Source organism: Schistocerca americana, chromosome 9 (assembly GCF_021461395.2).
Source record: "Schistocerca americana isolate TAMUIC-IGC-003095 chromosome 9, iqSchAmer2.1, whole genome shotgun sequence".
NCBI classification, from domain to species: Eukaryota; Metazoa; Arthropoda; class Insecta; order Orthoptera; family Acrididae; genus Schistocerca; species Schistocerca americana.
Genome location: NC_060127.1, coordinates 75,903,166 through 76,191,523, shown reverse-complemented (window position 1 = coordinate 76,191,523; position 288,358 = coordinate 75,903,166). Strand labels below are relative to the sequence as shown.

At 41.5% G+C, this 288,358-nt stretch overlaps 2 protein-coding genes across 10 annotated transcripts in view; both read left to right on the top strand.

The window, feature by feature from the left end:
- LOC124550884 (zinc finger and SCAN domain-containing protein 12-like) overlaps positions 1–109,155 on the top strand; it is a 124,132-nt gene extending 14,977 nt beyond the window's left edge. For 6 of the 9 annotated variants that reach the window (XM_047125650.1, XM_047125642.1, XM_047125649.1 and 3 more), the window contains 6 exons: positions 11,315–11,374; positions 18,423–18,482; positions 55,363–55,467; positions 71,294–71,395; positions 91,154–91,203; positions 108,311–109,155. In XM_047125650.1, coding sequence (XP_046981606.1) covers positions 11,324–11,374; positions 18,423–18,482; positions 55,363–55,467; positions 71,294–71,395; positions 91,154–91,203; positions 108,311–108,980 — 1,038 coding nt within the window. In that variant the 5' untranslated portion in view covers positions 11,315–11,323 and the 3' untranslated portion in view covers positions 108,981–109,155. Of the gene's footprint in view, positions 1–11,314; positions 11,375–18,422; positions 18,483–55,362; positions 55,468–71,293; positions 71,396–91,153; positions 91,204–100,053; positions 100,113–108,310 lie in introns of those variants that run through there. The other 3 variants (XM_047125643.1, XM_047125648.1, XM_047125647.1) reach the window with 2 other exon arrangements.
- Positions 109,156–148,496: 39,341 nt separating this feature from the next.
- LOC124550669 (endothelial zinc finger protein induced by tumor necrosis factor alpha-like) lies at positions 148,497–267,650 on the top strand. Its single transcript, XM_047125392.1, has 8 exons — positions 148,497–148,526; positions 155,195–155,230; positions 160,150–160,181; positions 176,589–176,767; positions 199,527–199,721; positions 227,295–227,372; positions 252,760–252,897; positions 267,514–267,650. Exons 1-8 carry the CDS (start codon positions 148,497–148,499, stop codon positions 267,648–267,650), a joined length of 825 nt encoding a protein of 274 aa, XP_046981348.1.
- The last annotated feature ends 20,708 nt before the right edge of the window (positions 267,651–288,358 follow it).

Sequence of the window (288,358 nt, the reverse complement as noted above, 5' to 3'; positions counted from 1 at the left end):
TTGTGGTTGGGACCTCTCTTCATGTCTCCTCGATCTGGGACCCCTTGACCACTCCCCCATGAAAAGAGTGCTCTTTTTTGTCCAGTATTTAGATTTGGTCTCATCTTTTATGCCTTTTGCTGTGTATGTCTTAACTTCATTACTTTATAATTTGACTCCCCTGACTGGATCTGTCCACTTTTAGCGGACCCTCTTTCACCTGTGAGTAACTTCGGAATCGCATGACTGATGACATCACCATTTGATCCCATAAACCTTCTCAATTATCAGTCAATCAATCCAACCTTCGATTGTCTCCCATCTCCTCAGACAGCTGTTGACTCAACCGCATCGTCTGTTACCAGTTCTGCACTCCTTGGTTATGTCTTGTCACCATATGTTGATAGATGACAACTGCACTCTATTGGCACTGTCTGCTGTCACCTCACTGCTATATGGAGCAGCTGTTGCTATCTTCTTTGTGATTACTTCCACTAGAAGACACAGTTCTTTATTTACTGTAGCCTTCAAAGGGAATACTCCCTCATCAAAGATAACATCCCTTCTCAAAATGATTTTTCCTTGTCGAAGACTCCCCAGCCCCCCTGCGGGTTCGGGGGTTAGAATAGGCCCGTGGTATTCCTGCCTGTCGTAAGAGGTGACTAAAAGGAGTCTCAAACGTTTCGGCCTTATGTGATGGTCCCCTGTCGGGTTTGACCTTCATATCTCAACATTTTTCCAAAGAGCGAGCCGATTGGGGAAGGGCGCCTTACTTGGTGCATTGTGTCCATCTTGCGTTGAGAACTTTCGCCAGCTTATTCATCGTTGCATTGCAGTCCTGCCCGCTCTCCATCTCTTGGGCATGGATACGCTCCTACGTGCACTTTCTGCCGAGCAATGTGCAGGGCCATTTTCTGCACTGACGGCGACCATGGACCACATGTCACCTAACATCCAGCACGGTAGCCAGTCCGTTGTGGTGGGGCCACCATGTACCCTGTTGGTTGTAGCCCCCTGACAACACAGGGATTGCTCTACTGATGTCTGCGCCGTTAACTCCCCACATATGCCAAGGAGTAGATGCCCATCTCCCTGGGGCATAGGGACTCCCGGCAATGGCCATCCTGCCAGTTGGCCTTTGCTGTGGCTGGGTGGCACCCGTGGGGAGGGCCCTTGGTCGGAGTAGGTGGCAGGGCGGATGACCCGCAATGAAGCATGGTACATTATCTCTCGCTGGCGGCCAGCCGTCAGCAGTCTCTAAACGTTCCAAAGCTCACTTTAAGGCTAATGTGTATGACCCCAAATCGTTCCCCTCCCTGGCCACACCATGGGAGGAACGAAAGGCTATGAATGAGAGCGAAAGGTATTCGCCCCGGTATCTCGTCTGTACCAGAGCTAACGGGCAATCGTTTGTGTCTGTGAAGCCTCAGTTCTTTGTAGAACATTTAGAGGACAAGTTCGGGGAGGTGGAGGGCTTGTCAAAATGCGGTCAGGGTCAGTCTTAATAAAAACAGCATCCTCTGCCCAATCACGAGCCTTGCTCGTGTTTCTGTTGCTATCACCCCACATAAAAGCTTAAATATGGTCCAGGGAATTATTTTTCACAGAGATCTCCTTTTACAGTCCGATGACGAGATGCGCGCCAACTTAAAGCGACGAGGGGTCCATTTCGCCCGGCGCATCCACCGGGGTCCGAGGGATCACCAAGTTGCCACCGGTGCCTTCATCTTGGCCTTCGAGGGTGACACGTTACCTGAGAAGGTCAAGGTGATGGTATACTGTTGTGATTTCAAGCCCTATATCCCTCCCCCGATGCGGTGCTTCAAGTGTTGGAAGTTCGGCCATATGTCTTCTCGCTGTGCTTCCAGCCTCATATGTCGCGATTGTGGTCGACCGTCCCATCCTGATACTCCATGTGCCCCGCCTCCCATCTGTGTCAACTGCGGGGAGCACCATCCCCCTTGCTCGCCGGACTGCAAGATTCTCCAGAAGGAGTGGAAAATAATGGAATACAAGACCCTGGATAGGCTGACCTACACTGAGGCTAAGCGTAAGTTTGAACGACTGCATCCAGTACGAATGACGTCCACTTGTGCCGCCACTGTCGCTCCTGTTACAGTTCATATAGCTGCACCACACAACGTTAGCTCTCAGAGCCAGAGAACCACACCTGCCTCCTTGATGGTGGGGGGCACTACACTCCCTGTCGCTCCTGCTCCATCTACTTCAGGAGCAACGCCCCCACAACCATCGGGGACATCAGTTCCCCCTTCCCAGCCAGAGAAGTGTAAGACTTCGGCTCCTGTTGCAAGGAAGGGGTCCCTTGGGGACCTCCCTTCGCAAGTTCCGACCGGTACAAAAGCGGACACTCGCAAGTGGCTCAACCAACCACCGGTCCCTGGTCGTAGGGCCTCACGGTGTTCGTCCGTTCCTGAGACTGACCCAGTGAAGCCCTCCCAGCCTAAACCACCGAAGGCAGAGCGAAGTAAGCTGAAAAAGAAAAACGTACCCAAGAATCCCGACATTGCGGTGGCACCTGTCCCACCGCTTCCAACAAGCTCAACGTCTGAGGACGAGGTCGAGATTCTGGCGTCTGCTGAAGACCTGGATCTCGCCGGTCCCTCAGACGCCATGGATGTCACTCGTGCGGGTTCTGAATCGGTGGCAGCGAGTGAACAAGTGGCGTAAATTGCGTTCCTAGTCCCTTCACGCCTTCTCAGCCATGGACAATTTCATACTCCAGTGGAACTGCAGTGGTTTTTTTCCACCATCTAGCTGAGCTCCGAGAACTTATCAGCCTTCACCCTTTCTTCTGCATTGCTCTTCAGGAAACTTAGTTTCCAGCAATGCGAACCCCCGCCCTCCGTGGCTATCGGGGTTATTATAAGAACCGGGCAGCTTATGAAAAGGTGTCTGGTGGCGTCTGCATATATGTCCTTAACTTTCTTCACAGCGAACCTGTCCCTCTACATACAGCTTTAGAGGCTGTCGCTGTTCAGGTGTGGACGCCACAGGCTGTTACTGTCTGCAGTCTTTACCTTCCACCGGATGGTGATGTCGTGCAGCATGTCCTGGCTGCGCTGATAGCCCATTTGCCGCCACCTTTCTTGTTACTGGGCGACTTTAATGCCCATAACCCTCTGTGGGGTGGGTCAGTGGCAACAGGTCGAGGCGCCACCGTTGAGCATTTATTGGCGCAGCTCGATCTCTCGATTTTAAATGATGGTGCCTCCACACACTTCAGTGTGGCGCATGGCACGTACTCCGTCATTGACCTTTCGATCTGCAGCCCTAGCCTCTTACTGTCTGTCCAATGGAGGGTGCATGACGACCTGTGTGGTAGTGACCACTTTCCACTCTTTCTGTCACTGCCACAGCGTCAGTGTTCTGGGCGGCCTTGCAGGTGGGCCATGAATAAGGCTGACTGGGACTTGTTTTCCTCCACTGCCGCTATTGAGCCTCTCTCTAGTGATGACATTGATGCGGTGGTTCAATCGGTCACCACCGGCATCGTTACTGCCGCCGAATATGCCATTCCCCGTTCTTCTGGGTCCCCTCGGCGGCGGACTGTGCCTTGGTGGTCGCCTGAGATCGCTGAAGCGATTAAAGATCGCTGGCTGGCGCTCCAGCATCACAAGCGACATCCCTGCATTGAACACCTCATCACCTTCAAACGGCTGCGTGCGCGGTCCCGCCGCCTTATCCACCGAAGCAAGCAGGTGTGCTGGGAGTGGTATGTGTCCACCATTGGCCTCCATGTCTCTCCATCGCGCCGCCTTATCCACCGAAGCAAGCAGGTGTGCTGGGAGTGGTATGTGTCCACCATTGGCCTCCATGTCTCTCCATCGCAGGTCTGGGCCAAGATCCGACGCCTCTATGGCTTTCGGACCCCTGTCAGTGTCCCTGCGCTCTCACTGAATGGAGCATTTTGTACAGACTCCGACGAAATTGCCAACAGCTTGGCAGAGCATTTTGCTCTTAGTTGCGCTTCTTCCAATTATCCATTGGCCTTCCGCTCCATTAAGGAGTGGATGGAACGTCGGAGCCTTTCTTTCCGCACCCACCATTCTCAATCCTACAATGCTCCATTCAGTGAGTGGGAATTTCACAGTGCCCTTGCCGCTTGCCCTGATACCGTTCCTGGGCCAGATCACATTCACTGTCAGATGCTGAAACAACTTTCAGTGGACTGCAAGCGACACCTCCTCGACCTTTACAACCGTCTCTGGGTCGAGGGTGAGTTTCCGTCGCAATGGCGGGAAAGCATTTTCATCCCCATTTTGAAACCGGGCAAGAGCCCTTTGGAGGTGGACAGCTACCACCCCATTAGCCTCACCAACGTTCTTTGCAAGCTTCTAGAACGGATGGTGAGCCGGCGCTTGAATTGGGTACTGGAGTCTCGGGGCCTTCTGGCTCCGTCTCAGGGTGGGTTCCGTAAAGGCCGCTCTGCCACCGACAATCTGGTGAGTCGGGAGCCGGCCATCCGTACTGCCTTTGCCCGCCGTCAGCACCTGGTCACTGTCTTTTTCGACATGCGGAAGGCCTACGATACGACATGGCATCATCGCATACTTTCTACGCTTCATGGATGTGGTCTTTGGGGCCGTCTGCCGATCTTTATCCAAAATTTTCTGTTGTATCGTACCTTCCGCATGCAAGTCGCGGCCTCTCATAGTTCCTCCCGAGTCCAGGAGAACGGGGTACCACAGGGATCTGTCCTCAATGTCTGCCTGTTTTTAATCGCAATAAACGGGCTCGCTGCAGCGGTGGGAAATTCTGTCTCCGCTTCCCTGTATGCTGACGACTTCTGCCTTTACTACAGCTCTACTGGCATTGCAGCTGTTGAACGTCAGCTACAGGGCGCTATCCGCAAGGCGCAGTCTTGGTCTGTAGCGCATGGTTTTCAGTTTTCGGCTGCCAAGACCCGCGTTATGCATTTCTGCCGGCACCGAACAGTCCATCCTGAGCCGCGGCTTTATCTTGCTGACGAACTCCTTGCTGTGGTGGAGACCCACAGGTTTTTCGGTGTAGTTTTTGATGCCCAGCTGACTTGGCTGCCTCTTATTCGGCAGCTTAAACAGGCGTGTTGGCGGCATCTAAATGCTCTGAGATGCTTGAGCCACACCCGCTGGGGCGCCGACCGATCTACCCTGTTACGGCTCTACCAGGTGTTAATCCAGTCCCGTCTGGATTATGGGAGCCTGGCTTATGGCTCAGCATCCCCATCTGCGTTGCGGGTGCTGGACCCAATACTACACAGCGGGATACGGCTGGCCACTGGTGCCTTCCGGACCAGCCCTGTGGACAGTGTACTTGTGGAGGCTGGTATCCCTCCACTGCGATTGAGGCGCCAACATTTACTGGCCGCTTATGCTGCCCATGTTTTTAGCTTGCCTGGGCATCCAAACTATCATCTTCTGTTCCCGCCATTGGTCGTCCATCTGCCAGAACGTCGGCCCCGGTCAGGTTGTACGATAGCAGTCCGTGTCAAAGAACTTCTCTCCGGGCTTCGGGTTTTCACTGTTCCACCTCCTTTCTGGGCCACTTTGCGTACACCCCCATGGTGTGTTCCCTGCCGCTGCCTTTGGTTTGACTTGGCACAGGGCCCGAAGGACTCAGTCCCTCCAGAGGCCTTCAGCCGCCGCTTTTATTTCATCCTGGCCAAGTATCAGGGCTCTGACGTTGTTTACACTGACGGTTCGATGGTTGCTGGTCATGTTGGTTATGCGCTAACTCTAGGGGACCATTCCGAACAACGTTCCTTGCCGGATGGCTGCAGCGTTTACACTGCTGAGCTGGTCGCCATCTTTCGAGCCCTAGAGTATATCCGCTCCTGCTCAGGTGAGTCCTTAGTGATCTGTAGCGATTCCCTGAGCGGTTTACGAGCTCTCGACCAGTGTTTCTCTCGTTCTCGTCTGGTGATGGCTATCCAGGAGTCCCTGCATACTCTTGCCCATTGTGGCCGCTCTGTGGTCTTTGTGTGGACCCCCGGTCATGTCGGTATCCCAGGCAATGAACATGTTGACTGCCTGGCAAAAGAGGCCACCAGTCAACCATCTCTGGATGTTGGCCTCCCAGAGACTGATTTGAGGGCAGTCTTACGCCGCAAAGTTTTCGATTTATGGGACACTGAATGGCGCAACCTGCCCGTGCCAAACAAACTCCGTCGTATCAAGGAGACGACGACTGTGTGGCGGTCATCTATGCGAGCCAACCGCAGGGACTCAGTCGTCCTTTGTCGGGTCCACATTGGCCACACCCGACTGACGCACAGTTATTTACTGTGTCGTGAGGATCCACCTCTTTGTCGTTGTGGGGTGTCCTTGACGGTGGTCCATATTCTGTTGGAGTGCGCCCTTTTAACTGTGCTCAGGCAGACTTTTGCGCTGCCTGATACGCTCCCTGTGCTTTTAACTGACGACTCTGCCATAGCGGACTTAGTTTTGCGTTTTATTCGGGCAGGGGGATTTTATCGCTTAATGTAAGTGTGTGTGTTTTTGTGTTGATTCTGGCCTATGGCCTACGGTTGTAGTCTGATTTTTTAATGTGTTTCTTGGTGGTTGGCTTTTCCTTTTTTGTTTCTATGGTCAGCCAACCACCGTCACACACTGTGTGATTTTAGTTCGTCTTGTCTGGTCTTTGTCTAAGTTTCTCTTGTTCTGTGGTGTCTGTCTTCTCGTCTGTTGATCGTTTTTATTCTCTGTGGGTGTTTTTAGTATTTGGAAAAAGGGACCGATGACCATAGCAGTCTGGTCCCTTTAATCCCACAAACCAACCAACCAAGACTCCCCAGATTTTTCCTTGTCTAAGGCTCCCCAGATGATCCTGCTTCTAGTCCAAGATAAACACATTCTTCTGATCATTTCATAAGATTGTCAAATGTAAGTGCCCTTGTCCAGATCTGCAGCCAATCACTTTGAGCGTTTTCAAGTCTTTTTTAATAAGTTATTTCTGGCTTCAAGACTTCATATGGGATTTTTCCCAAAGTGATCTTGTTGGGCATCTATTTCGCATATAGTAAGCCGACATCAGAACTTCTCCCAAAACGTTGTTGGGGAAACCACCTTGGAATGGTAGACACCTCACAACGGATGTAAGCATTTTATTTAGGCACTCCGCGTTTTCATTGGATGGGAGAGAGTAAACTGTGCTTTTCCAGTATAATATGCCCTCTTCCTTGAACAATTGTTCAGATTTGCTTTTGATGTACTCAGTCCCATTGTCCAATTGGAAACTTTGTAGTTTTCTCCCTGCCTCACTCTCTGTACATCCCTTAAACTCCACAAATGAGTCAAATGCATCACTTTTCTACTTTAGCACTTTCACTTCCGAAATCTTGAGTGATCATCGAGTAAGTAGCATAGTAACGTGCTCCACATAAGGAGATCAGTGTAATATACCCCACATTGCTTTGTACCAGTTCTAGAACATTTTCAGTAGTAGTTTGGCTTGGTGTGAAATGCTGTCTTTCATTTTTCCTTGCATACACACTTCGCATTTTTCTGTGTACTTAGTGGCTCCACATACTTTGGGTAAAGCTTCTCTGTGTCCAAGTCTTTGGTGCCACAAAATTTCTGCCCATCTGGCTGTTGCTTCATTTTCCCCTTGTTGCTGTGTTTTGTCATTGTGGGCCATCACTTTATTGTTATTCACTTTACAGTATTCACAGTGCACTATGTAGACATCACTGCCTGATGATCTTCCTCTCAACACTTCCTTCTCACCAACAGACACATTAACATCACCATTTTTCAGTGTAATGCACATTCTTTTCTTGTCCACTTGTTTAACAGACAAGAAGTTCCCATCCAGCTCTTCCTCCAGAAGCACTTCTGTTGGTTGGATTGACCTATCCCCACATTACTTTTCTGCTTTCATGACAACAGTTCCGTTACCAGCTGCTTTAGTAACTTTCCTATCAGCCAGTTTCAATTCTCCAAAGTTGCTCATTTCCAAGTTCTATAGTATCTCTTGGTAACTAGTCATAAGATGTGATGCTCCTAAATCTAGAACCCACACCTTTCCATCAGCACCTCCTCCACTTTTGGTCACTATCATAGCCTCAATTTCATCATCTTCCTTTGCACTTGCACTTGAGTCTTCACTGTTTGGGTGATTCTTAACACTGTTGAGCTTACACCCACTTGTCCTGTATGTTGATTGCTCGGAAACATTCTGCTTGCTTGGTGCACCCACTCCTTGGTTTCCATGGAAATGTGGGCACTTCTTGGCAGTGTGATCTGCTTCACCACAGTGGTTTTGTTTATGATGTTTATAGTGGCTCCAGCGAAACTTATGTTCTTTATGACCTCCACTTTGTGCTGCATCTGCTTTGGCTTCTTCTTGGCTCTTAGTAGACTTCAAATCTGGTTCCAGGTGCTTCTCTTCTAATTCTAGTCTGTTGATGACTAGGTCTGTGGTCAATCTGCCTTCATCTCTTTCTAAACTTCTAATGAGGTGAAACTTCCTGGCAGATTAAAACTGTGTGCCCAACCGAGACTCGAACTTGGGACCTTTGCCTTTCGTGGGCAAGTGCTCTCCATCTGAGCTAGCGAAGCACGACTCACGCCCGGTCCTCACAGCTTTACTTCTGCCAGTATCTCGTCTCCTACCTTCCAAACTTTACAGAAGCTCTCCTGCAAACCTAGCAGAACTAGCACTCCTGAAAGAAAGGATATTGCAGAGCATGGCTTAGCCACAGCCTGGGGGATGTTTCCAGAATGAGATTTTCACTCTGCAGCGGAGTGTGCACTGATATGAAACTTCCTGGCAGATTAAAACTGTGTGCCCGAGTTCGAGAGTGAAAATCTCATTCTAATGAGGTATTCATACTTCTCCAGATGCAGTCCTAGAAGTATGCAGCATGCAACTGTTTTTCCATTAAATGTAAAGCCCTCCTGCTTCACTAATTTATTGCCAACTGGTATTCTTCGTTACATAGTCATCCATAGTCATATCATCTTCTTTCTTCATTTTTACTAAGTCCCTCATCTTGGATATAGTGTTAAGTAGGTCATTGTTGCAGTGTATTCTTTCCAGTTTCCCCTATGCTTCCTTCACCAGTTACAGAGTGCCAATTGTCCCTAGGTAGTGGTCTCTCCGCATCTAACTGATTGTAACATATTCCAAATCCAGGTTCTATGACATCCCATGCTTCATGATATTGTATCAGTGAACAACCATGAACTGACCACGTGAAATAGTTATTGCTGCATTGGCGATCAATCTTCACAGATGGTTCGATCATTCCAAATTGTTTCCTTCGTCATTAGCTAAGCTAGAACATCAGATACATCGTCTTCACCAGTTCTTGTGCCTCAAGTTCTTTTTTCATTGAACTCAAAACATACTCACCACACCTGTGCACTGGGCTCATAACCTTTTGTAATTTTTACGTGTACAGCAAGTATTGACGTATGGACGTGGTTGGGCCGATGAATTAACACACACACACACACACACACACACACACACACACACACACACACACACACACACACATTGTCAGAATGACATTTCTACTCTTGGTTTTGAGGAATATTTGGCTGATGTTTTGCAAATATGTAGCAATTTCTGAGAGTACAGTTTCAATTGGGACGTAACAACACAACTTAAATTGCTGGGAGTGAAACAGTGACATTTATATTCTTCATATGTGGCTGTTATTCTCCGAATAGGTAACAATTTGCATAGGTGTGGTTAGGCTGGGATACAAGAGCGCAACTCGAATTGCCACAAAAAACTGTTTGTAATGATAGGCTGATCTTTAGTTGCGGGTTGGAACTGCAGCATACATGAAAGGAAAGAAATCTGGTTGTGGTGGCAGTGTGATCTGTTGCTTAGCCCAAGGTGTAGGTAGGTTGGAAGGTAACTGATTGGTTGTGAGTTGGTGAAGCACATGAATGTGAAAGCAGAACACGTGGTTTTGTTGACAGATGTATCTGCAGCATTCCCTGAGATCTAGGTTAGGTTGGGAGGTAACAGTTTGGTTGAAAGTTGGTGAAGTCAACAAATGTGGAAGAAAAAAAATCTGGCTGTGGTGAGAAATTGATGTGTAACTAGCCCGAAGTGTACAGTGGGTCGGAAGGTGACAGTTTGGTTGTGAGATAGCAAAGCCAACAAATGTTTAATGCTAGAACACAAACATTCTTCAATTATCCAATCTTACAAACGTTCATAATTTTTACAACATTAAAAAAAAGTAAGCAAAATTTGGTAACACATTTTATCAATTATTAATTATCACTAATAAACCACACAGGCCACAGTCTATGATCACAGAAACAATAGTTTTGGACAACAATGGCAACATATATTTTGAACAATTAGTGCATAATTGCACTCGATGCTCTTTGCAAAATGCCTTACAACAAACAGCGCAAAACGTTGTTGTCATTCTTCTCTTTTTTGACGGACAGATGTGGCAGATAGTTCTCCTTGGGGCAGATGTTATTCCAACATTTCCACCAATGTCCTCACGATGGTATTCAATTCCAAGGACAGACAGTATAGTGAGCCGCGTGTCATTTGATATTCTTGGTATGTGTAGCCTGCTTTGTATCCGTGATGAGAGTAGCTCTTCACTCAGTCGTATTAGGAAGGATTTCCTCTTTAGGACATTCTCCTTTTCACGGGTGGTGTTGTGAACATGGATTACCCACATATTAATATACACAATGTTCAGAATCCCATAAAAGACACACAAAGGCCAGATTTTAGTCTTCTGGCTGCAAGAAATGTTGCGAGACATCAGATCTAATGAGTCAACGCCACCTTCTGTGTCATCGTGGCAATGAATCATCTTAGTCCAGCTGTTATTTTTAGTTAACATTGTATGTTCCTTTTCCATTGTTTGAAAACTGTGTCCATATTTGGTCCCTTTGAACCCCAGGAAAGAATCCTGTAGCTTAGAATTGAGCGTACATAGAAATAGAGTACTATGTCACCACAAGACGCTGGCTTTTTCGCACTGTTGATATAGCCCTACGAGCCTAAAATGCTGATGAATTCTTTATGCCAATATTGTTGTGTGTTCATTCCATGTTACCCAAAATATTTTGTTTGTTATGCAGGTTTATCACATGTGCTTATTGCAATAGAGTAGTTTCCCCTCATTACTCTGAAATGCCTCCTTTTGTATGTTTATTATTAAGGTGCGTAACATTAAAACTTAAGTTTGCTTGTCCCTACCCCTACTATTAATTGCAAATGGCACCAAATTATGTAAAGGTGGCTCTGTGTACATTATTTTCTGTTGTTTAGTGGTCATGATACCACTTAAGTGTGTGTATGGACATCACAGTTAATGAGAGTAACTCATTGTACTCCTCTGCAGGACTGGGAGATGCCAGATGGACATGGTAGTATGCAGGATCTACAAAACACTGACACAGAGGTAAGTATGTCTTTACTTTTGTATTCCTCTTATGTTTCTGTGGATAATGGCATTGCATAGTTTAGAATAGTAATTTATTTATTCTCCATAGAAAAATACAAGATTTGTTTCAAATTTCAAACACACGTTACAAATCGTGTCATAAGTTGCTGGAAACAGTTATAAAAACCTAATCTATCTCAATTACATATGGATAGTATGTTAAAAAGAAAGGCAGTCTACTCCTCAGAAAGGCATTATTCTATACTATAAAAAACTTATTAGTAAAATACTGCCTTAGAGCAACTTCGCTTTTGGGTACTTTGGAAGTCTGTTAAGCAATTTAATGCCTATGTCGTAGGGGCTGTTGTCTGTGCCTTTTGTATGATGCTATGCCAGTCTAAAACTTAGTTTAAGATATTGTATTATTGCTTGTATTTTAATATTAGTTGTACAATTTTAACAGTTGGGGTAACTCATCTTTAACGCTCGACCCATCGCACCTTTCTTGTAACATGAGGCATTGCGTGGGGTCATGAGAAGTTAAACAGCATCTTATTGCTGTTATATATTTTGGTATTATTTTATAGGATTTAGTTATGTAATAGGTCCATAATGAAATAAATAAGTAACTGTAAATTAATTATTTATTTACACTATGTAAACATTGTCTCTTTGGAACAAGTTTATCATGATATTTATTTATTTATGAAAATCAAGCAATTTCTTTAAATCTTACAGTTATTTGAGTTCAGCACAGACATGAAACTATAAGAAATAGGGAGTAACATGAACTGATAAAAAATGTATGAACTTTCACATATCTGAGTGTGCCTAGTTTTCATTACGGATACAGCCTGCACATTCTGCTTTGGTATGAGTTGGGCATATATTACCCTTGCAAAAACGACAAATAGATTTTAATTTTCTATCTGCTCATCTTGGACAGTGAATGCAATGTTTTCTTGTTGGTATGGACTCGTTATCGTCAGGTGGTACATCCTGAACAGTAGGCATGAATCACTTTATACACTGTTTCAACTCACGAGACAAAGTCATTATAGTTCCTCATAATTGCAGTTGAGGGTGACACAATTCGAATGCCAATGTTTTCAAGAAAATTTTACATTCCATTTTGTGTGCCTGATTGACTGTGTCCAGTATTATGTGAGCATTCAGTGCACCAATGTCCAGAAAAGTAAAGAGCAGCCACAGTGGCCACCAGTGGCAAACTCGTGCAACTGAGTAGTTGCGGATAAGTTGGTCCACTACATCAATGCCCCCTTTTGTTTTATCGTAAAAGCTTATAATTTCAGGAAGTTTTTTTGTGGGCACTATCATCTATGATGCCAGTGTGATGCATTGTTGAAAGAAGTATTAATGTTTTGTTCTTCTTTGGGCAATAAGACAGCAAAGTGATTGTTGGTTGATAGTCAAAAATTGTTGAACATTCTTGCATTCCCTTCTGCTTGAATTCACTTGGAATTTCAGTTTATTTTTTCGAAGTGTACCCACCACTGTCAGTCTGTGATCTCGCAGCAGTTCCTCAGCCAAAGGAACGCTTGTGAACCAATTGTTCATGGTCATATCTTGTTCAGTACCTGATACGGGAGCAATTAGCTGCGTGACAAGTGCGTTGGTCGAAGTGTCTTGATAAATAGGTCCTTCTGGCCGTTTACCAACGTAAATCTCTAATTTTCTGGTGTAAAATGTAACAGCATCTACTAAAGAAAACACCTTGATTCCGTATTTTGCAGGTTTGCTGGGCACATATTGGCAAAATCAGCATCATCCTCTGAAATTCTCTAGCATCTCAGCCACTGTTACGTACTCATTGTTTCTGTAATTTTTCTCACAATTGTTGACAAAGACATTGTATAATTTCTTGATCGGTGCCAACTTGTCTGTCAGATTTAACTCTTCACATGTGTGAATGTCATCAAATCTAAGAGCTCTAAATAAAAATTGAAATCACATAACAGCATAAAAAAAATCGAGGCCAGTTCAATCAGTAATCCAAATGTCATCAATCGAAGTATATGATGACTTATATAGCCCTGTTATGTACAAGACGCCAAACAAAGCTTTCAACTTAGTCAAATTTGTAAACCCACAGTCTCGTTCTCTGTCATAATTTATCTGCATTGATGTTATTTTTATATTTGTGCAGTCTACTATGCAACACTTCTAAGTCAATAAACTATAACCAAGATTCTAAAGGGTTACTAGTCTCATGTACTGCACCTTGGGGGCCTTGTTGTTCTGTGACATATTATGAAATCATCTTCTAACACCCTGTTGGTAGGGAGTTTTTTTCCTTTTGCAAATAACAGTTTAGGTTCCATCTCTTTATCTTCTTTTGACAGAATAGAAATTATGCGACGATAAATTCGATAATGAAATGTCATCTTCATCACTATTTGAGGATTCTGGCAGTTGAAGAAGTTCTGAGGATTGTCATCTTCACGGTCTTGCTCTGACTCTGTGCCATGATCACCAACTTCCTCTGGAAAATCAACATTCTCTTCTCCATCAGCAATAATTTCATAGTTTTCCTCTTCCAGCCATCTCAGAATTTGTTAGCACTGTTGTTCGTCCATGTTTATTTTATTTGAACTGCTCTACAACAAAACGAATCATTAACATAAACACTGTAACAAAAGAATCATAAAGAAATCAAAAACCAAGTAAAGGAGTCTGTAGAATTTCACTTACGCCAGTCGTCGCGTGGGATCTCTCGAAGTCTCGCGCAGAAACACGTCTGTACCTAATGGCACACGCACAGACTGATTGTTGCCAGCACGGATTGTTGTCCCTTTTAGGAAGCTAAAAGAGTAACAGACCCCTGGAAAAATTTTAAAAGTACGTAATTGGCATTTATGTAGAAGCTAGCTTCTGAAGACCCCACACAGAGGGTTGAGGATTGGGAAAGTCTTCCTTACTCAAAAACATGTTGTAATAATAATGTATGGTGCTCACCCATGATCACCTTGTAGACATCTGTTAGGCATTCTGACTGCTGCTTCACATTTTATTTGTTCCCCCGTGAAGTTAACTATAAATAATCCACTGCAGTTCAAAAAGAACAATGATGTACATAATTACAATAGCAGAAGGAAAATTGAAATTAATTACTCCACATTATGGTTTCCTTTCACACAAAAAGGGCTGTACAATGTTGTGTCTAAAATTTTTGATATTTTACCCATTTACATTTTATTATAAATGTCTGACAGGCAGCAAAGTAAAATTCGAAAACCAACAGAAAAAGTTTCTCCTTGACAACTCCTACTCTGTGTAAGAATTTCTGTTATTGAAATGTGTAAAAGTTGATGGGTAAGAATTACATCTGTGTATTTAATTAAGAAAATACAACGTAATAAATGTTCAGCATGTAGCTATATTTATGAATGATCTGTGAGGTAAATATAAAATGACATGTTTCACCACCATGGCAATTTATCATGCACATGGTCTACGGAACATGAGACTAACTAACTAGTATTTTGTAAGCTGCAAAGCAGCAGTAGTAAACTTTAGAACTCTGTCTCCGGCTTACCTATGTCTTTTGCAAGAAATTGTCAAGTCCAGCATATAATTGTTTCCAGGTTTTAGAGTCTAGATTACGTCCCCACATCTTTCCTTTTCTAGGTTTTGTCTTCTGTTCCACACATATGCTACAAATAGAATGATGTACATATATGTTTGTATCGTTTTGCTCCACTCTGGTTTGTAGTTGAAGGATAAAGAAGTTTGCTACTCACAGTAGCAACTTCTCAGTATTTGGAGACTCAGCTCTTAAATATGTTTCATTTATGGTGCTGAGCTGCTCCATCAGTTCTTACCCTATAGTCAGATGCACTCTCAAATAGCTATTGATTATTGATACTGAGCTGATCATTTCTTTGTATAACTGGTTTTCAACTGTGTTGTGCCATAAAGGGAATAGGGCCAGTGGCATACTTAAGTGTTTCACAGGAATCTTGTGGGAACAAAAGAAGGTGTGTCAACTGTTTGTATTACACAGCCAGTGGGAGAGTAGCAGCTAGACAATGTATTTCGAAGTAATACATTTGGAGGAAGGGGTGAAACATTGCTGCGTGCACACACACACACACACACACACACACACACACACACACACACAAATGCAAACGCAACTGTCACATACACAGTTGCAGTCTCAGGCAAGTGGAACCACACCTGAGACTGCAGTCATGTGTGTGATTTGCGTTTGCGTGAGTGTGTGCATATGTGTGTCTATTGCTGACGAAGGTCTTAATGGCCGAAAGCTTTAATTGTGAGAGTCTTTCTGTTGTGACTATTTGCGACTCAACATCTTCACTATATGGTGAGTAGCAACTTTCCTTCTCTGTATTAATAAACATTTACCTACCTTCCCACATGATTAAGTTTAAAAACACTGATTCACTCACTCAGTGTGCTCGCGCAGATCAATTAAGTAGTCATTTCACCACCATGTTTGATATATTTTCAGGTCTCCGCAATTAATCCTTGAGAAATGCACCAACGGCCAACATCACAATGCCATACTAAATCACCTAAATCACTCCACTTTATAGCACTCGCGGTTGTAATCACAAAATACTTCTCTCGGAACTCATTAATATGCCTGAAAACAGCAAAGGAAACAATTGTTTCAATTTCTGTGCTAGAATTATGAGGGTTGTTCCAAAAGTAATGCCTCTTTTTATTCATGGAAACTACAGGTGATACATAAGTCACAACAGCACAGCTAAATGGAGCAATATTTCAGCTATAGCTGTCATTTTTCCATATGGTCATCACAATTTGTTTTGCACTTTTTCCAACAATGAACCAGAGCTTGCATGCTGCACTTGTAAAAATTGGGACCAGCTGAGGCTAACCATTTCCTTACAGCTTTGACAATAGCATCCGAGTCTTGAAACTGTTTGCTACTTAGTCAATCTTTCAAAGGCCCAAAGAGATGGAAGTCTGAAGGTGCTAAATCGGAACTCTATGGAGGATGTGGTAATTTTGCAATGAGTTGTGCGGTCAAACTGGTGTGGAGCCTGAGTGAAGCATTCCACAACAAAAATTATACAAGTCACAATGAGATAGAACACCATCAGGATTAGAGCAAATCTCAGACACTACGTTTTGAGAAGTCCTCCATTGTGTGGAATTCAGAAGAGTGTAAAACAGTTCAGAAATATACAGTGAAGCACCAAAGAAACTGGTACAGGCATGCATATTCATTACGGTGATATGTAAACAGGCAGAATACGGCACTGTGGTTGGCAGCACCTGTATAAGACAGCAAGTGCCTGACGCAGTTCTTAGATCGGTTACTGCCGCTACAGTGGCAGGTTATCAAGATTTAAGTGAGTTTGAATTTGGTGTTATAGTCGGTGCATGAGCAATGGGACACAGTGTTTCCGAGGTAACGATGAACTGGGGAAATTCCCGTATGACCATTTCATGAGTGTACTGTCAATATGCAGTAAAACATCAAATCTCTGACATCGCTGTGGCCGGAAAAGATCCTACAAGAACGGGACCTACATTGACTGAAGAGAATCGTTCAACATGACAGAAGTGCACCCCCTCCGCAAATTGCTGCAGATTCCAATGCTGTGCCATCAACAAGTATCAGCATGTGAACCATTCAACAAAACATCATCGATATGGGCTTTTGGAGTGGAAGGCCCCCTTGTGTGTGCCCTTGACAAAACAAAGCTTTACGCCTCACCTGGGCCATCAACACCTGTTGATGTCTGGAGACATGTTGCCTGGACATTTCAAATTGTATAGAGTGGCTTGACGTGCACGGATATGGAGACAACCTCATGAATCCATGGACCCTGCATGTCAGCAGAGGACTGTTTAAGTGATGGAAGCTCTGTAATGGTGTGGGGCATGTGCAGTTGGAGTGATATGGGACCTCTGATATGTCTGGATATGACTCTGACGGATGACACATACGTAAGCATCCTCTCTGATCCCCTGCATCCATTCATGTCCACTGTGCATTTTGATGGACTTGGACAATCCCAGCAGGACAATGTGACACCCTACACTTCCAGAAATGCTACGGAGTGGTTGCAGGAACTCTTTTCTGAGTTTAAACACTTCCGCTGGCCACCAAACTTCCCAGACATGAACATTATTGAGCATAACTGGGATGCCTTGCAATGTGCTGTTCAGAAGAGATCTTCACCCCCTCGTACTCTTAAAGATTTATGGACAGCCCTGCAGGATTCATGGTGTGAATTCCCTCTAGCAATACTTCAGACATTAGTAGAGTCCATACCACGTCAGTTGCATCACTTCATTGTGCTTGGTTGGGCCCTACAATACATTAGGCAGGCGTACCAGTTTTTTTGGCTCTTCAGTGTACATTCCTACAGTATGTTGTTAAGATGAACCACTTCTGTTGATTACAGTAATAACTGTTATTATTTGGAAGCATTTGATATACTCTATTTACATTTATAAAGCTACGTGCTTTATTACCACAAATTCTTCTATTTTGGATTATTCAGTTGCTGTTCAACAAATGCTACTTCCTTCATGGTTTCTCTCGAACAGAAGAAGATATTTATAATGCTGTATCATGAAAGGTTATGTCTACTGAACAAGGTCTGCTAACAAAGCTATGCAGATTGGTACTGGAAGTGATGACATAAGTTACAGAATGAGTGGCCAAGAAGACGTTCATTTCATTTAGTTTTATATTTGTGAGATATTTAAATTTCCCTGTCTTAAGTCTAAGGACACTTACAAAAAAACATTTTAGATTCTTGCAAACAGAAAACAATACAAGTCAACTCAAGTTTAGTCCCACTGACCAAATCTATGTATGTATAGCACAAGTAAGCTTTCAAACACTGGCTTAAATGCCAACTTCCATCCAATAATAATAAATTGGTTGAAGCTTAAATGGAACAAAACAAAATGTAAATATACATCATGTAATTCCTAAGTACATAAGTCTAGAACTTTTCACATACTTTTTTATGAGTTATGATTTAATCTCAGACCATTGTTTGTAGTTTGTCTTCACTTATCAGTTTTTCTTTTTCAGAAGACTGCACCAGAAGGTGGAAGTTCTGTTAGCAGTGAGATGATTGTCAAACAAGAACCAGTAAGTAGTATTAACAAGAGCAATCATGTTGTTTATTAAGACTCAGAAGCTCAAGAATAAACCCAGGAATTCTGTTATCAAGAAAGGAAAAACAGAAGACTAAATCCTTCTACAATCATTTATTGTCCAGCACAGTCACATAAAATATAGAATATAACTGACCTGTTTTGGCACCTATGAGGCGTTTACAGTTGGTCTTGCTTTTTGTGAAAATGTGATACATTGGACTGTTTTGTTTGTTTGTGTGCACGTGCACGTGTGCGTGCGTGTGTAATTACTTCCCGTATAAAAACTACAATATGCACCTACCTTTATTGAGAAAGATTCAACAAGGCAACTTACTTCCACCCCACCCTCCCTCTTGGTTGAGAATGCTTTCACCTCAGGTTTTGCAATTTCATTGCCCTCGTGTTTCATTAGTTAGTAACGACAAATGAATTATTAATTTTCTTGGTCAGTTTTCCAACTGGATCTCTCTCAACATGTTTCTTCATAATTTCACAACCCAGAAATCTTTGACAAACAGAAGCATCACAGCTCTCTTTGATTATAGGTGGTGTTATTGAGATGTTTTGCTAGTATCAATGAACTAATATCTCTTATTTAGGGCATATTTGTTTCATACACACATCAAAAAAAGTTTTGCATCACCTCGGTTCCCACAACTCTTGAATATAGACATTGAATGTGGATATTGTGTCACAGACACAGTCCCTTTGACTGTTCAGAGATGTCACTAAACCCGCTCAAAGGTGTAAACAACCATACATGTGCAGTGCCTATTAGACGGAGGGGGTCTGACAGCTGATCAGTTCCAGTCATTCCACCAGGAAGGAGGTACATGGCTCATGTTGTCTGTAGTTCAACCATGCCTTGATGGTCACTACCATGGTTCGATTGTGTCTGCTTTGTTACTTTGTCCAGGCGTCTCAGAGTGAACCAAAGTGATGTTGTTCATACATGGAGGAGATAGAGAGAGAGAGAGACAGGAACTGTCGATGTCATGCCTCACACAGGGGGCCCAAGGGCTACTACTGCAGTGGATGATTGCTACCTATGGATTATGGCTCAGAGGAACCCTGATAGCAATGGCACCATATTGAATAATGCTTTTCATGCAGCCACAGGACTTTGTGTTATGACTCAAACTGTGTGCAGTAGGCTGCATGACACGCAACTTCACTCCCGACATCCATGGCGAGGTGCATCTTTGCAACCACAACACAATGCAGCGCAGTACAGATGGGCCCAACAACATGCCGAATGGATCGCTCAGGACTGGCATCACGTTCTCTTCACTGATGAGTGTCGCATATGCCTGCAACCAGACAATCGTCGGAGATGAGTTTGGAGGCAACCCAATCAGGCTGAATGCCTTAGACATACTGCCCATCGGGTGCAGCGAGGTGGAGGTTCCCTGCTGTTTTGGGGTGGCATTGTGTGGGGCTGACGTACGCCGCTGGTGATCATGGAAGGCTTCGTAATGGCTGTATGGTACGTGGATGGCACCCTCCAACTGCTAGTGCAATCATATCGGCAGCATATTGGTGAGGCATTTGTCTTCATGGACGACAATTCGCACCCACGTCATGCACATCTTGTGAATGACTTCCTTCAGGGTAATGACATTGCTTGACTAGAGCGGCCAGCATGTTCTCCAGACATGAACCCTATCAAACATGTCTGGGATAGATTGAAAGGGGCTGTTTATGGATGATGTGACCCATCAACTAATCTGAGGGATCTAGGCCGAATTGCCATTGAGGAGTAGGACAATCTGGACCTACAGTGCCTCGATGGACTTGTGGATAGTATGCCATGACGAATACAGGCATGCATCAATGCAAGAGGATGTGCTACTGGGTGTTGGAGGTACTGGTGTGTACAGCAATCTGGACAACCAACTCTGAAGGTCTCACTGTATGGTGGTACAGCATGCAATGTGTGGTTTACACGAGCAATAAAAAGGGCAGAAATGATGTTTATGTTGATCTCTGTTTCAGTTTCTGTACAGGTTCCGGAACTCTCGGAACCGAGGTGATGCAAAACTTTTTTTGATGTGTGTAGATTCATATAAGCAGGCAAGTTGCTTGTACGGCAAACAATTTGCTTGTATGGCAAACAAGGAAGTTTGTAACTAGCAAACCTGGCAGTGCTCACAGTTGCTAAAGATGTATGGGAATTTGCTGTATGCCCTAATCTCCCCCCCCCCCACCCTTCTATCTTTTGTCTTGCTTATTATTATTTATTGCCAACAAAACCTTAATTGGAAATTGAAGTTGCTTAAAATGAATGAGTAAATCAGTTGGGATTAGAGTAAATCAGTTGGGATTAGTGGTATACAAGGTATGACAGACCCTCTCAGTGCTGGATCTCTGAGGATACTAACATCAGTAGCAGTATTTTGAATCTGTGATTGGATAGGATTATAGAGTTTCAGAAGATTCAGATTCCATAATAGTTCTCTAATCATGAGAAAAAAAATCATAAATCAGTTTTCCTGTTTTCTGTTAAATTGACAGTGAGAAAGAAAAATTTGTCTAATCATTTGCATGCCATGCTATTTTAGTTAAAAAACTGACTGCAAGAAGAAAAACAAAACCACCTTTTTTTATAACACAGCACAGGATTTTCTTTGTAATATAAAATAAATGAACAATTGACAGGAATGTCAATATAAAGAGTGGGAGGTATGGAACAGTGACCAGACAGCTTGGCAAATGGAAATCAGACCTATCTGCAGAGGGTACAGAGAAGTTTCCATGGAAAGTTTTCAGTTCAGGCACCATCAGTGCAATCGTTGCATGGTCAAGTGCCCTTAAGCTCCTACCCAGTTCTTTGTCACTAAACTTTGAAAAACTAAACTCTGGGGAAAAAACACATTACATGCAGTTCAGAACTTATAACAGGTTTTTCACCTGCATGTGCCTAAAATATATCAGACAGATTATTATTGCTTTATATTGCTTCAAACATGCTGTAAGAATACTCTGTAGTGCTCACTCATGACTGTCTTGTAGGTATCTGTCTAAGGAGTTGGGCTTTCTGACTACTGCTTCACGGTATATTTATTCCGTCATGAAGTTTGTTGTAAATAATCCACTGCAGTTCAAAAGGAACAGTGATGTACATAATTACAATTCCAGAAGAAAAAATGACATTCATTACTCCACATTAAGGTTGTAGTTAGTGCAAAAGAAGGTGCACAGTGCTGCAACTATAATTTTTAGTAGTTTGCTCAGTGATATAAGACATCTGACAGAAAGCAAAGTCAAATTTGAAAAAAAACTGAAGAAGTTTCTCCTTAATAACTCCTATTCTAGAGAAGAATTTCTGTTATTGTAATGTGTAAAAGGTGGTAGGTAAGGATTTACTAAGAATGTACATACCTTGATTAAAAAAGTGAAGCAGCGGGAAGACAAGTACGGATGCCAGTGTGACTTCATGCATATACGCGCTATCAGTATGTATGTAAGTGAATAGTGTGTAAGGTAAGAGTCCGGAAGACTCTTTGTAAAGTTTTACCCATTTGTGTTTATTGTTGTTACCAGCCCCCATAGGATATGTAAGGGGTGGGAACATCATCAGGGGGTTAAGTATCACTGTGAAAAATACGGAGATACCACATGCTCTTGTGAGGCAGCATTATCAGCACCTGACAGAGTTTAACAGCAACCTCATTGTGAGTCTCTATTTGGCTGACTAGTTAATTTGTGCAATATCCAGATTTGTGATGCATTCAGGTGTAACAGTGGCCCAATGTTGGATTGCTTGGGAACGTGAGGCAGGCATACTCATCGTCAAGATTGTAACATGCGATTTCAGTAGTGTGACATATCCACTAAATGTTTTTTCACTATTTTTTCTGATAGAAGTGTTATTGAAAGATGTATGTACTTTACTAAAACATAAGTCTTTATTTAGCTGATTATCTTAAAGTTGGCTCCATTGTCTCTTGTCAGGGGTATAAGTGCGTCCACCAGTTTTGGCAGCACAAAAAGAATATACAGTTGCCAGGACTGTGAGTGTTTGATGAATCACTAGCTGTGAAATAAATAAAACATCTACAGTCTAAACTCTCAATACTTTTTTTTTCTCTTTCAGTCAAATTTGGTTGAAAAAATGCGGAACATGTTGTGGGACATCATGGAATATTATTGCTTCAGCCTCTGTAGTTTCCTGAAGTTTTGTTAAGTGGTGGTACTATACATTGCCTTCAGAATTTCATCTATAATGGAGGTGTGTTCCAAGCAGGAGGTGTCATTGAGTTTCTTTTGGCAGAAAACAACGGTGCTGCAGATATTCATCGGCACTTCCAGAACATGTACAGAGAGCATGCTGAATTGTTGGGTGAGGCATCTGTCACCCTCGGAACAACATTGTGGAAACCTATCTCAACACCAGCATGCCGACTGGCTGTTCACAGCTGTCACTCCTGCAATAATGGAACATGCAGACACTCTCATTCGAGGTGATCAAGGAGTCACAATCAAATACCTCACTGCACGACAGGACGCCTCTGTTGGTAGTGCTGACACTCATCCACTAGTTGGGGTGCTGAGAGGTTTGTGCCCATCTGGGTTCCTCACTGCCTAACACAAAATCATAAAGAGCAACAAATGACTGTCCGTGCAGAATTGCTTGTGCATTATGAGGCTGATAATGACAACTTTTTGTCAAACATTGTCACAAGTGATGAAATGGGTTCATCACTTCAAACGGGAAACAAAATGGCAATCTGTAGACTGACACCACACCATCTCTCCTCTGAAGAAAAAGTTCAAAGCTGCACCCTCAACCAGTAAAGCCATGGTGATCATCTTCTGGGATACTGAAGGGGCTATTCTGTTTAATATCCTCCCTCATGGTGCAGCAATCAGCTGTGAAGTGTGTTGTACTACCCTCAGGAAACTGAAAAAAACAAGTTCAGTTTATTCATCACCACAAAAATGCAAACAAACTTCTCCTTCTCTATGACAATGCAAGGCCTCACACAAGTCTGTGCACCTAAGAGGAGCTCACAGAACTTCATTGGACTGTTCTTCCTGCGGTGCTTCCCTTTCTTGCATACTCGTGTATGTGTGTGTGTGTGTGTGTGTGTGTGTGTGTGTGTGTGTGTGAGTGAGTGGATCTGTCAGTTTGTTGTGGTCTAAGTTACCTTTTATTGTTCCCCAAATACAGCTGTCTTTCTGTTTTGTGCTCATGGGCCAGCTACTCTGTACCATAGCCGTGTATGAACTTATTTGTCTCGACTTTGTCTCCAGGCAGGATGATGCTGTAAGAGCGTGTCTCGCTATTTCCAGCTGCTGAATGTCGAACACGTCTTCAATGATAACATGCTATACTGCTTCAGCTAATTACAACAACTGTGAAGACACATCCAAGTATCAGTAAATCACAATTTCAAATACCTCATTCAATATGTCTGGCCACAGTGAACTCAGCTTAAGATATAAAATTTATGGTTTTCATTTGTCTTGAACATTTACATTGTAATATGTCTGTTTTCTCTGAGATGTTCATGACACCTTCAAGGGGTGTCACCAAGGCATAAATGTCCACTTCCAGCAAGTGCTACTGCACTCACTGAGATGTGCCATGCCTCTGCTGTGTTACATCACTGTGTATGAACAATTTGCACAGATAAGGTTTCCACAGTATATTTTTTGCACTACATAAAATGTTTATAAAAGACACAACCATCTTTCACCAGCATGAGTGTCTTCAATGGAACATAGATCGTCCTCACAAATAATTCATGTTACACTACATTCCTCATCCTCACTACATCCTCACTATGCTGATTAACAAGTCTAACATCTTTTTGACAAAATTGTGTGCAGTACTTCATGTATAACTTCTGCTTCTCTGCCTAGAAATTTGAGAAGTTAAAATGTTCCTGTCTTATTACATTTCATTGATGGAAAAGTGCTTTAATGAATATTACATCTTGAAATTACAATGAAAATCAGCTAAATATACTGCAAAATGTTTGTTCTTTACAGCAACATTGATAATCGACTGTAATAAGTATACACAATGACCAATGTGACTATCGTAATTTACTGTTGATACAGTGCTGATTTATTCTGAATATACATCTACATCTACATTTATACTCCGCAAGCCACCCAACGGTGTGTGGCGGAGGGCAGTTTACGTGCCACTGTCATTACCTCCCTTTCCTGTTCCAGTCGCGTATGGTTCGCGGTAAGAACAACTGTCTGAAAGCCTCCGTGCGCGCTCTAATCTCTCTAATTTTACATTCGTGATCTCCTCGGGACGTATAAGTAGGGGGAAGCAATATATTCGATACCTCATCCAGAAACGCACCCTCTCGAAACCTGGCGAGCAAGCTACACCGCGATGCAGAGCGCCTCTCTTGCAGAGTCTGCCACTTGAGTTTGTTAAACATTTCCGTAACGCTATCACGGTTACCAAATAACCCTGTGACGAAACGCGTCGCTCTTCTTTGGATCTTCTCTATCTTCTCCGTCAACCCGATCTGGTACGGATCCCACACTGATGAGCAATACTCAAGTATAGGTCGAACGAGTGTTTTGTAAGCCACCTCCTTTGTTGATGGACTACATTTTCTAAGGACTCTCCCAATGAATCCCAACCTGGCACTCGCCTTACCAACAATTAATTTTACATGATCATTCCACTTCAAATCGTTCCGTACGCTTACTCCCAGATATTTTACAGAAGTAACTGCTACCAGTGTTTGTTCCGCTATCATATAATCATACAATAAAGGATCCTTCTTTCTATGTATTCGCAATACATTACATTTGTCTATGTTAAGGGTCAGTTGCCACTCCCTGCACCAAGTGCCTATCGGCTGCAGATCTTCCTGCATTTTGCTACAATTTTCTAATGCTGCAACTTCCCTGTATACTACAGCATCATCCGCGAAAAGCCACATGGAACTTCCGACACTATCTACTAGGTCATTTATATATATTGTGAAAAGCAATGGTCCCATAACACTCCCCTGTGGCATGCCAGAAGTTACTTTAACGTCTGTAGACGTCTCTTCATTGAGAACAACATGCTGTGTTCTGTTTGCTAAAAACTCTTCAATCCAGCCACACAGCTGGTCAGATATTCCGTAGGCTCTTACTTTGTTTATCAGGCGACAGTGCAGAACTGTATCGAATGCCTTCCGGAAGTCAAGAAAAATAGCATCTACCTGGGAGCCTGTATCTAATATTTTCTGGGTCTCATGAACAAATAAAGTGAGTTGGGTTTCACACGATCGCTGTTTCCGGAATCCATGTTGATTCCTACAGAGTAGATTCTGGATTTCCAAAAATGACATGATACTCGAGCAAAAAACAAGTTCTAAAATTCTACAACAGATTGATGTCAGAGATATAGGCCTATAGTTTTGCACATCTGCTCGACGACCCTTCTTGAAGACTGGGACTACCTGTGCTCTTTTCCAATCATTTGGAACCTTCCGTTCCTCTAGAGACTTGCGGTACACGGCTGTTAGAAGGGGGGCGAGTTCTTTCGCGTACTCTGTGTAGAATCGAATTGGTATCCCATCAGGTCCAGTGGACTTTCCTCTTTTGAGTGATTCCAGTTGCTTTTCTATTCCTTGGACACTTATTTCGATGTCAGCCATTTTTTCGTTTGTGCAAGGATTTAGAGAAGGAACTGCAGTGCGGTCTTCCTCTGTGAAACAGCTTTGGAAAAAGGTGTTTAGTATTTCAGCTTTATGCATGTCATCCTCTGTTTCAATGCCATCATCATCCCGGAGTGTCTGGATATGCTGTTTCGAGCCACTTACTGATTTAACGTAAGACCAGAACTTCCTAGGATTTTCTGTCAAGTGGGTACATGGAATTTTACTTTTGAATTCACTGAACGCTTCACGCATAGCCCTCCTTACGCTAACTTTGACATCGTTTAGCTTCTGTTTGTCTGAGAGGTTTTGGCTGCGTTTAAACTTGGAGTGAAGCTCTCTTTGCTTTCGCCCCTCTTTCTGCCGTATTACAAGTTCTTACTTTGATTTCAACTGCTTCAGACCTGGCACTCACCTGGAGCCATGCTGTTTCCATATGCTTAGTTGCTCAGTCATTTGTGCTGGTTGAATTTTGTGTTTATTTCTGTGATCATGTCTATGTGGTGTTCATACTCTCTGCTCCCACGTAGATTGACTTCCAAAGTGAGTTTTGCTCCCTCTTCCGGTATTCGGCTACCTGACTTTGTAGTTGAACCACCATTGGGTGGTGTAGTTACATTTGTGCCAACAGCAATGGTTTTGTGGAATTGCCATGCCCTGTGCAGACACAAAACTATAATAAAGTACAACACAGTAAAATCAAAAGTTCATTTTCTAAAGTACAGGTAACAATGTTCTAAATTCTCTGTAGGAGAATTTTTTTTCACCACTGTTGCTTTTCTAACACATACATATCAACTTGTCTGGTGGCTTCTTAAACCTGTTAACTAGTACATTCTTAAACCTTTTAACTAGTACATTCTATGGTGCCATTTCTATCTTAAAGACTACCCCAAACACAATCTTGCTATTACAGAGGGCTGGAATGCTGGAGTACTTAAAAGGGGCTAGTATGAGCCGATGCTGCAAGGCTCCATTAGCAATGACCACATGTGTCCTTATTTTGCTATATTCACTTACAGGCTGTTAACTGCTCTGACATTTCCTTGCTGGAGCTAAAAATAATCTTGTACCACTTCCTTTGGTTTTCAGCACAGTCGTCTTTCTGCTGAGTGTGTATTCTCACTCAGCACATTCTATCGTAATGTGTCCAGGGCCTGACCCACTGTCGGCATACCAGCTCTCATCCTGCTTCTGCCTCTGTGTTTGGCATGACTTGATTTTGCCTGCGGCAGTGCAAATAAGTATTATAAGAATATCGGATTTTGTACCCCTTACTATTTTGTGCTGTAACACTATTATATTTTCCAGGCAGTCTTTCAACTAATCTAACAGCACACCAAAGCTGCGTGATTGTTATTGAGGACAAACATAACCTTACATTTGCATACTTCAGTAACCTTTGCCTTTTGTGCTACTGCAAAGTTCTGATTAGCTATTTTTCCACCAGTGTCAAACGCTTCAAATGAGTCAACATAATTTACTGCATTAAGTTCTTCCTGTTTGACTTTAAACTGTCTTCGAAATACATTCCAGATACTTCACCCACCGGTCAGACTTAAATGTTTTGTAAACTTCTGTAGCAAGTGGACTCGAGTGAGACTGGAGTTCACCAACTGACCGGGCTGATGGCATCAATTGGGCATCAATGGGGAGTCACTGGTACATGCAGACACACACAACAGTGACAGCTGACAACACAGACCACACTTCGAAATACCAAGACCAAAGAGCAAGACCAGATTGGATACCAAGCTGTAGCAACTATCAGCGACCAGAGCAATGATGAATAGATAAATGATCATGAGCACTGTCGGGACACAACTTCAGTCTGAGCCCCTGCACTACTCGCTTTACAGGACCACCGTGAACACTGATAGGCCAGTGGGGTGGGCGTGGTCCATGCATAGCAGTCTGGCAGCGACAGCAGTGCTCGCAGATTATAGGGACGCTGCCTAGCAGCTGTTGTCTACATCCATGCCTTCTGGTAGGCTGCCAAAATCGTGAGGCCGGGATATCAGATTCCCCCCCCCCCCCCCCTGCCCACCCCCTTCCACTCAAAATGGGCATGTAGGGCTGAAGCACCCTGGACAATGTTTTGGGAGGTGAACAGGTGGTGTCCCGTCAGTAGAGGCCGCGAACTGGTAGAAGGTATAGAGGACTTTGGGCACTGCGCTGAGGAACTGCGGTGTGCTGGATGACCGCAGAGCAGTGGGAGGTTGTGGTGATGTCTCAAACTCCATATCCGTGCCCACATGAGCTGCTGACTATGTCCTGGAACGCAAATGGTACTCGTGATGTGGAAGGACATGTGAGGGGGGGGGGGTCTCCAACTAAGAGTGATCCATCACTGGAGGGGTAGGCTGGAGGCGGGGACAGAATTGTTCATGTGCTGGTGCTCCAAACCTCTTCTGGTACCAACCATCATAAGGCACTTCCCGTGAGTGGCCACTACTGTAGCCAGCACCCGTGAGGGTTTTGCTCCATAGAAACTTGCCCAAACTGCCGAACCTGTTGAGTGTGGGGTTTCTTGGGTTGGGTGCCAGGAGATGGGGGAGGATCTGCAGCTGTCAACGATGGAGGAGTTCTGCTGGGCTGTGGTCATGGAGGGGTGGACCTGTAAGTGCTCAGGAACATCTTGAGTGCTGCTGTCATCGTAGATGCACCTTTGGCCTTCCACATTTGTTGTTTAAATGAGCACACCATCCACTCTGCTTCACCATTGGAGGAGTGGTGAAACAGGGCTACACAGGTGTTTGATGCCATTGGCGGTGCAGAACTAGTCAAAGGCCATAGTTGTGAACTGAGGCCCATTGTCAGTTATGATGGTGCAGGGAAAGCCCTTCAATGGCGGGAATCTGCAAAAGGACATTGAGTGTGGCAGCTGTGGTGGTGGATGGCATGCTGACCACATAGGTGCAGTTTGAATAAGCATCCATGACAATGAACCACATTGAGCCGAGGAAGGGGCCAGCAAAGCTGAGATGAATATGATCCCAAAGGCGACAAGGGGTGGGGCTGGGGGAAAAAAGGCTGAGGTGGAGCAACCTGATGGTGAGCACATGCAGAACAGCAGTGCACTATAGCCGCCACATCCTTGTTCAGTTCTGGACAGTAGACATGGGCCTCGCAAGGGCTTTCATGTCTGACATACCCCAAGGCCTGCGATGGGGGAATTCCAAGATGTGAGTGTGTAAGGTAGTCGGGATGTCATCACAGTGGGTACCTGCCTCAACATCCAGCAGGAGGACATTTGAGATGATGAACAAACGATGAGAGGCAAGCCCAGGCCTGGAGCTTGGGATTAGCTGACTTCGAAGAGTAAGTGGACCGCCCAAGAAGTACGCAGCATATGACATGCTGCAAGATAGTTGCAGCACATGTCTGCCACAACATGAGTAGCGGTAATGGGAAACCCATCCAAGGTGTGTTGTCATGCCACGTCGATGTAAAAACAGATCTTCAGTTGATTAAATGCCGGGTCTGGTCCTGAGGGTAAATGTGAGAGGGCATCCCCATTTGAATGTCGTGCAGTAGCACTTGATGGTGTAATTGTAGGAGCTAAGGAAAAGAGCCCAATGGAAGGCTCTGGGGCCATCTTCTGTGGAAGCTGAGTGTGTGGTCCAAAGAGTGCTACTAATGGTTTATACTCTGTAACGAGGGTAAACCGGGTTCCAAAGAGACATACATGGAATTTCTTCACAGCAAAGATGATTTCTAATGCCTCTTCCTTAATGTGGGAGTAATTGTGTTGAGCAGGTGTCAGCATTTTGGGTGTATAGGTGATTGGTTGCTCCATAGAATCATCATTATGGTGTGCCAGCACTGCACCAATACTGTAGGGAAAAACATCTGCAGGCAAAACAAGGGGCATGATGGGGAGAAGGGGGTGAGACTGGCTGCAGAACATACTCTTCAGCTGTGTGAAGGCCTGCTCATAGTCTGCTGACCACTGAAACAGAGTGCCTTTTTTCGACAACTGGCTGGGGGATGCATAATGTGTGCTGCCTGCAGAAGAAACTTAGAATTCACTTTTCTCAGAAAAGCCTACAACTCCTGGAGGTTTTGAGAATGCAGAAAAGAGTTAATAAAAGAAACTTTATGGCCAATGTGCTGAATCCTGTCTTTGGTGTGCAAGTGAGCAAGGTAGTCCACTTGTTCCTAAAAAATTGGCATTTGTGCAGACGACACTTGAGCCCTGTGGCTATGCAGGTGTCTTGGTATGTGGTACCCGTTACAATTAAGTCATCAAGGTAATTGGTACAAGCTGGGATGGACATGGTCAACTGTTCTAGGTATCTCTGAAGATCGTCAGAGCAGAAGAGATCCCAAAAGGCAAACACTGATATCTGCATAAGCCAAAAGGCATATTGATGACAACAGTGTGTTGCGATTCCTCCTGTAGAGGAATTTGTTAATAAGCATCAGCTAGGTCTATTTTAGGAAAAACATGCACCTCCAACAAGCTTTGAGAGCAGATCCTCTTGACATGAAGGGGGGTAGGTTTCCACCAGACCCTGGGCATTGATTGTTGACTTAAAATCTCCACAAAGCCTGACAGAGCCATTTGTATTATAGACCACAACCAGGGGTGTGGCCCAAGCACTAGATTTGGCCGGTTCTATGACCACAGCATCATGACGGCGATCACAGCCACCTGTAAGGAGACTGGACGAGGAGGTGCTCAACAGTAACGAGCACTGTATCTGGACATAAAGAAATGTGTGTCTCAAAATTGGTGGTGCAACCCAGGCCAGGTGCAAACAGACATGAAAGAGGCATAAAGATCATCAAGTCCATGGAAGGGGACTGTGTTTGAGATGACCTGAACTTCATCCATGGTGGAAAACCCAAACAGCAAGAAACCATCCAGGCTGAAAAAGTTTCCAGCTGAATGACTGTTGACAGCATACAGTTAGTGGCCATGTAGCCATCTTATATGTTGCCGTAGTGGTGAATTGACCTCTGAGGGGAATAAAGCTGTCACCATACATAGCCAATGTGCGAGAAGGCGAGCCCAGTGCTGGGTAACCCAGATGAGCATATGCCTGGAAATTGACCAGGGAAACCATTGCTCCCGGGTCAACTTGGAAACAAAAGTCATGACGAGCAGTTGTGACGTCGATAAACAATTTGTGATGCAAGGATTGCCCTGGAAAATGATGGCCTGAAGTTCATACACTGTCCCGTGATGCAACTTAGGAGTGTGGTTTTACTGACCTGACGCTGGATGGCAGACAGTTTGGAGATGTCCATCCTTTCCACAATGGGTGCAATGTGCCCAGCAATCAGGGCAGTTTGAGTGTTGGTGTATCACAAAATGGCAGGACAAGCAAGAAGACCCTGCTGTTTGTGCCATCGCAGCTGGACTGGCTGCTCAGAGGTCATTGACAGTCTGAAAATGATGAGTCATGGCACTGCCGTCAGGAAGAGGGCTTGTAAGAATTCCATCTCCATGGTGATGGTCAAACCACTGCAAGCTGGAGACAGGCCATAAGATGTTCATTTGCTGCCTGCACGATCTCGAGAGAGTGCGCTATCGTCACTATGTCATCCAAGGAAGGACTTTCTAGCTTGAGGGCTGCAGTGTGAACTTCTGGATCAGATCAGGCAATCAGAATATGAGGTTTTACAAGATGGTTTGGCAAAGGTGAAATCACAATGGCAACTCAGACCATGAGTGATAAGATTGCCCCATTTGCTTTTGGCACTGATGGAACTTGAGGCACGATGCGACCATGTGTAACCATTGTGAATAATAGTTCGACAGCAGTAAACACATTTCTGGGTTTGAGAGGGGAATTGACTTCATAAGTAAGAAAAATGGCTCTGGGGAAGTCCATGAAAGGAAGAAAAGACTGTTGAAGAGCGTCATCAAAAACCCTAAAAGTGACAAAGTGCTGCTTCAACCACCGCAAATACGCATTCCAGTCATCCTTGGTATTGTTAAACGGTGGAAATGTGAAAGGGCAAGACTCCGTCTGGGAGGCGACTACAGTCTGTGAACGTGTTGTGAATCTTGTACCTGTAATGGTTCTGACAGAAGCTGAATTTCCTGATACAAAAGGTTTGCTGCTGAACTGCTGTTGGATGTGCTGTTGCTATTGCTGCTGCAGGGGCAGCTGTTGCTGTCGCTGTTCCACGAGCTGTACAAGTTTTGCGTCCATAATGCACTGTTGATCTTTTACCTCATCACCAATTCTAGTAACTGGAATCGAGTGAGACCGAAGCAACCCGGCTGACATGCTGATGATATCAACAAGGAATTTCTGGCACATGCAGACACACACAACAGGGATGGCTGGCAACACAGACCACATGGTGAAATACCAAGACTAGAGAGCAAAGCCAAACTGGATACCAAGACATAGCAACTATCAGTGACCAGAATAATGAAGAATAGATAAACGATCACAAGCCATGTCAGAACATGGCTGCAGTCTGAGCCTTTGCACTCCTGGCTTTGTAGGACCACTGTGAGCGCAGATTACTGGGGTGCCACCTAGAGGCTATCGTGTACGTCCATGCCTTCTGGCAGGCTGTCACATTGGGATACCATAACTTTGAAATTTTTTTCCAAACAGATTTGTTGTTACAGAATTTAGTTTTTCATGACTTTCTGTGTCCAATTCAGAAAACTCAGCTTCTACAAATACAGTGTTATCATTCAAAGCAAGAAAACTGTTTCTCTCTCCATGTACTTCATCTACTGCATTTCCAAGATCACATATAGTGGCTACATTCTCTTATGTTCTAATTACATCTGATACATCAAAGTTTTCAACATTATGTAAATTGAAGGTGGAGTGGGAAGAAAGGGAAGGGAATAGAAGGGAAGGGACTATTGATATCAGTGGCATTGAGACTTTATGCAGAATCGCTCTTGACAAGTGAAAATGTGTGCTGGACCTGGATTCAAACACAGAATCTTCTGCTTGCTCGACAGTTATGTTAACCACTGCACCACCCGGACGTAATGTTTATCGCAATTGTACGGACTATCTCGGAATGCCTCTCGGCCGACCCACATTCCCACCTATCAGTCACAATCCATGTCCTGCATGCTCACTACTTTGATATTCCCACAGGAGATCAGACATAACCGGAGTTGATTCATTCATTGCCAAACAAGGTGAATCAATTATATGAATCTGTGGTGTCTGTTATTTCGAACATGTCCGGATGAACTGACTCCATGCATTCATATAGTTTTCAACATTATCTACAGTTTTAGTTACAGCTCTAAAAAAAGTTACTTTTTTATTAAGTGCTTGAGATCTGTATTTTGTTTTGTTGAATTTGTCATCTAGTTCATTGTGTTTTGAATTTATATTTGCAAATTGATGTTTCAGTTCATCTTCAGATGCAATAATATCACTATTCACTACTTCTTTACATTCCAAAAGTTTATTTCCTAAAACATTTTATATCATTATAGCTTTGTGATATCACATTGATTGTTCCGGAAATTAGATTATTTGTTTCAGAAATTAGATTGTTTTGTGACTCTTAATTTTGTTTCAGAAAGTTGTTTTCCTAGATCATTCTTTAACTTATTATAGCTTTTGACTAACAATTTTTTGATGTCCCTCATACACTGTTCTAACATTATTTTATTTGCTGAACTCCTTTTAATTATTGTGTTGGACATCTTCAAGGGTTACAAGTAATGGAAGTTGAAACAAAAAGTGTTTCACATGCAAAAGGATAGTCACAACTACTAAAATTTATTTCACTGTTCTACTCTGATTAAGTATGGTAATTAAAGAAGCCAACTGAAACTAGGTACTTTACCTTCAGTGTTATCCAGATATGTCCTTTTCATTGTCAGGTATTATTGTTCACAGATTGTAATTACTTTAGAGTTCAGTTTCAACTCCATTTTACGTCCATTTTAAATCTATTTTAGATTATCTGAAACAAAGTACATGAGGGCTTAAGATTTCTTCATACAATATTAGTATCCCAGGACTACATCCCCACATGCAACACACATCTTCAATAATGTCTGTACAGTGGCACACCCATTAAATGGATTTTCATCATTTTTCTGAAAGAAGTGTAAATGAAAGGTGTGTCTACTTTACTAAAATATAAATTTTTACTCAGCCAATTATCTTGAAGTTGGCTTAGATATTTCTTCTCGGGGGTGTGGCAATATCCACAGGTCTCGCTGCTTCAAAGAAAATACTCTGTTTCCAGATTGTGAATGTTGATGAATCACTAACTGTAAAATGTCTCCTGTTTTAACTCTCTGTGTTTTAAACTCTTCAAACTTCTGGTTGACAAAATAAACATCCATTTATTCTAGAGCTCCAAATTCCATCCAAACATTTCTGTCTTCTACAACATCTCAGACTGTTTCACACAAGGCTTCCCACTAAGTGCAAGAAAGGCCAACCATAACATATAAAATAAAAGGTTTTATTAATTTTCATCTCTGACAATGAGATTCTAAATAAACTTTAAAAGAAAAATTTTTTAAGTAATGGTTAATGTATTTTAGTAGAAATATTGCAAATAACTTTCTAAAATTTACAGTTATTGTGTATTTGAAATTAGTTGCAACTTTTTATGGCTCACCAGAGAGTCATGACACTGTTGCCCTGGTAACACCCAAGGTGAGCTGTCTTTCCTACCACGCTGCCAGCAGTGTGGTTGATAAAGCACCCATTTCCACACTGTTGATGAACGGTACCACAATTCTTCATGCATTCAACGCATTTATGTTCATCAGCTCTTGTTACGAACTGGTATTTCTTCTGTTGAAGTGCTCTGCAGTCATCAGGGTGGTGTGATTTTTGTTGCTTTAATAAGAACAGTGCATCATGTGTGAACATGAGATCCACAATAAAAGAGGTTGTCCAAGAAGACATTCACTGGTTGTGACGATATCGAACCTTGGAAGGGGAATTCTGATCCATTGACAAGGTTGCAAATTTGTGTGCTTCATGCACATATATTATGAACTCGGTTGCAGTAGTGGAGGACAAATTTTAGATGTTAAAAGGAATGTCGAAAGCTGCTGCAAATACACAGGAACTGTAAATTTTAGGAAGTTATTTGCAATATTTCTACTAATATACGTTAATGTTTACTTTAAAAATTGTTCAATTGAAGTATATTTACTGCTCTACAATACTGAGAATTGAAAAGGAGAAAGAAAGGAAAGAAGCAACAGCAACATATCCTTTACTAGAAACTCAGGACAAGAAATGAAGTTAAGACGGATGGGTAACCAAGAGGGACATATTCCAGCAGGAAAGCATGTGCAGACGTGTATTCTTATGATCAATGCAAGGAATACTCTACTTTAAATAAACTTCTCTTCAGCTGCAAAAAACTAGAGCTGTTCAGAGTATGTCGTCACTTTGAAATTGTTTTCACAAGCTTGGTTTCTGACATGAAAAGTTTTGTCTCAGACATTTATGATGGAGAGAAGTGACATTGTGGCCTGAAGAAAGCAATATCTGCATGTCGTGAGGACTGTATTCTATGGTTGGATGAGACAAGAGTTAATTTGTGTCACAAACTGACAAAGCTGTGGACAAACCGCAGCACAAGAAAGAAGAAAGCACTGTTAAGTAAGGGTGGGAGAATAATCATCCGTCATGCTGGCTGTACTCGCATCTTCATTCCAGACTGTTTATTGCTGTTCTGTTCCAGCAAGCAAGATGTCTATCACGATGAAATAAATACCAAAGTTTTCATGGAGTGGTTTTCTAATGTTCTGCTGCAAAATATTCCTCCAAATTCAAAAATGGTAAAGGACAATGTACCATATCACTCTGATGTGATGGATTAAATTCCAACAATGCAGTGGAGGAAAGTGGATACTTTGCTCTGGGTACAAAGAAATGTTCCTTCAAGATAAAAGTTGATTCTGACACAAATAAGGTGGATTTAATGGAGCTTGTAGCAATGAAAAAGCCATGGATTTCACACTATCAAGTTAACAAACTGGCTAACACTAAAGGGCATGGTGTAATCAGGCTTCCTCCGTATCATGCTCATTTAAATTCGATTGAGAATATATGGGGCCAGGTGAAAGGTGGTGTAGCAAAAAACAAGTAGTTGTGGTTGAAATGCTGAGAAAGAAGCCATTGCAAATGTTACTGCACAGGATTCACCTCAAATTGTGAGCCATACAAGAAGGTAGTTGAGGAGGTGTGGGTCTGCCAAGGTCTGCTGGAAGAACAGATTGAGGAGATAGTCATTTCAATCAGCTCCAGTACCAGTTCTGGGTCCGAGGAAGAGGGCAGTGACGATTCTTCCTTTCTAGTTGCTCCAGTTACACAAAACTGCGAATAAGTATAAAATATTAATTCATATAACTGTGCTTTTTGTTTTTGTCATTTCTTTACCACCATATAATGTTTTCCTGGTGGCCAGCTGACAATCACGACCTAAGGTGAGCAAGACTTCTCACCACCTGCTAGCATGCTCTCCACATACTGGCGGCTGCACTTTTCTCCACTTGCTCTGTACCAGAAAATGTAATATAATGGGATGAATAAAAAATCTGCTCACTATGCAGCAGCAGAAGTAAACACACACAAAAATTACGGGGATGTGCAGATTTCCTGAGCTGATGGTCCCTTCACCTGGCAGGAGGGTTGCAGGGGAGGGAAGATGGATGAAGGAAAAGCACTGGCGAGGTTAAGGGAATGAGCAGAGTTACAGAAAGGCACCTTGAACCCTAAGTCAATGGAGTTATACTGGATGGTATGAGAAGGAAAGGCTGATTGTTGAGGACTGCACCGGACAAGATTTGAAAACCTGGGAGCTTACAGGTGTATGATAGGGTAATAAGTAAGATAGAGATTACTGACCAAACATCATGTAAGGATTAATAAGAGCAGAAAGCTAAAGTGCCGAAAGAGTTAATATTGGCAACTAGCCTCCCTATCTTCCACCTATAAGCACTCGGGTTTTCAAATCTCATCTGATGCTGTCCCCAACAACTAGTTTTTCCTTCTCATACTGTCTGGTAACTTATCCATGACCTGATTTTCTGGGTGATTTTCCCGTTACACTCCCCATTTCCTTAACCTTGTCTGAGCATTTCCTCCATATGTTTTCCTTTCAACCATTTTGCCAGAAGGGGCCACTGGCTCCGAAAGCTTGCAAATTTCTTAGATGAGTTTCCTCCTCATGCCACTTGGTGAGTAGACTTTTTATGTATCCAATTGCACTATCTGTTTCTGTTTACTTCAAAGGTAACCAGTAATTCATAATTCAGACACATAAGAGATGTATGAAACACTTGACACACAAATGAAATTGTCAATACCTAGCTGTATTCCTAATATGTATTAGGCCTGATTACGTCAGTAGGCTCTGGTTGACGTGTTTAGACCGCCATAAAGGAGGATTACCTGATTGTGCAGCACACACATCATAACCCCTTCACATCTTCATCTGCCATCAGAGAACAAGTGATGACTTCCTGCAACAATCTGTGTCATCCTGCACCACTGGTAGGATCTTAGCAGCAGCCCTCATGTAGGTTGCCATTAACACCATAACACAAACAGCTGTGTAGAGCAGTGCTGTGACTGAGAAGCATGGAATGCAGATAAATGGAGTCACTTTGTGTTCAATTGTGTCGTGATTCTGCAGTAATGCAAATGACCATTGTCGGCAAATATGGCACTGACAGGGGGGGAAGTCCCCGTTCTTCAAACAATTATGAGAGGCACAGCGGCATTCCTCCTGGCATCACAGTGTGGGGAGCTGTCGGGTATGACTTCAGGTCACAACAGGTGTAGTGATTGAGGGAACTCTGATGACACAATGGTATGTCACAAGCATACTGCATCCTCATCTGTTACCTCTCATTTGGTAGTATTGTGGAGCCATTTTGCAGCAATACAATGTTCATCCACATGTGGTGCATGTGTCTATGAACTCTCATGGTCAGCGAGATCCCCAGATTTGTGTCTGATGGAACATGTGTGGGATCAGCTCAGACCAACTCTATCCCAGCGCCGTCCAGGATATCGAGGACCAGTTGCAACAGTTGTAGGTGAGCTCACCTAAGGAGAGGATCAGTGGCTTCATGATGAGATGCTTCTCAATCAATGCATGCATCCAGGACAGAGGGGATGCAACATCATACTGATAATGTAATAAAATGAAACACCTGTAGCCATCGTTTTGGTGTCAGTTAAGCCCTGAAGATGGTGTCCTGAGTCGCCGAAACTAGGTGCAATATACACTCCTGGCCATTAAAATCGCTACACCAAGAAGAAATGCAGGGGATAAATGAGTATTCATTAGACAAATATATTATACTAGGACTGACATGTGATTACATTTTCTCGCAATTTGGGTGCATAGATCCTGAGAAATCAGTACCCAGAACAACCACCTCTGGCCATAGTAACAGCCCTGACACGCCTGGGCATTGAGTCAAACAGAGTTTGTATGGCATGTACAGGTACAGCTGCCCATGCAGCTTCCAACACAATACCACATTTCATCAAGAGTAGTGACTGGCATATCGTGATGAGCCAGTTGCTCGGCCGCCATTGACCAGACGTTTTCAATTGGTGAGAGATCTGGAGGATGTGCTGGCCAGGGCAGTAGTCGAACATTTTCTGTATCCAGAAAGGCCCGTACAGAACCTGCAACATGCGGTCATGCATTATCCTGCTGAAATGTAGGGTTTCGCAGGGATCAAATGAAGCCACGGGTCGCAATACATCTGAGATGTAACGTCCACTGTTCAAAGTGCCGTCAATGCGAACAAGAGGTGACCGGGACGTGTAACCAGTGGTATCCCATACCGTCACGCTGGGTGATGCACCAGTATGGCGATGACGAATACATGCTTCCAGTCTGTGTTCACCGCAATGTCACCAAACATGGATGCGACCATCATGATGCTGTAAACAGAACCTGGATTCATCCGAAAAAATGATGTTTTGTCATTCGTGCACCAATGTTCGTCGTTGAGTACACCATCACAGGCGCTCCTGTCTGTGATGTAGCGTCAAGGGTAATCGCAGCCATGGTCTCAGCTGGTAGTTCGTGCTGCTGCAAACATCGTCAGACTGTTCGTGCAGATGGTTGTTGTTTTGCAAACATCCCCATCTGTTGACTCAGGGATCGAGGCGTGGCTGCACGATCTGTTACAGCCATACGGATAAGATGCCTGTCATCTCGACTGCTAGTGATATGAGGCTGTTGGGATCCAGCACGGCATTCTGTATAACCCTCCTGAACCCACCGATTCCATATTCTGCTAACATTCATTGGATCTCGATCAACGCGAGCAGCAATGTCGCGATACGATAAACTGCAATCGCGATAGGCTCCAATCTGCCCTTTATCAAAGTTGGAAACGTGATGGTACACATTTCTCCTCCTTACACGAGGCATCACAGCAACATTTCACCAGGCAATGCCGGTCAGCTGCTGTTTGTGCATGAGAAATCGGTTGGAAACTTCCCTCATGTCAGCACGTTTTAGGTATCGCCACCGGTGCCAACCTTGTGTGAATGCTCTGAAAAGCTAATCATTTGCATATCACAGCATGTTCTTCCTGTCGGTTAAATTTCACATCTGTAGCACGTCATCTTCATGGTGTAGCAATTTTAATGGCCAGTAGTGTAATAAAATAACATCAAAATGCTGGCTACAGGTGTTTCATGCTATTGTGTAAGTGAATGGCCAAAGTCCTGCAGACCATCTACCAAAAGGGTGGACATACAAAAAAAAAAAATTATAGTATAAGGAGGTTCGCACTGCCAAGATCTTTGTAAATTTGACTCAATATTGTAAGCAATTAAATAACATCACATGTTGTCTCAATCTCCCACTGCGGATGCTTCATTTATTTTGTCAAGCAGTGTTGTTGGTGGCATTGTTGATAATTATTTCTAAGTCTTGCACATCTCTTCAGATGAATCATTAGTACTGGGCCTGCACAAAATAAAACCCGGGTATAAGTGCACTTAAGGTGTACCCAGCTCTTCTATTGTGTGCTGTAGTTGGTAACTGCACAGTGAATGATGGGAAGTGAACATGATGAATTGTGAGTCGGTTGTCGGTAGCCAGACAGAATGCTTGTGCATCAGTTTCCTGCGTTTCATAAATGAAGTTAGCTGATATTCTATTCTGTTACATCAGAATGCAACATCATCTTGAGAATTTTGGGCAAAATCAGAAGTAAGGCATAGAAGTAGGTTACTGCAGTGACAAATATACATCTTGGGCTACAGTACTTATCAATTCATTGCAGCTATCAAGTTTTCATGCTGAAATTCGTTGGCTTCACAAACTCTAAACAAAATGGCACATTCCAAGCTAACCTAGGCCTCTGGTTATGCTTCATGTCAGACTGTTAAGCATATCCAGTTCTCTTCCCACTCCTCATGTTGCAAACAAATGTAATCAATTTGCACCTTCTGCCAAAAGAAATCATTAGATCCAATGATTAAATGAGACAACAAGTTTACTAGTCACTGTTTATTTATCCCAATAACGTGTTTCTAAGGTTTAAATCTTCATCATGAGGTGGAATTACATTCGTTAGTATAATGTTTGTGTTTGTGTGTGTGTGTGTGTGTGTGTGTGTGTTGCGTGTTGCGATTTTTTGGAAGAACTTGAGGCGCTGTCTAGTAGAAAAAACAAAACTCTATTTTAGAACATGGATTTAGATTTCTTTTGCCAAAACTAAATGTGTATCTAACGGTAAAAATAAAATAAGTAAAGTTGTGTACCTCCAGTGGTCACAGGTTCCTTTCACTGTCATAACACATCACATGTATACTGTCATGTTTTGCAAACAAATATGGCACCTGGAAACTATTAGATGCCAAAGACATATAGCAGAATAGAAACATTACTCCAAAGTACAAAGATTATAAATCGTAACAAAATTATTAAAGAATAAATTTTAAAGGATTTTGGAGATCTTCGTGTTGAGGTGTTGAATACATGAATTGCAATAAAAAAATTTCAGGTGTTTGTTGACAACTTGGGGTCTGTGGCTTTGTTGAGTCTGTGCCACACTCAAACTCCACCATCAGCTCGTAGCAACTGAAATCGGGACTCATCTGACCAGGCCACGGTTTTCTAGTGATCTACGGTTCAACCAATATGGTCACAAGCCCAGGAGAGCTGCTGCAGATGATGTGATGCTGTTTTCAGAGGCACCTACATCACTTGTCTGCTGTTTCAGCTCATTAACACCAAAATTCGCTGCACTGTCCTAATGGATATGTTTGTCGTACATCCCACATTGATTTTTGCAGTTATTTCAAACATTGTTGCTTGTCTGTTAGCACTGACAACTCTACGCAAACACTGCTGGCGATATGGATTAGACATTCTTAAGTGATAGGTGTCGGCCACTGCATTGTCTGTAGTGAGAGGTAATGCCTGAAATTTTGTATTCTCGACATGCCTTTGACAGTGGAGATCTCGGAGTATTGAGTTCCCTAACTATTTCTGAAATGGAATGCCCTGTGCTTCCAGCTGTGACTAACATTCTGCATTCAAAGTCTGTTAGTTCCTGTTGTGTGGCCATAATCATATAAAACACCTTTCCACATGAATCACCTGAGTAGAAATGACAGCTCTGCCAAGGCACTGCCCTTTTATATCTTGTCTACACGATACTACACCATCTGTGTATGTGTGTATCACAACCCCATAACTTTTGTCACCTCAGTATAAATTTAAGTGTTAGTAAGTCTATTATGAAATAATATTGATCATGTTGGACACCACAGCTGACACTAATATTAATTATTAATGAAAACCATGTCATCTGTCTTATTACAAATTTATTGTGATACGATCATTTTAATTTGTCACTAAATTTGTGACATAAATGGTCTGTTTGTCATAGGTAACATTAAAGAAAGTATTTGTCTGGAGTGTTGTCTTGTACGGAAGTGAAACATGGATGATAAGCAGTTCAGACAAAAAGAGAAGAAACTTTTAAAATGTGTGCTACAGTAGAAAACTGAGATTAAGTAGGTAGATCAAGTAATTAAAGACAAGGTACTGAATCTAACTAGACAAAAATAAGTTTGACACAACTTGGCTGAAAGCAGAGATTGTTTGGCAGGACACGTACTGAGGCATCGAGGAATAATTATCTGGAGCATTGTAAGAAGTGTGTTTCTGGGGTGGATCAGTTGTGGGAGATGAGCATGGAGAGCTGCATCAAACCATTTTTTGGACTGAAGAAGAAGAAGAAGAAGAAGAAGAAGAAGAAGAAGAAGAAGGAAGAAAGAAGAAAGAAGAAGAATAAGAAGAACAACAACAAGAAAGCTGTAATCCATGAACTGTACAGTATTGCACTTAGACATTGGCAAGATGTGTTGCTTGGTGGGTTAGTGGATAAGTGGTGGACTTGAAATCCAAAGGTCTGGTGTTCGATACCCAGTTGGTCGCAGGTTTTAGATTTGTGGCAATTATTTGTCAATGTTATAAATGCCAAGTTGTATGGAATCCATGTTGATCACGGTAGCCCAGTTCTAAAGCCTGAAGAAGGCGAGGAGGTAACATAGACAACAGAACCTTGCATAGCAAAGTGCTAAAGTCTTCAAACCAACTTTCAAGATGAGGATTGCTTTAGGTCAAACTGGTCAGATATGTAGCAGTTGTTTTAAAACACAGACAAGCAAAAATGATAACTTTGAGTCATTGTATGTTTAACTACAATAAAATGTTTTCTTCTAATATAATGCCAATAATTTTATTATCACATACAAAAAATAGTATTTCATTGTTCTTAATTTATTTTTCCTGCTTTCAGTGCTGTAATTAACACTTTGACTGTTGACCTTGTAAACCATTTAGATGTGTAGTATGCCAGCCACATTCACGTGTTTTCAATATTTATGAGGGTGATTCAAAATGTAACAGCAAACTATTTGTTGCGAAGCATATATTTCACTTCCAGATACAAACAAGATGTCATTTTTCAACATAGCTACCCTCTTTTTTGATACATGTCTCATACTGTTGCACCAACTTTTCTGTTGGTTGGTTGGTTTGGGGAAGGAGACCAGACAGCGTGGTCATCGGTCTCATAGGATTAGGGAAGGATGGGGAAGGACGTCGGCCATGCCCTTTCAGAGGAACCATCCCGGCATTTGCCTGGAGTGATTTAGGGAAATCACGGAAAACCTAAATCAGGATGGCCGGACGCGGGAACTTTTCTGTTCCATTCAAATAGAAGTTGTGCTCACAATCAAGAGTGCACCACTTCTTTAACCTCATCATCACTTTGAAATCGTCATCTTCTGAGAGCATCCTTCAGGGGTCTAAAAATAAATATGGTAATTCAAAGGATCGAGATCAGTACTGTATAGGGGATGCAGTACGATCTGAAATCTCAAGTGGTGGTGTGGGGGCACATGTCTTGAAGTAGAAGAATGCCTCTAGAAAGAAGACCTCTGTGATGGTTCTATATTGTTGGCTTTAGCTCACTCTCCAACATGGCGCTGTGTTTGGCACTCTTCACTGTTTTACTCCTTTGCAGAGAGTGCTCCAAAATTGTCACATTCATATCCCAGAAGAGGGTGAAAAGGACCTTTGCAGCAAAGGGCTGAGACTTGAACTTCTTCTTGTGCGGAGAAGATGGGTGTCACCACTCTGAAGACTGTCTTTTGCTTTGTGTTTCATAGTGACGCATCCAGATATCGTCTCCTGCGGCAACACGTGTTAGAAAGTTGTGTCCTTCAGTGTTATCACACCACAAGTGGTGTGGGAGCCTGACCATGAATCATCTTGTATTCACCATTGAGCATCCTAGGCACTCATTGTGCACACAAAAAATGTTATGTGAGAAACTCACTAATAATGGTATGAGTGGATCCAACACTGATATTGTTCACTGACTAAAGCTTCTATAGAAATATGCCAGTTCTCATCAATCATGGCGTCAGTGCGTCCCACATTCTTGCAGTAATGGCCGTGCAAGGACAATCAGAACATTGCTTAACTGTGGATGACATACATCCACATTCAAAGGCATCTACCCACTTATACACTCTTCTCTCACTAATGCAGCTATCTCCATACCTTTCCAACATCCTCCTCCATACCTTTCCAACATCCTCCTATGAATCTGTCAAAGTTTTACTCCCTCCAATCACACAATTGTGTTACTGCTCGCTGTTCTTCTACGGTGGACACAGCTAGGGATGTGGTTACTATTCAGCTTGTCATGCCATCTGTCAGCATTTGCTAGAACTTTCTGAAAGCATGTGTCTTCACTTAGTCTGGTGAATGAAGTCAGAATGATCGATCAAGTAACACTGGGGACTCATAACGCTGCACCTACGTAGTTGCCGGTGTTGACAACCTCTCCCCATCATAGTTCAGTTGAGCATCTTGTGTGTTCTACCTGTTGGACTAAGTGCTTATTTAGTGTGTTGGTTCTGAACTGAGGACAGGACAATGAACGAGCAAAGGATCAATTTAAAGTTTTGCTTTAAGATTGGCAAGACAGCAAAAGAAACACATGCAATGTTGGTGTGTGTTTATGGGGATCAAGCGCTGTCCATGAAGTGTATGTACGAGTAGTTTTCGAGGAGGCCAGGGAAGTGTTTCTGACAATCCCCATAGTGGACGACCGGCGACCACCATCATTGACAAAAACATTGATAAATTGAGGACATTAATTACGAACAACTGTCGATTAACTGTGTGCATGATAGCGGATGTACTACAGAAGAACCGTGAGTCCGTGTGACAAAACCTTAACCAGGAGTTAGGGAAGAGGAAAATGTGAAACTTCCTGACAGATTAAAACTGTGTGCCGGACTGAGACTCGAACTCAGGACCTTTGCCTTTCGTGGACAAGTGCTCTACTAACTGAGCTACCCAAGCACGACTCACACCCTGTCCTCACAGCTTTACTTCTGCCAGTACCTCGTCTCCTACCTTCGAACTACAAGGTTCGCAGGAGAGCTTCTGTAAAGTTTGGAAGGTAGGAGACGAGGTACTGGCAGAAGTAAAGCTGTGAGGACGGGGTGTGGGTTGTGCTTGGGTAGCTCAGTTGGTAGAGCACTTACCCGCGAAAGGCGAAGGTCCCGAGTTCGAGTCTCGGTCCGGCACACAGTTTTAATCTGCCAGGAAGTTTCATATCAGCGCACACTCTGTTGCAGAGTGAAAATCTCATTCTGAAGAGGAAAATGTGGTGTGTTGTGCCACACCACTTGACTGATGATCAGAAGCAGGCATGTTTAGAGGCTTCACTGGATTTTGTCAAAATGGTGGATGTGACAGCCAATTATTTGAACTGTATTGTCACTGAGGATGGAACCTAGTGTCTCTGGTACAACTCTGAAACGAAACAGCAAAGCATTGAATGGCACTATCCGACATCACTTCATCGAAAAAAGGTCAGAGCCAAAAAATCGCGCATCAAAACGATGCTCATCACCTTTTTCGAAAGTCAAGGCATTATCCACAAGGAATTTCTACCTGAGGGAACGACGTAGAATGCTGCACGGTACATTGGAATTTTGACCCATTTGATTCAATGTCTGTGCAGGTATGCACAACTAGGTTGCTGGTTTTTTGTTCACGACAACGCTCGCCCGCACACAGCCAATATTGTCCAACAGTTCCTGTCAAAAAAGGGGGTGGTGCAACTTGAACATCTGCCATATTCACTGGATCTCAATTGTCCAGACTTCTTCCTATTCCCTTAACTCAAACTCGATTTGAAGGGAAAGAGATTTGATGATATTCCTGACATCCAACATAATGTGATGCAGCTTTTGAACATTATCCAAAAGGAAGACTTCGTGCAAAGTTTCCAGGACATGAATAGCAGAGCTCAGCAGTGCATAGTTATGGGAGGTGACTTATTTTGAAAGACAGTAAGGTAACGGTAGTTCATAGGTCATCATCGTTAATGTTACAGGACTATTCACTGAACTTTCTTGTGAGAGGTTGTAGTTATGCCTGTTTTTTGTCAAGATATGATCTGTGATAGTGTTCTTTGCAGTTAGTGATTTTGCACTATCTGCACTGGTATGTAGTGTCTTTTCTTGCAGCTGTTGCTGTTTGCTTATTGTTTTACCTGGTAGAAGTGGAGCTTTATCCAGGAAATACTTCCTTGTAGATAACCTTACATTTGGCACCTAGCAGAACTCGGTGTGGAAATGTCATCGCTTAATGATAATTTTCCACACAATACCTCTATAAATGTAGGCAGAGGCATCGTCTTATTTTTTACTTTACTGTGGTGACTGTATTCATTTACCAGACACATAAAGAAATAATGAAATGCATGTTTCCTCCAACGTCTCACTGTTCTGTGCTCATCCTCTCGTCAGACAAATAATCTGTCCCCCTTCCCTCCCCCCCCCCTTTTTTTTAATACAGTGTCCTAACAAAGCAGTGAAGACCAAACAAACCCGTCAACTTATATGGTCTCTCTGTTGATGGGATTGGATAGTAAAACATCAACCAGTTTTCATGTTACTTTAAATTCAGTTGGTATCTTCAGACCTCTTTGTGTCCTTCTGACACTTTCATCCTCTTCTAACTAATTTTGATTGTATTCTACTGAACACAATGCCAGTTTTATGTATAAATCAGTACTATTTATTTGTACATTTTATTCATTTGTTTGAAGAAGATACAAGCAGATTTTAAACAATTTTGTTCTTTTCTGTATTTTTAATACTTCTGAAGTATACCATAAAGTACAAGTGAGCTCTGTCATAAATACAATTTCTTATTGAACCAGAGCACATTTTAGCAAAATTTATGGCTTATGTGGTGGACCAAAGTTATTTGCAGACTCGTACATCATGAACTCGGATTACTTCTTGTTCAGGAGAGGGATTTTTGCCTTGGAATGTAGACACACAAGTAAAGAAGCATATAAAAATATTTCTGCTTTCTTCACTTCAAGCTTCTCTTACAGTAGATCATCAAAGCACTGAAAACTGAACAGTATGTAATAAGTCAAAGAAACAGTGATCCCCGTATAGAGCAAACTGAACCAAAACTAATAATGAGCCAATCAAAACAAAGTTAAAGAGTAATAAGCTAGGTGGTCGAAGCTGCTATCTTATTTATAATATGTCAGCAATCAGTGTATTCGTTGCTTTGTTAGAATTTGTTTTTACAATTAAATTTAATGTACTTAAACAATTTTTAACAGACTTCATGTGACACATTATTCAGTATTGTTCTGTAAATTTGTCCACAACAAATTCTTTTTGAGACTTTACTTCTTCTGTGCATAGTTATATGGTCTTTTTCATACAATTCAGACTTTTCCACATTTATATAAAACCATACTTCTGTTAAGGTGTGTTAAATACTTTCTTGTGTACAGTAATTGTACATTACATAAAATTATCCAAGCTCTGTTTGGCTTATTTTTATATGGGGTATTGTGGACTTACATGACTAAAAACAGTGAAGTACCCATCGTCCACATATTATTATTATTTCTTTTCTTTCTCAGACATTATGTCTGGTTAAAAATGGAAAGTGACATGGATCTTGATCAAGCATGACTTCCTTTTAACTGTACGGTATATGTTACATTGCATTTAGGAACTTTCGGGTAATTGAACAAGTATCAATAATTACAGATTTCTGTAGTTGTTTATATAAGTTTGGATGTAGCTGTATTGCGTTGATGTACCGGTGGATATTGTGTGGTATGACTCCTGTAGTTGATAGTATAATCGGTATAATGTCAACTTTATCCTGATGCCACATGTCCTTGACTTCCTCAGCCAGTTGGATGTATTTTTCAATTTTTTCTCCTGTTTTCTTCTGTATATTTGTTGTATTGGGTATGGTTATTTCAATTAGTTGTGTTAATTTCTTCTTTTTATTGGTGAGTATGATGTCAGGTTTGTTATGTGGTGTTGTTTTATCTGTTATAATGGTTCTGTTCCAGTATAATTTGTATTCATCATTCTCCAGTACATTTTGTGGTGCATACTTGTATGTGGGAACGTGTTGTTTTATTAGTTTATGTTGTATGGCAAGTTGTTGATGTATTATTTTTGCTACATTGTCATGTCTTCTGGGGTATTCTGTATTTGTTAGTATTGTACATCCGCTTGTGATGTGATCTACTGTTTCTATTTGTTGTTTGCAAAGTCTGCATTTATCTGTTGTGGTATTGGGATCTTTAATAATATGCTTGCTGTAATATCTGGTGTTTATTGTTTGATCCTGTATTGCAATCATGAATCCTTCTGTCTCACTGTATATATTGCCTTTTCTTAGCCATGTGTTGGATGCGTCTTGATCGATGTGTGGCTGTGTTAATGATACGGGTGCTTGCCATGTAGTGTTTTCTTTTTCCAATTTACTTTCTTCGTATCTGTTGATGTTATGTGATCTAAAGGGTTATAGAGATGGTTATGAAATTGTAGTGGTGTAGCCAATGTATTTATATGAGTGATTGCTTTGTGTATTTTGCTAGTTTCTGCTCGTTCTATAAAGAATTTTCTTAAATTGTCTACCTGTCCATAATGTAGATTTTTTATGTCGATAAATCCCCTTCCTCCTTCCTTTCTGCTTAATGTGAATCTTTCTGTTGCTGAATGTATGTGATGTATTCTATATTTGTGGCATTGTGATCGTGTAAGTGTATTGAGTGCTTCTAGGTCTGTGTTACTCCATTTCACTACTCCAAATGAGTAGGTCAATATTGGTATAGCATAAGTATTTATAGCTTTTGTCTTGTTTCTTGCTGTCAAATTTTTTTCAGTATTTTTGTTAGTCTTTGTCTATATTTTCCTTTTAGTTCTTCTTTAATATTTGTATTATCTATTCCTATTTTTTGTCTGTATCCTAGATATTTATAGGCATCTGTTTTTTCCATCGCTTCTATGCAGTCGCTGTGGTTATCCAACATGTAATCTTCTTGTTTAGTGTGTTTTCCCTTGACTATGCTATTTTTCTTACATTTGTCTGTTCCAAAAGCCATATTTATATCATTGCTGAATACTTCTGTTATCTTTAGTAATTAGTTGAGTTGTTGATTTGTTGCTGCCAGTAGTTTTAGATCATCCATGTATGGCAAATGTGTCATTTTGTGTGGGTATGTTCCAGTAATATTATATCCATAATTTGTATTATTTAGCATGTTGGATAGTGGGTTCAGAGCAAGGCAGAACCAGAAAGGACTTAATGAGTCTCCTTGGTATATTCCACACTTAATCTGTATTGGCTGCGGTGTGATAGTATTTGAATTTGTTTGGATATTAAGTGTGGTTTTCCAATTTTTCATCACTATGTTTAAGAACTGTATCAATTTAGAATCTACTTTGTATATTTCCAATATTTGTAGTAATCAATATATGCGTAGTGTAGCGACCTTTGTTTAGTTTTAGCTTGGTATGTCACCTCTGCATCTATTATCAGTTGCTCGTTACATCCGCGTGCTCCTTTGCAACAACCTTTTTGTTCTTCATTTATAATTTTGTTCTGTGTTGTATGTGTCATTAATTTCTGTGTAATGACTGAAGTTAATATTTTGTATATTGTTGGTAGACATGGTATGGGGCGATATTTAGCTGGGTTTGCTGTGTCTGCTTGATCTTTAGGTTTCAGATAAGTTATTCCATGTGTAAGTGTATCAGGGAATGTGTATGGATCTGCAATGTATTATTATTATTATTATTATTATTATTGTTGTTGTTGTTGTTGTTATGCAAATTTTGATTTTGAAATCCTGTATTAAACAACATACTCAAATTATTGACCAAAACATTAATTAATAAAACAAAAAGTTATAAAATAAAAATATACAAGTGTATCATGTTCTTCATCAAAAGTATAAATTGTATATTAATAAAAACATATTTCAGAACACGTAAACAATAAGTTCTTAAAATATTTGTATTGAAACATCCTACCATAGGATCATTTCCTACCTACCTGGAAGGTAGGAAATGATCCTATATTGTTAATATTTGTGTTAAAATATTTGAAAATCTAATGCTGAAAATGTAAGGCAGTTATCTCCCTGTGTTTAAACATGCCACACATACTGTTCACATGGAGAAAGTCTGGATCTCCCAGTAAGATGGCAGGAAATCTACAGTTCTGGAAAACTTGCTCCATGACAAACAGTGGCATTGGTTGTAAGAGTCCTTCTGAAATGCTAAAATAAAAGTAAAAAAAAATTGTTCTATCAGTTTTTTGCAATGAGTTTCCTCATAGGTCTTTATTGCAATGTCTCCCCTATTGCTGTATCCATTGTCTCAAACCGAAATGGTGTGGTGTTGATGTTCTGTCTAATTGAACACATCACCATTGGCTGTAACATGTCGCTCCATTGACATTCAGGTTAATCTGTTTTAACCATCTCTGGTGGTTTGATTTTTAACTGTATTTTGATTTGTATTTTTTTTAAATATGCAGAGGGTGCTTTATAAAGCAATTAACATCGTGTATACTCTTCCTGAGCTGAATGAGACCTAGCGGGAAGTTCAATGCAGAATTCCTTCAATTTTGTCAGTGTTTTACTACCTTCTGTATTTCCATGACAGGACAGCAATAGTCATAAAGTCACACAAGTATTGAATAATACTCATTCCACTTGTCACCACATCCTTTCATCTGATATGGAAAATCCCATTTCTATTCTGTTAATTTCTATTTAGTGGATAATGTTTGGCATTTTCACCATTTGTTTCTCCAGAATGTTTGTTGATTTTGACACAGTAGAATGTAGATACTGTCACCATGCAAAAGTGATCAAAATAATTACTTTATGCTTTGCAACATATTACAGTGGAGAACAACACTTGTCATTTAGATTGATACTTTTATGGTGTGGTGCTCAAAAAGAGATCTTTTTTAAAATGCTGTCTGTTTACTAACATAAACTGCCATGCCACCTCCTTCATTTCACTACCTTCAATAATAACTATTTGCTAATAAACAGCTTTTTAATACATATTATTTCACTGGATTTTAGTTTATGTTCAGTTATTACTAAAACATGTGTTGAGTGTTTCTCTATGAGTATTAGCAATAAGTAGGGTTTGTTTCTGAGATATTGGACATTTAAATGAAAAATATTTTAAAGTTATTATCCCTTCTTATTGATTTACAGCTTTGTGTGAGTCACATTTGTTCAAATTACATTTCTTACATCAACATAATGCTTAAACTGGACCTTTACAACTGTGTTGCAATGGTTGATTTCTGATTTTGCAGCCAGGCTTTTCTCAAAGTGTATAGGACTCTGGTCCAACTGAATATCTATTCATAAATCATCTAGAAGCTCTTTTGGCTTATTTAACAGGAAGAAACAAAGAAATTTTGATTGCTGGTGACTTTAATACAGATTTTCTAATGCAATCTTCCAGTAAACATTTACTGCAGTTAGTAATGTTGTCTTTCAATCTAACTCACACTGTAAACTTTCCAACTAGGATCACTAAATCCTCAAGGACAGCCATTGATAACATTTTTATAGGCAAATCAAAGGAACAAAATCATATCATAAAACCTGTAATAAATGGACTATCAGATCATGACATGCAGCTCCTTGTTTTAGATGTAAATTCTGAGCAGATTATCAAGACTGCTAAGTCTGAGTACAGGAGAGTAGTCAATCAACCAAAAATTGAGTGTTTTAGAAAACTGCTCAAAGATATGAACTGGAAAGATGTTTATAGTGCCCATGACATGAATGAAAAATATAATACATTCATGAACAATGTCAGTACCATATTTGAAAACTGTTTTCCTCTAAAAGTTACTCAAATTAAACAGAAGTCTATAATAAAACCTTGGATTACACAAGGAATAAAGATTTCCTGTAAGACAAAAAGGAAAATGTATCTGTTGACCAAGAATAGCTCCAATACTGATGATTTAGCTAAATATAAGGAATACTGTAAAATAATAAAAAAAGTAATTCAGACATCTAAACAAATGCACTACGAGAAGAAGATAACAATGTCAGGGAACAAAATAAAAACAATATGAGATATAGTGAAAGAGGAGACTGGTAGAACCAGAAAGGAACAGGAGCAAATAGCATTAAGGGTAGATGACACATTAGTAACCGATGGGCATAGTGTGTCAAATCTATTTAACAAGTACTTTATATCCATTACTAATAGAATGGGATTGTGAGGATCAGTAAATAATTCCCTTGAATATCTGAAACTAGTCTTTACAAATAGCTTCAGCTACATGAATATGTCACTCACTTCACCAAAAGAAATAACTTCCATAATAAAATCTTTGAAAACAAAGCATTCTAGTGGTTACGATGAAATATCAACAAAGTTAATTAAGGCATGCTCTTGTGAGTTTAGTACAATTCTAAGTTACTTGTGTAATCACTCAATTATAACTGGGACATTTCCTGACTGGCTAAAATATGCAGATGTTAAGCCTCTATTCAAGAAAGGGGATAAAGAGATACCATCAAACTACAGACCAATTTCACTTTTGCCAGCATTCTCAAAAATTTTAGAAAAAGTAATGTACAAGCAGCTTCTCAACCATCTGACCACAAATAACATATTATCAAGAACACAGTTTGGATTTCTGAAGGGTTCTGATATTGAGAAGGCTATTTACACCTACAGCGAAAATGTACTTAATTCATTAAATAACAAATTACAAGCAGCAGGTATTTTCTGTGATTTGTCAAAGGCATTTGATTTTGTGAACCACAACATCCTTTTAAATAAATTAGAATTCTATGGTGTCACGGGCAGTGCTGCAAAATGGTTCAAGTCATACCTAGCTAACAGGAAACAAAGGGTGTCAGTACAAGAGACTAGTGAATTAAGTCATCAGTCATCATCAGAATGGGAAGAAATTACATGTGGTGTCCCACAAGCATCCATCTTAGGGCCATTGCTTTTTCTTGTGTACATTAATGATCTCTCATCAGTTACACTGCCAGAAGCAGAGTTCATTTTGTTTGCAGATGACACAAGTATTGCAATAAATAGTATGTCGAGTGTAGTTCTAGAAAGATCTGCTAATGATATTTTCATGTATATTAATGAATGGTTTAAAGCCAACTCATTGACATTAAACTTTGAAAAGACTCACTACATGCAATTCAGAACCTGTAAGAGTAATTCAGACATCTAAACAAATGCACTACGAGAAGAAGATAGCAATGTCAGGGAACAAAATAAAAACAATATGGGATATAGTGAAAGAGGAGACTGGTAGAACCAGAAAGGAACAGGAGCAAATAGCATTAAGGGTAGATGACACATTAGTAACCGATGGGCATAGTGTGTCAAATCTATTTAACAAGTACTTTATATCCATTACTAATAGAATGGGATTGTGAGGATCAGTAAATAATTCCCTTGAATATCTGAAACTAGTCTTTACAAATAGCTTCAGCTACATGAATATGTCACTCACTTCACCAAAAGAAATAACTTCCATAATAAAATCTTTGAAAACAAAGCATTCTAGTGGTTACGATGAAATATCAACAAAGTTAATTAAGGCGTGTTCTTGTGAGTTTAGTACAATTCTAAGTTACTTGTGTAACCACTCAATTATAACTGGGACATTTCCTGACTGGCTAAAATATGCAGATGTTAAGCCTCTATTCAAGAAAGGGGATAAAGAGATACCATCAAACTACAGACCAATTTCACTTTTGCCAGCATTCTCAAAAATTTTAGAAAAAGTAATGTACAAGCAGCTTCTCAACCATCTGACCACAAATAACATATTATCAAGAACACAGTTTGGATTTCTGAAGGGTTCTGATATCGAGAAGGCTATTTACACCTACAGCAAAAATGTACTTAATTCATTAAATAACAAATTACAAGCAGCAGGTATTTTCTGTGATTTGTCAAAGGCATTTGATTTTGTGAACCACAACATCCTTTTAAATAAATTAGAATTCTATGGTGTCACGGGCAGTGCTGCAAAATGGTTCAAGTCATACTTAGCTAACAGGAAACTAAGGGTGTCAGTACAAGAGACTAGTGAATTAAGTCATCAGTCATCATCAGAATGGGAAGAAATTACATGTGGTGTCCCACAAGCATCCATCATAGGGCCATTGCTTTTTCTTGTGTACATTAATGATCTCTCATCAGTTACACTGCCAGAAGCAGAGTTCATTTTGTTTGCAGATGACACAAGTATTGCAATAAATAGTATGTCGAGTGTAGTTCTAGAAAGATCTGCTAATGATATTTTCATGTATATTAATAAATGGTTTAAAGCCAACTCATTGACATTAAACTTTGAAAAGACTCACTACATGCAATGCAGAACCTGTAAGAGGTTTCCACCCAGCATATACATAAAGTATGAAGAAGAGCAGATAGAAGAGGTTGACAGTCTTAAATTCCTGGTATTACAACTTGATAATAAATTCAGTTGGGAGAAGCACACCACAGAACTGCAGAAACGCCTTAACAAATCTGTATTTGCAATTCGAGTGTTAGCAGACATAGGCGACATAAAAATGAAAAAGCTTGCATAGTTTGCCTACTTTCATTCCATAATGTCATATGGTATAATATTTTTGGGTAACTCTTCAAGTCAAACAAAAGTTTTCAGAGTCCAAAAGCGTATAATACGTATTATTTGTGGAGTAAATTCATGGATGTCATGTAGAAACCTCTTCAAAGAACTGGGTATACTAACCACTGCCTCTCAGTATATTTACTCCTTAATGAAATTTGTCCTAAATAATATATCTCTTTTTCCAACAAACAGCTCAGTTCATACATACAATATCAGGAACAAAAATGATCTACACAAAGACTTAAAAGCACTTACTTTAGTTCAAAAAGGGGTCCACTACTCAGGAACACTCATCTTCAATAATTTGCCAGCAAATATAAAAAATTTAGTTACAAATAAAGATCAATTTAAAAGGAGCCTGAAAGACTTACTAGTGGCCAACTCCTTCTACTCCATTGACGAATTTTTTAATAGAAACAAATGATTAAAAAAAAAAAGTTGACATGTTCCACATCCACAAGGATCGCCTCAGCATGGATCTATGGAATGAAAAACTAATCTAATCTAAACTACATCCCTGAATGCTAGTATGATGAGTCTTTGTCCAAATGCACTGGTATAAATTTGCTATATGATGCTTAAACAGTACTGTGTTCATAGCTGTAATCATTTCCTTCAAAGGCTTTTGTTAGACAGATGGAAATAAACAGAAATGGGCTGATTGTTTCTCCATGATTTTGCTAGAAAGTTCTCTGTACCCACCTTACAAGGCATTTTGTTTAAACTGTTTCACTGTTTCAGGAATACCCACCTTCGGAAAATTTTCCTGTGCCTATCACATTCAATACTTTGAAAATAGAGGTTGTCGAAGATGAAGAGAAGGCAGTCAGCAATGACTTTCAAGAGGTAAGTCATGTTCCTTTGTAATACAACGACCCTGACTATGCACTCCATGTGTCAGTATGTCAGTACATGTGCATGTGCATTCACGCAAGGCCTCATTAAGAAAAAGGCCCAAGATAATTAAAATTTTGTACATATCAGAGGATCAAGTTGGTAAAAAGACAAGGCTTAATATTAAAGGAGAAAATATAGAAGTGCAGCAAATGAAGTAGGCGAAAGGGAATACTAACGTCTAAAAAATGAGATTGACAGGAAATGCAACATGGCTAAGCAGGAATGGCTAGAGGACAAATTAGAAGTATATTTGCTTAGTGTAAAGATAGATGCTGCCTGCGGGAAAATCAAAGAAACCTTTGGGGAAAAGAGAAGCAGCTGTATGAATATCAAGAGCTCAGTGAAAAACTAGTTCTAAGGAAAGAAGGGAAAGGTGGAAGGGGTTATAGATGGTCCATATGAAGGAGATGAACTTGAAGGCAGTATTATAGAAATGGAAGAGGTCATACATGAAGACGAGATGGGACATATGGTATGTGAGAGTAATTTGACAGAGCACTGAAAGACCTAAGTCGAAACAAGGCCCCTGGGTTAGACAACATTCTGTCAGAACTACTGACAGACTGACAGACTTGGGAGAGCAAGCCATGACAAAACTCTTCCGTCTGGTATGCAAGATGCACAAAACAGGCAAAATACCATCATATTTCAAGAACTTCTTAAAAGACATCATAGTCGCTGTTGACATTCATACAGTCAATAGCGACTACAATGTCTTTTAAGAAATATTATATGACTGTGAATCCCAACCATGAGAAATTAATCAAATATTTCAAGAAGATTGTAATAATTACAGTTCCAAAGAATGCAGATGATGACAGGTGTGAATAATACTAAACAATCATTTTAATAAGTCATGGTTAAAAATTAGTAACACACAATCTGTACAGAAGAATGGGAAAAGCAATACTGCCCCTATGACTTACCTTAGAAGAAAGTTAGCATTTGTAGACTCAGAGAAAGCTTTTGACAATTTCACTAGCTGCGACATTTGACAATGTTGACTGGAATATTTTCTTTGACCTACATCTACACTGATACACCACAATCCACCTTACAGCATGTGACAGAGGGTACCCTGTACCACTACCAAACACTTCCTGTCCTGTTCCAGTAACAAATAGAACAAAGGAAAAATGACTGTCTGTCTGTCTCTGTATGAGCCCTAATTTCTTGTAGCTTATCTTCGTGGTCCTTATGCACGATTTATATTGGAGATAACAGAATCAGTTCTCTAAATTTTCACAGTAGTGTTTCTTGAAAAAATGTTGCCTTTCCTCCAGGGGCTCTCATTTGAGTTTGGACCTACACGTAATGAATCTAGCAGCCTGCCTCTGAAATGCTTCAATGTCTTCCTTTAATCTGGCTTAGTATGGATCACAAACACTTGAGCAGTACTCAAGAATAGGTTCACTAGTGTCCTATATGCAATCTCCTTTACAGATGAACCACACTTTCTGAGAATTCTCCCAACAGACTGAAGTCAACTATTTGCCTTCCCTACCACAATCCTCATATGCTCGTTCCACTTCATGTCGCTTTGCAATGCCGTGCCCAGATATTTAAATGACATGACTGTGCAATCAGGACACTACTAATGCTGTATCCCAACATTATGGGTTTGTTTATCCTACCCATCCACATTAACTTACATTTTTCTACATTTAGGGCTAGCTGCTGTTCATCACACCAACTGCAAATTTTATCTAAGTCATCTTGTATCTTCCTACAGTCACTGAACTTTGACACCTTACTGCACAACATGCCATCATCAGCAAACAACCACAGATTGCTGCTCAGCCTTTCTGCCAAATTCTTTATGTGTATAAAACAACAGTAGCTCTGTCACTCTTTGCTGGGGCCCAGCTGATGATACCCTTGTCTCTGACGAACACTTGCCATCAAAAACAACATACTTCTGTGAGCCACTCACATATCTGTGAACTTATTCTATATTCTTGTATCTTCATAAACAGCTTGCAATGGGGCACCGTGTCAAATGCTTTCCAGAAATCTAGAAATATGGAATCTGCCTGTTGCCCTTCATCCATAGTTTGCAGTATATCACATGAGAAAAGGGCAAACTGAGTTTTGCATGAGTGATGCTTTCTAAAACCATACTGATTCATAGATATAAGCTCTTGGTGTCAAGAAGATTAATTATATTTGAATTGAGAATATGTTCAAGAATTCTGCAGCACACTAATGTTAGGATATTAGTCTGTAATCTTGCAGGCCCATTCTTTTGCCCTTCTTATATGCAGGACATTCTTAAGGTAGTAGGGGTAAAATACAGGGAACAAAGGGTTATTTACAACTTTTACAGAAACCAGACGGCAGTTGCAAGAATCGAGGGGCATGAAAGGAAGGCAGTGGTTGAGAAGGGAGTGAGACAGGGGTGCACCCTATCCCTGATGTTATTCAATCTGTTCATTGAGCAAGTAGTAAAGGAAACCAAAGAAAAATTTGGAATAGGAATTAAAGTCCAGGGAGAAGAAACAAAAACTCTGAGATTTGTTGATGACATTGTAATTCTGTCAGAGACAGCAAAGGACTTGGAAGAGCAGTTGAACAGAATGGACAGTGTTTCATAAGGAAGCTATATGATGAACATCAACAAAAAGCAAAACCAAGATAATGGAAGGTAATTGCATTACATCAGATGATGCTAAGGGAATGAGATTAGGAAATGAGACAATTAAAGTAGTAGACGAGTTATGCTGTTTGAGCAGCAAAGTGATTGGTTATAGCAGAACTTGAGAGGATATAAAATGTTGGCTAGCAATGGCAAGAAAAGTTTTTCTGAAGAAGAGGAATTTTGTTGACATCAAATATAGATTTAAGAGTCAAGAAGTCTTTCCTGAAAAAATTAGTATGGAATGTAACCATTTATGGAAGTAAAACATGACCATTAAACAGTTTAGACAAGTAGAGAATATAAGAAGAATTCTGAAGATTGGATGGGTAGATCATGTAACTAATGAGGAGGTTCTGAATAGAGTTGGTTAGAAAAGAAGTTTGTGATGCAACCTGACCAGAAGAAGGGATTGGTTGATGGGACATATTCTGAGAATTCAAGGTATTGTCAGTTCATCAAAGGGAAGTGTGGGCAACAAAAATTGTAGAGGGAAACTATGAGATGTATACAGTAAGCAGATGCAGAAGGATGTAAGTTGTTGTTATTCAGAGATGATGAGGCTTGCACAGGATAGAATGGCATGGAGAGCTGCAACAAACCAGTCTTGAGTACGAAGATGACAACAACACATATCATTGCATATTCCAGACCTGTACTTAATGACTAATTGCTGGTGAATGTAGTGTCCCATTACCTATAAAAATGTAGGCAGAAAGAAAACCAAAATAGACAGATTCCTGTACAGTGCAGGAACAGTGTATCTGGAACCTTATTTCAGATGCAGTCATTTTGAAAGGATTTACTCACTTTATCAACATAGTGGCAACCATTAAACTGAGATAGAAATTGAGATGGTCCCTTTCTTCTTCTTCTTCTTCTTCTTCTTCTTCTTTGAGGAGCTGAAGTGATACAAATACAACTGTTCTGGTGGTAGGAGCTGAGGCACGATGTGAAATGCCTGTGGACAGAAAACATTGTTTGTTGTCCAAGTAGCAGCAGGTAGTTCATGAACACTGCTCCTCTCAGCTGTTGGTACTGGGCTTATTTTCTGAGGCCAGAGCTCATTATAGAGTTGACACTCCTAGGTTATAAAACCCCAGAGCACAGTATCAACAGTCTCCCCAGTCTCACTTCTTGTCAGTTTCTCTTCAGTCCAGTGGTTGTAAACAGACAACTGCTACAGGAATGCACTGTGCTGTTCTCACTTGCCTTCTTGAGTCAGATTACAGTTTGCCTATTTATTATCTTAAGCAGAAGATAGTAACATGCCTCATGCACAGGCTTTACCACTTTCTATCACTGTGTGCTACTATGTGACACAGTGACATCTCCAGTCATGTGGTAAGAAGTCACAACCACCACCCCACTTTGTCACCTCGATCATTATTTCATAACTTCAGTCATCTCAGTAGCATGCTGGATTCCCACATACAGTCAACTCTTTCCAGCACATTAGCAGTGCAGGCAGTGTTTAAGACATATTGTAGTTTTGTATATTGATTCCTATATTCATTTGTTGACATCTCTGTCAATGACTTCCTCGTATGCACGTACGAGGGTGTGTGTGTGTGTGTGTGTGTGTGTGTGTGTGTGTGTGTGTCTATATATATATATATATATATATATATAATAGAGGGAAACATTCCACGTGGGAAAAATATATCTAAAAAGAAAGATGATGAAACTTACCAAACAAAAGCGCTGGCAGGTCGATAGACACACAAACAAACACAAACATACACACAAAATTCTAGCTTTCGCAACCAATGGTTGCCTCGTCAGGAAAGAGGGAAGGAGAAGGAAAGACAAAAGGATATGGGTTTTAAGGGAAAGGGTAAGGAGTCATTCCAATCCCGGGAGCGGAAAGACTTACCTTAGGGGGAAAAAAGGACAGGTATACACTCGCACACACACACATATCCATCCACACATACACAGACACAAGCAGACATTTGTAAAGGCAAAGAGTTTGCCTTTACAAATGTCTGCTTGTGTCTGTGTATGTGTGGATGGATATGTGTGTGTGTGCGAGTGTATACCTGTCCTTTTTTCCCCCTAAGGTAAGTCTTTCCGCTCCCGGGATTGGAATGACTCCTTACCCTCTCCCTTAAAACCCATATCCTTTTGTCTTTCCTTCTCCTTCCCTCTTTCCTGACGAGGCAACCATTGGTTGCGAAAGCTAGAATTTTGTGTGTATGTTTGTGTTTGTTTGTGTGTCTATCGACCTGCCAGCGCTTTTGTTTGGTAAGTTTCATCATCTTTCTTTTTAGATATATTTTTCCCACGTGGAATGTTTCCCTCTATTATATATATATATATATATATATATATATATATATATATATATATACGCACACACACACGTGCGACAAATATATCTAAAAACAAAGATGATGTAACTTACCAAACAAAAGTGCTGGCATGTTGATAGACACACAAACATACACACAAAATTCAAGCTTTCGCAACCAACGGTTGCTTCATCAGGAAAGAGGGAAGGAGAGGGAAAGTCGAAAGGATGTGGGTTTTAAGGGAGAGGGTAAGGAGTCATTCCAATCCTGGGAGTGGAAAGACTTACCTTAGGGGGGAAAAAAGGACAAGTGTACACTCGCACACACACACATATCCACCTGCAAATACACAGACACAAGCAGACATTTGTAAAGGCTAATAATCTTCAATGCAGTCATGCCATTAATGTAAATAAGTGCTATTAACTGTGTTTGCACATTAGCATCCCCCCCTCCCCCCCCCCCCCCAAAAAATCTCTCTCTCTCTCTCTCTCTCTCTCTCTCTCTCTCTCTCTCTCTCTCTCTCTCTCTCTCTGTGTGTGTGTGTGTGTGTGTGTGTGTGTGTGTGTGTGTGTGTCCATCCTTCTTCTTCTGCTTTCTTTTTTAAAATGTGTGTTATGTATTGTTTTATGGCATGTTCTACATCCTTGAGGATCCCCTCACTATGGAACAAACGTACCTCTAATCTAACACAGTATATTCTTGTGGGTTAGCACTTCCTTCCACCAACCCCATAATGGTTCAGCATTTGGAACATCTACCTGGATCAGACTAGTTCAAGAGTGTTGTTAAGGTGTAGCTGAGTACTAGCAGGTTAAAAACCTAAATGTATGTACTATTATTATAAAAATGTAATGATAGTAGAAAATTTGTAAAGATTTTTTAAGATGTGGAGCAATTGAATTTCTTGCATTTGTTGTAAATGGAACTGATTGAACAACTGTATGATACCTATTGTCTTCTATGATGAAAATGTTATGTATGATTACTGTTGGATGTGTATACTGTGTGTATTGTATCATAAAAATTTTAAATTTTCCAATATCATAATATACTTGCTTTACAAAAATGATTGAGAGGACCAATAAAGAATACAATACAGAAGAGGTATGTCTTGTGGAACTATTGTTCAGCAAAGTTTGATCAGAATATTGTCATTAATCCTCTCCTTATATCTTAGCTTCTTCCGTTTTTTGTGCCCTCTGGTCTTTTATCTTTTCCTTCTATCTGTACTTCTTCTTTTTCCACTTCCTACTTTTCCCTTTCTTGATCTCTTTACTTTTACCTTCCCCCCCCCCCCCCCCCCCCAACACACACACTCACTCACACACACAAACACACTCCACCCCCTGACTCATTGCATATTAGTGGCCCAATAGAAGTGACATCTAGGGCCTGAGACTTGGCTGCCATATCTGGATTACACCAGTACCTCATTAAATTTATTAAAGCTGATTAATAGGGCAAAAGACAGCTCTGCATCCATAAACTGGTGAAGGAATAAAGACATTGTCACAACTTCAGAATTCTCTTTTGAACATTATTCCATTGATCCAACAACACTTCACTGCAGTGTGAAAACAGCCACAAGAAGTCCATATTTGGACATGGAAGGCAATCTGCCTTCAACAAAAAAGTGGAATTTGGAGAAGTCCACATTTCCTGCTGGCAGGGAAAGTAGCCTTTCCGCTAAAATCTGAAAGGATTTCTATGCATACAGAATGTTTACACTTCTGAGATATCCCATTTTATAGTCAGTGACAGCATCAGTAGCCTCTGGCCACACGACTCACAAGTAATGCTGCATTGTCAACTCAGTGAAAGTGCATAAACAGCCGCTATCTTACATTCCTGCCCCTTGGCAACGTTGCAAACCAGCTCACTTGGATCTGCTTCACATGTGAAGAATGAATACACTTTAAAAATAAGGTCCCTTGCCAGTTTGTGAAATGCTTTTCATCTTCTAAGTGTTTTAGCCATTATGAGAAGACTCGCACATCACACAGAACACAGCATAAGTCAGTTAATTGTAGTTTTGTGCATGTGAAACATGATAGAATGCTCAAATATGAATGAAAGCTTATACAGTACAGAATGTGGAAACAGACTGAGTGCTGATTGGCTATCCATGCAGCAGTCTACTGTCCATCCTCATCCCGTAGGCTGTAAACACTGTCATAGACTATAGGTTTACATAACAGACATTTTACCCTCTCAACATTACTGGAGTGCATCATTGTCATCCTAGGGTTGAGCCAAGAACATAGTGCTGTGAACACATACCTGCATGGATGTGTGGGCATAAGAGTAGACATCTAATTTGAAGTTGCAACTTATTGTGTTTCAGTGTTTCCTTCACCTCTGCCTGAAGTATTTCCCTCTTTATGTTTTTCAGAAACTTACAGGTCTCATCACTAAAAGTTGATTTTCCTATGATAATTAAGCTTTTTTTGAACTTTTAACTTGAAGTATGAGGTCTGTTAAAAAAATGTATTTGACTCCCTCATTCCCCTCCCCCTTCCCCCCTCCGCCCTCCCCCCTCCCCCCTCCCCTTGAACACCTCATCAATACGAATCTAGTGTGCTTGCATGAGCCGACTTGAACCTTCTTGCACATGTGCAAATTTTTTCCCACCTGTCGATAGCATCAGTTGCTGGCAAGCAGCAGCTGAGTGGGGTAGTGTATAGGTCTTGCGTCAGTTTTTCATTTCAAGGGAAATGATGGAACAACTGGAGCCGCACTACTACATGAAATTTTGCCAGAAATTGGGCAACAGCCAGGTGGAAACCATTCTGAAGGTTCAGACGGTTTTTGGTGCCGATGCTATGAGCATCGCACATGTTAAGGAGTAGTACAAGCAGTTTAAATATCAGAGGAGAGCGAGCCACACTCATCAGCCATCAACAAGCCCAAATGACCAGGTCACTGGCAAAGTGAGCACTGCAGTGATGCGGGACCATCGTGTGACTGTCAGATAAATTGTGGAGGAGGTGAGTGTATTGGCGCATATTGGCACATTCCATTGTGACCTAAGATTTGGTCGTGAAGAGAGTGTCAGTGAGATTTGTGCCGAAGCCAATGACGACAGAGCAAAAGCAACTTTTTGTTGAAGTCTCACAGGATATTCTGGACTACACAAACAGAGACCATGTCTTCGTGAACACCATAATCACTGGTGACAAGTTGTCAGTGTGTGGGTATGACCCATAAACTGAATCCCAGTCGTCACTGTGGAAGTATTCATTACCAAGACCAAAGAGGCTCGCCAACTGTGCAGCAGAATCAGTGATTCTGACTGTTTTTTCTGACTTCTGCAGTGCGGTACACAACGTGTGCACACCACAGGGTCAATCACTAACTGAAGAGTACTGCAGGGATGTCCTTTGTTGACTATATGATGGTGTGCGGCACAAGAGACTGGACTTACGAGCAACAGGAGATTGGTATGTCCATCACGACAGTGGTCCATCTCATTCCTCACACTTTATTCAGACTTTTTTATTTTTTAGCGGAAAACCAGATTCCTGTGCTTCAACAGGCTCCTTACTCTCCTCATATGGCCCCCTGCAACTTCTGACTGCTCCCTAAACTCAAGAGACCATTGAAAGGAACACAATTTCAGACATGAGAAGAAATTATGGCAGCAATACCAGCCAAGAAAACTCCATTCCAAAAGAGGCTTTTTTGGCATTATTCCAACAATGGCGGCACTGTTGGGAGAAGTGTGTGGAGCTCCAAGGGAACTACTTCAACTGTGATGAGGTCTCCAGTGCTCCAGGTGAGCCACTTTCTTTTTTTTCCAAAGGTTGGATGACCTCGTAAAAGTAAGCTCTATTCCTTACGTGCTGCATCAGTTAAATTGCTTATTTACATAGGCTGAATGAAGATGAATACCACTAATTACAACACTGCAGCCATACAAACATGTTAATCAACATCGCGGCAGCTCCATTTGCTTCTATCAGCCAGTCACAACACAGGACATGTGACATGATACAAACATGTGTATGATGCTGCAATGGAACACTGAGAATGTTTATTCAGTATTATTTTTACTATTTTATGAAAGAAGTTCGTGGTGACATTATGATCTGTAGTGTTGTCCGAGGTCTAGGTTAGGTTGAAAGATGAACTTGGCTGTGAACTGGCAAAGGAAAGGAATGTTATTCCAAAGAACATATTGCATGTGATGGCAATGGTGTTTGCATGATTTCTCATGTCTTGCGCTATGACTGCCTGTTTTTGTTGTACCTTCATTCACAATGCGCACAATTTCAGACATTGCAATCCATGCAGTTCACAAGCCTGCTTATAGAGGCCACTTGGGTCAGCCCACTGGCATGCTCGTGTGAGCCACCAAGGAAACAGTATTACTTAAGCATTCACAAACGAGTGCTCGGCGTATTCTGTAATCTGTATTACTGGTGTCCTGTCAATGTGTTCAGTGCTATGCACAACCTGTACTCCATTGTATCTTACGTGTTTATCTATAAAGTACTATGTTCCATAAATCACATCTATTCTTGCTATATCAAACTTTGCGCATATCACAAGTGAAGGTACGTCAGTTTTTTCATCAGTCTTCTGACTGGTTCGATACAATCTACCACAAATTCTTATCTTACCAACCTCTTCCCCTCAGAGCAGCACTTGCATTTGTCCTCAATAATTTGTTGGATATTATTCGATCTCTGACTTCTCTTACAGCGTAAAACCTTTACACCAGACTGCAGTAGTATGAAAATTATTTCTTGATGTCACAACATATGTCTTATCATCCTATCCCCTCTCCTTGCCAGTGTATCCTCCTTTCCTCACTGATTCTACAGAGAACCTCCTCATTGGTCCATCTAATTTTTAACCATCCTCCTATAGTGCCACACCTCAGACACTTCAGTTCTCTTCTTTTCCAGTTTTCCCACAGTCCATGTTCAATTTCGATATAGTGCTGTGCTACAAACCTATATATTCAGAAATTTCTTCCCCAATTTGAGATTGATGATTGATGCTAGTAGGCTTCTTTTGACCAGTAATGCCCACTGTTCCAATGCTAATCTGCTCGCTGTGTCCTCCTTGCATTGTCCACCATGTGATATTTCGCTTGTAAGGTAGCAGAATTCCTTCACTTTATCTCCTTCACAGTCCCAAGTTTTTGTTGTAATTTTATGACTAATTTCATTGCTGCTACTCATCAGACTTTCATCTACCTTTGGTTTATTCTCAATCCACTGTCCATTCCATTCAGCAAGTCCTGCAACTCTACCTCACTGTCACTGAGAGTAGCAATGCCATTAGTGAATCTTATCATTGATATCCTCTCACCATGAGTTTTAATACCACTCCTGAACCTACCTTTTATTTCCATCATTGTTCAAACTTGTCAGGATAAAAAATGAACTAAATCTGAGTGCAGGAGGGTAATAAACAAGTAAAAAATTGAGAAATTCAGGAAATTGCTCAAAGCCATGAACTGGATAGATGTTTACAATACTGCTGACCCAAATGGAAAATACAAAGCATTCATTAATGAAGTCACGTACACTTTTGAAAATTGTTTTCCCCTAAAGGTAACTCAAATAACACAGAAGTCAAAAACTAAACTGTGGATTACACAAGAAATAAAGATACCATGTGGGACAAAAAGGAGACTGTATCTACTATCTAGGAACAACTCTGACATTAGAATTGTAATGCATTACAAAAAATGCAACTAAATATTGAAAAAAGTAACTACGTCAGGCAGGAAAAGAAAACCTGTATGGGATATAGTGAAGACAGAGACAATTACATCAGGCAGCAAAAGAAAAACTGTATGGGATATGGGAGATAGTGAAGACAGAGACAGGTGGGGCCAAAAAGGAAGAGGAACAGATAGTTCTAAAAATTAATGTGACTTTGGTAACAAGTACATGTAGTGTTGCAAACCACTTAAATAAGTACTTCATTTCTGTTACTGACAGCTTGGGGTTATCAGGTACAGTGAACAGTGCAATGGAGTATCTGAGACCAGTCTTTAAAAATGACTACAGTGAAATGGAAATGACACTCACATCTCCCAAAGAAGTAGCATTCATCGTAAAATCCTTAAAATCTAAGTATTCCAGTGGGTATGATAACATATCAATGAAGTTAATCAAAGAGTGCTCATGCGAGTTGCATTATTTGTGTAATCAATCTCTCATCAGCAGAACATTTCCAGATTGGCTAAAGTATGCTGAAGTTAAGCCTCTTTACAAGAAGGGGATAAAGAGATACCATCAAACTATTGATCAATTACACTTTCGCCTGCTTTCTCAAAAATATTTGAAAAGGTTGTGTTCAAGTGTCTCCTTAAGCATCTGACTGCAAATAATATATTGTCCAAGTTGCAGTTTGGATTTCTTAAGGTTTCTGATATAGAGAAAGCTATTTACACTTACAATGAGAATGTACTTAATTCATTCGATAATAAATTAGAGGCTACTGGCGTTTTCTGTGATCTGTCAAAAGCCTTTGACTGTGTGAACTGCAGCATTCTCTTCAGTAAATTGGAATATTGTGGTGTCACCAGCAATGCTGCGAAATGGTTTGAGTCTTATTTATCTAACAGGAAACAAAGGATGTCATTGTGAAATATCTATGCAGTAAGCAGTCAGTCTTCGTCTGACTGGGAATTAATTACATGTGGTGTTCCTCAAGGTTCCACCTTGGGTCCATTGCTTTTTCTTGTGTACATTAATGACCTCTCATCTGTTACATCCCAGATGCTAAGTTTGTTTTGTTTTCAGATGATACAAACATTGCAATAAGTAGCAAGTCAAGTACAAATTTAGAAATAACTGCTAATCAGATTTTCACCAATATTAACAAGTGGTTTAAAGCTAATTCACTGTCATTAAACTTTGAGAGGACCCACTATATGCAGTTCAGAACCTGTAAGAAATTTCATCCGAGCATGTGTGTAACATATGAAGACATGCAGGTTGAAGAGGTTGACAGTGTTAAATTTCTGGGATTACAGCTTGATAATAAATTCTGTTGGGAAGGGTATACCACAGAATTGCCTAACACCCAAACAAGTCTATATTTCCAGTGAGAATGATGTCAGATGTGGGAGATATAAATATAAAAAACTTGCATACTTTGCTTACTTTCATTCTATTATGTCATATGGGATCATATTGTGGGGCAACTCATCAAACCGAACAAAAGTTTTTAGGGTGCAAAAGCATGTGATAAGAATCATTTGTGGTGTAAATTCAAGAACATCTCGTAGAAACCTATTCAAGGAACTTTGTATTCTAACCATTGCTTCTCAGTATACTTATTATTTACTGAAATTTGTTGCAAGTAGTACATCTCTGTTTCCATACAATATCTCAATACATAGTATCAACACTAGGAATAAGAAAAATCTACATAAAGACCTAAAATCATTTACATTGGTCCAAAAAGGGGTCCAATATTCAGGAACACACATTTTCAATAAATTGCCAGCAACCATTAAAAATTTGGTTTCAGATGAAGCACAGTTAAAACAGAGTTTGAAAGACTCTTTGATAGACAACTCCTTCTACTCCATAGATGAATATCATAACAGAGAATGTTAAGCCAGCTTAAGTAAAAATATCTGGTGGATTTCAGTTTTGACAGCACTTGGTCACAACAATCAAGATTAGGTATTTTGTGTATGATAGATTTATTAATAGCGTATAACAATGTTTCATTCTGTCAGCATGTTAACTATGTAAATATTATTTTTCCAGTTTACAGCATCGTATTCACCTATTTCAACAATCTCCTGAAAAATGATCAGGGTAGTAAGTATTATATTCAAATGTTTTATGTTATACTTTCTAGCATGTTCCACACCCACAAGAATCATCTCATTTTTTGGGTCTATGGAACAAAAACTGAATTTAATATAACCTAATCTCATAGTTTCTTCAGTGTACAGATCAAAAAGTAGGTTCAAAAGACTACATCCCTGTCTTACAGCCTTCTTATTCTGAGCACTTCATTCTTGGTCACTCATTCTTATAATTCCCTCTAGATTCGTCTCTGTATTGGCTATTGACCATCTTTCCGAGGAGCTTGCTCCCATTTTTCTAAGAATTTTGAGCATATTGCACCATTTTACTTTGCTGAACACATTTTCTGGGTTGACAGAGCATTTGACTGTGTCTAGGTTTTTCCCAGTCTTGCTTCCATTGTCGAGTGCAACATCGGAATTGCCTCTCTTATGTCTTTAACTGTGTTAAAGTGCGACTGGTCCTCTGCTAACACATCCTTAATTTTTTTTTCCAATCTTCTGTGTATTATTGTTATGATTGGCTGATAGAAGAAGCTAACCAAACAGGTGCCAAGTTGCTTTATACATCTGTGAACCTTAACTGTCATATCTGGTAACTTTTGTTTTGTACTTGTGTACTACAAAAAATAGTGTAGTTGATGCACCACATTATAGATGCCTCCATGGTATGATTTGTTGTAGCAAGTTGTCAGGACGTCATTGAAGAAAACTGTTTCTGGTATTTTGAAAGTAGGATATTTACGTATCATGTCCAATCTACGGCATCAGTCCTTACACCAGAAATCGTTGGCCATTTTAAGGTTATATGGAAAGCTTTGCCTCGAGAGAAAAAAGGTCAAACTTAAAATTCAATATTAAATGATTATCAGTTACAACTGCTGCTCTCAGATTTATGCCATGGACAGGCTTTGAGAAAATGGTAGAGTTGCGATGTCATGGTGGCTTGGTTGTATACCTAGTATGTGCAAGTGCGTACACCGTCTTGTGTGGTGTTCTGAATACTCAAGATTTCCTTAAATAATTTGGTCACTGTTTGCAGTAGCGGACCAGACTTGCTACTCGGTTCTGGTGTGCCCCGTTAATTGTTGTTCTTTGCCTGGCAGTTATGCGTGGAGCTGTAAGAGAGGCTGTTCTCCCAACTGACTTCACCAAATCAACAAATACTTGGACGTCAGTTTAACTTACTTAATCTTTAACATCATAAACAACATTTCACGTTAACATCTGGCAGAGCAACAAATTGCAATTGCCAGATCTGACAATGTTCTCTATGTTCCAGATCATTACTGATGGTCCAAATCAACACCATTTGATATCTCTGCACAGAAAAGAAACTAGTCACACATTGTTGTCTGTGGCACTATTCTGTACATCTGTACCATTTGCCAGAAATACGGCAGCCATGGATTACTCTGTCTGTGCACAGAATTTCCCACATTTTCCACAGAGTGGGTTGCCTGATCTTTGTGCCTAACTTACACATTACAAAATATTCTGAGATATTTCGTCGTCGACGAAGTTAAACCTTGAGTGTGACATACTATTATCCATAACATAGCCTGTTACACGACAAGTTCACTACATTTCATAGAAACTGTTAGTTTCATATTATGTCATTAAAATTAACCAATATTGTGTTGTCATGAGCACAAAATTTTCATGTCAGTATTGAAATATTCTTGAGCGAATAACTGTTGTTTTTGAAAACTTTGTATGTAGGTTTCCTTTTCTTTCATTTTCCACCATTGTGCAACGTTAACTGTACAACATTCGGTGAGAGCATCCTTTATTCACTTTGCTCCTTCCATTAACAAATTCTACCACAGTTAACAGTTCCTTCATGGAAATACTATGTTTCTAAACCATTGATAAGATGGGCAGCCTTCCCATGGGCTCACTTGCATCGTTTAGTGTTACACTGTTTGATAGATGGGATGTGGAGTTGATGTTCTTTCTGGCGAGAAGGTGATGTGACATTCCATTCACGACCATGTGAATCATTGTTAAATCAACTCTCGTTGTTGATTTGTAATGCATTTCAACAGAAAAGTTATATGCTGGACTGATTGTGATGTCTGCACTTAAAGTATAAATGTTCTATATGATGCTTGTACACTACTATGCTAATAGATGTAATTACTTCATTAAAGGAATTTGTTGGACCGTTGTAAATCAAAGGAAGTGGGCAAAGTTTTCTCTATGGTTTTTCCTCAAAGGTTGTTGCTGCCTCTCTCGTGCCTTGTTGTGTGTTGGGGTTGTCTCCACGTGATTGGTTTGGTGCAGCTCTTCACACTAGTTTACCATGTGTGAGTCTCTTACCCTCTGCATAACTACAACAACCCATATCAGTTTCAACCTGCTTACTGCTTTGAAGCCTCAGTCACTCTGCATTACCAAATTGATGATTCCTTTTAGTCATGTATGTGTCTAAAGTTACAAATAAAAATTTGTACCAAGGCCAGAATTCGAACCCCGTTCTCCAGCTCACTAGGCAGATGCACTAACACCTATGCTGCTCTGCCACAGCGGCTTTGCACAAATGCATCGAATAGCTTAGCACACCTCCCACCTCAATCCAAATTCCAATTCATTAATCCCACTGTACCATAAATTTTTTCCCCCAATTCAGTTCAGTGCCCCGTCACTAGTTATTCGATCCATTCAGCTAATCTTTGTTATTCTTCTGTTGCACCACATTTCAAAAGCTTCTATTCATCTCTTATCTGAACTCTTGATCATCTGTCTTTCATTTCTGTTCAATGCGAAAATACCTTCAGAAAAGACTTACTAAGACACAAATTTATAGTCAGTGTCAACAAATTCCTCTTGGTCAGAAATGTTTTTCTTGCTGTAGCCAATCGTAATTTTTTATCCACCTTGCTTCAGCCATCATCAGTTATTTTGCTGCCCAAATAGCAAAACTTGTGTACTGCTTTTGGTGTCTTACTTCCTGATCTAATTCATGCAACATTACCTGATTTAATTCGACTGCAGTGCATTACTTTTGTTTTACTTCTCTTGTCTTTATGAAGCATTTTTTTCAAACCATTCCAGGAATGTTCACCTTCTGAAGATTTTCTTGGGCCCAGCACATTCAATATTGAGAAGGTGAGGGATGATGAAGACGAGGGGTCAGTGAACGAGCACGCCTTTAACGTGAGTTGTATTTTTGGTAACATAACGTTGTGTCTCTGATTGGAGGAAGCCAGCTACAGTGCCTGATGTGTCAACTATCAAGTAATTTTAGTAGGACTATATGAGTAGTTATTAAATTAGCTGATGTGATGGTTTCAGCTGAACAATAAAAGCTAGGGGTGATTACATTAGACATAAATATTAATGGTTATGTTAGACGTAAATGCTCACAGATATGTGAGACGTAAATAGTCTGATGTTTACTGGGTAAAGCTGGATTATTAATTCTATTACAAAGGGTGTTCAAAAAGTTTTGCATAGTTGTTGTTGTTTTTTTTTTTTTTTTCAGGGGAAGAATAAAATTTTTTGTGAACATACTTGGAACATTTAGCTATAAGTTGGTATAAAAGTATAATGGACCATGAAGCAGATGTCAGGTTGCAACAATGGTCAGTGATGGAGTTCCCCTTCAAGACAAGCGATGACTCTGCCACACTGATTCACAGGAAGTTGCTCTCTGTTTATGGGGAGGACACAGTGGATCGTAGCAGTATCCAGCGGTGGTCACTAAGGGTTAAAGAAGGTGATTTCTCTCTACTGGACAATCCACGATGCGGTAGACCATTGACGGCAGTGATTGGTGTGAATAAGGAGACCATTGATCAAATCATCCAAAATGACAGATGTGTGACGACATGACAGCTTGCTGAAAGACTCCTTTGTCATTGGTTAGTGTGGTATCATTGATATAGTGACTAGGGTACAGAAAATTTGTGCACATTGCGTGCCTAGATTATTGACAAGAGAAATGAAAATGATGAGGAAGGATGTGTGCGAGGGTCTCATGAACACCTTTACTGAAGAGTGGAAACAGTGTTCTGACAGTGTCATTACCCAGGATGAAACATGGTTGTTTCTGTCCGAACCTCGGAAGAAGAAACCAAGACTTTGACGAACAGCAGGCCGAAAGGTGATGGCCTTCTCCTTCTGGGATCAGTGTGGTGTCATTTTCATGGACTTTTTGGAACCTGGCTCCACGATTACCCGGGGCCATTGCTGTTTGTCATTGGACAAGCTGCGACATGCCATCAAGACCCACACACCACAGCTTCAGGGCCAGCTCATCAACTACACCACAACAATGCCAAACTCCATACAGCCCTTATGACGCAGTAGAAAATCAGGAAAATGAATTGGAAAATTGTTCCTCATCCTTCCTACAGTATGGACTGGGCTCCGCCTGGTTTTTACATCTTTGGTCATCTGAAGGCCCACCTGCACGGTAAAACACTCGATAGTGCGAAAGACCTTTATTTCCTTTGTCAAGCGATGGTGTAAAAGTCAGTGCTCAGAATTATACCAAAGTGCATTTACATCATGGGAAGAATGCTGGGCCAAGTGCGTCCCAGCTGATGGACGCTACATTCAGAGGGCTCAATGTGTAGTTAAATGCTCCAAGTATGTTCACAAAACATTTCATTCTCCTCCTGCAAAAAATAAAAAAATTAGAGACAACTGTGCAGAACTTTTTGAATGCCCTTTGTATGTTTAAAAGTACCACAATGCCATTTATTTGTTAATGCTGAATCCTGCCTAGCTTCTTCAGTGTAACGATTGTAATACAAGCAAAGTAATGAGTGTTGACACTTCTATTCTGGTTGGTAGTCTTGATGCTTCTCTTCGCCTGGGCAGCGATCAGTCGGGCGTGGCACTTGTCCTCTTCATGTGTTGGCTGCTACTGTCATGTTGTCGTCCTGGAGACGGGTTGGTCGGCGTACAATTGGCTGACGTCTTCTTCACAGCCCTCTCTGCTCTCTCATTCCCGACTGGCGTGCCAGCCCTTGACTTTATTCTGTAACAGTTAAGATAACAGGTTTTAGTCGACATATTACTGTAAGATGCAAATTTGTTAAAATCAAAATAAAAGGCATACTTTTTAATTTTTACTAATGACAAAACAACTTTTAGCCTAACAGATGCAATAGGTTAGTAAGTGTAAACTAAGACAGTGGTGAAAAAGAGAACAGAAATTAAATTTTAAACACTTATTTTTCAAAAATTAACAAATCTAGCAAATGCTTGAAATTCCTGCCTCCAACCTCACTACAAAATTTGCATTGTTGAAGAACTGTTTGGCTTACCCTTCTGAAAAACTGCAGTACTACACACAGCCAAACACATTCACTTAGTGGGCTAATTTCCATGCAATTGTAGCTCCTTAATGGTGCATCTCTAATTTATGGTTATCTGGAAAATTTTGCTTAGTTCAGTGTTCCTTACTCTGTTATGACCTTCCTTACTCTGTTATGACCGTACTGTCAGGTAGTATATCTATTACTCAGTGAAGTCCATATTGACAAAGGTGAACCATGACAGAAGTCTCGTGCAGCAGTGGATGCTTTTCATATACATTACCCTCCATAAGTTTGGAAACAACAGTTGATTATGGACAGTGGAAAGGAAATACTTTATATATTTGCATTGTTCTCTAAATGTTTGTTAAGCTCAAACAATACCTAGATAAATGTAACTATAAATTTTAGAGTCCTCAAAATAGCCACCATATTCTTTAATCACTGTTTTCTATACTCTTGGCATATGATAGGTCAATTTTGCTAGCACTTCAGTTGGAATTAGTCTCCATTCTTGCTGCATAACTTCCCATTCATGATTCCCTGTTTTCAGATCCTCTTGTCCAACTCATCCCTTGTTAGCTCAATTGGAGTACTATTAGGGGGACTGGGGAGGCCGTTCCATGTTGTGAACCTACAGACACTTCAATAGTTCTGACACAAGTGGGATACATTTTTCGTACTGCTGTCTTGTTGCTAGACCCTTCCCCATCAGACATAAACAAGATGTCTTGGCATGTCACTGGAAAGTGACATGATAAACATTTTCGTTCATTTTTCAATATACTTCCACCAAATCTCCAACTTCATTCCCTCCAAAAGATCCCCATGCCATCAAAGAATCCTCTCCATGCTTCACAGTTGGAATTACACATGGAGGATTCAAGCTTCATGGTGTAAACAGCATACAAGTTGATAGCATTTACTTACAAATATTTTGAACTTGGATTCATCAGTGAATAAAACTCTTTCTCAATCCCCTGCTGTCCAGTGTTGGTGTGTCAGTCCATGGAAGTCATTTTTCTTTTTGTTAATAGGGTGCAACAATGGTTTCCTTGCTGCTACATAACCCTGGAGGTTGTTTTCTGCCAGGCACTGTCCCACCGTTGACTCACTCACTGGTGTATCCCTAGTTGCATTTGGTACAGCAGTCAGTTCTCAGACAGTTTTAAATCTAAGTTTTCTGGTCATAACCAAAATTTTTCCTAGCATTTGATATTTTCATGGGTGCCCCTGAGCGAGGTTGACGGCATATGGTCTTGATGCTCTCGCTGATAGTAATCTGACTTTTATCAGACACTATTGCCTTCTTGGTGCAAAGTGATTATTTTGGCCCATGAATCACTAAGGATCTGGCACTTTGGGGCTGTTTTCAATTTCTTTTACTGTTTGTGCTACCTTCTTTTGCGGTGTATCTCACCTTTATACAAACAGAACTACAACTGAACAAAACTTTAAACAACGTATCTCTACGCAGTTGTTCTTTCCGCTGGTGCCACCTGGCATGTTTAGTGGAACTGATTAGTCAGGTATTGCCAGTTTATGTAAAACTGAGCAATACCAGTATGTACCAATGTGTATGTAGATGTACAATAATTCTCTGTACAATACCATAAGTATCATTGTTAATTGTTATTTGAGCATACTGTTTTGTATTCTAGCCAATAACTCCCATAAATCATTTCCATCTTGCTCCATTTTGATATGCGGCATGGTGTTTCCAAACTTACGGAGGGTAGTGTAGACAGACTGAATTGCTTAACTTTGTACAATCAATTTCCAAAGGACTGTCATGAGCATTTGCAGCTGTCTGAACAATGACATATTACTTCATGCAGACAAAATACAGGTCTCTCCGTCAGCTTACATTTAACACTAACTAACCAGAAGATGTGGAAGCATAGCAAAATGTGTGTGAGTGTGGCTATGCTGGTGTTTGCTTATTCGTCATTGTGACTTGCAGCAATTGTCATTTCTTGTGATTGCTCTGTGAGATAACAACCTCACTTTGGCTCTTTACTTTATGGTGGACAACACCACAGTATCAAAATTCCTCTGCAATTACAGGTACAATAGAGTCTCCATTGTCCAAGGTGAACTAACTCAGGACTGCCTCCAAACATTTAAAACTCAGGACTTTCGAAATTTATGTAGGATAAAGAAATAAAACAATACTGAAAAGAATGCAGCCACTGAATTATGAAGTTTATTAAAACAGTGTTTACATATGTAATTACACTGGCAGAATAAGGGATTTAACTCAAGTCTAGTAACAGTTGATTCATGAAATTATGGTGGAGTGTCATTTATTTGGTGAAGCTGCAATGTTACCACACAGCAATATCATGCCACTGTCTGAAGAGCAGGATGTCAGTTGATGGCACCTCAGGTTGTTGTTTCACATTGTGCTTGGTGGCCTCGAATACAGCGTAGCCATTTTGTGTCTCATCAATGGTACAGTCTCGGCATTGTCATCATCATCATCATCATCATCATAATCATCATCATTCGCAGATGTGTTGGGATGCTGACCATGTCAATCATAGAAGAGTCTGTAACTTCCAACTGTTCATCTGAATTAGACCACTCAATTATTTCCTTATTTTCTGCCTCATCACACCCAGACAACCTTCTGATTAAATTACACAAAGGGTGATCATCCTCATCATCAAAATCTTCAGCTTCTGTGCTCTGGCTACTTTCCTAGACAATTTTTTTTTCCACAACAGAAACTGAATCTTGGAGTGAGAAAATCAGATACACTCTTTCATTAAAGCTCTTACAATGCTTTCAATGTCTTCGGAATTCGAGATCGATTTTAGCAGTTGTTGACAATACTTTTTCTTCACGCATCCTGCTATGCCCCAATCCACTGGCTGAATTAAACTGGTAATGGTTGATGAGAGAAATAAGGTGCAGATCCCATCACACTGCAGTTCTTCCACACTTGGATGTGAGGATGCATTATCCATTGTCAAAATGGCTTTGCATTGCAACCCCTTTTCTTTCAAAAACTTTTTACTTGAATGTTCTTGTCTTGGCAGACTTCCAAATTACAATCAGTTTTAGTTTGTAGTTTCCAGTTGCATTTAAAACTGCCATAACTATAAGCCTCACTTTTTTGTAATGTGGAACACTTTTTTCTTCACACGAAGAAAGTGTTTTTCCTGACAACATTCTGAAATTTAAACCAGCTTCGTCACAGTTGTAAATTTGTTTATTATAGAAATGTTCCTCACTTATGATTTTTTTTTTAACTTTCCAATAAATTCCCAAATCGCCTCAGAATCATCAGTGAATTTTTCTTCGTGTACATTGACTTAACACACTCCATAATTCTTTTTTCTCCCTGTTGAGCCAGCCCACACTAATGGTGAATTTCCCCCCAGGGGGTCCACAACTCTTTTGTGGATACGTGCGTAGCGAGCACGGGACCCCGAGCTAATGTCGCCTTCCTTCCTTTCCGGGGCTGGATACCTTCCCTTTCCACATCCTTCCCCATCCCCCGTCTTCGCCCCCCCCCCCCCCCCCCTCTCAACTCTGGCTCTTTCCTTCCCTTTCTCCCCCTCTGGGAGTATGGTTTGTGCCTACGTCCGGAGACGGACGCTCGAAACAGTAACAAATTCTTTGCTTTCTCCGCATGCAAGTCTTCGTCCTTCTTCTGTCCTACTCTTTTCCTTACCTCTTCTCTTTGCCCTTTCCTCCGCTGTGACGTTTGAGACCCCTCTTCTTTCCTTTCCCTTTCTCTTTTTTCCTCCCTGTGCGTGTCTGAAGGCCGACCCACGCATTTCTATGCGTAGCCGGTGACAAGGTAACGCGTAATTCCCCACCCCGGGTAGACAGGTAGGACACGTACGTACCCCCTGGTAACGGCCAGGCCCAGGGAGGGGTGATTACCCGAGCTGATACCTTCCGAAAGTGCCGATTGGTCCCTCCGTCCGTTTGCCGGGAGTTGTGACCTGAGGTGTGAACAATCACCTAAGGCGGGAGTGCCCTCAGAGAGGGCCCCCACAAGGGAGGAGCGCACCATCGGAGATGCCGGTAATCATGGGGGATTCTTCCGCAATGGTTTCCTCACCTTCCACTATGTCCGCTCACAGGCGTAAGTTCACTGAGTCTCAGCCACAGACAGTTCTTCCATCGTTGCCACTGTTCCTTGTTGTTTCTCGGTCTGACGAAGGTCACGACTTCTCCACGGTCAATCCTTTCATTATTCAGAAAGGTGTCGACGCAATTACAGGTCCTGTAAAGTCTTGTTCCAGATTATGGAATGGCACTTTGTAGTTAGAAACAGTCAGTGCCCTTCAGGCACAAAAATTGCTCCACGGTCAACCCTTTCATTATTCAGAAAGGTGTCGATGCAATTGCAGGTCCTGTAAAGTCTTGTTCCAGATTATGGAATGGCACCTTGTTGTTAGAAACAGTCAGTGCCCTTCAGGCACAAAAATTGCTGCGTACTTCACTGCTCCACACCTTCCCTGTCTGGGTTGAAGCGCACTGCAGTTTAAATTCCTCGCGTGGAGTTGTTTATACACACTCCCTCGATGGATTGTCTGACGAAGAAATTCAGCACTACCTGTCTGACCAGGGCGTAACGGCTGTACATAGAGTTATGAAAAGGGTTGACACAAACATCATTCCAACCCGCACTGTCTTCTTGACATTTGACAAAGTTCAACTCCCATCGAAAATCAAAGCAGGCTATGAGATAATTTCCGTTCGCCCTTACGTCCCAAACCCTACGCGTTGCTATCGGTGTCAGCGGTTCAATCACACGAGTCAGTCCTGTTCCAATCCGGCCAAATGTGTTACATGTGGCAAGGATGCCCATGAGGGTGCTTGTCCACCTCCATCCCCTCGCTGCATCAACTGTATGGGTGACCACGCTGCTTCCTCTCGAGATTGCCCCATTTTTAAAAACGAAAAGCTCATCCAGGAAATCAGAGTGAAGGAAAAGGTGTCGACCTTTGCTGCTCGAAAATGATTCGCCAGTCAACAGCCTGCCGTGCCTCAGACAGGAAAATACAGCACTGTCCTTGCTTCTCCTCGGCCAACAAAGGAGGCGGCCACGCAGACTTACGACCTCACCTTTAGTACCACAGTCGTCGGATCGCCCAGCGTAAAGATCGCCCGTTCAACCTCACCACTTTCGCCTGCCCACTCTATGGCTCAGCCTTCATCGGGTTCTGCTAAATCTCGAGCCCAAAAGTCAGACACCAAGACTTCGAAAAAAGAGCATACTCGTGAAGATTTTTTACGTACCCCAACTTCACAACCATCTGTTCCTCCTTCATCTAAACATCATGTTTCCAAAAAGGCTACAAAGAAACCCAGTTCCTCTCCTTCTCCGCCAAGGCGTGTCTCATCTACAGCACCACCTGGCGGAAATCGCCCTCGGCCGTCTTCTGTGTCACTGAGGCGCCCTGCTGGCGGCCGATCAACCAGCCGATCGCTGGTGGCAGGAGCTGCTCCTGAACAACCTATGGATCAGGATCTTCTGCCTTCGGCTGAATGCCATTCAATGCTGCCGGTCGCAAGCTCTGAGCAGTTGTTGAGCTGACGGCAACCTTGGTCACCTTCCTCCATTTTCCTTTTACCCAATGTCCATTATCCACTGGAATATCCGCGGCATTCGAGCCAATCGGGATGAATTGTCGATCCTCTTACGATCCTACTCGCCGGTCATCTTCTGTCTTCAGGAAACAAAGCTGCGTCCCCATGACTGCTTTGTTCTCCCCCATTTTCAATCCGTCCAATTTGATTTCCCCTCTGTTGAAGGCACTCCAGCCCATGGTGGACTCATGATTCTTCTCCATGATACTCTCCATTATCACCCAATCCCCTTAACCACCTCCTTCCAAGCTGTCGCTGTCCGTCTTTCCCTTTCTGGATATACCTTTTCTCTTTGTACTGTATACATTCCATCGTCCACACCAATGGCACAAGCTGATCTCCTTCATCTTCTTGGTCAGCTTCCACCCCCCCTATTTGCTGGTTGGGGACTTCAATGCCCACCACCCACTTTGGGGATCTCCACATCCTTGTCCACGTGGCTCACTATTGCTAGACGTCTTCCACCAAGCGAATCTAGTTTGCCTCAACACTGGGGTCCCTACATTTTTGTCTGCCTCCACGACAAATTTCTCTCATTTGGACCTTTTGGTCGGTACTGTTCCGCTAGCTCGGCGCTTCGAATGGTTCGCCCTTGCTGATACACACTCGAGTGACCACTTTCCATGTGTCCTTAGACTGCAGCCTCAACTGCCATATATGTGCCCGCGACGCTGGAAGTTTGCCCAAGCTGATTGGATACTTTTTTCGTCTCTAGTGACATTCGATGGCTGTCACTTTTCTAGCGTCGACAGTGAGGTCACACATCTTACCGACGTTATTCTTACAGCTGCGGAACGTTCGATACCACGCACCTCTGAATTGCCCTGGTGCCCCCCAGTTCCTTGGTGGAACGAGGCATGCCGTGATGCAATAAGTGAGCGGCGACGTGCTCTTCGCGTTTTCCGCCACCATCCTACTTTGGCCAACTGTATCCGCTATAAGCAGTTCCATGCGCATCCGCGATAGCTAGAAGGCGAGCTGGAAATTCTGTACTAGCTCATTTAACAACTTCACTCCCTCCTCAGAAGATTGGAGTCGAATTCGACAGTTATCTGGCGCGCCTAGTTTCTCCCTGGTCTCTGGGCTCACTGTCACGCGTGATACGTTAGTGGACCCCGTCGCAATTTCTAACTCCTTGGGTAAACACTTTGCTGAGATTTCGAGCTCTTCAAATTACCCGCCAGCGTTTCTCCCGAAGAAACGTGCAGCGGAAGTGCAACCTCTTGCTTTCTTCTCTCAAAATCGCGAAAGCTATAATACTGATTTCTCCATGCAGGAACTCCAACATGCACTCTCTTCTTTTCGCTCCTCCGCCCCGGGACCGGATGGTATCCACATCCAAATGTTGCTGCATTTATCAACCCATAGTCTGCGTTACCTCCTTCACCTTTATAATCGAATTTGGACTGACAGTACTTTTCCCAGACGATGGCGGGAAGCTATCGTCGTCCCTGTTCTGAAACCTGGAAAGGACAAACATCTCCCCTCTAGCTATCGCCCCATTTCTCTCATGAGTAGTGTATGTAAGGGTTTGGAGCGTATGGTGAATTGCCGTTTAGCTTGGTGGCTGGAGTCCCGCACTCTTTTAACACCTGCCCAATGCAGATTCCGAAAGCAACGTTCTGCAGTTGACCATCTTGTTGCTCTCTCCACTTATATCATGAACAATTTTCTCCGGAAACGCCAAACAGTAGCAATATTTTTTGATCTGGAGAGAGCATACAATACCTGTTGGAGGACAGGCATCCTCCGCACACTGTTCTCTTGGGGCTTTCGAGGTCGGCTGCCCCTTTTTCTTCACGAATTTATGGCAGAGCGCACATTTAGAGTGCGGATGAACACTACTCTCTCCCGTACTTTCTCCCAAGGAAACGGGGTACCCCAGGGCTCCGTGCTGAGTGTTGTACTGTTTCCCATTGCCATAAATCCAATTATGGATTGTCTCCTTCCTGATGTCTCGGGCTCCCTCTTTGTGGACGATTTTGCGATCTACTACACCTCTCAACGGACCAGCCTTCTTGAACGACGTCTTCAAGGCTGTCTCGATCGCCTCCACTCTTGGAGCATCGAAACCGGCTTCCGTTTTTCTCCCAGTAAGACCGTTTGTGTTAATTTTTGGCGACGTAAGGAGTTTCTTCCACCCTCCTTACATCTAGGACCTGTCAACCTTCCGTTTTCAGACATCGCTAAATTCTTGGGTCTTATGTTTGACAGAAAACTGTGCTGGTCCTCCCACATTTCCTATCTTTCGGCTCGCTGTCTGCGATCCCTCAACACCCTCCGCATCCTGAATGGTACCTCCTGGGGAGCGGACCGAGTGGTCCTTCTCCGCCTTTATCACGCCTTAGTGCGCTCGGACTATGGAAGCATAGTCTACTCCTCTGCTCGGCCGTCTATTCTTCGTCTTGACTCTATCCACCACCGTGGATTACGTTTAGTGTCTGGAGCTTTTTGCACCAGCCCTGTGGAAAGCCTTTATGCTGAGACTGCTGAACCTCTGCTGTCCAACCGGCGAGCAGTTCATCTGAGTCGTTATGCTAGCCATCTGTCTTCCATGCCTGCTAATCCAGCCCATGACATTTTTTCGATTCCTGCTTTGATGTAGGGTATGCAGACCGCCCCTCCTCCCTACTACCACCGGGAGTCCGCTTCCGTCAACTGCTCCATTCTCTTTCCTTCCGCTTTCCTAAAACCTTCTTGACAACTTGGGGTACAGCACCGCCTTGGCTCCGTCCCCGGATCTGCCTGCTCCGTGACCTTTGTCAGTTTCCCAAGGATGGTACCCCTTCACTTGTTTATCGTCGGGCATTTTCTGCTCTATGTGCACAAATGAAGGACGCCACATTTATTTACACTGATGGCTCAAAAACATCGTTTGGTGTAGGGAGTGCCTATATTGTTGGCGACACCCCAAATCAATTCCGGATTCCCGACCAGTGTTCGGTTTATACTGCAGAGCTTTACGCTGTTCTCCAGGCTGTCTACTACATCCGCCGCCATCAGCGGATACAGTATGTTATCTGTTCAGATTCTCTCGGCTCTCTCCTCAGTCTCAAAGCTCTTTACCCTGTCCACCATCTGGTCCACCGGATTCAGGACTGTCTGCGCTTGCTCCACCTGGGGGGCGTCTCGGTGGCGTTCCTCTGGCTCCTGGTACACGTTGGTATCTATGGAAATGAGGCAGCCGTAATAGCAGCCAAGGCTGCAGTCTCTCTTCTTCGGCCAGCTATTCAATTGATTCCCTTCGCCAATGTACGGAGCGTTTTATGTCGTCGTGTTGTTCTTTTATGGCACGCACATTGGTCGGCACTTCCCCATAATCAATTGCGGGACGTGAAAGCTCTTCCTTGTGCTTGGACCTCTTCCTCCCAAACGCGTCGTCGGGAGGAGGTAATTTTAACTAGACTCCAGATAGGGCACTGTCTTTTTAGCCATCGACATCTTTTAAGCGGCGATCCTCCTCCACTCTGTCCCCACTGCTCTCAGCTGTGGACGGTAAGACACCTTTTAATTGAGTGCCCCTATTTTACTCCGTTATGCGCCCGTCTACAGCTGTCACCTATGGAAACACCACACTACTGTGCAATGTATTGATCCTTAATTTGTTTCACCCACCACCTCATTGTTCAACACCTGTCAAGTCACTCATTCCCCTTAGTTATGTGTGTATATCAATGAGCCCACACATATGCTTCTGCTGGTTTTAAATTGTTTACATAAGTAAACTACCTGTTTAAAGTGATCTTTTAGATTTATTATTGCCAGTATAGTACAGTGTTTATTTTGTTCCCTTTGTTGAATTTTGTTTGTACACCTTCTGAAAATGAGTTCTGTAACAAACAAAAGGAAATTTGTGGCTTTGAATGTTAAATTAGAAGGAGTGAAATGACTTGATAAAGGAGAAACAACAGAAGAACTTGTGTGAATTTTAAAATTTTCCCGGCGAATTGACTGTTCAAACAAATTTCGGGCTTGCAGCCGGTCGTCGTTCAATACTTCGCACGATATTTCAACTGGGCACCTGCCAGTCATCTTCAGGTGAGCCGTCGCAGACTGGTGATAACGTCCTCCGCCCCGCAATATATAGCGTACTGTAACTATTCTGCGCATGCGTCGAGAACTTGATAGTTGAACCAACACTGTCCGGCGACAGCGCCCTCGCTGGTGGAATAGCGGAACTCAGTCGCCCTCTGCGTTGCTGTTTGCCACGGCCGTCGACGCACTCTGTCGTCTTCGATTTGAGCAAATCGTGGAGGTGATGGGATTCCATGCACTGTCCAGCTGGTAGCCGCTGTCACGGTTTAACAGATTTTCTGCCAGTCGTATTTCTACAGATTCTTTAATAATGGAGTCCCAGAAAGACGTTGCTGTGGACAAAATCATTGTTTTTTCATACTCCATTGAATGTCCAGTAGAAATACAATGTTCAGCAATAGCGGACTTGCTTGGCTGCAAAAGGCGGGTGTAACGTTGATGTTCAGTGCAGCGTTCTTTCACGGTGTGTGTGGTTTGACCTATGTAAGCCATACCACATTGGCACGGTATCTTGTAAATTCCGGCCTTTCGTAGTAACAGATTGTCCTTAAGTGATCCCACAAGGTCCGCAATTTTCGATGGTGGGCGGAAAACCACTTTTACCTGAAATTTTCGGAGGATTCTTGCTATTTTAAATGAAGTGTTGCCAACGAAAGGAAGAAAAGCTAAAGATTGTTCCGGCATGTTCTCCTCTTTATTCACTTCCTGCTTCTTAGATTTAACTGTTAGTGCCCTGTTAATCTGCCGGATGGAATACCCATTTTCGCTGAATACTGTCTTTAGATGGGCGAGTTCTTGAGATAAGCTATCTAGATCTGAGACAGCATGAGCTCTATGAACAAGCGTTTTAAGCAAACTCATGGTTTGCGATGGGTGATGGCAACTCGATGCTTGCAGGTACAAATCAGTATGAGTGGGTTTCCGGTAAACTGAATGCCCTAGAGAACCATCATTCTTCCTTCGAACCAGCACATCCAAGAAAGGGAAACAACCATCTTTCTCTATTTCCATGGTGAACAGGATGTTGCTATGAATGGAGTTGAGGTGATGTAGAAATTCCATTAATTTATCTTCTCCATGAGGCCACACTATGAAAGTGTCATCCACATACCGCCAAAAAACTGTTGGCTTCAGGGCAGCTGATTCAAGTGCTCTCTTTTCAAAATCCTCCATAAAAAGGTTGGCGACCGAAGGAGACAGGGGGCTACCCATGGCGACACCGTCAGTCTGTTCAAAATATTCTTGATTAAACATAAAATAAGTTGAGGAAATTGCTCATTTCATTAAGACCGCTACTGCACAGAAGATTACTGAGAAGGCTAGTCATGCTATTGTCAAGGAGAGGATCTGCTATACAAGACGAAGGTTAGATGCTATTCCAGCAGAACTTTACCAGTTACATCTGAAGGTTGCAAGGTATCTTTCTCCTGTATCATGGGACTGGGTTGATGGAGTGACTTTGGCCAAGTTCGAGTGGATCCACAATGATACTAATTGTCGGCAGATATCAAAATTTGATCGACTGTTGCCACAGAATCCGTCGCCAGAAGGGCTAATGGTACAACGTTCCGTTGTCAATCTCACGGAGAAGAATTTGGACGACGCTACGCTGTCTGTATTAAGCAAGGGACTCAATTTTGCACCTACACCTACAGCACCACCATTAATAAGTATTTTGAGTGGTGTTGAAGAAGCTGTACGACGTCTTCCTTTGGATGCCGCAGACGAAATAAGAAGGGAAACTTGCTGTGCTCTGTTGAAGGCTCCTACTCAACATAGTAATTTAAACTCTGCAGAAAGGGCTGCATTACGAAATCTGAGAGAGGACCCTGATGTAGTGGTACTGAAAGCTGACAAAGGTAATGCAACTGTTTTGTTACCTCGTGGTGTGTATAAAGATAAGATGTATGGTCTGCTAAGTGACTCTACCTATAGGAGGATTGATTACGATCCTACAGGACGTGTGCAACGAAAAACTTCAGCACTATTAAATTCCTCCTCCTTACCGCAAGAGACCATCAAGAGGTTAAAACCACATGGTTGTGTACCTCCAAGACTGTATGGCCTTCCAAAGATTCATAAAGAGGGTCTTCCTCTGCGTCCAATAGTGAGCAACATTGGAGCTCCTACATATGATTTAGCTAAACATCTTGCTTCCTTACTGAGACCTTTCGTAGGCAAGTGCTCACATCACATACGAAACTCAGCTGATTTTATCAGTAGACTGGGGGCTCTTCGTCTTAGCAGTGTAGACCTTCTAGTAAGTTTTGACGTGGTCTCACTTTTTACAAAAGTTCCTCTTGCAGATTCTTTGACACTGATTGGTAACATGTTTCCTTTTGATATCACTGCTTTGTTCAGGCACGCACTTTCGTCAACTTATTTTATGTTTAATCAAGAATATTTTGAACAGACTGACGGTGTCGCCATGGGTAGCCCCCTGTCTCCTTCGGTCGCCAACCTTTTTATGGAGGATTTTGAAGAGAGAGCGCTTGAATCAGCTGCCCTGAAGCCAACAGTATTTGGCGGTATGTGGATGACACTTTCATAGTGTGGCCTCATGGAGAAGATAAATTAATGGAGTTTCTACATCACCTCAACTCCATTCATAGCAACATCCTGTTCGCCATGGAAATAGAGAAAGATGGTTGTTTCCCTTTCTTGGATGTGCTGGTTCGAAGGAAGAATGATGGTTCTCTAGGGCATTCAGTTTACCGGAAACCCACTCATACTGATTTGTACCTGCAAGCATCGAGTTGCCATCACCCATCGCAAACCATGAGTTTGCTTAAAACGCTTGTTCATAGAGCTCATGCTGTCTCAGATCTAGATAGCTTATCTCAAGAACTCGCCCATCTAAAGACAGTATTCAGCGAAAATGGGTATTCCATCCGGCAGATTAACAGGGCACTAACAGTTAAATCTAAGAAGCAGGAAGTGAATAAAGAGGAGAACATGCCGGAACAATCTTTAGCTTTTCTTCCTTTCGTTGGCAACACTTCATTTAAAATAGCAAGAATCCTCCGAAAATTTCAGGTAAAAGTGGTTTTCCGCCCACCATCGAAAATTGCGGACCTTGTGGGATCACTTAAGGACAATCTGTTACTACGAAAGGCCGGAATTTACAAGATACCGTGCCAATGTGGTATGGCTTACATAGGTCAAACCACACACACCATGAAAGAACGCTGCACTGAACATCAACGTTACACCCGCCTTTTGCAGCCAAGCAAGTCCGCTATTGCTGAACATTGTATTTCTGCTGGACGTTCAATGGAGTATGAGAAAACAATGATTTTGACCACAGCAACGTCTTTCTGGGACTACATTATTAAAGAACCCGCAGAAATACGACTGGCGGAAAATCTGTTAAACTGTGACAGTGGCTACCAGCTGGACAGTGCATGGAATCCCATCACCTCCACGATTTGCTCAAATCGAAGACGATAGAGTGCGTCGACGGCCGTGGCAAACAGCAACGCAGAGGGCGACTGAGTTCCGCTATTCCACCAGCGAGGGCGCTGTCGCCGGACAGTGTTGGTTCAACTATCAAGTTCTCGACGCATGCGCAGAATAGTTACAGTACGCTATATATTGCGGGGCGGAGGACGTTATCACCAGTCTGCGACGGCTCACCTGAAGATGACTGGCAGGTGCCCAGTTGAAATATCGTGCGAAGTATTGAACGACGACCGGCTGCAAGCCCGAAATTTGTTTGAACAGTCAATTCGCCGGGAAAATTTTAAAATTCACACAAGTTCTTCTGTTGTTTCTCCTTTATCAAGTCATTTCACTCCTTCTAATTTAACATTCAAAGCCACAAATTTCCTTTTGTTTGTTTTAATCATATTGATGCTTGTGATTTTGAATTTTTTTTTTTTTTTTTTTTTTTTTGGGAATATTATCATGGAATTACAGTTTGCTAGGTGTTTCACAGTTCAACAGCTTTTTGAAATATGTTGCCTGTAATTTGGAGCTATTTTCATTGTTAAGTGTGAGTTTTCAATTTTCTTTCCAGAAGCATAATGTTGCTGCAGAATGTATGCAGGCTTGCTGTTTTTGAATGCTTTTTTAATATGGTACTGTCTCAATATTTCAAATTTCCCATGCATCCGAGCCTCGTAAAAAAAAATAAAAAGGTGAAACTATGTCCCCCACCAGCTCATAGCTCACCGCCTTTGAACCACTCACCTCCCTTGATTGTACGCCTGCTGAAAATGAGTGCAGTAACCAAGAAAAGGAAATTTGTGCCCATGAATGTTAAGTTAGGTGAACTGAAGTGACTTGACAAAGCAGAAACTAAAAAAAAGCTTGCTCTCAGTTATGGTGTCCGCAAAGTTCCTGTTGGTGACTGGAAAAGAAACAGATGTAAATCAGAACAGTTCTCTTCAGAGAACTGCCCTGAAGAATTTCTTGCCCAAAAAACTATAAGGAAGTTGCAGTTTGAAAAAAGAAGTGAGCATTGCTCATATTGTTTATGGATCAAAGACAGAAGGGGGCTCCGATTTCTGGCCCAATCTTGCTGGAGAGAGAGTTGTTTTTTGGAAACAAACTGCAGGAGGTAAAGGCAAATTCGCCATTAATGTGCATTGCTTCGACAAGTGGAAGAAGAGGTATGGAATGCATCAGCTAGGTGTATGCAATGAAAAACTCTGGTGACTCTGAGGCTGTTTGGAAATTTAATGTAATGTTTGAAAAAAACCATAACTGAAGAAAATTTAGCCAATGGCCAAATTTACAACTATTATGAAAATGGTTCAAATTTTAAAATGTTGCTGGAAAAAACATTTGCCATGTGTGAAGAAAAAAGTGATCCAGGTCACAAAAAAAAAGTGCAGGGAGGCTCGTCATCATGGCAGCTTCAGATGCAATGGAGATCACAAACTGAAACTGGTTGTGACTGAGAAAACTGCCAAGCCAAGAGCATTCAAGAACGTAACCATGTCAGCTCTTCTAGTTATCTACAGACATCAAAATAGTGCCTAATTGATTTTAAGATTTGGTTTTTGAACTCATTTGTACCAGAGTGCAAAGAGTTTTTAAAAGAAAAAAATTTCCATGCAAAACTATTTTGACAATGGTTAATGCATTCTCACATCCAAGTGTAGAAGAACTGCAGCATGAAGGGATTCACACCTTGTTTCTTCCATCAAACGTTACCAATTTGATTCAGCCAAAGGAGCAGAATGTTTTGGAATGCCTGAATAAGTAGTTTCATCTGTGAATCCTACAATCAGACTTGAATTCAGAAGATATTGAAAGCATTGTGTTAGCTTTAAAGAAAGTGACTGTGAAGGACCTTGTGCACTATATTAGTGAGACTTTGAGCAAGGTAGTCAAATTCATTTTTCTAAGACGCGGAGAAAAATTGTGCAGGAAAGTAGGACTAAAACAGAAACACTAGATTTTGATGAAGCAGATTATTAGCCATTGTGTGATTTAATAAGAAGGTTGCCATGTTGTGAATAAGTAGATAATGTGGAATAACTGAATTGTTAAATTCAAATAATTGGAAGTTAACATCCCAATGCACTGTGAGAGTGATGAGGGTGATGAGGCCAAGATTGTACTGATGTGTCTATGCTGCACTTTAGGCCACCATATGCTGCTTGGAGTAGCAGCCTGAGGTAAGCAACTGACAATGTGCTCTTCACATAGTGGCATGATCCTGTTGTGCAGAAATGTTGCAGCGTCACCAAACAAAAAACACTGCACCATAATTCCATGAAGTAAATTCTTAAGAGACTTCAGTTAAAACCTTATTCTGCCAATGTAAATCCTTATGTAAACACTTCATTTTAATAAAGTTCATATTTTGATCCCATTATTGTTTTCAACAATGTTTTATTTCCTATTTCCACATAAATTTCAATAGTCTGAGTTTACAATAGTTTGAGGTCTTCCCAGTCCTGGTTACCTTGAACTATTGACTCTACTGTAGTAGCTTATATTACACAATATTTTTTTAAGCGTTCTTGTATACTTTTAAGTTGTTCCTTTTCAGAGTACCTCTTTTGTGCCTTAATAATTTTATCTGCTCGCTTCTTCTGAAACATAGATTTTTCAATGACTGATTATTTTCTTGCTGTACCAGCTGTTACAATCTTCCATTTTTGTCTAAGTACTTCTTTGCATTTATTATTCCACCATCTGTTCTTTGTTTTTCTGTTCTCTGGAGCTATTTCAAATGCACTGTGGTGAATTGTTTTTGTTAAATTGTTGACATTAATATTCACACCTTTCAGCATCCTTTGAAAATCAAATTTCTTTTCTACAAAGTTTCCTTATTATCTTAGTCATACTGACTTGCTTCATGATTTCGTGTTTTGGAATAAATCTCATGTGATCTCAAGCAACATCCTTTCCTACCTTGACTCTTAATGTTCTTGATTTCTTGAAAATTATACATGGAGATGGCGACATGATCAAATGATCAACTTGAAGCTGTACCAAGTTGAGATTTGCTGATATCCATGTTCCCTGCATCGCAGGTAATTTTTGAAGTGTGTTGACATGATTTTAGTATCAAATTACTTGCATACATTTACTAAACTTCAGCTCTTTGTATCAGTTCTGTTACGAGCTGGATAGTTTCCAACAACTTTTTGGAATGATTTTTTCCTTGCCCAGTTGGGCATTGAAGTCCCACATCATGATTATTATTTTTGACAACCTGTTTTCTAGATCTTCCCAGAATTTTTTTAATTTGTCTCAAGTTTTCTTGTTGTCTTCAGCTGTTGATGCATGGCCATTGAATACTTAGTGATAATTATTCTTACACATAATTACTAAATCAGACTGTCTTTCACAGAAGGATTCAAAATCAACAACATTTTAGATTATACTTTTATGAACTGTGAAGACAGTTCCTAAAATTCTGAGATTTGAGTTGGAAAATCTAACCGCCGGTTTATCTTCGAAAATTGTATAGTTTTCCCTATTCATTGTTAGGGCATCAGCATAACTTGTTTCTTGGCTGGCTGCTTGCAAGATGTTGTTGCTGTTCAAATAGTTCATCCTTTGCTTGAGTTTCCCAATGTGGCAGAGAGAGTTAATATTTATGGCTGCAAGTTTATATACCCTCTTAAATTTCAATTTCAGATCACAAAGATTTTTAGGATCTCTCAGCTGCTGCATGTGTATGATGCAGAAACTCCAGAATCTGCACATCTGCTTTCAATGCCTTCAAGAGCCGTGGATTGGCCACCTTGGAGTGATATATTAGTTGTCCCATGTGAATAATTCACACACTATCCTGATTGGTCATTGATAGGCAACACAGTAATGGGTAAATATGTAAATGCAATTATAAAAATATTATATCGCAGTATCAGAATCTATAATGCAGAGGCCAGTGTAAATTAGTGCAACTCCTGCAGGAGGTAACAAACTTCCTATCATATGATAGACCTGCTCATGTGTTTTACACAAGTAAATGGTACCTACCTGTGATGATTAACATTGATGTAATTAGGTTTATCCACACAGTGCATATCAGTTGCTTCAAGAAAGTAAACAACTTCACCTGCCATTGTACAAAATAGTAAAATTAGTTTTCCAACTGATGGCACCTTCTAAATTCTTTGCATCAGTGTATATGATTGAAATTGCATGATAGGTTACACTTGCATACAGAATCTAAAGAACTGCATCAGTTGTTCTGCATGTTAGTTAACAGGTTGTCAATAGATGACACCAACTTCATGGTTTTTATAAAAATATTTTCCAAGTAAAGTTTTTTAATGAAAACAATTACTTTCAGATATTTGTGTTTTTTTGTTGTTGTTGTTGGTGGTGAACAATATCTTGAAAATGATGTCTCAATCATTAATTTTGATTAAGTAATACAGGAGATATGGTGTACAAAAAAAAAAAATTGAAAACTAATATATATATATTCTATCATTGTTATTGTTTGTTGTGTTGTTGTCATTATTATTATTATTATTATTATTATTATTATTATTATTACATCATATTCTCTTAATCCTCCTTTCAGGAGTTCAACCATGGAGTGGAGTTGACAAGTAGTGGTGGTGAACCAGGAAGGTATTGTGCAGTTTTTGTATTTCTTCTTTTTCATTTTGTACATGGATGGTTTTGCAGCTTCTTATTGTTATTGTAGGTACATATGTGTACACAGAATATTGAACACTGATGATTGGTGCCTGTAATCTTCACACAATTGATCTGCTGAGAGACTCTCAGCCAAGTAATCTTGTTTCATCAGCAGCTTCTTTTCCTATAACTAATTGGCACCTGGGCTGGGGACCATGCACATTTTAAAATTACTCACTTAAACTACTGGTAAAATTGTTAACACGCATCAAGATTTTGAGGATAAAGTTTTGAATACTTCAATTTTTAAGGCTGTCATCTTTTGGAGATATGACGCTTTTGTAGGTAAGGCACTTTTGTAGTATTTACCCTCCCCCCCTCCACCTTGTCCCCTCCTCCCTCCAACAAGGTGAGGAGAAATTGCGTCAATACTTGGACCATCTAAATTCCTTTCATGGCTACATCAAATGTACTGTGGGGCTTTGACATCTTGGTTTCTTAGTAAAACGTTTGGCTCCCTGAGACATGGTATCTTCAGCAAACCAATTAATACACCTGCAAGCAGACCAGTTGTGTTCCCAATACATTTGTCTCATGGAGAACATATGATTACTAATAAGGACCAGAACTCGAACATCTCAAAAAAGATTTTGAAGTGGGAGATCTGCTGCAAAGCTTTGAATTTAAAGCCAGAGGCGAATGTCTCACCGTAAGAGGCTATAGAGGAAAGTTGCAAGTACATGGGCCATCTTTCCTCTAAAATAGATTGATCCTCTCTAAACATAGTCAAGGCTATTTTTCTGCCAGCATCAAAGGTAGCCATACTCTTTTTCTCTGTGAAAGATAACTTGACTCTACAGAAGGCAAGCATTTATAAGATTGTCTGTCAATGTGGTTTGTCATACATGTGACATACTTTATGCACAGTTCAAGAACAGTGTATGAAACATTTATGCTATACTCACCTCTACAGTCTGATAAATCTGCTGTGGCTGAGCACTGTATAAAGGCAAGCCACGCAATGGACTGCGAAAATGCCCAGATTTCAATACCTGTTTCATTCTTCTAAGATTCAGTTTTCAAGGGGATGATTGACATACATTTGAAAAAATATTAAATTATTCATAATGATGGTTTGAATTAGACAAAATGCAGAAACTGGCACTGGCAATAGTTAAATCTCATAGACAACTGTCCTGTCTGCCTGTCAGCTAGAATTGTTACAATAGTGCAACATCATCCTTCACAGTGGGGTTGTGATAGCAAGTATCTCTGCTACTTATGTAGTATGTTTTTCACAATATTTTGCCATGTACTCGCATGCATTTAGCACTCCATACCAGCATATAGGGTGGATGGGAGTGGTTGACAGTCAGTTTTTCTGGCTCACGTTGAAAATGGACAAACAACTTGCAACTAAAGTATTAGCACCAGACAGAGTTTTGTTCCAGCTGAATGTTGGAAATTTTATGGGTCTCTTGTAAAAATTGTTCACCCTTTTCAACCAAAAAATATGTAAATGGGCTGCACTCTTTAGTCCGTACTCATTCCTAAGTTAACTACAATAGCTGCTGTGTTCCTACAACAATTCGTATCCCTTAGTCATCTTGCCTGGATGTTGCTTTACCATATATAAATATGTTCTATCCTGATATGTGCTTTGGAATCTGTGTTGTCATACTGACAGCACGTCAGTATGATTGTAAGTATTTGGAAATGACTTTATACAGGGTGGCACACGAAATGTGTTACCATTTTGTGTTTGAATATAAACTTTATTGTCAATACAATCTGAAAGGAACATATAATACAATGAAGAGCCATCCATGGAGATTTGTTCTAACTCAGCACATGCTCGGGAATATGTCCACCATTTTGTTTCCTAACTTCCTTCAAATGAACACTGACGTTAGTGACTGCCCTACGGCACATGTCTTCCGTAATTTCACTGCAAGCTTGAAGAATAAGTCTTCTGAGCTCCATTAAATCACGTGGACGTTTTGGGAATATTTTTTCCTTTAGGTACACCCAAAGAAAAAAAGTCACATGGATTGAGGTCTGGATTATTGGGGGGGGGGGGGGGGGGCGCAATTTTGTCTGTCACTGAAGCGACCTGGAAACCTGAGTGAAATGATCCACATGTCGAAATGCTTGTGTAAAAAGGTCACTTTTGAGAATGCATTGAACAGAGTGTCTGGATATTCCCAGTTGCACTGCTGCCTTTCTACATGATTTCCCGGGACTTCTCTGTACAGCAACTCGTACAGGCTTAGGCCGAGGTCGCTTCGCTTCCAATACTGTTCTTTCCTGTACAAATTTATCGTACAATCTGAGGATGGTCTTCTTGCAAAGAACCCATCGCGTGTTAAACTGTTGTCGAAAACGCCTCTGAGTCACAACAAGGCTTTTCGTTTCATGAAAAAGTAACACAATTGCCGATCATTGCTGTGTCGTCAGTCTTCCATTGTCAGCCATTGTTGCTTACTAGTCTCCTAGCGGCAGTATCGTGAATTACATGCCATTTCGTAACTCATTTGTTTTTCCAAGCTCTGCTGGTACTGCTGTAGAGATCCCAGCGGGATATCTAATGTGCGTCGTAACTTGTGAAAGAAACAATTGGTAACACATTTCATGCGCCACCCTGTAATTCATGAAGCACACCACTGTCTGGTAAAGCCAAAAACTAGGAACTGGGTAAAGACTAGAAAATGCCAGCAACAACCCTAGCTTTTCATCCAGTTATTGGCAATATGTCTTTCAAAATGGGCAGAATCCCCTGGAAGTTTCAGGTTAAATTGGTTTTCAGCCAACTATCTAAGATAGCAGATCCTCTGAGGTCAGTGAATGATGACTTCTAATAGCAGGAGGCTGGAATTTAGAAAATACTTTGCCAATGTAGTATGGTTTCCATAGGCCAGACCATGTCCGTGGAAGAACACTGCGCTAAACATCAATGCTACACTTGCCTTTAACAATCAATCAATTCTGTCACTGCTGAAAGTTGTATCTCCATTGGGCATTCAATGGAGTATGATAAAACAACAATTTTGGCTGCAGCACCATTGCTTAAAGAATGTATGGAAATGTGCATGACACCAAATCTGGTGTACTGTGTTAGGAAATACCAGTTGGGTAATGCATTTTCCATGATATGCTGTAAACCAGGCCCATTCACATTGTGCTTGTGTGAGTTGGCTTGTGTTCACACTCTTCAAATTTGTGCTTTCACTTTTTGGAGTGTATCACAGTACCTTGCAGAGTTTATAGCAGTTCCTTTAGCATGAATTCCAAATGCACCACACCTTGAACAATCCTTACTGAATAGGCCTGTGGGTGGCACAATCTTCAACTTTTTTGGTGATGGAGTTCCATTGGTGTTCTCTTGCCTTCAGGGTCAAACTGGTGAACCCAACTTCCATCACCTATGACAGTGTTGTAAAGGATTCTGTAGTGTTGGTAGAAGAGCCAACACTTTTTCTAGAGGAGGCCAAAATGCACGCTTTTAATTACACGCTGACTGGCGTGAGGTCTGGAACAGGACAATATCTTGAGAATTGTAAATAAAGTACGTAGATGATGTAATACTTAACTTTAATCCACAATTGTAGAACATCTCTCGTTACGGTACATGCTTCATAATATTAATTATCAATTGAATACGGAGCCTTGCTAGGTCGTACCAAATGTAGCTGAAGGCTATGCTAACTATCGTCTTGGCAAATGAGAGCGTATTTGTCAGTGAACCATTGCTATGAACGTCGGCTGTACAACTGGGGCGAGTGCCAGGACGTCTCTCTAGACCTGCCGTGTGGTGGCGCTCGGTCTGCAATTACTGACAGTGGCGACACGCGGGTCCGGCGTATACTAATGGACCGTGGCTGATTTAAAGGCTACCACCTAGCAAGTGTGGTGTCTGGCGGTGACACCACAGATTCCATCATCCTCCTGTTCAAAATGTGAAATAAATTGTTACGGATGTGCAATCTCCACCGTTTCATGCCAGGAATGAGCATTCGAGGCACACAGTTTTCTGTACTGCAGTTCTGCAGTGATGGCCTGTACAAGCTTGTGTGATATGCCACACTTACCTGAGAGCTGTGTCAGTGTTATCTGACAATTTCATCCAATGAATTCATCAGCCTGATTATGATGAGTCACTATGGTTGTCATGTGAGGTCAACCACCCCTAACTCTGTCATACGTGTTGAGGTTAGCACTACCATTTCTTTCATTACAAGCATGAACAACTCAACATCTCTCATTATCGATGTAGATACAATCAGCACCATACACAGCTTTCAATCTTACATGGATTTCGATTAGAAGCATGATTTCTGCAGTTAGAAACTTCACTACAGCACAAAGTTGCTACAGCACAATATTTCCCATACACGGACATAGTTATGTTATACACCACCACATTATACACTGCAATTTGGAGCCCTCTAGCAGCAGAAGGTTGCAACTGCTGCCAGTGAGTGGGAAAGTTGAGCAAGTAATACACATGAATGTAATAGCTCAACCGATACTGAGAACAGAATAAAAAATTCGGAGGCATTACTTTTCAGCACGCTGTCAGATATGAAAAGATTGTTAAAGTGCTTAAATCATTTATCTTCTTCTTTCTTAAAGTGGTAGACATTTGCTTGCCTCATCATCTTGTTCAGGGCTTCTATTGTCTATGGTTAGTTTCTGTTTTATCATACAGTGCATGCTTTCATAATTTTTTCTTTGGTGTCCTTGGTGAAATTTGTTTTATGGGTTTCTGAGCCTAAGTGTGCTTTGCTTTGCTAATGTTTTAGATTAACTATGTATTAGTAATCATCAAGTATTTTGTATTAAAATACAGTTTTCAATTAACATTCATAAAGTTGAGTGCTGTGACTTTTGAAATGGCAGCTAGCCAAGGCGTTGAGTTATGTGTTTTGTGCTTGTCTTTTTAGATTAAGATAAGGATATTACTACAGCGGGAATGAGGACCAATGAATTACATGGAACTGCCTATGATAATATTCTGTTTGTTATAAATGTGGCAAATAATAGGCAACTAATGAGCCTACTTGGAGATAAGTTGTGGGTATTTCATTTTGGCACAGCATGCCAATATTATTTTATTGTATCTGTACTGCTAATATTGTTGAGTGTTTTATTCTGTTAAAGTTGCATTGTTTTATCAGTATGACAAATAGTAGGGAGCTTGAGGGCCAACTTGATGATTACATACATACCATTGGTTGTGGCTGAAACTGGTAATTGTCAGGATCAGAGAAATGACATGGAAAGACTAGGCCCCTTTAAGTAACATCATTTATCCTTGAATGACAACTTTTATTTTTATATATTTTTTTGGTAACAACTCCTCCTATTTGAAAAATGGGTAAAAAAATTCGAGTTAATTTACCCGTACAGGTGCTCAAAATGGTGAGTGAGACAGTTGTTAAATTACAATAATAATATTCTCAAACAAACTTAAGAAATAAGATCTTAACAATATTGGCCTTTAAAAAAAATTAAATTAAACAATTGTAAATAAACCAGCCAGTTGAAATCATTGAAACATTTCCAGATAAATTTCTTTGAGTGAAATGAAGTCCAAGACATTAGGTGGACCCCCAAACAATAAATATCAAGAAAGATAACAAAGGGGTTACCTAAAAGGTTTACACAAAAATATTACAATGAAACTTAGAACAAGAATACAATATGTATTAAGCATTAAAGAAAAATTTCCTGAGTGAAACCAGTTAATCAAAGGCCTCTTGGCTGACAGCAAAATTTCATGCAGCAAGAAGCCACCAACACCGAACACCCTTCCAGCAACTTAGTAAGTGCTTTTAACAAACAAGAAAGATAAGTGTCTAACCGGACTATACTACAAGTAAAGTTATGTTTTAACCACAATTGCAGTTATAAAGTATTTCCAATAAGTTGATACACGAAGGGAAATAAGTTTTGCTAACAGAACTACAGAAAGGGAGCTGTAATTTATTCCAGGAAAAAATATAATAAACAATTTGCTAGGGTCTTACTGTTAGCTGGAACTCACAATATGCTTAAAAGGGCTGGGTAATAGTAATACCAGAGAGCACACCAGCTTCTAAAGCATCATGGAAACAAACATGAAAACTTAGAACAACTGGTTCTCTTGCATCAAAAAAAAAAAAAAAAAGAAGAAGAAGAAAAGAAAACTAGATAAGATGTAGGCCCTTGATATAGCCACGTGTGACAACTGGTCACATTTCATAACAATAACAACATTAACCATGCCAAATTTTTTGAGAGAGAATGCTGGCCAGTAGATTAAGACAAGTTACTTCAAAATCACACAGAGCAAGCAGGTTAACACCTCATTCTTAAAATCTCAGAGCCAAGTAACAAGCTGTGCATGATGACTCAATGAACATAAACATGAACATCTGTCCAAGCAGCTTGCGGAGCTGGAAATCGGTGCATGGAGCTGAAGAACTAGTTGCGCACAACATATGTGAAGTAGACATTTTCCTCCTAGAAGGAGAGTGAATGATGACCTGTAAAAGATGTCTTGTCAATCCACACCATTTGTGTGTTGCTCCAAGCACTCCTGCTGCTGCTACTGCCACTACTGCCACTCCAGCTCCAGACTGTGCAAAAAAAAAAATCCCATCAACTGCCAGCCTGCCAGCACTGCACTCTGTGGAGGCCTCTCTCTCTCTCTCTCTCTCTCTCTCTCTCTCTCTCTCTCTCTCTCTCTCTCTCTAGACATGACGTGACTGTAGTGGCCACTTTTGAAGACTAGGAGAGGCAGCAATAACTGCAGAAGGGCCCCCTGGAGATATGCAAGCTAAACGTTATTGATATTGAAATCAGCCACCATGCTCAGTGGTACACAGTGGGAATAGTACTTTGCCATACCTTGTGATGATTGTAATATCACAGCAGACGAATATGGAATATTGTGTTTTCTAAAAAAAAGGCAGAGTAGTCAGCTGATGGCCTTAATAACATGACATTGCGAATTATTGAGCAGCAGTTCTTTGCAATAACACCCGTGAGCTTTAAGTGTATCTAGTGTTATGATTGATGTTCATTTTAACATTAACCAAATGTGCATAATCCCTTCTTTGTATCCTCAATGAGAAGATGGCAACGGCAATATAAGTGAATATTTAGAATCGCGAGATGAGCAGTTACTGGCATAACATAATGTGATTGTCCCTCTTTTGTTTGGACTGTGTTGGTATGTGCATGGTATTGTGGGTTTAGGTTTTAAAATCTAGAATTACAGTGTTACTTGGTGTCTTGTATAATGGCGTGTGACCTTTAGTGGTTACGAATTCTGCCGTCACATGTGCTGGTGTGACAGATTTCTGTATTAATGAAACAGACATATTTATACATTTAATTTTGACGATAGTTAACAGAGAATGATGTTACAAAATTAACCTGAAATGTTTGGACAACTGCCGGCCGAAGTGGCCGTGCGGTTAAAGGCGCTGCAGTCTGGAACCGCAAGACCGCTACGATCGCAGGTTCGAATCCTGCCTCGGGCATGGATGTTTGTTATGTCCTTAGGTTAGTTAGGTTTAACTAGTTCTAAGTTCTAGGGGACTAATGACCTCAGCAGTTGAGTCCCATAGTGCTCAGAGCCATTTGAACCATTTTTGTTTGGACAACTGCACCCACAGTGGGGAGCTAATGTAATGGGATGACTTTGGTACTGTTATGTATATATCTGAGTGGTATCTGTTTTGTTGGATTTGTCAACAAAATAGACACCACTCAAATATGTTCATTTCCGTAAGAGCACAACAGCTCATTGACACATGTTTCAGCACGGATGCACTATCGTCTGAACTCCTGCGGGAATCAATAATTTGCAGATAGGGGGTTTAATGGATGAGGGATGTTGCATTGCAGCATGTGATAAATTGGAAACTTGAGTCCGTCAGGAGCTGTGTCTGGATGACCAAATCAGTTACAGCAAATGCTCATCAGAAGCAGTAAATCCGCCTTAAAGTCTCAGTGTGATACAAATTTTCGAGTTCCACCATTACATTACCACAATGCCCTGTGCAGCTGGAAGTCACGAATTCCCTCGTATCCCTTCCCCTCCTGTTTTCTCAGCCTGTACCACATGGTTACATTATGGCAGCAATAGTTATAAGAGAAAAAGTTTTAATAAAATACTTAAGAAATGATAAAGTTTGTTCCTTTTGCTTAGCAATAAGATGTAATGTAATGATGTACTATTTTGTGGTAGTACCTGTGAACACATTACATTGTGACTGTCACAAGCCACTGGTCATGGATGTTGCATGTGCATATATGGCAGGAAATTAGCGACAGTTATTGATTTCTTGTAAACTCGTTTGTAGTAGATGCATTCTGCATCTAATAGATACTCTGCAATCCACCGTAGGGCATGTGGCAGAGGGTATCTTGTGGCACTACTCATCCTGTCCTTACCTGTCCCACTCACAAATACAGAGAGAGAGAAAAATGGTTGTCTGTATGCCTCCATATGAGCCCTAATTTCTCGTATCTTATCTTCATGATACTTACGAGCAATGTATGTTGGCAGTTGTAGAATCGTTCTGCAGTGAGCTTCAAATGCCAATTTTCTAAATTTTCTCAATAGTGTCCCTTGAAAAGAATGTCGCCTTCCCTCCAGGGATTCCCATTTGAGTTCCCAAGGTATCTCCGTAACATGTGTTGTTTGACCCTACCAGTAACAAATCTAGCAGCCTGCCTCTGAGTTGCCTCGGTGTCTTCCTTCAATCTGACTTGATAAGAGATCCCAAACAGTTGAGCAATACTCAAGAATAGTTTACACTAGCATCCTATATCTGGTTTCCTTTACAGGCGAACTACACTTTCCTAGAATTCTCCCAAGAAACTGAAGCTGACCTTCACATGCCCAGATATGTAAATGATGTGACTGTGTGAAGCAGGACACTACTAACGCTGTATCCAAACATTATGGGTTTGCTTTTCCCTACTCATTTGCATTAACTTACATTTTCGTACATTTAGACGTAGCTGACATTCATCACACCAATTAGAAATATTGTCTAAGTCATCTTGTATTCTCTTGCAGTCACTCATCTTCAACACCTTACCATATACCCTGGCACCATCAACAAGCAATTGTAGACTGCTGCCTACCACGTCTGCCAAATCATCTGTGTATGTAGAGAATAATAGCAGTTATATCACACTTCCCTGGTGCACTCCTGACAGTAGCCTTGTCTCAGACGAACACTTGCCGTCAAGAACAACATATTGATTTCTATTACTGAAGAAGTATTTGAGACACTCACATATCTGTGAACCTATTCTCTGTGCTCATACCTTCTTTAACAGCCTTCATTGGGTCACCGTCTCAACTGATCTCCAGAAATCCAGAATTATGGAATCTGCCTGTTGGCTCTCATCCATAGTTCACAGTATGTTGTTGTTGTTGTTGTTGTTGTTGTTGTGGTCTTCAGTCCTGAGACTGGTTTGATGCAGCTCTCCATGCTACTCTATCCTGTGCAAGCTTCTTCATCTCCCAGTACCTCCTGCAACCTACATCCTTTTGAATCTGCTTAGTGTATTCATCTCTTGGTCTCCCTCTACGATTTTTACACTCCACGCTGCCCTCCAATACTAAATTGGTGATCCCTTGATGCCTCAACACATGTCCTACCAACTGATCCCTTCTTCTAGTCAAGTTGTGCCACAAACTTCTCTTCTCCCCAATCCTATTCAATACTTCCTCATTAGTTATGTGATCTACCCATCTAATCTTCAGCATTCTTCTGTAGCACCACATTTCAAAAGCTTCTATTCTCGTCTTGTCCAAATTATTTATCGTCCATGTTGCACTTCCATACATGGCTACACTCCATACAAATACTTTCACAAATGACTTCCTGACACTTAAATCTATACTCGATGTTAACAAATTTCTCTTCTTCAGAAACACTTTCCTTGCCATTGACAGTCTACATTTTATATCCTCTCTACTTCGGCCATCATCAGTTATTTTGCTCCCCAAATAGCAAAACTCCCTTACTACTTTAAGTGTCTCATTTCCTAATCTAATTCCCTCAGCATCACCTGACTTACTTCGACTACATTCCATTATCCTCGTTTTGCTTTTGTTGATGTTCATCTTATACCCTCCTTTCAAGACACTATCCATTCCATTCAACTGCTCTTCCAAGTCCTTTGCTGTCTGTGACAGAATTACAATGTCATCGGCGAACCTCAAAGTTTTTATTTCTTCTCCATGGATTTTAATACCTACTCCGAATTTTTCTTTTGTTTCCTTCACTGCTTGCTCAATATACAGATTGAATAACATCGGGGAGAGACTACAACCCTGTCTCACTCCCCTCCCAACCACTGCTTCCCTTTCATGTCCCTCGACTCTTATAACTGCCATCTGGTTTCTGTACAAATTGGCACAGTATATGGCGTGAGAAAAGGGCAAGCTGAGTTACACATAAGCGATACTTTCTAAAACCTCCCTAATTCGTGGACAAAAGGTTCTCTGTCTCAAGAAAATTTATTATATTCAAACTGAGAATGTGTTCAAGGATTCTGCAGCAAACTGGTGTTAGGGATAAACTGCGCTGTTTAAAAACTGATTTGGCATGAATCATCTGAAAACTGAACACAAGCCAAAAAAATGCTTCAAGCTCTTTTTCCGTGCTAGGATAAGGAAAATTCTTTATAGTTTTGGTTTTATTCATGTCTGGTGTTTTTTCTGTGGAAGTAATAATGTGGCCTAGAAATTTGATTTTGTCCCTAACATATGTTGACCTTTGTTGGTTTTGCTGTAACCCCTGCTTCAGAAAATTTGTGGAATGGTCTTTCCATGAAACCCATATGCTTTCCCATGTAGGGTTCACTGTTAATAGATCATCAACATATAAAGTGACTCTGTCCAGTAATTCAGGCCCTAAAACTGTATCTAAGGCAGTAATAAATATCCCTGAACACTTAGTCTGAAGGATATTACACAAAATTGATAACTCCTTCCTCCAAAAATGAAAGCAGTTTATTTTCTGGATTCTTTGGATAGGCTGACCTGTCAGTACGAACATCTCAAATCCATGCTGGCAAGATACTTAACTTTGTGGAACCTCTGCAACTGTTCATCTAAATTTTTTGGTCTAGTTCTTTCGGGAATAATAATTTTTGTTGTGGCTCTAGCATCTAAAACTGGGCAAATGTTTCCACTGGGCTTTGTCATAGAGTGTTATAGTATGGTGGCATCAAGGGCTCTATTATTCTCCAAAATCATTAATGACTGCAGCTCCCCATGGGCCATAAGATGGTGTATGTATTCTGACACTAAATATCATGAGGGCAAAGTTTCATTTTATATTCATATGTGTTAACAATACCAGGTTCCTTTCCAAGTACATGTACATACTTCGATAGTAATTCTTTTTATTCTATCTGTTGCAATGGGCTTATAGTAGTGGACTTGGTGATCTTGTCTCTTGCTTGATTTTCAGTATTATCAATTTGACTAATTTGTAATTGTGTACCACTAGTGTATGTTGTCTTAAGACTCTGTAACTCTGTACCTTTAGGCCCTGGCAGTACTTACCAGCCATGCTCTATCTTTGTTTTTAGTAAGTCAATTACAATCCATTGGCTATTGATGTTCAGAAAGTGGTTACCTGAAGAATAGTTGAGCACTGTGCCCTTCTCTTTTAGGAAATCAATGCCAAAAATACATTCTACTACTAAACAACGTACTATTATAGATAGGCATATTGTAACTCCATTTCCTATTTCAGGTTCCACCTACATTTATATTTTGACATTTCTTGACTTAATGCCAATAGTTCCAGTGTTCTTACAATTTTGTACAGGAAATTTGGGCGCTTTTGTGACCTCATGAATCTTGTTAAATAATTTAGAGGACATGATATTCATCACAGCAGTTGTCTAAAACAGTCATAGTTGGTACCTTCCCTTCAATAGCATGTACAGTTACTGGAGCAATTTCTTCTCTACGATCATGGCATTTGTAAGGTCAGCAGTTCATTATTTCCTAATGACTATGTCATCATTGTAATGTATTTATGTTTACTGGATTACCCGTTTTGCCCCAGACCAGCCCTCAGCTTCCTGTTTGTGGTCACATTTAGCTTATTATATTAAATGTTGTGGAGTATGGCTCTTCTGTCACCTGAACAATGCATACAGCAGGTACCATTTTCTCTCTGCTGTGACAACATACCCACACCCTGTCATCGGACCGCCACATTGTGTACTGTGATTCGTCACTCCACAAAATGTTTCCCCACTGTTCAATCGTCCAATGTTTACACTCCTTACACCAAGTGAGGCGTTTTTTGGCATTTACCAACATGGTGTGTGGATTATGAGCAGCTGCTCGACCATGAAATCCAAGTTTTCTCACCACCCTCCTAACTGTCATACTACTCACAGTGGATCCTGATGCAGTTTGGAATTCCTGTGTGATGGTCTGGATAGATACCTGCCTACTACACATTACGACCTTCTTCAACTGCTGGCGATCTCTGTCAGCCAACAGACAAGGTCGGCCTGTAAACTTTTGTGCTGTACATGTCCCTTCTCATTTCCACTTCACTATCACATTAGAAACAGTGGACCTAGGGATGTTTAGGAGTGTGGAAATCTCGCGTACAGACATATGACACAAGTGACCCCAGTCACCTGATCACATTCGGAGTCCGTAAGTTCCGCAGAGTGCCCCATTCTGCTCTCTAACGATGTCTAATGACTCCTGAGGTTGCTGATATGGAGTACCTGGCAGTAGGTGGCAGCACAATGCACCTAATATGAAAAACGTTTTTGGAGGGAGGGTGTCCAAGTACTTTTGATCTCATTAATTAGATGAAACATTCAGATACAATTTTCAAATAATAGTAGTAAAAGGAGTGAATTATTTGACCACAAAACTAGTTTAACCTCAATATGCATAATTTTTATACCAATCTACGAAAATAAAATCATGCAGTATCTTTCAGGCTGACAACATGAAAACAAAACATTAGGTAAGCAAAGTTTTACCTCAGTACATTGTTTTTTATGAGACTTAAGATGAATGAAAATTAAGCATGGGTATGTTTTAATTTCACAGATATATTATTTGCTATAAACTCAAAATGATCCAATTCCTGACATTATGAACACAGTGATTTGTTATGAAGCCAATATTCAAGCAATAAAGATTTTCACCCAGCAAATGGAATAATAATTTCTCATTAGTCATGGATCCTTCCTTTGTCAAAGTGTAAAATGGTTTGTGTGTGCCACTGAATGAAGAAGAAACTTCTCATTGTGCACTATTTTATTGTTTTATGTACACCCAAATTGCCTCAGAGTAGGGAGTCATTCTTTGTCGTGCTAAGTGAATAACGAAAAATGGAGGTAGCGGACCATTTATCAGCACAGCTTTAAAACATTGCTTTAAATAGACTGTCCTGTACACATGAGTCTCACATGTTAAAATAGTAAATTAAGCCAAGTACATTTGATGGTATCTTGATTGTAATTAATATTGTATTCATTGTTTGGATCTGATTAGTTTTGCAGATATGTTGTCCAAGTTTTACTTAAGGTATGCATTTGAGCTAGTTCACATATCAGAAAATGTAGTAATATCAGAAGGGACCTCATTTACCTTTGGGCATAATGGTGACCAGCATTATATGGAACAAGTTGCTGTAGGACTTGGTGGAACTAATAATCAAGTTTTATTCAGTGTAATGTGACACTACTTCTAATGCTATAATCAGAATATAATGCAGTAATAATGTCCAATTTTAATTAGCTTCTGGGTTAAATGTACGAACCGATCAGCAGTTTACATTACTAATTGAAATTACACAACAAAAAATACATCAAGATTTTGTAATAAACTATGGTGTGCTGAGCCGAAAACTATTGGAACTGTTTATTTTCTTTTGAAGGCTAATACCTGCGCTAATTTTCAGCCAAATTCTATGTTGAACCCTTTATAACCACCCACTTACATTTAAATATTTCTATGGACTTCCATAAGATATATGCAGGTTTTCTTTGTGTAGCATTTGTTTCACAGTCCACTATTGTGTGAAAGTTTGTGTTCACTGCTCCACAACTAAAGGTGGTATCATTTATAATAGTCTAAGCCAGTGTTTCCCAACCTGGTGGTAGTTACCCCCTGTGGGGTAAAGTGGAATTGTCTGAGGCATAAAATCCAAATGATTCGAGTCTGTTTCAGTCACAAAACTAAATTATTTTTAAAAGATCATTACTATTATCACAGTTTTTGTAAGACTTTAATATTAATTATACAAGTAGTCAGTAATTACTTTTCTCAGTTAGTAGCATTAATGTGATGGAGGTTACAGGTTCCTCACAGTCACCCACTACATACATACATAGTGCTTTGTCCCATAAATCACTGATGATATGAATGAGACACATATGTAACAAATGCTAAATATCTCAAGAAAATTTCTTCTCCAAATTGTAGTTCAGAAATTGCTTTATTACTCACTCTGAAACAGATAAATGAATTAATTGGCAGTACAACACAGCAGTAACTACATAAGGCCTACTATAGTGCTACACACAGTATTCTTCTTCTTCTTCTTCTTCTTATTATTATTATTACTGTTATTATTAGTCGATGTTATCAGACACAAAGTATTAACAGCCTGAAGTCTGCCAGTTCACAAGTAAGGAATGCAGAAATCAAGTGATTTACAAACAGTAAGTGTAGAGCACACATATTAACTTGGTTTATTTTAAATGGGGTTGTGGTTTGCACGTCAAATAAGTGCCACAATGGAGAAGAGTAATGCAGGGGAAGTATGTTTTGTAACAAGTGTCTACTCTCACTGTGTATAGTTAGCTTTCTTATTTGGGGAGGAGTTGTGAGTAGCATTTGCGATGCACCACGAATTCCTTCATCGTTCTCTCTCTCTCTCTCTCTCTCTCTCTCTCTCTCTCTCTCTCTCTCTCTCTCACACACACACACACACACACACACACACACACAGACGCAAAATATCATTCATCTTTCATCATTTTAAAAATAAAAGTATTCCAAGAAAAGTCTTTCGTTCTACAGTTTAGTTGGGTGCTGAAGTTGGTGATATTGTGGGGGTAGGGAGAGGGAGGAGGGCAGGGTTACTAGATAATGTCTAATTGCATTCAGGGGTACTTGTCTAAGAAAGGTTGGGAACCACTGATCTAAGCAAAGTCGCTCATCTGTTTTTGTGACCAGTGTATTCTCTGTGGTAGGATGCAAATGAAAATACACTTACTGTGTCTTATTATATCAGTGAGGAACAACAAAAGGAATATTGGAACTTAAATATCTTCCACGAACAGGGCATCCAGTGAAGTAGTCACTGATTTCAAAGTTAAGTATTTCAAAAAATAAGAACGTTTGAGAAGTGCAACAAAAGGTATGTTTATTCTGAAAGCTGTAAGAATTTTATATGTAAGTTTCTGAATAGTTCAGTAAGCTGCTAACAGATGGCAGTGTACACTGTGTAGCTTGTACAGTATCAGTGTGCATAATTAAACTTGTTTCACAGTCTGTAGTCTCTCAAGTGAAGTGGATTCAGATGCTGCAAAGATCGCAGATTCAGGCTCGCCCTGTGTAGTGGGATGGTTCTGGGTTACAGTATATTTCAATGTGACCCACAAAAAATAGTTACAAGGAGTCAGAGTGGGTGAATGTGGAGGCCAATCCACACCTGCGAAAGTAAATTTGCAATCGTCCAAAGTATTGATCAAGAAAGCCACCTAATTGGTGAGATGTAATGTGGCCCAATCTTGCTCCAACCACTTGATGCCACGTCAATCAGCAACCATTAGCTGTGTGACAAATGGTTGCAAAATTGCAGCAATAGGGCCAATATTGCCTCTGGTGCGTACCCAGACAGTAACTTTGGGTGAATGTAATAGATTCGCTTCACACGAATGGAGATTTTCAGAGCCCCAAAATTGACAGCTTTTTTTTTTTTTTTTTTTTTTTTAATTGACAACTCCTTTCCAGTGCCAGTGTGCTTCATCTGTAAACCAGGTGCAGCCAATATCAAATTCTTCATTATCAATCATTGCGAGAATCTGTTTTTCAAAGTCAGTGCATACACTGTGGTTTGATGGGTTTTGATTTTGAATGGAAACATATGTATGCTCTGCCTCGGTATTTTCTGCATGCTGGAAACTTCAAAACAGTCTCTGCTGCAATTCTTCGGATGCATTGTCTTGGATTTTTCTGAATAATTCCAGAAACCGTGGCGACACTTTCAGGAGTTGATCTGGGGCCAACGTTCCCCAGTAGACCATCAGCTACACTGCCTGTCCATTGGAATTTGGCAAAGAGCTTGCAAATGGTTTTCGCATCAGATCGCTATGGAATATTAAATCGTGCTCAAAAACTGCGCCTCTCTGCCACAGGACTGTGTTCTAATCTGTGGTATTCCAATACCAAAAAAAAAACGATGTTCAGTGGAATTCATGATTTTGTCATCTTCCTTCAGTACACGAGCCTCCTTTTACATTTCAGTGGTGGAACTGGTCGCTCTGAGCTGCAGCAAATGATTTATGGGCAGTAAGTACTGCGATTACAATGCCATCGAATACCAGCTATTCTATTTAGGATATTTTTTTATAATTTCTGTATAAAGTTCTTACAACTTTCGCAGTAATCATACTGTTTGTTGCACTCATCGAGGGACTCCTTCGCTGGACAGCCTGTATGTTAGGTGGCTTGCAGAGTATAGATGTTGACGTAGGAATTCCCGTAGTGTACCTTAAAGTTCTATGGCCCTAATCAGTTAATTTGCTGCGTCTACAGTCGTAATGACTGTTGTTCATGTTATCCTGACCAATTTACAACCTTTTGGGTCCTAAAGTAATGCCTTCAATGAACTCATTTCTCTCTGTGGCCTGTTGAAATGGATTTAAAAATTATGTAAACTCAAGACAGTGTGCTCCTGCTTTATAACATGTTTTGGAGGGACGTTTTATACTTTTGTCTACATAACATTTGATAACAGTTTTTCGTTTCCATAGTTGAATTATTACAATACCTTCTGACAGAGTTTTCTCTACTTTTCTGCAGTACTATCCCTGTTGACATGGAGGACAACAAGATCAGTGATGGCAGTGGCAGATTGGTTACCAACGTCACACTGTCTAGAGGAACATGCAACAGGATACAACGCACTAGCCTGCAGGAAACATCTTGTTTGAATGAGTTTGTTATTAGGCATCTAAGGCAAAGATGTGACATCTACAGTAAGACGTTTTCACGGTTGCAGGACTTGAAGGAGGACACAGATGTGGACAGATGTGAATTTCTGCTTTCCTGCAACTTGTGTCACAAAGCATTCACAAGTAGTAGTAGTCTGAATAAACACTTTAGAGTGCACACTGGCAAAAATCCATACAAGTGCAGCATTTGCAACAAAACATTCGTACAATATCATAAACTGAAGCAGCATTTACTGGTGCATACTGGCGAACGCCCATACGTTTGTGGTGTGTGCAACAAGCCATTCGGCCAAAAAAATAAACTGAAGCAGCATTCACAGGTACACACAGGCGAACGTCCCTACATCTGTGAAGTGTGTCAGAAGAGATTCAGGTGCAACAGCCACCTGAAGGAACACCTGCGACAGCACACTGGGGAAAGACCATACAGTTGCAACATTTGTCAGAAGAAATTCACTTGTAAAGGTAACATGAGAAAACACGTACTTACGCATGACAAAACAACCATATACACTTGATGTGTTTCCAAAGGCACTGACAATGAGCTGTATGCTGGAGAAGATTTCAATTTTGCGTGCAGGACACTTAACCACAGCTTGTAAGTACACTCTACAGCTGTTTATATGACTGATGTATTAAGTTGAAGAGAAGAATTGACTTAAAAATGCAAGAGTAAACTTGTATCTAGCATGATTTCTATTTCTTTGTCTTTCCTGTAGGCTAACAATGGGTTGTGATAAAGTTTAATTACCCTGTTTACAATTAAAATTATGTAATTAATATGACCTTTGTCTCCGCATGAAAAATACCTACAGTTCTGGTACACATTGAAATCTTTGCACCACATTGCAGTTGTACGCTGCTAGACCAACCAAAACAAGATGGAGCCGTTCATCTTCACTTTATCAATAGGCTGTGTCATTTTGTAATCATTCCTCTCATGGATTTTAATGCATGTCAGAATTGCAGATGCAGACGTGCAAAAATACTCATTATCAGACTTTAGTTTCTCTGTGTAATATTTAAAATTTTATAATCACTCATTAGTTGGGCTGGAATGCTTTCTACAGGGACAACTTCTGTGGCACACTAATGCATGCATAATATAGAAACTGATACATCAATGTAATCACAAGCGCTATAAGTCTAAGACTACTTGAATCATGGGGATTGCTGAGGTATCACAGGTAAAATTCTGGAGCGTTTTGTGATCCTGCACAATATCTGATTACAGGATGGAAGCTGTAATGCAAAACAATGTCTTATTGAATCAGTTGTGACAGATACAAAGGTAATGAGAGAAGTCTGTCATCAACTGCTATTGTCTTACCTTAGAATGCTTGGTATGACTATAATTATGTTTTTCAAGTACTTGAAAGTTATGCCACTAATTTTGTTGTAATTGAACAATGATTTTTCTTCAGTGTGAAACATGGACATTCATATTGAAGTTTCCGTGAACTACACTGCTAGGAGAAAATAGTAGACCTGGAAAGATGACATCAGTTTTGATCCAGTGATGGTATATGCCACCTGAGGGTGTACTAATAATGGTTCAGTGTCGTCCTCCAACAGATAGTGTAGTGGCATAGCTACCAGTGTGCCATCTCCTCCACCCTTTAATAGGGAATGCTCACTGCTGGAAGGCTCAGTGTGGAGCAAAGGTGTGAAGCAAATAGGCAAGTATGCTGTGGAGATTGACTGGTGCTGCCTGCAGCCAACTGAGTGAGTTTGGAAGCTGTCCAGTTGTGGCCTTCCATGTGACAGGATGGTCCTTTCAGAGACTTACCACACAAGGAGGGCGTGCTGCATCAGCTGTGCAAAGATTCTGTTATGCAAAGATTCTGCCACCAGTGGACATGTGAACAGTCTCACACCCATAGACAAGGTTCTGGACATCCACACAGCACAGATGCCCACCAGGATCGCCATATTGTAAGGGCAGCAGTGGCGGATCATACAGCTACCACACTACAGGTAAGAGGGCTTGTGAGTGCAGGTGTGTCGACATGAAATGTTGCAAACCAGTTATTAGCACTGGGACTACAGGCATTCTTACCTCTAGTGTGTCTTGTCTTCCATTCGTGCCATATCATCGACTTGTACAGCTCAACTGGTGCTGTTAGAGGATCAGTTGGAAGATAGAATGGCATGGCATGGTCTTCAGTGATGAAAGCAGATTTGGCTTGCATGCAGGTGGTGGTCATTTGCATGTACGATGTACCTGGTGAGCGCTGCCTTGTAGAGAGCATTCATCCAAGTCACACTGACCCCAGCCCAGGCCTTACGGTTTGGGGTACAATAAGCTACAACTCCTGTACAGCTTTGCTGTTTCTGGAGAGGACTCTAATCAACACTTGGTATGTGCAGAATGATTTTAGACACATTCTTTTGCTGTTATTGCAACAGAAATGTGATGTGTTGTTACAGCAGGATAATGTTCGCCCATATACTGCCTGTGAAACCGCTCTGCAAGACATGCAGCAACTTTGCTGGTCAGCGCAATCTCCAGACATGTGTGCACTCAAGTGTGTGAGGAACATGAAGGTATAAAAAGTGACTCTTATAATTTGTCAGCTAACAACTTTTACAGAACTACGTAAACAAGTAGAGCGAGTGATGCATAACATATCTCAGGACAGTATTCATCATCTGTGTTACAGAACTATGTAGTAGAGTGGGTGATGCATAACATATCCCAGGACAGTATTCATCATTAGTGTGATCAACTGGATGCCAGAGCCGGCGTGTGCATTACCACCACGTGCTAATATGGATGTCGCAGCATGAGTGGGTACCTGGTACCTCAGAACTGTTTGTGCTGTTGATCTGTAAATTTAATCATTTCATCTACTCCATATGCACTGTTGGAACAATAAATCTTGAGTGAACTGGAAACCTCTAAAAGAGCACACTAATTTCTTTCCAGGAGTGTATAAATGTTCAGCTCCATATCCCAATCGTTGATTAATTAAGACCACCTATCAAAATCAAACACTTTTCCAAAATAGGAATTATAAGGTTCTAAATGATTGACATGAGGATTATTGATGAGATGTCCAGCCAGCAAGCATATGAGAGAGAGAGAGAGATAGAGAGAGAGAGCGAGAGAGAGAGAAATTTCACTCTGAATACTACAGCTGTGTCTTATCTGTGAGTTCACACAACAGCTTGATGTTTTATCTCTCCCTGTACTGCATTATTAGGCTGTATAATAGGTGTTACAGACTATATCTACCATACGTAAATAACCCGGTCGTGTCTAAATGTGACACTCACAACTAGGTGCAAGACATTTCTTGCATGTCAGACCACTGCATTGTATTAATAGATGTAAACATTGCAGAGTCTACATTAGGTAATGGGTTGAAATGGTCTGCAATATTTCCTCATTGTATATTTGAGACACAGATACTAAATATATGCATAGCGTATGGCCAATGCTACTAATTAAATGTAATGCCTTACAGCTGTAAAGAAATTGAGCAAATTTACTTATCTGTTTGGGCTCTCATATTGCCCTGAATTAAGACAGCATATATATCCAGCAGAGAGGATCATGTCGTAAACCCCAAAACATAGGCATCTTAAGTGTAAAATGAGAAATGTGTAGCTCTAAACAGGCAGCAGTACACTAAGGTTAGTGAATCAAGTGATATGGTCTCTTTGTCTTGCTCTGATTCAACCATTCGTTAGCTTATCTAACCCAGTGGCACTTCCACCCCCCCCCCCCCCCCCTCTCTCTCTCTCTCTCTCTCTCTCTCTCTCTCTCTCTCTCTCTCTCCCCCCCCCCCCCTCCCCCCCTTCTTCTTCTGTGTGCCCCCAGTAGCTGCGTGGTCAGCTCGACAGAATGTCAATCCTAAGGACCCGGGTTCGATTCCCGACTGGGTCGGAGATTTGCTCCGCTCAGGGACTGGGTGTTGTGTTGTCGTAATCATCATCATTTCATCCCCATTGACGCACAAGTCGCCGAAGTGGCGTCAAATCGAAAGACTTGCACCCGGCACATGGTCTACGTGACTGGAGGCCCTAGTCACACGACATTTCATTTCTTCTAGTTCTTCTTTTTTCTTCATTGAAAGTCTGAGTAACATGTATTAGTTGTGAGACTCACTTTGAATTTGTGCTTGACATTGTGAAATAAGTGTAAAGCTAAACACAAGGTGATGTCGTGCATCCTGGTCACAAAACCACTCCAAACAAAGGCCTTCTGTGTTGTGGTGCTAAATGGAAGCCTACACATGGGATGCTAATTCTCTTGTAAGGCTATTGTTAGTCTCTGTTAAATGTCAGAGGATGAGACTGAATGTTGAGGGAGTTCATTACTTATTCTTGGATTGCAGCTACAGATGTGAAGGGGTTACAGTGTGCTTGGTGCACAATACAGCAATTCTCCTTTGTGGTGATCAGACATGGTTGACCGGAAACCCTGCTCTTGCATTCCCATGCAGTCCAGTAACAGACCACTGTCACACCTGAAGGGTCCAAAAATCATAATTCGACCAGCCGACCATATGGAGGCTCACAATGAGTCCCCTTCCGCACTGTCAGGTGCCGATAATGCTGTCTCGCACAAGTATGCAGCATCTCTGTGTTCTTTACAGTGATCACTCAACATCTAACACTGTTCTCGTGCCATGTATACACTAGCAGCCATAGTAACAATACTGAGCATGAACATCACTTGCCACCAAGAAATTCAGTCCTAGTCATTTATGAAATCCTTTCAAGTCTAATCTCATTATTTTTGGCCTGGATGCAAGACATTGTTGCTGCCCACATTTTGGAGCCGTGTGCCAAAGATCTACATCTACATACATACTCTGCAAACCACGATGCAGTCCACAGCAGAGGGTACATCCCAATGTACCAGCATTTTCATATTCCATTCACATGTAGAGTGGGAAGAATAATTACTTAAATGCCACTGTGTGCACTGTAGTTAATGTAATCTTGCCCTTGCTAGCCTTAAAGGAGTGATATGTTGAGGGTTGTAGTATATTCCTCATAGTAGTAGGGCAGTGGGCAAACAAGATAACCTTCAAACGACCTTTGCTGTCACATTACAGATGAAGCAATTGTGCATATCATATTCTGCTACTGTCAGCATCAGTACTTTCTTATCTTCAAGGCCGTACTGGGAACCACATGCCATGATAAAGGAGGGAAGGGTATTGGACGAGAGGGCCCTCCCACCCCAACCACGTGCTTTGTTGCATCAATTTGCATGTACCATCCCCCATCCTGAGCGGTCCCACTCTGCAGACAGTGGCATGCTTGCTGTCAGTATGAAGCGCAGCACTGCTTTCATGCAGTTCACATACGTCGCTGACATCCACATCTCATACTCCTGCGCCCGTCGACGTCATTGCTGCATTCGACCAATATGTTCAGCACTTGGGTGTTTGTTACAACAACAAATTAATTTAAAGTACTTAAACAATCTTATGACATCACACGTGCATCACATCTGTGTAATGTAGACCTCCCTCCCCCCTACACACACACACACACACACACACACACACACAGTGGTTGTGACAACGTATTGCTGCCCAAACGATCGAACAATGTCGCACACTAGCATAATGTCCATAAGCAATACAGTGTTCAAAAGTACCCGAAGCCTCTGCTCTGTAGAAAGAAAGATACTTTGACAGTTAAGAAGAAATGACGTCAGAGCATATTCGAGTGGCACCAACTTCTGGAAACTAACAGGAAGTCAAATTCCGAAAAAATTAATAAACAAGCTGTAAATGGTTACACCAGAATTATGCTGCTGTATGGAATTGGAGCACTATGTTCTCCATTCTACCTCAGAACATGGGTATCCGTTACAACAACCAATTAATTTTATTTTGTCCATAAAAAATACACCTAAACGACCGGTGATGTCTCACATGGTACAACGCCACGTCAATGTTCATAAGGTATTTAGTGCCCAAGAGTCCCTGTAGTATTTATCGATTATTCGAGACATCTGTGCTGGAGTGAGAAGCGTCCCTGTAATATCTTTCATTCGAGACATCTGTTCTGCTATGAGAAGCAAGGTAAGATCCTCTCACAGTATAAAACAATGACGTCACATAGGTAAGAAACGAGCTCTGCTATACTACCAACAAAATCACTTAGAAACCAACCTCTATTTGTGCCTTGCGTAGTTGTAACGTATAAGCATGAGATGACGTGAAATACCCTTCCACATAGTATCAATATCCCACAGAACAGTTTCTGTGTGGTTGGAAGCTGTCAGAGGGTCAACGAATTTTCTGTAAACATTACCACAGTTCACAGCATAACGGTTTGTACTGCAGATGCAGCGCAACCCATCCTACACACGTTATACAAAACGGCTACAACAAATATTGGTTTTTTTACTGAGTTGTCGTGCATCGTCTCTGCCTTGGTGCAGTTGAATATGTGCTGATTTTCTGCGTAATGTTCTAGCGATGTTACAACCGGATGTTTCACTGCATGACAGAATGGCGATGTATTGCCAACATGATGGATGGCCGGCACACAGCTCGCGTGCGGTCGAAGCGAATCTGACGTCCCCGGATTTATTTCTGTGGGGAAAGTTGAAGGACATTTGCTATCGTGATCCCCCGACAACGCCTGACAACATGCGTCAGCGCATTGTCAAAGCCTGTGCGAACATTACGGAAGGCGAACTATTCGCTGTTGAGAGGAATGTCGTTACACGCATTGCCAAATGCATTGAGGTTGACGGACATCATTTTGAGCATTTATTGCATTAATGTAGTATTTACAGGTAATCACGGTGTAATAACATGCGTTCTCAGAAATGATATGTTCACAAAGGTACATGTATCACATTGGAACAACCGAAATAAAATGTTCAAACGTACCTACGTTCTGTATTTTAATTTAAAAAACCTACCTGTTACCAACTGTTAGTCTAAAATTGTGAGCCATATGTTCGTGACTATTACAGTGCCATCTATCACAAAGCGAAAAAAGTGGTCCAACTAAAACATTCATATTTCTTTACGTACTACACGAATATGTAATAAAAATGGGGGGTCCTATTTGAAATAATGCAGTTGATATCCGTTTGGCCTGTGGCAGCGCCATCTAGCGGGCCAACCATAGCGCCATCTGGTTTCCCTCTTCACGCCAGACAAGTTTTGTTCTTCGTAGTTTTTTCGTTTGACGCTTATTTCGTGAGATATTTGGCCCGATCACGATCAATGGACCACCCTGTATACATAAACGACTTGCCAGATAGGATCAGCATCTCAGTGAGCTTCTACTTACAGTCAAGTCTACTTACTGTCAAGGCAGCAATCGCTTGGGTGGAGGGGGAAGAATCACCTACCTATGATTTTTTTTTTTTTTTTTTTTTTAATTTGTGGTAAGATCTTATGGGACCAAACTGCTGACGTCATCGGTCACTAAGCTTACACACTTATAGGCCCTTTGATGTTCCTTATCTATATAAACGACTTGGAGACAATCTGAGTGCTGGCCGAAGTGGCCGTGCGGTTAAAGGCGCTGCAGTCTGGAACCGCAAGACCGCTACGGTCGCAGGCTCGAATCCTGCCTCGGGCATGGATATTTGTGATGTCCTTAGGTTAGTTAGGTTTAACTAGTTCGAAGTTCTAGGGGACTAATGACCTCAGCAGTTGAGTCCCATAGTGCTCAGAACCATTTTGACAATCTGAGTAGCCATCTTCGGTTGCTCGTGGATAGCAGTCCTAAATTTGACATGTTTCACCTGTTTTATTATAGCGCTCCTGAGTCGTAATTGAGGAGTCAGCATCGTGTATGAAAACTATGTATAGACAGGAAATATTTAATAATAATATTGTTTGGCGGGATGGTTTACCAGTGCACAAGTAGAGAAATTGCATAGCATTGTGAATCACCAGACAGCAGCAGTTCTGTAAGGTATTTGGTAGCTGATGTCATATGGAAGCACCTGTAAAACACCGTTTATTAGTGTTTAAAGAGATTTATGAGTTCTATCATAGAGGGACACACGTGCCTGTTCGTTCACTACTACTCTTTGGATTTGACATATAAAGGTACTATATATTTTCTGTTCTACAATTGGAGGTCATCGACGTTTGTCACCTCCAAGTCAACATTACTCTCCAACTAGGAAAGCAAACTGTTTACGCCTGAAGTTACCTTAGAATGCGTTTATTGCAATGTAAGCTATCATACTGTAATTTTGGAAATGAGTTCAGTTGTATCACAGTCCAGAGAGCTTTAATATAGCGCTTGTGTATCATATTTGTTGAAGACAATGTAGTTTATTAAAGCTCCATGCAGACAAACACCTACGGAGCACGACGTTCTGTGTGAATGTGCTTCTAACTCGTCCAAAATTACTTAAGGATTGACTGTTCAGCAGGAACACTTGGAGATGCGGAGTCAAATTGCCACGTCCCACGCGTGGTCTAACATTTCACATCTTGTAAACCACTGGACCGATTTCAACCAAACTTGGTAAACGTATTCCTTACTGTCAAGGCAGCAATCGCTTGGGTGGAGAGAGAAGAGTCACCTACCTATGATAGTTTTTTTTTTTTAAAATTTGTGGTAAGATCTTATGGGACCAAACTGCTGACGTCATCGGTCACTAAGCTTACACACTTATAGGCCCTTTGATGTTCCTTATCTATATAAACGACTTGGAGACAATCTGAGTAGCCGTCTTCGGTTGTTTGCAGATGACGCTGTAGTTTATCGACTAATAAAGTCATCAAAAGATCAAAACAAATATCAAAACTATTTAGAAAAGATATCTGAATGGTGCGAAAATTGGCAGTTGGCCCTAAATAACGAAAAGTGTGCAGTCATCCACATGAGTGCTATAAGGAAATATCCTTAAATCACTTAATAAAAGCAAGTCTTCTGGTCCAAACTGTCGTAAATTAAACTAAATGCCTTGGTATTACAATTACGAATAACATAAATTGGAAGGGACACACAGAAAATGTTGTAGGGAAGGCTAACCAAAGACTGCGCTTTATTGGCAGGACACTTAGAAAATGTAACAGACCTACTAAGGAGACTGCCTACACTAAGCTTATCCGTCCTCTTTTAGAATACTGCTGCGCGGTGTGGGATCCTTACTAGATAGGAGTGACAGAGTACATCGAAAAAGTTCAAAGAAAGGCAGCACGTTTTGTATCATCGCGAAATGTGGGAGAAAGTGTCACAGAAATTATACAGTATTTGGGCTGGACATCATTGAAAGAAAGGCGTTTTTCGTTGCGACGGAATCTTCTCACGAAATTCCAATCACCAACTTTCTCCTCCGAATGCGAAAATATTTTGTTGACACCGACCTACATAGGGAGAAACGATCACCACGATAAAATAAGAGAAATCAGAGGTCCTAAGGAAAGATATAGGTGTTCGTTCTTTCCGCGCGGTATACGAGATTGGAATAATAGAGAATTGTGAAGGTGGTTCGATGAATCCTCTGCAAGGCACTTAAATGTGATTTGCAGAGTATAGATGTAGACGTAGAGCGCCATTGAAAGCCATAGAATGTAGACGTAGGATTTCATGCATGAGAAAGGCCCATTTCTGACGCTGTCCTTTTATGATAGTGATTTTTCGTGACACGTAACAATTTTGCATGGACTGCAATGATTAGCACTTTTTTACACTTCACTCGACTTCCGAATACACGAATATTTTTATTAATGTGATTACGTTTTTCTTCGAAGGACGATAGTGTTGAAGGTTCTGGCCGTTTGTGGCTCAGAGGTTGCGACAGTAGCAGAATTGGTTTATTCTTTGTTGCGATACAGTGTTATTGCTTCTGAATATTGTATTTCACCTATGACACTGTGAAATACAATATGTCAGAAGCAGCTCTAAAAGCCACAAAAGGAAACTAAATAATGGCCTACCATAGGGATCTGTTTTAGCCCCATCACTATTCAATTTATACATTGATGATTTACCAACCACAATGTCAACTAAATTCATCTATGCTGATGACATCCACTGGTAGCACAGAGCAGTAATTTCGAAGATGGTGAACGAATTCTTACGGAGGATCTGGAGAAGATGTCAACTTTCTTTAAGACCTGGAGATTGATCCCAAGCACACAAAAACTGAAGTCTCTTGTTTCCATCTAGCGAATCGTGCTGCGAACTACAAACCAAGAGTTCTGCTCAATGGACAAACGTTGAGGTTCAACCCTTTCCAAAAATATCTCAGAATCACTCGAGATAGAACCCTGAGCTACAAAGAGCACATCACTAAGCTTTTTCATAAAGTTGCTGCAAGGAACAACATGCTACATAAGCTCAGTGGTGCCATCTGGGGAACCTCTGCTGACTGTCTGCGTTTAACTGGCATCAGTCTTGTGTTCTCTGCTGCCGAGTACTGTGCACCTGTCTGGTTGGAAAGTGTACATGTGAAGAAGGTAGACACAAAACTTAACGACACAATGCGCTGTATTACTGGTTCCATCAAATCAACCCCATGCCACTGGTTACCTGTACTGAGTCACATCCCTCCACCTCACTTAAGGCGGAAACAAGCTCTACTGAGGAAGGCCGATAAAATCTCTGCATCACCCTCTGTACCACTGCACTAGGAAGTCTGTCATCCGCCACAGCAACGATTGCGATCAAGATGACCAGCAAATGTTACTGCAGGACAACTCATCGCGGATGGTTTTGATCTAAATGAATGCTGGAAACATGAATGGCCAACAAAAACATTGGGAATAAGAGACCATCACCTTGATCCCACAAAGAAGCCAAAAGGTTTTGACGTACTGAGGAAACTTTGGTGCCGCCTCAACAGCTTAAGGACTGGAAATGGTTGTTGTAGCTACTTCAGGTACAAATGGGGCTGGATCAGTTCACCAATGTGTGAACGTAATCAAGAAGAGCAGACAATTGAACATTTAGTGCAACGCTGTCCACTTCATTCATACCCTGTAATTCCCGATGACTTGTTCACTCTCACACCCAGCTTAATTAACTAGTTGAAAAACACGGACTTTAAGGTTTAATCTTGTCTTATATCATATGTATATTGTATAAAATCATTTGCCTTATATCAACTGTATATTGTATAAAATCATCATATGATTAAATAAATAAAAAATTGCTTCTGACGTTTTATCATCTCATTTGTGTGGTTTGCTCTTTATCTACAGTTGCGATAACTTACTTGGTGCGTTAAATAATGTAGATATTGCATTTCATACAAGTTTCCTACGTCCCGCTCTCAGTGGTTTGGATGAAAATGCAGCGAACGATACTTCACGTTGTTGGGAAGACATACGCCGTCTGTCTGATGAAGGCCATGTCTTCTGTTGTTTACTAGCATTTTTGTTCTTTGCGTCAGAAGAGAACGGTAAGTAAACTGCCCTGCACCGTAGTGTTCCATGTCTCCAAGAGTCGTTAGTAAACTAAATAAAGGCAGATGGGGTGTCATTTGTAAGTTATTGCCGCTTTTTATGACACTACATACGCTCCCTATTACAAAAACTCTGTTAAAAGTCAATATAAACGACCCTGTTGAAACTCATCCTATATCGTAATCATAAGTGCAGCTTTCTGGCCTCTTAGTGCGCTGCTATCGCAGTTGTTAACAAAAACGAGGTGTATGTACAGTCGCGACTGTAATATGACTGTGGTGTTACAAAGAGACGTTGCCATAGGGACGTTTACAAAATTGTGTTGTATACATGTGAAGGAGCTGCGCCCAGTGTGCAGAAACTGTCCGGGATGTTGCACTACAAACACGATTCAGTTTATCCAGAATGAGATTTTCACTCTGCAGCGGAGTGTGCGCTCATATGAAACTATCAGCGCACACTCCGCTGCAGAGTGAAAATCTCATTCTGGAAACATCCCCCAGGCTGTGGCTAAGCCATGTCTCCGCTGTATCCTTTCTTTCAGGAGTGCTAGTTCTGCAAGGTTCGCAGGAGAGCTTCTGTAAAGTTTGGAAGGTAGGAGACGAGATACTGGCAGAAGTAAAGCTGTGAGTACCGGGCGTGAGTCGTGCTTCGGTAGCTCAGATGACAGAGCACTTGCCCGCGAAAGGCAAAAGTCCCGAGTTCGAGTCTCGGTCGGGCACACAGTTTTAATCTGCCAGGAAGTTTCACGATTCAGTTTATGATTGTCAAAATGAATACTCGGACAATGCCAGGTTTGCCAGATAGTATTAACAATAAAAAAACTGCTTATAACTCAGCCATGCAATATTAAGATATACGCAATAGCATTTCCCTGCTTTGGAAGCGACGTCAGGCGAGCCAGCTGGCGGTGCATACATTGTCAGTAGCCGCTGTATATGCGCTCGGCCGCTTAAAGACAGACGGTGATCAGCTGATCACTGTGACATATGGAAGCTGAGTGCACTCTTTGTTCCATATTATAAAATCCGCAGAATGGGGATACTAGCGAATGAAATTAAATAAAGTGCTTATTGTTTTAAAAAAAGCTGCACGCAGGAATAATGGATTCTTTCGGGAAAAACTACTAAAGCAATAGTTATTCACAAATCGAGTATTATTTATATATTACAGAATCACACATCTCTCAACATTCTATAATCTATTTCAGGGTTTGTGTAGCCTACTCTGTCTAAAGAACAGTCCCAGAATCACACAAATATTCAGAATTGCTTTACGATCGACACACGTATAGGCGCACGTGCAGACATAGACTAAAAGTTTCTCCATCCCGCACAGAACACAATGCGCAATCTTACATTTCACTCAACACACTCGAACTCACAAACTATTAGTCGTACAAAAAGATGACCTTGGCATCAAGAGCTGCATTATGGCTTCATTTTAGTTGTATATACGGCAACAAATTTCTTTGAGTCGTGCAGTCATCAAGGGTATAGGAGTGGGCCTTCAGCTCCGAAAGCCTATATCGATGAAGTACCATTGAATGCTTCGCACACTGGCACTTTTTAATGGCTCAGCATTGAAATCTACAGCAATCTGGGGAAGAGTTGCACTTCTGTCACGTTGAACGATCCACTTCAGTCGCTGTTAGTCCCGTTCTTGCAGGGTCTTTCTCCAGCAGCAGCGATTTTGGAGATTCGACGTTTTACCGGATTCCTGATACTCACGGTACACTCGTGAAATGGTCGCACAGGAAAATTCCCACTTCATCGCTACCTCGCAGATGCTGTGTCCTATCGCTCGTGCGCCGACTATAACAGCACGTTCAAACTCACTTACATCTAGATAACCTGCCACTGTAGCAGCAGTAACCGATCTAACAACTGCAGCAGACTCTTGTTGTCATATATAGGCGTTGCCGATCGCAGCGTCGTACTCTGCCTGTTTACATACTTCTGTACTCGAATACATATACCTGCACTAGTTTCATTGGCGCTTCAGTGTATTTCAGTCCCTTGAGTTCCCTGAGTCTCCTGCTGCTATTATTCTATGGAATACCAAAATCTTCTCCCCTCGTAGGTGCGCGGTGACAATGTTTGGCGCCGATCCAAGCAGTCAGCCTCTCATCACTGGAAGTTTGTCCTTCTGCGGTTGATTCTAGCTGTTCGAGAACTGCAGACTCACTTGTAATCTATCTTACGTTGGGACACGGCAAGATACCAGGTGGGGGGAATCAGGTGCAAGACCAAAACAGCCATACACCGTACACTGGGGTAGCGATACGCACATATACAGGGTGAGTCACCTAACGTTACCGCTGGATATATTTCGTAAACCACATCAAATACTGACGAATCGATTCCACAGACCGAACGTGAGGAGAGGGGCTAGTGTAATTGGTTAATACAAACCATAAAAAAATGCACAGAAGTATGTTTTTTAACACAAACCTACGTTTTTTTTAAATGGAAAACCGTTAGTTTTGTTAGCACATCTGAACATATAAACAAATACGTAATCAGTGCCGTTTGTTGCATTGTAAAATTTTAATTACATCCGGAGATATTGTAACCTAAAGTTGACGCTTGAGTACCACTCCTCCGCTGTTCGATCGTGTGTATCGGAGAGCACCGAATTACGCAGGGATCCAAAGGGAACGGTGATGGACCATAGGTACAGAAGAGACTGGAACAGCACATTACGTCCACGTGCTAACACCTTTTTATTGGTCTTTTTCACTGACGCACATGTACAGTCTTAGACAATAAAACTGACCGCCGGCCGGCCGCCACAGAGACTAAGTCCGAGTCATTCACTTAAGGTGGCCAATAAAACTGACCGCCCCTGACAACTCGAAGTCCGGCCATATGCACAATCTGGCAACACTGTAAGATGTGGAAGTGTTAGGAGGAAGTGTTGTCTACTTCCGAGACGTTGTCGGACTACGTGAGCCCGTGGTCTAGTGGCAAGCGTCGTGCGTTCTAAGCTTATAGTCGAATGTTCGCGTCCAACTGTAATTTTTTTTTTTTTTTTTTTTTTTTTTCTTTTTTTTTTTTTTTTTTTTTTTTTTTACCACAGTCGGTCTAAAGTTATGAGTCTGAACATCGAAGATTATTCGCTTAACATTCTACCCACCAGCAATAACAAGTATTCCAGAAACAATTCCGCAGGACAGCTCGTGGCTGCGTCGCAACAGCTTACGCTCGAGCGTTTCCTCGCGCTGAAGCGGCTACCGGCCACCGGCCAGACGCCACCCGCCGCCTGAAATCCGGCGCCGCCCAGGTGAACGCGGCGCGACGCTGTCAGTGTGTGTATCAACTGTCATTTTCGAATTTGAAGTTCTCGTTATCATCTTGCAGTTAAGCATTGGATTTTGCATACTTGAAAATCATGAAATACAGTTAAGCATTGTAAAATTGAGTCGCAAGTGGAAATAGGAGTAACATCTGCAACACAACGTTTACTTTTGGTATAACAGAGGGGTGAATGCAGAGGAGGCAGCTAGGAAGATTTGAATTGTGTATGGAGCGAGTGCTTTTGGGAAAAATACGCCAGAAAAAGATATTCTTGTTTCAACAAAGATTGTTCTGGCATGAATGATTTTCCACATTAAGGAAGTCTCGACTACTGATATATGTGATAGATTACCATTTTACCATCATGCGACATTTGCATTCAACAGGCAAAGTTCAGAAGTCTGGTGTAGGAGTACTGCATGCTCTAATTCGAAACAACAAAAATCAACGGAGTGACTATTATTGAACGTCATCAGGTCGCTCATTGAGCATTCGTATGCAGTACTGTTACTGGTGACGTGTTATGATGCCTTTATCGTTAACTTCCTAAGAAGAAATGAAAGGCTGAGCCTTCGAAAAGGCACGGCTTCTTTCCTTTCCAATCCTTCCGTAACCCGGGATTGCGCTCCGTCTCTAATGGCCTCGTTGTCAACGGGACGTTAAACATTAACCACCACCACCACCACCATAATATTTTACATCTGATAGCTCAAAAAGTGTGTTTTGGGCTACGAATTCTGTCCCAAGGGCAGTATGCAACACAGCTGGAAATTGTTGCCAGCAACTGAGACACCTTTCGGTCTCAGCGTAAGAAAATCGAGCAACACAACTACATCACATGTGCTACTGCATGGTAACGCACTTCTTGATTTGAGAAACAAAACTATCCAGGAGATTGTAATTAAAGTCGTCTCTCAGGCACTTGTAATGATAGAGAAGTCCTCTCTCAAGCACTTGTCCCTCTCGTCATATATTCGTAAAGATTTACCTTTCCCGCTCTTGATCGATCATTTCTAGACGAAAATACTCTTAAAACTACTCTGGTATAATGATATCGTTGGAACCAGTAGGTGTCTACTGGCGTAGAATTTGTAAACAACTTTAGCATTGTCAGATCGTTTTAGATATCGTGAAAGAAAATTCTTTTGCTGATTAATTTCTCTTTGATGATTACTGTTGCGTTTAGTAAACTAATGGAAAATTCAATTAAAATATTCACTGTACTAATACAAATTAAATTCAGCTTACAGAAACATCACGACGGCAGACTATCTTAATAAAGCATTAAATATCTGTAAGACGATTGAGACTATTTTAATACGAATTAGTAGGACATTACCGACTTTTGACTTCGAAAAGATCCGTATTTACTTCATTTCCTGTATCATCCGCAATTATAATGAAAAGTGGCATTTCATAGATATAATTATGTATTCACAACAACAAAAAATATGTCGTCATTATGAATTTGGCAGTACCGTAAGGTTTTCGCTCTGACACTAACGGTTACTGAAAGTAGCAAGGCGCGTTGTCTTACGATTCCCTTATTGCGTTTGTATCTGCCTGCTTGTAGCTCTGCTACAAAAGAATTAAAAATCTGGCTTTCAGCGAGTCTCGAAAGGCGAACGAAAGCAGCTTGCTCCTGGTAGCCAACCATGTTTCTTGAGAACAGGCTACTTCCTAAAGTGTGAAGACATTCTTTTGTGGTTGAATTGTTGGCAAATGTCAGTCAGACGTGTGCCGTTGGTCTAAGCGTTTCGGTGTGTTGAATTTGTATCAATGATTTTTCTACAGGTTTTTTCTGTCCCAAATAGAGAGTTGAAGTCTCCCATTAGTATTTTCACGTCATCTCGGTGAATTTTGCTCATAGTATTTTCGAGTGTGTTCCACAATTTTTCGACATTTTCGGTGCTTTCCTTATTTTCGATGTTGGTGGGGGCATGTGCATTTATGAGTGTATATTTTTTATAGGGGCTCTGAATGAGCATAGTCATTACTCGATTGTTGATGGGTGTGATTTCTTCGACAGAGTTGTTGATAGATCTGTGTTCGAGAATGCAATGCCGAAGATTGGTGTGAGTTTCGCTACCTTTTGTTGTATTTTGAAGATGCCGTGGTTTCCGTAATGAAAGTTTTAATTGCCGATTAATCGTGGTTCTTGAAGAGCAAGGATGAGAATATTTTGGCGGACGATTTCTTTTGTGAGATTATTTAGGTTTCTTGTTTGGATCAATGTATCGATGTTTAGTTTTCGAATGAATGTTTTCTGCTTGTAGGGAAATTTGCCAGAGATCTTCGATATTCTCTGCCGTGCTAACCTGGACTGCCCAGAGTGCGAAAATCCAACTGCCGCCTATCGGTGGCCAAGTTGTGTACCACCTGGGGTAAAGTTAGCTTTGCTTTCATAGTTCATGTTTTCTTGTGTTTCATTGGTTTGGCCTGGGTGATACCAGGACCGGACAGGACCTGAGGGTGTTGAAGCCTTTGGAAGCAAATATTTTCAGCCAAGCTCATTGAGCTAACAGACGGTGACCAGAGTAGCGGTGATTTTCACTCAGATGTGTCTGGATTTTGGGTTCAACGGATTGAGTAGCCGTTCAGGACTGTGTTAGTATTTGGTTCACCACAAGTATTTGATTTCCTGAGTACCACCCATATGGGGGAGGGTTTCCCCTATCGGCCACATGGGATTTTTATTATTATTATTATTGTCATTATGTCATCAGCAAATCCGATATGGTGTATCTTCCCTCCACTGAAATAGATGTGTATTGTTCGATTCAGTATTTCCATCACATAAATATGGGTTATAATCACGTTACATTGCTGCTAGTAGACATATTTCTCACTTTTTCTTAGACAGTTGCTAGCTGTTACTCCATCATAGGAATTTATTTGCGTAGCATTGTTGCAATACAGACGTTCAAATTATCCGATTTCTGTGATTTCATTTCGACACAAGATCGTCCTAATCGGATTCAGCCAGTCAGTCTTAATGTGGCTATCCGACTACGACTCTCATCATATGGTAGACTGGGTGAAGCACATTCTTAATCGGACTGTTGAATCCAGATCACTTATCTATGACAGGGAATGAATTCTTAAACACTGTGGAAAATAATAATCCAATGTGCTTATTACAAATACGTTATTTAAATATAAATATATGAACTAACGACATAAAAATGTATTTACAGGAGCGGAGACCCATCCATCGTAGTAGAGCAGTGCGAGATTGGTTTCAGGGCCAAGAGAGGATAAAGCTGTTGCCGTTTGTTCCACGATCACCGAACATCAACCAGATGGAGAATATGTGGGCAGAGGTAACAAGGTCATTGCCATGTGTCCCTACAAATGCAAACGACCTTTGGACGAATATAGAGAACGTATGGTGGGAAGTAAACCATCACGCTACACTGTCGACGACTTAATGAAATCAATTCCCCTACGCCCTCGAGAAATCTTACGTAATAATCGTGGGTGGGTTGGTTACTGAAAGTATACTCGTCCACAAAGCCCCTGTGGACAATTATCTGATAATCGGTCAAGCTTTGCTTTGTCGCAGCTCTTTAGCATACATCATGTCCATTTACTTTCAGTCCCCTTGTTACAATTCTTGCAGTTCAAGGTAATTGAAAAATCTCATCCACTCGACGCCAACTGAAGAACTGACTGGTGCATGTGTTGTTCAACACACAGTAGTTGTCACCCTCACTGGAATCAATGACTGTTTGTGTGGTGTGTGAGTGTGTGTGTTTTCGTGTTAACGCACGATGTGAATCAATACTATTAACATTAGAGAGACAACCAATAATAAATATTGCATCAAATATGACTGTAAAGTATTTTAATGCGATGGGAAGCTACAAACTGAATTTTTACCCATCCCACGTCCTGCGTATTACGTTAAGTAAGATGTATTAACTCCATAGTATCGTTAGCAGAGGCAGTGCGCTCTTGTTGTCGAGGCTCGCGACAAGTGCAGCGATTAGCAGTGCCCAATGCCGCCGCGATTTGTTTATGTTGGCTGAGCGTGGACACTGCAGCAGACGCTTCGCCCTAAACAGAAAGAAATCACCTTGGCTCTGACTGCAGTGAGCGGATATCACTGCCTGCGTGTTCTTATAGTAACCAACGTGAGACTCTACTCACAGGTGCCATGGAGCAATTGCAACGGGTATCATGTCATTAGTCATCAGAATATTAACCAGTGATGAAACGTCTACTCTATTTGAATCCCAAGACAATACGAACCTTCTCACAAAGGAATGTGAGGTGATATCAAAATTTATCCAACATACAAAAATTAACTGCAGGGCTTTCATGTATGCAGTAATAGCACACAAGGAAATATTATGTCTTGGAAGCATATAATTCATTTCCTCTTCTCATATTAACGCCCTTGTTTTAATATGAAGTGAGAAAATAAACACGAAAAACTAAAGTTCCTGAGAAGCATATAAGTCATTTCCTCTTCTCATATCACAACTTTTGTTTTAGTATGAAGTAAAAAAATAAACAGTTTAGAGTTCTGAAGCATAATGTGACACCAGATTCTTATCGTAGGCGCTATCGGAAACGCCAAAAGCAGGGAGCTGTCCATTCTTTTGTCCAACAGTCTGTTTCCTTTCATGTATTACTGCCGCTAGGAGATTCTTATTTAAAGACTTGTGGGCATCAAGTTCTTCAGCAGAACAAGCCTTATGTTTTTGGTGCTAAATACGGTATGGAAAAAATGCAACGAAGACGAGTTCCGCTAGAGCAGTGAGGATATTTGCACATGTCTGTATTCAGCAATGACTGCCAGCTGCCACAACACTTCACAGAATCCTTGCGGCAGGCAACACAACTGTGCGTGTACTTCAGACTTCATTCAGTGAGACGTCAGGAGATGGATGAAAACGTCAAATTAACGTCGCTTTCCGAGTCGTATTCAATCCAGAATGAGGTGTTATTAAGGTAGTTGAGCGTTCTAGCAATTCCACTTTTATGATTCCCATATGAGTATTTCGATAGCCAAAAGAACCCGTTAGTGTGAAACTATCGGGAACTGCATTATATCAAACTGCAAGAACTTGAGACTATACGTGGACTCTTCTCTTCGCTGGGTGACCTATTACTGTTATTTAGCATTCTCTCTGTCCTAGTGTGAATCGCGTCTGGTGAATACGCTTTCGAGGTTTCGATCTGATTAAGACAGTAAAACACAAATAATTGTCGCAGTTATTAATATATGACATTTAGTTTGCGTTCAGTGCATCGATGTATTACAAGTAATTGCACTGTAGCCTCTAAACCTGGTTACAGAAATGCGAATAAGACTCATGGGCATATAATGAGGATCTTGCGGCCCTTGCCACCCGCAACTTTGAGATGAAGCTATAGTCACTTCCGAAGTCACTCACAGAACATATCAGCTGGTATCCTTCCTGGCACTATAATTGAAACTTGGCAACAGCGCAGAATATGTTTGGCAACTCTGTGACCGACGAGTTACTACCTTGATGGCACAGAACTATCCTGCTAAATTCACATGATATTATCGTGTCATTTCAATTGAATACCGTAAGTGATTTTCTCTTGAGACGTGACATAAGGATATCAGTTAATGCTTTTGAGTCAACCAAAGTGGTTCCTCACGGGAAATACAACTACTCTCGTCTCTTATGTTGCGATTTATTTGCCATAGCGTCTACTGAGCCAGTAAGTACGTCAAAGACCCCACACCTGTTCGCTAGCTCGTAGGTAACGTGCTTGCCTGTCAGGTGCACGCTGCCTTTGTTCGCCTTTCGAGACTCGCTGGATACAAGATTTTTAATTCTTTTGTAGCAGAACTACAAGCAGGCAGATACAAATTCAATGAGGGAATGGTAAGACAACGCTCTAGCAAAATTCGTCTTGCTACTTTCAGTAACCCTTAGGGTCAAAGCGAAAAACCTTACGGTACTGCCAAATCCATAATGCCACTTTTATTTTCTGCCGACTTACTTTTTTGTTGTTGTGAATACGTAATTTTATCTATGAACTGCCACGTTTTCATAATACTTACGAAGCAAATCATGTGAGGTAACACTTCACCAACTTGGGAAGGTGGAAAAAGCACTACCCTTTCTGGATGCTGTCTGTATCTTCCTGGATGTCGAGGGGGTTCTAGTAATACGACCTTCGAGTAAATGGTTAGAGATGAAGAACCTAGTGGTGAATGAACTCATAGATGAGCTGAATGCGAGAGACTACTCTTGAAAAGAATAAGTAGACGATTTATTCACAGTAAGACTTAGAAAATTTGATAGTATTGTTAAACCTATGTGTACTGAACATTGTGAAAAAGTATTTAAAGACAAGCCGCACGAAAATTGGTGTAGTATTATTTATGGGGAAGCATGTCCAGCACATATACTGAAAAATTATGTTTCTCGATGAAACTTTAGAGATGGCTGTAGTGTATCTAGAGGTAGCACTGGATGGAAAACTATTATGAACACGTCACATAACACCTCACATAAAGAATATATTCCACTGCGAAAGATAATCTTATAAGCACTAGAAGCTGCTGTAGGGTAAACTGGGGTCTAAACCCAGTACGTACTGGATATACACCTCTGCAAAAATACCAATGATAATTTATTGTCATATAATATGAACAAAGTCGAACAGAAGGTGGCTGCTAGGAAGTCTGGCAAAGTGCAGAGACTGGCCTGCTTTCAAAAACAGACGGAATTATCAGGACATCCACTCTTGGGATGGATATTAGGCTAGACATGCCCGCCTTACACCTGTGGCTTAAAATGGAGGCCGCAGCAGGGACATAAAGGCTAAAAATTGTAAATAACTGGATATAGTTAGAATATACGGAATACCAAATTAGTATGGCGATGGCTGGGGAAATGCCGACTAACTATACAATAACCTCTAGCTGTTTCAATAAATCTTCCATGTAACAGTTGGAAGCAGGGAGCAGTGAAAGAACGAAACACTACACCGTTCAGGAGACATAATATAGTGGTTTACTGACAGGTCGAAAACAGATGAAAGTACCGGGTCTGGTGTACTACCTAGAATCTCTTTAGGGAAGATGGCCACAGTATTACGTGACATCTTTTATCAGCATGTGCACGGAGGAGAATTAGAGTAGACCCTACAAAAATCGTTGCATCTACTTTTATTCAGACAGCCAAGCAGCTCTGAAATCTCTATCAGCCCCTGCGGCCGAAGGTCGTTGCAGAATGCCATGAAGCATTTTCTTTCGGACATGGCCGAAAGAACAGACACCACACATATATCCATATACAGAGTGTTTCAGGAGGAATATTAGATATTTTAGCAGGTGGGAGTACAGACGAATTGCATAAAAAAATTCCATATAAATGCGTCCACTTTCTATTGTGTACAGAGATACAGCTGTTAGTACGTAACCCTAACAAACTCAAAGCAAAGGCAACGAGGACATTCAAAGTTGATTTTCAAAAATTCCCTCACCAACTTCAATGCACATATGACTTCTCTTGATAACACCACGTGTAGGTCGTCTTTGCGTTCTTTTATCAGGGCTGCACTATTCATAATCCGAACGATCAGATTGGTTCTTGGGTTTACTTTGTCTTTGTATACTTCGCCTTTAACCATCCCCGCAGGCAAAAATCGAAAGAGAGAAGGTCTGGGGACCATGAAGGCCAAGAAAAGTGCCCATATCTACTGATCCATCTTGCAGGAAATGTTAGGTTTGGATAATGTGTCACCTGACGGCTGGAATGTGCAGGAGCCCCGTCATGCTGGAGGAACATACGCATTCTTGTAGCCAAATGAACCTCTTCCAGTGACGCTGGAAGCTCATTTTCAAGGAAGTGTAGACAACTGGGTCCTGTAAGGACCAACATACGAAACGAAAATGCATTGAACCCAGCTATCTGTATGTTCAATAAAAATTGGACGCATGTTATATGTCATTATTTCAACAATTTGTCTACACTACCGTCTCCTAGAATATTTACTATTCCTCCTGCAACATCCTGTATAATTATTTGGGTCTCCACGGGTCATCGAAAGTTTTCAGTGCTAGACGTACGACATCGTCCGACCTTCGCGGGAATACAGTGTGGACGCAAGCTAGTGGAACAATGACCGGGGGGTACCGCGAATGTGGTATGCGACAAAAATGGAAATTCGCGTCTGACGAGGAGCGTGTGTAGATAGGTGCTGCAGAGACGTTGACTGCTGTCTCATCATAGTGACCACCGTCGGAGGTTCGAGTCCTCCCTCCGGCATGGGTGGGTGTGTTGTCCATAGCGTAAATTAGTTTAAGTTAGATTAAGTAATGTGAAAGCTGAGGGACCGATGACTTAAGCAGCTTGGTCTCATAGGTTCTTACCACAAATTTACAAAATTTTAATACCAAAATACTGCATCTCCGTTCTTACAATAGTGCAATAGATGCGCACTAGTTAGATGTAACTGAAGAGAGTCTCCAACTCTGACTGAGGTTGAGGGCGAATCCCAAGCGCATGGCCACTAACAACTGGGAGCGGAATGTCATACGAACCTTGTTGAAGGACCATGACAGGACCGGATCTTCGACCCCTGCCCTCTTTGCCTCTGCCTACCTGGTGCTGAAAGTCTTCTCAAACATTAAAAAAAAAAAAAAATAGTCCAGTGATCAGAACGTCTGTCTAGAAAGCAGGAGGTCTGGGTTCGAAGCCCAGTCGATCACAAATTTTCATCTGCCGTCGTTGCTGTATTTCAACGCGCTGTGACAGTGTGGTCGTCGGTCCTTCGATATTTAAGATGCAATTGTTTTTTGAGGCAATTGTCTTGCCATTAATGTAACAGGACTTCAACGGCATCCAACCCTTAGTCATACCTTTGTGCCGGCGTTAACCCATGACATATACATGCGAATTAGATTGTAGTTCATATTTAGTCAAATAACGAATGATCAGTATACAAGTATGCAGGCCGGGGTGACCGAGCGGTTCCAGGCGCTACAGTCTTAAACCGCGGGACCGCTACGGTCGCAGGTTCGAATCCTGTCTCGGGCATGGATGTGTCTGGTGTCATTAGGTTAGTTAGGTTTAAGAAGTTCTAAGTTGTAGGGGACTGATAACCTCAGAAGTTAAGTCCCATAGCGCTTAGAGCCATTTGAACCATTTCAGAAGTATACGAGTATTTACGCACAGTACAAGCAGGATTGCAGCGAACTGATCACTTAACCAGCGCAACATGGAGTACTTGTGTAATGAGTCATTCCAGTTGCATAGCTGAGGGTAAGATTTGTTAAGCATTTCATTGCAGAATTAATGTAATACCCGCACGATAATCTCTGCAGTCATACTGTATTAGAAGCATGCGATTGGAGTACTATGTTCGTTGAATCGGATTACTCAAGCTGAGGCCAAATAAAGACAAGCGATGACGCCACAACACTATCTTTACTTAAGTAGGTAGTCAGCGCTAAATTATGTGCGCCACCATTAACGTTACTGTAAGCAGTTTGACAGCATAACACCACCACAACTACTGACAACCTGAACCATTATCATCAAGCGGATGTGACTCTCAGTGATTACAGGTTACTGATGTTTGTCAAGAATAGCGGAAAGCGCCTCTGAAGTTCCATTTGCATTACGACTAGGACGGAGAGAATGCTAAATAACAGTAATAGGTCACCCAGCGAAGAGAAGAGTCCACGTATAGTCTCAAGTTCTTGCAGTTTGATATAATGCAGTTCCCGATAGTTTCACACTAACGGGTTCTTTTGGCTATCGAAATACTCATATGGAAATCATAAAAGTGGAATTGCTAGAACGCTCAACTACCTTAATAACACCTCATTCTGGATTGAATACGACTCGGAAAGCGACGTTAATTTGACGTTTTCATCCATCTCCTGACGTCTCACTGAATGAAGTCTGAAGTACACGCACAGTTGTGTTGCCTGCCGCAAGGATTCTGTGAAGTGTTGTGGCAGCTGGCAGTCATTGCTGAATAAAGACATGTGCAAATATCCTCACTGCTCTAGCGGAACTCGTCTTCGTTGCATTTTTTCCATACCGTATTTAGCACCAAAAACATACGGCTTGTTCTGCTGAAGAACTTGATGCCCACAAGTCTTTAAATAAGAATCTCCTAGCGGCAGTAATACATGAAAGGAAACAGACTGTTGGACAAAAGAATGGACAGCTCCCTGCATTTGGCGTTTCCTACGATAAGAATCTGGTGTCACATTATGCTTCAGAACTCTAAACTGTTTATTTTTTTACTTCATACTAAAACAAAAGTTGTGATATGAGAAGAGGAAATGACTTATATGCTTCTCAGGAACTTTAGTTTTTCGTGTTTATTTTCTCACTTCATATTCAAACAAGGGCGTTAATATGAGAAGATGAAATGAAATATACGCTTCCAAGACATAATATTTCCTTGTGTGCTATTACTGCATACATGAAAGCCCTGCAGTTAATTTTTGTATGTTGGATAAATTTTGATATCACCTCACATTCCTTTGTGAGAAGGTTCGCATTGTCTTGGGATTCAAATAGAGTAGACATTTCATCACTGGTTAATATTCTGATGACTAATGACATGATACCCGTTGCAATTGCTCCATGGCACCTGTAAGTAGAGTCTCACGTTGGTTACTATAAGAACACGCAGGCAGTGATATCCGCTCACTGCAGTCAGAGCCAAGGTGATTTCTTTCTGTTTAGGGCGAAGCGTCTGCTGCAGTGTCCACGCTCAGCCAACATAAACAAATCGCGGCGGCATTGGGCACTGCTAATCGCTGCACTTGTCGCGAGCCTCGACAACAAGAGCGCACTGCCTCTGCTAACGATACTATGGAGTTAATACATCTTACTTAACGTAATACGCAGGACGTGGGATGGGTAACAATTCAGTTTGTAGCTTCCCATCGCATTAAAATACTTTACAGTCATATTTGATGCAATATTTATTGTTGGTTGTCTCTCTAATGTTAATAGTATTGATTCACATCGTGCGTTAACACGAAAACACACACACTCACACACCACACAAACAGTCATTGATTCCAGTGAGGGTGACAACTACTGTGTGTTGAACAACATATGCACCAGTCAGTTCTTCAGTTGGCGTCGAGTGGATGAGATTTTTCAATTACCTTGAACTGCAAGAATTGTAACAAGGGGACTGAAAGTAAATGGACATGATGTATGCTAAAGAGCTGCGACAAAGCAAAGCTTGACCGATTATCAGATAATTGTCCACAGGGGCTTTGTGGACGAGTATACTTTCAGTAACCAACCCACCCACGATTATTACGTAAGATTTCTCGAGGGCGTAGGGGAATTGATTTCATTAAGTCGTCGACAGTGTAGCGTGATGGTTTACTTCCCACCATACGTTCTCTATATTCGTCCAAAGGTCGTTTGCATTTGTAGGGACACATGGCAATGACCTTGTTACCTCTGCCCACATATTCTCCATCTGGTTGATGTTCGGTGATCGTGGAACAAACGGCAACAGCTTTATCCTCTCTTGGCCCTGAAACCAATCTCGCACTGCTCTACTATGATGGATGGGTCTCCGCTCCTGTAAATACATTTTTATGTCGTTAGTTCATATATTTATATTTAAATAACGTATTTGTAATAAGCACATTGGATTATTATTTTCCACAGTGTTTAAGAATTCATTCCCTGTCATAGATAAGTGATCTGGATTCAACAGTCCGATTAAGAATGTGCTTCACCCAGTCTACCATATGATGAGAGTCGTAGTCGGATAGCCACATTAAGACTGACTGGCTGAATCCGATTAGGACGATCTTGTGTCGAAATGAAATCACAGAAATCGGATAATTTGAACGTCTGTATTGCAACAATGCTACGCAAATAAATTCCTATGATGGAGTAACAGCTAGCAACTGTCTAAGAAAAAGTGAGAAATATGTCTACTAGCAGCAATGTAACGTGATTATAACCCATATTTAGTGATGGAAATACTGAATCGAACAATACACATCTATTTCAGTGGAGGGAAGATACACCATATCGGATTTGCTGATGACATAATGACAATAATAATAATAATAAAAATCCCATGTGGCCGATAGGGGAAACCCTCCCCCATATGGGTGGTACTCAGGAAATCAAATACTTGTGGTGAACCAAATACTAACACAGTCCTGAACGGCTACTCAATCCGTTGAACCCAAAATCCAGACACATCTGAGTGAAAATCACCGCTACTCTGGTCACCGTCTGTTAGCTCAATGAGCTTGGCTGAAAATATTTGCTTCCAAAGGCTTCAACACCCTCAGGTCCTGTCCGGTCCTGGTATCACCCAGGCCAAACCAATGAAACACAAGAAAACATGAACTATGAAAGCAAAGCTAACTTTACCCCAGGTGGTACACAACTTGGCCACCGATAGGCGGCAGTTGGATTTTCGCACTCTGGGCAGTCCAGGTTAGCACGGCAGAGAATATCGAAGATCTCTGGCAAATTTCCCTACAAGCAGAAAACATTCATTCGAAAACTAAACATCGATACATTGCTCCAAACAAGAAACCTAAATAATCTCACAAAAGAAATCGTCCGCCAAAATATTCTCATCCTTGCTCTTCAAGAACCACGATTAATCGGCAATTAAAACTTTCATTACGGAAACCACGGCATCTTCAAAATACAACAAAAGGTAGCGAAACTCACACCAATCTTCGGCATTGCATTCTCGAACACAGATCTATCAACAACTCTGTCGAAGAAATCACACCCATCAACAATCGAGTAATGACTATGCTCATTCAGAGCCCCTATAAAAAATATACACTCATAAATGCACATGCCCCCACCAACATCGAAAATAAGGAAAGCACCGAAAATGTCGAAAAATTGTGGAACACACTCGAAAATACTATGAGCAAAATTCACCGAGATGACGTGAAAATACTAATGGGAGACTTCAACTCTCTATTTGGGACAGAAAAAACCTGTAGAAAAATCATTGATACAAATTCAACACACCGAAACGCTTAGACCAACGGCACACGTCTGACTGACATTTGCCAACAATTCAACCACAAAAGAATGTCTTCACACTTTAGGAAGTAGCCTGTTCCCAAGAAACATGGTTGGCTACCAGGAGCAAGCTGCTTTCGTTCGCCTTTCGAGACTCGCTGAAAGCCAGATTTTTAATTCTTTTGTAGCAGAGCTACAAGCAGGCAGATACAAACGCAATAAGGGAATCGTAAGACAACGCGCCTTGCTACTTTCAGTAACCCTTAGTGTCAGAGCGAAAACCTTACGGTACTGCCAAATTCATAATGACGACATATTTTTTGTTGTTGTGAATACATAATTATATCTATGAAATGCCACTTTTCATTATAATTGCGGATGATACAGGAAATGAAGTAAATACGGATCTTTTCGAAGTCAAAAGTCGGTAATGTCCTACTAATTCGTATTAAAATAGTCTCAATCGTCTTACAGATACTTAATGCTTTATTAAGATAGTCTGCCGTCGTGATGTTTCTGTAAGCTGAATTTAATTTGTATTAGTACAGTGAATATTTTAATTGAATTTTCCATTAGTTTACTAAACGCAACAGTAATCATCAAAGAGAAATTAATCAGCAAAAGAATTTTCTTTCACGATATCTAAAACGATCTTACAATGCTAAAGTTGTTTACAAATTCTACGCCAGTAGACACCTACTGGTTCCAACGATATCATTATACCAGAGTAGTTTTAAGAGTATTTTCGTCTAGAAATGATTGATCAAGAGCGGGAAAGGTAAATCTTTACGAATATATGACGAGAGGGACAAGTGCTTGAGAGAGGACTTCTCTATCATTACAAGTGCCTGAGAGACGACTTTAATTACAATCTCCTGGATAGTTTTGTTTCTCAAATCAAGAAGTGCGTTACCATGCAGTAGCACATGTGATGTAGTTGTGTTGCTCGATTTTCTTACGCTGAGACCGAAAGGTGTCTCAGTTGCTGGCAACAATTTCCAGCTGTGTTGCATACTGCTCTTGGGACAGAATTCGTAGCCCAAAACACACTTTTTGAGCTATCAGATGTAAAATATTATGGTGGTGGTGGTGGTGGTTAATGTTTAACGTCCCGTTGACAACGAGGCCATTAGAGACGGAGCGCAATCCCGGGTTACGGAAGGATTGGGAAGGAAAGAAGCCGTGCCTTTTCGAAGGAACCATCCCGGCATTTGCCTGAAACGATTTAGGGAAACCACGGAAAACCTAAATCAGGATGGTTGGAGACGGGATTGAACCGTCGTCCTCCCGATAAAATATTATGTTCACACTACTCTTTGCTCGAGTTTATGTCTTTTGGAGGGGCTCAGCCTTTCATTTCTTCTTAGGAAGTTAACGATAAAGGCATCATAACACGTCACCAGTAACAGTACTGCATACGAATGCTCAATGAGCGACCTGATGACGTTCAATAATAGTCACTCCGTTGATTTTTGTTGTTTCGAATTAGAGCATGCAGTACTCCTACACCAGACTTCTGAACTTTGCCTGTTGAATGCAAATGTCGCATGATGGTAAAATGGTAATCTATCACATATATCAGTAGTCGAGACTTCCTTAATGTGGAAAATCATTCATGCCAGAACAATCTTTGTTGAAACAAGAATATCTTTTTCTGGCGTATTTTTCCCAAAACCACTCGCTCCATACACAATTCAAATCTTCCTAGCTGCCTCCTCTGCATTCACCCCTCTGTTATACCAAAAGTAAACGTTGTGTTGCAGATGTTACTCCTATTTCCACTTGCGACTCAATTTTACAATGCTTAACTGTAGTTCATGATTTTCAAGTATGCAAAATCCAATGCTTAACTGCAAGATGATAACGAGAACTTCAAATTCGAAAATGACAGTTGATACACACACTGACAGCGTCGCGCCGCGTTCACCTGGGCGGCGCCGGATTTCAGGCGGCGGGTGGCGTCTGGCCGGTGGCCGGTAGCCGCTTCAGCGCGAGGAAACGCTCGAGCGTAAGCTGTTGCGACGCAGCCACGAGCTGTCCTGCGGAATTGTTTCTGGAATACTTGTTATTGCTGGTGGGTAGAATGTTAAGCGAATTATCTTCGATGTTCAGACTCATAACTTTAGACCGACTGTGGTAAAAAAAAAAAAAAAGAAATTACAGTTGGACGCGAACATGCGACTATAAGCTTAGAATGCACGACGCTTGCCACTAGACCACGGGCTCACGTAGTCCGACAACGTCTCGGAAGTAGACAACACTTCCTCCTAACACTTCCACATCTTACAGTGTTGCCAGATTGTGCATATGGCCGGACTTCGAGTTGTCAGGGGTGGTCAGTTTTATTGGCCACCTTAAGTGAATGACTCGGACTTAGTCTCTGTGGCGGCCGGCCGGCGGTCAGTTTTATTGTCTAAGACTGTACATTACCATGAGGGGTGAGGTACACGTACACACGTGGTTTCCGTTTTCAATTACGGAGTGGAATAGTGTGTGTCCCGACATGTCAGGCCAATAGATGTACAATGTGGTGGCCATCATTTGCTGCACACAATTGCAATCTCTGGCGTAATAAATGTCGTACACGTCGTAGTACATCTGGTGTAATGTCGCCGCAGGCTGCCACAATACGTTGTTTCATATCCTCTGGGGTTGTAGGCACATCACGGTACACATTCTCCTTCAACGTACCCCACAGAAATAAAATCCAGAGGTGTAAGATCAGGAGAACGGGCTGGCCAATTTATGCGTCCTCCACGTCCTATGAAACGCCAGTCGAACGTGTACCTCACCCCTCATGGTAATGTACATGTGCGTCAGTGAAAAAGACCAATAAAAAGGAGTTAGCATGTGGATGTAATGTGCTGTTCAGTCTCTTCTGTACCTAAGGTCCATCACCGTTCCCTTTGGATCCCTACGTAATCCGGTGCTCTCCAATACACACGATCGAACAGCGGAGTAGTGGTACTCAAGCGTCAACTTTAGGTTACAATATCTCCGGATGTAGTTAACATTCTACAATGCAACAAACAGCACTGATTACGTATTTGTTTATACGTTCAGATGTGCTAACAAAACTAACGGGTCTCCATTTTTTAAAAAAAACGTAGGTTTGTGTTAAAAAACATACTTCCGTGCATTTTTTTATGGTTTGTATTAACCAATTACACTAGCCCCTCTCCTCACGTTCGGTCTGTGGAATCGATTCGTCAGTATTTGATGTGGTTTACGAAATATATCCAGCGGTAATGTTACGTGAGTCACCCTGTATAGTTGGCGGTAGTAGCGCGTACACGAGATGTTAATCCACTGGCTTAGAGAGCCGGCAGGTTTCAGGTCCGTTAGTACACTGCCGGCTGAGAGACGGGTCAAGCTGCTATAATTTCTTGTTAGTGTTTGTTTTTCTTTGTTAATAGATAGCATGACATGTTATATACCACCGGGAACCTGAGTTATCGATCTATTTGGTGGTCTATAATGCACTCGATGTCTTTCTATATTTTGCGAGTTATAAGCAATAGTCTCAAGTTTTGAAATTGTGTAACGTGCAAAGCGAGGAAGAAGTAAAGTGATACACGATATGACTGTGTCTAGCGGCGTTGCACGTGCCTATATTTTTTCGGGTGTACCACACCAACAAAAACTTCTAAAACAGTATTATCTTCACTTCTCATCACTTCAATAAATAGTAAGAATAGAGACTCATCGTCAGATGTATAAGTAACCTCAGGTGTGCCCCAGGGAAGTGTGTTGGGACGCTTGCTGTTCATGTTGATATTAATGACCTTGCAGATAATGTTAATAGTAAAATCACGCTTCTTGAGGATGAAGCAATTATCTATAATGAAGTACTATCTGAAAGAATTTGCATAAATATTCAATAAGATCTCGATAAGATTTTAAAGTGGTGCAAAGATTGGTAACTTGCTTTAAATATTCAGAAATATAAAGTTGTGTGCCTCACAAAACGAAATAAAACATAATATCCTATGACTATAATACCAGAGAGTAACTGTTGGGATCGGCAGACGTACAAATACCTGGGTGTAACACTTCGTAGGAATGTGAAATGGAATGACAACATAGCCATGGGTAAGGCAAGTGATAGACCGGTTTATTGGTAGAACACTGGGGAAGTGCAGTCAGTCTACAAAGGAGACTGCTTACACACTTAAGCGCCAAAGACACTGGTATGGGCGTGCGTATTCAAATACTGGGACACGTAAACAGGTCGATTACGACGCTGCGGTCGGCAACACGTATGTAAGACAAGAGTCTGGCTCAGTTGTAAGATCGATTACTGCTGCTAAAATCGCAGGTCGTCAAGATTTAAGTGAGTTTGAACGTGGTGTTATAGTCGGAGCACGAGCGATGGTACAGAGCATCTGCAATGTAGTTTACAGTACGACCATTTCACGAGTGTACCGTGAATATCAGGAATCCGGTAAAACATCAAATCTCTGACATCGCTGCGGGCGGAAAAAAGGTCCTCCAAAAACGGGACCAACGACGACTGAAGAAAATCGTTCAATGTGACAGAAGTTCAATGCTTCCGCAAATTGTTACTGGTTCCAATCCTGGGCCATCAATGAATGTCAGTGTGCGAACCATTCAACGAAACATCATCGATATGCGCTTTCGGAGCCGAAAGCCCACTCGTGTACCCTTGATGACTGCACGCCACAAAGCTTTACGCTTCGCCTGGGCCTGTCAACACCGACATTGGACTGTTGGTGACTGGAAACATGTTGCCTGGTCGGACGAGTCTGTTCAAGCTGGTGGAGGTTCTGTAATGGTATGGGGCGTGTGCAGTTGGAGTGATATGGGACCCTTGATACGTTTAGACACGACTCTGACGGCTGACATGCTTGTATGCATCCTGTATGATCACCTGTATCCATTCATGTCCATTGTGCATTCCGACGGACCCGGGCAATTCCAGCAGGACAATGGGACACCACACATGTCCAGAATTGCTACAGAGTTACTCCAGGTACACTCTTATGAGTTTAAACACTTCCGCTGGCCTCCTGACCCCCCCAGACATGAACATTATATAGCATATCTGGGATGCCTTGCAACATGCTGGTCAGAAGAGATCTCCGCCTCCTCGTACTCTTACGGATTCATGGACAGCCCTGCAGGATTCATGGTGTCAGTTCCCTCCAGCACTACTTCAGATATTAGTCGAGTCCATACCTCGTCGTGTTGCGGCACTTCTGCATGCTCGCGGGGGCGCTAAACGATTTTAGGCAGGTGTACCAATTTCTTTGACTCTTCAGTGTAAGTCACTCGTGCGAGCCATCCTAGAATACTGGCGAAGTACCAAATAGGATTAACAGGGGATATTGAACGCACACGGAGAAGGACACCATGAATGGTCACAGGGTTTTTGATCCGTGGGAGAGTGTCACAGAGATATTGAAAGAACTGAACTGGAAGACTTTTGAAGACAGACGTGAACTATTCCAAGAAAGGTTATTAACAAGTTTCAAAAACCGGCTTTCAATGAATATTGTAGGAGTATATTACAATTCCCTACATATCGATCACATAGGAATCGTGATGATAAGTTTAGAATAATTACTGCACTCACGGAGGCATTCAATCAATCATTGTTCCCGTGCCCCATACGAGAATGGAACGGGAAGAAACCATAATAACTGGTACAATGGGACGTACTCTCTGCCATTCACCTCACGGTGGTTTTCATAGATGTAGATATAGTAAAATAATTCCTATAAGAAATATATAATTTTGAGAGAAGTGTGTAAGACAAAATATACTGATTTTCGTAAACTGAAATAGTAAGTTTAGCATTAACTACGGGGGGAAATGCTAGTAAGACAATTGGTGAAGGAGGCACAGGATTGGCAGAGTTGTCATTTATACTCAGCTGAGTCATAAGAAAAGGTTTCTGACATTATTACAGCCGCAAGACGGGAATTGACAGACTTTGAACGCGAAATGGTAGTTGGAGCTAGATGGGACATTCCACTTCTGAAATAGTTAGGAAATTGAATATTCCGAGGTCCACAGTGTCAAGAGTATGCCGAGAATACCTAATCACATGCATTACCTTTCACTACGGACAATGCACGGGCTGACGGTATTCACTTAATTACCGAGAGCAGCCGCGCTTTTATAGAGTTGTCAGTGCTAAGAGACAATCAACATGTGGTGTCACCGCCAGACACCACACTTGCTAGGTGGTAGCCTTTAAATCGGCCGCGGTCCATTAGTATACGCCGGACCCGCGTGTCGCCACAGTCAGTGATAGCAGACCGAGCGCCACCACACGGCAGGTCTAGAGAGACTTGCTAGCACTCGCCCCAGTTGTACAGCCGACGTTCATAGCAATGGTTCACTGATAAATACGCTCTCATTTGCCGTGACGATAGTGAGCATAGCCTTCAGCTACATTTGCTACGACCTAGCAAGGCGCCGTATTCAATTGATAATTAATATTATGAAGCTGTACCGTAACGAGAGATGTTCTACAATTGTGGATTAAAGTTAAGTATTCCAGAAGCTACGTACTTTTCTTTATAGCATTCATTATGTATCCTGTTGCAATTGTGGATTAAAGTTAAGTATTCCAGAAGCTACGTACTTTTCTTTATAGCATTCATTATGTATCCTGTTGCAGACCTCACGCCAGCCTGCGTGAGTTTAAGCACGTACCTTTCGGCATCCTCTCATTGTGTCTAGGCTGTCTTGTCTAGATACAACACAACACTGTGTGAAATAATCGCAGAAATTAGTGTGAGGCGTGCGAACAACGTATCCGTTAGGATAGTGTCGCGATATTGGCCGATAATGTGCTGTGAGAGCCGACGACCGACTCGAGTGCCTTTGGTAACAGCACGACATCGACTGCAGCGCCTCTCCTGGGTAGTGACCTTATCGGTTGGATCCTAGACGACTGGAAAACCATGGCCTGGTCACATGAATCCCGATATCAGTTGGTAAAAGCTGATGGTAGGATTCGAGTGTGGCGCAAGCTGGTGATCGCTCCTTAATCATACGGGCTGTGTTTACATGGAATGGACTGGGTCCTCTGGTCCAACTGAAGCGATCATTGAGATGATTGTGTTCGGCTACTTGGAGACCACTTGCAGACATTTATGGAGTTACTATTGGCAAAAACAACAATGGAATTTTTTTTGGATGACAATGCGCCGTATCACCGGGCCACAATGGTTTGCGAATGCTTTGAGGAACATTCCAGACGATTCGAGCGAATTGTTTGGCCACCCAGATCGCCCGACATGAATCCCATCGAACGTTTTATGGGACATAATTGCGAAATCAGCTCGTGCAGAAAATCCTGTACCGACAATCCTTCTGCAAATATGGACGGGTATAGAGACAGCATGGCTCAGTTTTTCTACTACGTCGAGTTGTTGCATGAAGCCGGGAAAATGCACAAAAGGTGAGAGACATTTTGCAGAACCTGTCAAACGTAACTGTGTGTGTGGCATGGAAATGGACTATAGAACGATTTCTCACACTCCAGTGTACAGTGCTGCAGCAGTCTTGGTCAAGCCTTCTCGCCACTTGTTATGGCTGTTTGCTACTTGTTACGACTTCTGCAGTATTTGTTACGACCGATGGCCACTTGTTAGCAGTAGACACAGTGGCTGCGCCAAAGACTGAGACGGCGTGGAGTTTCACAATTATTTATTGACCTTTCTTTACAATTTCTCCCTCATCGTCGCCGCCCAGCCCTGCGGATCTCTCCGCCTGGCTGCTGCTGTGTAGATTCTCCGACAATGCGCGCCACGCGCGCCGCTGATCGCACTCGGGAGCCTCAGGCCGCCAGTGCTCCGCTGAATCCAGGATGCCCTGTGGTTGAGATGAACCAACACCGACTCAAAGGAAGGCCTCGGCGCTTGTTCGTGACGTCACGTCAGCTAGGCACGCCGAACGCCTGGTCTGTTGCAGGCATACTCATAATGGTGAAGCCTCCCTCTCTGACACAGGAAAATGTGAAACTATTGGCGGTAGTTGACCAACTCACATTGTTGTGAGAGATTTCTGCAATCAATTAATTGTGCAATTCATTACACTTATTAGCAAACAGTGTAATCCTGAACTTAAATTTCCACCTGTTTTAAGGATTGACATACAAAAACAACTTCATGGTCCGGCAGCAACAGAATTCGTGATCCTTTACCTTATTTGTAAATCTGAGGAAGTTACGTTACTTTTACAAGAAACTGTGAACATATTTGTGCTCTTCAAATGGTTCAAATGGCTCTGAGCACTATGCGACTTAACTGCTGAGGTCATCAGTCGCCTAGAACTTACAACTAATTAAACCTAAGGACATCACACATATCCATGCCCGAGGCAGGATTCGAACCTGCGACCGTAGTGGTCGCTCGGTTCCAGACTGCAGCGCCCAGAACCGCACGGCCACTCCGGCCGGCTGGTGCTCTTCTTTCGGTATCTTGGTTGACTATGGGGTGAGAAGCACTGAATGTTAATGAAATATCTTGCTATTTTACACGTTGGGGGAGGGGGGTGGGGGACAGAAGAAGAGGCAAAAGAGAGATACTTGTTTAATCAAATAAAATTTTTTTATCTTAAAAAGTTTCTCTTTTCAGTTGCAAGAGGGGAATATTTATCTTTTCTAATGTGCATGTTTAAGAAAGTTTAAGCTCAGCAGTATTTTCGATGTATGAGGCTATTTTGTTTCTTGTTTAGAATTCCATTCGTTGAAAACGACTGTAATCTAATGACCAGCAACAGTTGGACATGTACACATGTAAAGTAGTTCACATTTACAGTGACGATGTCAAACGAAAATAATAAATAAAAGAAACGAGTTAATTGTAAGGGGGTTGGGGTAAGTTTCGATAGCAAAATGGATCAAGTAAATATAGTTACTTGAATGTAAAATTTCCGAAGCTTGCAATGGGGCAAAGCATCTTCTCATATTGATCTACGTTTGTTTCGACAGGATTCATTAATACAGAACTATGATCTTCATTTGTAGCTTTACGGTAGTAAGAAAATCTTTCATCTAAATAAAACTGCAGAATCCAAAGCAATACCAAATATTTTGTCCAAAAATAAGAGATTTATAGTGATAAGCACGCCCAGGCGGTTATGCCTGCGACAGACCTGGCGTTCGCCGTGCCTAGCTGACGTGACGTCACCAACAAGCGCCGAGGCCTTCCTTTGAGTCGGTGTTGGATAAACTCGTCGCCGCTAAGCGCCTCAGTACGGCACGTCCACGGAGCCGCGTCGCCGTGAGGTCAGCTGCCGACGCCTGCTGCACCGGCGGCTGGGAAGCCATCAGTCGCGATGTCCGCGAGCTCCCGTCATGGATGGACCACGCGCCGTGGGGCCGTGTCGCCGTGAGGTCCGGGCGTCAGTCCCCGGCGGCGCCTGTGACCGAGACCGCGCTGCGGCCGGTCCTGCTGGAAGTTCTCGCCGTAGTTAGTCAGCCATGGTGCCGACCGAACCCGGGCCGACCTCCAGAGCTGTAGTTGATATCTGGCGGCGAACGGATGACTCCTGCGATCTGGAACAGACTTCCGGAATCGTCACCTACGAAGATTGAACATTCGGACACGGACCACGTCCGTCCTCAGATCCGAACTGCTTCCTAGTGGCTTCTGTCTGTTGCTGCCTGCGCTCCACTATTTATATCCGGCAGGAGGACGTTTTTTACCCTCGGTGGTAGCTTCTTGTTATTACTCCCACAGTATATTGCAGCGTAACTTAGCGTGCTGGCCTCACTTCCCCTTACTCAGCACTCTCCAGGCTTCGCTCGGCGCTCGGTCTCTGTGCATCCTTGCGTCAGATTGTTGGTAGACTGCTACTGTCAGCAAGGCTATCTGTGCCGTGCTTACTTCGCAACACCTCAGTCGCCAGCTGCGTCTGTTTTGCCATTCTCCACTGCGTGAAGCAACGCTTACTACATGTAGCCGCAACAATTAGGTCTGCATGCATTGAGTATCAGAGTCACTGCGGTACACATGTATGGAAGTGTGATAGCCAGCTCAACAGTGTCACTGTTAGGCGCCGCCTAGGGTAAGATGAAATGTGTTAGTGGAGCTGGACTGTCTGCAGGCTATGCAAGGCACATCTTGTTATCAGTCATGGTTGCACTGTGTCTTCTAGCACGACCTGAGAACCAACAAGTCGGCCTCATATCTATGCATGCACAGCAAGCTCTCTCCGAGAAATGACAGCAACAGCAGTCATAATGCCTGTAACCACAGCCCAGTGCTGAAAGAAATCTTTGTGTTTGCCCATCACATAACAGAAACGTGTTGTCCACAAATTATAGTCACTGTACTGGCGACATCGTTATGAGAGGAGACATTACAGACACCAAGGGACATTGCTGGTTTTCGAGAGTATGAAACAAATTTGAGTGAAGAGGGCTCCGGATTTGGTGTATAAAAATAAATTGAAACGATTTGTCTCTACCTCGATTTTTTGTGGTCCTTACGTTTTTGTATCATGTTTATTTAATTTTGGTATAGGATTGGGGAGAAGAGAAGTTTGTGGCACAACTTGACCAGAAGAAGGGATCGGTTGGTAGGACATGTTCTGAGGCATCAAGGGATCACCAATTTAGTATTGGAGGACAGCGTGGAGGGTAAAAATCGTAGGGGGAGACCAAGAGATGAATACACTAAGCAGATTCAGAAGGATGTAGGTTGCAGTAGGTACTGGGAGATGAAGAAGCTTGCACAGGATAGAGTAGCATGGAGAGCTGCATCAAACCAGTCTCAGGACTGAAGACCACAACAACAACAGTAAAGATAGTTTTCGTGCTGGTAATGGTTGGTTGACAGTTGTAGACTGTTAACGAAAGTACGATTATATTAAATAGATTGTTAGATATTGTGGTGTCACCGTCAGACACCACACTTGCTAGGTGGTAGTTTTAAATCGGCCGCGGTCCATTAGTACATGTCGGACCCGCGTGTCGCCACTGTGTGATCGCAGACCGAGCGCCACCACAAGGCAGGTCTCGAGATACGGACTAGCACTCGCCCCAGTTGTACGGACGACTTTGCTAGCGACTACACTGACGAAGCCTCGCTCCTTTGCAGAGCAGATAGTTAGAATAGCCTTCAGCTAAGTCAATGGCTACGACCTAGCAAGGCGCCATTAGTAACATTGCATGTATCTAAAGAGTCTCACTTGTATCGCCACAATCTCCAGATGTACCAAAAGGATGGATTAAAGTTAAGTATTCCAGAAGCTACGTACTTTTCTTTATAGCATTCATTACGTATCCTGTTCAGACCTCACGCCATCCTCCTTTAACTTAGCGCGTGCCTTTCGGCTTCCTCTCATTGCGTCTAGGCTGTCTTGTCTAGACACAACAGATATGGTGAGTGGCTCGAAGACTTATTAAGCAACAGAACCCAGTATGTTGTCCTCAATGTCGAATGATCATCAGGAGTGCCCCAGGGAAGTGTTATATGAACGCTATTATTTTCTATATACATAAGTGATGTGGTGAACAGGGCGAACGGCCACCTGTGGTTGTTTGCTGATGATGGTGTGGTGTACAGGGAGGTCTCAAAGATGAGTGACTGTAGGACAATACTAGATGACTTAAACAAAATATGAAGTTGGTTTGATAAATGACAGCTTGCTCTAAATGTAGAAAAATGTAAGTTAATTGGGATGAGTTGGAAAAACAAACCCACAATGTATGGATACAGCATTAGTATTGTCCTGCCCTAGACAGTCAGATTGTTTAAGTATCTGGGTGTAATGTAGCAAAGTAATACGAAATGGAACAAACATGTGAGGATTCTGAGAGGGAAAGCAAACGATCGACTTCAGTTTATGGCAGAATTTTAGATGGCTCTGAGCGCTATGTGACTTAACATCTGAGGTCATCAGTCCCCTAGACTTAGAACTACTTAAACTTAACTAACCTAAGGACATCACACACATCCATGCCCGAGGCAGGATTCGAATCTGTGACCATAGGAGCAGTGCGGTTTTGCACTGAAGTGCCTAGAGCCGCTTGGTCATAATGGCCGGCTTGGAGAATTTTAGAGAAGTGTGGTTCATCTGTAAAGGAGACGACATATAGGATGCTAGTGCAGCCTGTTCTTGATTACTATTTGAGTGTTTGAGATCCACACCATGTCGGATGAGAGGAAGATATCGAAGCAATTCAGTGGTGGGCTGCCAGGTTTGTTACCAGTAGGTTGAAACAGCATGCATGTGTTACAGATGTGCCTTGAGAACCTGAATGGGATCCCCAGAGGGAAGGTGACAGTCTTTCTGAGGAATGCTGTTGAGGGAGTTTAGAGAACCAGCATATGAAATTCACTGCAGAACGATCCCACTGCTGCCAACATACAATTCACGTAAGGATCTTGAAGATGAGATTCAAGAAATTAGGCATATACAGCGTGAGTCGCATAAGACGTAACAACCCCATTATTCCGGGGGCGATTGCTCGTATCGACAAGCGGTGTTCGGCGAATCATAGCTTAAAAGACGCTGAGAACTATTGTATGATTGAAGGTCGAGGCGGTCGGAAGTGGCTGCAGACTGTAAAGACGCCTCGCGCGACCCGCAGGCCGAGATGCCGTGCTCTATGCAGCTTGCACGGCCTACGCTAGGTAGGTAAATCCTCATCCGCCCTCTTTTAAGCAAAGTTTGAATCACAATAGCAACATGCGTTACATCACTATACGCGTCTTTTCCAGAGTGTTCGAATGATGGTAAAAAAAGTATAGCGTTCCATTTAAAAAACATGTACTAGCCTCATTATCTCGGATAATATAAACGTTGTGATTATTGTGCATGTACCAACGTATGTGCTCCATATTCCGCTATGATTCGCCGAAAACGGCATGCCGATACGTACAATCGCCCCGGGAATAAAGGGAGTGTTACGTCTTACGCGACTCACCCTGTGTACAGTCATTTTTCCCTCACTCTGTCTGCTAGTGGAATAGAAAAGGAAATGAGTAGTAATGATACACGGTAACCCTCCACCATACACCTTATGGCAGCTTCTGGAATATACAGGGTGTTTCAAAAATGACCGGTATATTTGAAACGGCAATAAAACTAAACGAGCAGCGATAGAAATACACCGTTTGTTGCAATATGCTTGGGACAACAGTACATTTTCAGGCGGACAAACTTTCGAAATTACAGTAGTTACAATTTTCAACAACAGATGGCGCTGCAAGTGATGTAAAAGATATAGAAGACAACTCAGTCTGTGGGTGCGCCATTCTGCACGTCGTCTTTCTGCTGTAAGCGTGTGCTGTTCACAACGTGCAAGTGTGCTGTAGACAACATGGTTTATTCCTTAGAACAGAGGATTTTTCTGGTGTTGGAATTCCACCGCCTAGAACACAGTGTTGTTGCAACAAGACGAAGTTTTCAACGAAGGTTTAATGTAACCAAAGGCCCGAAAAGCAATACAATAAAGGATCTGTTTGAAAAATTTCAACGGACTGGGAACGTGACGGATGAACGTGCTGGAAAGGTAGGGCGACCGCGTACGGCAACCACAGAGGGCAACGCGCAGCTAGTGCAGCAGGTGATCCGACAGCGCCCTCGGGTTTCCGTTCGCCATGTTGCAGCTGCGGTCCAAATGACGCCAACATCCACGTATCGTCTCATGTGCCAGAGTTTACACCTCTATCCATACAAAATTCAAACGCGGCAACCCCTCAGCGCCACTACCATTGCTGCACGAGAGACATTCGCTAACGATATAGTGCACAGGACTGATGATGGCGATATGCATGTGGGCAGCATTTGGTTTACTGACGAAGCTTATTTTTACCTGGACGGCTTCGTCAATAAACAGAACTGGCGCATATGGGGAACCGAAAAGCCCCATGTTGCAGTCCCATCGTCCCTGCATCCTCAAAAAGTACTGGTCTGGACCGCCATTTCTTCCAAAGGAATCATTGGCCCATTTTTCAGATACGAAACGATTACTGCGTCACGCTATCTGGACATTCTTCGTGAATTTGTGGCGGTAGAAACTGCCTTAGACGACACTGCGAACACCTCGTGGTTTATGCAAGATGGTGCTCGGCCACATCGCACGGCCGACGTCTTTAATTTCCTGAATGAATATTTCGATGATCGTGTGATTGCTTTGGGCTATCCGAAACATACAGGAGGCGGCGTGGATTGGCCTCCCTATTCGCCAGACATGAACCCCTGTGACTTCTTTCTGTGGGGACACTTGAAAGACCAGGTGTACCGCCAGAATCCAGAAACAATTGAACAGCTGAAGCAGTACATCTCATCTGCATGTGAAGCCATTCCGCCAGACACGTTGTCAAAGGTTTCGGGTAATTTCATTCAGAGACTACGCCATATTATTGCTACGCATGGCGGATATGTGGAAAATATCGTGCTATAGAGTTTCCCAGACCGCAGCGCCATCTGTTGTTGAAAATTGTAACTGCTGTAATTTCGAAAGTTTGTCTGCCTGAAAATGTACTGTTGTCCCAAGCGTATTGCAACAAACGGTGTATTTCTATCGCTGCTCGTTTAGTTTTTATTACCGTTTCAAATATACCGGTCATTTTTGAAACACCCTGTATATGCAGACGTAGACAGCAATACGGTGTCTTTGTAAAGTGAGCTCCCACCACTTGTCTGTTGATTCCACACCACACAGGTAGCACTCTATGACCACCATTTGCCCTGACTGATGCTACAATCTTATTCTCAGATAAGCTGTACATCCACCAACTGTTTGTGTGAATTGAGTAGGTCTGTATCTCAATAATGATGAAACGACACACAGGCACATCTTTGTTTGTTAGAGTGTGTGTGTGTGTGTGTGTGTGTGTGTGTGTGTGTGTGTATGTGTGTGTGTGTGTCTGTGTCCGTCTGTCTCTACCGGTATCTCAACAGAGCTGAAAGTTTCCGACAGCGACTGAGCTGGATCTAGCGGACCCTGTGGTGCATGCCCACTGGGCTACGCCTTCAGCAGCTCTGGACTATGAGTGCCCCTGCCTCTGCAATATGGGATGGCTGGTGGCAGTCACATGGCCCATTCACTCTCAGAGCCACTTTGTTATGATGGTATGCAGATGCTGACAACATCGCTCGTCCTTTAGTTCAGAGAGCCTGTTAACTTGTTCACTGATCATTTCTGTTTCTGTCCGGCTTTCGTGTGATGACAGTTGCCGCACCACTCTGTATCCCACCTCACCTTACCATTGTGTATGAAGTTGTACACAACAGTTAGGAGGTTTAGTAAGGTATTTTAGCACACACGCACAGAAAAGAAAAAGTTTCTGTTATTTCCACGCAGTGTAGTTTGAACATGTGTGCACGTTATTATATGGAAGCATCAATGGCGAATTCCTACGTGGTATTTCACATAGCTTTACTTGCAGTGTTATCGCTGAAGTAGGCACTATTTTTGTAGCCAGAATGTTACAGGTTTCCCTTGAGATTCACGAGAGACGTATGTTTATTGAGACGACTGTAAGCTGTTCAGAAAGCCAATGAGTATTTCTATACCACATTGGGCATTGTACAGAGTGTTATTTTTCTATATTTTTTCTGTTCATTCTCCGTATATTGCTGTAGTGTGTTACAAATGCATGCTTTCCTAGTTCAGTGAAACAGTGTTGGATTAAGAATGTTTGTTCTTGATCCAAGCCTGATATTACAACTTATCACATTAACCTCAGTTGCGTTACTGTCAAGTGACACTGAACTGGTTTGGATGTTCAGTTAAACAATGATGTTGCAATTACAGTATTGTGCACATGATAATACAAGGAAAAAACTTCTGCCTTCTTGGGAACTTCTTTTTTATGTGCTCTGTCATTCGTATCTGACCAATTCAAGATGTTCGTAATTGTGATTACTATAATCGAATTTAATGGATTTCCTTTCATACTGAAGTGGACGACCTAACACTTTTCCTTATTTGGAGACAATAACCACTTTTCACAGCATACAAGTGTCATTCATCATCCAGTAAACAGTCTACATGGACAGCTCAGAATGTTTTTTCCTAAATCGTTAGATTAGGAACACACACACACACACACACACACACACACACATATATATATATATATATATATATATATATATATATACTTTTTAAGTCTTTGTATGTGTGTGCAAAGCACTGTGAAAATATCTCAAATAATAAAGTTATTATTATTACAAATGATTGAAGCGATTTCACAGCTCTACAATAACTTTATTATTTGAGATATTTTCACAATGCTTTGCACACACATACAAAAACTCAAAAAGTTTTTTTAGGCATTCACAAATGTTCGATATGTGCCCCTTTAGTGATTCGGCAGACATCGAGCCGATAATCAAGTTCCTCCCATACTCCGCGGAGCATGTCCCCATCAATGAGTTCGAAAGCATCATTGATGCGAGCTCGCAGTTCTGGCACGTTTCTTGGTAGAGGAGGTTTAAACACTGAATCTTTCACATAACCCCACAGAAAGAAATCGCATGGGGTTAAGTCGGGAGAGCGTGGAGGCCATGACATGAATTGCTGATCATGATCTCCACCACGACCGATCCATCGGTTTTCCAATCTCCTGTTTAAGAAATGGCGAACATCATGATGGAAGTGCGGTGGAGCACCATCCTGTTGAAAGATGAAGTCGGCGCTGTCGGTCTCCAGTTGTGGCATGAGCCAATTTTCCAGCATGTCCAGATACACGTGTCTGTAACGTTTTTTTCGCAGAAGAAAAAGGGGCCGTAAACTTTAAACCGTGAGATTGCACAAAACACGTTAACTTTTGGTGAATTGCGAATTTGCTGCACGAATGCGTGAGGATTCTCTACTGCCTAGATTCGCACATTGTGTCTGTTCACTTCACCATTAAGAAAAAATGTTGTTTCATCACTGAAAACAAGTTTGGCACTGAATGCATCCTCTTCCATGAGCTGTTGCAAGCGCGCCGAAAATTGGAAGCGTTTGACTTTGTCATCCGGTGTCAGGGCTTGTAGCAATTGTAAACGGTAAGGCTTCTGCTTTAGCCTTTTCCGTAAGATTTTCCAAACCGTCGGCTGTGTTGCGTTTAGCTCCCTGCTTGCTTTATTCGTCGACTTCCGCGGGCTACGCGTGAAACTTGCCCGCACGCGTTCAACCGTTTCTTCGCTCACTACAGGCCGACCCGTTGATTTCCCCTTACAGGGGCATCCAGAAGCTTTAAACTGCGCATACCATCGCCGAATGGAGTTAGCAGTTGGTGGATCTTTGTTGAACTTCGTCCTGAAGTGTCGTTGCATGTTATGACTGACTGATGTGAGTGCATTTCAAGCACGACATACGCTTTCTCGGCTCCTGTCGCCATTTTGTCTCACTGCGCTTTCGAGCGCTCTGGCGGCAGAAACCTGAAGTGCGGCTTCAGCCGAACAAAAGTTTATGAGTTTTTCTACGTATCTGTAGTGTGTCGTGACCGTATGTTAATGAATGGAGCTACAGTGAATTTGTGAGCGCTTCAATCATTTGTAATAGCCCTGTATATATATATATATATATATATATATATATATATATATGTGTGTGTGTGTGTGTGGTCCATTGATCGTGACTGGGCCAAATCTCACAAAATAAGGGTCAAAGGTAAAACCTACAAAGAACGAAAATTGTCTAGCTTGAAGGGGGAAACCAGATGCCGCTATGTTGGCCCGCTAGATGGCGCTGCCATAGGTCAAATAGATGTCAACTGCGTTTTTTAAAATAGGAACCCCCATTTTTTATTACATATTCGTGTAGTACATAAAGGAATATGAATGTTTTTGTTGGACCACTTTTTTCGCTTTGTCATAAAAGGCGCTGTAATAGTCACAAACATATGGCTCACAATTTTAGACGAACAGTTGGTAACAGGTACGTTTTTTAAATTAAAATACAGAACGTAGGTACGGTTGAACATTTTGTTTTGGTTGTTCCAATGTGATACATGTACCTTTGTGAACTTATCATTTCTGAGAATGATTGCTGTTACAGCGTGATTACCTGCAAGTACCACATTAATGCAATAAATGCTCAAAATTATGTCCGTCAACTTCAATGCATTTGGCAATACGTGTAACGACATTCCTCTCAACAGCGACGCATGTTGTCAGTTGTGCGACTGGATTCGTGATTTCCTGTCAGGAAGGTCGCAGTTCGTAGTAATAGACGGCAAATCATCGAGTAAAACTGAAGTAATATCAGGTGTTCCCCAGGGAAGCGTCCTGGGACGCCTCCTGTTCCTGATATGTATAAATGACCTGGGTGACAATCTGAGAAGTTCTCTTAGGTTGTTCGCAGATGATGCTGTAATTTACCGTCTAGTAAGGTCATTCGAAGACCAGTATCAGTTGCAAAGCGATTTAGAAAAAGATTGCTGTATGGTTTGGCAGGTGGCAGTTGACGCTAAATAACGAAAAGAGTGAGGTGATCCACATGAGTTCCAAAAGAAATCCGTTGGAATTCGATTACTCGATAAATAGTACAATTCTCAAGGCTGTCAATTCAACTAAGTACCTGGGTGTTAAAATTACGAACAACTTCAGTTGGAAAGACCACATAGATAATATTGTGGGGAAGGCGAGCCAAAGGTTGCATTTCATTGACGGGACACTTAGAAGATGCAACAAGTCCACTAAAGAGACAGCTTACACTACACTCGTTCGTCCTCTGTTAGAATATTGCTGCGCGGTGTGGGATCCTTAGCAGGTGGGATTGACGGAGGACATCGGAAGGGTGCAAAAAAGGGCAGCTCGTTTTGTATTATCACGTAGTAGGGGAGAGAGTGTGGCAGATATGATACGCGAATTGGGATGGAAGTCATTACAGCAAAGACGTTTCTCGTCGCGACGAGATCTATTTACGAAATTTCAGTCACCAACTTTCTCTTCCGAATGCGAAAATATTTTGTTGAGCCCAACCTACATAGGTAGGAATGATCATCAAAATAAAATAAGAGAAATCAGAGCTCGAACAGAAAGGTTTAGGTGTTCGTTTTTCCCGCGCGCTGTTCGGGAGTGGAATGGTAGAGAGATGATTGTGGTTCGACGAACCCTCTGCCAAGCAGTTAAATGTGAATTGCAGAGTAGTCATGTAGATGTAGATGTAGATGCATTGTCAGTGGATCACGATAGCAAAAATCCTTCAACTTTCCTCACAGAAAGAAATCCGGGGACGTCAGATCCGGTGAACGTGCGGGCCATGGTATGGTGTTTTGACAACTAATTCACCTGTCATGAAATATGCTATTCAATACCGCTTCAACCGCACGCAAGCTATGTGCCGGACATCCAACTTGTTGGAAATACATCGCCATTCTGTCATGCAGTGAAACATCTTGTAGTAACATCGGTAGAACGTAGGAACTCAGCATTCATTGTACCATTTAGATTGCCATCGATAAAATGGGGGGCCAATTCTCCTTCCTCCCATAATGCCGCACCACACATTAACCCGCCAAGGTCACTAATGTTCCACTTGTCATAGCCATCGTGGATTTTCCGTTGCCCAATAGTGCATATTATACCGGTTTACGTTACCGCTGTTGGTGAATGACACTTCGTCGGTAAATAGAACGCGTGCAAAAAATCTGTCATCGTTCCGTAATTTCTCTTATGCCCAATGGCAGAACTGTACATGACGTTCAAAGTCGTCACCATGCAATTCCTGGTGCATAGAAATATAGTACGGGTGCAATCGATGTTGATGTAGCATTCTCAACACCGACGTTTTTGAGATTTCCGATTCTCGCGCATTTTGTCAACTACTGATACGCGGATCAGTCACGACAGCAGCTAAAACACCTACTTGGACATCATCATTTGTTGCAGGTCGTGGTTGACGTTTCACATGTGGCTGAACACTTTCTGTTTCCTTAAATAACGTAACTATCTGGCGAATAGCCCGGACACTTGGATAATGTCGTCCAGGATACCGAGCAGCATACATAGCATACGCCCATTGGACATTTTGATGACAATAGCCATACATCAACACGATTTCCGCAATTGGTAAATGTTATAACCAGGAATAACACAATAACCTCTTCAGTCTGGTTTATTGAATCACAAATCACTTTTTAACAATTATGTTAGCCAAGCGTCTACCCAGGCTCACACTCAGAAGTAATGCATAATTAAAGTTTGGTTCCAAATGTGCATGGTGGGGTGCACGTTCCGTAATTATTCCCAAGTCCAGTGAAGTTGAGTCTCTCCGAGTGAAGTCGCAAGATTTCCGCCGAGCAGCCAGGTAACCTCGAGTGGTGCGGCGAGTCATCCACAAGCAGCTGGAACACGGCGTACTGCACTTCTCGATGAGAACTGTCGTTTGCGGCGGCGGCCGGATTTATATAAGGCTTGCTAGTTAATGGAGCCGTCGGCTGGGGTCGCTGTTTTCCAGGGAAAACCAATCGCAATGTTTCCTGGCGTAGCCAATTGCTGGGTGCTGACAAACGCGCGCGCGCGAAGGCGGCCAGCGATGGTAGCCGCGAGCCGCCCGGAGAAGTGCGGCCTGCGGTGTATTTCTCGGCCACGTCAGGGAGCGTGCGTGTGAAGACGGCCAGCGATGGAAGCAGCGCGCCGCCCAGAGAAGTGCGGCCAGCGATGTATTTGGCGGCCTCGTACTGGAGCGCGTTGTTCGGTGTTTGTTAGAAGTGGTGTATACCACAGTAAACGGTCCATTTTAACACGGGTAATGTATCACGAAGCAAATACCGTCCGCACTGGCGTAATGTTACGTGATACCACGTACTTATACGTTTGTGCGAAAAAAGTGGTCCAACTAAAACATTCATATTTCTTAATGTACTACACGAATATGTAATAAAAAATCGGGGTTCCAATTTTTAAAAAAACGCAGTTGAAATCCGTTTGACCTATGGCAGCGCCATCTAGAGGGCCACCCATAGCGCCATCTGGTTTCCCCCTTCAAGCTAGACGACTTTCATTATTTGTAGTTTTTTCGTTTGATGCTTGTTTCGTTAGATATTTGGCCCGCTCACTATCAATGGACCACCCTGTGTGTGTGTGTGTGTGTGTGTGTGTGTGTGTGTGTGTGTGTGTTGTGTTTTTTTGTAAAGTGATTTTTTTTGCAGTATTGCGGTGATGCTGCTGTAAAGACCACGTCTGTTTCTCTCACTACTCCATTAGTGCCAGAGAGTGAGCATTTACAGCCACCTACCTCACCATCACCATCAGCTGTAATTGTTGATGATGGTGATTGGTGATTTGGTGATGAGGACAGTGATAGCATTGTTATAGTAAAAGAGGTCATAAAAATTGTGAATGATTGAGTAGAATAATATATTTAAAGCAAACAGTAGTGCTGTATTCGCATTATTTGGAATATTTTCTCATATCCTGCAAGCTTCCCTTAAATTCTCTGGTTACGTTTGTGCTACTATTTCATCACAGGACAACATAAAATTCCTTCAACTGTAATGAAAAGTGCGTAATTAGCTTTGTAGTCCTCTTATCAAATCAGTTATACGAAACATCGCAGTCATCACTGTAAACTGTGAAGACAAAGAAAACAGAGTTTCTGAAAAAATACATACATGCTTAAAGATATGTCCCTCAGGATGTATTAACAGTGTTAGCATAAGATTAGTTTTCCCTCAACTCAAAGGCCCAGCAACTAAAGCACTTGTATTATGTGGAAGTAAGGATCCATTCATTTTTTTCTTCCAGTTTGCAGCTTCATCATGGGAGGACCAGTCAATTACTAAAGACCCTTGCAGCGAGGTGGCTCCATCTGCTTAGGTGTGGTGGTAACTGTTCATTTACATTGGAATGCATAAGGTTTTATGGACTCTTACACATAGATGGGTATATAAACAAACTTACGCAAGATTGTAGTTCAGTGCCCACATATGGTATTGTTGAATCATACACCTCCATCCCGATCGATGCATGACATGTATAGTATAATAACGTAAGGACAGAGAGTTTGGCAAGCTAACTCCAGAAGGTCACAATGTCTCATAAAATCGATAGACATGAGTCTGCCACATAATCCCAGTAGATTACTCCACAATGTCACATAACACTGACAGACATGACTGCCGCCTTTGTCAACACTCATGTTGTGTTGCATAGCAGGTATTAATGAAACTCTGAAAAAGTCTGCTCTTGTAGATCTACGCACACCCTGTTGTCACGTATTTTAACTGCGCCAGGAAAGTCTCCTACAGATATTGTCTGTTCGTCCAGTATCACAGACTGCTAAACGTTTTTGTGGAACAAGGCTGAAATGTGCATTGACATGTCACACAGTTGATACCATTCATCCATGGTTAATGTTACTCTGACTTCACTAAATCGAGGGTTTTCAAATACTGCCACTAGTCGGAAGTCCCTGGTTGATATACCAATAGAGACACAGTTACATGCATTGGTGTACACACTATAGGTTTGGTCTAACAGCATTATGTTTATGTCAAGTGATTGCTGCTATAACGACTTCGCCTCGCTTTCAAGGAAAACATGCATTATTAGTTAAGCTTATTTGCTTTTTATCCCTATTCATCATCACGAGCGTTGATACTTGCACTGCCTCGCAGTCATTACAGCCTTCTGTTGTGACATTTCTCTGACAAGTTTGTGAACTATTTATCAAAGACTATGAATATATTTTTGCGACCTCTACTGCCATTATTATTTTCTTACCTATGTCTATGCTTCTGTGGTTGAGACATTTAGGCGGTATGGCTGATAAATGCGTCAGAGTGAGAAATAGCCTGCTGATTACTACGAGCACCTCTATACACTTATTTAAGCTACGATTATTTATTATTATTTAATTTACGACAATATCCTCATTACAATTTCTAGAAAACCACAATAACAACAGCCAGTTGTTTCAATCAGTTCATCAGCATTCTCATCACATCGTACTGTTGGCAAAAAAAAAAGGAAGTAAATTGAACTCGTAGCAGCGAGTTGTAAGAATGGCGGACTTTTGTTCAAATACAAGATGATTCAAAGAAACAGTAAATTCTGAAAGTTGTGTTGATAGCCGTGGGCGAATGGCAGCAGTGAATGATGTATGCTACTCTGTCAATGACACCTTGCCACTTGGTTATCATGGATGTTGGGAGTAGTTAGCAACATGCATTTGCAATCAAAGCGTGTTACAAGAACAATGACAGTCTGAAGGGACAGATAAAGAATCCTGCTGTCATTTTAATTTAGTACACCCTGATGTGTTCCATCAACATAAGCAATTAAAACATGGATACATAATTTCGAAGAAACGTGATCAGCAATGAAAAAGAAACCTCCAGGGCATGTGCGAACTGTTCATACTCGAGACAATATCCGAGCAGTATGAGATGCTGTTATAAGAAGTCAATGTTGGTCAGTCTGTCGTCAGCCAGCATTTTTGCAGCTGCATAGTCCAAACATGCAAGAATATTAGTAGATCACTTGCAATGCCATACAAACAAGTTGCAGATTATGCAGGAACTGGAGTGCAGTTATCATGTCATGTGACGACAGTTCTGTGAATTTATGCTTCAAAAGACAGAGGGCAAGGAATTTACTAACAAACTGTGGATGTCAGACAAAACCCATATCCATCTCAGTGGATCTGTGAACAAACAAAATTCTGGACATGGGCCACAACACAATCCTACGGAGATCCACCAGCGTCCATTGCACAGCAAGAAAGTTACCATGTGATGTGTTACATCATCATACAATGTCATAGGCCTTGGATTTTTTTGGACCAGAGTGCACATGCAATTACAGTTGCATTGGACCACTATGTTACCTTGGTTGAAACCTTTGTTGTGGAAAACCTGCAGAGATTTCCACACAAAGCCTGGATTCAACAAGCTGGGGTAACTTCACACACAGCACAAATCGATGGCAGCTGTATGTCAATTGTTTGGGGAACATGTAATTTCGATAAATGGTGATTTTCAGTGGCCTCCGAGATCGCATGATCTCCTGATCTGTCAGCTTGTGGTTTCTTTTTGTGGAGTCACCTTAAAAGCATATTGCTCCTTAGTCGACTTGTGACAATGGAAGAATTCAAAGCCAAGATCCAAGAAGCAGATGCTGAAATTGCAGTTGAAATGTGTCAAGCCATGAACAACGCAAAGAAGAGAGTACAGGAATGCTAGCGTAGAGGAGGAGCTCACCTGCCAGATGTCATCTTCAAAACATAAATTGTACTTTATGTATTCTGAAATGGCACTATGTTTATTGTTAAATGATGTAAATAAATATTTAAAAAAATAGTTTTCATGAAATTATTTACTTTTCAAAATTTCTCTTTCCTTTAAACCGCCCCACAGCCGATGTCTTCATTAATCATTATCACTGTTAAGATTCAAACACAACGAGAGTGTGCTGTGTATGGGTATGTAATAGTAACAAAAAAACTAAGTATAACATAAAAACCAGAATGACAATTAGAAGTGGATCAGTACTTCTTGTGTGGACAGGCATTTTAAACAATGCCACTTCAACATGCAGCATTTAATACATATTAGTCATAGTATTGTGACACCATGAGTATGGGGAGTGCTGGCACTTGGGGATGGGGTGTGGATCACGCAAATTGCAGATGTTTGGGGTGGGGCCTCTCCTCTCCCCTCCCCTCCTTCACGTTGACACACGGCAGGGTGTCATGATTCTTGGAATGGCCTTGGAGATAAGGAAATGCTAATGCTGTCACTGAAATATAACATGTGGAATTGTCTCAGGTGTAATGTGACACCACAGATAAGAAATCGCTGATGCTGATGTCAGCACATTTCTGCCCAAAATTCTCCTTGCCACCCTACTCCTCGATTCATCACTGAAGCCACTGTTTGAAACTTTGTAAGTAGGCTTTATCGAGATAGGTTGGGGCTACTTCAGGCATCTGCAAACTGATCTCTTTCAAACTTTTCTGTGGGTCAAAAACACCTGTAATCATTCGCCTTGCCTTCCTTTGTGTATCTTACATGTGTTATCTTGTCCCGTTAGTCCTATTACGGGAGTTGGACCAAATTATAGAAACACTGCGATAAATGCTTGCAGGCTGGACTGTTGTATTTACGTTGCAAGTGTCAGTCAAGGTCAGAATACTGTTCTGTGTAGTTGTGAGTGAACTACGCTAGAGTTAAGTGAAGTCTAACGTAGGCAAATTGTTGGTGCTCATATCATAGGTTCTTCCGTAATCAAGGTAGTCGAAGTATTTGGTGTTTCAAAAGGCACCGTATCGAAGATTTATACCACGTATCAGGGAAGCAGAAAAACTTCACCCGCTCAGTCACAGTGTGGAAGAAAGTGTGTGTTAAGACTTGGAGCCAGCTGCAGCCTCACAGCGCGCATCATGTTGGACGCGGGCATATTATTACTAGGGTGCTTGAGTCCTGCCACGGCGCGATAGTCACCAAGGTCGTTGGCCACACAGTATGTTGCCACTGATTGCGTAACAACTATGTTAACAAACACAGAGGCCAGGGATCAGGATACTGGCTGCAGACAGGAATACCAATTGAAACACAACATTGACAAATTCAAATAATTTATTGGCAAAACTGTTGCATCCTTGAGCCCCCCAGTTCTCGATGTACACTTCCTATACACTATGGTACACAGTCATATCCTTAACAAAATGAAATTTCGCATCAATCCGACGACCACGAATAAACACAGACGGTGTATCTTTTGTCAGTTTCCAAATACTTCTAATATGAACACACTTAGATTTATCAATGTAAATTGCGGACACGTCGCTCCTGGTTGCAGCGCAAGATTGATTGGTCATACTTGTCTTGTGGGCAATAACATCACGGGGTGAAAAGTTCTCCAAACTCATCGCCAAAGAATGTAGAGCTGAATTAATGCGAACAACAGCCACAGTAAGCCCTGCTTGGCCCACAGTTGCTTGAATATTTGTCAGTGTCAAGTCCAGTCTGCCACCGCGAAAAACAGCACACCCACGGAGAACTTCGATGACTGTAGCAGTTTCCATATTCATGTTGTAATTAGTCTCCATTTCGAGAACAGTTTTGTAGATGGTAGGACGACCGACAGTTGCCTTTCCAGAATCATGATTCATACAGCAACGCGCAAATGTGAAAACGTCAGCGGCTGGTAACAGAATTTGAAAGCCTTTATTTAGTTAAATAGCTCAGCTGTAATGATGTTTCTGATATATCTTGGGGGAAAAATAAGCTCCTTATTAACCAGATTGGAATCCATACGGTCTCCTTGCGGGCAGCGATCGTTGAATGTGTAGACAAGGGAAAAAAGAACAGCAATCTATCGCGAAATCCGTCGTTTTATTACAGCAGATCTAGATTTCAACTATTGCACAGTCATCTTCAGTGCATATAACAAAAGGTGACATTACTCCAAAGTGTCACATAATAACGATGTTGGTTGCTGCAGAGCATACGGGAGTCTAACATTCAATGTCGCCTATTCTTATAAGTACTGAAGATAACTGTATGATCTGCTGTAATAAAACGGCGGATTTCTGTTCTTTTCTGCGTTGTCTAAGCTGTACATTTTTTGAAAATAAGATGTTGAGCTCTCAAGTAAAGCGTTCCTGACAAGAAATTAAAGTGATATGAAGTGGCGTTTTATATTTATGTCATATGTATTTGCCATTTCAGCTAGTATTCTATCAAATACTTCGAAGCAGTCTAGATTCAACAGCTTCACTCCAGTCCTCCATTGAGCGAAACAGCCAAAAGTGAGAAGCACCCACTGGTCAACCTTAAAGATTCTACAATACCATAGTTAAGTACCAGCAAAAAGTCAATTGATGAACATAGCTAGCTGTGTAGGTGGCAGCTTTTATGAAACAGCTGCACTGATCCCACGTAACGCCAGTTCGATAATGTTCACTTCCGTATGATACTGCTTGGACAAAATGATACTGTGGCACAACATGTGTGTACAGTCTCATGCCGAGGGAAGGACTTCATCTCGTAGGCAGAAGATAGGAACACGTGGGACAACAGAACTCACACACCTCTCCCTATTCATTCTTAAATCGTTTTCCTTTTTTTTCCCGTCCCCTCTGTGCCTGCATCCTAGCGCCTGTCTGGCCACAGCCTTGCACGTAGTAAACCTGTTCCCAAAAAATTGTGCGTACCGATCAAGCACGTGAAGAAAACCTTACAGAGCTCTGAATGCATCGTGTACTTAAATAAGAGTCATGATTAGTGACCGAAAGGCGGTTTCTTTTCTTTTTCGCGACAAATACACTCCTGGAAATTGAAATAAGAACACCGTGAATTCATTGTCCCAGGAAAGGGAAACTTTATTGACACATTCCTGGGGTCAGATACATCACATGATCACACTGACAGAACCACAGGCACATAGACACAGGCAACAGAGCATGCACAATGTCGGCACTAGTACAGTGTATATCCACCTTTCGCAGCAATGCAGGCTGCTATTCTCCCATGGAGACGATCGTAGAGATGCTGGATGTAGTCCTGTGGAACGGCTTGCCATGCCATTTCCACCTGGCGCCTCAGTTGGACCAGCGTTCGTGCTGGACGTGCAGACTGCGTGAGACGACGCTTCATCCAGTCCCAAACATGCTCAATGGGGGACAGATCCGGAGATCTTCCTGGCCAGGGTAGTTGACTTACACCTTCTAGAGCACGTTGGGTGGCACGGGATACATGCGGACGTGCATTGTCCTGTTGGAACAGCAAGTTCCCTTGCCGGTCTAGGAATGGTAGAACGATGGGTTCGATGACGGTTTGGATGTACCGTGCACTATTCAGTGTCCCCTCGACGATCACCAGTGGTGTACGGCCAGTGTAGGAGATCGCTCCCCACACCATGATGCCGGGTGTTGGCCCTGTGTGCCTCGGTCGTATGCAGTCCTGATTGTGGCGCTCACCTGCACGGCGCCAAACACGCATACGACCATCATTGGCACCAAGGCAGAAGCGACTCTCATCGCTGAAGAGCAAGTATGGTGGGTCTGACACACCAGTGTCAATGTGTTCTTTTTTCCATTTCCAGGAGTGTATTTTATACTTAAAAGCGGGCGTAAATCCTCTAATTTTCAAATAAGGTCAGTCGTTTTGTGGAATTTTTTGTAGCCAAGATCGCGTTTAAAACTATTTTTTCCTGGCCGATTGCAACAGGTAAGACTGTCATCTCCAGATTTTCAAAATATTTTTTTGGGTGTACGTCATTTGTGTTGTGTCTTCATTACTCATGCCACGTTAATATTCTGTGGAGAGTGTACTGGACATTCCACACTGGTTTGTCAACGTTAAAATTACAAACAGATTTGTCACAAATAAAAATACACACTGCTAAAATACAAAATGGAATTTAGCATGTCTACATACGTATGTAGCACTCCTTTGATGCTTGTCAGTTGCTAAATTCCGCAGTACACAGTAAAAGATGCACATTTATCTCGGTGTTTGCATTTATGTCAGTGTTTGCATTTACATGACGAGTGAAGCAGATCTTGGAGCCTTCACTCAAAGTAGATAGTGCAACTCAGTGATTTCTGTCCGTATCCGTGGCCACATAGCCTTGGCTGGCATTAATGACGACTGACATAGTTGTTTTTCGGTTGAATGAGAGATCACATTTATCTAGTACAAATGTGTATAAGTGAACTAATTAGATTAACGATTTACTGGCAAGACCGTATTTCACTTTCGATTGTCTGTTTAGTGTGTCGACGGCCATATTATAGAATACTGTGTGCAGGTGGCTGATATTATTCTCCACTTCTAAGGCGAGCAATGAACTGTACGAAAAATACTTGGCACTAAGAGTAGAAATCGTCTCTGAATTGTGTCGAGTGCTGAGTACGATAGGACAAACTTTGATGATAGCAAAAATTAATGCTTGAGCGTCAGAACATTGATCAGGAAATACTGCTTCATTAAAAGACAGTAGACTTTTGTTTAGCGTCATGATTCCTGACTCTTCTGTACTATTACTAAAGAGTTAGAGTCTTATTTCACTTTTGGCGAGCTGGGTTGTGGACCTATGGGCTGATTATTATGAACAGTACGTTCTCCGTCACTTCCTGGCTGTTCGCACAACTAGTTTTGAGGCCGTATGAGCACCCCTTGTGAGCTGTGGTAAATATTGTCCATAATGTAACAGTGTGTTTCCCTACATCCTAGAGATATCAGATTTAAAGAAATATCAAAATTTAGACTTTTCGTTAACAATTGGAAGAACAAACTTTTTTAATTTCTTATGGACGCAAATAACATTACTTTGTTGGACTGACAAAATGTTGATAAAGAGTTATGAATGTGGAATCTCAGAAAGAACTGATCACACTCTATTCATGTACTCTGTGTGCACTACAGTTACATGAGTAAGTAGACAATCATTACTACCCAAACATTTATTTGGCGTAGTTGCGAATAATTTTATTTATTTATAGTATGATACAGAGCTTGGATCAAATACATAATTTTAAGAGTATACAGTGTAAGAAATGACAAACAAAATACAGGTACAGAATCAAATGTCCAAAGTATTATGCTAAACGATGTACACATTACACAAGTTCTTAGATTTCTAAGTCCAATCTGTTGATCCAGTTGAGCCCCTCAGGTGTTGCATGGTGGATGTCATTTACTGATACTCCGAGGGCTCATTTCGGGCATTTACCAACAATGTGATTTATTGTTTGCAGGGCAGCTCCACAGTCACAATCTGGAGATGTTACCCAGCCCCATTTGTGCTTCAGATATCCGCAGTTCCCTTGTCCTGTTCGGATGCGGTTGCTGGTTCTCCACTGGCATATGGGGAGTGTGAAACCATGAACTCGCATGGATGGCTTTTCAACCAGATGACCGTTGAGCACTGACGATTCTTCCCACTGACTTCTCCATACTTCGTTGATGTTGAAGTCGGAGGCTTCAAGATTATGTGGAGTTCGCCAAGATGGTTTTCTTGTCTTCAGACGCTGATGTTCTGCTATTAATATATCGCTGTGTATGGGTAGCTGGGGGTTGTTCTAAATGTTTCTCCAGATCTTCAGGAGAGCGTCTGATCTTCGTAGAGCTGGAGGTTGGCTGTTACTTAAAACTGGTAGCGATGCAGTTTGAGTGGTGCGTATGCAGCCTATGATAAGTCGCATTGTCTGGTTCAGTAGCACATCTATCTTGCTACAGTGAGCTCTGTTCATGCAAGTTGGACAGCAGTATTCAGCGACAGAGTATGATAGTACCAAAGCAGTTGATCTTATGATTTGAGGGCTGCAACCCCAAGAGGAACCAGCAAGCTTCTGAATGATATTATTACGGGTCTTCACTTCTGCGGCCACCTTTGAGAGATGTTGTCTGAAGATTAGGGACCTATCGAGTGTTATTCCGAGGTACTTCGGTGTGCTGCATTACTCCAAGGTTGAGAGATGTTGTCTGAAGATTAGGGACCTATCGAGTGTTATTCCGAGGTACTTCGGTGTGCTGCATTACTCCAAGGTTTGTCCTCTGAGTTTAACTTCTGATTTATAATCAGAGTGTCTGTTTCGTAGGTGGAATGCTGAAGTAACAGTTTTCTGAGAGTTTAGGTGGAGGTACCATATCCTGAAGTATGTCTCCAGGATTTTCATGTCGGTAGTTAATGTGCTTTCAGCAGAGGTGAAACTGGAGCTCTGGGTTACCAAACAGATGTCATCAGCATATATGAACTTCCTTGTGGTTGTGGCTGGCAGGTCATAAATGTATAAGTTGAAAAGGAGAGGGGCCAGTACAGATCCTTACGGTAGCCCGTCATTTACTTTGAAGACTTTGCTTCTGTCGTTATCAGAGTAAACCTGGAAAAGTCTGTTGCTTAGCATGTTGCTAAGTAGGTTTGTGAGTTTCTGACAATGAATGATGCTCACAAGTTTTAGGAGAAGGCCTTCTCGCCATATGGTGTTGCGAATAATGAAAGCTGTGAGGTAATGGACAAATTTTGCAGCGGAGTTTCGAAAAATAATCTTTGTCAGACAATGCTGTGCACTTGGATCACACATAGGCGAACATACCCGTATGTGGCCTTGTTCGTTGCAAAGTAACAGCAAATATTCTGGCATTGTCATTGAAGTTATGTGCTTGCCTGGGAGCCCTCTTAGCCTATAATTTAAGTTGCATTAATTCTTCGACAGTGTTAGCTTGTTAAATACTTTGTTGAAGTCAATAATTCAGAAGTGTATTTTAGGTTAATTTGGGTTTCTCTAACTGTAGTAGTGTCAGAGTTAGAAATTAACTTTTTTGAGGTTTTAAGAGTGACCAATGTTAAATGAGCTAATGGCTGTAGTAACTGGGAGAACTAATAAACACATGTTATTAAAATTTTTATTGCTTATAATGCTACAGGGTGGTGCATAGGTCGTATGGGACCACTTTTGTAAAATAAAACCAGGTCGATAAACAGAAATTTCAAGCTAATCTCGATACGCAAGCGATGATGGTACAGACACAAACGATGATGGTGCAGACAGAAACGATGATGGTACAGACACAAACGTTGATGGTACAGACACAAACGATGATAGTACAGACACAAACGATGATGGTACAGACACGTCTAGGCACGGGAAGCGATTGCAGCGTTGTCGGCTCCAAGCGACAGTTGTGGTACGTGCTTTACACTTGCAGGAAGTGTGTATCCTCCAAATTGTGTCTCTCGCTTGCTTAAGTACAATTTGCCGCATGCCACCATCATTAACGATAACAGCTCGCAACAAATGGAATAAAAATTCACTAAACATCTTGCTACGTTCACTTGAATGCTCGCACTGACTACAACTTTCACAGCAGGGTGTTCAGAACGCTACGACGCTCATTGGCCATTGGAGAACGCATGGCTTCAGGTGCGCACAAGAGCCTAAAGTCGACCACCGCCGTTCCTTTCTCCAGCAGTGGTCGCATAGACGGATCACATCTCCAAGAATATACACTCATGCTCACAAATTAAGGATAGTGCTCATACATGGTGGAACAACGCTCTCGTGGGCGGTTTGCGGGTTTAAATCACATCGGGGTATGACAATGCGGTACATTTGACCTGCGGTCGCCGCACGGTGGCGCTGGCAGCAGTCCACATACACAGAGGTGTGTTGGTGCATGTCAGAGTACGGTGCAGCGAATAAGTGTGCAGACGTGCTAATGGTGACTGGGTGTTGAAAGTGGCTCAAAGAACACATACTGGTGACGTTATGAGGAGTAGAATAGTAGGGCGACTGGAGGCTGGTCAAACACAGCAGGTCGTAGCACGGGCCCTCTGTGTGCCACAGAGTGTGATCTCAAGATTATGGCAACGATTCCAGCAGACAGGAAACGTGGCCAGGCGCTACAATACGGGACGTCCACAGTGTACAACACCACAAGAAGACCGATATCTCACCATCAGTGCCTGCGGACGGCCACAGAGTACTGCAGGCAATCTTGCTCTGGACCTTACCGCAGCCACTGGAATAGTTGTCTCCAGACACACAGTGTACAGACGACTGAAAAGACATGGTTTATTCGCCTGTAGACCTGCCAGGTGCATTCCACTGCCCCTGGTCACAGGAGAGCCCGTAAAGCCTGGTGTCAAGAACACAGTACATGGTCATTGGAACAGTGGTCCCAGGTTATGTTCACGGACGAGTCCAGGTACAGTCTGAACAGTGATTCTCGCCGTGTTTTCATCTGGCGTTAACCGCGAACCAGATACCAATCCCTTAATGTCCTTAAAGGGACCTGTATGGAGGTCGTGGTTTGATGGTGTAGGGTGGGATTATAATTGGTGCACGTACACCTCTCCATGTCTTTGACAGAGGAACTGTAACAGGTCAGGTGTATCGGGACGTCATTTTGCACCAGTATGTCCGCCTTTTCAGGGGTGCAGTGGGTCCCACCTTCCTCCTGATGGATGATAAAGCACGGCCCTACCTGCCATCGTGGAGGAGTACCTTGAAACAGAAGATATCAGGCGAATTGAGTGGCCTGCCTGTTCTTCAGACCTAAACCCCATCGAGCATGTCTGGGATGCTCTCGGTCGACATATCGCTGCACGTCTTCAAACCCCTACGACACTTCAGGAGCTCCGGCAGGCAATGGTGCAAGAATGGGAGGCTATACCCCAGCAGCTGTCGATCACCTGATCCAGAGTATGCCAACCCGTTGTGCGGCCTATGTACGTGTGCATGCTGGTCATATCCCATATTGATGTCGGGGCACATGCGCAGGAAACAGTGGCTTTTGTAACATGTGTTTCGGGACGGTTTTCTCCACTTATCAGTAATACCGTGGACTTACAGATCTGTCTCGTGTGTGTTCGCTACATGCCTATGCTATTAGTGACAGTTTTGTGTAGTGCCACGTTGTGTGGCACCACGTTCTGCAATTATCCTTTATTTATGAGCATGATTGTAGTAGTAAATAAGGAATAACGGATAACATAAAAAGAATGACTAATGTAATGGAAATTTGTCATTCATCGCTGGGAGACACAAAAATGATATGTTTGCTTGTCTCAAAATTTCTAGTGTATAGGCTCACAGACGCAGCTTTGTGTGACATGCCATTCCTGTCACCACAGCGCAGGAAAACATCATTATGATGTGACGTGAGTTGTTGGAACATCTGCTGCTTTCGTTTTTTTTTTCTTCTCTATACGGGTCTATGGCCAATGGATATAACAATTAAAGAAGTAAGCTTCGATCTATTGGTAAAAGGAGAAGAATTTTGAATGAATCAGATGCATACTTTGTTAGCAAACGCTTAACAAAACATGGAATAAGAAATACAATCCTGCATCACTGCAACACCTTCAACACGTGGATTACATTTCCTGTAAAACATTTCATATGTCAGCCACTGTTCAAGCAATCTTGAAAGCAAAGGGCAGTCAGCCAACAGAGGTAGTAACACTTCTCCATTGGTAATGGTGCCTAACTTTCAAAAAATGGCTCTCAGCACTATGGGACTTAATATCTGAGGTCAGCAGTCCCCTGAAACTTAGAACTACTTAATCCTAACTAATCTAAGGACATCAAACACATCCATGCCCGAGGCAGGATTCGAACATGCGACCGTAGCGGTCGCGCGGTTCCAGACTGAAGCGCCTAGAACCGCTCGGCCACACCGGCCGGCTCTGCCTACCTTTGCCACATTGGAAGGGGACTGATTTGTGACAGTTAATGCATGCAGCAGAAGAAACTCTGGATCTTGTACTATTCGATGTTCTATGTAAACACAATTTGTTTCGGGAGGGACTCGGTTATTGTATGTCAGATACTGGTTATGTACAGGTAGAGGCTTAAAAAAATTCTCTGGTCTGGACAAATTAACAGAGCAGATTTAATATAGGAAAGGATCAAGTAGGCCATGTTATGCAATAATCACACGTTCATCAATAGCAGATGAGTCCATATGTTCTGCAAAAACATGTAGCAAAAATTCTGTAGGGAAGAGTGGAGCTAGGACGTTACTTATGATCATTCTTTGATTCTTATTTAAATTGTGTGAATTTTTTGATGCTGGTTTTTGGTAGATATTTTGTTGTAGTTGTTAATTAGTGTGTAAATTGCAGGATAGGTTAGATCTGACAGCATCTTGTTGTATCACAATGTAGCCCTGTTTCCTAAGGCTGAGGATGGTAACACATATACAGCGTGCGTCTGGAGGTAAGGTACATGCTTTGGGGGTGATGGTATTAATGATTCTGAACAAAAAACTTCATATGGACGTATGCCCTATTCCGAATTGTTTCCGAGATAGAACACACTTAATATCACTTTTGTTCGTTTTTCTTGAATAACTCGAAAATCGCACCCTCCAGCAAAAACGTGTCGCATTACAAAGTTAAACTGTATTAAATTTCTTACAAAAAAGGTGCTATTCTTTTTTTCTAATGGTTTGTGCGAAGAGAGCGCGAGAATGTTGAAAAACTCGCTCGACGCGCATGCGCTGTAGCTTGTGTAGTTTTTTTAAGGCCAACTTGAAGTAGTTTCTCGACTTGACTAGACCACCAGTGTCCCGTATCAAACTGTTCGTCTCATCTTGCTACCTCTATATGCTACCTCAAATTGGCCTACAAAAACTCCGTAAAATACAACGCATGCGCGTCGAGCGAGTCTTTCAACATTCTCGCGCTCTCTTCGCACAAACCATTAGTTCTAGAGAAAAAATGAATAAGGCCTTTTTTGTAGGAAATTTAATATAGTTTTATTTTCTACTGCGACACGTTTTTGCTGGAGAGTGCGGTTTTCGCGTTATTGAAGAAAAACGTACAAAAGTTATATTAAATATGTTCTACCTCGGAAACCATTCGAAATAGGGCATACGCCCATATGAAGTTTTTTGTTCACAATCACTAATACTGTCACCCCTCAAAGCATGTACCTTTCCTCCTGACTCACCCTGTGTATCAAATCGATTTGTTGGCCACAGAAATTGGTATATGTAATAGACTAATTTTGTTAGAATATATGTGACAATATTTGTTGTACTATAATCATGACTGGAAACCATCATTTTTTAGCATTAAGGTAATTGGTGATAATGTATAAACATTTATAAATATATCAACAGTTAAAAGTTGTAATTAAGACTTTCACGAAGTAGAAAAGTATCTGTTATCCCATGAAATATGACCCGTCGAGATGAATGATGAGATAACTAATTTTGAAAACTTAATAGCTGTGCAAAATTTGAATACCGTTTGCAAGCAATTTCAAAGTGTGCACCTAACATTCTTAGTTCAGCATTTATACCACAGCCGACCAATGGATAAGTTTTTATGTACTGCTCTATGGATTCATTCATAGTAGTTTAAACGTTGCTGCTCATTATTTTCTGTGATCACAACGTCTGGTTAATAGGGTAGGTGTAAAGAAGTGGCTGTAAAGAAGTCTAATATAGCCCAACATATCGATGAACTTCAACAGTTGGGATGTCTTAGAGGAAACGTTAGACAAATCAGACGTGACAACCATAAAACAATATCAGGCAAAATAGAAGAGGATATCCAGCAGAAAAATTCTAGAGATTATTACAAACTTCTCAAACTCGGAAACCAGAAATATACTGGACAATGATTTTGTTTCGAATGACCCTGGGGTTAAAGAGCTATGACCAAATTGCACTTATACAGCCACTGTATGGAAAGTGTGACAAGATAAATGTTAATGATGAAAGAGATATCTCTCTACTGCCAATAATTTATAAAATTCTCTGTAAAGTCCTGAAAAAAATATACAGGACATTGTAGGTGAAAACCAGGGTACCAGACTGGAGCAGGCTCAAAAATGGTTCAAATGGCTCTGAGCACTATGGGACTGAACATCTGTGGTCATCAGTCCCCTAGAATTTAGAACTACTTAAACCTAACTAACCTAAGGACATCACACACATCCATGCCCGAGGCAGGATTCGAACCTGCGACCGTAGCAGTCGCGCGGTTCCGGACTGAGCGCCTAGAACCGCTAGACCACCGCGGCTGGCGCGACTGGAGCAGGTCCTGAGCCTTAAACTTCTACTCAATTATAGCCAAATTACCTGTGAACCATGAGGGTACACTTTCATGGACTTCAAAAGGGAATATGAGTCTGTGAATCGCATCACACCTTTTAACACATTATATGAATTGGTTATCAATACTAAGACCATCAGCTTCGTCAGGGAAACGTACACCGACATCCAGTCCAGGATAAAATTCAAGGGAACGGCTTCAGATCCTTCCTGTATTAAGACTAGTTTGTGACAAGGGGACAGCCTGTCACCTATGTTGTGTAACATGGTTCTGGGAAAAGGCGATGCACTTTCGTGTTTACTGTGAAACATTTCGCGCAGGAAGCAATTTATGTTCCTGAATAACTCCTGAGCAAATCGACTACGCCATGTGCGTTGAAGTGTCAAATGAACCATAAGGATTAATCGCTAAAGTATTCAGTTATGCGATGCATGCTGATGGCGATCTAATTATTATTCTATCTGAAGGGTTTTTTTTCCTCCAAATTTTCCTTTCCCTGCTCCTAAAAACTGGATGGGCTGTTGTTGAACAAACTCTGTTCTTTTCAGCTAAATTCAGTCTTTATCATAATGTCTATAATAAGTGTAAAATGGTCTGTTAGTGTGAAGTTTACTATGTTGATAGCATGGTAGCTTGAAGTTGTAATTGTTATTATATGAAAAATAGTTGCTTCAGTACACTCCGTCACTCTAGAGAGTTTACCTGTTGGAAGTTTATGAGCTTGCAGAAAGCACAATATCGTATTGGTAAAATTATATTTTTCATTTTATCTGTGTCCAATTCTCAAACAATTATTAGTTGAACAAATTTTATTTGGAGTAGTAGCGTCCATTTTATATTTCAAGTGTTGGGCGATTATATATGAATAAATGTATCAAGCGGTAAGCTAATGAATCTAGTAATTAGGATTTACACAACATAAAAAATCGAAATGAGATTTTATTGCTTAATACACAGTGTTGAGCAGGAAGCTGGCATGGTTATCGATTTTTTTTTTATTTTCGAAGACAAATTCCCGTGCGGTATTTCAACCAAATTTGTATCCACCTCTTCTGGCAACCCTTTGTCGTTTTAATACTTTTTGTCAGGCATCTGCAGAGTCTACTTAGGCCATCCTTAGTGCAACATCTGTTGCGTGCTCCATTGATCTGTTAAAGTTTTTATCCATTGTTCTGCGACCGAGATGGGGTTGTTTATGGCAGTCTAAGGTTTGTCGGTGACTTCTGTAACCAGTTGCATCTGGTGAATGGGACAGCCATGAAAACAACGTCCTAACACGTGAGCTCCATAGAACAGGATTAGTGAGACATACAGTATGCATTAGATTTCTATAGTCCCTGTGGGATAATTTCTTACGTGTGGCCTTTTGCTGATGTTTTAGTTATAGATAGTGTTCTGATTGGATTTGTTTGCAATTAAATCCCGCAGTATCGTCTGAGAAATTTACTTGCCCAATATTACCGATTTTAAGGACTGTAAGACATTTTTTCTTCAATAATTACCCCCAAAAATTCAGTTGCATCTTACACTCAAATTAGTATAAAAATGTCCAGTGTTTGATTTAAAATTCCTGCCAGTCTTAAAAATGGCCATATGCTCAATACCATGGGAAACCTATATCTGTCTGGCAACAGTGGATCCAACTGGCAGCAGCAGTACACCGATACGACGAACGTGAATTGCAGGGATTCACAAGATTGCTAAAACTGTCTTCCTCCCGCCGCGCCATCACAAACCCAGAACACTCTTAGCCTGTGATGTATAGTTACAGTGTACAGTGCCAGTGCACTTGAACTGAAAGTGATTTGTGTTATCAGTAACAGTACAATATTTTTGTTAGTAGCTATTTCATAATGGAAAAGTCCGCAGCTCGTGGTCGTGCGGTAGCGTTCTCGCTTCCCAAGCCCGGGTTCCCGGGTTCGATTCCCGGCGGAGTCAGGGATTTTCTCTGCCTCGTGATGACTGGGTGTTGTGTGATGTCCTTAGGTTAGTTACGTTTAAGTAATTCTAAGTTCTAGGGGACTGATGACCATAGCTGTTAAGTCCCATAGTGCTCAGAGCCATTTGAACCATAATGGAAAAAATGAAAGGTATTCATACGCTGCGGACTATAAATTGAAAGTAATAGGGTATGCAGAAGAACATGGAAACAGAGCAGCTGTGCGGCATTTTGGCCCTCCACCAACAGAAAAAAACATTCACGATTGGCAGGCTAGTAAAGGACAACTGAAAAAATGAGGAAGACTAAATGTGCAAATAGAGGACTGAAAGCAAAATGGCCAAAACTAGAAGATGATGTATTGAAATGGACTCAAGGACTCCGTCGAAATGGCATTGGAATTAATACGAAAATGATTCAAATAGACGCTCGTAAGTTAGCACTACAGTCGAACTTAACAGGATTTAAGGGTGGAGTTGGTTGGTTCTACAGGTTTATGAAGCATCATAGACTTGGCATGTGAACCGAAACCAAAATATCTCAGAAAACACCACAAGAGTGTGACGAGTAATTGCTATCTTTTCATCGCTTTGTTATTCAGCATCAAAAGAAGACCAGTGTGGAACTAAGCCAAATAGTGAATATGGATGAAACTCCCCTGACATTTGATGTGTCGAGTAGCAGAACTGTTGCAATGAAGGTGCTGAAACTGTTTTAACTGTAAAAACAAGTGGACATGAAAACATGCACTACATTGTTGTCCTTTCATGTTGTGATGACGGTACTAAAGTTAATCTAATGATCATTTTCAAGTGCAAAACAATGGCAAAACCTTTTGAAATACCGTCAAGTGGTGGTGATGTTCACGCACATGTCAAGGGTTGGATGGACGAGGCTTGTATGAAGTTATGGCTTAACAAAGTGTGGGAGATGTGCTTTATTGAAGAAGAGTTCTCTTCTTGTGCTAGATCAGTTTAGTAGACATTTGAAAAATTCTGTGAAAGATAAATTGAGACAGAGAAATACAGAGCTTGCTGTTATTCTGGAAGGACTTACTTCACAATCGTAACCTCTTGATGTCTAGATAAATAAACCATTTAAAGTGTATATGAGAGAGGAATGGAACAAATGGATGGTGTATGAAACCCAACATGAATTCACGCCGAAGGGAGCTTTAAAACGACCTACAATCAAAGAAGTATGTCACTGGATAAAACAGTCATGGTTTAGAGTGAGAGAGGAGAGTACTGTTAAATTTTTCAATAACTGGCGCGTAAGTAACGCTTTCGAGGGCAGTGAAGACCAATTTATATATGAAGAGGTCAACAATGAAGAGGTAGAAGAAGAAGAAAGGTCAGATGACGCTTTTCAAGGATTTTAAAGGTCTGGTGGGTTTTACAAACTGAGAATTTTTTTGTCTGGCTTTGCAATCAAATAATAAAAATGGGAAAAATGTTATTTTTTTAATTTCTTAAAAATTAAGGTACGTCGTAGTCCATATCGTCTTACTGTATGTAAAATTGGTAACTCAAACCTCTGTGTCGTCTTGTTCAAGCTAAAAATAATTTGTGATATCGAGACATTGTGCTCCTTAGTTAAAATGTAGAGAGCGGATAACGGGTTACACAGTGCATTGGTAGAGACCTTCTGTCGTACATTGCAAACCATATGTAAATAAATGTAATTGCTCATTTATGTGATTCTAAAATTATGTCAATACTTTCTGTCAGTTTTTCTACACTTTTTTTCAGTACTATCTCTGTTGACGTGGAGGACGTGAATTGCGCTGATGGCAGTGGCTGTTTGGGTACCAAAGTTTACCTGACTGCAAGAACACACAACAGGATGCAATGCACCACGGAGAAAGAAGCATCCTGTGGCAATAAAAGATTTACAAGACATCTGGCGTACAGGACTACCGTCTTCAAAGAGCAGTCGGCACATCTGCAGGGACTGAAGAAGCGCAAACGGATCGACAGGCACGAATTTCCCCATTCCTGTAATGTTTGTCACAAAACATTCACATGGAGGAGCAATTTGAAGGTGCATTTCGTATGCACACTGGTAAACGTCGATGCAGTTGTGACGTTTGCAAAAAGACATTTAGTCACAGAAGCAACCTGAAACAGCGTTCTGAGCTGCATACAGACAGTATTCCATACATCTGCAGTGTGTGTCATAAGAGATTCAGGACAGACACAATCCTCAAGAAGCACACCCATGTGCACGCAGATGACCATCCCTGGACTTGCGCATGTGGCAAGTCATTCTGCTATCAGAGCCATCTGTAACGACACACTTGAGTGCACGCAGGTGAACGTCCATACAGATGTGACGCTTGCAAAAAGACATTCGCGCAAAGCGGCGAACTGAAGCGGCATTCCCAGCAGCACACTGGCGGCTGCATCTATTGCTGTAACTTCTGTCATAAGAAGTTTAAGAGCAGAACTAGTATTAAGGCACATGTGAAACTGCACAACTAGAAAACTTCTTATGACTCTTTGTCCTACAACAGTTAAATCTAACTGGAAAGCTGACTGAAGGAGTACTTTGCTGACACACATGCTTAGATAACATGTACATGTTTACAGTAATGTAACCATGAGTGTTGTAATGCTTAGATCATAAGGATTGCTTAGATGTTGCAATAAAATATAGTAATTACTCACAACCCTATTGCATCAAATTAAGTTGTTGTAAACACGTTTCTTGAATAAGTAACAGCTTGTGAATGTATTCAGGCCAGGTGGCATAATTACGTGGGGTCCTTGTGACTGTATCTTTTCAGGTATTGTACTGCATTGCATTACATTCTCTGTGTGCAGAGAATCAACTCTAAGCTTTGCTTAGGGTAGGAGCCCTATCAGCAAGTGAGAGCCAGCGAGCAACTTCTCACTCATCAGATCGCGAACAGTGGCTGATCTGGCTACTAGCAACTGGTCGTAATAACTGACTCAATGCTGCAGGTGTTCCGCACTTCGTAGCCACAGAGTCACTGTTAGAAGAAGCAGGTGTGCTGTGTGAGACAACAAAGCGCCCTTTCAGGCAGTTTTCTACTCTGTTGCCTCACTGAGCTCCTTGAAGGATTGTAGTGCTATATCCTCCACATAACTGTGACATTATTTCCAGTTACAGCAAAGCAACAACAAAATACATGAAAAATTCAGAGGTGCAGCGTTAGCAATAAATCACCTCAACACTAGTAACATGTGACATAAAATGGGTTACACATAAATTAAAAATGAATGCACCCTATATGTTTACAGAGATGAGTATCAAAGATCAGTAATATTTGTTGTGTATGGTATACATATATACTTATTTTGATATGTGTCATTCTTACATGCTTCCTTCATGTCATTCAGGCTATTCCACCTTAAGGGGCTCCGGAACGCCCTATACTTGCAATGTTAAAATAGCGCTTATAAATTACATCTTTCCTCACAAAGTATTTGAGGTAGGAAGTTGAACTTTTTACAGATTATTTATTGGAATATGGGCTACAACTTAACACAGGGATTTTACAAAATTTTAGTTCAGTTATTAAAGATGATTTTTTTTCAATTGTAATGAAAATTCACAACTTTTTTTGCAATTTTTTATTTATATATTCAAAAATATACAGTTTTTTGGAAAAAGGCTGTGTTAAATTATGCAGAAGGTACTGTGTAACATTTACTGAAAGTTTGAAACAAATATGTTTGGAAGATCCTTAGAAAACATGTGATTAGTATGAGAAAATAAAAGTTTTGGGAATCGAGCGACAAAGATTGGATTAACTTTTTAGTGCATTCCAGGTCCATAGGATGGATTATCTTCATCCTCTGCAAACTCCTCCTCCAGCTTCCTCTTGTTCCTCTTCCTGTTTACTCTTGCTTGTATTTCGAGACTCTTTACAGCCCTGTCTGCAGCCCGAAGGCGTTCCTTGTCTAAAGCAAGCATCGCTCGTTGTTGTGTTCGTAGATTTTGCTACCATTTTCTTCAGTTGCAGTTACTGCAACACTGTTCCAAAAGGTGGTCATGTATGAACACTTATCACATTTCAGTTGTATTTCACTAGCAAGTCCTACGTGCTTTATTATGGAGAGTTCCAGACCAACTTCCCTACAATGAATACATCTTACACAGTTTGAAAAAATTCCTTTGAGAACCGACATATCAAATATTTCATTCACATCCGATTCGCCCATAAAACTTTCATAGTTTTCACTCATTGAACCAAGCTTCTTCTGTGAAGTATTTTCTTTCCCACTTTGACTGCTATGGGCAGGTGTACTTGAGAGGTTAGGTTAACTCACTTGGTTATCGTCTTTATTGTTTACAGTAATAACACATATCTTTGGCTTTCCAACATTTCTCCTTTTCTTAAAAGCCTTCAGAGGATTTTTAATAACTTTACTTTTACTCATTATTATACTTCAACAAAACAGAGACTCAAGAAACATAATTAATTACGAATATTTTCGAGATAACGACAGAGTAAATAAACATGAAACAATCGACAATCAAACCAGCGATATATATTGAACCATCACAGGTTAGCCACAACACATACTTTATCTCACATCACTAAAATGTACCTGATGCACACGGACGTTAATAATAACACCATTTGACAGCAGTTTAACAGCGCCACAGTGGGTCACGCCCATGTAGAACACATTTCAAAAAAAATTTAAAAATAGTTGTAGTCTTCGGAATTGAATAAATTATATATCTATTAAAAGGTAATAGTCTGCAGATTCAGAAAACGCAAAAAAGTAAAAATTGAACTTTTCATGATTTTGAGCCTTTCCGGAGCCCCTTAAGCAACAGGTCCCAAATTCACTTTCTTCCAGGACCGAGCGAGGTGGCGCAGTGGTTAGACACTGGACTCGCATTCGGGAGGACGACGGTTCAATCGCGCGTCCGGCCATCCTGATTTAGGTTTTCCGTGGTTTCCCTAAATCGCTCCAGGCAAATGCCGCGATGGTTCCTTTGAAAGGGCACGGCCGACTTCCTTCCCCGTCCTTCCCTAGTCCGATGAGACCGATGACCTCGCTGTCTGGTCTCCTTCCCCAAAAACAACCCAACAACAACTTTCTTCCACTCAAATGTTTATGTCGTGACAAAATAAGCCGCAAATTTGTTAACCGGGATTCTTGCATTATTCAGAGCAGACAGCTGCCATGTTTCAGACGTAACTCTGCATGATGCCGCTAACAGTGGGAGAAATTCGTGTCAGAGCCTCACAGTTATTCAAAAGTGTCCATTAATACATCACAGTTCCTATTAAGGTTCCCCCTGATGCGTCAGGTGTGCACTGTATGCAGGTATCTCTTTTTTTAGGTTAGTTCGGTAATTTTCACACCTGTCAACTGTTTCTCTATCAGCTTAATAAGTCATGGTTGCAAAATGCTAACACGAATTCTTTACAAACGAATGGAAAATCTGGTAGAAGCTGACCTCGGTAAAGATCAGTCTGGATTCCGTAGAAATGTTGGAACACGCAAGGCAATACTGACCCTACGACTTATCTTAGAAGATAGCTTAAGGAAAGGCAAACATAAGTTTCTGGCATTTGTAGACTTAGAGAAAGCTTTTGACAGTGTTGACTGGAATACTCTGTTTCAATTTCTGAAGGAGGCAGGTGTGAAACACAGAAACCAGATGGCAATTATAAGAGTCGACGGGCATGAAAGGGAATCAGTGATTGAGAAGGAATGTTATTCCCCGATGTTATTGACCAAGCAAACAAAAGAAAAATTTGGAGTATGAATTAAAATCCATGGAGAAGAAATAAAAACTTTGAGGTTTGCTGACGACATTGTAATTCTGTCAGAGACAGCAAAGGACCTGGAAGAGTAGCTGAATGGAATGGACAGTGTCTTGAAAGGAGGATATAAGATGAACATCAACAAAAGCAAAACGAGGATAATGAAATGTAGTCGAAATAAATCAGGTGATGCTGAGGGAACTATGTTCGGAAATGAGACGCTTAAATGAGTTTTGCTATTTGGGGAGCAAAATAACTGATGATGGTCGAAGTAGAGAGGATATAAAATGTAGACTGGCAATGGGAAGGAAAGCGTTTCTGAAGAAGAGAAATTTCTTAACATCGAGTATAGATTTAAGTGTCAGGAAGTCGTTTCTGAAAGTATTTGTATGGAGTGTAGCCATGTATGGAAGTGAAACATGGACGATATATAATTTAGACAAGAAGAGAATAGAAGCTTTCGAAATGTGGTGCTACACAAGAATGCTGAAGATTAGATGGGTAGATCACATAACTAATGACGAGATATTGAATAGAACTGCGGAGGAGTTTGTGGCACAACTTGACTAGAAGAAGGGATCGGTTGGTAGGACATGTTCTGAGTCATCAAGGGATCACTTAGTACTGGAGGGCAGTGTGGAGGGTAAAAATCGTAGAGGGAGACCAAGAGATGAATACACTAAGCAGATTCAGAAGGATGTAGGTAACAGTAGTTATTCGTAGATGAAGAGGCTTGCACAGGATAGAGTAGCGTGGAGAGCTGCATCAAACTAGTCATTGGATTGAAGACCACAACAACACAAGAGAAACATTCCCCCCCCCCCCCCCCCCCCCCCCACTCCCCCTTGGTATCAGTGATGAATTGCCTGCCGAAATCGAAGTTGCACCAGCCACTGTGTTCTCAGAGAATGCTTGTCTTCGCAGATTGAGTATAGAAAAGTTTAATGTGATAATTAGTAAACTGGTGGAGAATCCGTCGAAGGATCATAGAATTAATATACCTTACTGAAAGTTATACTGCCTATATACTATTAGGAACAGAAAGTTGTTTTAAACCAGAAGTGAATGTCAACGAATTGTGGAGGTGTATTTATTGTAATAAAGTTATCACGGACTCCGTATCTGAATTGATCTAGCTGAAATTGAGCATCAGAGGTCAGTCAAAAATCGTAATCGGCCGATTTTATAGATCGCCTCGGACAGGAGCTGTCGTTACACTGCTTTAGTGGGAACTTGTAAAATATCGTTAAAACTTTTTTGTGATCATGCCATTGTAATATGGGTGACTTCAAGTTGCCAGGTAAAGATTGAGAGAGTCATGTCATCAAAACTGGTGCCAGAAACAGAGATTTGCGTGATATTATTCTCAATGTCTTGTCCAAAAAACTATTTCTACTTGATAATTAGATAACAACTCGTGAAGGTAACGTCATAGACTTCCTAGTAACAAACAGACGTGAACTTATTGATCCAGTTCTCGGAGAGAAAGACATCTGTTATCATAAGGGTGTGTAGCAACTGGGTTTTACAAGGAATATTAAGAAAGGTAGGAAAATATTTTTGCTTAGCAATAGTGATAGGATACAAATTGTGGAAGTATTCAGTGCTGAGGAAGGAGATGTGGAACACAAAAGGAAAAAAAAAATTCAAAAACATCGCCCAATATGCCTCATACAAGTTCGTTCAGAGCAAGGTCGTAAGAGATGGGAAAGACCCACCTTGGTTTAAGATCCGACTTAGAAAACTGCTACATAAACAAAAAGAGCTTCATGACAGATTCAAGAGAAATCAAAGCCCAACAGGCGAACAAAAGCTGAACGAAGCGAAAATGAGTGTAAGGAGAGCAACGAGAGAAGCACTCAGTGGCTTTGAAAGTAAGATTATCAACTGATCTGAGTAAAAACTCTATGAGGTTTTGTTCAAAAGTATGTGAATTCCTAAGGAACCAAACTACCGAGGTCATCGGTTCCTAAACTTACACACTACTTAATCTAACTTCAACTAACTTACGCTAACAACAACACACACACACTGATGCCCGAGGGATGACTCGAACCTCCGGCGGGAGGGTCCACGCAATCCGTGACATGGCTCCTCAAACTACGCCAATGAGTTACAGCACATTAACTTATGAATTTTATCGTAGAGTCATCCATTTGAGGCGCTGAGAATAATAAGGTCCTAAAGCACATCACCATCCATTGTGAGACTGCAGCACTTATTCATGCTTCTGAAATATGTTGATCTTATGGTGGTCAGGTTTGACTGTGCAGGAGGCCCACATTGCATATATGAAAATTTTCGAAAACTGTATCACTGGTTTCTCTGATATTCACTAAAATATGGGGTAGACGCCGGTGTGTTTTAGGTCCTTATGAATCTCAGCGCCTCATTTGTATTCTAGTCAAATGACCATGTTGGCAGACATTACTACTTGAGTTTAATCATTTCCACAAATGGCAGTTTGTGTTTGGAGTAGGTTGTTAACTGTGTGGGAATAGGCTTTAGTGTGAGGTGTAAACATGAACCATGTTGAATCTATTTTAAATGCTAACAGGAAAGTAAAGCCATGAGGACGCGTCGTGAGTCTTACTTGGGTAGTTCAGTCGGTAGAGCACTTGCCTGCGAAAGGTCGAGTCTCGGGCCGTCACACAGATTTAATCTGTCAGGAAGTTTCATATCAGCGCACACTCCGCTGCAGAGTGAAAATCTCATTCTGATTAAAAGTTGTTAAATCATTCACTGTGTAAATGTTGACCATGAAATATTAACTTCTGCAGTTTTACGGATATTGAGATACTGTTGTGTCTTTGGATGTGCCTCATTTTTTGGATATCGCAGATGTATTCAGATTTGCGCCGATATCTGACTGAGCTATTGTTGAAGCTCATAGAGCTGTGACTTAGCTATCATTAAGATTTCCTTACACTCCGCTGTTTCCTGGACCATCTCCTACACAAAGGAGATGCGAGCAACAGCCGCCCGAATTCCCAGCTTCGGGATTTTCCTCACATCCAGTCCTTTGCTAGCGCACGTGTCTCGCGCTGGAGCCTCCGTTTCTGCCCGCCCGTCTGCGTCGCTCTATTGGCTGTGGGGCCGCACAGCTTCGTACACAAACTCACCTTACGCTGTACTAATTCTTGGCAGCCGATTAGCTCGCCTACATGCACATAACGTTACACAAAACTAGACAATTTTTTTCTTTTAGATGAAATTTAGCTCATGACCCGTTAAATATACGATCTGCAGTGCTAAGAACGCCTCAGAAAGGGGCGGAGACTGTTGTGCCTAAGGGCTGAATACTTCCATGCCACAATGCAAGCAGACGTTTTTCAATTAGACCTCGAAGATGTACACTACTGCCAATTAAAATTGCTACACTACGAAGATGACGTGCAACACACGCCAAATTTAACCGACAAGAAGAAGATGCTGTGATACGCAAATGATTAGCTTTTCAGAACATTCACACAAGGTTGGCGCCGGTGGCACCTACAACGTGCTGATATGAGGAAAGTTTCCAATCGATTTCTCATACACAAACAGCAGTTGACCGGCGTTGCCTGGTGAAATGTTGTTGTGATGCCTCGTGTAAGGAGGAGAAATGCGTACCATCACGTTTCCGACATTGATAAAGGTCGGATTGTAGCCTGTCGCGATTGCGGTTTATCGTGTCGCGACATTGCTGCTCGCGTTGGTCTCGATCCAATGAGTGTTAGCAGAATATGGAATCGGTGGGTTCAGGAGGGTAATACGGAACGCCTTGCTGGATCCCAAAGGCCTCGTATCACTAGCAGTCGAGATGACAGGCATCTTATCGGCATGGCTGTAACGGATCGTGCAGCCACGTCTCGATCCCCGAGTCAACAGATGGGGACATTTGCAAGACAACAACCTTCTGCACGAACAGTTCGACGACGTTTGCAGCAGGATGGACTATCAGCTCGGAGACCATGGCTGCGGTTACCCTTGACACTGCATCACAGACAGAGCGCCTGCGATGCTGTACTCAACGACGAACCTGGGTGCACGAATGGCAAAACGTCATTTTTTCGGATGAATCCAGGTTCTGTTTACAGCATCATGATGGTCGCCTCCGTGTTTGCCGACATCGCGGAGAACGCACATTGGAAGCGTGTATCCGTCATCGCCGTACTGGCGTATCGCCCGGCGTGATGGTATGGGGTGCCATTGGTTACACGTCTCGGACACCTCTTGTTCGCATTGACGGCACTTTGAACAGTGGACGTTACATTTCATATGTGTTACGACCAGTGGCTCTACCCTTCATTCGATCCCTGTGAAACCCTACATTTCAGCAGGATAATGTACGACCGCATGTTACAGGTCTTGTACGGGCCTTTCTGCATACAGAAAATGTTCGACTGCTGCCGTGGTCAGCACATTCTCCAGATCTCTCACCAATTGAAAACGTCTGGTCAATGGTGGCCGAGCAACTGGCTCGTCACAATACGACAGTCACTACTCTTGATGAACTGTGGTATCGTGTTGAAGCTGCATGGGCAGCTGTAGCTGTACACGCCATCAAAGCTCTGTTTGAGTCAATGCCCAGGTGTATCAAGGCCATTATTACGGCCAGAGGTGGTTGTTCTGGGTACTGATTTCTCAGTATCAATGCACCCAAATTGCGTGAAAATGTAATCACATGTCAGTTCTAGTATAATATATTTGCACAATGAATACCCGTTTTTCATTTGCATTTCTTCTTGGTGTAGCAATTTTAATGATGAGTAGTGTAGCATACGTCGTAATGTGTGGAATCTCTGTCGAAAGAGCACAATGCTGGTGCACGCACTAATGTTTCCGAAAACACCGTTCATCGTACAAACATGGGACTCTGCAGTAGATCACCCCTGCTTGTTCACGTGGTGATCCAACAACATCGTCAATTATCACTGTAGTGGGCAGGGGAACATCTGGATTCGACCGTTTCTCAATGGAAACGCTTCGGTTCTTCGGCTGCATCACGTATTTGCTACACTAGGTCGTTGGTCGTCTCCAGAAACGACTTCATCGAGGTGAATGACGGCTCAAAACGAGCAGTGCGCCACGGTCACAGGATGGTCAGAGCAGTATTATGCTATGGGAGACCTTCTCCTGCGCTTGCATGGGACCTGTAACAGTATTGGACGACATGCTTACAGCTGCGAACCACCTGCATCCCTTCATGCTTGATGTCATCCCCGACGATGACGTCATCTTTCAGCATTGAGACTGGCTTATCTCAATGGATTTCCCCATTTGCAGTCCATATCTTCGCTAGGGTGACCCCCCCGTCCGTGTGTGCTCCGCTTGCATACTTTTGTTACCGCGTCACGTGCTACCAGGCGGCATTCTACGTCGCGGTGGGCAGTGGTCCTAATTTTTTGCTCATCACCGTATTTACATGCAGACGTAGAACGAGCTATTTCTGAATGTTGCTTACACGATAAGACATCGGTCGTTATTCTGATGACAGGGTACGAAAGCGGCTTCACTCACTTGCTGAGAGAGATGCAAGAGTCGCAAAACTTGCTAGCACTAGCGGACGGCGTAAGTGCCTGCGGAATGACAATTTTTTCCTCACTTTATCTCAGTGGATTACGTCCTGTAATAAACGGAATAACATCGCACTTCGTACGCTGAAATAAAAATGCTTAGGTAACTAACAGTTTTAGAGACAGGCGTTACTGAAGCGTCTGCAAGAAATTCGTAAACAGCACAATCATTACAGCTGTAAGGCATGTCGAATGGCATTCCGAAAAACCTTTTTTTTTTCGGAAAGCGAGAGAATATGACTCCCACGTGGATATTTGTTATGGCTCTGTTATGACTCAATCTGACAGAGGGAGGTCATTCAAAGTGAGCCGGTGAGGAGATAGGAGCCAACCGCCACTGCTTCCTCTGCTGGAGTCGACATGAAGTCCGCAGCTGCTGTTGCTGCCACCTTTTTGGCGATCACTTCTTGGAGAATACTATGCTGTGGTAAGGCTGCCAAATTTGCTAGAATCCTAGTTAGCTTATAAGCAGAATGGGGATGATTGTCAGCAGTCACACGCTCTTTGAACACAAGTATTTCCGCAGACATCTTTAAACAGCTTAGTTAGCTAAAATTTAGACCTTCTGTAAAATATTGTCTGTTTGTGAGAGAAAACTGAATGCAATTACTTATAAAAATTTCTCCTCGTGAAACATGTACTTATTCCAATGAACCAAGGACCTTGCCTTTGGTGTGGAGGCTTGCGTGCCTCAGCGATACAGATAGCCGTACCGTAGGTGCAACCACAACGGAGGGGTATTTGTTGAGAGGCCAGACAAACGTGTGGTCCCTGAAGAGGGGCAGCAGCCTTTCCAGTAGTTGCACGGGCAACAGTCTGGATGACTGACTGAGCCGCCCGTTGTGGCCGAGAGGTTCTAGGCGCTTCAGTCTGGAACCGCGCGACCGCTACAGTCGCAGGTTCGAATCCTGCCTCGGGCATGGATGTGTGTGATGTCCTTAGATTAGTTAGGTTTAAGTAGTTCTAAGTTCTAGGGGACTGATAACATCTGAGGTCAAGTCCCATAGTGCTCAGAGCCATTTGAACCATTTGACTGACTGATCTGGCCTTGTAACACTAAACAAAACGGCCTTGCTGTGCTCGTACTGCGAACGGCTGAAAGCAAGGGGAAACTACAGCCGTGATTTTTCCCGAGGGCATGCAGCTTTACTGTATGGTTACATGATGATGGCGCCCTCCTGAGTAAAATATTCCGGAGGTAAAATAGTCCCCCATTCGGATCTCTGGGTGGGGACTACTCAGGAGGACAACGTTATCCGGAGAAAGAAAACCGGCGTTCTACGGATCGGAGCGTGGATTGTCAGATCCCAATATCGGGCAGGTAGGTTAGAAAATTAAAAAATGGAAATGGACAGGTTAAACCTAGATATAGTGGGAATTAGTGAATTTCGGTGACAGGAGGAACAAGACTTCTGGTCAGGTGAATACAAAGTTATAAATACAGAATCAAATAGCGACAATGCAGGATTGCGTTTAATAATGAATAAAAAAACAGGAGTGTGGGTAAGCTACTACGAACAGCATAGTGAACGCATTATTGTAGCAAAGATACACGAAGCTCACGCCTACCACAGTAGTAAGTTTTGAAACGTCCCCTTTTGAACAATTATACAAGACTGTGCTTAAACTGACATACAATATTTTTAGCGCAACGCAATCTGACTTTCAAAAATCCCTACAAAAGAATGGCCCTGACTAACAGTAAACTATACCTTTCACAAATCACTTACCTCACAAAAATCTTCGCTGCTCAAGCTACTGCAATACAGCGAGCGCCACTACTGCCAGCTAAATAAAAGATTCAAACTACTGAAGGCACTAACTACTGATAGGGATAGTTAGCAAATGAAAGATATTAATAGAGAACAAACAATGTATTTACCTTGATATCATCATATATAAATATAGCAGTTCATGACAAATTTCAAAACTCCGCCATCTCTCTCCCCACATCCACCACTGCTGGCGGCTCACCTCCAACTGCGCAACGCTACGCGCTGTTCACAGCCAGCTGCCCAACACTACAATGGCGAGTATTACAACAATGCAAAGCAGCCACAGACTGCACACAGCACAGCCAGTGATTTTCATACAGAGGTGGCGTTACCAATAAAAAAACCTAAACAGCCTACTTACATAGCCCCCATGCTCCCCACAAAAAATTTTACAAATTGGTTTGGGCAGTGGCCAATACAGATTTGAAAAAATTTTTCATAATTACAATAACAAAGATATCAAATGCACACACTTATTGATACAATGTTGGTCAAAAGCTAAGATTTTCTCACAGTCTACAAAGACAGTCCTGATTCATCACAGTAAAATTACAGTGTTTTTCTTTTTTTTTCAAAGTCTGAACAGTAAAAGAAAATGCACACAGAAGTAGTGGATTTCCATGCTGTCTTGAAGAAGTAGTGTTGTCCTTCCAACGGAAAGACAGTGCCGACTCTCGACATGCAGACAAGTAATGGCCCACAACAGAGCAAACCCACAGCGGAGTCAGTCGAAGTTTTGAAGAGTATTGGTGGGTAGGTCATCACAGAGCAGACCCACAGTAGTGCTGGTAGAGATTAAGGTACTGGTGGGCCACCAGAGGTGCAGACCCACTGCAGTCCTTGTAGAAATAATGGTATTGATGGATCATCAAAGATGTAGACCCACTGTAGTCCTTGTAGAGATAGCCAGCAGCCATCTGTTGTGACTGTGCAGGTGCACAATCACCATTGAAGAGTCTTGCGGATAATATAGCAAGTCCATAAACCACCACTTGTGCACTCACAAAGTTTTCGGAACTGTCCTTAGAACCAACAATGCTGTTATCCAGTCACTTGCTGAATTATTAACACACGTGCAAACACTAACAGTCCCTACTTCTCACACATTGTCCATATACTATGACCAACAGAAACGTGTGCAGTGAAATGTAACTTACAAGTTAATAATAAGATGAACTGGTGTCAATTACAATTTTATAACATGATACAAAGGTACAAAATTCTATGTAAGTAGGCTGTTTAGGTTTTTCTATTGGTAACGCCACCTCTGTATGAAAATCACTGGCTGTGCTGTGTGCAGTCTGTGGCTGTTCCGTATTTCTATGTCCCTCTTCCCGTATTGGGACGCGAGTGTCCTCTGAAATACGTAATTCTTGTACTACTTGTGCCAACTGATCTTGCACTTCCCGGATTTCTCTTTTGTACTGTGTATTGATTTGATTTTGATTTTGTTTGAATTTTCTAATTTCTACATACTCTTCAGTGTCAGTGAAGGCTACAGGTGTTGTGTTATTCAGATCATCATCTACCTTTGTAGATAAGATAGTGAACTGATCTGAAAGTTCGGCTACTTTATCCGATAGTGAAATTATTTCCTTTGTATGTTTTTCTGAACCAAGTTTCAGAGTATCTACTGTGTCCTTTAAGTTTTCCTGAGTTTTTGCAAGTTGCGTAACCGAATCGGTAGATGCAACTGAGTCAATTTTAGCTTGCAAGGTGTCGTGATTTTCATGAACAATGGTTTACAGTTCTTTTATGGCTGCTTCGTGATTCTGTAATACATTTTCATGCCGCGAAAAAATAGGTTGAAAATGCTCACAAATTTGTGTTTTTACGTCATTACAGACTTTTTGACATTTCGATTCAATGTTGTGTAACTCAGTAGTTAAATCTTCACGTGTTTTTTCAAGTGTGGTGTCTAACTTTTGAAGCTTTTGCTGTGTTTGTCTCTGATTTTGTTCCATTGTGTCTAACTTTTGAAGATTTTGTCCCATTTGTTTCTGATTTTGTTCAAGTGTTGTGTCTAACTTTTGTAGCTTTTGTCCCATTTGTTGCATTAACTGTAATAACAATGCGCTGGTGTCTGAAACATGTTCCTCAGTGCTTTTCGGCAGTGAATTTGCACCGGCAGCATTCACATTTTGACAAGCGGAAAACGTGTCTTGACTCATTTGGGAAAACGGTGAGGACGCAAAACCTGAATTACAGTATTTGCAAAATTGTGTCCTGTCATTTCGGATTCCTGAGGCGAGCTGTTGCCGACCGATCGATCGATAATGCTTCCCTCTTCACTAATTGTTTCACTGTCCACGCCATTGTTTGCCGCCCGCTCCATTTCCCTATGCACAATTACCAAATTACTACTTTGAACATCAGTTAATTCATTACTCGGTGGCGCTAACACACTGCTTTCATCTTCACTGTCATTTCTCAGTTTACTTTGGAGCCTAGTATTACGTTTTTCACACGCCATTATTGTCACAGTATTTCACACGACAACACAGAAAAACACAATTTGAAGATCAAAAATAAGAGAACACATTAACATAGCAGTGAAAATAATATCTAGTTAATTGCAGCTGCGAAATACTTGGTGCAAATCTACATGCATGCCACAACTGTTTTACTGTACAACAATAAAAGTCAGCAACTACAAAGGAGATTTTCTCTACAATTACGCGCTAGCAATAAACAATAGCTACACTAATTACACAAACTACAACAAAAAATCAGAAGATTCCAGTGAGGTATCCTCGGCTAAGGGTCGACATATGAAACGTCCCCTTTTGAACAATTATACAAGACTGTGCTTAAACTGACATACAATATTTTTAGCGCAACGCAATCTGACTTTCAAAAATCCCTACAAAAGAATGGCCCTGACTAACAGTAAACTATACCTTTCACAAATCACTTACCTCACAAAAATCTTCGCTGCTCAAGCTACTGCAATACAGCGAGCGCCACTACTGCCAGCTAAATAAAAGATTCAAACTACTGAAGGCACTAACTACTGATAGGGATAGTTAGCAAATGAAAGATATTAATAGAGAACAAACAATGTATTTACCTTGATATCATCATATATAAATATAGCAGTTCATGACAAATTTCAAAACTCCGCCATCTCTCTCCCCACATCCACCACTGCTGGCGGCTCACCTCCAACTGCGCAACGCTACGCGCTGTTCACAGCCAGCTGCCTAACACTACAATGGCGAGTATTACAACAATGTAAAGCAGCCACAGACTGCACACAGCACAGCCAGTGATTTTCATACAGAGGTGGCGTTACCAATAAAAAAACCTAAACAGCCTACTTACAGTTTATATAGCAACTAGCTCCGCAGACGATGAAAAGGTTGAAGAAATGTATGATGTGATGAAAGAAATTATTCAGATAGTTAAGGGAGACGAAAATTTGTCATGGGGGACTGGAATTCGATAGGACAAAGAAGAGGGAATAGGAGTAGGTGAATATGGACTGAGGGCAACGAATGAGAGGGGAAGCTGCCTGGTAGAATTTTGCACAGAGCATAACTTATTCATAGCTAACAGTTGTTTAAGAATCATGAAAGAAGACTGTATAGGTGGAAGAAACCTGGAGATACTATAAGGTTTCAGATAGATTATGTAATGGCAAGACAGAGCTTTTGGAACCAGGTTTTAAATTGTAAGACATTTACAGTGGCAGATGTGGACTCAGACAACATTTTTTTCGTTTTGAACTGTGGATTAAAACTGAAGAAACTGCAAACAGGTAGTAATTTAAAGAGGTGGGACCTGGATGAACTAAAAGAACCAGAGATTGTACAGAGTTTCAGAGACAGCATTGACGATTGACAAAAAACAGGGTAAAGAAATGGCCGGCCGAGGTGGGCGAGCGGTTCTAGGCGCTACAGTCTGGAACCGCGCGACCACTACGGTCGCAGGTTCGAATCCTGCCTCTGGCATGGATGTGTGTGATGTCCTTAGGTTAGTTAGGTTTAAGTAGTTCTAAGTTCTAGGGGACTGATGACCACAGCAGTTAAGTCCCGTAGTGCTCAGAGCCATTTGAACCATTTTGATAAAGAAATACAGCTGAGGAAGAATGGGTAGCTTTGAGAGATGATGTAATGAAGGCACCAGAGGATCAAGTAGGTAAAAAGATGAGGGCTACTAGATATCCTTGGGTAACAGAAGACATATTGAATTTAATTGATGAAAGGAGAGAATATAAAACTACAGCAAATGAAGCAGGCAAAAACAAATACAAACATCTCAAAAATGAGATCGAAAATATGTCCAAAATGGCTAAGCAGGGATGCCTACATGACAAATGTAAGGACGTAGAGGCGTATATTACTAGGGGTAAGGTAGATACTGCCTACAGGTAAATTAATGGGACCTTTGGAGAAAAGAACCATTTGTATTAATATCAAGAGCTCAGATGGAAAACCAGTTCTAAGCAAAGAAGGGAAGGCAGAAAGGTGGAAGGAGTATATAGAGGGTCTATACAAGGGCAATGTATTTGAGGGTAATGTTATGGAAATGGAAGAGGACGTAGTTGAAGATGAAATGGGAGATATGATACTGTGTGAAGAGTGTGACAGAGCACTGAAAGACCCAAGTCGAAAGGAGGTCCCAGGAGTAGAAAACATTCCATTAGAACTACTGATAGCTTTGTGAGAGCCAGCCATGACAAAACTCTACCAGCTAGTGAGAAAGATGTATGAGACAGGTGAAATACCCTCAAACCTCAACAAGAATATAATAATTCCAATCCCAAAGAAAGCAAGTGTTGACAGGTTTGAAAATTACCGAACTGTCAGTTTAATAAGTCACGGCTGCAAAATACTAACAAGAATTCTTAACAGATGAATACAAAAAGTGATAGAAGCCAACCTCGGGGAAGATCAGTTTGGATTCCATAGAAATGTTGGAACAGTGAGGCAATACTGACTCTACGACTCATCTTAGATTAATGAAAGGCAAACCTACGTTTCTAGCATTTGTAGACTTAGAGATAGCTTTTGACAATGTTGACTGGAATACTCTCTTTCAAATTCTGAGAGTGGCCGGGGTAAAATACAGGGAGCGAAAGGCTATATAGAATTCATACAGAAACCAGATGGCAGTTATGAGTCTAAGGGCATGAAAGGGAAGCAGTGGTTGAGAAGGAAGTGGGACAGAGTTGTAGCTTATCTCTGATGTTATTCAATGTGAGAGCAAGTTATAAAGGAAATAAAAGAAAAATTGGAGAAGAAATATAAAATTTGAGGTTTGCCGACGACATTGTAATTCTGTCAGTGACATTAAGGGACCTGGAAGAGCAGTTGAATGGACTGGACAGTGCCTTGAAAGGAGGATATAAGATGAACATCAACAAAAGCAAAAGGGGGATAATGGAAAGCAGGTGATGCTGAGGGAATTAGATTAGGAAATGAGACACTTAAAGTAGTAGATGAAGTTTGCTATTTGGGGAGCAAAATAACTGATGACGATCCAAGCAGAGAGGATATAAAACGTAGACTGGCAATGGCAAATGTTTCTGAAGAAGAGCAATCTGTTAACATCGAGTTTAGATCTAAATGTCAGGAAGTCTTTTAAGAAGGTATTTGTGTGGAGCATAACCATGTGTGGAAGGAAAACATGGGCGATAGCTAGTTTAGACATGAAGAGAATAGAAGCTTTCGAAATGTGGTGCTACAGAAGAATGCTGAAGATTAGATGGGTAGATCAGGTAACTCATGAGGAGGTACTGAATATAATTGGAGAGAAGAGTAATTTGTGGCACAACTTGACTAGAAGAAGGGATCTGTTGGTAGGACACATTCTGAGGCATGGCGGGGACATCAGTTTAGTATTGGTGGGAAGCAGGGAGGGTAAAATTCGTTGAGGGGGACCAAGGGATGAATACACTAAGCAGATTCAGAAGGATGCTGACCAGCAAGATGGGGTAACATGCCACATGTCTAAGATATACCTGGAACGAGTCCATGAGGTCTTCACTGAGGAACAAACTGTCAGCAAACCTTATGATCATTATGTTCGCCGGATCTATCAGCATGCGATTTTTTTCCTGTGAGGACACTTGAAGAGCAAGGTCTATGAAACAAATCCACATGAAATACAGGAACTGGAAGATTACCTCAGCCGTGAAGTTGCCGTCATCGATATCCGAACTTTACATCGGGTGTATTTGACTGCGTATATACTTGCACAACTGTGTACTGATGTTGCAGGGCTACACTTTCAACACCTTCTATAAATGTATTTTCCACTGTGTTTTTAGTTGTAAAAAAATGGTAAGGCAGTTTCAGAATTCATTTCCATAATTTCACTGCATTTCCTTTACACGTACATGGGCTACTTTTATCTGCACCACCCTGTATCTGTTGCACAATAATGTTTTTACTCAATTAAGAAGAAGTAAGGAAAAATTTTGTTTTGTTTTGTGATTACTGTTTCGGGTGACACGAAGTTCTGTGCTACTGTAGAGTAATGTGGAACTGTGAAGAAAACCTGTCAGGTGTGATCAGAACTCACGTACTGAGGATTCTGTACAAACTTAATTGTGTATACAGATCGTTCATCCATTCTGGGAATTCAGAATTTCGACCATTTTTACCTGCTATCGTGGTGCCAGTACCAGGGATTCAAAGATTTTCGAGAATGTGTGTCTCAGTTGTAGCGGCACCAACGTTTAGGATAGGGAAAGTTAGTTTTGTGTGATACTCGGAGCAAGAGTTACAGCCAGGTGTAGACCGGATTGCAGTAAGTTACGCATACCAGCAGTTGTGAAGGCAAATAGAGGCCACAGGGGCGTAGAACTGCTGGAGAGGGCGCACACAGCAGTTTCTGTGGCGCAAGTCACAGGCAGAATAGGGCCACTGGCCAACCTAAATGTTTTGCCAAGCGCGCCGCTTCACGTCACGTTTGCATAACAGAGGCGCCCAGCCGAGTATAAATAGGTGCCGTTTTATAACGAGATTCATACAAGTGTGGCAGCTCTCCTGGATGGCGGGGTGTGTCACACCACCGGGCTACACGCAGCAATAGATTGGGCGTTGGTTCGCACCTCTGAGGCTGATCGGGGTCCACAGCCAGCCAGCGGCGGGCCACTCTATTCGGCTCGCTACCTCAGGCAGTCATCTCGGCCCCTGACACATGCTGGAGACTTCCCAAGATGAGGGCCGCAGATTCGGACACCAGATAGCGGGTGATCTCAGCCACGCCCGTGAGGAGAAGGACGCAGTGGCTCACACCGACCAGTGCTGAGTCGGCTGCTGGCACAGCCATCCTGGCATCATCAAAACTCTGCGGGCCGGCCAAGACTGGCACGACACAGTGCTGCGTTGCAGAGACTGCTGGGGTGCTTCCTCAGCATTGCGGAGCCCTGTGACACAGACCGAGGTGATCGGAGCACTGTAGTGGAAACAAATAAATCATTGGGAAAATTTTAATATGGCACCTCCAGACACCCTATCCACTAGTGTGGCACAAAATCATGCAGAAGGCAGACGACCATTATTATGATAATCAACAGTTCTGCATCCGGGCTAAGGGGATCACAATGGTAAAAGTCAAACATCAGGCAAGGAGTGACTTTATTGCTCATATGACGCTTTTCGGAATTTATCCATCATCAGATATCCAAACTAGTCTGCAAATGTTTGTTTCACGTACAACTTAGAACGCCATATCTACGTGCAGTCAGCACTCCTGGATATCACGTGAAGGATAAATTCCGAAACGCGTCATACCAGCAATAGAGTCATTCCTTGCCTGATATTTGACTTTTACCATTACGAACCCATCTGCCTGGAGGCAGAACAACTGGTTGTTTTAATTTCAAGTTTGTGGCCGGATCACAAATGTCTTTTATCATTTGTAATCCAACATCAAACTTCCTATAATAGCAAATTAACATTTTTCGGATGTTTTCCTTTACTTTTACTGTGGATCCTTGCTTATTGCCAAATTTCATGATCTTCGGCCAATGGGAAGTACCATATAGCTTTTGATGAGTGAGTTTCGGTTGTTAAAATATGTGACATAAATAGCGGTATCTGTTGACCGCATTGATTTAGAAACTTCAAGTTTTTATAGCGCCAAGCAACCAAATACCTCAGTATGTGAGATAAATTTCAACGTGTTATGTTTGCACATTCCTGAGAAATGGGTTTTTAACGATCGGACAGACAGACGGACAACAAAGCTCCTACAAGGATTCCATTTTCACCGACTGAGGCACTTAGGCACAGAACCTTGAAAACAGGAGATTAAGCCTCAAGTGTATATCGATTTAGATCTTGATCAACAAGTAACTAAGTACTACTACAGCAGGTGTCCAGATTCCTTAAGCATTCATGATAATTTCGTGAAACTTTTGTACACTTTACAGATTACCAGTTATTGTATACAAGTAAATTTTCGAAGTGGAAGCAGTTCCGCGTAGTTGCTGTGTGGAAGGCTGCTATGATTTAATTAGAGAAGCTAAAACTGTGTTTCAGTATTTAAATTGAAAGCAATTTCCCAGAGAATCATTCTGAAGTGAGAGATAGGAAGTTCATATTCACAGAACATGCACATTAGTGAGTGAGCCGCGCGTGGCTCGTGTTCCCGCCATCATGTATTTTACACCCTGCTTTTAATGTACTTCCACCTCACTACATTAATTTAAATTTCTACTGGCACTGAGTTGCTGCTCTACCTGACCGTGGATGGCGTTAGCTGCGTGTATCGATATATCCCCCCTCTCGTAGTATCTTTGCTCGACTGCTATTACTTCCCAGTCGTTGTCTGTCGTAAGCGAGTTCGGATCGCGAGTTCGGTCTGCCAGTCAGTTGGAACGTGTCTGGAGTGCAGTCAGGACCTGCCAGTTGGGAGTTCCAATGCTGCACTAGTGCCGTCGGGTTGGGGCTGTGAGGCCTGCGTCGACATGGCTCGCCCGACCATTGCCGCCATGCATCACTTGAGCCGGGCCACGGTCTTGGTGGATCGTCAGCCGGTCGTTCTACCGGACGCCACGTTTTGGCTCGCCAATCGTTCATGAGTCGACTGTGTGTGTGTGCATCGACTCCTGATTTGTCTTTGTGCATACTTAGTTACTGTTGAGTATCGTTCAGGTCTTCGTGCAAGTGTTTGTCGGGTTGTGTGTGTAGTCGGCATATTTCCATTGACTATTTTAGAGGTGTCGGCATTCTAAGGGGAGTCTGTCAGTTGCTGCGGACTAGGGAAGATATCTCTGTGCGGTGCAGTCAGCTGGGTCTGTTGGCGGTCCCTGCACAGTGTTGGAGTGTGTGTGGAGCTGTTCAATCGCTACGAGCTTCGTGGTTCACCGACCCAGGACGTCAAACTTTGGTAGTGGTTTCAAGTGCCCATGCCACGTCCATTCAAGTTGTGGATCGTTTCGGTGGTTCGCTGTTGGGGATGTTTTCCTGCGAGCAACACTATGTTTGTATTAGTGAAATTTAGCCACCATGCGGTGGAACTAACTAAATTGGTTGACTACAACTAAAGTGCATCAGCGGAATTTTCTGCCTTGTGGCCATTAGTGTTCCAGTTACCTGTCCTGGCCACTAATGTAATTTCAGGCAGTGTCCTTTCCTCACCTGTTGTCGCAGTCAAACACAGTGTGTAGTTTTGACAGCTTAATATATATATATATATATATATATATATATATATATATATATATATATATATATATATATATATATATTGGATTTTGGATAATCACGCTCATAACATTTTGTGTTTGAATTCTCATGATGTACCGATTGGTGGCAAGTAAATCGTTTGTTGGTCGGTCCGTAGCTGACCCTTGGTTGGGTTCCGACGGATCAAGAGTAGTTGGGCTCACCACCTATCTCACCTAAGTGAACGAGGGCAGACGGACCCCCTGGAGCCTTCTGAATGCTGTTGTCTTTACTGTCTTTCTTACTGGTGACTAATTGTCTGTTTATAACCTATCAAAACCAAAATTTAAAACAAATCTGTGCTTTACAGTGTTTTATGTTAGTAAGTTTGAATTCCGGCAAGTGGATATTAGCTGAAAGGTTATTGCCATTGTGTCGTCCTTTCTTTTAGTCCGATTTCAGCTACTTAAGGGTTATATTTTTCAATATTTTGGAAAATTAATTGTGGGCCTTCAGCCTTGGAACCTTGTTCTTAAAATTACCTTTCAACCTTAAACATTGCGGCCTTCTACCTTTGAAAGGTTATGGTAATTTATTTTAAAATCTTAAAAATTTTATTGTGGGCACTCAGCCGTTTGTATTGCATCTTGTTTATGTTTGTCTATCCACCCTTGCCTTGAGGCTTTCAGCCTAGCTGTGATATATGTTCATTATAATTATTTTATTTGTAATTGTAACTGCATGTTTCCAGTCAATTTACTCTACTGGCCAGCTTTTCAGAGCATTCACACAAGGTTGGCGCCGGTGGTGACACCTACAACGTGCTGGCATGAGGAAACTTTCCAAACGATTTCTCATACACAAACAGGAGTTGAAACGCTGTTGTGATGCCTCGTGTAAGGAGGAGAAATGCGTACCATCACGTTTCCGACTTGGATAAATGTCGGATTGTAGCCTATCGCGATTGCGGTTTATCGTATAGCGACATTGCTACTCGCGTTTGTCGAGATCCAATGAGTGTTAGCAGAATATGGAATCGGTGAGTTCAGGAGGGTAATACAAAACGCCGTGCTGGATCCCAACGGCCTCATATCACTAGCAGTCGAGATGACAGGCATCTTATCCGCATGGCTGCAATGGATCGTGCAGCCACGTCTCGATCCCTAGTCAACAGATGGGGACGTTTGCAAGACAACAACCTTCTGCACGAACAGTTCGACGACGTTTGCAGCAGCACGGACTATCAGCTTCGAGACCATGGCTGCGGTCTCCCTTGACGCTGCATCAGAGACAGGTGCGCCTTCGATGTTGTATTCAACGACGAACCTGGGTGCTAGAATGGCAAAACATTTTTTCGGATGAATCCAGGTTCTGTTTACAGCATCATGATGGTCGAATCAGTGTTTGGTGACATCGTAGTGAACGCACATTGGAAGCGTGTATTCGTCATCGCCATACTGGCGTATCACCCAGCGTGATGGCAGGGGGTTCCATTAGATACACGTCTCGGTCACCTCTTGTTCGCATTGACGGCACTTTGAACAGTGGACGTTACATTTGAGATGTGTTACGACCCGTCGCTCTACCCTTCATTCGATCCCTGCGAAATCCTACATTTCAGCAGGATAATGCACGACCGCATGTTGCAGGTCCTGTACAGGTCTTTCTGGATACAGAAAATGTTCAACTGCTGCCCTGGGCAGCGCATTCTCCAGATCTCTCACCAATTGAAAACGTCTGGTCAATGGTGGCCGACCAACTAGCTCGTCGCAATACGCCAGTCACTACTCTTGATGAACTGTGGTATCGTGTTGAAGCTTCATGGGCAGCTGTACCTGTACACGCCGTCCAAACTCTGTTTGACTCAATGCGCAGGCGTATCAAGGCCGTTATTACGGACAGAGGTGGTTGTTCTGGGTACTGATTTCTCAGGATCTATGCACCCAAACTGCGTGGATATGTAGTCACATGTCAGTTCTAGTATAATGTATTTGTCCAATGAATACCCGTTTATCATCTGCATTTCTACTTGCTGTAGTAATTTTAATGGCCAGTAGTGTACATGTCCTGTGAATATAAATGTTCTTCTTCTAGGCATTCAATGTGTTCTATTTTTTTCTGAACATGATTGTGCTTAGGTACGTTATTAAGGACTTGTGCTTAAGAATCCAACTGCACTAGTTGATCAATATATCTGTTAAAAACCACATCACTCAAACAGTATTTATAACTTCTCACCTAGTGAAAAGTGGCGCGTTTTATGAAGTGAGTATCGTATGTCTCCAGGCTCCTGATTATCTGTTGCAGATGGCGCCTGCTCCGCAAAAGACATAGAGGACGCGCTAGTGAAGCGCGCATGCGTCCAGAAAGGGTACGGTTCACTAGGCGATAGAGCTCAGTGCTTGGGACCCGAAGCTGGCCTGGATAAGCACGGCAGTACTGTGCTACGTGCCGTTACTCCGGCCGCACCACGCCTGCTTCCTTCAGAGGACAGCATTAACGGTTGGTACCAAGCAAGGCCAGAAACATTTATGGTGTATGCAAGTGTGGCACAGTGATCTCTAGTATTAGGCTGGTGCAATAATTCGTAGCGTTTTTCTTTTGCACTTTGGTATTCCGGTTGGTATGGGTTTATCTGTCGACTGTCATTTATTATTTGTAGTTCACTGTTGCTGTTTGAGGTTACAGATTGTCATTTTGGTATTTGGAGGTAGTAAGTGAAGCTGTAGATGCTAGAAAATGGAGATTGAAGTGGAGAAGTGGAACATTTGCGACGTATTCTTCTGTTTGAGTTCTGTTGTGGGGTGACAGCGGCGGAGGAAGCCAGAAACATTTGTGGCATGTGTGGGGGATCAGGCCACTGCTCAGAGCACGACAAGAAAATGGTTTTCTCATTTTAAGGATCGTTTTGATATTAGTGACTCTCCAGGTTCAGGGTCCACAATTAGCCATGTCAGTGTACTCGAGAGGTAGCAGATGCGATGAACTTGATGATTCCACCATCTTGCGACATTTGCATGCAATTGGGAAGGTTCAAAAATCGGGTGTATGGGCACTGCATGCTCTAAACCACAATCACAAAAATCAACTAGTGGACATATGAACATCTGTGCTAGCTCGTCACCAACTGGCTCGCGAACTATACCGACCATTCCTTTCCTGTATTGTTACTGGTGACCAGAAATCGTTTCTTTCGTGTGTCGGGACCACTGGTGTAGCGCCGTGACCAGTGTAAACACACTGACGTTGCGGCTGTCAGGGCCAAGTATCAAGCTTGCTGCGTCTGCTAAGACGTCTCTTTTTGTTACCGTCTTCTACTGTGACGTCTTACAAAAGCATCTGGACGGTGGATGGAGTTACCGGTTAATTCCCTAAAGTGAAACTTCTTACCTGGGAACAGCTGCTCGAGCATCTGCAATTCGCAGGGCTCTGGCGTTAGTATTGATCTCTGGTAACCTAAACGCCACCACGTTTGCCTGCTCTCTGCATTTTGTCTCCGATTTCCTATTTTGGAATCCCCTTGCTGGCTTCCAGCAGCCTTAAGCTTAAGAATGTAAAATTGTCAATATGTTACAAGGTGCCTGTAGTGGGGTCAGGTAGCAGGTCGGGGAAGAAGCCCAAAGAGCACATTATATGTTTCTCTTTGGTGTCGCCTGTGACTTGGATTTGGAAGAGTGACTGCAAATAGTTGCTCGTGTCACCACCTGGTTTCAGGAGCCATGTTTGTGCCCTTGGACCATTGTGTCAACTACCAAAATTAGCTGACCTCATTCGGTTTCTCTAGTGAGAACAGTTGGTACGTCAAAAAGGAAACCCCTAGAGCACTATTTATGTTTGTTGGGGGTCTGCCGTGATGTGGAACAACCTCTGGTGGTGTCTGTTAAGTGCACTGTAGAAGCTGGCTACTTCTCGTGGCTCATGTCAGCGCCTGCTCTCAGGTGCCATTGTCGTTTTCTCTAGACGCCAAATTGAGTTAATAAAGACAATACATTTCGCAGTGTGGAGCACCCATCCCTGTAGCAATCCTCTGATTTGGAGCCCAGTGGAAGTCTTAAACCAGAGGTTCAATCAATTTTGCAATTATCTAGAATACAGTTTGTCTTACCTCTGGTATCTGGTGTAATACTGTAGCCCCCATTTTCTTCACGGTGGTAGATACGGCTCTCTGGGCTCAAAAAATGAAATTTTCTTCATGCATCCCAGATTTACTTTGAGAATTGTTTCTCATACTTCTATGTCACAAAACAACCTGTAATACCGATTTCATGTCTGAGACACACAGTTCAGGCCTTCAGTTGATAGCTTTATAACTGCTTGTTGCTTCAGTTGTGTTGTGTTTTTGGGTGTGCAATTAGTTTCTGCAGCTGTAACATTGCGATTTGTAAGGTGTTTCTTTTTTATTTATAAATGGAAAAGCTTAAATCATCTTATAAAACACGAAACACACTTTCAAGGAGACAGACTTAGCAATTTACAAGTAAAAGTTAACAATCATAGCAGCAGACCATGTTCCACGATGAAAAAAAGTGAAACCGCATTTCAGTCCTACACAATTCACAGCATGTAGTGGAAAAATGGTTTTTAAAGTAGATTTTATTTTTAAGGAAATGAAAGGGTGTATGGCTGAATTTTGTGTAAATTGTAATGAGTTATTCCTTTCCAAAATCTGGAAGATATATCCAAGACTCTGTTCTGTGAATAGTGGAGGTGGGACTTTTGATGCTGAAATTGCAGTCAGTGGTGGAGTGGATGGATGATTAAAAGTTATTGAGAGACATGAAATATCTGTAGGGCGGAAAAAATACAAAGGGCAGAATGACCCGCCAAGGAGGTAAGGAAAGCAAGAAAGAAGTTGAAACTACAAAATGAAGCAAGACTGGAAGAACATCAAGGGGTATACTATTCATATGGGCAGATTTTGTTGATAGAAGCCATTCTAAGGTACAGGAAAGCATTTCTCAAACTTCGAAGCTGATTTTCCCAGTTCATGTATTTACCTGGTATCTGTTTGTCTAATGCATGACTTATCCCATAATTTTTTAAGCGTACTCTATTTCTATGGTCCAAAACATACACTAGAATTTCTACTGATTTTTGATAACTTTTTAAGCTATAAATTTTAATAGAAGTAAAAATTGTACAAAAATTTTATGAAAAAATTTCCACATGGAGTGACTTGATGATCTAGTGAATATTCTACCTATGTGGAAAATGTAATCATCTCATTAGGAAAGTTTTATTTGCTGAGATCGCAATAGATGCATGTATAGATTACTAGTTTCATCAGTTTAAATTGTGCCCTCAATGTAGTTCACTGTCATCTAGTCATCTGCCAAAATGTCCGAAACTAGTAGTCTGTACATTTATTTATTGTGATCTGGGCAAATAAAAATTCTCTAGCAATAGGATTACATTTTTCCAATTCAGAGATCGCTTTCCTGCGGACAATTACAGTAACGAGTTCTGTCTACATGTTGTAGCTATAAAGGTAAATTTGAATAAATGGAAAATGTTTATTACTAGCTGAGCTATGAAGGAAACTATGAATTCGACGTGGAAAATAGGGATAACCTGTAGAGAAACAGGGGTAGTATACAATATGTACAAAAACCAAGAGGGAACGATAAGAGTGGAGAACCAAGAGTGAAGTGCTCGCATTAAGAACGGTATAAGACAAGGATGTAGTCTTTCGCCCCCTACTGTTCAATCTGTACATCGAGGAAGCAATAACAAACAAAAGAAAGGTTTCAAAGTAGGTTTAAAATTCAAGGTGAAAGGACATCAGTGATTCAGTTAGCTGATGACATTACTATCTTTAGTGAAAATGAATAAGAATTGTAGGATGTTTTTAATGGAAGCAACAGTCTAAGGATTGGTAGTAAATCACAGAAAGACGAAAGTAATGAGAAGTTGCAGAAATGAGAACAGTGAGAAACTCTACATCAGAAATTGTGATCATGAAGTAGCCAGCCTTAGTGGCCATGTGGTTCTAGGCGCTACAGTCTGGAGCTGAGCGACCGCTACGGTCACAGGTTCGAATCCTGCCTTGGGCATGTATGTGTGTGATGTCCTTAGTTTAGTTAGGTTTAAGTAGTTCTAAGTTCTAGGGGACTGATGACCTCAGACGTTAAGTCCCATAGTGCTCAAAGCCATTTGAACCATTTTTTTGATCACGAAGTAGATGATGTTAAGCTTTTTGCTATGTAGGCAGCAAGAAATTCATGCAAACGGAGCAAGGAGGACATAAAAATCAGACTATCACGGGCAAAATGGGCATTCCAGACCAAGAGAAGTCTTCTGCTATCACACATAGACCTTAATTTTGAGGAAGAAACTTCTGAAAAAATTCGTTCGGTGCAGGGCACTGTGGGAAAACCGAAACAACGGAACTGAATTATCTCAGATGTTGTGCTAGAGAAGAATGTTGAAAATTAGGTTGACTGATAAGGTAAGGAATGAGGAGGTGCTCCACAGAATTGGTGAGGAAAGGAATAGACGAGAATCACTGGCAGGAAGAAGGGACTGGATGATAGAACATTTTTTGACTTCAGGGAATAGGTTCCATGGTATTGGTGGGAGCTGTAGAGGATAAAATCTGTAGAGGAAGACATAGACTAGAAAACATCTAGCAAATAACTGGTAACTGAAGATGTAAGGTTGGCACAGGAGAAGAATTGGTGGCAGGCATCATCAAACTGGTTACCGGTCAGATGACCAAAAAAAAGAGCGCCTACTCGAATATCAAATTACTTGTGGTTTGCACACCGAGGATATTAAGGTTCAAAAAATTTCTCAAAATATTCTAAGATAGTAATCTACAAGTTCATTCCCCCAAAGGAAACATTTGACTCGGCAGAATGAGCGATAAATGGTTTTAAAAATCTGTAGGAGATCTCGTGGCAAGTACTCAAGTACTTTTCATTTACTGGTGGTAATAATGCTGACTAAGTTCCAGAATCCAGAAACGAACAGGAAAGTAACGCTAAAAATACAATTTCAATGTTCAACTGTCTTTCAGGAAAGCAGGTGGGAGACGTCTTTGACAGCCTGTAATTTTAAAGGTCAAAATGCAATGAGATCGCGCTGTTAAAGGGAATTTAAAATCCTTGTATGTATGGTAGACTTTTTTCAGTATCGACTGTCTCACTTTCAAGCCTGTTCCATATATTAACATGGGGGGGAGGGGGGAAGGGGGGGCGCATAACCTTCTTGCCTGAAGTAACTATTTGCTGTTTAGAGATATAATACCTTTTCACCTAGGCGAATATGGACCAAGAGCACAGAGATACAAGCACAAACTTTGTTTTTAAAAAAATACATTCTTATGACTATAGTATTATAATATAAATGATACAGAGGTGATGGCTGTCTGCTTAGGGCAGGTTTGGTGATTTACACAGTCAATGACATTGTCAATATTTCCCAAATGCGCAATAATATTGACCATATATGAGTGAGATTGACAGGTTGCACAATAATATAGAGCACATCAAAGACCTTGGAAATATATTGCGCTGCCTGGAAATGCTGTGACCTCTGTGGGTAGTGTTGACAATATTCTTGACAGTCCCTTCGCCTTGTTACACAGGCCAAGGGGGTTACGTCAGTTCTGTTGTTGCTGTGTGGGAAAATGAGCTCAAAACAAGACAAAAGAGGGCAAGTGCTCTACCAACTGAGCTACCGAAGCACGACTCACGCCCGGTACTCACAGCTTTACTTCTGCCAGTACCTCGTCTCCTACCTTCCAAACTTTACAGAAGCTCTCCTGCGAACCTTGCAGAACTAGCACTCCTGAAAGAAAGGATATTGCGGAGACATGGCTTAGCCACAGCCTGGGGGATGTTTCCAGAATGAGATTTTCACTCTGCAGCAGAGGTGCGCTGATATGAAACTTCCTGGCAGATTAAAACTGTGTGCCCGACCGAGACTCGAACTCGGGACCGTTGCCTTTCGCGGGCAAGTGCTCTACCAACTGAGCTACCGAAGCACGACTCACGCCCGGTACTCACAACTTTACTTCTGCCAGTACCTCGTCTCCTACCTTCCAAACTTTACAGAAGCTCTCCTGCGAACCTTGCAGAACTAGCACTCCTGAAAGAAAGGATATTGCGGAGACATGGCTTAGCCACAGCTTGGGGGATGTTTCCAGAATGAGATTTTCACTCTGCAGCAGAGTGTGCGCTGATATGAAACTTCCTGGCAGATTAAAACTAAGCCATGTCTCCGCAATATCCTTTCTTTCAGGAGTGCTAGTTCTGCAAGGTTCGCAGGAGAGCTTCTGTAAAGTTTGGAAGGTAGGAGACGAGGTACTGGCAGAAGTAAAGCTGTGAGTACCGAGCGTGAGTCGTGCTTCGGTAGCTCAGTTGGTAGAGCACTTGCCCGCGAAAGGCAAAGGTCCCGAGTTCGAGTCTCGGTCGGGCACACAGTTTTAATCTGCCAGGAAGTTTCATATCAGCGCACACTCTGCTGCAGAGTGAAAATCTCATTCTGGAAACATCCCCCAGGCTGTGGCTAAGCCATGTCTCCGCAATATCCTTTCTTTCAGGAGTGCTAGTTCTGCAAGGTTCGCAGGAGAGCTTCTGTAAAGTTTGGAAGGTAGGAGACGAGGTACTGGCAGAAGTAAAGCTGTGAGTACCGGGCGTGAGTCGTGCTTCGGTAGCTCAGTTGGTAGAGCACTTGCCCGCGAAAGGCAAAGGTCCCGAGTTCGAGTCTCGGTCGGGCACACAGTTTTAATCTGCCAGGAAGTTTCAAGACAAAAGAGCATTATTGTTAGAGTGCATCAAAATGGATAAATCATTGCCGGCATTATGATGTGTTACGCTAGATGAGTACAAAAACAAAAGTGTTAAGAATGGTAACTCATATGATTCGTTGCTAAGAAAATGCAGGGCGTGACAGTGAAGGAATATGATGTTCTAAAAAATTAATTAACACAAAGATATGAATAAATAAATAAGTAGGATGATTTTGTAGGTTCTGGCTCACTAGCTCAATTTTATAAAAAATAAAAAATTGCTCATTAACACTCACAATTTTGTTATTTTTCACAAAATTCACCAAATTATCCAGAATCTATATGACCATCCTACAATTCCTTTACCTAATAATTAATAAATATAATAGAATATAATAATAATATAATAATAACTATAATAGAAAATCACATACATTTCCCATAGATGAATGCAATAAATATATAATATATATAATATAACAAATCTATTATATAAAATTATTTACTTTCTGCTTTAGCAGCCATAAGATTATTATGATTTGTTGTTTGTAAATGTTTTTTGAGTGATCTCTTTAATACAGTTCTACCACATTCATAAAATTTAATTGTTTTGAAAAAATAGTTGAAACTTGGTTGTTGAAAGCAAAGTACTTTTCTTATGTATATAAAGATAAGTAAATTAATTAAAATGTATTAGTTAACAAAGTACATTATTTTAAAATTTTCAGTTTTTATTTTTTCTTACTTTCTTAAAATGTTTTAGAAATGTATAAAAAATGAAGTTAACATATTTATAATTATTTAATTTTTCATTAATTTATGTAGCAGCAAATGTTAATAATTAAAAATTTTCATTAAGTGATCTGTGTTGTGCATCATATGTAAGATTCCTTTTACCATACATAATTACTTAAGCAAGTGTATCATTCGGAATTTTATCATTAAAAGTTGAACAAAGTTTAATAGTATTTTGTGTAGTTACAACATTCTAAATGTGTGTCATATTAATTACACAAATTGGATAATTATTTATAAAACTAAACAGACTAATATCAATATCTGATTTTAGTAAAGTAATTCGTTTAAAGTCTAAAAATGCATCATATGCTTGTAGAAAATTAATTGAGGGATTAATATTCCACATTTCTTGAGGAAAAACTTCATTTCTACAAATTTTTAAATATATATTCTGTAGGTTAACATGATCAAATAATGACGAATCAACTAATCGATTATTTTTACGATTTGTCTGAAATACAACAAAAACAAAATATGGCATATTTTCTGTAGAGTTATAGTAATTTGTTATATCTAGTTCAAAACTTCAGTTTGAAGTTCATAAAAAGAGATAGGAAATTTAGGATATTTTAAAATATTTTCACACTGTTCAAGTTCGTAATTTCGTTCATATTTAACAACACGTACACGAATTTCCATAGATTCTATAATAATTTTACCTTCTTTAAGTAAAGTATCTTTTATTTCAACATCGACAGCATTTGTATCAAACCAACGTAGAATTACATCTCCAGAAGATGAACTACGTGTAAAAACTACAGTTAGGTCTCCTTCAAACATAATTTCTTCATAATCTTTAAAAATCCACCAACTAATGATAATGGATAAAGTACTTCATTTCTTTTACTATTAATTTTTCCTGTATTAGTAATATGTCTTTCCAAACTTATTTTATCAGTAACAGATGAAGTTAAATGTAATAAAACTGTTGATGAAATAAATGGGTGTACAATTCAAGATAAAATACTATTTCCTTTTCTTGTTGTTATAAAGTCAAACAATTTCGTTACAGAGTTGTCAATTAACTTTTTACTTGATTTTCTATCGTTAGTTGGATAATCTGTACCACAGTTTCCAACAATACCAAAATTCATCTATAATTGTGCATGATTTGGATGCAGCCAATAATCACCAATATTTATTTGAATTTCTGGTTTTCCGTTAGGAACATTTAAATTATTTTTAGTTTTTTCATTAACAGGAAATGAGTAAAACTGATAACTTTCAATTTTATTCATGATTTATTAAGGGAAAAAATTATTAAGATATTTTTAAAATAACTGTTACAGTAGCACCATTAAATTGAACTCAATTATCAATTCCATCAGTTATGGTAACTTCTAAATCTTGAATTGAATAAAAAACAGGAACATTAACAGGATAATTTAGTTCATAAATTATTGGTTCACCAAATTCAGCATTATGTTTCAATGAAGCAATAATATTAGTTTCATTATGAAACTAATCATTACGTATTCTGTAAATTCCATCAGTAAGATTAAAATTTATATTTAATTATTGAAAAGGAATTATTTTAGGAATATCTTTAGCTACAGCTATTTTATTGGGTAAAACAACTTGATTATTAAAACCAAGTAAATTGTGTATCCGTATATAAATTGCCATCACATTCAATAATAATTCTATTTAGAATTTCTTCTGCTTTAATATGTATAATAGGTTTTTCGAATGAATAAATTATTTACAATTTTTAAAACTATCTTCACCTACAGGCATTTCTATTGTTTCACCATCACAATAAAGATTATTATTTTTTGTTGTAATATTTGATGTTAAGAAAGCTGAATAATAACCAAATAATGAAACATTAGTATAACTTGTATTTGAACAGTTAATCGTTTTCTAAGTACAGATGTATTATTACTAAGTTGAACTAGGCAACCACCAAATCTGCCTTTAGGCTGCACCAGGCGGCGCAATTACTACTGAAAATATATAAATAAGTGCAAATATATAAGTAAATGTAAAAATATAAATAAATGTAAAAATATAAATAAATGAAAAATACAAATAAATAAAAATTATTAAATAAATGAACAAAACAGATTCGGGCCCTAAAGTAAGAATTCCAGAAAATAATTTAAAAACAAACATGGAAAACTTTTACCAATTTCTGTAAGATGTGCAATAATTGGACCAAGTGGTTGTGGAAAAATAACATAAATGATTGATAATCATATTTTAGCTCCAGGATGCTTATATTGAAATAAAATCAAACATTTATATATTAATTCAATTAGTTTAGGACAACCAAAGTATAAAGCATTTATAAAAAAATGTAAAATATTGAATGTATAGTTAATAAACAAATTATTACCTTTATTGAAAATAATGAAGAAATTACTCCATTACATGAATGTAATGAAAATTCAGTTGTAGTATTTGATGACTTCATTCTAGAAAATCGAGATATTGTTAGAGACTTTTACTAGGGGCAAGCACAAAGGTACGGAATGTTTCTACTTAGCTCAAACTTATTCAAAAATACCAAAACAGTTAGTTATGGACAACTGAATTTTTTAAATATATTTACAAAAGATGATACAAATTTAAAACCTATTACCATGAGATTGTTGGTGGAGATTTGAAGTTCGATAATTTTAAAGAAATGTGTAGTAAATGTTGGAATGATGAATTTGGTTTCTTAACAATAGATATGTCTAGTAAAACAAGCGAAGGTAAGTTTAGAAATGAAATACAATATTTCTTAAAAATATGAACATAAACATAGCTGTAAATGCAAACATAAGCATAAATATAAATGTAAACATTAAACATAAACATGAATACAAACATAACTATGAACGTAATCATAAACATAAACGTAAATGTTATTAAACGTAAATATAACCATAAAACATAAAACACAAACATAATACAAAAAACATAAAGCTTAAACATAAGTAATGTTTTTGTTTTTTAAAAGTGTTTGTAAAGTATGATGAAGGAGTTCTTAAAAAAAACTAAAAAAATGGAAAGAAAACTGAAGAACTAAAAGAAAAATTTAAACTTTGGAAAAAGCAATCATGAACAGTTTATGAAAATTATAAAAAGGAAGATCAACCTGTAATTGATGCTATGAAAATGTAAAACAAGATATTGAAGGTTTATGTGACAATGTTTTGAATGCAATTGAAGAAAATAGAGAAATTGAAAAACAAATGATTCCATATCGTGATAACAGATTGATCTGATGATATTCCTTGTAAATATAGTTGTACATTAAGTGAAACAGAAATTAACGATATATTAAATAAATATGAAGAAGAAAATAAAAATAGAAATATAAATGAAAATAAAATTAAAAATGTACATGAAACTAAAAAGAAAAGTGTTAAAATATATTAATCATAGTTAAGATAAATTATTTGTCTTAAAACTTGTTGCTATGTTTAAATATGTTGGTAATTAACCTGTGGAATTTAATGGTGATAATTTAAAAATTGTTGATATAACATATGACCATACAGATGGATTAGTGAAACTTTAAACTGAAAAACAAATTACTATGGAAGATTTAAATAAAAAGTTTGATGCTGTAGATTTACCAAATTATGGAAATATATTATTTAATTCACGAGCATTATATTTTTACAATATCCCAAATAAAATCAGATGAAGTAGAGCTAATGAATATAATTACTTAATAAAAGAAATTGTTGATGTTGATTTTCCAAATTTAAGTAAACAAACTATAGATTCTTCAGATGACAGTTTCCAGAACGAAAAGGTAAAGGTTTAATTAACAAATATACAGATAAATCAATTGAATTTGTATGGTTAAATGATGTTAGTCAATTAATTGATATATTAGCAGTTATTCATGGTGAAGAATAAACTGGAAATAAGAATTATCATGATGAAAAAGTTAGTATTGCACAAATGTTAACAAATAAATTTAGCAATTTTAACCGATAATCTAAAAGAAATTCTATATATAATTAGTTTTTATAAAATAATCTTCCACATACATTTTGGAAAAGTGATAAACATGAAAAAGGATTAGTAAATAAATTAATAAATTACCATTTGAAATGCATCTTACAGGTTTTAATTATTCTGGTTCATGTACAAAGTTAGAAGAGAGATTACCTAAAGGTGATAAACGTATAAACCCATTAGATGAAGCTTATAAACAAAATGAGATTGCTGACAGACGTAATAAAGAATTAGAAAAAAGATAAATAGCTGATACAGAACTACAATTAGCTGCAAAAGAAAGAGCGTATGAAAATGATGCTACATTTGGTGAAAAAGTAACTCCAACAGCAATTAGAGGAATAATGTATGGATATAGTAAATTAGGCATGGGAATTAATGTTAATGAAATAATTGGGGTTATTAATTTTTAAACTATATAAAAGATCATTATAAATTTTTAACTATATAAAAATCATTATGAATTTTAATCTTTATACATCTTTTAACTTTATAAAAATCGTTATTAAATGTTTATTTACAGAAATGAATAACTTTACAATTGATTATATTTTGCTACCTAGTGGCAAAACAATATAAAAGTCAATTACATTAAAGTTATACAATGAACAACTAAATGTAATTGAATCGTTTTTAACTGAACAAAAAATATAAAAAACTTAAAAAATTGGAGGAAATTTACTTATTACATTAGGTATTCCTGTTAAAAATTATTGAGTATTTAACAAAAAGAAAGATGGTAACGGATTAAGACAACATGAAGGTGATTTATACCATTACTGTTAGCTTATTACCACCTTTAGCAAGAATAGGGTCATTAGCTGGAGAATCTGCAGCAATTGCAAAAGCAGTAATAAACAAAAAGCATGCTGATAAAGAATTAGAAGAACAAAAAAGACATAAATTAGAAATGGAAAGGAAAGCTGTTGTTATTGGGTTAAAGAAACAAAATAATTTCGAAACAGTAATTGATACATATTCTAATGCATTAAGTAATTTTGATGAAGAAAAATTACCAAAACAGTTAAAAATTCAACAATTTCGTGGTGTATACATGAATGATGAGTGGCCAAATAGACCATTTAAAATTGAAAGTAGTATAGTTCATTTAGATAGATGTGATAATTCTGGTACTCATTGGATTTGTTATTTTAGAAATAAAAATCAACAAGTTGTTTTTGATTCATTTTGCTGTAATATATCAAAAATTAGTTAATAATTTAGGAAAAGATGAATTATTTGCAATACAGAAAGGATTAAAAATTCTTAAGAAGTAATATATGGTCATTTACGTTTATTTGTTTTAAAATTACTTTGTGAAAATTTTAAATTAAATGATATTTCAGATTTAATAAATGGGCATTTTTGGATACAAGATACATTTAACTAAACAAAATTAACAAGTGCAAAATACATCTACATTCAATGTAGAAAAAATTGAAAAATTTGGAAATAATATTAAACAAGGGATCCAAAGATAACTAATGAAATTAAACGATGTAAAAAACATTTTAATCCTATGTTTTAAATAACTAAAGGTTATATTGGTTTTAAAATTAGAAGACTTGCTAATGTTAATTATCCAATTGATGCAAACGATGTAGTTAACTGACAATACGTAGAAAACGAATATGTTGCAAAATGTGAATACATAAGCATTTTAACATAGTTCAATCATTATTTTACCAAAAGATAAGTGGAAAAACCTGTTTTTATTATTTCACATGAACTGATTTAACACCATAATTGATAAAAGTTAAGTAATTTAAAAATAAAGTATACAATAAGAAAATAATTGAATTCACTTATTTGACAAGTGGTTATAAAAAATGTACAATTTTGAATATTGTTTCATACTTACAAATAATATTATTGTAGGTAAAAATATAAATAGAGATTTAAAATTTGATTATTTTCATACAACAGTATGTTTAGCGTATAAGCTATATCAAATAAATAATAATAATCATTCAATAACGGTCCAAAAATCGAATTTTGTAACTGTAACATTGAAAGATTCTGTTAAGACTGTTGCTGTAGCTGTAAATATAGTTGTATTTGGGGAGATAATTTAGATTTCTATAAATTTTTTATGTACGTAAATGAATAATCACAATTCACATTTAATCTTAAAGTCAATCATATTTATTGTTTAAGGTGAAAAACTATCCTGAAACACATAATCCACATAGCGTAACACCTAAAAATGGAAATTTTAGTAGTTAGAAAACAAAATAATTTACAAACAGATAATGGTAAAGAATTTTATATCATAGAATTTAAAGAATTAATGAAGAAATATAACGTTAATCATTATTCAACTTTTTCAGAATTAAAAAAGCAGTTGATAAACATTTAACAGATCGCTTAAAGAAAAGATTTGGATGAAATTTGTCTTACAAGGAAAACATAAATCGTAAAATTTACTTAAAGATCTAATTGATGAATATAATAATACAAAACATTCTACAACAAAAATGAAACCAATAGAAGTAAATGAAACAAATTTAAAAATAAGTAAACAATATATCTAACAAAAAAGCTAGTCGCTTAATGATGTCTGCTTTAGCTGATGCTAAATTTACAAAAAGGTTATAAATTACGAATTAGTGTACTTAAAGGTATTTTTGAGAAAGGATATACAGCTAATTGGTCAACAGAAATATCTGAAAATGGAGATGTAATTCATTACCTGTTTTCAGTTATCAGTTACAAATTAATTAAAAGATATAAAACGAAATTTTTATGAACATGAACTACAAAAACTAAATATCCAGATGTACCTTAATTGAAAAATTTTAAGGGAGATAGGTTATTATGTTAAATCGTTAGGTTTTGATAATTCACATAACAGTTGGATACATAAAGATAAAGTAATATTACACTGCAAATTTATGGTCGAGTAGCAGACTGAAGTCTGTTTCAGCTGACCCCAATTTTATGTATAATTAGTATACTATTTAGTTTTTAAATAAGTATCTAATTTATCCATTAAATTTTGAATTTGATCATCTTTTAATTTAAAACTTCCTGGCAGATTAAAACTGTGTGCCCGACCAAGACTCGAACTCGGGACCTTTGCCTTTCACGGGCAAGTGCTCTACCAACTGAGCTACCGAAGCACGACTCACACCCGGTACTCACAGCTTTACTTCTGCCAGTACCTCGTCTCCTACCTTCCAAACTTTACAGAAGCTCTCCTGCGAACCTTGCAGAACTAGCACTCCTCGCAGGAGAGCTTCTGTAAAGTTTGGAAGGTAGGAGACGAGGTACTGGCAGAAGTAAATCTGTGAGTACCGGGCATGAGTCGTGCTTCGGTAGCTCAGTTGGTAGAGCACTTGCCCGCGAAAGGCAAAGGTCCCGAGTTCGAGTCTCGGTCGGGCACACAGTTTTAATCTGCCAGGAAGTTATATATCAGCACACACTCCGCTGCAGAGGGAAATTCTCATTCTGGATCTTTTGATTTAATTATTTCATCATTTATTTTATTTCTTTCATTTTTACTTTTAATACTTTCATCTTTCATTTTAATGCTATCATCTTTTATTTTAATTATTTCATTTTTTAATTTATTTAATCTTTCTTGTTTCTGTACACAATAATCTTTATGTCTTATTTTACTTTTTTAATATTTTATTTTACCTTTGTAAGAGGATTCCAATTATACAGAAAAATTTTATATATAAAAAAATTATTAATTTTATACAGAAATAAATTTATTCGTTTAATATCCTATAATGGCCATATGGTAATGTATCTAATTTAATTTTCTATACATATCTTTTATTATCATGGGGCCTTAATGTTTTTTGTTTACTTGAATTGTGTATATTTCATGTTTTTCACTCTTAATTAGATTAAATTTTCTACATTGTTCTATATTGTTTCTCATCTTCTAGAGTTATTCTGCTTTTAAAAATCCATTTTTAAATTCCTCTAGATTTCTTTTCTATTTGCTCACCAACATTATAAACATACATCTTTGCTCTTAAACCATAAAATTGTTCCATTATTTTTCCATTACATTCAACTTTCATTTTACCTACAACTTTCTTGTTTACTTGGGGAATACCATATATATTATCTGTTGGATTATCACTTGCATCAAAGCAATCAATCATTTATTTCATATCTTCATAGAAATCTTCAGTTTTAACTTTATAAATATAACTATCTGTATCTTGATAACATATTTAAATATTTTCTCCATATTTAGGTATCATAACTATTTAGTGAAAATCATACATTAATTCTTTGGGTAATTCAAGTATACTTAACCCAATATAAATAGGTTTATTAAATATTATTTTAGTTTGATTCATATAAATGGCAGTTAATTTTTCATTAAATATAGTTCTATGTTTGTAGTTTGATTTAGCTACAAGTTTATCACATAATTTACTCTTTGAAACTAACTTTATATCTAGTCTATATCTTATATTCCCCATTACTTTACCAAATACAGAATTATTCATTAATTTACTGAAATCTTTTTCAAAGTCATTTGTAGCTTTATTTCTTAAACTTAAATCTATATAGTTCTTTAACCAATTAGTTTGTTTAATTTTTAAGACTTTATATATTTTATAAATTGCATTCCTAAAGATAAATACTGGTAATGTTTAAGATATTAGTAATGTATTACACAATTATGTTTTTTATCTAAAGTAGTTATTAATTTACTTTCATTTTTACCTGGATTGATTGAGGAGCTAATGGTAAATATTTATGTAATCATGTAATTCTTTTGGATACTCTAGATCTACTTCGAATTTATATGCATCTTGACTGTTGATTGACATTCCAGTTATTTTTGTACAATTAGATTTATTTGGTTCATCCCATTGAATCGACCTTATGGTAAATATTGCTTCATTTCATAACCATATAAATTATTTGCATCTAGATAATAAAATTTGACATTTCTTTATTATTATAATCTTTTAAATATTTATTATTTGCTTTTACATATATTTTACAACATTGTGAAATTCCACATCTTATTCCTTTTTCAACCATTAAAGGCATATCATGATCATGTAGTTATTCAAGATTTTGTTCAGTAATTTTTAACATTGCATCCCAAGATAAACCTGGTGCTGTAAAAAACCAAGAATGATCTAAATTATATTTATTTATACACGTTTTTCTAAAATTTTCAAAAACATCACTTACCAATTATACATCAGTTTTAAGATATAAATCATGATATTTACCAAGATGTTTTTTATTGAATTTTTTACAAATTAATTTTGCATGATTATAATCTTCATCAGTTATATCACAATCATTCAATTCATTTTAAAATTCTTCTTTTGCTGTTTCTTCAAATTTTTTCCAAGAATCCAATTAATCATAAGGATTTCTAAGTGCTAAATTAAGTAATTCTGAAGAAAAATGCTCTTTCATATTTTTAATTGATTCTTCTATAAATCTGATGGAAGTTTGTCAAGTGAAGAAGCCATAAATTTAAATGGATCAACAAATCTAATTTTTAATTTTTTGTATGTTTACCAAATCTAATATATTGATTTTCATTATTTGGTATTATTTCTATTTCATTCTTATCATAGCCAAGTTATTTTACAATAAGCTGTGAATCATAACCAGATAAATTATGCAAATAAATAGAACAAAATCAGGTTGTATTAGTTTTAAATTACAATTACTACATAATGGAGCAATTTATTTTCCAGTAAAATGTTCATGATGATGTACTGTTTTATTATTTTTTGTACAACAACATTTACATAGTGTACAAACTGTAGATTTATTATATATTTTGTATTCATCAAGTGTAAGTGGTTTCATTTCTTCAGTTTCAGAATATATTCTTCCAATTTCTTCACCATCTTGTTTTATTCATTCAATAAATTTTTATGACAATTTACTCCTCTATAAACAATAGGATCTTCATAATTTCCATTCATATATTTAAAATAATAACAATATCCACTTGGTTCATGTTTTTGATATTTCATTGTATATGGTGTTTGTGGATTTGGTTCACAATTAACAATTTTAAAAGTAAACATTCAAAATCAGTATAAATAACAAATGGAACTTTTGTGTAAATTGATAATTTTTTTAAGTCAACATATTCTCTTTTACTTGACATTTCATCTTTTAGTGGTTTCTTAGTTAAACACTTTGGTATATGTTTATCTAATTTTTCTTTACTATTAAAATGTAGTAAACAGAAATCACAAATAAATTTTACTGTTTCGTGTTTGGTAATTTGACTTGATACAAGTCCAGATAATTTCTTTATACAACAGTAATACAACAGTATTATCTTTCTTAAAATAAAGTGGATGTACATGTTTTTCTTTTTTACATTTTGTTAGTTTTAATGGACACATTTAATATTGTTCATCTTCATCACCAACTGAATAAACATTATTTGATAGATTAATTAGATTTTCTGTTTTTGGAATATGATCAACTAATACACGAAATTCAATATTTTCAAGTTTTTACCAAGGTCAAGACCAACATTTTTGTATTTTGTTATTCTTTCTGCATTTTCATCTACAGTTAGCAAAGTTGCTTTTATAGACCATAGAAAACATTTTTCATCATTATTTTTTCATTACTACAAGTTTTTTTTTTTAATACTTCAGCTATATCAATATCGGATGACCCTTTTAATAGAACATATTTATTAATTACTAGCTGTAAACAATTAATTCTAGTTAATGACCATCCTGATGTTTGAAAAATTAGAAATTTTTTTCAAATATGTCTTTTGTTGTTGTTGTTGTGGTCTTCAGTCCTGAGACTGGTTTAATGCAGCTCTCCATGCTACCCTATCCTGTGCAAGTTTCTTCGTCTACCAGTACCTACTGCAACCTACATCCTTCTGAATCTGCTTAATGTATTCATCTCTTGGTCTCCCTCTACGATTTTTACCCTCCATGCTGCCCTCCAATGCTAAATTTGTGATCCCTTGATGCCTCAGAACATGTCCTACCAACTGGTCCCTTCTTCTTATCAAGTTGTGCCACAAACTCCTCTTCTACCCAGATCCATTCAATACCATATTTAAACTTTTTATTAAAATCTTTTTCTGCTAAAATAGTATAATTTGGTGTTCATTGTCTGAAATCTTGAACTTTTGCAACTATTTCATCTTTTTTCAGTATATATTCACAATATAAATTAACATTTGTCTTTACACCACGAAGTACTTTCAAATATTCTTTAACAGTTTTAAAAATCTTTGTTTTTACTGAATTTAAGAAATTTTTAGGATCAAGTATATCTATACTGTTTTCAAGATTTAGAGTTTGTAACCTATTTTCAAATGCTTTTTCAACTAAGTAATCTTTAATTGTTTTTCTCTCTTTTGGTTTCGGTTTTACAGATATAATTTGAGAAAATCGAAATATTCTTTTTAATGATTTATCTTCTTTAGTTAGAGGAACATCATAAATATTATAAAATGATAACTTTTTCCAAATATTTTCACTATGTTCAGTGACAGCTGAAGCAGTCTCAGATCTGTGATCAGCTTTATTATTTTTAACAATATTTGTATTATCTTGTACAGGTATAAAAATATTAACAATATCATTATAATTTTTGCTCATTTCAGTTTTATAATTTTTATAATTTTCACTTCAGGTTTATTGTTATTATTATTATTTTGAACAATATTTGTGTCATTTTCACCTACTACAGTTGTATTATTTCTGAAAATATTTGGATGATTACTAATAATAATTGAAGAGTTACTAATAATAAAAGTAATTAAATCAGCTTTACAAAATTTTGAATATCCTCATAAATTATTAATTTATAAAACTCACGAAGTCTTCCAACATTGAATTGTTGTAGTTGAGCAACAATGTTACTTTCATTTTTACTGTTCTATTTATTACCCAAATAAATTCATTAGAGTTCTAAAAATCATTTTTATTAATAGAATGATATTTTTTAATAGATGGATAATGATTATTATTTAATAAACAATTAATCGAAAAGAGAATTAGTTTATTATTTAGTTTAAAAATCAATTAGTTTACTATCTACTTTAAAAGTGAACTAGTTTTTAAACAAATAGTTAATTATTCAGTTTATAAACAGTTTTTAAGCAATTAGTTTTCCAAAGAATTAGTTTCCTATTTAGTTTGGTATTTAATTTAATAATCAATTAGCTTGCTCTTCTATTTATAACAAAAATTTCATTATATTTGTAAAAATTATTTTTATTAATAAAAAGATAATTATTTAATAGATGTATAAGGATTATTATATAATAATTAATTTAAAAAAGACAATTAGTTTATTATATAGTTTAACAATTAATTAGTCTTTAAACAATTAGTTTGACAATGAATTAGTTTAACAATAAATTAGTTTTAATAATGTATTTAGTTAATCATAAAGGATAATTATTTTTTAATAAATAATAAATCAGAAAGTTAAAGCTCTCTTATTCTTATTATATTCTAAAGTACATTTCTTATGTTTATTATTGTGTTTCTCTTTATGTGTTGGATTGATATAAAAACAATTGAAATTTTTCTTTTTTGACTAATTTTATATTTCTTTGTGGATGTAGATTTTTCTTCAATTACAACTTCTTCATTATTCATTGTAGATTGAGATTTTTCTTCATTATCCATGCGTGTTTTTCACTTGTTTAATAAGTTCCTTAAAATAATATTTAGCAACACTTTTTCCACATACACAGGAAATTCGATTTTTATTGTAATTTTCTACATGATATTTATTTTTACATAGCCTACATATAGTTCTATAACCATCTTTTGAGTATTTTTGTAAAGTGAAATTATCGATTGATATCTCTGTATTACAATATTTACAAAATTTATTTTTCACAGAACAATCTTTTTGGGCTTGACACAGTTCTAAGCCTGCTTCAGCTGGCACTTGCTCCATTGATATAGAAAAAATTTATTAGATCTGTGAAAAAGTAAATTTTTATAATTTTACAATCATTCTAATCCATCCAAAAATATGTCTTGTGAAGTACATTCTGTACTGTATGATCGAGAATTTCACCCAACCTCGTAGTACTAATATCAGCTTCATCAACAGCTAATGTTTTTGGTTTGTTTTTAATAATCATTCTACAAAGTGGACAATTTTCTTTTTCCCTTTACCATTTATCAATACATTCTTTATGCAAAATATGATTGCAATTTGTTTTATCAAATTGATTATTGTTTTCATCACTTAAACAAATAGGGTAATCAATATCTTTTACGCATACCTCAATTATTTCATAAGTATCTTTTTCTTTAGCTTGCATTCTTTTTTGATCTCCATTTTTAAGAAATAATTTTTATTAGATTTATAAAAAATGCAAAGGTAATAATTTTCAATGAATCATTTAGCTATAAGTCCAAAAATACAATTTTAAAAAAAATATATTTAATACAAACTATAAATTTATTTTTGTAAAACTATTAAAAATATTTTCTATATAGATGGAAACTACTTTAATCAAGAAGCAAATTAATATAAGTATTTATAAGGATATTAGAGAAGTTAATGAGCTTGAGACAAATGTTTTACATAATATTTCAAACTGTGATTATTTAAATACTAGATTTGGAGAATAACTTTGTCTATAACTCAACAATGATTTTAAAGTTATTTTACCAAATAGATTGTCTATATTAATTGATGATTTTGATTTTGATATAATTAAAAAAGGACAAATGATAATAAAATATAAAGGAATGAAGAAACTTAAAAATAGAAATAACGAATTTCATGATATAGAGTTTACAATTTAAAATGTTTAAAATGCATACATAAATACATTTCCACTGTGCTACTATGGTTGTTTTGAATGCTGTGCTAGCTGTACAATATATTGTGTGTGTTTGTGTGTGTGTGTGTGTGCGTGTGTGTGTGTGTGTGTGTGTGTGTGTGTGTGTGTGTGTGTATGTGAGTGAGTGTGTGTGTGTGTGTGTGTGTGTGTGTGTGTGTGTGTGTGTGTCTCTGTATGAGTGCGCGCACGTGTGTTTGTATGTGTAGTAATGTATATGCAACCATTCCGCAGTAACAGCGGGTAAAGTTAACGTATATGGAACTAATATGTATATGTAATGTAGCTACAGCCAATATTGCCTATGTTCGTCTGTGAAATATGTCACACAGAATTCTTATAATTAACATAGATGGACAATAATAATTATTGCTGAAAAGTACATATGTAACTAGTAACAAGGCAGCACAGCTATAACCACTGTGTGTGTGTAATGTTGATCTTATTGCGTTTTTGTGATTTCCAATGGTTTTGTCTAGCATTAATATTCGCCATTTGTAAGGTATATACAACCAATTTGTGTAACGTACACACAACCAATTCCAGCTAAATGCAACCATTCAGCAGTAACAGTGGGTAAAGCTAAGGTATATGGAACAATTATGTATATGTAATGTAGCTACAGTCAATATTGCCTACGTTCGTCTGTGAAAATGGACTCGATAAGCAACCGAGCTATCAGTAAATGGAATCTAACCTGCATAACGCTGTATGCATGTTGCATGAGTGTCAGTTTCACTGTTATTTGAGTCCTCAACAGATCGTTACATGGAAAACTTAAAACTAACATTTCGATAAGCAGTATCTAACTTGTGCAACGGAGTTTACTGGACTAGAGTACATGACACGTTGTGGTGTGTCAGTGTCTCTGTTTTGGCCCTACGTTTTGCACTCACCTCTTTAGATGACTGCCCTTTCCCATGTGGTTTACAGCAGCAGCGGCTAACGCTTATTGTTATTAAGAATTAATTTAATAAAAGGAGTTTGCTTGGGTCCTGTTAACTACTAAATAACTTTTGAGAAGGGATTTCATTACTTAACGATAACGAGCCTGACCCTGCAATTACTTTTGCGCTATGATTGTGAATTTTACCTTGAATTCCATCTTCAAGTGTAGTGAAGCCATCTAAATCTCTCCTGGCTATATAAACGAAATCAGGCCTCGAGTGTGGTAATATGTGCCACCACCGACGTGAGGGCAGTGTGACACGTCTTCTGTCTCCGAGCTCTCGACCAACACTACTCTTCCATTCTAGCAGACAGATCTCGTCTCACAACAATGCTTAGGATTGCGTTCCCATGTTTTGTTCTCAATTTGTTACTATCGATATCTGAGTGCTTACATAATGCAAAGAATAGCCCTAAGTTGGATATATTGTTTTATGTAATGGAGAGTTCTGACACGCTCCTTACAGTGTGTAGTATCCATTTCAATTTTTTGTCTATGGTTGGTAGCTAGTTGCAAAGGAACAGATAGCTCAGATAAATTTATGGAACACTTCAACACTTGCTGTCAGTAATGAGACATATTGTACGAGAAATCAAGTCCTGGGACCAGAAGTGCCTCTGGCTTTTACCTAGAAGGGACAATATGTAAATTAAAAATTCTACATTTAAATGAGAATTTCAGCCCACAGATGCTTTCTCAAGAAATTAAGGCGAAACGCCGCTGGTAAAACGAAAATAGCATTTATTTAGTTGCACCTAGTCGGACACAACCAAAAATTTACAAACACTACTGATACAGACACAAGAAAAAAGTAAAAAATGGAGCCATAGTACATTATTATACTGGAGCAGCAGGTATGTATAAGGCACGTCCAGTGATATTACTGTTTTACAGGAGGTAAAGGAAACTGCAGCTTAATAACTTATTCCTCCATCTTTGGAACGAAATACTTGACTGATTCTGCGTATTGAGAATCCGACAGTTTGTTGGCAGGTTTGTGGAGGTGTGTGGCATTAGATATCTACTCGCTGGTCATGATTTTCTCGTAAATAACAAACCACTGATTTGAGTATGAGGTGATGGCGCTCGATAGCGACCCAGATGGGTTTCATAGGATTCATATCAGACGAATTTGGACACTGAGACCGAACATAAGGCGCCTCAAATCACCTTAGCACGGTTCCTGCTCAAACACACGGACAGTTGGACTGCTGAAAGATGATACCGCCGTCGGGGAAGACATCAAGCATGAAAGATACGAGTGGTTCGCAGCTGTCTGCCTCGATTAGTACCGCAGGTCCCATGTAAGTGCAGGAAAATGCTTCCCATAGCATAATACTGTTCCCATCAGCCTGCATCCATGGTGCGCTGCACGATTCGAGCCGCCATTCACTTTTTTTTTTTTGGAGACCACCATCGTCCTAGCACAGCAAAAATGTGATCCACCCAAAGAGTCGACACGTTTGCATTAATCGACGGTCGAATCCCAATAGTCCCATACCCACTACAATCGTAGTTGGTCAACATGTGAACACGGAGGGGAGGCCGGCTGCTCCATGTTCAACAATGTATAATGAACTGTGTGCTCTGAAACACTTGTGCGTGCACCAGCATTTTGCTCTTTCGGCAGAGATGCCACAGATCACCATTTATCCTACTTTACAGAGTAAACAAGCCTCCGAACCCCACGTTCGGTGAAGAGTCGTGTACGTCCAACAAGTTAGCACCTGGTGGCAGTTTCACTGTCCTTCTTCCTCTTTCCGTGGATGCTCATGACAGTAGTACGTGAACATTCGACAAACTTCGCCATTTTAGAGATAACCGTTAACAATGCCATTTGTCAGATTCGCTTATCTCACTGGATTTCCCCATTTGCAGACCATATCTTTGTTAGAGTGATGCCCCATCCGTGTCTGCTCCGCTTACATACACACATGAAAAGAAGTTTTGTATCATCCTGGTTCTCAAAAGTCCTGAAGACAGACATTGACTGTCGGTACTGTATCACAGACACAGTCCCTTTGACTGTTCAAAGATGTCACTAAACTTGGCCAAAAATGTAAATAATCATGCATGAGCAGCGCGTATTAGACGGAGGGGGTCCAACAGCCGATCAGTCATTCCACCAGGAAGGAGGTAACAGCTCGTGTTGCCTGTAGTTCAACCAAGCGTAGACGGTCAATACTGGGGTTCGATCACGTCTGCATTGATACATTGTGCCAGGAAGGGGTTTCAACAAGGGAAGTGTCCAGGCATCTCGGAGTGAACCAAGGCGATGTTCTTGGACATGGAGGAGATACAGAGAGACAGGACTGTGGATGACATGCCTCGCTGAGGCCGCCCAAGGGCTACTACTGCAATGGATGACTGCTACCTACGGATTATGGCTCGGAGGATCTCTGCCAGCAATGCCGCCTTGTTGAATAATGCTTTTCATGCAGCCACAGGACGTCGTGTTACAACATTGCGCAATAGATTCATGATGCGCAACTTCATTCCCGACGTCCAAAGCGAGGTCCATATTTGCAACCACGACAGCATGCAACGCGGTACAGATGGCCCAACAACATGCCGAATTGACCACTCAGGATCGGCATCACTTTCTCTTCACCTATGAGTGTCGCATATGCCTTCAACTAGATAATCGCCGGAGGCGTGTTTGGAGGCAACCCGGTCAGGCTGAACGCCTTATACACACTGTCCAGCGAGATCAGCAAAGTGGAGATTCCCTGTTGTTTTGGGGTGGCATTATATGCGGCCGACGTACGCCACTGGTGGTCATGGAAGGCGCCGTAACAGCTGTACTATAAGTGAATGACATCCTCCGACCAATAGTGCAACCATATCGACAACATATTGGGGAGCTATTCGTCTTCATGGACGACAATGCGCGCCCCCATCGTGCACATCTTGTAAATGACTTTCCTCAGGACAACAACATTGCGCGACTAGAGTGGCCAGCATCTTCTCCAGATGTGAACCCTATTGAACATGACATTTTCAGTTTTGTGACTTAAGAACTTTAATATCTGAAGAGCATAAAAGACACTTGTTTCCATTAAGCTACATTACATTACTCCACCCGAGCAGACCATGGAGGCCTAAGGGCACCGACTGGCAGTCGTGTCATCCTCTGCCCAAAGGCGTCACTGGCTCCGGATATTGAGGGCATGTGGTCAGCACACTGCTCTCCCGTCCGTATGTCAGTTTACGAGACAGGAACCACTACTTGTCAATCAAGTACACTGTGTGATCAAAAGTATCCGGACACGTGGATAAAAATTACTTACAAGTTCATTGCGCCCTTCATCGGTAATGCTGGAATCAATATGGTGTTGGCCCACCCTTAGCCTTGATGACAGCTTCCACTCTCGCAGGCAATACTTTCAATCATGTGCTGGACGATTTCTTGGGGAATGGCAGCCCACTCTTCACGGTGTGTCGGTCGGTGAGGCCTGGCACTAAGTCGGCGTTCCAAAACATTCCAAAGATGTTCTATAGGATTCAGCTCAGGACTCTGTGCAGCCCAGTCCATTACAGGGATGTTATTGTCGTGTAACCATTCCATCACAGGCCGTGCATTATGAACAGGTGCTCGATTGTGTTTAAAGATGCAGTCGCCATTGCGGGCCGGTGTGGCCGAGCGGTTCTAGGCGCTTCAGTCTGGAGTCAGGTTCGAATCCCGCCTCGGGAATGGATGTGTGTGATGTCCTTAGGTTAGTTGCGTTTAAGTAGTTCTAAGTTCTAGGGGACTGATGACCTCAGATGTTAAGTCCCATTGTGCTCAGAGCCATTTTTGTGCAGTCGCCATCCCTGAATTGCTCTTCAACAGTGGGAAGCAAGAGGTGCTTAAAACATCAATGTAGGCCTGTGCTGCGATAGTGCCACGCAAAACAAAGGGTGCAAGCCCCTCCTTGAAAAACACGATCACACGATAACACCATCGCCTCCGAATTTTAATGTTGGCACTACACACGCTGGCAGATGAGGTTCACCGGGCATTCGCCATACTCACATCCTGCCATCGGATCGTCACATTGTGTACCGTGATTCGTCACTCCACACAACGTTTCTCCACTGTTCAATCGGCCAATGTTTACGCTCCTGATACCAAGCGAGGCGTGGTTTGACATTTACCGGCGTGATGTGTGGCTTATGAGCAGCCCCCCGACCAACAAATCTCGCGTACAGACTTATGACATAAGTGACGCCCAATCACCTGACCACTTTCAAAGTCCGTGAGTTGCGCGGAGCGCCCCATTCTGCCGTCTCGAGATGACTAATGACTACTGAGGTCACTGATACGGAGTACCTGGCAGTAGGTGGCAGCACAATGCACCTAATATGAAAATCGTATGTTTCTGGGAGCGTCCGGATACTTTTGAACACATTGTGTAGCTCTTCAGTTTGCCTCACTAGAGCTGAGTGGACCCTGCTTGCCAACAGCCCTCGGTAGACCGGAGGTCACCCACCCTAGTGCTAGCCCAGTCCGATAGTGCTTAACTTCGGTGATCTGACGGGAACCGATGTTCCACTGTGGCAAGGTCGTTGACATTAGGTTACATCGTTAGGTTTATTTAGTGATGAAGTTTATCATCTCTGTAAAGCTCCCGTACTCGAGTGCGATAGCCACAAAATTAGTAAAAATACGTCAAGGAGCTATATAAATTGCAGGCGTCTCAGAAGATTCTCTTTCTTAGTCCTCATGTGAATAGTTTAGAATTAGCTTTCCGCTTCTCTCAATACTCTATCCAGGATGTCGTGGTGCAATGTGCGTAGCTGCTTGAATCCTATAAACATTCGTTAGAGAGGTACTCCTGCTTCAAGTAATACTGTACGTAACACATCTCGCTGTCTTCCAAATCTTAATTATTTCACTTTACATGACTGAGTTCCGCAATTACTTATGGAAGTGTCTGGCAGAAGAGATAAGCGAATCTTTCGACCCTGTACAAATGTATTGAGTCCAGTTTGTGTGGGATTTAGATAATCTTGCGTGAGAGAGACAGGACATTTAATTGTATACTACTTTTAGTGTGTTGCTCCTTTGTCAGCTGAAAAGACTGCTATAGTTCTTTCCATTCCTAAAAGATCTGTTTCATCGAAATGAAGAGAAATTGAATGACTAAGTTATTGTAGTAGGGGAAATCACCTGTCTCATAGATCTGTCGAAACCGGTCATCCAATAAACAGCTTTTCTAGCGGTCTTGCCTTGTGAAGTTTTATTCAGTTACCTTCTCTCTCAGTTTGTTTCTGCAGTTGGTCTACTAGCTCATTCTGTATAGTTTTCGAGAGTCTTTTGACCAAAAGGATATGTTCACTTACAAGTCTGTGGAGATGTTCAAGTATGCATAATGTATGGTGGTTAGTTTTTGAGTTACAATTTTAATGGTTAATTATACAGCACGTCGAGAACCTGTGATAACAGAAGCGTCATCGTGTGGGTTATCTGCATACCGAACGGCTTCTCTTAGTGCATGGACTTACGCAGTAAAGGTGCCTAAAGTTTGAACATTTTTCTAGCTTACTAATTTCCGCAATCACTGGCGAGATATACACCTTCTGTTGGTTTTGAACCACTTGCAGAATTTTTGAAACTTGTCGGCCTGGTGTGTACTATGAGGTAACAGGTGAGATGCCGACATAGCCAGTCGTCGAGCCTGATGAAAATGTTAGCCTGATGAAACTGTTGGGAAGTTCGTTGAGCGCATCATAGTCCAAGTCTAATGCAAGGCGGATGGGTTGGTATAATATAAGCGCGTTGCCGTACCTTAATGACTACTTTTATATGATACGCATCATTAACATTATTTTATTTCTATTCCTTAGGTTTCCGAAGAAAACGAAGCGTCCAGACATTTCCGAGGCAACAGCACCCGCTGCGCTGCATATTCCTCACAGGTGAAGGTGAGCGTTTGTGTGCGAGGTGCACGCAGCACATACTTCGTGCTCTTTTCCTACACCCACCTGATTACTTTGCAATTTACAATCAAGTGTCTGACAGAGAGTTCACCTAACCACCATCACACTATTTGTGAACAGTTCCACTCTCGAACAGCGCGCGGAAAAAAAAGAATCTTTCTGTGATTTCCCTTATTTTATTATGATGAACATTTCTCCAGCCAAATATTTTCGCATTCGGAGGAGAAAGTTAGTGATTGGAATTTCATGAGAAGATCCACCCGGAACGCAAAACGCCTTTTTGATGATTGCCACCCCAATTCGTGTATGATATTCTTGGCACTCTCGTCCCAATTTGGCGATAATAGAAAAAGAGCAGCCCTTCTTTGGAGTTTTCCGTTGTCCTCTGTCAGTTCTATGTGGTAAGCATCTCATACTACACGACAATATTCTAGCGCAGAACGCCAGTCTTCCTTTCCTTTTTCTAGCAGAGGGCGGACAAGCGTAGTGCGGGCGGCCTCTTTAGTAGACCTGCTGCATCTTCCAAGTGCTCTGCCAACAAAACGCACTCTTTGGCTTGCTTTACTCACAAAATCACCTATGCGTCGTTCGAGTTTAAGTTGTTCGTAATTGTAATTTCTAAGTATTTAGTTGAATTGACAGCCTTTACATTTGTGTGATTTATCGTGTAACAGAAATTAACGGACTTCTTTCAGTACTTGTGTGGATGACCTCATACTTTTGCTTATTCAGAGATAATCATCGCTTTTAGAGTATATAAAGACTCCTTTTATTACTAGGCTAATTACTGTTTAGCTCAACAGGGCCTTCATACTGAAATGTTTCCCCACACCATCTAGTATTGTCTTTCTATGTGTGTGAGTAACTGTATGTTCACTGTTGAGGGTAAATACATACAGCGTACACAGGGCGGTGTGTGAAACTGATAGCGATTACACTCTTCCGCTGTTGTAGAAATCTGCTCCAGATGCTGCAGATACCGTGTTGAGCTGAAAGTGTTAACCAAAGTACGGAGAAATATTCTTCGGGGCTCTGTTGCATAGCAATCAGATTTCTTTCAGTTCTGAGAAATGTCCAGTTACTATTGTGGATTTGAATGATCCATGAAGTGACTTCTTTTCCGAAGAAAACATCGAACTATTTCACTAGAACTGAACGCTCCCGTTGGAACTGTTCTCAGCTGGTGTTTATTAGTAAATCACAATAGCAGTATATCGCTGGGTGTATAATAAGACGTACCTTCTTGAAATGAACAATATTTTATTGTTCTATTAACTGATTTCCTTCCATATGCACTTATATTTTACAATGTGAATCAAAACTCGCAATGGCGTCGATTTTTTACATCACAAGAATGGCTCTCCTCCCCTAAAAATTACTCTTAACAAGAAGAAAAAAAACTCTATATCCTAAGAATAATTATGTGAGCGCTGACCGCCACAGAGTAATAAACAATATCTTTGTCTCTCTCTCGCACTGTCACAGCAAGTAGCACCAGACTGATATTTTGCCGAAGTCATTTTGCGATTGGGTTTGATCTTCTGATAACTAGACAGTAAATGACAGCATCGTCTGAAAACAATCTAACAGGACTGCTCAGATTATCTCTTAAACATTTTTATAGATTAGGAACAGGAGAGGACTTACAAAATTTCCTTGGGGAACCCCAGATATCGCTCCTGCTTTACTCGATGATTTTTCATCGATTACTACGTATTGTGGCCTTTATGACTCGAAATATAGAAAACAGCCGTACAACTACAGCGATACTCCATAGACACGAGATCTGATTAGGAGTCACTTATAAGGAATGGTCTCAAATGCCTTCTGAAAATCCAAAAACATGTAATCAGTTTGATATGCCCTGCCCAAAAGACTTATTCTTTCGTGAGAATAATGAGCTAGTTATGTTCTACAAGAACGATATTTTTTATATCCATGTTGGCTATTTGGTAAGAAATCGTTTTTTCATGGATAATTCATAATTTTTGAACACAGTAGCCGGCCGTGGTGGCCGAGCGGTTCTAGGCGCTACAGTCTGGAACCACGCGAACGCTACGGTCGCAGGTTCGAATCCTGCCTCGGGCATGGATGTTTGTGATGTCCTTAGGTTAGTTAGGTTTAAGTAGTTCCAAGTTGCAGGGGACTGATGACTTCAGAAGTTAAGTCCCATAGTGCTCAGAGCAATTTTTTTGAACACAGTATATGTTCCAAAATCCTACGGAAAACCGAAGTCATGGATACCGGTTTGTAAACTAGCGAATCACCCACATTTCCTCTTTTGGGTATTGCAGACCTGTGCTACTTTCCACTCTAGGTGGCATCCTTCGTCAAGCAAGCGGTTGTATGATTCCTAAGTATAGAGCTATCATATCAGCATACTCTGAAAGTAGCCTAATTGGTGCAATCTGGACCGGAGACCCACCCTTTGTAAAGTGCCTAGCTGATAAATCTGACGTTGCCTGTGATTTCATTTTGATAATTTTCTATTAGAAACGAAAACAAAAATAAGGATTCTGTTTGTAGTGTAATATTGAAAATTGGCGAAGACACCTTACGAATTATGAAAGGTACAAGGAAATATGTATAAGTACCGTATCCCGGGCTGGCCGCGCGGCCCAACGAGCTGCTTTCCGAGCGGGAAGGCGTGCCGGTCCCCGGCACGTATCCGCCCGGCGAATTAATGTCGAGGTCCGGTGTGCCGGCCAGCCTGTGGATGGTTTTCAAGGCGGTTTTCCATCTACCTCGGCGAATGCGGGCTGGTTCCCCTTATTCCGGCTCAGTTACACTATGTCGGCGATTGCTGCGCAAACAAGTTCTCCACGTACATGTACACCATAATTAATCTACCACGCAAACATTTAGGATTACACTCGTCTGGTATGAGACGCACAATAAGCCTGGATTTGGTGTGGGGCGGCGGTGGGGTGGGTGGACTGCTGTGGCCTGTTGTGGGGTTGTGAACCACTGAGGGCTACGGCAGGACGAAGCCTCTCTGCCGTGTCTAGGTTCCCGGTTTAATACATGATACACAATGCACACCCGTATCCCGGACGGTTTCTGTACACTGGGCACAGCTCCTTTGCTTGTCTACAGCCCGATTTTGTAAATGTCTCCGTGGCAATGCCTCTTCGTATCCCCATAGGCAGCTGTATTTGGAAATCTGTGGTAAGATCCTATGGCACCAAACTGCTCAGGTCATCGGTCCCTAGGCTTACACACTACATAATCTAACCTAAACTAACTTACACTAAGGACAACACACACACACAAACACATGCCCGAGGGAGGAATCAAAACACCGCCGGGGGCGGGGGGGCGAGGGGGGGGGGGGGGGGGGAGCCGCGCGAACCGTGGCGAGGCGGCTTAATCTGTGCGGCTATCCCACGCGGCTAGGCGGCTACAAATTTCATAGCACCTACAACCGTTTGCGCTTTGCGATTGAAAGCTGTCAAAGGTGCTACTAGGTGTCAGGAATTTCCTTGACTCGACTGTAAGAGTGTCTTATTAGTCAAAAATACAGTCAGTTCCACAAGAAAGTGTACGTCATTATCTATATCAAATGAAAAACACTATTATAAATACAGGGTGTACATAAAGTCCGCATTGTTACTTTGTGCCAGGAAGGCCTCCCAACAAGGCAAATGTCCTGGTGTCTCAGAGTGAACCAAAGCGATGTTGTTCGGACATGGAGCAGATACAAAGAGACATGAACTGTCGATGACGTGCCTCGCTCAGGCCGCCCAAGGGCTACTACTGCAGTGGATGACCGCTACCTACAGATTATGGCTCGGAGGAACCTTGACAACAACGCCACCATGTTGAATAATGCTTTTTGTGCAGCCACAGGACGTCGTGTTACGACTCAAACTGCGCGCAATAGGCTGCATGATGCGCAACTTCACCCCCGACGTCCATAGCGTGGTCGATATTTGCAATCACGACACTCTGCAGCACGCTACAGATGGGCCCAACACCATGCCGAATGGACCGCTCAGGATTGGCATCACGTTCTCTTCACCGCTGAGTGTCGCGTGTGCCTCCAACCAGACAGTCGTCAGAGACGCGTCTGGAGGCAACCCGGTCAGGCTGGATGCCTTAGATACACCGTCCAGCGAGTGCAGCGAGGTGGAGGTTTCCTGATGTTTTAGGATGGCATTATGTGGGGCCGACGTACGCCGCTGGTGGTCATGGAAGGCACCGTAACGTCTGTACGTGAATGCCATCCTCCGACCGATAATGCAACCATATCGGCAGCATATTGGTGAGGCATTCGTTCTTTATGGACGACAATTCGCGCCCCCGTCGTGCACATCTTGTGAATGACTTCCTTCAGGATAACGACATCGCTCAACTAGAGTGGCCAGCATCTTCTCCAGACATGAACCCTGTCGAACATGCCGGGGATGATTGAAAAGGCCTCTTTACAGACGACATGACCCACCAACTACTCTGAGAGATCTATGCCGAATCGCCGTTGAGGAGTGGGACAATCTGGACCAACAGTGCCTTGATGGACTTGTGGATAGGATGCCACGACGAATGCAGGCATACAGCAATGCAAGAGGACGTGCTACTGCGTATTAGAGGTAAGAGTGTGTACAGCAATGTGGACCACCACCTCTGAAGGTCTTCCTGTATGGTGGTACAACATGCAATGTGTGGTTTTCATGAGCAATAAAAAGGGGTTAAATGACGTTTTTCTTGATCTCTATTCCAATTTTCTGTACAGATTCCGGAACTCTTGGAACCAAGGTGATTCAAAACTCTTTTTGATGTGTGTAATACTGACGGAGACGACATATAATATAGAAGAGCTGTTGAATGGGATGGATTCTGTTTTCAAAAGACGTTACCGGATGAACGAAATTAAAACAAGGGTGAGGGAATGTAGTCCTGTTAAATCAAGCGATGTTGAAGGAATAAGTAAATGAGACACTAAAACCAACAGATGAGTTTTATTATTTGGGCAAGAAAATAACTGAGGAGATATGAAGTAGAGACTGCTAACTGCAGGGAAATATTATTGCAAATGAGAAAGTTTTTAACGTTGTACATAAATTTAAAAGTTGAGGTGTGTTTTCGAAATGTATTTTTTCTGAAGTAAAGTGCTTTATGAAAGGGAAATGTAGACGATAAACAATTAGACAAGCAGAGTAGAAACTTTCGAAAAGTGTTGATGCAAGAGAACGCTTAAGATTACATGGATAGGTCGCGTGATTAATGAGGAGGCACTGTATGGAATAGAAGAGAAAAGAAATTTATGCTGCAACGCGACACAGTAAGGATCGGTTGATAGGACATGTCGTAAGACGTCAATGATTTGTTAGTTTGGTAATGTAGGGAAGTGTGTACAGCCGAAAGGAAGGGGAAACTAAAGCTGTTCTATTCCCCTAGGACTTGCTGCTCTACCGCACAGCTTAATGACGGAGGCAAGCACTCTGGTAAAATATTCCCCCTCCAGATCTCTGGGCGTGGGCTACTCAGGAGGATGTTGGCTCCCGATGGGCCGGAATTGGTGAGTGATCTCACCCAGACGTACGAATGTCACAGACCCCAATCCTGTGACTCGTCCATTGAATTATTAACCCTTTTCCTGAGGTGACATTTCTGTGGTGGTGACCAAGCAAATGCTGGCGTGGAGGGGCTCCACCTCTTCTTCTTCTTCTTCTTCTTCTTCTTCTTCTTTGTTATAATAATAATAATTATTATTTTATTTTCGTATTGACCAACTAGGATCACGTAACAACCTCGGTTCCCCATCTTTCCTTGTTGTTTTCTATTTCTGCTGGTCTACTTTATCTTCTGGCAACGGCCTTGCCGCAATGGATATAGCGGTTCTTCCCATCAGACCGCCGAAGTTAAGCGCTGTCGGGCATGGCCGACACTTGAATGGGTCACCAACCGGGTCTCATTGCGCTGTTGCCATTTTTCTGGGTGCACTCAGCCTCGTAATGCCGAGGAGCTACTCGACCGAATAGTAGCGGCTCCGGTCAAAGAAAACCATCGTAACGACCGGGAGAGTGGTGTGCTGGCCACACGCCCCTCATATCCGCATCCTCAAATGAGGATGACACGGCGGTTGGATGGTCCCGGTGGGCCACTTGCAGCCTGAAGACGGAGTGCCTTCATCTTCTCCCCTTGTTGTATTTTCCTTTCTTGTGAACATGATGTTCCAGATTTCTTATTTCTTCATCACTGACAGTTTATAAATTTAGTATTTTATTCTTAAAAAGGTTATTGTATCTTATTTACGATTCTTTGATGTTGTTACTTTCTAGTTCTTTCCTTATTTCTGCAATCCAAGCTATTGTCGATTTCTTCTTCCCGAAATTCGTCGCCTTGTTCTCATTTCCAGAATGAAATATTCACTCTGCAGCGGAGTGTGCGCCGATGTGAGACTTCCTGGCAGATTAAAACTGTGTGCCGCACTGAGACTCGACCTCGGGAGTTTAGTAAAGTAAGAGTCGATGTACTGGCGGAAGTAAAGCTGTGAGGATGGGTCGAGAGTCGTGCTTGGGTAGCACAGAGAAATCCAAACTCTGGAAACCAGAGTGTGGATATACACCTGACGCGAAACGGAAAACCAAGAAACTATCCTTCGAGAAGATCAGCTTGAAGTAGTTACTGAGCCGGGGTTTATCATGCAGCGAAGACGCCCCTAGACGGCTGCGGTTACACTTCACACGGATAGAACATCTACCTGATCGACGGCTGTCCTCCGGACACAGAAGCCTAAAGCTGTACATCTCCTGCAGCGATTACGATCTTACAATGAAATAATGGAATGAATAATGAATTTATTGTACGTCTATAATAGTTCAGTCTTCTGCTGGCCACTCTCGAACGACTTTCACTTTAATGGTATGAGTTGCAACATCTTTAAGGTGGCCAAGATCTGTAACATCGTTGGTGTGAATAAGCCAAGCTAAAAAGAAAAAGAAAAAAAGTTGGTAGAGCAGTTGCGCGTGGAAGACAAAGGTCCGGAGTTCGGGTCTTGGTCCGGCACACAGTTTTATTCTGCCATGAAGTTACTGGTCTCGTTTATTCTGTAGAAGTGTCCAAAACAGGTTAATCTTCTTTTAACCATTGCTTCTGAAATTGTGTTTATATTTGTGCAGATCTGCTCATTACTTCTGATTTTCTAGCCATCTCTAATTTGTACTGCACCCATTATTTTTTTTAAGAATCCGTCTTTCAAGTACCTCTATTCCGTAAAGCTTATAGTTCATTATTAAGAATTCACGTTTACGAGACATTCTGGTCGTACCATTGTGGTATAATGTTTTAGTTTTATTTTTCTGTATATGCATTTCTTGTTGCAAATATTCTTTCTCAGACCATATGCACTCTCCATTTTGTTAACTCTTACATCTACTTCAAATTTTTCTAGACCATTGCGTTGTACAGTTTCTCAAATATATTTGAATTTGCTACTCGCCCTATTTTACCATTGTTGTTTTTATGAATTTTGAAGAATTTTACTTAATTTCTCATAAACTTTCTTTCGTTGTTTTTGTTGTGGTCTTCAGTCCTGAGACTGGTTTGATGCAGCTCTCCAAGCTACTCTATCCTGTGCAAGCTACTTCATCTTCCAGTACCTACTGCAGTCTACATCCTTCTGAATCTGCTTAGTGTATTCATCTCTTGGTCTCCCTCTATGATTTTTATCCTCCACGATGCCCTCCAATACTAAATTGGTGATCCCTCGATATCTCAGAACATGTCCTACCAACCGATCGCTTCTTCTAGTCAAGTTGTACCACAAGCTCTTCTTCTCCCCAATTCTATTCAAGACCTCCTCATTAGTTATGCGATCTACCCATCTAATCTTCAGCATTTTTCTGTAGCATCACATTTCGAAATGCTACACTCCATACAAATACTTTCAGAAACGACTTCCTGACATTTAAATCTGTACTCGATGTTAACAAATTTTTCTTATTCAGAAAGGCTTTCCTTGCCATTGCCCGTCTACATTTTATATCCTCTCTACTTCGACCATCATCAGTTATTTTGCTCCCCACATAGCAAAACTCCTTTAGTACTTTAAGTGTCTCATTTCCTAATCTAATTCCCTCAGCATCACCCGACTTAATTCGACTACATTTCATTATCCTCGTTTTGCTTTTGTTGATGTTCATCTCATACCCTCCTTTAAAGACACTGTCCATTCCGTTCAACTACTCTTCCAAGTCCTTTGCTGTCTCTAACAGAATTACAATGTCGTCGGCGAACCTCAAAGTTTTTATTTCTACTCCATGTATTTTAATACCTACTCCGAACTTTTCTTTCGTTTCCTTTATTACTAGCTCAATATACAGATTGAATAACATCGGGGATAGGCTGCAACCCTGTCTCACTCCCTTCCCAACCACTGCTTCCCTTTCATACCCCTCGACTCTTATAACTATCATCTGCTTTCTGTACAAATTGTAAATAGACTTTCGCTCCCTGTATTTTACCCTTCAGAATTTGAAAGAGAGTATTCCAATCAACATTGTCAAAAGCTTTCTCTAAGTCTACAAATACTAGAAACGTAGGTTTGCGTTTCCTTAATCTTTCTTCTAAGATAAGTCGTAGGGTCAGTATTGCCTCACGTGTTTCAATATTTCTACGGAATCCAAACTGATCTTCCCCGAGGTCGCCTTCTATCAGTTTTTCCATTCGTCTGTAAAGAATTCGCGTTAGTATTTTGAAGCTGTGACTTATTAAACTGATAGTTCGGTAATTTTCACATCTGTCAACACCTGCTTTCTTTGGGATTGGAATTATTATATTGTTCTTGAAGTCTGATAGTATTTCGCCTGTCTCATACATCTTGCTCACCAGATGGTAGAGTTTTGTCAGGACTGGCTCTCCCAAGGCTGTCAGTAGTTCTAATGGAATGTTGTTTACTCCGGGGGCCTTGTTTCGACTCAGGTCGCTCAGTACTCTGTCAAACTCTTCACGCAGTATCGTATCTCCTATTTCATCTTCATCTACATCCTCTTCCATTTCCATAATATTGTCCTCAAGTACATCGCCCTTGTACAGACCCTCTATATACTCCTTCCACCTTTCTGCTTTCCCTTCTTTGCTTAGAACTTGGTTTCCATCAAAGCTCTTGATATTCATGCAAGTTCTTGATATTCCCCAAAGGTCTCTTGAATTTTCCTGTACGCTGTATCTATCTTACCCCAAGTGAGATAAGCCTCTACATCCTTAGATTTGTCCTCTAGCCATCCCTGCTTAGCCATTTTGCACTGCCTGTCGATATCATTTTTGAGACGTTTGTATCCCTTTTTGCCTGCTTCCTTTACTGCATTTTTATATTTTCTCCTTTCATCAATTAAATTCAGTATCTCTTCTGTACCCAGGGATTTCTACTAGCCCTCGTCTTTTTACCTACTTCATCCTCTGCTGCCTTCACTATTTCATTTCTCAAAGCTACCCATTCTTCTTCTACTGTATTTCTTTTCCCCATTCCTGTCAATTGTTCCCTTATGCTCTCCCTAAAACTCTGTACAACCTCTGGTTCTTTCAGTTTATCCAGGTCCCATCTCCTTTAATTCCCACCTCTACAGTTCATAACCAATAGATTGTGGTCAGAGTCCACATCTGCCCCTGGAAATGTCTTACAATTTAAAACCTGGTTCCTAAATCTCTGTCTTACCATTATATAATCTATCTGTTACCTTTTAGTATCTCCAGGGTTCTTCCATGTATACAACCTTCTTTCATTCTTAAACCAAGTGTTAGCTATGATTAAGTTACGCTCTGCCCAAAATTCTACCAGGCGGCTTCCTCTTTCATTTCTTAGCCTCAATCCATATTCACCTACTATGTTTCCTTCTCTCCCTTTTCCTACTCTTGAATTCGAGTCACCCATGACTATTAAATTTTCGTCCCCCTTCACTACCTGAATAATCTCTTTTACCTCATCGTACATTTCATCAATTTCTTCATCACCTGCAGAGCTAATTGGAATATAAACTTGTACTACTGTAATAGGCATGGGCTTCGTGTCTATCTTGGCCACAATACTGAGTTCACTATGCTTTTTGTAGTAGCTTACCCGCACTCCTATTTTTTTATTCATTATTAAACCTACTCCTGCATTACCCCTATTTGATTTTGTATTTATAACCCTGTATTCACCTGACCAAATGTCTCGTTCCTCCTGTCACCGAACTTCACTAATTCCTACTATATCTAACTTTAATCTCTCCATTTCCCTTTTTAAATTTTCTAACCTACCTGCCCGATTAAGGGATCTGACATTCCACGCTCCGATTCGTAGAACGCCAGTTTTCTTTCTAATGATAACAACGTCCTCTTGAGTAGTCCCCGCCGGGAGATCCGAATGGGGGACTATTTTACCTCTGGAGTATTTTACCCAAGAGGATGCCATCATCATTTAACCATACAGTAAAACTGCATGCCCTCGGGAAAAATTACTGCTGTGGTTTCCCCTTGCTTTCAGCCGTTCGCAGTACCAGAACAGCAAGACCGTTTTGGTTAGTGTTAGAAGGCCAGATAATTCAATCATCCAGACTGTTGCCCCTACAACTACTGAAAAGGCTGCTGCCCCTCTTCAGGAACCACACGTTTGTCTGGCCTGTCAACAGATACCCCTCCGTTGTGGTTGCACCTACGGTACGGCTATCTGTATCGTTGAGGCACGCAAGCCTCCCCACCAACGGCAAGGTCCATGGTTCATGGGGGTGAGGGGGGGGGGGGGGAACTTTGTTTTATCAGTTGAAATTTTGAAGCAAGTTCTGCTATTTATTCCAGGAGATTTATTTGAATAACTACGTCTGTCAGATTTATTACTATTATCATTATTATGATAGTTATTACTATTGTTACCATTAAAAAGAGGATGCTGCCACCAGGAGAAAAAAATGTAGAAAGTGTGGGGGCTGAAAATTGTTAACGGAGATCAAAGTTTGAGTACATGAGTAGAGTAAGCAATTTCGAATGGATGTCGGTTGCAGAAGTTACACAGAGATGAAGATACGTGCACAGAGCAGGCTAACGCTGAGAACTGCATGATAACCAGTCTTCAGTCTGAAGACCACGACATCAGCAACAGTGGTAATACAGCGGCATAAAAAAATCGCAACACTAAGAAGAAGTTGTGCGACATAAACGAAAGCTGGTAGGCCTGTTTCTACATCTGAAAGATAGCGTCTATTCAAATTTCGCGTCAGTCGCATAGGAGTGGCGATAGTGTCGTCAATATGAGGATGCAAACCAGCTTTGCTTTCAACACACGCTGTACATCTTCATCTACATCTACATCCATACTCCGCAAGTCATCTGACGGTGTGTGGCGGAGGGTACTTTTAGTACCTCTACCGGTTCTCTCTTCTATTCCAGTCTCGTATTGTTCGTGGAAGGAAAGATTGTCGGTATGCCTCTGTGTGGGCCCTAATCTCTCTGATTTTATCCTCATGGTCTCTTCGCGAGATATATGTAGGAGGGAGCAATATACTGCTTGACTCCTCGGTGAAGGTATGTTCTCGAAACTTCAGCAAAAGCCCGTACCGAGCTACTGAGCGTCTCTCTTGCAGAGTCTTCCACTGGAGACTATCATCTCCGTAATGCTTTCGCGATTACTAAATGATCCTGTAACGAAGCGCGCTGCTCTCCGTTGGATCTTCTCTATCTCTTCTATCAACCCTATCTGGTATGGATCCCACAATGGTGAGCAGTATTCAAGCAGTGGGCGAAGTGTACTGTAACCTACTTCCTTTGTTTTCGGACTGCATTTCCTTAGGCTTCTTCCAATGAATCTGTCTGGCATCTGCTTTACCGACGATCAACTTTATATGGTCATTCCATTTTAAATCACTCCTAATGCCTACTCCCAGATAATTTATGGAATTAACTGTTTCCAGTTGCTGACCTGCTATATTGTAGCTAAATGATAAGGGATCTTTCTTTCTATGTATTCGCACACATTGCACTTGTCTACATTGAGATTCAATTGCCATTCCCTGCACCATGCGTCAATTCGCTGCAGATCCTCCTGCATTTCAGTACAATTTTTCATTGTTACAACCTCTCGATACACCACAGCATCATCCGCAAAAAGCCTCAGTGAACTTCCGATGTTATCCACAAGGTCATTTATGTATGTTGTAAATAGCAACGGTCCTACGACACTCCCCTGCGGCACACCTGAAATCACTCTTACTTCAGAAGACTTCTCTCCATTGAGAATGACATACTGCGTTCTGTTATCTAGGAACTCTTCAATCCAGTCACACAATTGGTCTGATAGTCCATATGCTGTTACTTTGTTCATTAAACGACTGTGGGGAACTGTACCGAACGCCTTGCGGAAGTCAAGAAACACGGCATCTACCTGTGAACCCGTGTCCATGGCCCTCTGAGTCTCGTGGACGAATAGCGCAAGCCGAGTTTCACACGATCGTCTTTCTCGAAACCCATGCTGATTCCTACAGAGTAGATTTCTAGTCTCCAGAAAAGTCATTATACGGTTGCAAGCGTCTCTGATATTCGACGCAGTGAGACGGTGTTAGTCAAGAATGACTTCAAGGCGACAAACACGCCATTATCAAGAGCTCACTGACTTTGAACGAGGTCGTCTGACAGGGGTATGAGAAGCTAGATGCTCCTTCTGTGATACTGTAGGAAGACTTGGCAGCTATGTAGCCACTGTACATGACTGCTGGCAGCGGTTGTCATAGGAATGTACGGTCGCAAGAAGACATGGGCTCCGGACAGCCACCTGGCATTACCGAGAGAGAAGACCGTGTTCGGTGTACGGCCCAGGCGCAGCACTTTGTGCTGCGCTTGGCACCACAGTGACACAACGAACTGTTGCAAATCTGTTACTGCAAGGAGAACTCTGTAGCGCGCAATCCACTAATCCCAGACCACCGTCATCTGCGACTTCAGTGGTGTCAAGCTAGACCTGACTGGAGGGCAGGGTAAAGGTTACGGTCTTTCACAACAGAAAATGTGACACATTGTGGCCCTCAAATGTTTTGGCTGGTTTTGTTCTCTACGGGCTGCGATACATACACTACTGGCCATTAAAATTGCTACACTAAGTAGAAATGCAAATGATAAACGGGTATTCATTAGACAAATATATTATACTAGGACTGACATATGATTACATTTTCACGCAATTTGGGTGCATAGAGCCTGAGAAATCAGTACCCAGAAAAACCACCTCTGGCCGTAATAACGGCCTTGATACGCCTGGGCATTGAGTTAAACAGAGCTTGGATGGCGTGTACTGGTACAGATGTCCATGCAGCTTCAACACGATACCACAGTTCATCAAGAGTAGTGACTGGCGTATTGTGACGAGCCAGTTGCTCGGCCACCATTGACCAGACGTTTTCAATTGGTGAGAGATCTGGAGAATGTGCTGGCCAGGGCAGCAGTCGAACATTTTCTGTATCCAGTAATGCCCGTACAGGACCTGCAACATGCGGTCGTGCCTTATCCTGCTGAAATGTAGGGTTTCACAGGGATTGAATGAAGGGTAGAGCCACGGGTCGTAACACATCTGAAATGTGACGTCCACTGTTCAAAGTGTCGTCAATGCGAGCAAGAGGCGACCGAGACGTGTAACCAATGGCACCCCATACCATCACGCCATTATGGCGATGACGAATACACGCTTCCAATGTGCGTTCACCGCGATGTCGCCAAACACAGAAACAAACATCATGATGCTGTAAACAGAACCTGGATTCATCCGGAAAAATGACGTTTTGCCATTCTTGCACCCAGGTTCGTCGTTGAGTACACAATCGCAGGCACTCCTGTCTGTGATGCAGCGTCAAGGATAACCGCAGCCATGGTCTCCGAGCTGATAGTCCATGCTGCTGCAAACGTCGTCGAACGGTTCGTGCAGATGGTTGTTGTCTTGCACACGTCCCCATCTGTTGACTCAGGGATCCAGACCTGGCTGCACGATCCGTTACAGCCGTGCGGATAAGATGTCTGTCATCTCGACTGCTAGTGATACGAGGCCGTTGGGATCCAGCACGGTGTTCCGTATAACCCTCCTGAACCCACACCGATTCCATATTCTGCTAATAGTCATTGGATCTCGACCAACGCGAGCAGCAATGTCGCGATACGATAAACTGCAATCGCGATAGGCTACAATCCGACCTTTATCAAAGTCGGAAACGTGATGGTACGCATTTCTCCCCCTTACACGAGGCATCACAACAACGTTTCACGAGGCAACGCCGGTCAACTGCTGTTTGTGTATGAGAAATCGGTTGGAAACTTTCCTCTGTCGGCACGTTGTAGATGTCTCCACCGGCGCCAACGTTGTGAATGCTCTGAAAAGCTAATCATTTTCATATCGCAGCATCTTCTTCCTGTCGGTTAAATTTCGCGTCTGTAGCACGTCATCGTCGTGGTGTAGCAATTTTAATGGCCAGTAGTATAGTTGCCACATTACAGGCCAAATACTGCGGAGTCTACAGTATACGCTAAGAATACACACATGAATCGAGTGGTCGAAGGTTTCTATCACTCGGCAATTGCTAAATATGAAAGTAACGTATAAATATACAAATGAAAGATTGCAATTAAATAAAATCTGCAGTTACTGTCTTAAAGACTTTTAATGCTAAGTACGATAGTAGAAGTACTCTTGAGAATGCGGTATGTTTCCGCAAAACACGTATTGGTGTCGATGGTCCAGTAATTAAATAAAATATAAATCGAATTGTAGATTAAAACTGAAGAAACTGCAAAAAGGTGGGAATTTGAGGAGATGGGACCTGGATAAACTGAAAGAACCAGAAGTTGTAGAGAGCTTCCAGGAGAGCATTAGTGAACTATTGACAAGAATGGGGGAAAGAAATACAGTAGTAGAAGAACGATTAGCTTTGAGAGATGAAATAGTGAAGGCAGCAGACGAGCAAGTAGGTAAAAAGACGAGGGCTAGTAGAAATCCTTAGGTAACAGAAGATATATTGGATTTAATTCATCAAAGGAGAAAATATAAAAATTCAGTAAATAAAGCAGGCAAAAAGGAATACAAACGTCTCAAAAATGAGATCGACAGGAAGTGCAAAATGGCTAAGGAGGGATGGCTAGAGGACAAATGTAAGGATGCAGAGGCGCATATCACTAGGGGTAAGATAGATACTGCCTACAGGAAAATTAAAGAGACCTTTCGGGAAAAGAGATTCACTTGTATGAATATCAAGAGCTCAGATGGAAACCCAGTTCTAAGCAAAGAAGGGAAAGCAGAAAGGTGGAAGGAGTATATAGAGGGTCTATACAAGAGCGATGTTCTTGAGGACAATATTATGGAAATGGAAGAGGATGTAGATGAAGATGAAATGGGAGATATGATACTGCGTGAAGAGTTTGATAGAGCACTGAAAGACCTGAGTCGAAACAGGTCCCGGGAGTAGACGACATTCCATTAGAACTACTGACAGCCTTGGGAGAGCCAGGCCTAAGAAAACTCTATCATCTAGTGAGCAAGATGTATGAGACAGGCGAAATACCCTCAGACTTCAAGGAGAATATAATAATTCCAATCCCAAAGAAAGCAGGTGTTGACAGATGTGAAAATTACCGAACTATCAGTCTAATAAGCCACGGCTGCAAAATACTAACACGAATTCTTTACAGACGAATGGAAAAACTGGTAGAAGCCGACCTCGGGGAAGATCAGTTTGCATTCCATAGAATTGGTGGAACACGTGAGGCAATACTGACCCTACGCCTTATCTTAGAAAATACATTAAGGAAAGGCAAACCTACGTTTCTAGCATCTATAGACTTAGAGAAAGCTTTTGACAATGTTGACTGGAATACTCTCTTTCAAATTCCAAAGGTGGCAATGGTGAAATACAGGGAGCGAAAAGCTATTTGCATTTTGTACAGAAACCAGATGGTAGTTGTAAGAGTCGAGGGGCATGAAAGGGAAGCAGTGGTTGGCAAGGGAGTGAGACAGGGTTGCAGCCTATCCCCGATGTTATTCAATCTGTATATTGAGCAAGCAGTAAAGGAAACAAAAGAAAAATGTGGAGTAGGAATTAAAATCCATGGAGAAGAAATAAAAACTTTGAGGTTCGCCTATGACATCGAACGGAATGGACAGTATCTTGAAAGGAGGATATAAGATGAACATCAACAGAAGCAAAACGAGGATAATGGAGTGTAGTCAAATTAAATCGGGTGATGCTGCGGGAATTATATTAGGAAATGAGACGCTTAAAGTAGTAAATGAGTTTTGCTATTTGGGGAGCAAAATAACTGATGATGGTCGAAGTAGAGAGGATATAAAATGTGGACTGGCAATGGCAAGGAAATCGTTTCTGAAGAAGAGAAATTTCTTAACATCGAGTATAGATTTAAGTGTCAGGAAGTCGTTTCTGAAGGTATTTGTATGGAGTGTAGCCATGTATGGAAGTGAAACATGGACGATAAATAGTTTAGACAAAAAGAGAATAGAAGCTTTCAAAATGTAGTGCTACAGAAGGATGCTGAAAATTAGATGGGTAGATCACATAACTAATGATGTGGTATTGAAAAGAATTGGGGAGAAGAGAAGTTTGTGGCACAACTTGTCTCGGAGATGGGATCGGTTGGTGAGGCATATTCAGAGGGATCGAGGGATCACCAATTTAGTATTGGAAGGCAGCGTGGAGGGTAAAAGTCGTAGAGGAAGACCAAGAGATGAATACACTAAACAGATTCACAAAGATGTAGGTTGCAGTAGGTACTGGGAGATGAAGGAGCTTGCACAGGATAGAGTAGCATGGAGAGCTGTATCAAACCAGTCTCAGGACTGAAGACCACAACAACAACAACAATATAAATTGAATAACAGAAAAACAATCGATTCCTTAGTTATGATAACAACATAGCTCGCGAGATATTCACTTCTAAACTCACTCTACGTCTTCACTGTAGAAGTCACAGAAATCTCACAAGTGCACAAGTCGGCACTACGAAATATTTCTGTTCTCTGCGACCACGTGCAACCTGCTCCACTCCAAGTCTCTCTCGCGACCGTACGTCCCTTGCGCCATCGCGTCGAGCACCTACTGTCTCGTCCTGTCCAGCACTGCCTCACCGCCAGAACCCCCCGTGTCCTCTCCGGAAACCATGCTCCGCCCCAACCTCCATACGTCTCTCTTGGTGACGAGCGCTTTGATTGGCTAGAGCGCTCGCGCCATGTCTTCAAGCCCACACACCCACATAGATATAATGAAACACATTCGAAATACTTGATTTACATTTAAATAACTTGAAATTAAATAAATATTCCTACGGCTGCACCATAAACACGTTCTAACACACATTATTAGATACATAAAAAGTTAAATAAACATATATCAAAGGAATAGAACAAAAGGTGGGCCAGTAACCTAATGTCTCTGTGCTTTCTACAACACAGTAAATATTTCAGCAGTTTCTTCATGAATAGTATATGTCGGATATAAACAAAGACATATATTAATAAATATATTTATAAGCATGCTGCTACCGTTTCTTCGTGTAACTGTGGAATACTTATGGCCTGACGCGATCGACAGTAATCAGCCACTATGACCTCCAATAACTCAAGTACTATTCAAGTTACATACCTGTAATTCATATCAGTTTACATTTACTCTAGTAACTTTCTAAACACATGGCGATCGACAAAATCGGATGAAGCGTTTATACTTTGGAAATTCGTTGCTGGGTGTCACTTGTATAATTTACCGTCAGATACTAAACTTTGGTTACTAAATATGTTGAAAATCTGATTACACCATCAGAATCGTCGAGGAAGTCATCGTAATGTACATGTTTGTTTTTGAGGTATCATGATTCATCTGGCTGCTATTAATTTCTATACAAACTGTGAAAAGTCTGCCATTAAGGTTTCACAAAGTCCGCCATCTTTGGCACGCCCAGCGACACAGCGCCACAGTGGAATTCCCGGCTGGACCATGCGGTGGGGCTGCCCCCTCTCGTCCGGCTAGTGTTCGGCACCACGTGTTTGCAGCCGGGCCGCGGCTTTGACGAGCGTCCTGTGCGGCCGCCCCAACTCCGAACATACAATATTTCCTGGGCGCCACCACTTGCCCGTTACCTCACACGGTCAGTCGTTTTTTTCATGGGAACGAGTTCTGCGTTGGTATCAGTGATGACCGTGTGTCGGTAGAAGGGCGCCTGTAACCAGCCTGTCGGGGTGCTTGATGTACAGGACATACACCTGAAGTTACGGGGTGGGGTGCGATTTCGTATGACAGCAGGAGTACTCTCCTGGTTATCCCACGCACCCTGACTGCAAGTGTGTACGTCAGTCTGGTGATTCGACCTGTTGTGCTGCCGTTCATGAACAGCAATCTAGGGAGTGCTTCCCAACGGGATATCGCTCCTCCACACACCACTGTTGTAACTCAACATGCTCTACAGAGCGTAGACATGCTGGCTTGACCTGTCTCCAGTCGAGCACTTGCGAGACATCAGAGAACAACTCCAGAGTCATCCACAAACAGCGTTAACCGTCCCTGTATTGACCCACCAAGCAACAGGTAGGGAACTCCAACACACACCCCCCTGTGGGGGTTAGAATAGGCCCAAAGTATTCCTGCCTGTTGTACGAGGCGACTAAAAGGAGTTTCACACGTTTCGGCCTTTGTGATGGTCTCTTGTAGGGTTTGACCTACATTCTTCAAAATTTTCCCAATTGGGGAAGCGTGCCTTACAAGGTGCATTGTGCCCATCGTGCATTGAGATCTTTAGCCCACTTTCTCGTCGTCGCATTTCAGTCCTGCCCATTCTCCATTTCTTGGGCGAAGACACCTTCCTGGGTGCGTTTTCCACCATGCACTATGCAGTATCGGTTTCTGCGTCGACGATGACTGTGGACTTCTTTGGACCTGACATCCAGCACAGTAGCCAGTCCATTGTGGTGGGGCCGCAATGTACCATGTTGGTTGAAGCCCCCGCTGACCACACAGGGATCGCTCTGCTGATGCCTGCGCCGTTAACCTCCCAAGTATGCCAAGGGGTAGCAGCCCATCCCCCTGCGGCATCAGGACTCCCGGCAATGGCCATCCTGCCAGGTGGCCTTTGCTGCGGCTGGCTGGCACCCGTGGTTGGGCCCCTGGTCGGAGTGAGTGTCATCAGGGTGGATGGCACGAGATGAAGCGTAGTCCATCATATCTTGCTGGTGGTGAACAGCAGCAGTCTCTAAGCGATCACAATTCAATGCACAGAAGTACGACCCCAAATCGTTCCCCTCCCTGACCACGCCATGGGAGGAGCGTCAGGCTAAGCATGGCAGCGGATCTTATTCGCTCCAGTACCTTGTATGTTCCAAAGCTGATGGGGAATCTTTCATGCCGATGAATCCTCAGTTTTTTGTTGAGCATTTAGAGGACAAGTTCGGGGAGGTGGAGGGTTTGTCCAAAATGAGATCTGGGTCAGTCTTGATCAAAACAGCATCCTCCTCCCAGCCACGGGAGTAACTCGCTTGTGACAAGCTGGGGGATGTTTCTGTAACCATCAGGCCCCATAAGAGCTTAAACATGGTCCAGGGCATCATATTTCACAGAGACCTTATTTTGCAGTCCGACGATGAGCTGCTCGTCCATTTTCCGGCACCCTTCGGTGTCGGTCGACAATGCCTCCACAGCAGCTTTAGTTTTACGTTTTATCCGTGAGAGTGGGTTTCATACTTCTATGTAGGTTTTAGCGCATGTCCTTTGTCCCTCTGTGTCCTCCACCCTAGTGCTTGTATGGTGGAGGTTTTAATGTGTCGCCGGCCGCGGTGGCCGAGCGGTTCTAGGCACTTCAGTCCGGAACCGCGCGACTGCTACGGCCGCAGGTTCGAATCCTGCCTCGGGCATCGATGTGTGTGATGTCCTTAGGTTAGTTAGGTTTAAGTACTTCTAAGTTATAGGGGACTGATGACCTCCGATGTTAAGTCCCATAGTGCTCAGAGCCATTTTTAATGTGTCGCAGAGTGGCTGGCTTTCCCTTTTTATTCTCGTGGTTGGCCAGCCACTGTAATCTGCTTTCATGTTTTAGTCACATCTCTATCTAGCGTCTCTCTGTTGTTTTATTGTCCTCTTTTGATCCTTTTAGTGTACGTTGCCTTCTCTTCGTTCTTGTGGCTTTTCCTTTCTTTCCATTTTGTGTTATATGTTTCGTCCGTTTTATTCTCACACTTGTGGCGTTGTTTTATTAGGAACAAGGGACCGATGACCTCGTAGTTTGCTCCCTTCTCCCGCCTTTAAACCAACCAACCAATCAAGCACGCAAACTGACATCCGACACCTGTACAACACAATGCATGCAAGTCTGCATGCTTGCATTCAACACCGTGTTATTACTTTACCAGCATTTCAAATTTTCAATGGCTTACCTCCCGATTACATTAATCTGTGATCTTGCAATGTTAATCACATAAGCAGACAAATGTATTCCCGAAATTTCATTACTCTACATTAATTATTTCTTGGCGTTGTTTTTTCTGTTAGTGAACGTGGAGAAAGCACTTAAAACTTTCAGGGACAGATTTGGCGGCATGTGAGTCCTTTTGGGGATGAAACCTGTCATGTCCTGACTTAGGTGGGAGAGGGAAAAAGGGGTTACTGGTCAGTCTGCGCTCCCGAGCGGTCCAGAGCAGAAGGCAGAAGGACAATTCACAGTGAAGGCATTTCATTGTTTTCTTCTATCTGAGCCAACACTGGTACAGGCATTTACTAGAAATGCAGGTGGTGAGACTCAGTAGGGAACTCGTTGTGGAAACTCTTGGACAAACAGTGTTTTGAAATACACTCCTGGAAATGGAAAAAAGAACACATTGACACCGGTGTGTCAGACCCACCATACTTGCTCCGGACACTGCGAGAGGGCTGTACAAGCAATGATCACACGCACGGCACAGCGGACACACCAGGAACCGCGGTGTTGGCCGTCGAATGGCGCTAGCTGCGCAGCATTTGTGCACCGCCGCCGTCAGTGTCAGCCAGTTTGCCGTGGCATACGGAGCTCCATCGCAGTCTTTAACACTGGTAGCATGCCGCGACAGCGTGGACGTGAACCGTATGTGCAGTTGACGGACTTTGAGCGAGGGCGCATAGTGGGCATGCGGGAGGCCGGGTGGACGTACCGCCGAATTGCTCAACACGTGGGGCGTGAGGTCTCCACAGTACATCGATGTTGTCGCCAGTGGTCGGCGGAAGGTGCGCGTGCCCGTCGACCTGGGACCGGACCGCAGCGACGCACGGATGCACGCCAAGACAGTAGGATCCTACGCAGTGCCGTAGGGGACCGCACCGCCACTTCCCAGCAAATTAGGGACACTGTTGCTCCTGGGGTATCGGCGAGGACCATTCGCAACCGTCTCCATGAAGCTGGGCTACGGTCCCGCACACCGTTAGGCCGTCTTCCGCTCACGCCCCAACATCGTGCAGCCCGCCTCCAGTGGTGTCGCGACAGGCGTGAATGGAGGGACGAATGGAGACGTGTCGTCTTCAGCGATGAGAGTCGCTTCTGCCTTGGTGCCAATGGTGGTCGTATGCGTGTTTGGCGCCGTGCAGGTGAGCGCCACAATCAGGACTGCATACGACCGAGGCACACAGGGCCAACACCCGGCATCATGGTGTGGGGAGCGATCTCCTACACTGGCCGTACACCACTGGTGATCGTCGAGGGGACACTGAATAGTGCACGGTACATCCAAACCGTCATCGAACCCATCGTTCTACCATTCCTAGACCGGCAAGGGAACTTGCTGTTCCAACAGGACAATGCACGTCCGCATGTATCCCGTGCCACCCAATGTGCTCTAGAAGGTGTAAGTCAACTACCCTGGCCAGCAAGATCTCCGGATCTGTCCCCCATTGAGCATGTATGGGACTGGATGAAGCGTCGTCTCACGCGGTCTGCACGTCGAGCACGAACGCTGGTCCAACTGAGGCGCCAGGTGGAAATGGCATGGCAAGCCGTTCCACAGGACTACATCCAGCATCTCTACGATCGTCTCCATGGGAGAATAGCAGCCTGCATTGCTGCGAAAGGTGGATATACACTGTACTAGTGCCGACATTGTGCATGCTCTGTTGCCTGTGTCTATGTGCCTGTGGTTCTGTCAGTGTGATCATGTGATGTATCTGACCCCAGGAATGTGTCAATAAAGTTTCCCCTTCCTGGGACAATGAATTCACGGTGTTCTTATTTCAATTTCCAGGAGTGTAGTTGTTTATTCCAGACAGGACTACCTAATACACTGGAGGCTGGTTCTAGGGTTAGAAAAAGCAGCAATAACACTGTTGCAACAGAAACCAGTGCAGAAGTCCCAGGAGTGGATGCTAGCCACAGTAGAAAACACTAGCATCATCTTAAGGCAAGAACTTAGCTGCAAAACAAAACGTACCGAATGTGACACTGTTCACTGAGGCACTCCAAGTGAGAGAGCAGACTTACGCGGACCTGGACCGAGGCTGAAGTCGACGGACGCGGATTCGGCACCCAGATCGTTGACTGAGAACTCTGCCAAAATGCGGAATCTAGGGGTTTTAAAGAGTCGCGTGGGGACACTGTTTTTCCCACTTAAAGCCACCCAGACAATCCCGTGGGTCTCTTGCAGGTGCCTGCCAATCACAGTTTAGTTAGGTCCCCTCTACTGCTCCTAAGGTGGGGGTGTTAATGCAGTTGGGAGTGGCCGAGCGGTTCTAGGCGGTACAGTCTGGAGCCGCGCGACCGCTACGGTCGCAGGTTCGAATCCTGCCTGAGGCATGGATGAGTGCGATGTCTTTAGGTTGGTTAGGTTTAAGTAGTTCTATGTTCTAGGGGAGTGATGATCTCAGAAGTTAAGTCCCATAGTGTTCAGAGCCATTTGAACCATTTTTGTTAATGCAGTTGCACTAAGTTCGTATTTGGTATCAACATTTTTCAGCTGAAAGAAAAACGTTAACTGCTCTGCCAAATACGGCTTGCAACATTATTGTTATACGTCATTTAGCCCCGGCCCTTGTGAGCCTACTGACATTGTTGTTCTCAGGGCTGGTATCAAGCTGGCTTTATACTCTATTACGTGCCTGTTGGTTACAAATTCTACGGTGGCAACCTACCACAGCGTCTAGACGGCATATGAAGTTACATGTTGATTCTTTGAAGAGTAACTAACGCCCAGGAACTGCGTCTGAGGGCGTCTGCACATGCGCAAGGCTCTCCCCTTACGGTTTACTTCATGTAACAATATCTCTCCTGGTTTCGTCTGCCCTCAGCATCGTCTCTGCTTCCGCGCCTTGGAACGCCTGTCCTCCTTTCTCAAAGCTTCAAGATAACACTACAGCAGCAAGGAGTAATCAATATATTACAAACCTTGTACACACTTCTGTGCGCTGATGACTGCCTCACCGTAGAAGGAGACCAAGATGATGCTGAGTTCATGCTCGGGAAGTTAAAAGTGAAAACGAATACCTGAAGGTTGACTACAGCACTCAGAATACTGAACGTCATCTTTTCTTCTAGTGTTGTTAACTACGCACTTTGCTATTGTTTTTTAATTGGGATTTGCTGTTAATAAAAAATTTCATTTACGATTATATGTATTGTGAAGGTACTGTGAATATCCCTAGTTCCTTAAATATGCGCCTGCAAGATAACCTTATGTGGACTTCAGCTGTTACTCTGTTTATACACTACAGGCCATTAAAATTGCTACACCACGATGATGATGTGCTACAGAAGCGAAATTTAACCGACGGGAAGAAGATGCTGTGATATGCAAGTGATTAGATTTCAGAGCATTCACACAAGGTTGGCGCCGGTGGCGACACCTACAACGCGCTGACACGAGGAAACTTTCCAACCGATTTCTCATACACAAACAGCAATTGGCCGGCGTTGCCTGGTGAAACGTTGTTGTGATACCTCGTGTAAGGAGGAGAAATGCGTACCATCACGCTTCCGACTTTGATAAAGATCCGATTTTAGCCCATCGCGACTGCGGTTTATCGTATCGCGACATTGCTGCTCGCGCTGGTCGAGATCCAATGACTATTAGCAGAATATGGAATTGGTGGTTTCAGGAGGGTAATACGGAACGCCGTGCTGGATCCCAACGGCCTCGTATCACTAGCAGTCGAGATGACAGGCATCTTGTCCGCGTGGCTGTAACGGATCGTGCAGCCATGTCTCGATCCCTGAGTCAAAAGATGGGGACGTTTGCAAGACAACAACCATCTGCACGAAAAGTTGGACGACGTTTCCCGCAGCATGGACTACCAGCTCGGAGACCACGGCTGCGGTTACCCTTGACGCTGCATCACAGACAGGAGCGCCTGCGATGGGGTACTCGACGACGAACCTGGGTGAACGAATGGCAAAACGTCATTTTCTCGGATGTATCCACGTTCTGTGTACAGCATCATGATGGTCGCATCCGTGTTTGGCGACATCGCGGTGAACCCACATTGGAAGCGTGTACTCGTTGTCGGCATACTGGCGTATTACCCGGCGTTATGGTATGGGATGTAATTGGTTACACGTCTCGGTCACCTCTTGTTCGCATTGACGGCACTTTGAACAGTGGACGTTACATTTCAGATATGTTACGACCAGTGGCTCTGCCCTTCATTCGATCCCTGCGAAACCCTACATTTCAGCAGCATAATGCACGACCGCATGTTGCAGCTCCTGTACGAGCCTTTCTGGATACAGGTAATCTTGGACTGCTGTCTTGGCCAGCACATTCTCCGAATCTCTCACCAATTGAAAACGTCTGGTCAATGGTGGCCGGGCAACTGGATCGTCACAATACGCCAGTCACTGCTCTTGATGAACTGTGGTATCGTGTTGAAGCTGCATGGGCAGCTGTACCTGTACACGCCATCCAAGCTCTGTTTGACTCAATGCCCAGGCGTATCAAGGCTGTTAATACGGCCAGAGGTGGTTGTTATGGGTACTGATTTCTCAGGATCTATGCACCCAAATTGCGTGAAAATGTAATCACATGTCAGTTCTAGTATAATATATTTGTCCAATGAATACCCGTTTATCATCTGCAATTCTTCTTGGTGTTGCAATTTTAATGGCCAGTAGTGTATATTATGCAATTCATCGTTAATTTCCAGTTAAGCATATAGTAATCGAAACCCTTGAATTTCCGTAGCTATCCCAGTAGTTTGGATTTCCTTGCAGACGTGCTGTATGACAGATTTGCCTGCAGATTTTGTATTGTGCCATATACAACAGAAAAAATCGTGACACACCGGAAACATGACGTTAAGTGCTTGCACGTGGCGTCACAAAGTGTCCGGATAGGACTTCACACTCCATTTAACCTACGTAAAGCAACTTGCCTTCTGTGTTACGGTACTGTGGATTTAATACCCATTTTCTTTTCTAGGTGGATCCAAGACCGGCAGTGTGGCCCATTGTGTACCAGGAACAACGTTCATGATGGGGTGCAACAAATGTTTGTGTAGGCAGTGCGGCAGGAGAGCGTTTTGTACCAAAAAGGACTGCCACAAACAACTAAGTGATGGTAAGTCTAGCCAGGCACCTGCTACAGCGGGCTAGCGAAGCGATCATTTACCGCAAAACTCACACGTTAGATTAACCAGTCCACATCTGCATACTCCGCAGCCCACAATATTGCATCTCGCTTAGGGTTAACGTACTACGCTACTGGCCATTAAAATTTCTACACCACGAAGATGACGTGCTACAGACGCGAAATTTAACCGACAGGAAGAAGATGCTGTGATATGCAAATGATTAGCTTTTCAGAGCATTCACACAACGTTGGCGGCGGTGGCGACACCTACAACGTGCTGACAACCGATTACTCCTACACAAACAGCAGTTGACCGGCGTTGCCTCGTGAAACGTTGTTGTGATTCCTCGTGTAAGGAGGAGAAATGCGTACCATCACGTTTCCGACTTTGATAAAGGTCGGATTGTAGCCTAACGCGATTGAAGTTTATCGTATCGCGACATTGCTGCTCGCGTTGGTCGAGATCCAATGACTGTTAGCAGAATATGGAATCGGTGGGTTCAGGAGGGTAATACGGAACGCCGTGATGAATGCCAACGGCCTCGTATCACTAGCAGTCGAGATGACAGGCAGCTTATCCGCATGGCTGTAACGGATCGTGCAGCCACGTCTCGATCCCTCAGTCAACAGATGACGTTTGCAAAACAAACACCGTCTGCACAAACAGTTCGACGATGCTTGCAGCAGCATGGACTATAAGCTCGGAGACCATGACTGCGGTTACCCTCGACGCTGCATCACAGATAGGAGCGCCTGCGATGGTGTACTCAATGACGAACCTGGGTGCACGAATGGCAAAACGACATTCTTTCGGATGAATCCAGGTTCTGTTTACAGCATCATGATGGTCGCATCCGTGTTTGGCGACGTTGCGGTGAAACCACGTTGGATGTGAGTATTCGTCGTCGCCATTCTGGCGTATCACCCGGTGTGATGGTATGGGGTGCCATTGGTTACACGTCTCGGATTACCTCTTGTTCTCATTGACGGCACTTTGAACAGTGGACGTTACATTTCAGATGTGTTACGACCCGTGACTCTACCCTTCATTCGACCCCTGCGAAACCCTACATTTCAGCAGAATAATGCACTAACGCATGTTGCAGGTCCTGTACGGGCCTTTTTGGATGCAGACAATGTTCGACTGCTGCCCTGGCCAGCACATTCTCCAGGTCTCTCACCAAATGAAAACGTCTGGTCAATGGTGGCCGAGCAACTGCTTCGTCACAATACGCCAGTCACTACTGTGGTATCGTGTTGAAGCTGCATGGGCATCATCTGTACCTGTACACGCCATCCAAGATCTATTTGACTCAATGCTCAAGCGTATCAAGGCCGTTATTACGGTCAAAGGTGGTTGTTCTGGGTACTGATTTCTTAGGATCTATGGCCCAAATTGCGTGAAAATGTAATCACATGTCAGTTCTAGTATAATATATTTGTCCAATGAATACCCGTTTATCATCTGCATTTCTTATTGGTGTAGCAATTTTAATGGCCAGTAGTGTAGTATCAGCGCATTTCTATCCTATTCACTCACAGATTAAATACTAGAGTTACTGCTGTGCACAGCCGATGACATTCTAATACAAAAATGGCCAGATACGAGCAAAGCAACATGTAACATACGTAAGACAAATTTTTATACAAAACAAAAACAATAACAGTGTCAAATTAAATTTAAATGGTGACTCGGTAAGCTGTGTAATAAATTATTAAGGATGGATACAGATAGCCGGCCGCTATGGCCGAGCGGTTCTAGGCGCTTCAGTCCGGAACGGCGCTGCTTTTAAGGTCGTAGGTTCGAATCCTGCCTCGGGCATGGATGTGTGTGATGTTAGGTTTAAGTAGTTCTAAGTCTAGGGGACTGATGACCTCAGATGTAAAGTTCCTTAGTGCTCAGAGCCATTTGAACCATGGATACAGATGAACAACTGAAATGGAGAAAACATACAACAAGAAGAGTAGCAAAACGAATTTCAACTGCAGTGTATGTTTTAAGAGCACCAGCCTCGAAATAATTTATTATGCAAATGTTCACACAGTCAGTAGATATGGTATAATTTTCTGGGACACAGACAGATAAAAACTAGAAAAAAAAATTCAATTTAAAAAAAGATGGCTCGTAAAATAATAATGACACGGAAGAAACGGTCTCACTAACCGGAATTATTTAAAGAGCTATGGATCGTAATCGTCCCCTGCGAATATGTTCTCCAAACATTAGTATATATCAGTTAAAATATACATCAGTACGCCAAAACAGCTCTGTACACAAACATAACGCGAGAGTCAGAGAGTGCCTGTTCCTACAAAGAAAGCACAAGGTGAGAATACAAAACCGTATTGAATACCAGGGATTAAAACTGGAACTAGCGGGAAAAATCTCCTGTCAGAGCACAGCAAAGAGGAATATGTTCCTTCTTAAGACAGACAGAAATTAAAATTATTGACACTTGGATATATTCGCACTTTCTTCTGATGAGCGAGAGTAGCAGAAGGACAGTGACAGTGGAAGAGAGGTGGGACAGTCAATGAGAGTGAAAGAGATAGGTGATAGTGACACGGGTGGGGGGGGGGGGGGGGAGTGGCAGTGAAGGAGAAAGGGAGATAGATGAAGACAACAGCAGTCGGAGTCATAGAAGAGATATTGATGATCAGTGAGAGACAGCGGCAGTAAAAGAGAAAGAGAAATGAATTGAGATAGAAGCAGTGGGAGGAAAAGAGAGAAGAGATATTTTGGTATGTGATCGTATTCGCGCTTTTTTGTGGTCAAAGTGAGTTGCAGAGAGATAGTGACAGTGCCAAGAAAGAAAGGGCGAGGAGAAAGTGATGATGGGAGAGAGGAAGTGGCAGTAAAAGAGAAAGAGAGATGGAGACAATAGCAATGGGAGCCAAACAGGCAGGAGATATTAATGGTCAGTGACAGACAGTGACAATAAAAGAGAAAGAGAGATGGATGGAGATAGAAGCAATGGAAACAAAAGAGAGAGGAGACATTGTAAATGGAAGGGAGAGGTGAGTGAAGTCCTTACATAGGCTTTGGTGGTCAGAGCCCTCCCAGACCAGAGAACTTTAACATGCAGGTATGCGGGAGGGCAGTGTTTGGATCGAGATCTTAAACCTGTGGATACAGGGAAAGACATATCAACTGCCAGGGTACTGTGGAGCCAGTGGTAGTGAAAAAGAAAGGCAGAAGAAGACACTTTAAGTGAGAGAGGAGACAGTGCCAGTGAAATATATTGTAAATCAATGGGAGGAAAAAGAGGCAATGGGAGAGAAAAATATACAGAAAGTTGCAGTGAGAGGGAGATGCTGAGTGTGAAGGCTTAACCACGAAGGGAGACTGGGTAAAAGAATATTGTGACCTTAAGGATTTAGAATGTTGTGAGTTAAAAAGCGCTCTAACATTTTCACACGCCAAAATTTTTGGTAAGGGAGGTGGAAAGAGGATTGACACAGCAGTTTCCCTGCTCTTACGTCAGAGTCTTTTAATGAGGAATATTTTTACCTTTGTTGTTGCCCGACAGAATCTTTATCCAACAGCTGGTCTCATTCACATTAAGTTGCCATTGTTCATAGTCACTATCCTGTATCCTTAACAAGAAGAGGAGGTCTGATGTTACTTTATGACACATCTACTTTGTTAAAAATAGCAGTAAAATCTAGCGTTATGTCTACGTCCATTATGTAACAGTCATTTAAACGGAGTAGGTGCTATATACCAGGCAGGTCATCCATTACTGCAGCTGTTTATTCGAAATGGTCTACAGTGCTTCCTTGCTGACTTTTTTCCGGTATGCATCTTGCTGTACATTGTCGTTCCCCTGTAGGAGGAATGGTGTTTTCACCATGATACCAAGTCATGGAAATATGAACTTGGAGAATATACCGCGTAGATAATTTTTAAATGCGCCACACATTTACTTATTTAATGTTATATGCAGTTCCTTTCTAATAATTTTTGGGAGTCCTCTGCTACACACGTACACTCACATCTGGCAGCAATATGTCCGGCCTACCTCTGAGGAATATAACGAGTGTAAATCTGAAGACGTCAACTAGTCTCGATTTACCTGGGACCTTGTTGACAAAACACACATATTACACATCCTAGTGCACTCTCCCTGCCATTACAGGCACGTGGCTCCTTCCTCCACCCTTCACCAACCTCCTCATCACAATCATATAACATCAGGGGTACTGTGCTAAGATTTGAATGTACGCTAAGTCAGCAAGGAATCGGACAATTGGCGACTTTCAGAATGAATTTTTCACTCTACCATGGAATCTGTTCTAATATGAAGCTTCCTTTAAGATTACAACTGTTTACCAGACAGAGACTAAAAACTCAGGATCTTTGCCTTTCGTGGGCAAGTACTGCACTGGATTAGATCAGTTTTAGATCAAATTCAGTTTTTGTTATATAGGCCCAAAAATGAAATTGTTCTCGAGTGTGTGGAACACATCAGAAAGTAGAACACAGAAACCATACAACATTCGATTATATACTCTCTTCCCTGATCATTTGTCAGGAGACTGTCAAAATATGTGAATAGATTGTCAAAATATGTGAATCTATTAGACACATTGTTAGAATGTAACATAGTTATGCGTTTTTAATAAATCATTCATACACAAAATACCTAATCTCGACTGTTGTGACCAAGTGCTGTGAAAACTGAAATCTAGCAGACATTTTTACTTAACTTCCTGCCAGATTAAAACTGTGTGCCGGACCGTGGGTCGAACTCGCGACCTTCGCCTTTCACCTGCAAGTGCTCTACCAGCTGAGCTATCCAAGCACGACTTACAGCCCCTTCTCATAGCTTCAACTCTGCTAGTACCTCGTCTCCTACCTTCCAAAGCTGAGAGGAGGGGTCGTGAGTCGTGCTTGGGTAGCTCAGTTGGTTGCCGGCACGGTAGCTCAGCGTGTTCGGTCAGAGGGTTAGCTGCCCTCTGTCATAAAAAAACTGAGTTAATCGATCAACAACGAACTTGAACAGATATATTACGACGTCCGCCCCGAGCAGATCCAACGAATATAAGCGAACAAAATGAGATTTAAAAAAAAAAAAAAAGAGTTGGTAGAGCACTTGTCCCTGAAAGGCGAAGGTCGCGAGTTCGAGTCTCGGTCTGGCACACATTTTTAGTCTGCCAGCTGGTTCCCTTATTATATATGCTATATAAAATGCTTGTTACATGAAATGAATTCCATAGAAAGTTCTGAGAACTTAATTCTATACTTCGACATATTTATGTACTTTGACACATGCAAACAGCACATAAGCAGACATTATATAAGGGTAACACAAGCCTTTCATGTAAAACATTGCAACTTCCATTACACTTTAAACATAATGCCATACCTTTCCTAAACTTTTTGTTTCTTACGTGCCTTAAACATTTAACAAGGTAACTCATTTGAATAGTAATCACAAGTCTGAAGCTCTTTTATACATGGCACTTCGATCCTTTAAACCATTATTTAGTATTTATTGATACCTGATTGATAGGTAGTCAGAGAGCGCACAGGAAAAGGTTAAGGTTGTGGATGGGGCCGTAAACAGTCACTGTGAGTTGCACAATCGAACACACAACTTTATTTTTCTAAGAACCACTTATTTACATGTTGGCTTAAGGATCACAACTAAACAATATGGCTGAAGGTCTAGTTAAAGAAAACTTAAGATGCTTTCTGGGCTGAAGACACAAAAACACACAGCAAACACAAGAATGGCTGAAGGCCTGCTTTAGAAATCAAAATCAATTAAAAATAGAAGGTAAATTCTTTTTTCATAAAAAACATGCAATGAAAGCAATTAACGGCTGACGGCCTACACTACACGTCTGAAGGACAACTATAATTAAGTCACATTAACAATCAATTTTTTTCTAAGCAAGAAATTTTCCTTTTAAACTTATAACAGAATGGCTGAAGGCCGCAAACAAATTTGAAACAACAGCTGAAGGCCTGAATAACAAGTCAGATAAATAATTTAGAATAACCTCTTGCTTCTTATAAAAAATTTTTCTTTAGAGAATATACACGGCTGAAGGCCTTAGTAAGGGGTACACACATGGGACAACTACCAGCTTAGGGCCTCATTACAAACAATTCCAGATAGAACAATTTCTAAGAATAAAATTTTTTTTAAACAATCAATGCTCAAAATTTAATTTAACACGGTTGAAGGCCATTATGTAAACTTTTAAAAAAACTGAATTAATACACAGTCAGAGGCCTCGCCCAATACTTCAGCTAAAATGAAAATCACAATTTAAAACAAACAGAACAAGTGGTACTCAGAAGTGTTCCAGGGGTCGGCCTAGGAAGGTACCACAAACGTAACGTGAGGTGAGACAGGCAGCCAAGAGTTGAAGTTAGGTAATTGGATGGCAACCCAAACTAGAGCCGTCTCAAGGACCGACCAAGAATTTAACCAATTTCCTTCTGTGCGACCAATGGCACAACGATGGAGAATATCGGCCGAGAGCGAGAATACGAACAGCACTAAGCCTCCAGAAATTGGCGTCTAAAAACATCCAGGGGAACAATAACCACTCTAAGCAAATATGAACCAAACAACAACTTAAAGGCTGTAGAACTACACGCTGTGCTGGACAGCATCAACATGATGAAGAAAAGGCACACTGCCTACAAACTACGCTAACGACCAGGGCAGTTAACTGGAGCGTTAACCGTCACAGGACACAAAATACCGCTGGTGCACTTCACTGATAAGTAACAGTCAATTCAATAATTAATCAAAACGTAGGAAGATGGCTGCAAGATTTCGCCAACTCCATCATACGATGCTGCTAGCCCGAACGGCCAAGAGAACAACAACCGGCAAATGAACGAAGAGATAGTTGAGCTTTAATAACAGATTAACTGATCACTCAACTATAGCATCCAGGTTCTGTGGGCAGCGAACTTGTCGCTCTCACAGCTAGCGCCTCACGATCCGACAGCACGCGCACCCCGCCAGCGGCTCCGGCTTGGCCTCGCGCCATGGAGAGTTGCTTGCTGCTTGGTCCCAACCGACTCACTGCATCAGCACGCAGACAGCATTAACACAGCTGCTCAGTCAAAATCACACAAGCTACACAGGGTTCCACAAACAACTTGAACAGTACTGAAACGAGTGACTGTGGAACAATGAGGATGAATCACAAGTCGACACAAAAAATGGTTCAAATGGGTCTGAGCACTATGGGACTTAACTACTGAGGTCATCAGTACCCTAGAACTTAGAACTACTTAAACCTAACTAAGGACATCATACACATCCATGTCGGAGGCAGGATTCGAACCTGCGACCGTAGCCGTCGCGCGGTTCCAGACTGTAACGCCTAGAACCGCTCGGCCACTCCGGCCAGCTAAGTCGACACACACGGAGAGCCCAGAAGCGGTCAGCGACCAAATACACGTCGTACGGTGAGTCGACCAACCAAGGTCGCCCCACTCAAGTGATGTGTGTCGGCAACGGTCGGGCGAGTCATGGCAGAAGCGAACCTCACTACTACTACATCCCGACTCCCTCGATGTCCATTCGCAACTCGGACACACTGCGACCTGGAGACACTGGCTCGGAACCAACCATGCAGAGGGAACACTTGCCCATTGGCCACCCGACATCTCTGCACAAGGAAGGAACCGACCCACGTCGCATAAGATGACCAATTGAAGGGGCCCAGAAGCGGTCAGATGGTCAAATACATGTCACCCGATGAGACGACCGACCGAACAACCAACCAATGGTCGTCCCTGACCAAGTCTCCTTTCGTCGGACAGTGCATGTGTGTCGCCAGCGGTCGGGCGAGTACTGGATGTACAGACCTCACTGGAGTTCCATCCTGACTGAACTCCCCGCGCGTCACGACCCGGAAATACACTCCTGGAAATTGAAATAAGAACACCGTGAATTCATTGTCCCAGGAAGGGGAAACTTTATTGACACATTCCTGGGGTCAGATACATCACATGATCACACTGACAGAACCACAGGCACATAGACACAGGCAACAGAGCATGCACAATGTCGGCACTAGTACAGTGTATATCCACCTTTCGCAGCAATGCAGGCTGCTATTCTCCCATGGAGACGATCGTAGAGATGCTGGATGTAGTCCTGTGGAACGGCTTGCCATGCCATTTCCACCTGGCGCCTCAGTTGGACCAGCGTTCCTGCTGGACGTGCAGACCGCGTGAGACGACGCTTCATCCAGTCCCAAACATGCTCAATGGGGGACAGATCCGGAGATCTTACTGGCCAGGAAGGTTGACTTACACTTTCTAGAGCACGTTGGGTGGCACGGGATACATGCGGACGTGCATTGTCCTGTTGGAACAGTAAATTCCCTTGCCGGTCTAGGAATGGTAGAACGATGGGTTCGATGACGGTTTGGATGTACCGTGCACTATTCAGTGTCCCCTCGACGATCACCAGTGGTGTACGGCCAGTGTAGGAGATCGCTCCCCACGCCATGATGCCGGGTGTTGGCCCTGTGTGCCTCGGTCGTATGCAGTCCTGATTGTGGCGCTCACCTGCACGGCGCCAAACACGCATACGACCATCATTGGCACCAAGGCAGAAGCGACTCTCATCGCTGAAGACGACACGTCTCCATTCGTCCCTCCATTCACGCCTGTCGCGACACCACTGGAGGCGGGCTGCACGATGTTGGGGCGTGAGCGGAAGACGGCCTAACAGTGTGCGGGACCGTAGCCCAGCTTCATGGAGACGGTTGCGAATGGTCCTCGCCGATACCCCAGGAGCAACAGTGTCCCTAATTTGCTGGGAAGTGGCGGTGCGGTCCCCTACGGCACTGCGTAGGATCCTACGGTCTTGGCGTGCATCCGTGCGTCGCTGCGGTCCGGTCCCAGGTCGACGGGCACGTGCACCTTCCGCCGACCACTGGCGACAACATCGATGTACTGCGGAGACCTCACGCCCCACGTGTTGAGCAATTCGGCGGTACGTCCACCCGGCCTCCCGCATGCCCACTATACGCCCTCACTCAAAGTCCGTCAACTGCACATACGGTTCACGTCCACGCTGTCGCGGCATGCTACCAGTGTTAAAGACTGCGATGGAGCTCCGTATGCCACGGCAAACTGGCTGACACTGACGGCGGCGGTGCACAAATGCTGCGCAGCTAGCGCCATTCGACGGCCAACACCGCGGTTCCTGGTGTGTCCGCTGTGCCGTGCGTGTGATCATTGCTTGTACAGCCCTCTCGCAGTGTCCGGAGCAAGTATGGTGGGTCTGACACACCGGTGTCAATGTGTTCTTTTTTCCATTTCCAGGAGTGTACTAGCGGTCGCTCCAAAGATAGTACGACAGTGCTCTTGTCGATAGCGCTGCTGCTGCCACTCACGGGCAGGCAGGCCAGCAGCTTAGTGACGCCAGAAAATAGAATAAGAAACGTGACATCAGTACCGCAAAGACAAGGTGTCAAGTAATAAACGGCACGAACACGAGTCGCACACGGCTCATTTATCTGTTACGATCCCAGATGGGCCTCTCTGAGTTCATTCAGCTCTTAGGATCATACCGAAAGCATAAGGTCTCGAAACACTTGGAGAGAATTCTAGAACCGTTCTCACTAGCGCCATGTATGCAATGTACAGGGTTGCTGATGTTGTTGCTATGGTCCTCAGTGCGAAGACTGGTTTGATTCAGCTTTGCACGCTACTCCATCCTATGCAGGCCTCTTCATCTATGAATAACTTTTGAATTTGGTTATCACTGTTAGCATTCAACCGCGATTCTTATACATATATTTTAACAACGCGTTTCAAGAGACAATGCTCCCATCATCAGGTTGTAAAATCTATGTCATGAAATTAAACGGACTAAAAAGACAAAATACCATCACAAATAGTTGGGAAGTCCATAGAGTGAAACAGAATTAAAAGTATATTGGACTGTGGGTCCTCGTCTTACACTGAAGTTGTTGACACCAGTCGATGGCCGTCCCATAGCTAGCAAGTATGCTGTCGCACTGTGCCGGCTCGGGAGCTGTTGTGGACTGACGTGCCTAGGTGTTGTGGCGTGGTTACAGCCGTGTGCTTGACGGTAACGCTATGCTATTGGGCGCCTTATTTCCTTATTGCATTGGTCTGCCATCGTTAGCCTCTCGCCACTCTGTCAGTGACATACTACACGTTTAAAGTCGCATACCTACCCTAAAATAATTCTAAAAACCCGCTAAAAATCTCATTTCTTTAAAATTATCTTGTGCATTTAGAATATTGCTTTGTTTCTTTTCATGGATAGCTATCTCGAATTCCTCTAGTAAATCAAGTTTCCTCCCTTTCTTTTCTACTTGCAATATTTCTACGTTGTCTTCTGTGCTCTTAATGGGATGGCCTGTTTCATATATATGGTTCGCAACAGCTGATTTGTCATAATTTCCTAATCTGAGCGCATCTTTATGTTCTTTATACCGGATCGCGAATGATCTTCCTGTCTGCCCTATATATTTTGCATCACAAGTTCTGCGCTGAATCTTATAAACTCCCGATCTTTCAAACTTATTTCTCTTCTCGCCAATATCGTGCTTAAGGCTATACCTCACTAGGTTATTAGTCTGAAAAGCTATTTTAACATCGTATGGCTTAAAAATATTTGCTATCTTTTGTGAGACACACGGCTGTAACCACGCCGCAACACCTAGGCACGTCAGTCCACAACAGCCCCCGAGTCGGCACAGTGCGAAAGCATACTTGGTAGCTATGGGACGGCCATCGACTTGTGTTAACAACTTCAATGTGAGACGAGGACCCACAGTCCAATATACTTTTAATTCTGTTTTATTCTATGGACTTCCCAACTATTTGTGATGGTATTTTGTCTTTTTAGTCCGTTTAATTTCATGACATAGATTTTACAACCTGATGATGGGAGCATTGTCTCTTGAAACGCGTTGTTAAAATATATGTATAAGAATCGCGGTTGAATGCTAACAGTGATAACCAGTATAACGACAACTTCTACCTAGACTCCATAATGGATTATATTCAACTTTTGAATTTGCTTACTGTATTCACTTCGCGGCGTTCGTGTTGAATTTTTACTCCACCACCCCAACCTCACTTCCCTTCAGTATTAAAAATGGTGATTGCTTGATGTCTCAGAATGTGCCCTATTAACAGGGCCCTGCTTTCATTCAAGTTATGCCGCAGATTTCTTTTTTGCTCCATTTATGTTGAGTACCTCATCATTAGTTACGTGATCTACCCATCTAATCTTCAGCATTCTTCTGTAGCGCTAAATATCAAAAGCTTCTATTCTCGACTTACCTGAACTATTCATCATCCAGTTCCACTTTCATAGAAGGCTACACTCCAGACAAATTCCTTCAGAAAAGATTTTCCGGCACTTAAACCTAATTCGATGCTAACAAACTTCTCTTCTTCAGAAACATTTTTCTTTCCATTGCCAATCTACGTTTTATATCCTCTCTACTTCGGCCATCATCAGTTATTTCACTGAGGAAATAGCAAACCTCATCTATTCATGTAGTGTCTCATTTTTAATCTAATTCTCCCGGTGTCGCGTGATTTAATTCTGCTACATTCCATTACCCCTGTTTTGCTTCTGTTAATGTTCATCTCATACCCCCCCCCCTTTTCAAGACACTGTCCATTCAGTTCAACTACTTTTCCAAGCCCTTTGCTGCCTCTGACAGAATCACAATGCCACCGGCAAACCTCAAAGTTTTTATATCTTCTCACTGAACTTTAATTCCTCTTCTAAATTTTTCTTTGGTTTCCTTTACCGCTTGCTCAGTATACAGATTAAAATTCTGAAGGTAGCAGTGATAAAACACAAGGAGAGAAAATGTAGGCCTATATACAACTTTTACGGAAATCAGACGTGAGCTGTAACAGATGAGAGACATGAAAGGGGATCAGTGGTTGAGAAGGGAGCGAGGCAAGGTTGTAGCCTATCCCTGATATAATTCAAAGAGTGCATTCCAGTCGACATTGTCCAAAGCTTTCTTCAAACCTAGAAAAACTGTAACCCTAGGTTTGCCTTTCTTTGACCTATCTTCTGAAGTAAGTCATAGCGTCAGTACTGCCACACGTTTCCTACATTTATCCGGAATCCAAACTGAACTTCCCTGAGGTCAGCTTCTATCATCTTTTTCCACTCTTCTGTAAATAATTCGTGTTAATATTTTACAACCATAACTTATTAAACTGATAGTTCGGCAATATTCACACCTGTCAGCATCTGTTTCCTTTGTAGTTGGAATTATTACATTTTTCTATAAGTCTGAAGATTCTTCGCCAGTCTCATACGGCTTGGACACCAAGTGGAACAGCACTGTTTTGACTGGCTCTCCCAAGGATATCAGTAGTTTTGAGGGAATTTATTCCAGAGGCCTTGTTTCAATTTTGGTGTTCCAGCGCTCTGTCAAATTCTTCTGGCAGTACCGTGAATTCGGTCTCATCTTCATCTGCGACGTCCTCCCGTTGATAGCAATACACCATCCTTCCAGTCGCTGATAGTAACTGATAGTACAACCCCTGCCATTCATTGGAGTCTTGGCTATCGGTAATAGAGAGACTGTAGGAGGTAACACTGTTTCTCTGTTTGTTTGCATCTTTTTGTTTTCCAGGGATCATTTTAATAGCAACGTAGTCTTTCTGTACATCAGTACAAATGCTGTCTGTTGTGTAAGTCTTAACTTCAGATGAGGAATATAATGTTTAAAATATCTGTACAGTTGAAAACTGATGCTTACCTATAACCGATTATGAAATGGCGATGTACAGGACAACTTGTTACACTTTCATTGGGAGTAGTTGTTATGGTGTACCAAGCTGTCCAGTGTCATTTGCAGTTGCTTATTACGTATTTTTATTTGAAGGCGACGTGAGAAATAAGAAAAAGATGAGAAACAGAGGCACAACATCAAAAGAAACGTATAGTGAAGTAGCGAAAAACGTAATGTCATTACCAATGATTTGTCAAGTTAGCATAAGAGAAAAGTATGCAGTGAATCTACAGGGTGTTACAAAAAGGTACGGCCAAACTTTCAGGAAACATTCCTCACACACAAATAAAGAAAAGATGTTATGTGGACATGTGTCCGGAAACGCTTAATTTCCATGTTAGAGCTCATTTTAGTTTCGTCAGTATGTACTGTACTTCCTCGATTCACCGCCAGTTGGCCCAATTGAAGGAAGGAAATGTTGACATGCGACTCATTGCTCTACAGTACTAGCATCAAGCACAGCAGTACGTAGCATCAACAGGTTAATCACTAACGTGGTTTTGCAGTCAGTGCAATGTTTACAAACGCGAAGTTGGCAGATGCCCATTTGATGTATGGATTAGCACTGGGCAATAGCCGTGGCGCGGTACGTTTGTATCGAGACAGATTTCCAGAACGAAGGTGTCCCGACAGGAAGACGTTCGAAGCAATTGATCGGCATCTTAGGGAGCATGGAACATTCCAGCCTATGACTCGCAATTGGGGAAGACCTAGAACGACGAGGACACCTGCAATGGACGAGGCAATTCTTCGTGCAGTTGACGATAACCCCAATGTCAGCGTCAGAGAAGTTGCTGCTGTACAAGGTAACGATGACCACGTCACTGTATGGAGAGTGATACGGGAAGTGTTCGTGCGCTTATATTAATGTGACTGATTCGTTGACGGATGGATTGGTAGAGGCGGACCAATTCCATGGCCTCCACGCTCTCCTGACCTCAACCCTCTTGACTTTCATTTATGGGGGAATTTGAAAGCTCTTGTCTACGCAACCCCGGTACCAAGTGTAGAGACTCTTCGTGCTCGTATTGTGGACGGCTGTGATACAATACGCCATTCTCCAGGGCTGCATCAGCGCATCAGGGATTCCATGCGACGGAGCGTGGATGCATGTATCCTCGCTAACGGAGGACATTTTGAACATTTACTGTAACAAAGTGTTTGAAGTCACGCTGGTACGTCCTGTTGCTGTGTGTTTCCATTCCATGATTAATGTGGTTTGAAGCAATGAAATGAGCTCTAACATGGAAAGTAAGCGTTTCCGGACACATGTCCACATAACATATTTTCTTTCTTTGTGTGTGAGGAATGTTTCCTGAAAGTCTGGCCGTACCTTTTTGTAACACCCTGTATAATAATGACGCTACGTTATAAGGTAATTCATTTCAGTTGGAAATTGCTCTGAAACCTTCTTGAGCAGTAATTACTGATAAACATTTTAAAAGTAATCCATAGTCTCCTCTTCACCAAAAGACTTGACCAATATCTTAGAAACAGCGACCTAAATATAGGTCCTGTAATTAAAAATAAAATATTCCGATATAAGGCCAGAAAAAGAGTTTTTCTTATTATTAATCTGACTGAAGAATTTTGCAATGCTTTATTTCGACCGAAACCAACGGCTGGAGTTTACAGACTGAACGTAAACCAAAGGACTTCTTCTCTACAATTTTTTGTTCGTATGAATGCCTAGCAGCAGGTGAAATTCGCCACGTGTAGACTAAATCTCAGTTCTGCATCACAAGCACAGCTGAAGCCAGTTGTTCTGAATACATATCAAACTAATATTATGTCGTTTTTCTCTTACAGTGTGTGTACCTGGAAAAGTGACAAAAATGGAGTGCAACACTTGCATCTGCAGTGCTGCAGGAAGGTGGGCGTGCACTTACAAGGAGTGCCACAGCGGTTTCAAATGTGCGTATCACTGTCCTATCGCCTTTTCTTAAACTAGTCTTTAAACCAATCCTCTTCGTTGATACCTAAACTTTTATTTCTGCAAACTGTAGCACAGTCTTACTTCAGTAAGTTTTTATGGCATGTGCTAACAGAAACTATAGTTAATATGCCGCCTAAAGTTCTAGTTGGTCTAATTTTCTCTATCTGTTTATCTCTCTTTAAGCATATAGCTCTCTGCATGTATAATTCTCATATTGGTTTTCTACGAATATTTGATGGTAGACTTGACTTGCAACATGCTTGGTTTCGTTTCTAAGAATCTTCATATGCTTTACTTATGGCGTTTCTGAAGGTAATATGGTTTTGATTTTTGTAATGTGAAGATTGGTACAGCCGAGACAAAGAATACCCATCGTACATTTCATGTGACACGAAGAAAATCTTCACACGAATCGATCATTTTAGAAACAACTGAACTCCAATTTTATGCAAAATGAGTTATGCCCAGGCCTTCTTAAAGGGTAGTCGCAGCGTTCAGTAGAGAAACTACGTAATTTCCATCTTCCAGTTTGTGGTTTTTTTTTGTGAGTTTGGTTTAGAAACAACGTACACGGATGTAGAAAACATCGTTCTTGTGAAACATAACTGGCTCCTTACACTAAGTGTTGAGTGCTATTGATAAGAAATTCATTCCGTATTTCTGGATTTCCGGAAGGCTTTTGACACAGTACCACACAAGCGGCTTATAGTGAAATTGCGTGCTTATGGAATATCGTCGTCAGTTATGTGACTGGAATTCGTGATTTCCTGTCAGGGAGGTCACAGTTCGTAGTAATCGACAGAAAGTCATCGAGTAAAGCGGGAATTGTTTCTGGCGTTCACCAAGGTAGTGTTATAGGCCCTCTGCTGTTCCTTATCTACATAAAAGATTTAGGAGACAATCTGAGGAGCTGTCTTAGGTTGGCTGTTAATGGTGTTGTCTGTCGAATATCGTCTAGTAACGTCGCCCGCATCTCGTGGTCGTGCGGTAGCGTTCTCGCTTCCCACGCCCGGGCTCCCGGGTTCGATTCCCGGCGGGGTCAGGGATTTTCTCTGCCTCGTGATGGCTGGGTGTTGTGTGATGTCCTTAGGTTAGTTAGGTTTAAGTAGTTCTAAGTTCTAGGGGACTGATGACCATAGATGTTAAGTCCCATAGTGCTCAGAGCCATTTGAACCAGCCAGTAAAGTCATCAGAAGATCAAGACACATTGAAAAAGATTTAGAAAAGATATCTGAATGGTGCGAAAATTGGTAGTTGACGCTAAATAATGAAAAGTGTTAGGTCATCCACGTGAGTGCTAAAAGGAATCAGTTAAACTTTGGTTACACGATAATCTAAAGGCCGTAAATTCAACTAAATATGTAGGAATTCCAGTTACGAACAGAATTGGAAAGAATACGTAGAAAATGTTGTGGGGAAGCCAAACCAACGAGTGCATTTTATTGGCAGAACACTTAGGAAAGTAACAGATCTACTGCAGACACTACGTTTGTCCGTCCTCTTTTGCAACACTGCTGAGTGGTCTGGGTTCCTTACCAGATAGTATTAACGGAGCACACCGAGAAAGTTCAAAGGAGGGCAGCACGTTTTTTGTTATCGAGAAACAGGGGAAAGACTATCACGGACATTAAACGGGATTTGGGATGGACACCATTAAAACAAAGGCTTTCTTCGTTCCGGTGGAACCTTCTCACTAAACTCCAATCACCAACTTTCTCCTCCGACCGTGAAAATATGTTTCTGATGTCGACCTACATAGGGAGAAGTGACCATCAAAATAAAATAAGGGAAACCAGAGCTCGCACGGAAAGATATAGGTGTTCGTTTCTTCCGCGGGCTGTTCGAGAGTGGAATAATAGAGAATTACTGTGAAGGTAGTCCGATTAACCCTCTGCCAGGCACTTAAGTGTGATTCGCGGCGGCGAGGTTTCTTTTCTCCATTTACCTGCACCTACCCGTCAACTCATCGCAGTAGATCACCGGTAGGAAAGCCGAGTAGAAACCTACCGTACTGCAACTCGCACCAGGATGCATGCAACGTAACTGTTCTAAAAATCGGGAAAAGCTTTTTATTTTGGATGAGAGGTGGAAATACTGGCAAAACTGAAGTTGAGAATTACACGTTCACTGCCAAGCCCGTGCTAATCCTAACGCCGGCCGCGGTGGTCTAGCGGTTCTAGGTGCGCAGTCCGGAACCGCGCGACTGCTACGGTCGCAGGTTCGAATCCTGCCTCGGGCATGGATGTGTGTGATGTCCTTAGGTTAGTTAGGTTTAAGTAGTTTTAAGTTCTAGGGGACTGATGACCATAGATGTTAAGTCCCATAGTGCTCAGAGCCATTTGAACCTTTTTTTTTTTTTTTTTTTTTTTGCTAATCCTAACACAGCCATGCACAAATCCTTTCATTCACGTTAGCAAGTTTATGGTAACGTATTTTCCGAAATCTGAACAGCTACTAAAAACGGATTGTTCTTAAATGAAAATGCTCGCCACACCATTAAGTTCATCGCTGTCTAATGCACTCAAGTTTTTAGTCACCGATCTGCTCCATATGCCACGCGGAATTACTGTCTTTTCTAATACACAGAATTACTTTAAAAAATCCGTACTTTCTGAAAGACACACCGGAATAAAATATGCCTTCACTTTAGAGAGCTTTTGAGGCATGTAGTACAACTAAAACCGGCAAACTATAACTGCCTTCGGAGCTCATACTGAAAACGACCGTACTACTGAAAGGATGGGCACCGACAACCTAGACTGCTGCAAGCATTCTCTGTCTCCAAGAGAAAAGACGCGCGAAGAATACTCCGTTCTGATCGGTCAGTTTTCTTTGAGGCCGATAGAAAAACATTATTCTTCCGCGTTAGTCCGCGCTTTTCATGACTAACCAAGCAAGAAATAACACCCTTTCGAACTGTACTTTTTCCCGAAATAAATATTTAACATTCTGATGTTTTGTTTGCCGGTCGGAGTGACCGTGCGGTTCTAGGCGCTACAGTCTGGAGCCGAGCGACCGCTACGGTCGCAGGTTCGAATCCTGCCTCGGGCATGGATGTGTGTGATGTCCTTAGGTTAGTTAGGTTTAATTAGTTCTAAGTTCTAGGCGACTGATCACCTCAGAAGTTAAGTCGCATAGTGCTCAGAGCCATTTGAACCATTTGATTTTTTGTTTATACTTTTTGCTGTGTTGGCAGAAGAGCCAACACCGTGTTGCTAGAGGAGGCCGAAATGCACGCGTTTAAGCTCACGCAGACTGGCGTGAGGTCTGGAACAATTAAAGGAGTTGAGTCTAATAAATAAAGTACGGAGTTGCTTGAATACTTAACTTTAATCCATAATTGGAGAACATCGCTCTTGTTGATAATAACAATCTCAATATAAACTGGTAATGGCGCCTTGCTAGGTCGTAGCAAATGACGTAGCTGAAGGCTATGCTAACTATCGTCTCGGCAAATGAGAGCGTAGTTTGTCAGTATAGTATCGCTAGCAAAGTCTGCTGTACAACTGGGGCTAGTGCTAGGAAGTCTCTCTCTAGACCTGCCGTGTGGCGGCGCTCGGTCTGCAATCACTGACAGTGGCGACACGCGGGTCCGGCGTATACTACCGGACCGTGGCCGATTTAAAGGTTACCACCTGGCAAGTGTGGTGTCTGGCGGTGACACCACACTTTTCGCTAATAACTATTTTCATTTCCACTCGAATTAGCTTTCCTTTTACCATAAACTTACTTAACATATTACTATACATAATTCCCCGTCGTCTGCATTCACACTGTCTTACAACTTTCTCACACTACAGCGTTCATTAGAAAAACAATTATCTACGTATTTGCTTTAGACCAACTTGGAGCTGTACTGGCCCATTTTACAACCAAAAACAAAGAAGTAGTGGTTGCTTGTGACTTCAATGTAGATTTCCTTACAGATTCTCCCAATAAGAACTTATTTGAGTTAGTAACACTATCATTCAACTTAATTCCCACTGTAAAGTTCCCCACTGGGGTAGCTAATTGCTCACAAACAGCCATTGATAATATCTTTATAGAAAAGTCCAATGAATAAAATTATATTACAAAACCAATAGTCAATGGCCTCTCAGACCATGACATGCGGTTCCTTCTGTTAAATGTTCATACTGAACAGGATACAAAACCTGTCAAATATGAGCTCAAGAGGGCAATCAATAAGAAAAAATTGATTATTTTAGGACACTCCTCAGAGACATTCACTGGAGTGATGTTTACAGTGCTCTTGGCATGAATGAAAAATATAACACTTTTGCTAATAAAGTGCTCACCTTATTTGAACGCTATTTTCCCCCAAAACTAACCAAGGTTAGAGCAAAGTCTGCATAGAAGTCATGGATTACTCGAGGCATAGAGATATCTTGTAAAACGAAAAGAAAATGTATCTGTCAATCCGAAACAGTTCTGATGTTGATGCTGTAGCACATTACAAGAAATACTGCTAAATAGTTAAAGACTGTAATACAGACATCAAAGCAAATATACTAAAAGGAAAAGATAGTCATATCAGATAACAAAATAACGACAATATGGGATATAGTGAAGGAGACTGGTAGAACCAGACATGAAGAGGAACAAATAGCATTAAGAGTAAATGATACATTGGTGACAGATGTGTATAGTGCTGCAGAACTTTTTAACAAACATTTTATAACTTTACTGAAAAGATGGGGTTGTCAGGTTCAGTAGATGCTGCTATGGAATACCTCAGACCAGACATTTCAAGTAACTTCCATAATATGAATTTGACCCTCACTATCCGAGCAGAAGTAATGTCCATCATAAAATTTTAAAAATCAAAAACATCTAGTGGGTATGATCAAACAGCGACAAAGTTAATCAAAAATGTGATTCTGAGTTAAGTAATATATTAAGCTATCTGTGTAACCAGTCGTTTGTCAGTGGAATATTTCCTGAATGGTTGAAATATGCTGAAGATAAGCCACTGTTTAGGAAGGGAGATAAAGAAATACCATCAAATTTCCGTCCAATTTCGCTTTTGCCAGCATTCTCAAAAATTTTAGAAAATGTAATGTACAGTCGGCTATATAACCATCTTATCACAAATAACATACTGTCAAAGTCGCAGTTCGGATTTCTAAAGGATTCTGATACTGAGAAGGCTATCTACACTTACAGTGAAAATGTACTTAATTCATTAGACAAAAAATTGCAGGCGACTGGTATATTTTGTGATCTGTCAAAGGTAGTTGACTGACTAACTCACAATATCCTTTTAAGTAAGTTGGAATATTATGGTGTAACACGAAATGCTGCAAAATGGTCCAAATCTTATACCTCTGTCAGAAAACAAAGGGAGTTGTTAGGAAAGAGACATGTATTCAGCTATTAGGTATCACCCAACTGCAACTACACTACTCGCCATTAAAATTGCTACACCAAGAAGAAATGCAGATGATAAACAGGTATTCACTGGACAAATATAACATACTAGAACTAATGTGTTATTGATGAAAGGTCATTGATATACACAAGAAAAAGTAAGGGCCGTAAGATGGAACAATGTGGCACCCACATGTAATTACACTACTGGCCATTAAAATTGCTACACCACGAAGATGACGTGCTACAGACGCGAAATATAACCGACAGAAAGAAGATGCTGTGATAGGCAAATGATTAGCTTTTCAGAGCATTCACACAAGGTTGACGCCGGTGGTGACACCTACAACGTGCTGACATGAGGAAAGTTTCCAATCGATTTCTTATACACAAACAGCAGCTCACTGGCGTTGCCTGGTGAAACGTTGTTGTGATGCTACGTGTAAGGAGGAGAACTGCTTACCATCACATTTCCGACTTTGATAAAGGTCGGATTGTAGACTATCGCGATTGTGGTTTATCGTATCGCGACATTGCTGCTCGCGTTGGTCGAGATCCAATGACTGTTAGCAGAATATGGAATTGGTGGGTTCAGGATGGTAATACGGAACGCCGTGCTGGATCACAACGGCCTCGTATCACTAGGAGTCTAGATGACAGGCATCTTATCCGGATGGCTGTAACGGATTGTGCAGCCATTCTGGATCCCAGAGTCAACAGATGGGGACGTTTGCAAGACAAAAACCATCTGCAAGAACAGTTCGACGACGTTTGAAGCAGCATGAACTATGAGCTCGGAGACCGTGGCTGCGGTTACTCTTGACACTGCATCACAGACAGGAGCGGCTGCGATAGTGTACCCAACGACGAACCTGGGTGCACGAATGGCAAAACGTCATTTTTTCGGATGAATCCAGGTTCTGTTTACAGCATCATGATGGTCGCATCTGTGTTTGGCGACATTGTGGTGAACGCACATTGGAAGCGTGTATTCGTCATCGCCATACTGGGGTATCACCCGGCGTGATGGTATGGGGTGCCATTGGTGACACGTCTCGATCACCTCTTGTTCGCATTGACGGCACTTTGAACAGTGAATGTTACATTTCAGATGTGTTACGACCCCGTGGTTCTACCCTTCATTCGATCCCTGCGAAACCCTATATTTCAGCAGGGTAATGCATGACCGCATGTTGCAGGTCCTGTATGGGCCTTTCTGGATACAGAAAATGTTCGACTGCTGCCCTGGCCAGCACATTCTCCAGATCTCTCACCAATTGAAAACGTCTGGTCAATGGTGGCCAAGCAACTGGCTCGTCATAATACGCCAGTCACTACTCTTGATGAACTGTGGTATCGTGTTGAAGCTTCATGGGCAGCTGTACCTGTACACGCCATCCCAGCTCTGTTTGACTCAATGCCCAGGCGTATCAAGGCCGTTATTACGTCCAGAGGTGGGTGTTCTGGGTACTGATCTCTCAAGATCTATGAACCCAAATTGCGTGAAAATGTAATCACATGTCAGTTCTAGTACAATGTATTTGTTCATTGAATATCCGTTTATCATCTGCATTTCTTCTTGGTTTAGCAATTTAAATGGCCACTAGTGTATAGAAAACTGTACAAACATAAATAACCAAAAAATACTTCCAGAAATAAACAATTCACAAAAACATTCTCTTGACCTGTTTGTGAAATGTATCTGTCCGCTACTTTACTCTGTTGGATGAAAATTAGAACTCCGTACTCGACTTATCCGCTTCAGGCCATGTTTCACTGTGCACGCACTAGTCATTCTCCGAATACACAGGGTCTAGACAGGAGCAATATAAGGCGCCACGCCTCACAGAGCATCCATGCAGAGGTAAATGTAGATGTACTCACCAAACTATACATTTAAGAAGGACGAAGCAATTGTCTTTTAAAATTAGATTTTTTGTTTCCTGAAAAATACGCAGTTATGGAGTTATGCTGTTTCTAAAATGACTGACTCATATTGTTTTGCAATTCGAACTCCCGAGGAACGGCAGGTGGAGTTTACTGCGAGTGACACTCACAAGGGGACTTCCTCCCTACTCGTCATCTTGGATTTCGTCGAAATTTACGCTATATGCAGGACTTGGCCGGGAATAAACATGACAGAAGAGCAGCAGACGGTAAAGTCTTTAGAAAAAAAGAACAGCATTTTTGCGTTGATCGAGCAATGCATTACCTGTTTATCCTAACGTAGCTTCCAGGTAGTGGTTGGCGTACAATGGGACCACACGGCATTCCGATTTTTGTAATTTTTTATGTTTATGCTATGTCTAATTCAAAACTCAAATATACACTGAGGTGATGAAACTCGTGGTATACGTCCTAACTTCGTGTCGGAGGTCGTTTTGACCAGTATAGAGAAGCAGTTTGACGTGGCATGGCCACAAGAAGTCTATGCCCAAGTCCCCAGCAGAAATACTGAGCCACTCTCCCTCTATAGGTATCCCTAATTGCAAAATTGTTGCCAGTGCAGAATTTTGTACATCAACTGACCTGTCCATGATGTCCCACAAACGTTCGATGCGATTCATGACGGGCAAATCATTCACTCGAATTGTCCACAATGTTCTTCAAACGAGTCGCAAACAACTGTGGCCCATTGATGTGGAGGATTGTAATCAATAAAAATTCCATCGTAGTTTTGGAACATGAAGTCCATGAACGGCTGCAAATGGTCTCCAAGTAACCAAACATAACCATTTCCAGTCAATGATCGGTTTAGTGGGACCAGAGGATCCAGTCCTTTCTATATACACTCCTGGAAATTGAAATAAGAACACCGTGAATTCATTGTCCCAGGAAGGGGAAACTTTATTGACACATTCCTGGGGTCAGATACATCACATGATCACACTGACAGAACCACAGGCACATAGACACAGGCAACAGAGCATGCACAATGTCGGCACTAGTACAGTGTATATCCACCTTTCGCAGCAATGCAGGCTGCTATTCTCCCATGGAGACGATCGTAGAGATGCTGGATGTAGTCCTGTGGAACGGCTTGCCATGCCATTTCCACCTGGCGCCTCAGTTGGACCAGCGTTCGTGCTGGACGTGCAGACCGCGTGAGACGACGCTTCATCCAGTCCCAAACATGCTCAATGGGGGACAGATCCGGAGATCTTGCTGGCCAGGGTAGTTGACTTACACCTTCTAGAGCACGTTGGGTGGCACGGGATACATGCGGACGTGCATTGTCCTGTTGGAACAGCAAGTTCCCTTGCCGGTCTAGGAATGGTAGAACGATGGGTTCGATGACGGTTTGGATGTACCGTGCACTATTCAGTGTCCCCTCGACGATCACCAGTGGTGTACGGCCAGTGTAGGAGATCGCTCCCCACACCATGATGCCGGGTGTTGGCCCTGTGTGCCTCGGTCGTATGCAGTCCTGATTGTGGCGCTCAACTGCACGGCGCCAAACACGCATACGACCATCATTGGCACCAAGGCAGAAGCGACTCTCATCGCTGAAGACACGTCTCCATTCGTCCCTCCATTCACGCCTGTCGCGACACCACTGGAGGCGGGCTGCACGATGTTGGGGCGTGAGCGGAAGACGGCCTAACGGTGTGCGGGACCGTAGCCCAGCTTCATGGAGACGGTTGCGAATGGTCCTCGCCGATACCCCAGGAGCAACAGTGTCCCTAATTTGCTGGGAAGTGGCGGTGCGGTCCCCCACGGCACTGCGTAGGATCCTACGGTCTTGGCGTGCATCCGTGCGTCGCTGCAGTCCGGTCCCAGGTCGACGGGCACGTGCACCTTCCGCCGACCACTGGCGACAACATCGATGTACTGTGGAGACCTCACGCCCCACGTGTTGAGCAATTCGGCGGTACGTCCACCCAGCCTCCCGCATGCCCACTATACGCCCTCGCTCAAAGTCCGTCAACTGCACATACGGTTCACGTCCACGCTGTCGCGGCATGCTACCAGTGTTAAAGACTGCGATGGAGCTCCGTATGCCACGGCAAACTGGCTGACACTGACGGCGGCGGTGCACAAATGCTGCGCAGCTAGCGCCATTCGACGGCCAACACCGCGGTTCCTGGTGTGTCCGCTGTGTCGTGCGTGTGATCATTGCTTGTACAGCCCTCTCGCAGTGTCCGGAGCAAGTATGGTGGGTCTGACACACCGGTGTCAATGTTTCCTTTTTTCCATTTCCAGGAGTGTAAATGCAACGCACACCATCGTGGAGCTACCGCCAGGTTGCACAGTGCCTTGTTAACTTGGGTCCATGACTTCGTAGGGTCTGTATCACACTCCAACCCTACCATCAGCTCTCACCAACTGAATTCCGGAAACACATGACCAGGCCATGGTTTTCCAGTCATCTGTGATCCAACCGATATGGTCACGAGCCTAGGAGATGTGCTGCAGGTGATGTACGAGGTGCAACAATAAAGTAATGAGACTGATGGGAAAAATAGATGTTGCTTTCCATTTTAGTCAAGATTAGTGTTGTCTCCTTCAAAGTATTTCCCTTCTGGTTGCAGACACTTTTCCAGTGCTTCTGCCATTGATGGTAACGTTTCTGGATCTCATCTTCAGTAATATCCCCCAAGACCCTCGTCACAGCTTTTTGGACATCTTGTGTTGTTTGAAAATGGTGTCCCTTGACCACCGTTTTGACTCTGGGAAATAGAAAAAAGTCGCACAGAACGATATCTGGTGAATGAGGTGGCTGTGGTAGTACTGAAATTTGTTCTGAGGTTAAAAATTGCCGTACTGACAGAGCAGTATGGGATGGCGCATTATCGTGATGCAGAATCCAACTATCAGCAATGTTGGCATGGACAGGAAGAACTCTTTTACGAAGTCTTTCTAAAATATGGTTAACTGCTTGTCCAGGAGGAACCCACTCTTTATGAACAAATCCCTTGGAATCAAAGAATCACACAAGCATCCATTTCACTTTGACATGCATTCTGCCTTCGCTAAACATTTTATGCCAACGAAAAACTTGAGCTCTTGACGTAACCTCCTTTCCAAAAGCCTTCTGAAGCCTGCCGTAGGTTGTCGTTTTTTCACCCAGTTTAACGCTAAAAGAAATGTGCATACCGTTGCGCAATATTATGCGGTTCCATTTCCGTGACGAGAGACACAAACATGCGTTAACGTATTATAGCACAACTCATGACTGAGTAATTGCATCGATGTGCCGCTTGGACTAGAAGCAGCTTATAGACCGAGGTCAAAGATATTGTGCCTATGCAAGCATGCAGGGTTGCCACATCTTGCAAAGAAAATCAGTCTCATTACTTTATTGTCGCACCTCTTAGTGCTGTTAGCAAAGGTGAGTCTAGCTGCAACTACAATTTCTGTTCAAGGTCTGTTAAAATTCCAGTCATGTGGCCATAATCAAGTCGGAAACCCTTTCACATGAATCGCCTGAGTACAAACAACAACTTTGCCAGTGCACTGCCCTTCTATACTTTGTGTATGCGATACTACTGCCACCTGTGTATGTACATGTCGCTATCCTATAACTTTTGTCACCTGACTGTACCTCTCCCAAAGCTGTTCTACGAAATTCTCTAAAATTCTTGAGAAAATGGACTTTGAAGTTCTGCGACCACATTTAATAAGGTAGAAATGTTTAAACAAGCGGTATGGCTCTGTGATACGAGGGTTATTCAAAAAGTAGGGAACGTTTTGGCATTAAAAAGAACTAAGTGCAAGAAATACATTTTATTATATTCATCTGAAAGTGCGGCTGACATACCACTTTTTCACATAGTCACCAAACACACTGAGGCGCTTATCATAGTGGTGGACAAGCTTTGAAAGATCTTTGTCATAAAATTCTGTCGCCTGAGACTTCAGCCAGTGAGTCACGCCCGCCTGGAGTTCCGCATCGTCATCAAACCACTGCATTGCAAGTCAGTTCTTCCTTCATCTTGGGAAACAAGTGGAAGTCGCTTGGTGTAAGATCAGGGCTGTAGGGCAGATGAGGCAAAATTTCCCACTTGAATGAATTAAGGGGTCCTTTACTGCGGTTTGCTGCGTGAGGTCGTGCATTGTCATGCAAAAACAAAATTTTGGACTTCAGCTTTCCTTGGCGTTTATTTTGAACTGTTCTTGTAAGGCTGTGTACAGTCTGACAGTACCGGGCAGAATTTATGGTTACTCCACGTTCGAGAAAACCAATAAGAATCACACCTTGCCTATCCCAAAACACTGTCGCCATCACTTCCTTGCTGACAAGGTTTGCAAACATTTTCTCGGTTTTGGGGGGGACCTTGTGTGCCCCCACTCCATGAACTGTAATTTTGTCTCGTAATTGACGTGTTTCGCCCAAGTCTCGTCATTGGTTACGATTCGATCCGGTATTGAATCACTTTGTTTTTGGTAGGCCTCCAGAAATGTCATTCGCTGTTCTTTATGATGCTCTGTAAGCATTTTGGGCACCCATCGTGCACAGAATTTTTGGTAGCCTAGCTTTTGAGTGACAATTTCAAACAAAAAAGTCCATGAAACTTGTGGGAAAAAAAACGAAAGGTTCCGTTATTGTGAAGCGACGGTTTTCACGAATCGTTTCATCAACTTTAGCGACAAGATCGTCAGTCACAATGCTCGGGCGTCCACTCTTCTCTTCATCATGAACGTTGGTTCGGCCATTTTTAAACCGAATGCGCCATTTCCGGATGGAACATTCACTCATTGCGTTGTTTCCGTACATTTCGCACAGTTCGCGATAAATTTCTATAAGTTTTAGGTTTTTTACCCACAAAAGCCGTATTACAGACCGCACCTCACAACTGGCGGGATTCTCGATTGTAGCGCACATTTCAAATTCGAATATTCAAAAAACCAGACGCGTAAAGACGTTCCCGCTGTCGCGGATGGATGCCGACTGAGCTGCAGAGCACGCACATAACAAAATATACGCGATCGGCGTGCGCCTAGCGGCTTCAGGCGGAAACGTTCTCTACTTCCTGAATAGCCCTCGTAAAATGTGTGTGTGGAGAAATTAAAATTTTGTAAATGAGGGAGCATATTGTAAGAGCATTTACGTGAGGTGTAAAATTCAAAGGCACAGAAAAAATTAATTATTTTAAAAACTATACAACCTTGTTTCGATGCGATATGGTCTGTAGGTGCAATGAATTTTTTGAATGATTTCGCGATGCCTTTATCTGTCATACTCGTTTTTTTATGTACGATTGTACAATTTTGGCATTAGGCCTTTTTCAGGTATCTAAAACGGAAACATTATGCATTGGATATATTAGTGAGACTTGTGATTATGACATTGGAAAAAGACACATCTGTAGATAGACTAAGCGCATTATAACTTACTTTATGAATGATTCTTTAGTGGTATATTGTGCCATGTATGTCCTTGCTCCTATGACTGCCCATATTACTCATAAAATAAATTAGAGATGTTTTTAGCTCTTTTAGGAGCATGTTAATTTCGAGCAGTTGTTGCAAAGCTCTTTCATATAAGGTCCATGTCTTATGTGCTATATACATATATAACTATTTATTAATTAAGCTACGTACACTTTTTTCTCAATTATATTTAATTATCGTGCATCATTGGTGTAAATATGACTGTATGTAATTTCTTCACAGTAACTTGTAAGTATTCATTCTCTTATTGCGGGAGCATATAGTTTTTGAATAGTTGTTACATAGATCTCGCATATAAAATGAATCACGGTACTCTAATGAAACAGTACTGAAAACTGTGAGATTTGGATAAAATCTTCTTTATGGTTGTTCGATGTTCCGCATTACAGTCATATTTATTCCAGAGTGTAACGATAATTTTACATTCTATGGTTCTGAAATGCGTCGTCGAAGAATTGGTAAAAAGTTATCAAGGAATTTCCAATTTCGCAGGTCTTTTTGCTCATTTAAAACTCTGTACGACTCGTCTCTTCGATGAGCGTAAATTTCAATTTCTTCCAATACATCCATGATTTTTCTTACTAAAACTTACGTAACGTTTGAAGTGACCCATCTACATTGGGTATTTTGTGTTTGGTGCCTTTAAGTGTGTAGAAAAAGTGGATGGGTTACTGCCGCTTATTTTCATGTGTTCTGTAAGCTGTGTGCTAACTTTCCTTCCTCTTTAAAGAACACACGGCAATAAGCGACAATAACCCATCCACCGTTGCTGCACACTTAAAACAAGAAGGAGGCTGCATTTCCTGTAGAGGACATCAGAAGGACTGTAGAACATGGAAGACTACACACAAGTAATTTGGCGTAGCACTTGCTTTAACACGTGCAATCAAAGTGACTTAAACGGAGGACAGATTGTCTGAAATTCGAAATTGGTTGCAAAATATTGACATGTATTATTTGCAGAAGAATGGGAAAACTAGCAAAAGACAACCTCAGGGAAGGTCCGTTGATGTTCCGGAGAAAAGTACATCTACATCTACATCTACATCTATACTCCGCGAGCCACCTTATGGTGTGTGGCGGAGGGTACTTATTGTACCACTATCTGATCCCCCCTTCCCTGTTCCATTCACAAATTGTGCGTGGGAAGAACGACTGCTTGTAAGTCTCCGTATTTGCTGTACGTTTATTTCAATATTTTCCATTTTGGCGTCCGTGCGACGGCTGAAGTTAGGGACCGTGTTACGATTTTCCGCAGTGAAACAGTTTCGGAACACTGAATTCAGTATTTCTGCCTTTCTTCGGTCGTCCTCTGTTTCGGTGCCATCGTGGTCAACGAGTGACTGAATAGGGGATTTAGATCCGCTTACCGATTTTACATATGACCAAAACTTTTTAGGGTTCTTGTTTAGATTGTTTGCCAATGTTTTATGTTCGAATTCGTTGAATGCTTCTCTCATTGCTCTCTTTACGCTCTTTTTCGCTTCGTTCAGCTTTTCCTTATCAGCTATGATTCGACTACTCTTAAACCTATGATGAAGCTTTCTTTGTTTCCGTAGTACCTTTCGTACATGATTGTTATACCACGGTGGATCTTTCCCCTCGCTTTGGACCTTAGTCGGTACGAACTTATCTAAGGCGTACTGGACGATGTTTCTGAATTTTTTCCATTTTTGTTCCACATCCTCTTCCTCAGAAATGAACGTTTGATGGTGGTCACTCAGATATTCTGCGATTTGTGCCCTATCACTCTTGTTAAGCAAATATATTTTCCTTCCTTTCTTGGCATTTCTTATTACACTTGTAGTCATTGATGCAACCACTGACTTATGATCACTGATACCCTCTTCTACATTCACGGAGTCGAAAAGTTCCGGTCTATTTGTTGCTATGAGGTCTAAAACGTTAGCTTCACGAGTTGGTTCTCTAACTATCTGCTCGAAGTAATTCACGGACAAGGCAGTCAGGATAATGTCACAAGAGTCTCTGTCCCTGGCTCCAGTTCTGATTGTGTGACTATCCCATTCTATACCTGGTAGATTGAAGTCTCCCCCTATTACAATAGTATGATCACGAAACTTCTTCACGACGTTCTGCAGGTTCTCTCTGAGGCGCTCAACTACTACGATTGCTGATGCAGGTGGTCTATAGAAGCATCCGACTATCATATCTGACCCACCTTTGATACTTAACTTAACCCAGATTATTTCACATTCGCATTCGCTAATAACTTCACTGGATATTATTGAATTCTTTACTGCTATAAATACTCCTCCACCATTGGCGTTTATCCTATCCTTGCGGTATATATTCCATTCTGTGTCTAGGATTTCGTTACTGTTCACTTCCGGTTTTAACCAACTTTCCGTTCCTAATACTATATGCGCACTATTTCCTTCAATAAGAGATACTAATTCAGGAACCTTGCCCTGGATACTCCTGCAGTTTACCAATATTACGTTAACTTTTCCTGTTTTTGGTCTCTGAGGACGGACGTTCTTTATCAACGATGATAATGTCCTCTCTGGTAAGCCGTCAGGTATTTTATCGTTTCGCCCAAGGGGGGGTCCCTCTAACCTAAAAAACCCCCGTGTGCACGCCACACGTACTCTGCTACCCTAGTAGCTGCTTCCGGTGTGTAGTGCACGCCTGACCTGTCTAGGGGGGCCCTACAGTTCTCCACCCAATAACGGAGGTCGATGAATTTGCAACCATTATAGTCGCAGAGTCGTCTGAGCCTCTGGTTTAGACCCTCCACACGGCTCCAAACCAGAGGACCGCGATCGACTCTGGGCACTATGCTGCAGATATTAAGCTCAGCTTGCACTCCGCGTGCGATGCTGGTTGTCTTCACCAAATCAGCCAGCCGCCATAAGGAACCAAGGATGGCCTCAGAACCCAAGCGGCAGGCGTCATTCGTTCCGACATGTGCTACTATCTGCAGCCGGTCACACCCAGTGCGTTCAATAGCTGCCGGAAGGGCCTCCTCCACATTACGGACGAGACCCCCCGGCAAGCACACCGAGTGCACACTGGCATTCTTCCCCGACCTACCCGCTATTTTCCTAAGGGGCTCCATAACCCGCCTAACGTTGGAGCTCCCTATAACTAGTAGGCCCGCCCTCTGTGGCTGTCGGGACCTTGCCGGAGAATCGGCCACTGGCCCAACAGGCGAGGCATCCTGTGGTGGCTCGGAAACGATGTCATCACCACTAGGAAGCACCCCGTACCTGTTGGAAAGGGGTAAGGCAGCTGCCACGCGGCCAGATCCCACCTTCGCCTTTCGGCCAGGCACGCGCGAGCCCACCACTGTCCGCCATTCACCCTGGAGTGATGGCTGACCGGTAAGATGCTCACTGCCGGAAGACGCAGCGACATCAGGGGTTCCATGTGATTCCAAGGCCACCGAAGTAGGCATAGGTCTCACCACAGTTGCCCCAACGCCACTACGAGCCGACTCCTGCGCCTCGAGCTCGATGAGCCTAACAGACAAAGCCTCCACCTGCCCCCGAAGAGTGGCCAATTCTCCTTGCGTCCGCTCACAACAACCACAGTCCCTACACATGACTATGTTTACCCTACTCTATACGGTGACAAATTCCCAAGATAATCTTCTGATGAGGTACTCTGATAATCAAGAAACACTCACTGAAATACAAGACGCGAAAACTACGCTAGGTTTTCCCAGAAAAACTATTTAAAAGCTAAGCGCAGCAAATAAGTACAAAAACGCTTTATACAAACAGTACTCGCTGCTGCTGGTGCTCTCGCTCTGGCTGTCACAAGACAACTAAAAGTAGGAACTCATTGGGCAATACTGACTGCACGACTTATGCTAGATTTGGAGAAAGGCAAACCTTAAGTCGGGCTGTCGGGGCATGCCACACATTCTAGAACAATGGTTCTCAACCTCGGGTAATTACAACCTGAAGATGAAAATGTAATTTTATGAGGGTTAAAGACGTTGGGATTCAGTATTGTGTTCTGGTCACGAAACTAAATTATTTTTGAAAGACCATTACTGTTGTCACTATATCGCACGAGAGTAATACTGATTACATGAGTTACCAATAATTAAATTTTTTGAAATTAGCATTAAATAGAGCACTGAAAGACTTTAATCGAAACAAGGCCCCGAGAGTAGAAAACATTCCAATAGAACTACTGGCAGTCTTGGGAGAGCCAGTACTGTCAAAACTCTACCATCTGGTGAGCAAGATTCATGAGGCAGGCGAAATACCCTCAGACTTCAAGAAGAATGCAATAATTCCAATCCCAAAGAAAGCAGGTGTTGACAGATGTGAAAATTACCGAACTATCAGTTTAATAAGTCACTGCTGCAAAATAATAACGTGAATTCCTTCCAGACGAATGGAAAAACTGGTAGAAGCCGACCTCGGGGAAGATCAGTTTGGATTCCGTAGAAATATTGGAACACGTGAGGCAATACTGACCCTACGACTCATCTTAGAAGATAGATTAAGGAAAGGCATTTGTAGACTTAGAGAAAGCTTTTGACAATGTTGACTGGAATACTCTCTTTCAAATTCTGAAGGTGGCAGGGGTAAAATACAAGGAGCGAAAGGCTATTTACAATTTGTACAGAAAACAGATGGCAGTTATAAGAGTCTAGGGACATTAAAGCGAAGCAGTGGTTGGGAACGGAGTGAGACAGATTTGTAGCCTCTCCCCAATGTTATTCAATCTGTATATTGAGCCATCAGTAAAGGAAACGAAAGAAAAATTAGGAGTAGGTATTAAAATCCATGGAAAAGAAATAAAAACGTTGAGGTTCGCCGATGTCAAATTGACTCCATATTTTTAGATTTCCAGAAGGTTTTCGACACCGTTCGTCGCAAGCGTCATCTAATCAAACTGCGTCCCTGCGGAGTATCGCCTCAGTTGTGCTACTGGATTCGTGATTTCCTGTCAGGAAGGTCACAGTTCGTAGTAATAGATGGAAAGTCATCGAGTAAAACAGAAGTTATATCCGGCATTCCCCAAGGACATGTTATAGGCCCTCTATTGGTCCTGATCTATATTAACGACATACGAGACAATCTGAGTAGCCGTCTTACATTGTTTGCAGATGATATTGTCATTGACCGTCTTGTAAAGTCATCAGATGATCAAAACGGATTTCAAAATGGTTTAGATAAGATGTATGTATGGTGCGAAAAGTGGCAATTGACCCTGAATAAAGAAAAGTGCGAAGCTATTCACATGAATACTATTATTATCGTGAAATAGGGGAGATAGTGTCACAGACATGAGACGTGAATTGGAATGGTAATCATTAAAACAAAGGCGTTTTACGTTGCGAAGGGATCTTTTCATGAAATTTCAATCACCAGCTTTTTCCTCCGATTGCGAAAACATTCTGTTGACACCCACCTACAGAGGGAGCAATGATCATCGCGATAAAATAAGAGAAATCAGGGCTCACACGGAAAAACGTAAGTGCTCGTTTTTCCCGCGTGCCGTTCGAGAGTGGAACGGTAGAGAGACAGCAAGAAAATTGTTCATTGAACCCTCTGCCAGGCACTTTATTGTGAATAGCAGAGTAATCACGTAGATGTAAATGTAGATGACATTGTAATTATGTCAGAAATAGCAAACGTCTTGGAAGAGCAGTTGAACGGAATGGACAGTGTCTTGAAACGAGGATATAAGATGAACATCAACAAAAGCAAAACTAGGATAATGGAATGTAGTCGAATTAAGTCGGGTGATGCTGAGGGAATTAGATTAGGAAATGAGACACTTAAAGTAGTAAAGGAATTTCGCTATTTGGGGAGCAAGATAACTGATGATGGTCGAAGTAGAGTGGATATAAAATGTGGCCTGGCAACGGCAACGAAAGCGTTTCTGAAGAACAGAAATTTGTTAACATCGAGTATAGATTTAAGTGTCAGGAAGTCGTTTCTGAAAGTATTTGTATGGAGTATAGCCATGTATGGAAGTGAAACATGGACGATAAATAGTTTAGACAAGAAGAGAATAGAAGCTTTCGAAATGTGGTCCTACAGAAGAATGCTGAAGATTAGATGGGTGGATCACATAACTAATGACGAGGTATTGAACAGAATTGGGGAGGAGTTTGTTGCACAACTTGAAGAAGGGATCGATTGGTAGGACATGTTCTGAGGCATCAAGGGATCACCAATTTAGTATTGGAGGGCAGCGTGGAGGGTAAAAATCGTAGAGGGAGACCAAGAGATGAATACACTAAACAGATTCAGAAGGATGTAGGTTGCAGTAGGTATTGGGAGATGAAGAAGCTTGCACGGGATAGAGTAGCATGGAGAGCTGCATCAAACCAGCCTCAGGACTGAAGACCACAACAACAACAACAGCATTAAATACGTGCTACACAGTGTGATGGGGGTTACAGCTTGTCAAATGGATTTATGAACGTCATCTTCTTCACATAGTCCATCCACTATCCATTTACTTTGTAACTTGAGTCTATGACAGTAAAACTGAGACGTACACTGATGAGGCAAAACATTATGACCACTGTGCACCGCTAGTATGAACGCCCTGTGGTGTTGCGAGCACGTCGTGCAGTAAGAAAAAAGTGCAGGTGAAAGACGAATGGGCTGTCACTATAGTGAAGAAAAGGGCCGCAAATGCGTAAATCCACTGATACGAGCAGTTCTGACAAAGGCCACATGATGTGATGCTGCGTTTGGAAACGAGAATGTCTGAAACGGAAAAGCCGATCGTCTGGTGGGGTACTACCGTCGAGAGGACCTACAGAAAGTGGTTGAAGGACAGTATGGTATTGGATGACCATGTCTCATCACAAGACATAGAAGTCGGAGGATCACCTACTGTGTAATCTAATATAGGCAGCGACCTGTGGCAGATCTGACGCTGGTGCAGGCACGAGTGTTTCTGAGCACACCGTTCAAAGGCCATTGTTGAACATGGAGCCCCAAATCACTCAAACCATACCTGTTACTCTGTTGCCCCAACACCATCGTCAGTTATGACTGCAGTGGGCACAGCATCGTGGATCAATAGAAACATGTCGCCTGTCGGATGGATCGCATTTCTCGTTACACCAGGTCGATCGTTGGGTCCTTAATGTCACCATCCAAGCGAATGGCTTCACTAAAAATATACTGTTCTGCAAACTCAGGCCAGTGAGGACAGACTTACGCTATGGGGTACACTGAGTTGGGCTTCCATGGGACTATGGTGGTAATCGGAGGCATCATGGCAGCAGTGAACTAGGTGAACAATATCGCGGACCACCTCCTTCGCTTCATGCTGGAAGTTTCCCCCTATGGCGGGGGCATCTTCCAGCACGATAAATGTCTATGTTGAAAGTTCAGAAACGACCTGCAATGGTTTTGAGGGGCATTATAGTGAACTGTCATTTATGTCTCGGCCAGAAAATGTCCGTGATCCGTATCCATTGGGACACATACCGGGCGGCAGATGTGTGACTGTAAACCACAGTTTGCGAGAATTACTTGACCTGTGCGTACGGATCTGGTGCCATATACTTCTGGAATCCTACAAAGGACTTGTAGTATCCAAATAGTTCAAATGGCTCTGCGCACTATGGGAATACCTGAGGTCATCAGTCCCCTAGAACTTAGAACTACTTAAACCTAACTAATGTAAAGACATCACACACATCCATGACCGAGGCAGGATTCGAACCTGCGACCGTAGCGGTCCTGCAGTTCCAGACTGAAGCGCCTAGAACCGCGTGGCCACACCGGCCGGCGTAGTATCCAACAAGAACCTCTGTAGTACAATAAAGTAATGAGACGATTTTCTTTGCAAGATGTGGCAACCCTGCAGGCTTGTGTAGGCACAATATCTTTGACCTTGGTCTATAAGCTGCTTCTAGTCCAAGTGGCACATCGATGCAACTGCTCAGTCGTGAGTTGTACTGTAATAAGTTAACCCGCGTATGTGTCTCTCGTCACGGAA

Excerpts from the sequence above, each read along its gene's own strand:
- LOC124550669 (XM_047125392.1), top strand. The coding sequence starts at position 148,497 with ATGAGATTCAAGAAATTAGGCATATACAGC. Across the intron at positions 160,182-176,588 it reads AAGCAGATGCTGAAATTGCA|TTGTGACGTTTGCAAAAAGA; the intron begins GTTGAAATGTGT and ends ACGTCGATGCAG. Across the intron at positions 227,373-252,759 it reads CATATTCCTCACAGGTGAAG|GTGGATCCAAGACCGGCAGT; the intron begins GTGAGCGTTTGT and ends TTTCTTTTCTAG.